This window comes from Agelaius tricolor, unplaced genomic scaffold, assembly GCF_023055355.1.
Source record: "Agelaius tricolor isolate 1412-34295 unplaced genomic scaffold, bAgeTri1.0.p SCAF_7, whole genome shotgun sequence".
NCBI lineage: Eukaryota > Metazoa > Chordata > Aves > Passeriformes > Icteridae > Agelaius > Agelaius tricolor.
Genome location: NW_027269267.1, coordinates 21,309,583 through 21,597,940, shown reverse-complemented (window position 1 = coordinate 21,597,940; position 288,358 = coordinate 21,309,583). Strand labels below are relative to the sequence as shown.

The 288,358-nt window shown below is 37.5% G+C and overlaps 1 protein-coding gene across 1 annotated transcript; it reads right to left on the bottom strand.

Moving 5' to 3' along the window:
* Positions 1-79,134: 79,134 nt before the first annotated feature.
* On the bottom strand, positions 79,135-210,707 carry ANOS1 (anosmin 1). The gene is made up of 14 exons (XM_071430572.1): positions 210,339-210,707; positions 186,004-186,051; positions 139,972-140,034; positions 136,722-136,944; positions 131,965-132,149; positions 124,963-125,092; positions 115,544-115,746; positions 112,878-113,025; positions 107,942-108,091; positions 89,683-89,777; positions 87,498-87,669; positions 86,083-86,303; positions 84,330-84,471; positions 79,135-83,647 (listed from the first exon to the last, which is right to left on the bottom strand). Exons 1-14 carry the CDS (start codon positions 210,528-210,530, stop codon positions 83,589-83,591), a joined length of 2,031 nt encoding a protein of 676 aa, XP_071286673.1. The 5' UTR covers positions 210,531-210,707; the 3' UTR covers positions 79,135-83,588.
* Positions 210,708-288,358: the final 77,651 nt, after the last annotated feature.

The window sequence follows — 288,358 nt, the reverse complement described above, 5'->3', positions numbered from 1 at the left end:
ATGTGCTCCTTTAAAATAAAAAAAAACAAACCTTCAAAAAAACCCATTGAGTCAGATACAATCTCTCCTGAGAGCTTTCTTCAGTTGCAGGTTTGTTTGTTGACTGATTCAAATTTAGAACCAGGTTAAGGTGAGATAAATTTCTGTATGTGTGAAAAACATCAGATACAAGCTCACTGATCAAGAATTATGGTTGTAATGAAAGCCTATTTTTCTGCAGAAATGTTCTGAGAAGGATCAGACAAACTTTTCATGAAATCAGACCCGATACTCAAGATATAAATCAGCTGAGTCTTTAGTTGTTATGAAAACTGACTGTTAAAACACAGTTCCACTGTCTATGTTTCTGATAGTCTAAATCAGCTTTTTCTTTGAAGAAAATCTTTATTCCCAGTTGTTCTCAGTCTGGGACTATTTGGATAGTTTTAAATTTTTCCAGTCCTCTGAATCTCTCACTGGCAATGACAGAAACAGTGATGTGGTCAGAGAGTCTGAAGCTCTTATGGAAGACAACTAATTTTTATTTGTTGCTTCAGCCACCAGTAAGTAAAGCATATTCAGAGGCATTTCTATGACACTTTGATGGTTCAGTAATTTTGTCTTCCTGATGGTCATGTTAGCAGAATGACAAACATCTATGGCAGAAAAGTTTCTGGGTGATATCAACCAAAATGAGTAATTTCTTTATTTGGATTGCTCATGAGAGTTTCACTCATGGGCAATAAAAATAAATATTATCTAAAAAGATAAATTAAGTAATGGTTACTTTCCAATGCTGCTATGCAAAACATTAAGGGCCCTTTCTTCTTGGGAGGCTGGAAAGACACAGGCATTAGTGGTTAAGGTTACCTCATTACATTTCACAGGCAAGTGCATATTAAAATGTGTAGGTAGCAGCAGATCTAGCTGTTCAGAAGAACATGAAGAGCACAATTTTGGTCAGAGTTCAAGTTCACTTAAAAAGTTGTCCTTGAACAACAATATAAGTCATAGGCCGATTTCTTAAGGGAAGTGGTTTACCATAATAACTTGATAGCAGTGTCACATCAGAAACATTTGGAAAATGTAACATTAACCAAGAATGTAATTCTGAGATGTCAAAGAATGTTTTGCCTAAGAATGTTTCAAACATCAAGTTGAAACTACAAGAAAAGTGAAAGAAAAGCTTTAGCAAGACTGCTGTCTCATATGAGAAAATGTTGGGGTTTTACCACTGGTATTAGCATAAAATGAAATAAGGAATAAATCTCTGATTTATCCTAACCTTGATCCAAAATCTGTTGAAGTCTGAGGGGAGATTGCTGTTATTTTCATGGGTGTTACCCTGGGATTAGGAATCAGGACCTATAGATCACTGCTTGTGTTTGGGAAATCCCCTTCCCATTGCCTGTGTACCAGCCCCTGCAGAATAAAGAAAAGAGAAAAAAATGTGAAGAGCTGGGTGTCATGGCATGCTACAACGATTGAAAGGTATTTTTCCTAGTGTCAGCTAGCAGATCTCAAATCCTAGAAGAATTGAACCACTCTGTTCTTTGTTTGCTTTTCCTGATGAACACTCTAGTGACTAGAGAGATTAGATGGTATCATCAAATGATAACAAATTCTACCTGGGACTCTGTGTGTATTGCATTACTTACAGTATTTACATTGGATATTTTTCCCTGACCATGAAAAGCATAAAGCATTATTATCATTAAACAGAAAACCAGGGAAAAGTAATATAACTCAAAAGAAAGAAATACCCCCATAAAATTCTGATTCTCATTTCAGTGGCCCATAGCTGGGCCAGAGAGTCTTTTTTAATGCAATTCTAAAACTACAGCCCCAGAGACAGACCTGGATGTTCAGGTCTTGCACTAGTCAGGGGTTGAAACTCTCTAAGGACAGAGACAGTACAGCCTCTCAAGGTGACCTTCTCCACTGTCTCACTCCCCATGGAAGCACTGAAGAAAAAATTACTTTTATGCCCAGCATGAACCCCTTACAATCTGTATTTGTTTTCTCTTGCCCTCCCACCCCAGACCACTGTGAGGCACCCAGCTCCATGTCCTGGATGACCCCTTGTAGATAAGCAGGGGCTATCAGTTGCCCCTGAAGCCATCACTTTTCCTGGATGACCCAGCCAAGCTCTCCAGGCCCCTCTTCACAGGAAAAGTGGTCCAGTCCCACTGCCTTGGGGACCATCCTCCAGACCTCATAATTTCTGCTGATTAAAACATTCTCTTAAGGATATTGAATCTCTCCTTGCCCTAGAAGTTATAATATAATTTAGGAAAATCCTTTCATAAATTGTCTAAATTTCTGTGAGTGCTGTTTAATTCACTTAATCCACTTTAATCCACTTAAACTCAACATTGTATTTGTACAAAGAATATTTAAATACCAGACTAAAACACACAAAATTTTTAAGCTATAACATTTAAATATCAAAGTAAAATACAAAAAAAAACCTTAAAGCTTTAATTTATAAACAACTAAACTTCAAAACTATATCCATCCCATTTCAGGCACAAAGCTCCATCGGAAAATGGCTGCAACTGCCAGTTACACACGTATTCCTGCACTGTACACTCCCTCAAAATATCTTAAGTTGCTACATTATTTCATTTGCACATTTTAGAGTAAACCCTATCCTGAAGCTCTTCCATTCAGTTCCAAACCTTCTGAGAAATTTTGCCACTCAACTATAAATAGCTGGCAATTTAGCTAACTGTGAAATGCTGACATAATGTCAATGTTTGTGGGATAGAGTTAAAATGAGAAAGACCCTGGATAGTGCAATCAGTGCCACTTGAGTAAATTAATTCAGTCCCTGAAGAGCTATATGGTAGCATGTAACTGTGGATTATATTTAAAGACCCAGAAGTCAAATCTCACTGGAGAAAAACGGAAAATTCAGGTAATTATAAAAATAGTTAAGGAAAGTTAATTATTTCTACAATTAATGGAGGAAAAATCCCTTCTTGTTGCTGAAAATAATTTTTCAATTATTAGGGCTAGGAAGAAATGATACCAAAACATCTTTTCTGCTGCCAAAAGTGAGCATTCCCATGGTTGGGTGTATTCCACAGGCTGGAGAGGTGGGTGCATGGGAACCTCATGCAAGGTTCACAAGACCAAGTGCAAGGTGCTTCACCTGGTATCAACACAGGCTGAGGGATGAAGGGTTCTAGAGCAGTCCTGCCAAGAGGGAAACGGGGGTGCTGGTGCATGAGAGGCTGAATATGGGCTGGCAGTATTCCCTTACATCCCAGAAAGCCAATTGTACCCTGGGCTGCCTCCAAAGCAGCGTGGCCTGCAGGGTGGGGAGGGGATTCTGCCCTTCTGCTCCCCTCTTGTGAGATCCCACCTGGAATGCTGCATCCAGCTCTGGCGCTCCCAACACAGAAAGGACATGGACCTGTTGGAGCAGGTCCAGAGGTGGGCACAAAGTTCATCAAAGGGATGGAGCACCTCTCCTGTGAGGAAAGACTGAGAGAATTGGGATTGTCAACCTGGAAAAGAGAAATCTTCAGGGTGACCCAATTTGGCCTTCCAGTACCTGAACGGAACTTACATGGAAGATGGGGCATGACTATTTGCAACGGTCTGTAGTGACAAGACAAGGGAAAATGGGTTTAAAAGGAAAGAGGGTGGTTTAGATTAGGTATTAGGAAAAGAATTTTTCACTGTGAGGGTGGTGAGGCACTGGAACACGTCGTCCAGAGAAGATGTGGATGCTCCATCCCTGGAGGTGTTCAAAGCCAGGTTGGGTGGGGCTCTGAGCAACCTGGTCAATTGGAAGGTGTCCCTGCCTGTGGCAGGAGAGTTGGAATGAGATGATCTTTAAGGTCCCCTTCTAACCCAAATCATTCTATGAATCTATGGTTCTATGAAATATTGATTAATCCAGCAATCTTTTTTGTAAGGGGGATACCTATTGCAAGCATTAATGATTCTACAGGATAAAAATTTAACCCTGATTTATCACCAGAGGTTAAGGAACACTGGTGTTAATGGAAACAATTACAAGGAGCGTCAGAGGATTTGGTGTTGTTCCAAGAGTAGAAGTCTTTTCCACAGTGGATCTGCAGGTTTTTACTGTTGTGTTGAGCTCAGCAGGTCAGGGTGTTTCCTGTATGTGTTTTTGATCCTCCTCCAAGACCAATTAGTAGAAACATGTTGAAGGGAGATGAACCACTGGTTTTTGTTCCTAAGATGACAATTGAACATGGAAATACTAGGATATCTATGAACAGCCTTACCTCTCTTGAAAATTCTCTGGCTGTCTTTAAACTGTGTAGACATTGAGCTTCAGTCCTCAGCATTTACCCTACAAAGTCCACACTACCTGACCTTGAGAGGGAGCCAGTACCATCTTTTAGAGTTTCCTTTCCTGAGAAATTAGTTACATGGTGGGAAATGTGGGAAATTAAGAAGTCTAGGCTGAAGCAAGGAGTTGCAAAGCTCTGGGACAACATGGCCATTAATCACTTTTGCAATTCAAGGAGGAAAGAGCAGAGAATCTATGCTAATCTTCCCTCCAGTCCATGTAACTGGTGATAAATGTGGAAAACTGTCTTCAGAAAGCAGCAAAAATCTCAAGGGATCTTTCAAATCAGTGTCCTGGAGACGGTAAATTCTGCAGCTTAGCCAAGTTTCAACTTCAAGAAGTGACTAACAACAACAGATGGCTCAGTTTCTAATAATCAACTTCAGAAATTTCAGCTAGATCTAGACATTTTGTGCAATAAGTATTCAAGTACAAGAATATCTCAAATCTTATCAAAGAGAAGCTGTGAGAAACAGAATCAGTAAGAGGAATATGAAACACTCTCTCTATTCCAGCACAGTATTATAAAAATATTTTCAGAAAATTTTACTAGTAGCATTAGCCTAAATTATATAATTAAAGATATCTAGATAATGAAAAATACTTGATTTTAATGTTAAAAGCACTTGAATAGATAAAGCTACTCTTTTATTCTAGATGGGCAAATTAGAAGATACCATAAAAACATGATATTATGGTCACTATATATAATGCTATAATGTTTTGAAACACTCTTTTAGAAAAGGCTTCTCACTACTGTCTATTTGTCATACAATGGCTAATTATTTTTTGCTCCTATTTCAAGTTCTTGAGATGAAGACGTAGAATGTATCATTCAGTTTCAGCTTGTCTGAAGGAACTTTTTCTTTCCTGAAAAATATGGAGCAGTTCAACCAATTTTAAAGGAATAACTTGTATTTAAATTGAAGTTCTCAGGATAAGATTGCATTCAGGAAAAAAAGGTAGTCTTTGTCTTTGAAATGCCCACAGAACTATCACAGATTTGCTGAAAGTTCATTCCTGTAATATATACAACAGCTATTTGTTTATTTTTTCTTCTTCCTCAAGAGTATTTGTGGGGGGGAAAAAGTAGTGACATTTGTGTGAATGTAGATTTAGATGCACTGTTCCCACTGTTTCTTAGAATCAGAAAAATAAATCCTAAAAGTGTTCTGAGAGATTGTCTTCCCTGTTCCTCTTCTCCAGGTCAGGATAACCAGAATGCACACCATTTCTGCTACGGTGATCGCACTGCTGACAATGTAGAGGTCACTTTAGGATGCCAGAATTCTCACTCAGCACTGATCTGTGTGTCACCAACACTGTCACAGATGGCTTTTCGAGCCATCCTCACTGAAGACACCTCGGATCACAAACTTCAAGAATAAGCTTCAGAACAGACTGAGAATATGAAATATTGACACCAATTATCACAACGAAGAGTTCTCAAATAACTATAGGTTGAAAGGTATTTGCAAAGCGTTTTGGTCAATGCATTTGTAAACACTTTAGTCTGTTCTCAGCTTAGGTGAGGCGATAAACCTTGGTATAGTCATTGCTGCTGTGTTCATAGTGCACTACTGGGATGGCAAGATTGATGCTTATTAAAAAATTCTATTAAAATATTACATCACATTTTTCATGAAAAGTTAGCTGTTGAATCAAATCATGTTTTGTTAGATTTGTTCTTAATGGAATTGTATGATAAAACAATTTGGTGTTCATAAAGAATCTGAGAGTTTTATTTCTTCAGGATGCCCTGATGAAAAAGTTAAGACACAGAAATGACTTCCAAAAATGGACAAAGGTGGTTCATTCTTTGTAGAGATAAATAAGTTATGCAGAGAAAAATATCTTTCTCCTATATGTTAAAACAACACAGTAAAAATATACTATACAACACTACAAATATTCACAATATTCTCTCTCATTAATAGTATTGTAAATCTGGAACAAGCTTATGCCAAGGACCTTAAAAACCAATAACTGCTTCCAAATGTTTCTATGAAACTATCATTATGTATTATGTCAAAATCAAGGTTAGAAAAGCCAATTTTCTATAATAAAATTGTAAATTGTTAAGTGTTTAAGGAAAAAAAAGAACCACTGGCTATTAGCAAGTCACTGAATATCACACATTCTATGACAACCTTAGGTTAAAGTGTGGCACATACCCTCTTGCAAGCTTTAGGCTGTAGCTGTAACTTGCTAAATTGGTGTGATTCTAATAGAAGTTATAATCCTTAGATTCATTAACAGAAATAATGATAACAAATGTGTCAATTGTTGCATTTAAATGCTGTAAACAATGTTTGTATAGGTTCAAAACTTATTTCCTATTTTAGGAAAAAACATAATAGAGATAGAATTTAAACTATTCATAGAATTCTTTAGTAAAACATAGTGGGATGAGGAGTTATTGAATTAAATATATAAAAAGAAAATCTGGGAAATTTATCCTACAATATATCCTATTATGTCCCAGTTGAAATCTGGAAGGAAACTTTTACTGGATGATTTATATATAGAAATGGCATTAAATAATAAAAGAGATTATGAAGAAATTTAGCAAGTTTTAATTAAAATAAACCTCTGAAAAATATGAAAATTTTTGCACAAAGATTAAAAATAATGGACACAGAAAAATATAATTTATTTGACAATTGTGAACACAGTCTTTCTCATACACTCTTGAAAGTTCTACCTCAAAAATATATTTCCATTCCCCAAAGAGGTCAGCTGTAGTGTTTATAAGGAAAACCCATCAGATATAGCCTATTTAAGTGTCCAAAAGTTATTTATCAGGCTTTTATTATAGGTCATTAGGGAAACTGAGCACTCATTAAATGAGAACCCATTTTATGCATTGATTTATGAATAGTTATATTGAAGGAAAATTACCATCAAAATTTTGTATGCACCTATTCTGGGATACCTGTTATCTATTCTGTTTTGAATAAATTTTAAATGCAAGTGTGGCAGAAGCTTGTATTTCCCAGAAAAATCTTGTTCCTAACCACAAGGAATGATATCTAAGCACAGAGTAGTAACAATACATACCTTCTTTGATAAGGTTAGTATACAGTAATACTTGACCTAAATTTTTGGGTTTTTTTTGTTTTGTTTTGTTTTTTTGTTTGTTTGTTTTTATTTTTAATCTGATGAGCTTTTAAACTGCCATTGTTATTCACAATGTTTGTCTTGTAATGCATGGAAATAAAGCCCCAGTATTCCACAACAAGTATGTGAAGGAGAGTTCACAGAGATCTCCTGTGTCACAGTTACTGTGTTGCTGAGGGTCTGGGCATTAGTGATAACAAACTCCCTCTGCTACCACGTTGAAATGGTATTCAAACATCTTTTATTGTGACCCTCCATCTCCTTTTATTTTACTTCCTTTTTTTCCTTAATACCTCATTTTTTCTGTCCCACTATTACTGTCCCACTTCTCCCTGAATATTCATTTCTGTTCTACAGAGGATCAATTTTTTTTTCCAGTATTTCTTTGCCTGAAAAATAACCCAAATCCCAGATTAAGAAGTACATGTATTGTAGAAACACATGCCAAAAAGCTCTAGTTGCTTCCTCAATTTCCTGACAGTACTGAAAGCTTGGCACTGTAGATACAAAATGAGAATAGCAGAGATAATAAAATAGTAGTTATAATTGTTGTAGCTGGTCACTCTTAAGGTCATAGTTCAAGATATCAGCAGTGGAAAATAATTTATAGATTTGTCTGCAGTTTTCATTTTTCTGTTTTACTTAAGCTTTATGGGATAACACAATACAAATAAGGCTTAACAAAGCATACTAGTAATCCACCAAGGGCTGGAAAAGTAGTAAGTTCTAGCAACATATTAATCTCACAGAAGGGAAAAAAAAAATAAACAGTATCTGTGAAGTTCAAGAACTTACCTTGACATTTTAGGTTTGTACCATACACTTTAGCAATATTGTTTGATTGGACTTTGTCATGCATTTGAGATTTCTTGTTGCCTGAATTTATAATCTTAAATAAAGACTTAATTCTGGCTGAGTTGTCATTGTTGCATACAAATTCTGCCATGATTTATAAGCTAGCTTTAAAAACTGATTTCCCGTGGATATATCTGTGTTGAATCTCTTCTTGCTATTCAGCATCTTAGTGGATGTAGAAAAAGATGACTTCCAAGAAAAAAGAGTGGTACTTCAGAGACAATGATTCAGAAGTTGTGGAATTATTTGCTTGTTTATTTTTCTAGTATTATTTTAGGCCTTTTAACTATTGCAGTTAAGGTGTGTAAGCTTCTTAGGAGCTTTTATTTTTATTTTGAGTAAATTCTATGCCTAGTTTCTAAGACAGAGCCTGATACAATCAGTAGCCATCTCATCATTGACTCCTCCGTCCAGAAATTCCACGAGATTTCCTTTCCTTCAGGATACCTTGGACTGAAATAATGTCTCACAAACAAGCTGGACTTCAATTTCTAGTGAGTTCTCTGTCTTCCAAGGCTATTTTACTGGCTATTTGACTCTCAATTTGTTCTGCCAAGTTGAGTACCACATCTGTGCTCTGGAAAGTTGCTTTACTACTCCTGAGTATGGCAAGAGCAAATTATTTTGTCTGCATCTGCTGCTCCTTGCCATTCCTTCCCAGAGCACTCCTAGGCTGTGTTTCTGCTGCTCCTCCTGAGATGATGCTGCATTGGTACCCGTGGCACTGCTCTTCAGAAGGCAAGCACTGCTCTGGCAGAACTTAGTTAAGCTGCAACATCTGAAGGAGTTAGTCACCTAAAATCTCAGGGCATTAGGATATCTATCCAGCAAGCCAGCTGTATTCAGCAAAATTTAAGACTAATCAGATGTTTAAATTTTGATCTTTAAATGAGGTGAAATTCTTATCTGTAATTGGAGCTTAAAAACTATTTTTGTGCACCAGTCAGCATTTTAAATACATATGAAATTCAGAAGAGTTAGGTCAGCATTTATCTAAATTGAGTAAAATTGAGACAGAATTACACAATTGTGATACACTTTTACCTTCCCAAATTACCCTCCCAGGTGGTTACAAGTACAGATATCCTCAAACTAGTTCATTTCAAGCTTCAAATTAGGGGGCAGTCAACCGGTGCTCAACCTAAACTGAAAAATCCACTTCTGCAGGATGATTTATTCACCTCTGAGCTCTGCTCTGCTGTGAAATCAGCAGTTCAGAACCAAGGAGACAAGTCAGACAAAGAGACAGATGCTGCAGAGGGGTAAGCAGAAATCCTAGGGAACAGGGTGCATCTGAAATCTTGCAGCAATCCTTGCTCTGTCTCACTCTTAATCTTTACATGCACAGGTTATAAATGCCCCTGACTGCCAGATGTACACCTCAAATGGGTTTCCTCATTCCCACACCTCTGCAAAACCTGACAAGGATGGGAATTGCACAAACTGCTTCTGTTCCCAGTTTACCAGGGTTTAGAGGCAGTGGGGGCTGGATGAGCAGCAGAGAGCCCTGCAGAGAGCCTTGCTGGTCAGATGGAAGGACCTTCCTCACTCACACTGGGCTCTGTGGGGCTGCTGCCCCAGCGTGGAACTGCACCCAGGGCCACAGGGCTACATGTCTCCAGACTCTTGCTGTGATACCTCCTCTCACAGCCATTTCACTGGGCAGGAATCACTTCTGCTCCCACCTTCCCACACACCTTCCCAGCTAGACCCACCTGTTGCTGAGATACTTGTCCGGTTCGGCTGTCTGTCTCTGCCCCGACATGGGTAGGGTGGTTCTTGGGTGGCACGCGTTTCAAAGGATGAGTCTGGACTCTTCAGCTTTTCAATCTTCAGATTGTTTATTGTTTCTTATCTACAAAATTTTCTGTCTGCCCAGCAGAGGTCTGATCTGCAAGGCAGCCAAGGGCACTCTGACCACCCATGGGGTGGTCATGTCTTTTTATACTAAAATCTACGTACATGATATTTACCTTTATTTTCCAATACTTTTCACCCATGTTGGCAAGTGCACCTTCACCATGAACCAATCCCCAAGTGCCAACATCATCACAGGAGATGGAGGACAAGAAGAAGAAAGAAGAAGGACGAGACACGCCCTGATCCCTCCATCTTGTCTCCATAACCCCCCTGTACCAAAAACCTTAAAGCTTATATTTCACCCTATAAATGTGTCCCTTTTACACCCTTCACTCTAAAGTGATTCTCATGTCCTCAAACTGCTGTCACTTCTGTGGATGGATCAAAATCAAGCCACCAAACACTCCTGCAACATTCCAGGATTTCCAAGACCCCCAAGGGTTCTCTCAGTAACTCTGGACATCCAGAGTGATGTGCTGAGTTCCCACAGATACTGACTCAGCAACTTTCACAGCAGTTTCCAAAGAGGGCATCTGCTCCACTTTTTCAAAATTTGCTGTCTTCACACACCCTCAATATGAGGTTTAAACACTCATTTATTTTATGTCTTTGATCTTGAAGGAGCAAGTTTATTTCTTTATAATGCTCATAATTGAATTAGGTGTTAAGGAAAAAAAAAAAGAAAAAAGAAAAAAAAAGCACAGGGGTTTTTTTTCCCCACACTAAGAAATCTTCCCTATATCAACAATTGGGGGACATTGTGAGGCATTTTCAGAGCCGATTTAGAACTGCACAATACTCTATCTCTGAACTTAAAAATTAATCTGACCTGGGTTTTTTTGCTTCCATGTTGGATGAGCTTGTCCTGTAGGATGTTTACAGGAAGTAAACTTGAAATTCCCCTAATAGCTCCCGATGACTGGGAACGTTAAACTTTTGACTGCAAAGATTTGCACAAAGATGCTACAGATTGAATCAAATGGGTTGTTAAGCACTGTACCCAAAATACTTTCTTAGTGCACTACTTCAAAGACAATTTCTAGCTCAGAAAGATCTGACTTAGTTCACAGGCACAGCTGCAAATGAACGCATTCTTACCTTGTGTGAATGTGCAGAGAATATTAACATTAACCTTTGCACTTAACACATAAATATGATGAAATACAACCTATATTAATTATTCCCCAGCTAAGATGTTAATTATGACCCAGTTGTCATAGGATAGAATTGTTTTAAATATGCTAAAATATTCTTTTATATCTTTCTTGAAATTTCAAGTTTAGCCCAAGAAGTTTAAGTTACTCTAATATATAGCAAGAATGTTGAAATTTAATGTTTCCTATGATTTTTCTAGGTAGAATAATCCCTCATTATATGTTTGCATATTGCTTTGTATGAGTAAGGCCTGATTTCAATTAGAGTTCTAGTCACTACTCTAATTACTCATAATGGAATCAGGTAAAACACATGCTTTTTGGTGTTTCTATGGGTTTCATTAATGGTATACATTAAATATTTATGTGGGTTCCTTTCCATATCCACATAGATAACACCACCACAAATGAGTACCATATGACTCACCAAATCTTTTCACTAATTGCTGTAATACAATATCCCAAATTCTGCCTGTTTCCAGGTGAATCTTTGTGCTGGAATACACTTGTCATTCTCAAGAAGTGAGCATGTGGAGGGCTTGGATGTCTCTGATGCAGGACAGCAATCCCTTTTACTGAACTGATGCATACATATTTAGGAAGTTATGTTGTACTGATTTTTAACAGAACCAGGAATCTTCAATCTTTAGCCCTCAGAGGTAGTTGAGGACTTGATGGAAACTAATCAAGTGTAATTGGGCTCCTAGTCACATGAGAAGCTCTGCCCAGGTGTTTCAGCTGCTCCTGAGGACAGATGTTTAAGGGATTGTAAAAATGAACAAATAAAATAAAACTGTATTTATTTTTGTCTCCTTCACTTAAAATGTTATATACTAGTTTGAACCTTTTGTCCAGAAAGTAAATAATCTGGGTTTAGTTCCTGTTTCAGTCTAAGGGTATTCAGATCTCCCATCTACCTGAATTAGACATTGCATTAGTTTAAAAAGATAACCACTCTAAAAGAAAAGAAAAAAAACCCAAAAAACAAACCCAGAACCCAACACCACACAAGCCCTCCACCAAGCCAAGCCCCACAGTCTTGGTGGCAGAAACCATGCTGAAGCAGCTTTGTATCTCAGATACAAAGCACTAATACCCAGCTGTGTCTTCTGGGAGCCCCAGCTCTGGTGAGAGTGCCCAAACTGGATGGGGCATCATATCCCATCCTGCATGCTGAGCATCTAGCAGCAACTCTCCAGTATGGACTGTTCAATGGGATACATTTCCCTCTCTTTTGGAATTTGCCAAGAACTCATTTGTTCTGTGAACTTTTAATTGCGCATAATGTCACGTATATTGATGATGTTATTTCAAGTGATCAAATTTAATTTGATCTAGAGGCTTTAATTTAGACCTAGCCAGATTTAGGTGAGTGCAAGGGAAACCAGCTTTTGAGGCCAGGCAGCCCTGCTAATGTGTATAGAGAGCTGCAGGCACAGGAGAACTCACTTGCCAGAGAGCTTCCAGTGTCAGAGAGCTACTGGGGAAAGTTTCTCTAGATCATAATTTTCAGTGAAAAAGCTTAAAACCATTTTGCAATTGACTATAAGTCACGAAGATATTATTACCAGAGTTACTGTATCAGACGCAGAGGTGCTCTCATTTTTCTAAATGAAAAAAATAGTGCTTTTATTTCTCCTCTGGAGTGCACATATAATTGCCTTTATTCAGTCTGGTGTCTTTATGCTAGCACAGCATATTTTTTCATTCCTATTTACTCCCAGATGCTTTGTTAATTAAATTTTCTTTGGAACTTATGAAAAACATTCTCCATATTTGCCGAGTCCTTTAGTAGGAGTATTCTCTCTTCCTTTGCCAAAGTATGCATAGCTTAACAGGTTTGAAGTAACCAATACATAGTGTTAGCATGTGGTGGAGTATATGATATGTTTGGTACACAAAGCAAACAGCAATAAAAAACTGTAGTTTGAAAGCTGACAACAAATAAATAACTTGTTTTAGTAGATATTCTCATCCTTAATAAAAAACCATAATCTGCTTAAGACACCAAGAAATCAAGTTCACTTTATAATCTCATCTATCTGAATGTTTGTATTTCATATTTTGATGTTCTTTTTCTGTATAGCCTTGCTAGAAAATGTATTTAAAGTCAAATATTACATAAATATAGCTGAAAGTCTTTTTATATGTTTTAAACCACTTGAGGTTATACTGTTAACAATTCCGTTTTTCTGGATTTTGAAACCAGTCTGACTTTTAGATGCATAATATGAATGGAAGTGTATACTAATTTTCATGTAATTAGCATTGACATTTTATAAGATGCTTCTTTTGGTTGTCTGTTGTAAACAATCCTATAAAGAGAGCATTCTGACCTAGCACAGAACATACTGTGCTCCTGGTTTTCACAAATCACATAACTATTTTTTGCCATGAATCTGCTGCCATCAAAGAGGCACGAACAGAAACAGACACTGCTTTGCTTCAGTTCTACTGGGGCTTTGTACTTCTATCATATGTTGCCCCCTATCCTTTTTGTCATTTAGACTTGGATGAAATGAATACCAAATGCCACTAAATACGAGTGGAAACCTTTCACATTTATTCTGAAGTGGCTACAAAGGGTACTGAACAGTAGAGAATCAGACTGAGATTAAGCTTCTGTTTAACTTGCTATATAAATTCAAATGAAGTATAACTTTTTGAATTGAGAGTGAAAAGGACATTAAAATAGACTTCAAAGAGGGAAAAAGTGAAGAAAAGTTAACTCCCAACTGGAATTTCTGTTATGGCAATCGGTCTTTCTCACTGTGAATCACACCATGAGCATATGTCTCTCAGAACAGCCCTGCTGATTGCTATGGAGCTGTAAGATTTGCATCAGCTTAGGATGTAACCCAGTATTTCAGTGTGGTATCTGCTAACAATTAGCCATGAATTATTTTACACAAACAAAGCCAAACACATATTATTTTCATTTCCTCCATAAAGCTCCTTTTGGTTGCCTAATAACAGATGCCATTTATTTCCTCTGCCAAAATTGATGTTATATTGGCAATAGAGCAGGGAATCACACGTTCAAATTTTATGTAAAAACACTACTTTAATTAACATCTGGCCACTCCCAGAGACAAAATACTAGACAATATAGACCTCTAGCCAGACTTAGTATGGCAAGCCCTACATTTCTAAATACTTCTCTTCATTTTTTGTATTTCACAAGTATACTGAGGACTGTTGGCAATTAATTTTTGCGTTCCACAAAACTAAAACTTGTCCAGTACAGCTAAAAGTCTTCAGCTAAAAGTTTTTTTTTGCTTTCTTCTAGCTTTTAGTGGGCATCAGAATAAAACTAAAAAAACACAGTTCTGTGGAGAGAGATTGAACACCCAATACATGCAAAAGATGAAATAAAGAAGATACCCAATTCTATCCACTACTGAGGTCAAATAACAAACACCTGGTTAAGACATGGAAAAGGAGTGTCTCTTGTGATTTCTTCCTTTACACCAGAAAAATGCTGAAGCCTGTCAGGCACACTGACACCAGCCAATCTGGCTATTAGCATAACTGTTATAGTGAAATCATAAGTCTCTTGTGTTTCTTTCTTTTCCAGCCATAAAAAGGTGAGGCTTGGCTCACACTTATATCAAACACTACATTTAAATATTGTAGTTTATTTTCTCTTTAGGGAAATCACCCACCAGGGTCACCAGGCTAATCACAGACCACTTTAAATCTTTGGAAATGGGAAGAAAGTAGGCGTGAGAGAGGGAAAACAGACAGATATATTGCTAGTGACATTCCTCAGCTTTGTAACTTTTTTTCCCCTGAGACCTCTATGAGCTTCCCAGCATCTTAGAAGGAATGATTCTGTGTCCCCTGAGGTCCCATATCCAAAAAATTGAGCCAAAATTTTCTGAAGAAGTTTAGCAATTTCTCCTTCCCTTTTATCCCTGCAGTTCATTTCTGCCTTTCTTTTCTTTCTTTTGTTCCAAGTGGTGTCTCACTGTCTGATCCATGAAAGCCTCCCCTCCCACCTTTTGGCAGTGGGAGCATAGCAACTGAGAGACACTCTATTAATAATCATTCTGGCTGCTAGAAGAACTTGCTTGTTTCTTCCCAATTGGCAAGAGCAGGAATGTACCCAAAGAGTTTACATCTGACTAGAAGTTTATATGAGATACTGCAAGAAACAGCTAAATAAAAGCATTGTTCAACTGAGACAACAGTTTCTTACAGCATCTGCTATTTTTACTGAACCCAGGTATCAAAACAGCATTGCTCCAAACTCTTCTGAATTGCTTAATGGCCTGGATGAAAATAATCTTTCTAAAAACACACTCTGATTTCCATCCTAATAATTGCAGTTACAGTTTTTACTTTTTCTTGTAGATAATTACTAATTATTGTCTTGGTCTAGAAACACAAATGACTCTTGAGTTCAGTCTCTTTCAGTCACCCATAAGTTTATCCACCTCAAGCAGTATCATAGTCCTTGTCTCAGATCCCACCCTCAATCATCCTGCTGCTGGGAGAGCTAACCAACAGCTACTCCTCCTTTGCAGGGTGCAGCATCACAGTCAGTCTTGAGGCTGTGAATCAAGGTCTCATCGTCAAAGCAGACAAGAGACCAGCCCACAAACCAAAGCAGAAGATTATGCTGTTATTTTGAATGATGAGCCTCTCAATAACTGCAGTTGGATTTAAATATATGATCCATTAAATTTACATTCTTTAACACAGAGTACCCTTTGATGTTTAACTGGAAGGGATTTTTATGACTGAAATATGACATAATGCGTAAGGGTAATCTACAAAAATGAAAAATGGCATAAACTTAACAAAGAAAAGAATGTAGGAAATCTGAACCCACTTTGAGTCTGGATTTACTTCTATTATCACTATCCTCTGTTTGCATGATCAGGCTAAGATAAAAGCAAAGCTGAATGTTCTTCAGACTTAAAAGATTTGTTCCTCATTTGAAGAAGGAATGATACAAAGTGAGAGATTTTTCTCATGATTAATCTCTGTAGAGGTTTTACTTCTTTGAAGCAAGACAGCAACAAACTTCATGCTATCAGCTTTCTCGAGAAGAATGGTAATACACATTATACCCTGCCTTTGAATGTACCTTCTGATGAATTTCTGACCTGTCTGTGTCCCAGACAATGCCTGTGTACGTGGGGTTTGCTTTAGATAGGCAATTCCAATGCTTCTACAATGTTCTGGAAGAGATTTTAGGTGTGTGGCTGTAAATCATGGTTTGCCACTTAGACCCATATTCAGAGAATGATTAATGGCCTGTCTCATTTTGCAGAAAAGATGTAGCCTTCCTCTCTTCGAGATCTGAGAAAAATCTAATTAATTTAAGTATTTTCTTATTCTCGGTCATGTGACTTTTATATTTTGGGAAATTCCTACCCCAGGTCTTTTTCTCCAAGGCAACATGATCTAGAAAGTTTATTCCAGACATCTGCCACACTTGAATGAGCTTAAATCCCTTTACTGGTCTGTTACACCACCTGACTCCAAACAGCTCTCTCTGTATTTGCTGTGTATAGGTAAGTCAGAGAAGTTCTGGCTCCTGCTTCTTTGCATCTTCAAGAGCCAGGTGCCATCTCACTGCTATCAACAGCTCAAGGGTAATTCTTTGCAGATTGTTTTACTGACAATGTCTTGACCTTGACACAGCAGAGAGCTTCATTCTCCTCAAAAGAGAGGTGGTCAGCTCTCACCTCAGAAGTCACCAGAAGCTGTGTGATCCCATTTTCTTGAATGCAAATTATAATCTAGTACAATAAATGGCGATATTTGAAATGAAATGGCACCGTACAGGAAAAAAAAAGTCTCCCCTTAGTGTATTTCAAATTTGTATATCATAAGTGCCCATTTTTACTTCCAATAACATTATACTTCAATTTTCACAACCTTCAGCTTTGTTTTGAAAATTATACTAAAGTTAATATATTCCAGTATATTTTATCATTAATTTATAAAACTCAATATACACAATTGCTACAAATAACTTCACTGAATTATGAGTACTATAAAGGAAAGGCAATTATTTTTTTTCATTCCAGCACATTTTGTTAACTGCAAGTAAGGAAGCAAGCAAAATTATGGCAATAGTAAGAAAAAACATAATTAAATTGACTTGAAGCTAAACCTTAGTAGAACTGATATTTAACAAGCTTCTGTAATCTGAAAAAGTGTGTTTATTTACTATTTCAAATGTTGTATTTAAAGTAATAATAATAAAAAATGTACAAAATTCTTTAAATGTAATGGTATTTAGAGAAGCTGGATTAGGACATAGACCTAAACTCAATTTCCCATGTATATTTCTGAACCACACAAACATGAGTGTATGTACACATATGTGCACACACATGCAAAATCTCAGCATGTACCAATTCCTCATATAAATTATTCAAACCTCACCTTTTGTCAAGACTCAACCCTTCAGTAGTGCTTATGACCTCTTGTAAAGTTAACATTTTATTCAGAGATACAGCTTAATCTGGCTACACTAATTATGCCTGCTGAAATCCCTGAACGTGAGAATGAATACCTGGTATATCTTTTCATACATATTGCTTCCTTTGCCTTGATAGTTTCAGTAAGGTTTACATTCACTAGCTTTCAGTTATTTTTTTTATTATTTTTCACCCTTACACTCTTACGCATTCTGTGATAAACATTGACATGCATGAGATCAAGTAATTCAAATTTTTTGCCAATATCATGGGAAAAAATATAACGCACCTTTCTTTCTAACACTGTTCTGAGACAAATTCAAGCATTCACTGAAAAATACCTTCCCAATCATGAAAATTTTTATTCAGCATCTCAAGTCAGTTTTACCTTAATAAATCTTAGAAAATATCTGTTATTCTCCTGTGTGGATGTTTCTATGTATAAACAGAAAATAGAATGAAGCTTTCTATTTTTTCTTCATGAAAGTTAAACTCTACTTGGAGTCATGATTTTTCCATTAGCATGCCCTTTTGCATATTGCAGTCTTCTGCATATGGCTGTCCTTATAGGCAATCAGAGCAAGTCAACCACACGCATCCTGAAAAACTTTTTATGATGCTTTAGTCAGTCATTCTGAATTGCTGATGAACTGTCACCATTGCATTCACTGCCATGAAGTTCCCAATCTATGCAGAAATACACTTTGCCTGCATAAAAACATAATTGTGCTCTGTCTCATGACCACCTTGCCAGCTCTGTACCTGTTGTACCTGTTATATTTTAAGTAATAAAAAACAAATAATGTCCTTGTACAGAAAGCTAATGGAACAGATCATCCTAAGTGCCATCACATACCTTTGCAGGACAGCCAGGAAATCAGGTCCAGACAACACAGGGTTACAAAAGGCAGGGACTGCTTGACCAACCTGATCCTGTGACAAAGTGACCCTCTCTGTGGATGACAAAAAAGCTGTGGACACTGTCTACCTAGACTTCAGTAAAGCATTTGACACCATCTCCCACAGCACTGTCCTGGAGAAAATGGCTGCTCATGGCTTGGACAGGTGTGCTCTTCACTGGGTGAAAAAACTGGCTGGGTGGCTGGGCCAAGAGAATGGTGATGGGTGCAAGTAAATCAGATTCTAGTCCAGTCGCTGGTGCTGGGCTCAGTAATGGGGTCAGTCCTTTTTAATACCTTTGTCAATGATTTGGACAAGGAGTTTGAGTGCATCCTCAGTAAGTCTGCAGACGACCAATTTAGGTGGAAGTGTTGATCTGCTGGAGGACAGGAAGGCTCTGGCAGAGGGGCCTGGATAGGCTGGATCAATAGTAAGAGTAGAGCAGCATAAGGACCAACAAAGCAAAGTAACAGGTCCTTTTTCTGAGTTACAACCACCCCATGTGACATTTCAGGTTTGGAGAACAGTGGCTCGAGAGCTGCTCATCTGAAAGGGACTTGGGGGTACCGTTTAAAAGCTAGCAGGATAGGAGCCAGCATGTGCCCAGGTGGCCATGAAACCCAGCGGCATCTTGGCCTGTTTCAAGAATACTGTAGCCAGTAGGACTAGGGGAGCGATTGTGTCACTGTATCCAGCATTGGTTTAAACCACACCTTAAGAAATGTGTCCATTTCTGAGCCCCTCGCTTCAAAAAGTATATTGAGGTGCTGGGGCATGTTCAGACAAGGGCAGTGAAGCTGATGAAGGGTCTAGAAAGAATATCCCCTGAGGATCAACTGAGAAAACTGGGTAATTTTATCTGGAGAAGAGGAGGGGAGGCTCCACTGCTCTCTACAGTTACCTGAGAGGAAGCTGTAGTGGCCTGGGTGTTGGTCATTTCTCTGTGTCTCAAAGGAAAGAACGAGAGGAAATGACCTTAAGTTGTGCCATGGCAGGTTCAGACTGGGTATTAAAAAAGCAGCTTTCACTGGAAGAGTGGTTTCGCATTGGAATAATTTTCCCAGGGAGGTAGTGGAGTGATCTTCTCCAGAGGTGTTCAAAAGGCTCTGGATGTGGCACTTGGGGTTTAGGGGTGATTATAATGATGCCGGGTTGGTGGTTGAACTAGGTATCTTGAAGGTATCTTCCTACCTTAATTATGTGATTCTGTGTTTCTATGATTCTGTGAAAGTGTTAAGACTAGAGAAAATATATGGGATAAACTCATTACATTTGAAATTAACTGAGTAGTATTTGCAGCATTTCTATGGATAGACTACATTAAACTGAAAATACTTCCAATTTATTTCAATTTTTTAGTGGTTGAAGCCATTTCTTTGTAGAACTTATTCAGATTCTCTGACTTTTTACTTTACAAGTCCTCTATAAATGCAAACTGTGTTTTTGTGAAGAACTGAGCAAAGTAAACTTTGTTTAAATGAATGAAAAGACCTTTCAGTGACTCACTGTGCCTTCCAGATTTTTCCTTTGTTCTGGCCAGGTTTTCTGAAGAAATCCCTATCCCTACTATCCACAAGAGTTTACTGCACAGCTTTAGATGAGAAAGTACTATTGAATTTTAATAGGAGGTCATATCTTTTTCCAATTATTCAGCACCATCTCTGAAACCATTTTTCTAGATCTTTCTCCAGTTTCTTAGCATTCACAAGCAATGCAAGACCCAGAATACATTCTCAGGGCTCGACTTCTGCCCTAAATGTAGGTTGATGAAGACAGGAAAATCCATCAAAAGTTTTCAGAGGTAGCTATAGGGTAAAGAAATTGAGCTTGTTATCCCTTAGGATCTTCAGTTAAGAATTAGAAAACTGACTGCATCTTTCAGAATGGGAGAAATAATCACAATACAAATTAACATTCATAGTGCTTCCACTAGTGTAATTCAGTTTCTCACTGGAAATAACCATAATCTCATAAAGTAGTCTGAGCTGGGAGGGATCTTAAAAGTCATCTAGTCCAATCCCCCTGTGATGAGTGGGAACACCTCCAGTGAGATAACATTGCTCAGAGCCCCATCCAGTCTGACCTTGAATGCTTCTACAGGTGAAGCAACTACACTGTTCCACCATCCTCATGGTAAAAGTTTCTTCCTTATGAAAAAGTTATTAATAATATCTAGTCTGAATGAAACCCTGGAATCTTCCATAGTGTTCTGTCTCAAATCTGATAAATATATAACAGCAATTTTCTTAAGCCTTTGAGGTCTGATGAGTAATGGATAGGTAAAAAGGAGATACATGAATTCTAGCAGTGATCCAAAATAATCTGGGATAGTGAATTTTTTTTGTAGGTTTGCAGGCTGGCTGATCCAGGAGCGTCATCCCCTTTTGTAATAAGAAACACATCTCTTTAGGGATGGTTTCAATATTATCCAGTGGTTTTTGAAGTGCTTAGTAGATGTCCACATCATTTGGCTTATTAATAATGACACCTTAGAGTATTCCTGCTAGAACATGTCACTTCAGTTCCAAAGAATTCTAGGAATGTTATCTTCTTCATTTCAATTTTCCTGCCTCTGTCATATACAGTTCCAAAAATTACTTCCAATTGCGTGACCTCAGCAAAAAATAACATTTCAGAAGAATATCATGCACAGTTTACTGCTCTGTTTTGTCTTTACATTAATTTTTTCCACACATCTGTGTTGTTTCCCAAGGTGTCTAGAGCCAGCTGGATATACACTTGTTAAAATATATTCATCATTCTGTAAGTATTAACAATCATCAAGATCCCAAGACAAAGCAGTATTTCTTCTGTATTGGCTAACAGTTAAAAACTGCAAGGACCCAGACTGTAAAGAATGATACACAAGGATAAAATTTACAAAAATATTCTCTTTTGAGTCCAAATTTAAAAATTTTAGATGGTATCAATAAAGTGCACGTCGCTGGAAGAGACACAGCGTGCCATCAACCAAACACATGGATATTTATCCCACGCCTAAATCCAAAACACACTATTGTATACCAGTGACATCCTCAGTACGTCCTCAAACCCCAAAGTAACTGTGCACTTGAGTAGAAAGCCAGTCCTTTGTGGAAAGGAATATTTACATCACCTACCATTATCAAACTGATTAACGGGTCTCAGTCAGGAGGATAGTCTTTCCAGTATCCATACAGAGACACTGAAAAGACATAGACTATTCCAAATATGTTCCTGCCCTGAATCACCATATTTAGAGGAAGGAAAGGGAGAAACCAAGTTAGGTGCCTAAAATTAGGCTGTGGAGATTCCTCATAGCAATCAAAAGGAACTTAGCCTGAATATGCAAACAAACATGGTGAAGTTTCCAATTTAAGGAAAAATTAGATTGGATGAAACTCAAAAAACAAACAGTCTTGAATAATGTTATGATTGAATATGTGCCTCTGCTCTTAAAATTGGCCAAATTTTGATGAGGAACATAACAACTCACCTCCTAGTCCTGATTGCATAGTTCCTGCATTTTCTGTAAATTTTGCCTTTAAAATCAAAATGGCAGACAACAATGCAAAATATGGAAAAAGGTGAAGAGGGTTAATTGACTAAAGAAGAACTGAATTCGTAATAGCTGTTCCTTAAAGCTCTTCCAGCTCTGCTTTCAGTCTCCTTAATGAAATAATAAACGTATATTTACAGATGTGCAATAGCACAAAATATAGAAATTAAAACATCATCTAAAGCATCGTGGCTTATTCACAAGGAGACATTTGGTGAAAAAAGTGTCTAGGTTATAGGAGGGTAAGAAAGAAGAGTCAATAGGGTTTACAAAACCCTGGTGTGTGCAATAATTCAGCATGGGTAATCAGTAAAATCTCTACCTCATTAAATGAAAAACTTCAATGTGTAGTGTTTATAGTGGCTGGTGAAGGAAGAAAAAGCCTATTGGACATATATTTTCTTTGTACTCCGTATTTTTGTCATAGGCTTATGTGGTGCTATACTTCTAACTGTAGAAAAATGTTTTAAGGGTTTTCCTAGCTGCTGATAAGGTTTACATGGCAGGTCAAATTATCTCTTAAAACACACAAATGTCCTTCACTCAAGGAGATCTGTAGGTCCTGGCAATCCTAGGCACATCTACAGGCTGAGTGGAGGTGACTGAGAGCAGTGCTGTGGAGAAGAACGTGGGGATGATGGTAGATGAAAACCTCAATATGAGCTGGCAGTGTTTGCTCACAGCCCAGAGAGCCTGAGCTGCACCCAAAGCAGCGTGGCCTGCAGGGCAGAGGAGGGGATTCTCATGGAGGGGCTTGACAGCTGGCCTGCAAGCAAAGCTGAGTTAATAGAAGAAATAACAATTGATGATTTTTGAGTGTATCCATAACAAGGAAGAAAAGGCCATCAGCGTGGAAACCAATTAGAAAAGATACCTGAAAATTTTTGTAAGCTAGACTAGGTGCCTAAGTAGATGCGTATATGTGTGTATTAAATTTCTGTAAAACTTTTGCCAATTTTATTGATGTGAATTGCTTTGCACCAGTGAATATAATAAGTTATTGTGATGTAGTTAATGACTTAATATCATGCTTTCTTAAGAGTATATAAGTTGGAGAACACACAGAATAAAAAACTTTTTTCTTCTTGGACCCTGATCACACGTGTATGTCATGTCCTGCCTAACGGTGACAGATTCTCCTCCTCTGCTCTGCTGAGATCACACTTGGAGTTCTTCATTCAGCTCTGGTGCCCCCAGCAGAGGAAGGGCATGGAAGTGTTGGAGCAAGGCCAGAGGAGGGCCATGAAGTTCCTAAGGGGACTGGAGCACCTCCTCTACAACGACAGGCTGAGAAAGTTGAGTCTGTTCAGCCTGGAGAAGAGAAGGTTGTGTGGAGACCTCAAAGCACTTTCCAGTGTCTGGAGGGGGCCAAGTGGGAAGCCAGAGAGGCTTCTCTTTATCAGGAACTGTAGTCATAGGACAAGTAGTCATGGGTACAAATTGAAAGAGGGGAAATTCAGGTTAGATATTAGGAAGAAATTTTTTACTGTGAGGGTGGTGAGGCACTGGATCATGTGACAGCGTTCACAGGGGTTTTCGGATTGGGGAAGAGACGAGGACCTGACTCCATGTTTCAGAAGGCTTGATTTATTATTTTATAATATATACTACAGTAAAACTATACTAAAACAATAGAAGAAAGGACTTCATCAGAAGGCTAGCTAAGAATAGAATAGGAAAGAATGATAACAAGGGTTTGTGGCTTGGCTCTCTGCCTGAGCCAGCTGGGCTGTGATTGGCCATTAATTACAAACATCCAAGATGGGCCAATCACAGATCCACCTGTTGCATTCCACAGCAGCAGATAATCAATGTTTGCATTTTGTTCCTGAGGCCTCTCAGCTTCTCAGGAGGAAAAATCCTAAGCAAAGAATTTTTCATAAAAGATGTCTGCAACAGGAACAGGTTGCCCGGGGAGGCTGTGAATGTCCCAATCCTGGCAGTGTTCAAGGCAGGTTGTATATGCAACCTTTGAGCAACCTGGTCTAGTGGGAAGTGTCCCTGCCCTTGGCAGGGAAGGCTGAGACCAGATAATCTATAAGATCCCTTCAAAGCTGTAAAATTCAATGATTCTATGATTTGGCACCATTATCCTGGCACAGACTTAGCAGAAAGAGGTCTTCTGAATGCCTGTTGGATGAAGTAATTCCAAAATTACCTCTTAACTTGCTTTAGAGGCTACTAAGCAAGTTCTTTCATAGGGATATAGGAAAGAAAGACATGTAATTTACTGTTGGGCTAAGAGCTGGGTTGATTTAAGAAATTCAAAATCTGTGGATTGTGGAGAATATCTTTTGTAGATGGGATCAAAAATACCTGATGTGCCTGTTAATAAGTACAGATTAGGGAGGGGTTTGAAAAGTAATGTAACTTCCTATAAATAATTCCCTGCACTGTGTATGAATGATTTTAGATGTTGTAGCTCTGGGGATAAGAAACATGTTGCTGATGCTGGTCAAAATGCTGCCAGGATGACCATCATCATCTCTACACATTCCCATTTCTACCCTGTATGAAATCTAAACTTTCATTATTCTACCTCTTATGTGTATCACATTTAATGCATGCTTATTACATAGGATTCCCATATTAATTTTACAGGCATTTTTAATTTTCCTATGTTGTTGAAAATCAATTAATAAAAAGAAAGAAGGATATGTAGTTCTTAGTCCCTTCCTGCAATTTCTGTGGACACTGTTTATTCTGCTAGCATCAAGCAGATCCCAGTGATCTGTGTTGTACAGCAGGTCTTCCCATCCCTTCTCTCTCTCTCCATTTTTCCTGAGGCATTTATAGCTATTAAGACCAAACAATATCAAGTTCTAGCTTCTGAAGAATACAGTCTCCCAGATTTTCATGTGGCTGTGAGCTCTATATGTTTCCAATGCTCTCTTACCTCTTTCCAAGACAAACCCAAGCTATTTTTTTTTCTTTGTATTTTGCCTTTCAGATTTCTGTTTGCAGAGATAAACATACCAACATTTAAACTGTCTCTATGTCTGCATTAATTTCTGTCAGCTGCCAGTAGTTTTAGAGCAGTTTTGGAAACATTACTGTCTGTGTTTGGCATGCTTTACCAACAGAATGCATGGAGACAGCCAGAGCTCTTTGACATGATGGATAGTAGGATGAAATTGAGAAGTGAAATGATTAATTATTCATCAAAATAAAAGAAAAACAGGTCTCCAAATGAAATGACAGGTTTAAAATGAAACATAACTCAGTTGCTGAATTCTGTGTCACAGGACACCATATGGCTGACACGGTGAACAGTTTCAAAGAGTAAAATCCTAAGATAAGCTTCAGCAGAGGCATCCAAATCGAGTAAACAGAATGTCACCTCCACTTCAGAAGATTTTAATCTTGTAATAATCAGAATCTGGGTTATATGATTTGTTGAACAGAGTCAGCAATTCAGGGTACTGAGCTAACAGAGCTTCAGTCTGAACCATGTAGACCAGTTTCATCTTTTTACTTTGCATGCTGTAATGCAAGCAAGTAGTGTATTCTTCTTTTAGAACCACTGTGATGGGCACTGATCTTTAGCTAAACAAGTCTGCTTTTACCCTGAAAAATGCTTAATGTTTGTATCAAATTGAGAATGTGCTGTGCAGAAGTACAGTTTGTAGCTGTCACTGAGCACTCCTCTCTGTGTGGTACTATGAGCAACCAGCTCACATTTTTGGACTGTCTTCTGAGTCTCCTGTTTGCAAGCTGTGAACACTTTGCACAGACATCAGAAGACAATTCTGTAGGCTTCTACATTTATTAAGAGCAATTTAGGTTTACTAAATTTTTTTTAAGTACCCTCACCTTATTTCCCTATTTATTGCAAAACATCTCTGCAGCTGATTTGTTTCTGAATCCACCTCTATCTGCCTGTTATATTTTCAGTAATTTCTTGTAAGGTTTTTGCTCTGCTCTCTCACACATTTTTAAGTAAGCATATGTTGTTCTGAGTAGGACATAAAATGTTTCTGCACTATGACCTCTGCTGTCAATCTACATCTACGGTAAAAGCAATCTCTTATTTTCTAATCTAAAAATCAAGGGTGCCTTTCTTTGTTCACAGTATAGAAGAAAAAAAAAACCAAAATGGAATATATTTCAAGTGTTTCACTGAATAAGCCATTACCTTGAATAAGGCTTTTGTAATGCCAATGCACTGTGACTCATGTAATTCAGATGTGAAGCTAATATGCTGTTTGAAAATGTACCCGCTGCTGAGATGATTCCTAAACAGGGAGGCAAAGAAGTGATTATTAGATAGGACAAGACATGAGCTGAATTACTGAAATGTGTGATAAAGAAATCTAAGCCTCTACAATTTGCCTGTCAAAAATGAATCTTTTAATCAATTTAATCAGTGTAACAATATATTAGCTCAGCAGCCTGCCATCTCAGCATGTAATTTTAACTATAAAGAACATTCTGCAAACACTATAAAGCGCCAAAGTGCTCTTTAAAAAGTCTCTACAACAAAAACAAGGTTTTTAATAGCCTGTGTCAGCAGGACAAGAACAAATCACAGGAATGTAATGAAGAAGGTTTTTCCATTTCCCTTAAAGGATTCTACAGCCCTTGCTAGATACTTTGACTACACCCTCATTCTTCTTTGGAGGCAAAATTTAACCTTGATTTGTCATCTTCTCTCCAAAATCTCCCTATTTTCATGCCTCATCGAGCTACTTATACTAATCTTCATTAGTTCTCTCAGGGTACTGAAGTCATCCATTCTTAATTCCAACAGTATCCTGGCATACACACTAAAACACAAAGGAATGTTATAAAACAGTATTAAGGGCAGTAAAAAAACTCACCTTAAACTGCATTGAAGTGCAGAATGAAATGTCATAGGAAAGTATTACTGTGTATTATCAGTAAGCTGAAAGAACATGAAATCATCAAATTATATTATTTTGTTGTTTTAAAACATTTTAATGATGGAATTACAGTAATTAACTTTCCCTCATGTTTTCAGTTTGCCAGTGTCTCATGGTGAAAAATGCCTCCCCAAGCCTCCCACACACACAAGTCACCATGTATTTGAAAGTGAAGAAAACTAAAGGATCAGAGACATATACATGATGGCTTGAGACAAAAAATGGCATATATAAACACATTTCTCTGTGTGACCATGAAAGCTTGCAGTAGTATTTTAATGCACTATGGTCTGCAAAATGAACTTTCGGTTCATTTGTGTATCATAAATATACCGTTTTCTGTGTCCAGAAAAACTATTTTCTGTTCTTCCACCTTCCAACAGAATAATTATGGAAAAAGATGTCTTTGGCTTTAAACCTCTGTGATGAATTCTCTCTATTGGAAATTAAACAAGGGAGCAGTGATAGAACCTTCCACAGGAATGGAAAAGTGTTTTAAGAATTGCCCTTCTATCAAGCTGAGTGTGAGAAGAGCCTCATGAAAACTAGCCCCCAAAGAAAAGTATTTGTATCTTTGTTCTGTAAAAGGAGAAAATTAATTCTCAGTTCCCAAAGAAGGAGACAGCATGTGCAAAAGGGCAGCAGCTGCACCATCACATTTAAACCTTAGAAGTTTATCCAACTGGAGAAACAGATGTGAATTTGGAATAAATGTAAGGATACCTCCTCCTCAGTGCACTAGTAATAGGGACAAAAGGAAGCAGTAGGTTAAGTCCCAGGACTGCCATTTATGCCTAGGCAAAGCATTTATGTGAACCACCACATTAAAGAAGAGGCACCGTAGGACTCTGTGAATCTGTCTAATCAGCAACAGATTTCCTCCCAAATCAGTAGTTTTCAAGTTTAATAGAAATGTTCAAAAAATAAAAATAAGCTTGTGGAGATAAAGCACACATGACCATACATCATAGTCAGTGCACAGGTCACAGTGAAAAAGTACTCCCCTATCAAGATGTAGCAACTGCTCTACCTGTGAAGTGCAGGGGGATCCTGGCATGTTTACTGCCTCATATTTGTTGTGTAAGTCAGTAAGTTGCTTTGAGAAACCTCTGATCTTGTCATCTATTTTATAAAATGGGTTTTTCTGGGGTTCCATGAATCCCTGAAGTTTGCTGCTCTCTTGCAAGCAGCTACTAAGAAGTATGGCTTTCATTTTGTTCTTTCTTTCTTATCATGAGTACATATGAGAACATCTGTCAACATTGGTGAAAACAGCCAGAGTGCATTTACTTCCATTATATGTATAACCCTTTTAGAGCAACTCACATGTGCCTATTTCATAAATTTTAACAAGGCTGTTTAACCTTGAGCATAATTCACTGCAAGGAGTTTGCATGGTCTACTCTTGTTTCAGAGCTTCGCATTGTACAGCAATAAATACACAAGTAAAGTTCTTATAATAGCCATTATTATACCATTGAATTGGGTAGTCAAACCAAACAAGATATTTCCTATTTACATGTTGTATTAATTTGACTGACCATAAACAATGTGTTAGCTCTGTCAAAATAGATCCCATAGCATAAAAAAACACATCTGGTAGGGATTCTAACATTCTAGGCACTATATCTCTTGCAAAATAATCCTTCTATATATCTATCAACAGCTAATTATTTTAGACAGTTAATTAATTCAATTATTAGCCAAATTTTTAAAATCCTTGGCTTAGTAAATCTTTTTTCTCTAACAAGGGGTGCAGTTACACAATGTGTTCTCTCTGGTAGATGAGTTAGCTGAAGTCTATTTCCCCCTCCCTATTTTAGTGTTCATTCTCATGTTAATGCTATATTCATCATCCTTAATATAATCTCTTATGAGACTACAGTGTAAAGCAGGTCACCTAGATGATTTTGAGTTCAAAACACAAACATTGAAAAACATTACTGCATTTCTGCTTATGGTGCAGAACAAGTGAGAATACAAAAGATTCTGGTGGAGGGCAGGAAAGCATTCAGAAAAAAAAGCACTTCAAGATCCTGGACTACAAACAGACTAAGGAGTTTTAAATATATGTGGCTCATTTCCCAGGAGAATGTTTTTATTACCTGCATGCAGAATATCTGAAAGGAGCCAGAACTCAACCTGGTAAACCATTAGACAAAAGCACAGTGCCAACATGATTGGCAGTGGCAGGTTAGTTCTCTGCTGGGAACTCTCTGTCCTAAACTGACACAGATTTTTCCACTTTTTCATTCCAGTCACAAAACATAAACAAAGGCAAACTTGGCAACACAGAGCTGAAAACACAAATCTTCTTGTTTAACTCAATGTCTAGTCATGAAAGAGTGGGTTTGCATTTTTTTTTTCTTCTGGTGTCCCAGAATGGACAGAAAAACAAACACATTTGGGTTTAATGCTCCTTATAAGCACTAATGGCTCCCTACTCATGAGCTAACTTTTTGGAAACTGCCTATCTGAGGAAAAATTCTGTCTTTATCTGTGGTGATTAGGCCCTAGACTAAGTTTCCATTGGACACTTTGCTAGGGCCAGGTGAGTAACTTTTAGATATTTTCTGTTCAAGCATCTGAGTTGCCTTCCTGACTCTTTCTCTATTCTTGTGATCTTTGAACAGCTCAAGTGGAATGAGTTCTAAAAAGAAAGGTCTGAGAGATCTGTTGTTCCCTGAATCCTCTTTCTGGCCATTCTTTGTTGTTGTTCTATTTCTAGAGTCCCATACTGCTGTTATCAGATTTGTAAAGTCCATACCTCCTTGGTGTAATCTCATGGCTGCAGATCTTCCCAGCACAGACTCCTTCTTCTGTATTCTGTTCTTTCTCAGCTCAGGGCTCCTCCAAGGCTCTCCCTGACTGGCTGACCCACCCCCTTTTATCCCAGTTATCTTCATTGGTCACAGCTGCAGCCCAATTAAGGACATCGCAGCTGCAGCCCATCAAGGACAACCAGGACCTCCCGGAGCAAAGCCTCTATACAGATATTCAAGTACAATACATGCATTTTTCCATGACTCAAAGGCCACCTCTACTATAATTCTTGTAGGTGGGCATCACATTTAGTAATCTCCAGTCAACTGAAACCTTACCAGTTTACCAGGACTGATGATAAATGATGGAAAGAGCTCTGTGAGAAGTTCCACCAGCTCCCTCAGTGTACCTGGGTGAATCACGCCTGGCCTCATAAACTTGTGTACATCTAAACCTATTATTTGCTTCTTTTTTACTGACTGTGGAGACATTCTAGAAAACAAGCTCAGATGTAGAGGTAAAATACACTTTTACCTGGTCAAATGAAACCTATTCTCATGACACAGCTTCTATGCCATGTACATTCCTCATTTTCTTTGGTATGTCTTACTATTTTATAGCAACTATTGAGCAGCTACATGACAATTAACCTTGTAAAATTTTTTGACAGGAGCAAAAAAAGAAAGAGAACAAACCTATTTTTCACTTTACACTTGACTGAATTCTTCATTTTGAACCCATGGAGAGTTCAACACTCTAGGCTAATTGGTAGATTGTTAACATATATGTATTTGAAGAACTATATGTCTTTATATGGAGAGAATTAGACAGATTTGATATGTATTTATATTATATGCCTTAACATACTGTCTTTAAATGCACAAAATCCCATGCATAAGCAATTGAGGTCTTTAAGATTTTTCAAATTACACTATACTGCAGCAAAAATTTAAACCTCTATTAGGCTAATTTGTGTGCTTGCTTTTAAAGAAGGGCCTAAATTCTAATAGGTTGCAGGAAAGATAATCAATGTTCTTTAGCCATTTAGCATTTCAAAATTTATATATTCTAAATATATTTCTAGCTTTTTTTCCTACAGGTATTCATGGGAATACTAATACAAAAGATTCTATAAGCTAAATAGGAGCCTGGTAATTATTGTCTAAATGCTAGAATCACTGGATTTTGAAAATAGAAATTACAGCTACAGACAAATATGATGTGACTTACATGTCAGGGACATCATGATATAAACAAAGACAAATCTTCAAATTAAGAATCAGAACAGTACTATTCTAAAAGCTAGTGGTTTTTCATAGGTTCTTATTAATCCCTTTAAAATATATCTAGTGGCTTTGGTTTCAATCAATCACATGCACAGCAGTCAGTCAGATTCTTAGTTTTATATGAAAAAGGCAAAAATAAAGGGAAAAGCATTACTTTGTCTTAAAATCTACTGTTTATCATAGCTTCTGCAGCCTTGCCATTTAATGCTGTTCCTACAACTTCTGACCATTTTATGACGTGATGCATTTATTCCATCTTCCATTCTACTGAGGCTTCTGAGCAGAGATCCCTCCTCCTCACTGGAATGTGGAGACATCTGTTTTCTAGGGTCCTGTAAAACATTACACAGAGCTCTCCTTGGATCTCTGACTCTGTCAAAGTGGCCTGACATTCACTCTCTGACCACAAGGCTCCAGGTCATTTAATTTATAACTGTTCTTTCAGTTCAGGACTTCCTTCTCATGTCAAATCTTTCCTTAGTATAATCTGTCAAAGATGATTCTTGGTTAACAGTTTTGATGAATGTACCAACTGTGTGTATTTTAATGTAATAACAAGAATTGAAGGTTTTCTGTTACGGGGTAAGAAAAACCTAAAAGCACAAACCCCACAATGTCTAGACATTCCTGTATATTTTTCTTGCAGAAACTGCAAATAATGATGGCTGAGCAGCATCTCAGTTAGAATCAGCAATGCTTCAGAATCAGCAATGCAGAGAAAATGTCATTCTCCTTTTACAACAAATACATTAAATTTAGCTTCATGTTCATTCATACAGTAGCATGTTCATACATTCTCTGATTATTAATGAAGTTCTATTTCTACTGACATAGTCAATAATTTTTTCATTGACTGATTTAGGAGAAAGGGAAGGAAAGCTTCAGAAAAAAGAAGCAAACTGATGCCACACATGGAATGTTCCAGCCCCTGGCTGCCCTGCTCCTGGCTGGGCTGGGATGACTCCTGGCTCTCAGGCTCTGCCCTGATTCCTTCCATGGAGGGTCCCATGAGCCCTGAGGTGTCCTGGCAAACTAAATTAATGTGCAAAGAAAATTATTATACTTCTTGAATATAAAGTTTTCAAGTAAATCTTGTTTATATATAAGTGATTAAATCTCAATATATTCGCTCTTGGGGTTTTTTTGGAGGGGGGGGTTTGGTTGGTTGGTTTATTTTGTTTTGAGGGGGTGGGTTTTGTTTGTTGGTTGGGTTTTTTTGGTTTTTTATTTTGGTTTTTTTTCTTTGGTTGGTTGGTTTTTTGGGGTTTTTTTTGGTTTTTTTTTGTTGTTGTTGTTGTTGTTTTTTTGTTTTGGTTTGGGGTTTTTTGTTATTGTTGTTGCTTATGTTTCAGATGGCAATAAAGCAGAGGAGGTTGCATTGAGGGTTAGGGTTTTTTTCCCAGGCTGGAAATATTTGTGTCTTTTTCTAACAAACTACTTCTACCTTTGTCTTTGTATACTCATGGACATAATGAGATAAGTAATGCATCCATAAATTGAAAAGGATGCATTTAAAAAATTCAAATACATTTTTTTATAAATTTCCATCAAACAGTAAAGTGCATTAAAAATAACGGTTTAAGGATTTCAACTAGAATGAAAACATGAAAATTGCAGGACAAATAAAGTATTCTTGCCAGAATATTAATCAAAAACAACTAAAAGAGCAAGTTTACCATCACGTATAAATTGAGCTAAGGATAATGAAAAAGCCTGTGACAGAACTATAATGAAAGCAACCAAAATAATAAATAAAAATATGTTGATATGAATTTTTAATAGACCAATGGAAATATACAATGGACAATGAAGATATACAATTCAATCTGCAACTTGGTCTTCCAGTAGAGAGAAAAATATCCTCTGCAAGCAGGTGTCCATATGGTGATTCCCAGCCAGCATTATAGGAAATATATATGGATATAAATATATTTAAAGATAACATAATTATGATGCACTATTTTAGACTTTGCCTTAATGTTTGTCATATGGAATATCACATTATATTTGAGAAAGTATAAACTCATTCAAAAAACCATAAGCTCACTCAAAATCCCAAGTGTGCTTTCTCTTCTGGATTTCCTTTCTAGCAGGACTGCAACCTAATCACATCATATTAAGTAGAAGCATATATGAATCATATTTATCTCTAATTAATATCAAAAATTATTCCCAAATCATCATTCATCACCGACATAAACCACAGACATACATTCTCATCTTAGTTATACATGTAGTCCCAATGTTCTGAGAGGACTCAGAAGGAGGATTCAGAACAAGGACTCCTGTAGCTGTAGGAGAAACTGGCATGACTGTTCAAACTGAGCCTCCTCTAAAACAACCATGGGCACAGGAATTGCCCAGGACTTGTGCAGAGCAGTGACAGCTTTAAACATATTACACACAGAGAGCAAAATGTATATAGTGGTTCTTTCATTTTGGCCCCAGCACAATTTATGCAATAAAGAAGTAATGAGCCATGTAAAACTTCCACACCCTCTGTCCTTTCTGGCTTCTTTTTCCCAGACAGACCCATATCTTCCATAAAGACATCCACACAGTTCTAGTGCAAAGCTTAGGTTGCTATTCATATTCAACCCTGTTTACAGAACTTACATCCTAGGCAAAAATAGCCATTTGCCTTTTTTTTTTTTGGTTATAAAATAAACACATAAACACATTTACTTTCCATATTGGATTATCCAAATCCATATGAGAAAGTAGTTAATATGGTTCATAATATGCTAACAGGAGTCTAGTCAATACATCATGTAATAACTGAGGCATTTACTTTCCTCATGTCTAAATTATTGTAAACTAATTCTGCTGGCAAAATAATATATTTAAAGAATTCTGTTATGTTTGTTTCAGTATAAATCAAAATTAATCTGATGAAATGAAATTAGTTTTGCTGAAGTGAGATGGGTGTGAGTGAACACACAGAGATTAAAACCAAAAGTTCACTTTAAGTAACAAAAGCCTTTCTTTGATGCACATATTTGGACATAGATAGATAGATAGATAGATAGATAGATAGATAGATAGATAGATAGATAGATATAGATAGATAGATAGATAGATAGATAGATAGGCAGATACAAACATATGCATATGTAGGAGATTTTTTACATATATATATGTATACATATGCACATGTACTGATAGGTGAAATTTTTGGCCCAGACTTCTTGCTGGCCAACTACTTCTGATTCTGTTTGAGGAAGTTAAACAACTGAGGATCAAAGGTTTTTTTTAAGAAAATTAAACCTATAGGTCAAATGGGCACACTTGGAGAGCAAAGAATGTTAACAAAAGGAGCACATATGAAGAACTGCTTGCTTTCAGTCTGATTATCCCAAAAGCTCACCAACCAATCCAAACAGTGGGTTTGGAGAGTTTTGGGGAGTAATGTTTATATATATATATATATATATATATATATATATATATATTGTTTTATTGTCCCTTATGTATACAGAGCATGTAAAGATATAAAGTTCATCATGGGTTAAAATTACTACCAATTGGCATACTAAATTATATTTGCCAGACTTCAAAAAAGACAGATTACCCTAGAAATTGCACTAACATTTTAAGCATACTTACTGTATACATATTGCAGCAATTAATATGAATGCACCAGTACTATATTAAAATGCATTCCATCAGGCTGGAATGAAGAAATCCCATTGTAACAAAATGGCCATTAAGTTTAAGGGTTTACACACACTCTGAGAGTACAGCCCTCAGACCTGAGGCCAATCGTGGAGAAAGGCAACAGAGAGTCTGCAACAGATAGATCTGGAAAAGTTTGATACATGTTCAAATGGTATAGACTTTTCCTTGGAGACATGCATGGATAACACGTGGGACAGTGTAATAAAAAATTAAAACTTAAGTGCCATGGATAATGAAGCATAACTTGTTTTGAACTATTCAGATCTGTATACTCTGTAGGCTGTTGAAATCATCTACTAATGGGGCCTAAAGGGAAAAGTATTGAGAGAGGAAATCAGAAGATCTGTCTTTCAGGTAGACAAAATTGAGATGAGTTCTATTCTGAGAAAGGAGCTCTGCTTCAAGTATGTGTCCCATAAAACTGCTAATGAAAGCATGAGCTGGTATTTTTCTCATTGTTATAAACTTAATAGGAAACAGATAGTTTTTGTTAGTTCATTTCAGTAACAACAGTCACCAGAAAGCTACAGATTGTAATGACTTTGAATGACCTAGTCATTTAGTTGAGACTTAAAGAACTGAATAGACCAGGATTTAAGAAATTAAAGTTACAATGCACATCTTAGTCACTCATTTTTTCTGATGACTCCTCTGTCTTTAGAACCAGGCTTCAGCTAAAACTGGCATATTACCCACTGGGGGAACATTTGTTGTACCATTTAGGCTGTTTTCTGAAAAAGAACAATTCATGTCTGGCTGATTGGACCACTCTTAGCTACTAATGTTTGGCAATACTCAAAGAATTACATTAAAATAAACATTTTGATAAGTGCTAAGAGGCAGTCATGAAATTTCTTCCAAACTCCTTATCTGGTGCACACATCTGGTCATGAAGAGAGCATTATGCAGGGATAGTTTTGTAAACATTTTACATCTACATGTAACAGTGTCTGACAGATGATATTGGTAAAGCTGTACAAACACTTAAAACATAGCCCAGCTGCAGCAACTATCTCTGTGAAAACTGAAAAAAGACCTGATCAAAATACAGGGGAAAGTCAGCAGCAGCTGAGAGGAGCGAGCTTGAAAGACAGCAGAGATGTACTTGCAGTCCAGAAAGCCAATCATGTCCCAGGCTGCATCTAAAGAAACACAGACAGAGGGTTGAGGGAGGTGATATCCCCCCTCTGCCATACTCCCATAAGACCCCACCTGGAGTCCTGCATCTAGCTCAGGAGCTCCCAACATAGGGAAATCAGGGACCTGGTGGAATGAGTTCAGAGGAGGAACACAAAAATGATCAGACTGGAGTCCTTCTATGAGGAAAGGCTGAGCTGAGATGGGGACAAAATTTTTAGCAAGGTTTATTGCAATAGGACAAGGGGTAATAGATTTAAACCAAAGAGTTGATTTAGACAAGAAATTTGAAAAAAATTTTCACAATGAGGAGATTAGAGAAGGTTGCCCAGGAAGGTGATAGATACCCCAACCCTGGAAACAGTCAGGGTCAAGTTGGATGAGGCTTTGTGATCTGGTGGAAAATGTCTACACTCATTGTGGACTGAATGAGCTAGATGTCCTTTAAGGGTTTCTCCCAGCTCAAATTATTCTATGCTTCTATGATGATTCTATGATGAAAATGGATTCGTTTACTCCACAGATCAAGAGTTTGCTAAATGAAAAGCCAGTTTCCAAGTCTTACAAACTGTAAAATCTTCCATCAAGAGGTACTGATGATGTGAGATGGAAAATGAAGATTGTATCAAGGGAAAAGTTATTTAATTTCAGCAGTTCCAGGCCTGTCTGTTCCTTCATGCATGAAATTTTATATGTACACTTTGATTATTTTAAAATTGTGATTTCAATTAGATTGGTATCTTAGGGTTCTCGTTTTACTGAGCAGAATTTTCAAAAGTCCTGAAATATTTCAGCAAAATATGACCAATTTTCAAACGTAACCAACTCACCTAAGAAGTATTTCCCACTAGAAGTCAAAATGGTCATTAATTTATACATTTTATGCAGCACAATTTTATGTGTGTGTCTATGTGTATTTTTCCTACTATCAGATACTTCACCATGAAGTTGCACAAAAAGATTATGTATGTACTATCTTTGATGGTAAAAGTATTGATTTATGTTGTAAAGATATAAAAAACCAAACAGTCATTGCCAAATTCTTTCAAAACCTAAAAAAAATATCATGAAGAAGACAGCTAATATCTTGCAATTGTGTCTTGAAGTAAACATTCCTTCATGCAGATGCTATTGTTATTTTCCCATGACATGACATGATTAAAAGCACAGAAACATTTAAGTGGAATTTATATTTCATATATTAAATGTATTGCCATCACTTGCTAGACTCTGACCAAATCAAAATACAAGATAAATTGTCCTTAGCCATGAATCATTTACAAAGATTACAAAAGTTATTCATGATTGTATCACTTCATGCTTGCAGAGACCTTACTCACATGGATCACTGGGAAAGAAAACTACAACAGAAACTGTGTCAGTTAATATATGTCATCCTTAATCTGCAACTCTGCAAATGAACCAAGTCCACATACTGGTTATAAGCATGTTTTTCAACACTGGCAGGGCTGATGATTTAAAAAAAGAAAAAAAGTTAATTAACATTAAGGAGTACTAATATAAATTATTTCTCTTCTAATATACTGACCGTAGTAAACAAGATTTCCCACAGTGGAGATTTTAAAGCTGAATAGTTAAAGTATTTCTTTCCCACTTTAATCTAGGAGAAGGAGCATGCAGTCAGCTAAAGCAGAGACCTAAAGGCTGGGGTCTGGTGGGGACCACTCAGCTCTGTCCTGAAGCATTTAAGTCCCATTCCCCTGATCTCTCTCCTCAGAGTACCTTTGGTTTGAATTCACCCCAGCAGTCCCTTTCTGACCAATTTTTGCCCTACAACTTCTTCAATAATTTGCATACCCTTTTTCTCCTTTTACTTTGTTTAAGCACTTAGACAGTTGCATCCTAAAATTTCCCTTCCTGAAATTATACCTGTAGAATGGTGTTGTATGCCACAAAACTAACCTTTCAGTGTGTTTTGCTTCTGGTTCTTTGATCTTTCTTTCACTATTTTTTGGACTTCAATAAGGTTATGAGAGGCATTATAATGCCTAATGCAATGCGCCCCAGTTCCTGCGAGTTTACAAGTCACCAGGACTCAATAGTAAAAACTGTGCCCATTAATAAAAATGTATCAAATTTATTATTTTCAAGACTAGGAAATAAAATCCTGGCTTTAAAGGGCTAGCTTTGCAATACATGCTTACAATCAGCTTGACACTGTCGGTCCTATAAAGCACAGCTCTTCAGGGGAAATGCTGGAAAGGTTGTTTCACCAGAAGGAGAACACTGGTAAAAAAAGATTCTTTGAGAAGAAATAAAAAAAAATAGAAGAAAGAAAAATTACTGAATCACCAAAGTCTTAAAGAAATTGTGTATTTTCCCATATATAAGAATATGTGTAAGAAAAATGCATCTGCTAAATTATGTATGAAACATGTAGGTTTCATACAGAGATCCAAATTCTAGTCTGTATGTTAAAACTGATCATTTTCTTCCCCACCCTTTGATTATGGAGCTTTAGAAATGTATTATGCTGCCAAAGAGGATTAAACTGGATTTGAGATGCCCGATGGTCCTATTATTTCAAACATTTAGAAACAGCCTTTTGTTTTCGTTCAGCATTAAGAAAACTGACAACCTTCAACTTACCCTTCCTGCTGTGGTACACTGTGTAATGTCTGTAGCCTGCTTAGCTGGGGCTGATTTTCATTTTCAACATTACAGAGAAAGACTATGAACGTTCAGTTAAAGCTCATGTAAAATATAGCTTAGTCTATCCAGCAATGTTAATCTTGGCCCCAGTCCAGCAAAGCTCTTAATATTTCTTAATATTCTCATTACATTCAGCAGAAGAATTCAAAATCAAATATATAACTAAGCATGGAGCCAGTTCAAGGTTTTCAATATAATCTTTGTTATAACATTGAAAACAGTAAAAACAAAATAAACCAGAACATTATAAATCAGGAAGAACATAAAAAGCATTTCTGATAATAGGTTAAAAAAAAAGAATGCATGAGTTTAATTTTTACTCTAATTGATATAAGTTGGATATGGATTCTTAAACTGGAACTAGTCATACACTATTAATACTGATCTCCATTTGAAATGTCCTTCTCTCATCTGGAGAATCAGATGGCTTCCAGTGGACAATGCCAGGCTAAAGTTCTCTCTGGATACCTCTGTACTGCATTTAGAAAAGGGCCAGAGGCTGAGGTCAGCGCTGGACCACATGACCTTTAATGCCTAATTGTTCACAGCACTTCCTGGCTCCTTTTCCTTTTTGGAATAATCCAGCTTGCTCTCTCCAAGACAAATTTCTTACAGAGGTGGCTAGCCCTCAGCATTGTGGACCACAGCCAGCTGGCAGCAGTCAGCCTTTCAGCAAAAGATCAATCCCTGGACTTTTTTTAGTAATATAGATGGAACTTCAGCTTCCACAGTTGGGAAATAGCTCAGTAAATTAAGCTCCCTTTGCAAGGTGCCTTGCTAAAGATCATTCCTTCCCCTGCTTTTTGTCTTCGTGATCTCTCTTCCATTGTAAAGGTTATGAAATCTTTGTAGCTCTATTCATGGATTTCTCAGTCTCTCTGTCTTTCTACAGCTAAAATAGGCTATCATTCCTCTGCCTCAGGTTTGATAGAACTCCTGAAAACCTGGAAAAAAAATTACTTTGAAAAGGACCAGTTTAGGTTTTAAGTAGCTCTCTAATTTAAAGGGGTTGATAACCAAAACATAAAATTAGAATCTTTATGCTATCACCAAGTTCAGAAGTTATTTTCATTCTTCCTGTCTTTTTCTTGACTGAGTCCCAAAAGCAGATATCAGATCATGAAACCAGACAAATATTTCAGTCTGGTGAATATTTTGTGTGATATATTCTATAGTCCCAAATAAGTCTTATCTAATAGTTAATGACAAACAAAATTACAATAAATTTTCACATTCTTGATATGAAACACATAAAACATGGTTAAACAATAAGGAAGGAAAAAAATTCCAAAACAAGAAGATAAACTTCCTTGGATGTCTTCCTGATGAGATGCAACATAATTTCCTTAAAGGTATTTCCAACAGTTATATACTAGCTACCTCAGCCTGTTAGGAATTCCCATATGCAGTATATACAGTCAATTTGTGTCTTGCACAGAAAATAAAGCCACTCTCCACATCCAGTTGTGCTCTAAGCTGCATAGTTATGAAATTTGTGAATGTTTTGCTGTAGTTTTGGATACAAATTATTCTTGACTGTGCACAGGGAGCAAATATCTTCTTCAACTGATTATAATTTGCAAAATAGTTTTAAGGGCAGTGAGTGTACTGAGGAACAGCTGACACATGTCAAAAAAAAAAGATAACCCAAAGTTATGGTTCTTGCAAAAGAAAACAAAGAAAACAAGGACTTTTTATACCTATCACCTTATTAAAAAGGACTTGAAGTGCAAGATGGTGTCTTAAATAAATGGAAAATATCTCAGTAAAAGAACTCAGCTATCACTTCATTCTATTGATTGTTTTGTAAGCAGAATAAAATGTTTATCTTTCTCTCACATCAAAGCAAATGAAAGAAAGCCAATATAAATTCTTGCCATTCAAAATGACATAATGGTAACAGTAGCTCTGAAAAATCATGAGAGATTATTCTTGAGCAATTGCTAGAAAATGATGCATGTAATTATGGCAGGTTAAATAAACCAGATTAACACAAGGAGAAGAGTTATATGGGTATCATATGTGAGTGATGACATTACTTTTCCTTAATTTATTGACTTATATAAGATAGCTTGTATTTTATCAAAAGTATACCAATCATGAATGATGTAATATTGACTTTAAATATGTCTATCAACAATTATTAAGAAAACTATTATATAGTACAACTATTGGTGATAGTCTTGAGAGACAAATATTACCCAAAAAAATGCAGTTAAATGAATCAAAAGCTAAATATTCTCATTGCCATGAATTTTGCATGCCAGGAATCTAGCAAAAATAACATTGTGTATGCATATTCAGGAATTGTTCATGAAGTATCCAAATGAAAGTTTATATGTCAGGACATAAAATGTGAAATGTCAGTCACATCACTGGATGTGAGTTTTGTCTTGCTTAACTGAATGGACAAGTAGAAGCACTGCTTTCAGTTTCTGGCATTAGATACAATTTGCCATGTTGCTGAGGATCTTGGAATATGATGTGCAATGTTCTGGACAGTAACTTCCACAGAAATATTTTATTTTTCCAAGGCACTAAGTCAAAAGGACATAAACACAGCTTACCTACCCTAGTGTCTCAAACTGAAAAGGCACAGCAATTTCATTCAGCCCAGCTGATCAGATAGGAACCACGATTCCTTCTGGAAGGAAGATCATCAGAGAAGTTTAAGGTCAGATACAGTGAGAAAGCCAAACTTCTCAAGGAAAACAAAAGTTTCTAAGCAACATAAAGGGATACTGATTAATCAAGCAGCCTAAACTCATCACACGAAAGTAATCCTACATATACTGCCTCAAAGGAATAGATCATGAAATGTCTGGTATTCATAAGATCAAATCATATACTAGTCTTGGAACTCTACCAAAGAAGCAAATATAAGACATAAGTTCAAAATGTTCCTTCAAAATGTTTATACTCTCAATCAAGATGAAATGAAATGATGGCTCCATCTCAGCTCTGTTAGACAAATGTCATCTTGCAGAAAGAACGCTGAATTTTTTCAGGAATGCCTCTGTTGAGCCAAATGCAGTATCATTGTTTTTTCAAAGCAATCAAGATGACAAAGAAAGATTCTGATGGCAACAGAAAGCAAGGCTATTGCTGTGTTAGTTAACTCCTTCTGTGATATTCTGTAACAAACAGAATAACACCTAAGCACATGGTGTGAGACCAATGACCTGCAGCTTCTATGTGTCAGAACATATGCCCAGTAATCCAGAGCTGAGATTATTGAAATAAAATAGTTTCAGGTTTGTAAATTGTTGGTTTTACATATTAATTTTTAAGAAATTTTTTCACCCATGTTCGCACAACCACTATAATAAACTGAACATGTTTCTTAATTCTTCTTCTATATTACAATGATTCCTTGTGGGGAGGGGAGAAGGTCAAAGTTCCCTTACCCATCCCCCCTAGCTGTCTTTTACCTTCCTGATATAGTTGTCAAGCCACCACAAAACAAAAATAAACAGAGGATGAGGGTAGAATGAGAATGGAGCAGATGAAAATGCTTTACTTTATGAAGAAAAGTTGATAACCTAGGAAAACAGATTATGACTTCCCAAGCTCATTTTAGCAAAGCAGATACATAACATATATATAGCAATGCATTTAAATATAAATGCATTTGCCACATGCACAGATTTTCAGAGTTACTGCAGTTTCATATTTCAGAGTTAGTGAAGTTACATATTTTACTTGTGAACAGAAATACCAAAATGGCTGTGTGCAGTTCACACAGACAGGGGCTTTCTCTGGTCCTAAGCATATGAGAAAAACATCTTTAGCCCCTTTAAGAGCTCTTTTTTCCTTTGGTTAGCTTTTTGGACATTGGACCTCTAACCTAAACCTTTCTGCAGAAAGATGCTGTCAAACCCTTCCTGAGTTATGAAACAAACAAGGAAAAAATTTCTTTCTTTAGATTCTGTAATACTTCATTCATCCTATCATTGTTTTCACTCTGCAAAGATATGTTAAGCTTTTTCCAAGGCCCCCAGGCAGCACAACATTATTACAATAACATTTGCTGAAAGGTCTCAGAAAGACCTCCTACAATGCAATTCCTAGTTGCCTGGCACATCCATGAGTCAGTTCTTTTAAATCATGTGTCTCAGCAAGTATTACACACACACTCATTCATAACAAGTGAGCTTATTGGGTTTGGGGGCTCACTTACTTTTATCACAGGTTGACATGTTGTTGAAATTAATCACAAGCTGTTTTTCCTAACAGCTGCTGCAGGGAAGTTGGGTATGTTGGAAATCCTATTGAGATTTGGTATAAAATATTAATGTCAATAGCAGCTGCTTTGACTTTTAATGCTGTGTAGAGTTAAATAGTAAGGCAGTTAGTCACATTAGGAGGTTACCTGGCAAATAAACATATGATTTGTTATATTGTGATACATTGTATGGATGAGCCTAAATTATGATTTTATTTATCTTTCAAATGCAGTTTTTATTTGAATATGCTTAATTGTTTTTCAGAACAAGCAACTATCTATGGCTCATGGTTCCTTCAAGGTCCCATGTCCATCCTTATGACCTTTATAGAACCTCATACCAGTAAATCAAACACAGGCTGTTCTGATCTGCATTCAGAGCAAGAATATTTACACTTCATGACACATCATTGGACTATTCTGTGAACCAAACTAAACTATTAGGTGGGTTCACAGACTAGTCTAATGTATGAAACCTGAATTCTGTCCTCCAGCTGCAGAAACACAACAGCATAGAGCTTCAAGCAGAAATCATATGGTGGTGTTTGTGTTCATTTACTTTGGTCCAGATGACCTGCTCATACTTGCTGAAGGCTATCTAATGTGGAGAGGTGTGTTAAGAAAGAAACCTAAAATTGTTGTGTCTTTAGAATGCTGTTCTCATCAATAGCTTCCTAAGCTACCGACGGTTTAAATGGAAAATAGCTCATGCTCCAAGTGAATTAGGGATTCATTTGTTGCATGAAGCTTGGCAAGCCATAATGGTCAGACAATGAGTATTATAACTGATGAATATTTAAAACCTAGCAGGGACCAAGGAAAATAAGAATTATTACAGAGACAAGGAGATGGAAAGTGAGCTGCTAACTTAGAAGGTGAAATTCATGTAAATGGGGCTTTACACACATCAGAATTAATCTGCAGAACAGGGTTGTCTATATACATCTTACTGTTGTTTCCAACACTGAGAAAGAGCAATCTTTCATAGATCTCAAGCAATTTATAAAGAAGCAGTTCTTCCCTGAGAAAAAAACTGAAAAATATCAATCAGACTCCCATTTTTGGAACAATCAAGGAACAGCTTCACCTGACAATGTGTAAGAAGTCACCTATGCTGTACAAAGTGATTATACTTAATATATTTTCCTCATTAAAAATTTCCTTTTTTATGGTTAGTTTTGGGGGAGGGGGACCTGGTCTTTTGCTTGTTTTTTGTTTGTTTGTTTCTTTGTTTGCTTTCTTGATTAGATTTTGGGAGAGGTTGCATTTACTTAGCAGGGTAAAAGCCTTACTTTACCAACACATCTTCTCAGCTGAAGAAATCCACCTGCAGAATTAGTAAAATAAAATAACCTGGTAATATATTTTATTGTTACATCCTATGACTGCATTTTCTTCTAAACAGGAAGAAACAGCATAGTATAATGTAATGTACTAAGACCCCCAAACGATATTTCTCTACATTGGGAAGTTAGAAAAGCAGAAAGCTTCTTGATGCTTGAAATGCTGCATATTCCAGTTCAAATTTAAACAGCTGAGACTTAAAAAAGTAACCTTTATAACATTCAGATTCATAGTGCAAGTGATGACAGATTTATACTTGGGCTTCTGTGTGTGTCCAAATGTGAGACTCAGATGATTGAGCAATCCGAGCAAAGTACACAAAATGAGCAACATAAAAAGATGTTCCCTAAAACAGACTTTATATGTTCCACAATAAAGCATTAGCATAATAATAACAATAATAAGTAGGGCCTAGCAAGCTAACTGAAGAATTTATGCCTGCAAATGTGTCCCACATGTCTAATTTTGAAATTGTGAACACAATTTTCCTACTTTGCTTTGTAACAGGATAAGTTAATACCTTGTTCTTTAATGCAAGGGATACAAACGTGGTCAAAGTCTGTGTTAGCTCTCTCACCTTAATGGCAGAACATTCCATTTTTTCTCTATCTTATCCTGTTTATCCATTCTGACTCTTATCAGACCATAATTCTAAAAAACTGATTTTCAACTCTGCTCCTATTCCGTAACAGGCTTATATGCAATGGAGGACTTAAGAAAACAGGTGTCTGTAGTTGCTCTGATAAAACAGAAAAAGGGGCTTATCAGAATGGAAATTGTGAACATTCACCACTGTTAACATGGTGGAGAGAGATATTCACCAGAGGAAAAATATAAGACTGGCTAAACCTGCTGTCACTCATAGCCATTGAAATTATTCAAATCTATAAAGCAAATTATTTTAAGATATAACACAAATGAGAATGATAGTGAGAAAGGTGGGAGTGAATTTTTCAGATAGAAAAGGAACTAAAATTTAGTTTCCCAAATCCTAGATGAGTGCTACAAATATAAATACAGTTAACAAAACTAAACTCCTTTTCTCTATTCTTGTCTGGAAAAATGTTATCTGTAAAATCCCCCAATACTGTTTAATTTTTAAAAAGCATCCCAGTTGGAGAAGGTTCATTGTTGTAAACTCAAAAGAGAAGTTATTAAAAGAAATAGTGTTAAAAAGTATCTCCTATTCTTAATGTTTGCTGCTAGATTAGTTTAGATGACTCCTGATTCACCATGCTGCCAGCTCTGAATCTAGTTCTGCACCACACTGCCCTCATACTCTACTCAGAGATAATATTGGTGCAGGATTTTTTCCTCCATCAATAACCACATTGCAGATAATGTCAAGCCTCATAGGGTTCCTTGTTGTCCTTTGGTAAATATGAGTGTAGAAGTCTTGATAACCTTCAACAGTACACTGCTGATGGGTATAAAAATATTTCATAAAGAGCTGAATGAAATGCTGTTCAGTGCTGTTTCTCCATCAGGGCTTTGTGGTTGGCAGAAGGTCATAATTTGTGAGAACAGAATGCAGCTGCAGCAAATATTAAGTGTTCTGAAAAACATCATTCCAATTATATATACTCTTAGCTGTTTTTCTTGCCAAATATACCAGCCAGCTTCATTGGCCCTATTAATTGCCAGTTGAAAAAAATTATCTCATTACTAGTACTTAAAATGAATTTCTGGATATGACTATGTAGGTTCACTGGAAGACCTGTAATGTTCCTCCCAACACCAATCATTCTATGATTCTAATGTTTATACCTGACTAATATAACACAAACTGACCAAAACTTGTTTGATGGGGGCTATTTCTAGCAAGAACAAAACATTTTTTTACCCAGTAAACCTACGATGGGTTTCTAAAGCAGAAGATTCTCTAATACGGGTGGTCCATTTTACAGGATTTCCAACATCTAGAAGAATCTAACTTTGCTCTTTCCATTTGGAAAGTTACAAAGCCAACATACAGGTGGCCAGGAAAGACTGGACTAACCTTTTCTAATTATGAACTAGCTGGGTCATTGGGAATGCCTGCTGGCATACATTATATTAGGCAACTGTTGGATGGTTACACAACACTGGCCACAGTTGATCTTTAAACACATGTGGATTTGCACAAATCCCTAAGCATATGACAAAAACATATACTTTGTACCAGAACTGTGTGCTATTGGAATCATGAATCATTTAAGTATCTCTGGTCTAATACTGATCATTTGGAGTTCCTGCATATTCTCAACAGGAACTACAGAGTAGCATTTTATATTTCTTCCAACAGCCACCACGTGTTTCCAATAAGAGCAGCAGTCTGCAGGTGCAGTTATCTTTTGCAGTACATAAATTTTAAGGAGACTGAATTCTTTTTCTCCCTTAACAAACACCTCTGAGACTTGCCATGCAGTTGAGGCCTTGCCATTGAGGTGTCACCTCTGACCTGCAGTGCAACACGCTGCAGAAGAAAGCAAACTCCCTGGTCTGCACAGAACACCTGCCTGAAACATCTGCAAGCAGCCAAGTCAGCAATTTAATGAACTGGCCTCCTCACAGCCCTGTGATTGCAATCACTCTGCAAGGATTCTTAAGGAAGCCAAAACTAAAACTGCTCAGACAGTATGATTTATAACACCAAAATGTTGACCTTTTGCCGACTCAGTATGATCAAACCTTATATTTCAGTTTGATGTAGACTGTTAAAAACACTAGTGCACTTGCCTGTTACATGCTAATGCTTCATGTGCTTAGTGGCTTCATTCACCTTTTTACCTACGGACTTGCACCCATTTGGAATACCCGGTGGAGGAAAAGCCCATTGTAAACTCTTGGAAAGAAAACCTCTGTCCACCTGTGACAGTAACACTTCTGTGTGCTTATACAGTGATTTGAGATCCCAGGATAAAACTATTTCTTCTTAAAAGTTTGCATAATCTAGGGCACTGTAAGGATGTGATATGTAAGCTCCAATAAAAACCCACAGATCCGTGTTGTCTATCAAGCTTCCAAGGAAATCCCCTGAGAATAGCATCTTCAGGGGGTTTTTGGCAGGGGGAGTGTTGGTTTGTTGGAGAGGGGCATGGTTCCTGAAAGGTAAACAGTATTCAGTGACACACATTTTGACATTTCAGAAGCATAGTCTACTTGGGAAAGTGTTCTGCTGTGGGAGCACACAAAGCTGCTTTGATATGCTCGTGGGTCACCTCTCCCTGTGTACTGGGGACTATGTACCTACCCTATGTACCACTGTGTGTGCACAATGAAGGAAATGGCACATGTCTCACAGCCCTTCACCACCTGTCTGTGCCTTGGGACAATCTTGGCAGAGATGAGCTCAGTAAATGTGGCAATCACACCATATTCTGAGCAGTACATCTCCTTCTGAAGTTAGTAGTTCTCACTTGCTAAGGACCTGAAGTCACACTGAAATCAAGGAGCAATTCTGGTAAGCAAAGAAAACTGCCCAGGATAAGGTCCAACAGGCCTTTGCTATAAACACAGCATAATTATTCTTCCACTGCATAACGAGTAAAATTTTCTGCTGAGCCTTTGCCAAATCATAGATCTTACTCAGTTATCTAGAGCATCCTAATTGAGTCATTAGCTCTTCCCACTTATCTGATCATTGCTCGTCTTATCTTTCCTATTTAGGCACAATTTTTTCTTTACTTCTTTCTACTGCAAGAGTGCATGACATAGTCCATGCCTTTCAACATACTAAGACTGATAAGCCCCTAAGGTTCCCAGGATTTTAAATGTGGCAAGCTTGCCCTTTGTAAGCCTTAGTGTTTGGAGGTCAGGCTCTTTATGTCCTGCAAACTGTAATGTTGCAGAATATAAATTGAATGCCCAGCATTATTTTCTTAGATAAAACATTTTATCTGAATCTTTTAAAAACTGTAATTTTTCCAGTCATCCTCTATGGCAACACCTGTAATGCTGATAACCTGACTGTTCCAGACAAGTCAATCTGCTGAAGAAACTGATGTTTCCTCTCTGTTAACTCTTGAAATTCATTCCAAGTAATCTAAGGTACAGGGGTGGCATAGCTCAGGTAAGAGGCTCAAAATACAAGTTCATTTTAACATGTTGCAATGTCATGGTATGACAAAAGATCACTATTTGTGCTGGCAGGTTCTCGAGATATCCCACTCTATATAATTTGAAAATTATATAGAAATTTGAAAGTTTGCATACTGAAAAACTCTTTAATATCATGGAAGAAGAAAAATCCATTTAAAAAAATCTGTTATTTACATAATCTGCAAGAGTTCCTTTCCACCTCAGTTTTTAATGTGCCAAACTGTCATGGTTTCTTGTAAGTGTCCCTACATTTTTATTCCTATTGTTCTGTTGTAAGGATGAGTCTAACTTACAACTAAGTAGGAACCCCTTTACTCTGATGGAAAAAATGTGGACATCTAGGGACAGAGATGTCTGAGAATGAGCAAATTTATAGTTTCCCAGTTAATTTCACTGCAGGATAGGTCTCTGCTAATGCCTCTCTTACCCACCCCAGTATTGGGTCTGGTGAAAATTATATCTGATAAATATCCCTAAGAAAAATAACAGAAGGACTGTCTTTCTCAAGTGAATCTCTAGAAAAGCAGTCATTTACAAGAGTAAATAATTAAGATGGTCTGCAGGATGTGTGTCCACTACAAATTATCTAAATAAACATCAAGTACTTCAAAAGAATATAACTGACTTTATCCATATCCATGTCATATCCCCTAAAGGATTTTTTTTCTTCTTTTGAATGGAGGAGTTGTCCATTTTCTAGGACTGAAAAATCCTAATCCTGTCATTAGGACCCTAGCTCAAGGACCACTGCTGGCTCCTATAGTGTTCAACATTCTCTACAGTGTCCAACATCAATGATCTGAATAATGGGACAGTGTGTGCCCTCAGCAAGTTTGCAGATGATTCAAAGCTGGGAGGAGTCCTTCATACCAGATGGCTGTGCCATCATTCAGAGGAGCCTCAAAAGAATGGAGAAAGGAGCAGAAAAGAATGCCTGAAGTTCAGCAAAGGGAAATGCAAAGTCCTCCACCTTTGCATTGTACAGGCTGATTGCAGAATGGCTTGAAAGAACCTTGACAAAAGAAGACCTTTCAATCCAGGTGGACAACGTGTTGACCATGAATCTGTAGTGTGCTCTTGTGGCAATGAAAGCCAGTAGCAGCCTAGACTGCATTAGGCAAAACATGGCCAGCAGGTCCAGGAAAGTGATCTTTCCTCTTTGCTCAGCACTGCTGAGACTTATCTGGAGTGGTGGGATCACTTCTGGCCTCCCCATAAAAAAATATGTAAACATAAAAAAATATGTGGACATAGTGGAGTGAGTGTAGCAAAAGACCACACATGTATAGGATGTTCCATTAAATGAATGGAACATCCTATACATAAGGAGAGGCTGAGAGAATTGGAATTATTCAGCCTGGAGAAGAGAATGTTCAGGGAGGATGTTACCCGTGAGTGTAAATATGCAATGGGGAAAATAAAGAGTGGGACAGACATTTCTCAGTAGTATCCACTGAAAGGACAAAGGCATGAACATGAATCTATGAACATCAGTAAACTTTTTTACTGTGAGGGTGATTCAGCACTGTAACAGCTGCCCAGGATGTTGGTGGAGCCCCTGTCTTTGGAGATACTCAAATCTGACTGCACACAGGACCTGCTGTAATGGACTCTGCTTGAGCAGGAAAACTGGACTAAACAATCCCAAGAGACTCTACAATCCAAATTCATCTATTCAGTGAAATTCTGAGTAACCCAGCCTTTTTATGTTAAAATTAAATGTCAGTTCTGGGATCCATTTTCAAATTACATGGGACAAATGGCCAAGATGGCTGATCTCAGTATACTCTGACCTCAGTATTAAAATCACTGACTCACAAATGTTAATAGCAATGTAATTTCTCTCTCTGTGCAATAAATTATCTGACTACTTGAAGTATAGCAAGCCAGGTGGAGAAAACACCTCTGTCAGGTTGCCATTTATCCACTCTACTTCAGATGTACTGTAGGGAAATGAGGAAAACAGAATCTATTCTTCAGTTAGTTGAGGCTCATATCAAACCAAGTAGAATTTTTTAAAAGGGCTTTAATATAAAAATTTAAAAATTGAGCAATAGTAGTCTAGCTTCTAGGACTCATATGACCAGAGACATAAGAACTTTTTGGAGCAAGTACTGACATGATAAAGTAGTAAAGCTCTTCTTCCTCTCCAGGCAGCCAGGAGACAATTAAGTCTCCTTGAACACAAACTGAGGCAGAATAACTATGTTGGCTGTCCAAGCTGGTTCTGGATGTACATGCAAGTTTCATATCAGCTTCCTGATCATCAGTTATTAACAAAGTAACAAAGTACCCCTGCCACACCAGTAAGGGAAGTGATACTTCCTTTGGTGTTATTTTAAAAATATATACTTGTTTATAAAAGTTCAGCACGTTAAATTCTCTCTTTACATTTTTAGAAAATTTACAGGTTAAAAGAGACTTTTACTGATGGCAAAGGCTGTGTTTCATTAACCATTATTGTCATGATAAAATGAAACAAAACCCTTTCATAAGATTCATTTCATCCAGTTTACCTTCTTCAGCTTGCAAGTTCTTCAGTTCTTTTAAAATTATACTACATAAAGCAGAAAGAAATAGTCATTGAAAACTAAAAGTATTTCACTGTACAGAATACAGAAATGAAAGACCATATTGTGAAAAGTGTATGAAGTAATTAGCACATTGAGCTGTTCTAAAAGCTGCTGGCACTGTTTAGAGATTAAGTCAGTCTCTGGCATTGCTGATCATTATTATTTCAGAGTTGCACTTTTAAAGAAGTATTTTAATGAAAGGCTATGGGATTAGTAGTTGGGAAAGAAACAGTTTGTATTATTAAGTAGGTTTATAATGAAAGTCCATGTTGTTTGCAATGGCAACAAAAGCAGCATCGCTCTGGTAATGCAAATTGCTGGCTTTGCTTTATTCTGAGCTTTTACCTGAAAGTATGACTTTGAACAGCAGCCAGTTCACCTGTGAAAAGGGAAAAAATGAATCTTTTTCTTTGCAAAAGAACAGAACAAAATAATCCCAATTCAGGTTCAAGATGTAGCTCCAAGAAAGTTGGCAATCTTCTCTTGAAAAGGAGTTTCAGAAAAATGTGTTGATTCCTGGAGACATGCCTCAATCCTTTCCCCGATTCCCCAGTATTTTTTTTCTCTTTGGAATTTGAATGAACTGTTGACATTGTTCTCACTGAAAATGGAATTTTTAATTTTTCCCTTCTTAGTTTAGATATATATGAAATATTCAGCAGTGAGCCTGTTAAAGGCAAAGGTGTGAGTTACCAGGTACAGACTTTATCAGGACAATAACCATTAATATTTGTGAAGCAGTTCATGAGAACAATGTAAGCAAACCACGTTCAGAATCAGCAAATTTTCCCTTCTGTTTTCTATGTTTTTTAGGTTAAAATTTATGCAACTGTCTAAACACAAATACATATTGAAAAATAGATATTAAAAATCAATTAAACTTGCATAAAACAATTTCTGACTTTAGATGTGATGTACTAATTCACGAGAGTATATTGCTGCATATTCTTTGTATATCTAGGAAATGCTAAGAAATCCCTAAATTAAGGATAATAAGAAATTCCAGATCATCAGAAACAAGAGAATAAACATTAGAAAAAAAATGTTTGTCATTGCCTCATTCCGTCTGGTCATGTTAAAACAAAAAGTTAGCTTTTGGAACACTTTTTAAATTTTTTTACAGGAAAGTATACAGATTCCTATCAACACAAAAAATCTGTTTCTATGTGGACAGAATTAAATGCTGCTCAACTTTTGCTGTTTAAAGAATTCTCTCCTTGTTTTATTCTTCAGATTCCAATAGAGACCATTATAATAATTTGAAATAATGACAGATCTCAGTGTCACCCAACCAGATATTGCAAATGCAATAAGAACTATTTTCCTTTGGGACAAGAAACATTCATTCTGGAGGTATCTTGCAAAGAAATTATTTTCAGGATACAAAATTAAAGATGAAAACAAAGGCTATGTTTTTTTCTCTGTTTGATATGTTGCTGTAGGCAATCCTGCAAACCTTGATAATTTTGTAATATTTCTATCACTTTGTTCTTATACCTTTTATAATCTGGTGGGTAGTAAAGCAATTTGGAGTAAGCAAATGCTTTCTGTTTGCTTCTTTATGCCATCAACACACAAAAAACCTCATTCATTAGAGAATTTTATTTCTTATTCAGATGAAGTCTGAGATTTACCATTTTACAAAAACATATTCTGTATTCTCTGCCAGAATGAGGCAACAGTTTTATCTCTGAACATAAGGTGAGCAGTTCCTTAAAATGCAAATATATGTAAAGAAACACTTCATACAGATTTAAGCCATAAACAAAACTTTTCTATTCATGACTTTATATTAAATCCTTATTAATATGGTAATGTCTTTTTAGGTACAAATGCAGCGCTTAGAATCAAAGTAAAGATTAAATAAAAGTAAATTACTCTGTCACAGCCTCAATCTTTTATAGATATTTTCCAGGTGACTAGTATGCCTGAATGTTAAACAGGGCAAATTTGAACCATTTGGAACTACTTGGAAATCCTTTCATCATTTTCTTAAAAGAAATGTGTCCCAAATAGTTCAGCACATCATTCTCTGGAAACCATTTAACTAATTTATAGAAACAAGACCACTGTTGAGAGTGTGGCCTGCATCTAACAGACATAATGATGCTGCCTTATGTTTTGTTCCTTCTGGAAACAATCAGTAACACACGTGCCAGGGATAATATTTACTACATGTTCAAAAAGTACCCAAACACCAGAGACACATGCATCTCATTGACTAGGTGGGGAGCATATATATAAATCTACAACAACAAGAGAGAATCATATCCTGATATACATAAGATTTTATTTCAGAGGCTGGCAGTTTCAGATTATTTTTATGTCTAATGCATCATAGTTCAAAAATACCATGGAGATAAAACACATAAGAGAGGGCTGAGAAGAATTGAAAAGAGAAAGCTACAGATAAAAACAAAAGACAAATAGAAGACAAATTAAGAGTTTTCTGTGACAAATTTTCAGAGCTGCTAGAGATATTGAGCAGATATCAGTTATGAAATATCCCATTTCTACAAATTCAGTGTAATATGCAGCCAAATTATACCTGTTAGAAGATAAAACCAGAATATCTGAGATGCACAAACTACTTTCCTGGGACTACTCATGGGATTAAGTGTACAGTTTTGGGAAATTAAACAAAATCAATTTCATAACAATTTTTTTTTCATAAATATGGTTGGCAAGAACTTGCTTCCCTAAATCTCCAATAAGCAGTTTAGAAAACCAGCCATTTTTTCTACCTACTTCTAAAGCTTTTTCATCTCAATTAACAGAGGGAGCTGGGTAACATTGGTCTATACAAAAGAAAAATAATACTGAAGGCTATATCAGTTGTACCTGATTATAAATATTTTGTTAGTGCCTTGTCAACTGTTATATGTGCCTGTGTACTGCAAAATGTCTTTTGCTCTTTAATTTATTCTGCTTGCGAAAAATCTCAGCTCTTGTTGGAACTGGAAGATACTTTCCATTTGTCAGTGATGGACAGGCACAACACACAACATTATTGACAACACTCTCTTTTTCTCCTATCTGATTCACAAGATGTTTATGGGGATACATCTTCCAGTGACAGGACTGGCAGCCCAGCCTGCCTTCTAGCCCTTTGATGTAAGAAAATACATCCCTTTAGTAATGTGATTTACTTTAGTATACATTCAGAATAACTACACATAGGCCAATAGGTTGAAGCAGTTGCAAATCAGCATTTTGAGTCAGATTAAGTAGGTGAATTAAACAGCAAAATGTACTTTTACATTCAGGAAATTGACAGAAACCACAACTGACCAACTACAGGCAGGGAACAGAAGTTACAGTCTAAGGGGCCCATGGGTTTTCTTAGCATAAAATCAATGAGGGCTCAGATTTGATCACACCAGATGAAAGGATTAGTCCATCTGAGAAATGTCAGAGAAAACAAGATTACAGTGCATGTGATACATAAAGAACTGAGGGTTAAGTATGCAGAGGGTCTCTGCCAGGTCAGTTTGCTGTATCTGCTCTTTTTTACTCTAGGCAGAGTAACCTACTAGCAAATCTTCACTGACAATGCACTAATAACTGTGTGCGCTATGGTTCATCTTAGAAGCATTATAAATGTTATATTGACAGCTGCAGCTTTAAAGTGTGATTAACACAGAATTAGATGTAGGTAAGCTAACAGAGGACTGGATGGCTGTGATAAGATGAGCCCCACATGGCCTAGGAGTGGTTGATCCATTGGGATGATTGTAACTGGCTGCTGCTGGGACTGGAGGATACCACCACTCACCTGGGCTCCCCCACCTTTCCCAGGGCCAGACCAGGGAGGCTGACTCAGCCATGCTGCTGGGAGCCCATCACAGCACTTGTTCTCCCTGCTTCCTGCATCATCATTACTGTCGTGTGGTTTTTGTCCAAAACTCTGAGGAACAATGAGAGGATTGTGCTGTATCCCACTGGAGTGTTTTTACTGTAAAATGAGGCTGGGGATAAGTGACACTGCTGGAGTTGCTATGTGGAGGGGCACTAGGGTGAGCCAGCAGGGGGACCTAAACGGTGTGGTTAAACAGAGCACCCTCATTCCTTCTTTCTCTTGCCTCTGGAGAGACCTGTCATGGGAAACTTACCCAAACTCTGGGCTTTGCCCCAGGCCTTGCTAGGTGGAGTGATCCTAGCTAGGGTAAGAAATAAGCCAACAATTAAGTTATGTGACTGGTCAAGCACCTGGCACTGGACCTCCCTACCTGGATGTCTTTCACAGCCATGGAGCCAGCATATGCATCTTCATTGCAAGGCAATTCTGAGCATATCCTGCCAGAGAGCTTAAGATGGTTTTCTTACCCATCACAGAATGGTTTGGGTTGGAAGGGACCTCTGGAGGTCACCTGGGCAAAGCCCCCTGCTCAAGTAGGACCATCTAGAGCTGGTCATGCAGACTGTGTGCAGAGGCTTTTAAATATCTTTAAGTATGGAGATTTCAAAATCTCCCCAGGCAACCTGAGCCACTGCTTCATCACTCTCACCATGAAAAAGTATTTTCTGATATTCAGAAGGAAATAGAGTTTAATAAGTTTGCGAGATATAATGGAATATATATTTCCCTCCATTTACAACACAGCATAAAATTCAAGCAGTATCTCAATCTTGCACCCTTCTAACAGGTGCATCAGTCACTAAGAACTGTTTCACATTAAAGAGGACTTAGTTTAATACATTAGCACTTAAAAACCTTATGTCAGACGAATTCTTTTCTAGAAACATTTGTGATAACATAAGCAACAATAAATTTGCTCTAGTTTCACCTGGAAAATCTGCTTTGGCAGCATATTTTATCTACATATAAAAGTAAGACAGTCTTCACTTTTCAATTTACATTATTCCTATATTACTTAAAAAGAAAAATAAAATTTAAAAATCAATGGCACAAACACTTAATATTGTATTTAGCAGTTATTGTGTGCATATGTGTGCATATCCCTTATGGTATGCATGTGTACACACATCCATAGATATAGATGTATATATACTCCTACTGTTTCTAGATAAAGTAAGGCTTTATTGATAAACAACAAACATTGTCAGGGGGAATCTCTGACCTGGGTCAAGCTGATGAGGTAAAACCAACAGGTCATGAATGTCAAGACCTCTTTCAATTAACCCCACACCATGTGATTGGTATTAGGTAATTACTGGTTTAGATGTGTCAGGGGGGATTAATCGTGTCTCTATTAGCATTTAGGCACTGAAGTAGTTGTAAGTGATACTTACAGTATACTACTACACTCTATGATCTGTAACATGGTAAATACTGATACTAGAAATATTTTTAAGTATGTAAATTTTGGCTTTCAGGCAATAAATTACCATGATGGCCAAAACACTGTAATCAGTCAAATGAACCTCCCTTCAAGGCTTCAGAGCTAGGGATAAGCACACTACCATTTAATTAAAGACTGTCTACAGACCCTTCTCCAAAGAGAATGGAATTCAATGACTGATGAGAACATTACCTGATGAAAAAAATATGCGTAGCCTTTGAAATTATTTACAGACAATAAACTTTCAACAAATGCATATTATTCATGTAAAAATATAAATTTATTCAATCTAACATCATAACTAGTTTTTTTGTGGCTAATTTGTCTACCATTTCAGAATCCATCAGCATCTTGATTTTACTTAAGAGAGAAAACTTATGTTCATAATTCCAACATTTACATAAGCTTTATGAGCAAGACTACAAAGGTAATTTCACTGAATTAGGGCTCAGATTTGTTTTACTTCTTTCTCTACTAATATTCATTGGTTAAAAAATTTTAATTTGCCTATATTAAAAAGTGTGTGTGGGGGGGAATAAACATGAGAACTGGAAAATGGGAATGTTTCAAAAGTTTTGCATCTTCTTGGTGCTCATAGACTTTGGAGGCACAGTAGCTGGGTAAACACAGACATGTAGTTGCCAAACATTCAGGGGCATGACATTTACTACTGGCTTTTACTACTGACTTTTGCTTCTTTTTTACTACTACTTGATCAGAAAATTGTACCTCTATTAGCAACTACAGTTTAGACCAAACGGTTATTTTTGTATCCCATTTTCAATATTAAGTTATAAATAGCCTTGATATTTTATAACTGCAACAAAATTCAACAGTCTGTATTATCACACACAAAGACTGCTGTCTTGATTTTGGCTGGGGTAGAGCTCATTTTCTTCCAAGTAGCTGGTACAGCGCTGTGTTTTGGATTCAGTATAAGAGTATGTTCGTAACACAGTGATGTTTTAGTTGTTGCTGAGCTGGGCTTACATGAAGTTCTGGACTTTCCAGTTTCCCATGCACAGACAGTGAGCAGGTGCACAAGAGGCCAGGAGGGAGCATGGTCAGGACAGCTGACCCAGACTGGCCAAAGGGATATTCCAAAATTCCAAACCATAGAACATCAAGCCAGTACATAAAGTGGGGTAGTTGGATGTTGGATGGGAGCTGCCCATCACAGCTTGAGGATGGGCGGGACATTTGGCACTGGGAGGTTTAGCAATTGTATTGGGCACCACTTGTCTGTCTTGGGGGTTGTCTCCCTCTCTTTTTTATTACAATTATTATAAGTAGTTGTAGCAGTAGCATTAGTATTGTCATTATTACCTGCTTGTACTTTGTTTCAATTCTTAACCTGTTCTTATTTTGACCCACAAGTTCTATTTTCTCTTCTTCTGTGATTCTCCTCCTTATCCTTTCAGTGTTGGGGATGGAGAAATGAGTTTAGTTTAATGTGGCACTTAGCTGCCAGCTGGGGTTAAGCCACTAAATTGCTATAAGCAGATCCCTTTTGTATGATGGCTTTCTCCCAGTTATGACCTCTGAATAGTAGATTTCAGCCTCTTCAGCTGTCCCTGCCTCTGCTCAGGAAAAGGAAAGCTGGAGTTCATCTTTCCCTGCGAGTAAGTTCCTGGTCCAGAAGCAAGCCCAGTTGGGGTATGACACACCAGTCAGAAATAGGCTTTCTTTCACAGGACAAAGGAGAACCCCAGTTAGAAGGGGTAGCAAAAGTACCCTACTGATGGTTGTGTGCTTTGATAACAGCAAAGGATTTATAGCCTAAGACCTGGAAAATGAAATGCGAGAGAAGAAAATTCACAGTAGGTGAAAAGATGGTACCTCTGGAAGAGAAGAGCAGTGGTTTTGTGCAGGTACCCAGAAGAAATCTGAAATTCAAAGCTCCACTGCATTTTGGAGCAGGTCTTCCCCTCTGAGCAGCACAGGGCAGAGGCCACAGAAAGGGATCACTTGTAAATTACTACTTCTTTGAAAAAGAGAATGGAGGTTTTCATCAGTTTCACTAATGTCACTGAAGTTACATCCGTGACATTAGCATCCCTTAGTAGATGTGTCCTCACGAAAGAGTTTACCAGTTTGTAGGAGGAGAAGAGTATTCGTCACCTGGAGCAGACTTAATGCTTTGAGTTTTTATAACACAATAAATTAGATTGAAAGACTCGATTGTTCAGAACACAACAAAAAGCTTCTGCTTGGGTTAGCTCCCATTCAGTTTCTCATCTATATGCAAACACCTAGTGCAGAAAAGAAACTAAAGCAGAAGCATGAAAAAGCCTCACAGGACACCTCCATATCCATCCCATTCTGATTTTCTGGGTTTTTATCCTGTACATCAGGAGGTCGCTCTCAATGGGAATTCAGGTAATATGTTTTGCCTAAAAAGGGTTCTACATCTAACATTTTTGCACCTGAAAACACCAGTTAATAGAAACAAAAATCTTTTCCTCTGAAAGTTTGAATTTCTATGTATCTATAATAAAACTGTTTATCAAACCAGAATAAAATTGCCAGTAAAAGAAACAAGGTGAAGGATTACATCACAGAGCAGACTTACAGCTGGGTCTCTATCATTGCAAGGAAGTATTTGAACAATAAAATTTTCTTTTTTATGGGCTGGATGTCTGTTTTTCCATGGCCAGGCTTGTTCCCTTGTAGAATAAAGTATGGAAGTTCTCCAAACAATCCTTATTTTTTCTGGGTAGAGGATTTGATGGAGTGAGAGAGAAATTGTGTTCCCAGTTTGAGCTGTGCTTTACTAGCTACACTGAAGTAAAAAATAATCTCTTTCCCAAAACACGTGAAGAGAAACAAAGTGGCTTATAACAATCCTTGCCAATGTTTTATTGCAAACACTAATGCAGCAGCATTATTGACCTCTTTTGACCTTTTGACCTTGGTTAACTACATTTTTAAAAAATACCATTTGCTCCATGAATTTTTCTCCATTAATGGCAGTAATTTTTAACCTTGTAGTATTTGTTCAGCATAGTTCAAACAGGAGTAAGGAGGAAATAAATGTTGTAAGCATTGCTGGTGGCATTATGAATACTGAGCTTTATCATTGAAAAAGATGTTTACAGACAGTATTCTTTCCTTTTTTTTAACTTTATATTATAAAAAAATATTATTCTATCAGTTTGAGAAGAGAATAAAAGATTGTTATTTCTAATTTCAAATCATCACAATTTTCAAACAAAATTGTAATCAGAAGTATCATTAAAGTATATAAACAATTAGTCCATGTTTTTTGCTAATCACCTAAAATGAAAACAGTATGTATGTCATTAAGTATGTGACCTTTAGGAACACAATCTCTTCTTTCACCTAATGTCCCAGCTTCTTGCTTAGGTGTTGGCTTTAGTGACAGAAAGCACAAATTTGATGACAGAATGAAAGGCTGAAAGCACCTAATTAATTATAGCCATAAAAAGGTTCATATTTATCCCTGCACACAGTGCATATACTTATATTTTAACAGAGACAGGATCAACACTTCCATGTACTTTTAGACATCAGAATTATTTTAGGAAGCAAGTTTCCATTTCAAAGCTTTTCCTTTTTTCTTCTAAGAGCATGTCACAAGGATACATTTCTCCCTGTCCAGTTCTTTACACTAACACTGACTTTATCCACATTCAATCACATGGGGGGGTTGCCCCTTTTTTCAAAGCCAGAGAAACAATACTCTGCTTTGGTTGCACTGCTCCTCACAGAAATTCTTCTTTATAATAACACAATATAATATTCCATTAATCTAGGTCTTAATTTTTGCATGTAAATATGTTGTCTTTGCAGCCTCAGAGCTAGATTATCCTGAAAGGCAGAAGTGATAGAATGTGGACTGTGCTAGAGGAACATCTCCATTCCAGTCCCATTGATTCACTAAGCTGTAAGGGGTACTAAGTGTCCCAAGTACAAGATTAGTTGCAGAAGATATTAAAGTTATAAGGCTATATTAAGTGTTTATTAAGGTTATAATGTTATATTAAGTGCTTTGTTCTAAGAGCAGTACCAACAGAAGGCTCAGATGCATTTGTGTCATTAGAAACCACAGATTTTCTGCTTTCATTACAGTACTGATAACATCAGAGCTACCAGGGCCTATGAAGAGCAATATAGTTAATAGTTAAAGATTTTTTTATCTGTAGCAAATGATGTACATGGCCCTAATAAAATGTACTGCTTCAGAAATGGGAAATAATCCATCACATATTTCAGTGTAAAACAAAGCCTCAGGTAATTTGAAATTTTACATCAATCTAATAGCATTCATGAGCTAAACAGCTATTTAACTAGAGGAAAGAGTTTAAGAAGGGATAACACACCCACATTTGGAGGTTTTTTCAGTCAAAATTGTCTTTCAGATGTAAAGCGAGATAGAAGATACTGTATACGGTGGTACTTTAACAACTGATGGACCAAAACATTCTTCAAACAGATATTTATCTACCTGATAAGACTGAGGCAGTTTTGGAAAAGTATTCAACTCTTCTATAGACAAAAGTGTTTGCTCTATCATGAATTAATATTAATTAAATCACTCAGTATCTCCTAAACATTGGTTGCCTTTTCAAAAAGGAAGGGGGAAAAAACCCATTGTTTTGCATTAACTAAAATGTAATATGATTTGCCTGATATTTATGAATTGTATTGCAATGTGATCAATCCATTCCTTCCAAAAATATTCCAAAACTCCACATGTCTATTCCTTGGATTAATAATTGTGTAGGAAAATAGAGGACAAAAAGGTAGACATTTGAGAAACTAAACTAATCAAAGTGGTTTCTTTCAAAATTAACTTGATTTTTCTATACCAGACCTTAAAAAACTTAACTCCCATCTACCAGGTGTGCACATTTAATGCTGTCTAGCTTTTTTACTGAGATACCAACAAGCAAGACATGCAACCTTAGTAATTACAAAGTACAGTGCAGCAGTTTCTTGTTCTGATTAATCCTGCTGTATTGGTATGTTGCTCTTTGAATCCACAGGCCATGCCTTGCACTGAAATTCAAGTGGATTCCTTAACTTTTTTTCTAAAATACTGCAATGCAGAAATACTGAGATTTTGTAAGAAAATCTTAAGCTCCTTCAATGCCATTTGAATCATTAAATCCTAACCTCTGTGTGGCCTTTTTTTACCAGTTTGAGAAGTGGAACTAGACACCTTCATTAGCCTCTCAGCTAAGTATGCAAAACCTGAGTGTTAGCCAGTCTTCCCAGTACAGAGCACCCTTTATGAATAACCTGGGAAATATTCACAGAGAAAGTGGGCCTTGCTCTCAAATCATTCCAAAAATCTTCCCTTGCACCATAAAACCCCTGGGTTCCTCCTCAGGCTGCTGCAATTTAGAGGCTGCTTCAAGGATTCAGGGGAGAACAGTTATTGATTACTGCTTTCTTCTTTTATTTTATTTTCCTTTTGCCCCTCCCTTGGGCTACGCAAAGCAATAATTTATAACAGAATCTGGATTAAACAGCTCTGGAAAATATCCAGTTCACAAAGTGCAATAGCTATGAGAAACCAGCATATCATTAATGGCCAGGAATAGCTATGTTATATGTTTATTTTGAAATAGCAGCAGCAAGTTACATAAATGTTTTCTTACACGATTAATACATTAATCTATTATGTAATGAATGTCTGTGCTCACACTCCAATAGTAAATATCCTTATAGTAACCTCTAAAAGTGGTTATAATGCACATTAATATCATTTGAGCATGTTTAACTCCTTATGTTATGGAAATATCCTGAAATATCACTACAGTCAATACTATGATTGTAATTCTAGAATGATTTAGAATAGTTAAAATACTGGTTTTTATTTGATTAATATAGTGAACAGGGGTTGTGATATTGCTCAAAGATAGCACCTGAAGTCCTGCAAATATCTGTGCCGTTTTTTGCAACCACCTGAGTACCACTTTCATGATAGCAAAACTGACTTCCAGCCTCACTAGGCTGATTTGACCAATGAGCACACCTTTAGCATTTAGCACACCGCTTTTGCTTAGATTCTGCTGAATAAACACTTGGCAACAACCTTAACTGGAAGGGGATGTTTCTCACTTCTACAGTTAGTTTGCCTACTGAAGGTAAGCTTCTTATTTAATACTCAGTGATGTGTATTTTAAGAAATTCAGTCTCTAGTCCACCAAAATCTTACAGAATGCACACTTAGAAAGGGGGGAGGGTATTGTCACAGGCCTGGAAGCTTACTTTAGATAGTAGTTCAAAGCATTTACATCAAAGCCCTAAATTTGTGCCATTTAACATTGTGGAGCTGAGTTTGGCAGACACAACATCTTCAGTTCGAAGCCAAAGGAAAATGTATATATCTGTAGGCATGTTCCATTCATGTTTTCATTAGTTCCAAAATAAATCTATTGCTTTATGCTTACTTTATATTATAGGTAATAGAATCACTTCAGAAGAAGTAAGAATTCTTTAAATCATCCACAGAACTATCTTAAATAAGACAGAAAAATTTTGTGGTCCCCATTTTTTCATTAAAAAGCCCTTCAAATATCTCTTTCTCTTTTAGAAGGAGAGCAGTGCAGCAATGCCCTCACTGGTAGAAGATAGTTTGCTCAGCAAACTAATTTCTACTATTGTGCTCAGCAGTGCTGATGGTACTTATTCTCCAAACTGTTCTGTGATGGGTGTAGGAGTTATGGAAATGGAAGGGGAAAACTGCATGGAGATGAAGTGATTTTAAAAAGAAAAATACTTCAGCATTTCTATGGCTCTAGACTATAGTGATTTTTTTTTTTTTAATAATTTCTATGTTTGAACCAGACACACCTGCAGGGACCCATATGGCCTCCATTAACAGTACTGGACTGTCAGTGTCTCTGTTGGCTCCTCAGCTCTTTGTGAGAAAGGACAACAAAAAGAAAGGCATTGGTGTTTGTTAATGTGGGAGCTGCAGTGACAAATATAAAGGAATTAAGAAAATAAGAAAAAAATAGCAAGGAAAAATAATCTATATATAAACAACTATTTGAACATTCAGGGTAACAATATTCATTTCTTCAGGAGGAAAGGAAAATCATAGATTTAGACAGCCTTATTTTCATATGTTTCTTATACACCATTTGTAGAATTCATTCTAACCAACCAAACTTTGGTTCTGGTAGAGAGGTGCCTGTTAAAGACTGGGAAGTGAGGAAAAAGAGAAAGAAAGTAAATAAGGAAAAACCCTCTCCTGGGTTACCTTTAGCATAAAAACCTTTAGCATTTGGGGTCCCAGATGATGTGGGTGTCAGCTTTGGAGAATCATGCAGCATGAAACCACCTTTTCAGAAAAAACCCTCTTCCAAAACCCTAGCATAGCTGGGAAACCTCCTTATCCAACATGTAAACAGAGCTGCTGTGCAACATTTGTTGGGGCAGCAGTCCCTCCAGCTGGAATGGAATCAACATGCAGTCACTTCAAAATGCATGGAGCACTGATGTGGTATTTACCATTTGTGCTAATAGTACAATTTGTAAGTGAAGTCTGAGGTACCTGGAATCATACGTGGTTGCAAAAGTTTTGTTCACTGGGTTTTCCCAAAGCTTGGTGTGTGCATATGTAACAAATCAATGAGTTTAACCTACTCAATTATTTATATCTCTACAAAAGGTAGACACCCAGACCGATACTCTTCCTTCAAGTTGAATGGAAAGATAACAGGGAAGCCAAATTTTTTGGTCATTTCATAAGCATTAAATTATCACTGCGGTTTCTCAAGTTCCAAGGCCATCTTTGCCTTTACTAAAGGCTGCTCTGTTTCACATATACACAAATTCTCAAAGGATGAAATCTCTGCTTGTGCTTCTGGCAAAAAGGAAAAGCTTGTTCATTTGTGGTGATATAAAAGCTTAGGCCAGAGTTTTTAAGCTCACAGGACAATGCTCTCAGTAGTATTGTTAACCACAGAAAAATCACAACAACAAAGAAGAAGCAACTCAGTAGGGTAATGTAAACACATGCTGGGGAAGAAAGGGATGCTTTTAAGAAATGAAAGAAGTTAATGTTTTGGGTTAATGATATTTTTCTGTAAATTCTGAGATCTTTGGTTTCTCATGATTGCAAAGCTTCTGAATCCCCACACATACACACAAAAAGCTGGTGGTATGTACTATATAGCTGTGCAAAGAAGTGAAACTCTCTGTAGGAATAGCTCACAGTTTTCTCTGCATTCCAGTGAAGCCACCATTGGAATGCCATTGAGGTGCTGGCATCTGTGTTTTTAGTAGGTGGTTGGATGGAAAAAAAGCCTTTTTGGAGGCTCTACCCAGAAGACAGCTGTAGCAACACAGGGATTATCACTGTCAGCATTGCACATTTGCCTCACTCCACCCATGCATGTGCGTTTACTAATGGAGTAATTAATTATTTTTTTTAAAGATGCACTCATTGCTTGGTTGGTTTCATAATCAAAGATCTGAAAAACAGAAGTTTTTATATGATAGGGTTTAGATTATCTGCCTTTATGCTTGTTTTCAGTGCTCTCCCTTCTCAATATCCTATTAATCCTCTTTGAATCCCTCACCTCCTCTGTCCTGCTTTTGGTGCTGTTCTCCTCCCATCTTTCACCATCCTTTGTTTATTACAAATAAAACATGATCATAGTTACACACCGGCTGCTCTCATTTAATGATAACATCAGAATACTCCTTTCCCAGCAATGTGAAACCAACAGCAGTCAGAGCTTTTTGTTGCATTTTTCTTCTTTTTTTGCACATCTTTTTGAATATTTGACAGCAAGTGAAAAGCAGTCTCTTACTTGTACATTACCACTGTTTTGAACAAGCAAGGTTTCTATTCCTTTGAAGATAAGAACAAAAAAATCTACTCTTTGGGTGCATCTTTGCTATTCTGCTCTATAATGATAGTATTGACTCTTCTCATGTCATTAGATAATCTACCTTGAGGCCAGGGCAATAAAGATGCTTAATTTGCCTCTCACCTAGCCTTGACATTTATCTTAAAATATGTGATGTGTTATAGGAGAAATACATATACCATCATCACCTCCCTTCATTTCAGATTATCCAAAATGCATATCCCTGCTCATGCTACCTTTACCCCTCTTTTCAGTAAGTTATTTCAGAGTTGCTTCCTCTATTTAATTCCTGACTACTGGAAGCTGATACTTTCTTTGCTTTTAGTTTTGTTTGCTCAGCTCTACTCTAATTCCTTGAATATACCCCATGACCATCCCCTTCACCTTGTTTGCACAGTTAACAGTGTCAAGTCTCTATTTATTGCCCTTTCTTCAACCCATTTTTCCAACTGTTGCCATGCATTTGTTGTTGCCTGCTACAATTACATCTCACTTAAAAAACTCTCTGTGCACACCTGAGCTGTAGATTGAGAGTCCTTTTTTTGGTTTGTTCATAAGTTTATTTACTTTCCAAGAAAATGGAAAAATTGCCCAATTACTTCCTCTTAGTCTCCATTTTGCAAGGTGGGAGAGGTAAATTAGTCTTGGGTAGAAATATAGAACCAATTATGTTATTGGTGCTAAACAACTTTTGCATATATATTTATTGACTTTCACAGAGATACATATTTAAGTGTAACAACCATAAAAGATTTTCACAGTTCCTTACTTTGCTTTGAATTAGGCTTTCATGTTATCAGCTATCATGTTATCAGTATCTGAGTCAGAAGTTAATCTGTTGCAGCTTTGGGGTAACTGCATAATGCTAAGATTACAGGGAATGCTATTACCATTTGCATGCCCCTCACATCAATTAAATAAATGAAGCCAATGAAACAACAAGCTAAGTAAAATGTTATAATCACAGCAGATTTTAGTCACGATTACATACATAAAAATCTGAAATACACTGCTTGGACCCTGAAATAATCTAATTGCCTTTGAATTTGCATTGGTAAACCTCAAGCTGTAAATTAATTAATTCTCCATGCAAGGAGAATTATATCATATCTTGGCAAACATGAGTGCTGTTTATAATAATTTTATGAATGGAAATTAATTCTATTGTGCATTTGGCAAATGCATTAGAATATAAGATGGCTAAATATGTGATAACTTCACCACCACATACTAGAGAATTATTAGAGTGTAAAATATTTTTGAATATGCAGTCTTCAATACTGAGAGTATTTTCTATTATTGATATTGTAATGCTAAATATGTACAAATTCATTTGAAAAATTAAAACTCTATGATCACACTTTTACTAAATATATTATAAATAAATATACATATCCTCAAGTCCAATATTGTACACTTTCCCCTTTCCTGAAAAGTTGTTTTTTTTTTTTAATTAAAATTCTGGTGTAACCTACTTTGGTCCTATCCAGGGAAGAATTTATCCCAAGAATCTGTAATGTGGAAATAATTCAGACCTGTAAAAACATACATGATGGAAAAGACTTCTTATCTATCCATTGACTATAAAGAAAAATTGGGAAATTCTGAATAATTTTTTTTCTTTAACCATCTGTCATCAAATTTCATTCTTTTTTTGTCCTGTGACCTAAGTTGTCTGTTTGCTCTAATGAAGCTGAGCCATTCTGGGACACTGCGAGGACTGAAATGAAAGAACATGATGTCGTCAAAGGTTCTTATTTAATAAACCTTTATTAACCTCCTTCATGTTCCTTCTCATTACATTGATTCAAGTCTTAGGAAAGATTTAATACTATATTCAGAGAAACTGCCTGCTGTGGAAAGGTTTGGTTTGTGAGCAATGTGGTGGTATGCCAACTCTTTCAGCATGGAAAGAGAAAAACTAAGAATACTTACCAATTAAGGTAAAGTAATTCAGCAAGCCAGAGCCAACTGCAAAATAATCCTGCTAAGAGTGAAATAATGTAACAGCAACATAGGAGTGCAATCCTAGCAAGGATTTATGAGAATCAGTTCCTATAAAGCAACTTTACAATAAAATTAATTTGTGGCTGAAGACTTTCACCAAGGGAAGGAATACCTGGGAGGAAAAGAACTGTCTCACTCTTTATGGTGTGACCAGATAGCATAAACCAGTAGAGACTAAATAAAACACTACTAAAGTCACTATTGAGCAAGAGGACAATGGAGTCTTGCAAAAATACACTTTAATTGGTAGCACCTTAGAGTCAAAATAGCCATGTTGATTTACGGTAGCTGAGAAGGTAGAGTTTTATCTTCAAAGAGCTCCAGTTGAAGGAGCTTTGAATTATATAGGACTAAAGTAATATTATTTCCCTCAAGACAGCTTCTTAGTATAGGGACACTGCTACAGGGTGAATTTATTGATTGCATCTTTGGTGCTACAGGCTAAAAGGAAATGGCACTGTATTTTCTTATTTTAAGCTCAATTTTAAGGACTTCAACATCAGTGCTCTTGCCTTATGGAATGAAAGATGAACTTGTTAACTTGCTCTTGACCTTGAGGGATAATGGTCATAAAAAACATTGTCCCCCATACACAGATTAATATTTCTCCTGCCTTTCTGATTTCTAATGAGAATGCAAACTCTTTCCCAAACAGGTCATGGCAGGAAAGATGTGTCCTTTTCTACCTTTAGCATTCAGTTCAGCTACAGTTTTAGATGTTTAACCCAGGTATGCTTGCATTCCTCTTTGGCTGGACCCAGTCTGTGAGAAACTCAGATATAAAACACAGTTCTGTCTTAATAACATTACTGTAGGTGACAGTGAATATTATGAGCATTATTGAAGGAAAAATGTCTACACAGACTCTGAGAAGCTCTAGTAGCTGTGGAAAGGTTAATAATATTCCTGGCCTCCCAAATATTGGACTTCCACATCAAGCAACAGAACTGAAAGAGTTGAAAATACCTGTGACATGATGCAAATGTTAATCAGGGCTCAGAACAAAATTTTGCTGACCAGCTACATGTCTATTGAATTTCTGAATAAACAATACTCTTATTGTCTTTTACTTTCATGTTTCAAACACAGCTCTAATCAATCCAAGGTCCTCAAACATGCTATGTTCCCTCTGTATTGATTTTTCTTACTGTTGCCTGTTCAGAGAAAACAGTTTGGGATTGTACATTTGCTTCATACATATATAATTTTGTGAGAACATGTACTTCTTTCTCCTCCTGAACATATGCAAAGGGGGAGGACACCAGCTGTACTGTATCCATAATAGTAGGATTGGTGAAGAAACTTGGGAGGGGAATCAGCAAGCAGAAGAGAGAAAAGATGACCAGAAGGGAATAATTTATCATGTACTATAGATTACTTGTCCTAGTAGCAGGCTTTAATTATCTTATTAAACAAATTAAATTTGGATTTTTTTAAAATATCCTATAAAGTAAAAAATTCTAGAGTACAGAGTGAATACTTTTGAAATTTCCTGTCTTTACCTATTTTCTACTAAAGAAACACCTAAGAGCTTGTGAATATATTTATTGATGCATTATAGGATTTTAGGTAAAAATAAATCCCTAGTCAGACAAACTTCTACCTAAATAATAACCAAGAAATTGCTGTTATCTATATATTCAGTAGGGCAAAAATCAGGAAACAGCAAAATTCAGTGATTTATTTGCCAAAGTTTATACAGTAACATTAATGCTTTGAATGAAGCCCAGATTCCTGTGTCTCTACCCTCAGAAAGAGGTGAGCTTTGCCTGCTGACAGGGCCAGTGTCTGGCAGCACTTCTGGTTGAACCCTCTGCAGTAAGACTGTGCTGGGCTGCAGTCCTTTGACTACACCCATTGCTGCAGTGCAGCCTAAGGGACACAGCACTGCACAGCCAGGTGCTCGCTGCTTTTTCCATCCAGTCAACAGCATCAAGGCAAAGGTCATATGAAATAAGTTGCACAACAGTGGTGAAGCATCAAGTGGAGAATTATCTAGTAATAGTGGAAACTCCTAGTCAGTACTGACCTTTCCTCAAGTGGCAATATTTCTAGGTGATGAATAACTGCAAACATACAGTGCATATATATACACATGACCAAATCTTTGACTTTCTACATGCTTTTTGTCTATTTAATCAATCATTTTTCCTCTTCCACTGCATTTTTCTATTAAAAGATACAAACTGAAATCAGTCTTTTTTCCCAAAGCTTTACTTAATTTACAAGAAATTTTAAAACATTTTTTACATAAGGCAAATAATAATATACGACCTCCTGAAACATCAACCTTACATTCTGAGGTGATAAACAGTTTCTAAAATACATCTGGTATCTTTCATCTCTCAGTCATAACTTTGCTTCAAAACCAGTGAAAATATACCATGACCAGTTTAGATAACATTCCTGAAAAAGTATGGTAAAAATGAGAGTTGACTAAGGCTAGGATTTCTTAATTTAAAAATAAAATTACTCATGGACATAAGAAACTCACACCTAGATACCTATATATGTAAAAATTATCTTTCCATGTAATGAAAAACACCAAAGAAGCTTTTAAGTCTTGTACTCCAACACATCTGTTACACCAGTGCAATAATGGTGCAGACAAAATTCAGTTTAAAAAAGCTACCATACATAGGACAGGTTCTTCTCGAGAACTCCATTTCATACTATGAAGCAGTTTTACATAAGTACTCTATATCACTAAAGTCAAAGGAGCTGCTTTTAAAAGTAATGTGATCCTATGACCCCTTTCAATTTTAACAGCAGTCCTCTTAAAAATAAGACCCTTTATAAAAGTAATCAATAGCAATCTTGCACCAGTAACAGTATTGTTAGAATTATATACACTGCTTCACCTATTTTCTGAGAAGTATAATAGTGTACCCAGAGCTAGGAATTCAAGTTCTAAATAGAATAAAAATTCATGTAGGAAGTCTGCAATTTTTGATTTAGCAGTAAGAATTTCTTTGTTTCAAATAGTAATAAATATTGAAAATTGAAGAGAATAATTTATTTTAATCCTTAAAGAAGGGCTAATTCCGCAGTCACCTACTTCAGTAATATATGAGTTATTCTTTTTCCCTCTGCATTTGATATTCATTCTAAAAACTTCAATTTTCAGAATTTGTTTGACATTGCATTCCAATCCTGCCCATGTCAATTCCCATATAAAGTTACCTATCAACATTTTGCATTGAATAACTACAATCATTTCAAACTTGGCAAATTGTGCTCTCCATCCTGCCATTTTTCCTTCAAGTCCTTTGGGAACAAATGAGAATAACTTTGCAGTTTCTTGAAGAACGCTCTAAAACATTGCGGAAAAGATACGGAGGCATTTATGAGAAGAACTTTGAAAGCTTTTTTCAGGCAGGGTGTTAACCTGCTTTCAATTTTCTTTCTAAGTGAAGAAGACACAATGATTTCCTTGGATACTGGACTGAGAACTGGTGCTCCACTGGCCAGGAGCACCAGATGCAATAGGTAATGGCCACACTCAGGCTTCAGCTGGGAACTGGAACAGCTCTGGGAATGCTCTTCAAGGACACTAAGTTTGAACAGTGAAACAGATTCCTAAACTTTGAAACATGCAGCACAATTATTGAATGAAGAGCAATGTGTCATGGATGGGACAGAGAAAGAGCACGCATAGCAATCACAAAGCGTGTGCAACTGATAGCTTTGCTGCTTTACACTGAAAACCAAAACTGGATGGAAAATGAAAGTCACTGCTCTAAGGTTAAACAAAAAAAAGAGATGATTAATGCAATAAAAGCATTTTCATCCTTTTGGAATGATACACATAGCAACCACTGTATGACTATTAGGGAAAGTGTAATAGACTGGCAAAAAAAGTTAGCTTGAAATATCTGATCACATTTCTCAGGGACTTTCTCACTGTCCATTTCACTTGTGCTGCATCTACCCAGATATCCACCTCTCCTGAAAAAAAGTCTTTCAGGAATGAAGTAGGAACCTAGTCCACATATTTAATGCTGGCTGAGACTTCCTAGCATTCCTTTTAACATTCACTTTCCTGAAAAAAAAATGAAATTAATAAAAATGGCTGTAGTTTCTTTCAGTGCCTCTTAAGCCCTGGAGACCACATAGAATTGCTTCAAGGCAGGTTCCCTAGTGCTGTATTTTCTCCACTAATATAAAATACTTCTCAAATACTTTGAGTCCATTAGGTATTCATTATCCTGCTTCTGCATTAGTCTTCAGCTTGCCTTTTCTGAGCAAACTTGGGTTTGCTATCCTTCAATTATTAATGCTGCAACATATGTCAAACACCCAAGAAATTTTTAATCAACCAAATGTCATCTACAGCAAAATGTTGCCCACATAATCAAGCTTCTGCTTCCTCCTAGTTAATCCCTATACTATCAAATATATTCGTTAACCAACCCATCCTTCTCTTTTTTTGTCCCTTCTCTGACCTTAAGGTAAATGCTTCTTTTTTGCCAATATTTAGAATTTTTTTAAGGGCAGAGTATCTCTCACCAATCTGGTGAGTTTTGTGAACCTGTCTCAATAAATCAGTAAACTAGAGAGAGAGGTGCGGTTCTTCTTTGTATCATAGGGTTTATGGAACATTATTCCATGGTCAAGGCAGCTGACATTCTGCTGGCAGCACCATCTGTTCGCAGACATATTTATCTCCATGTCACATCTGTCCCTAACACTCAACCTTTGATCAGCAGAATTAACAAAAAAGCCACCTGAGCTCTTGACCCCTTCACCTCCCCATTCCAGATCCTTACAGTAGCTTCTATTCTGTGTAAGCCCATTCCCAGTAGTGTTATAAACACCCACATGGAACACAAGCAAGGAGGAGTGTCCAGAGGGTTGGAGGAGTCTTGGTGATATTTCAGTATCAGCAAAGATTTGGGTTCCTCAGAGAGAACATGTCTCCTACAATGTCAAGCCACATCATCAGACGGGTCACACTGTCAGGCTCATCACCACTGCCATTGGTAAATCCTATAATCTCACAACAAAAGTGGTGTTAATTGGTGCTCCTCATTCAACCTAATCCTTTACATTCTAACTTCATGAGAATTTCACATTCCTCTCTTCCAACCTCTCTCTCCCCATTTCTCTCACTCTTTTAAAATTATAACTTCACTATTTACAGGGAAATATTTACAGGGAAAAAAAGCTCAAAAACATAAATATTGACTGTCAATAAACCAGAAGGTAAATTAAACTGGGAAAAAAACCCAAACAAACAAAATGTAACCTCATGTTTTCTCTCCTTAGTACTATTTAAAGCATATATGAGTTTGGTTATTCATTTGATTATTTCACCAATGACAAATAAAAGTACTATAGAATAAAAGGATCCAAACTCACCTACCCTTGGGGGTAAGAGGTTGAAGAGAAGATAAAAGTCTTTAGTTATAATCTTTTGCTTTAGCAAAACCTCTGGTTGAATTCCTATTTCCTGAAATAGACTCTTTTAATAGGCTCTTTCAAAAAGTCCAAGTTTACAGTGAAATGAACTATACACATGGAGTGCAGTCCATACACAGTGTCATCCTTCAGAAACACTTTGAGGGAAACCTAGTATAATATCAAGTCAATCTTTTTGTGACATACTGATTAGCTGCTGTGAATATGTTTCTTTCTTTAATGCTAGCATAAAAAATGTAGTGGTGTATAAACAAGAAATTGAAAACTTTGCAACTGAGGTATACATGACAGCATATTTTGTAACTGGAATTTTAAAAAACGTTTTGCAGCTACTAATTTGTACTTTGTCTTAAATGAGCAATGGAGAAGCATCACTGTCCAATCCAGGCAAAGTTCAAGATATTCAAGGAAAAAAAAAATAGAGGAACAGCAGTCAACAAAAAGAAAAGCAAGCTCCCTAAAGAAACAAGGAACCTATAAAAATGCTTTTTAGAAGAGTGGACATCCCATGGCAGAATTATGGCTCTTGGGGGCAAGGCAGAACACAGAGAGAGGACAGAGGCTCAGAAAACAGAAGCCATCAACATCCAGGATGTGCAAAGGAGAAGTCAGAAGGATTGTCTCTCAAAAAGAAAGAATTAGAAAAATTACCAAATAAAGCGTAAGTGGTTCACAGAACCAAGGATCTGTTTTCAAAGTCAACAATGATAAGCAGGTTTTGTTTGTTGGTTTCAAATCTGGCAGTGCTACTATTACATTTAAAATGGATTTAAGGGCAGAGGCGACTGTGATTTGTAAAGAGACTTTGCAAGAGATGATCTCTGGGACCAGATGGAGTGGTTACAGACAGTGCTCAGTAGCCCTGGGGACACAGGACCTGCCTTGTTCAGTGCAGAGTCTACCTCAGTGACACAGGGAAGGCCTGTGCCTTCAACAAACTCAGCACTAATAGGATTCCAGACACTGAAGCCCTTAACTAAATCATAGTCATTGAGGAGATTAAAAGCAATTGGAAGAAGCTTGGCCTAAGTCTGGAAATAATGGCCTAAAATCATGAAACAAGGGACCTTTTTCATGCCTTTTACTTATGCATTTTTGCCATTCTTTCTGCTCATCTGGCTAAAGAACATGGAAAGACCAAAGCAGCAATCATTACTAAGCTGACAGTGTAGTGGGCCTGTCAGAGCTGATGTTAGTCATCACTTAGCCAAGCCATATATACATTTCTTAACAGCATTAAAATGTGTTAACAGTAATACAGTGTTGGTAAATAGCTGCAGTATTCCAAAATGTCCAGCCTCACTGAAATGCTGCAAATAATTGCTTCCAAACATTGTACAGCTGTTTTTCTCATTCCCATGACACATTAGAAACATATTTCACAAACTGACAGTATAGAATTTGCAGAAATGTTCTCTCCAAGTTTCTGACAGATTTTGTCACTTCATTCTTTATATATTTCCATAATTTCCTGATGTCTAAGTAATATCTTAAAGAAAAATAAGGCTCTTTGAATCATATGATTTCACTTTTTACCTCATTAAAATATTTCTTGCTCCCCTTTAAGTCATTTTAATATAAGTATCTTCCTACAGTGACTTCAGAAATTATCTTTTCTCAAGATACAGATCTGTTCATTTAAAAGATAGCTAAGTACTCCATGGGAATATATGCTTATTCCATATGTATACCACCAGAGAGGGTATTACAATAATGATGGCAGCTTGACATAGACCAGAAGCAGCTTTTTTTTTCTTTACACAACGCTGTCCTATGTCAGTGGCACAATTATTGTATTTGTGGGCAGCCTGGCTATACCTTGAGCAGTCCAAATGCACAGCCAAGAGGTGTGCAAGGAGACCAAAATTCACACTTGTCTTGCTTTGACTTTAGTCCCATTTAGTACCCCAGCCATGGTGATACTCTGCACTGAGGTCCCAGAGTTGCAGCTCTGCATCTGCAGGTGGCTGGGCTAATAGCAAACAGGTATTTCAATGAAACTTCCACAAATCAAAGTTCCATGGCAAAAAGCCTGCATGGATTCCAGTATGATGGGATTTGTGCCAGTCTTCCTTGCGTTGTGTCCACCCTCCCTCTTGAGTCTCCTCAGAAAGGCACTGTAGGGGGTGTGGGGGGCTCCTCTCTGCCCTTGCTGTGGACACACTCTGCTCCAACAGCAGGGGCACCTCCCTGGGACCAGGATGGCTTCACAACCTCCCTGCTCCTTTTGTCAAGGCTGTGCTCATGCAGTCATTGCACTTCTCCCAGCCTGGGTTAGTGGGCACCTCTGGGCTGAATCTCTCTCCCCTTCTCACTCTATAGCCCTGCAGCAGGACAAGCAGCCTTTCCACAGCATTCTCACTGAAGGCACTCCTTTCTTTCTGTTCCCAGACAACCTCCCCCTGCCTCTCTAACATCCCCAAGCTTGGGGACACCTGTGACACAGGCAGAGCCAGCAGGGTGCCCAGCACACTCTTGTTTCATTATATTGCAAAGGCTCCATATTGTTGTCTCCTTATTGCTAAAGTTTCATACCTCCTTGATGTTTCTCAGAGGCAGCTCCTCCAGGCACTGACTCTTCCTCCTTCTCACAGCACCCAACTGACTCCAATTCCTCTCAACCAACCAATCCACTCTTTTATAACACTCTTCTCATTAGCTACAGATGTGGCCTGTTAAAGTCAAGCCTGTTCCTAATCTCTAATAATTGGCTCAGCTGCAACTCCTTAGGGGGTAAGGAGTTTCTATACTACCTTTATTTTCTTATATTCTATCTCCCTACACACTCTGCTACAGCAACCTGATGCACTCCCTCCAGCTGAGCTGTCCTGAGCCCTCAGTGGTCTCCTCAGAAGCTCATACCCTGCTAAGAGAAATGTGCTACCTGACCAAGGAGTACAAATTTTGGTAGCTGCAGTTCCTCAAACCAACATTAGGTATATAAAAGAGGCAACGCAAAAGGGCCATTGCCATCATCAGTTTAATATTAAAAAACTCATTGAATGTTGATGTGGTCAAATACCACATGAATCCTAATTCACACAGTTTTGCAAATTAAGGAACCAGTAAATTCTCTAGAAACATGGCTGATCAAGTTCTCATTTCTCAAGATTTGAGAGATAACTAATGTCTGACAAAATAAAAATATGTTGAGAAGTTGCAGGTTTCATTTTCTTTTAGCTTTGCATTCCCAGGGACTGTGTGCAAAGGGTTTAATCACAAACCTATTGAAAATAAAAGAATGTATCATCTTTTTCTTTAAAAGAATATTCTTTAATTTTTTTTTGTAATGACAGGCCCATAAGACAATTGAAGTTGTTTATGCCACAGTTGTTTTTTTGTTCCATACAATTTCCTTGATATTTAAGATGTCACTGCTTGCCTTACTGTTGGTTCACAAGTAATTAATGAGAGGATGTGGAATCCCCATTCTTCATTATTTCCAAAACATGAAAGGACAAGGCTCTGAGCAACCCATCATCTGTGACAGAGATGTTCTAGAGATTTTGAGATTAGCTGAGATAAAAGAACAAGTCTCCTAGATAAAGTCTGGAGCTAATGAAAACACTGATTATGTTGTTTGACTCATAGTTTCGCAACGACTGTATATAAAATTCTGAAATAATTTTTTTTTCACATATTTTACAAAGTTACTAACAAATGTTACAAAATCACCTACAAAATAAATAGGGGATCACCTTAGGATTTCATCAAAGTTTTTCAGATGAACTAGGATCCATTTTAATCAGTGTGACATATTTAGTTAACCTGAACATAAATTATTCTTAATGGCCTTTATTAATGCAAATGTGATTTACATCTATGCATTTCATATTTAGGTATATGTGCTCACCACAATTTCTTATGGCCAGCATGGCTGATGTGTAGAAAGATAGGCTTTCTATTCTACAAACAAAACCATATTGTGTACATAATAATTTAAATGAGATACAGCTGCAAAATTTCTTTATATCGAAAAACAAATATTGCATTGCTAACAAGGAACCTTTTACTGAAATCTGCTCTAAATACATTAATATATATTATCTTAATGGATTTCTTTTCTATTGGAAAGGTATCATAAACTTAAATCTTCACAGCATTAGGCAGTGAAGAGAAACATGCTTGCAGTGTGCCATGTAGGACTAAGAACAGTAACAGAGGCAAATCCTTCACAACAAAAGTAATGCACACAGATCCACTATAGAGCAAAACTAAAATGCCCTTCAAGTTTAGGTTAAAAGAAAACAGAAATTAACACCATCTTCAATCAAATAAAAAAATACAGGGTTCATTCACTAGTGTAAATCTTCTGTAAGCCTCTGGTGACTCAGCCATTCATGAACACTTTCACCAATTAAATGCTGTCCTTTGTGACAAGAGGTATTTCCCTCAAAGCACGGGAAAAATGTGTACGGATCTTCTTTGTCTACAGTACAATTCAATAAACACCAAGCAAAAATAACAGTTGTCAGTAACTGCTCTGAGATGCCAACTAGCCCTCACCAGACTATTTATTTCTTGAAAATTCCTGTTTCATGGTTACAGTCTAGCAGATTTTGCAGGCGCGTTCACTGAAAATCTGAAATATTTACATTTCAAGCAAGTATTGCAGCATGTCTCAGAAAAGAAATTTAAAATATTAATTTGAATGTTTGCAGATGACTATAAATACTGATATTAGTACTAGAAATCGGATGTTGGCACAGAAATTAATACATCAGGTGAGCAGAATCTTTTTGTGCCACCAATGCTCTTCTGTTCCCAGTGCCTCCTCTACCTTTCACTTACATAAAATGACAGCATGGAAATTCCAGCTCATCACTCTGCATCTACTCACAACTGTGCAGTCTGAGCCATTTAAATCAGGCAACATTTTCTAAATAAAATATAAAATTATGACAAATATGTTGACTAATCATTACTAATCAGCCAACTCAGAGGTACTGTGAAAGACTGAAAGCCTTTAACCTCTTGCACACATATTAATGCTGAACAGCTTGTGCAAAAGACAAGCAAGCTCTATTTGCTGTACAAATACATTTGCACACAAATATAAGGGGATATTTGTATGCAGCATATTTGCCTAACTCTCCTGAAAAATGACAGTCCACTGCTTCCAAAGTTGATCTTCCATTGAGAAGAAACAGACCTGCTGAATGCAGCTCATTATTAAGTAACATGAATAAATCACCAGCACAGGTAAGGAACTGGGTACAGAAAGCATTCATAAATTCTTTAGTTGCTGTGCCTCACAGCACTCAGTAAATGCTTATAGCAAGGTGTGTATTAAATATTCATCTACACTCCTGCCAGCACCTTGAACAGGAGCAAGAAGGAAATTAAGCACAGTGCGAAGGGGACACAGCAATTCCCTCCTTGCACACTGGCTCTGTTTCAAAGCTTTCATCCTCACTGCTCTCCCTGGTGCTTCTTCACCCTCCAGGTGCTGCACTGCCACCGAGGGCTGCAGCCACTGTTTTGGCCCAAGGCCTTGCTCAAGGAGGCTGGCACAGATCCAGACAATGACAATACAACACCTGTAATCAGAAAATAGAAATGTGGAGGATTGGTTTTGTACTGGAACAAGCTTTATTGTATGCAATTTTTTTTATGAAATGGAATCTTTTGAGTGTATTCTGGTTTTAGGTGCACAAAAGCCAGGTTGTAACACCCCCAAAATGATGAATGCTGTTCAATATATAGTAAATTTGCTTTATTTCATATGCTTTATTTAATCCAGTCATTGTGTCCTTTAATCCAATGTAGAATAAAATATTTCTTTGAGGACATTGAAAGAAAAAATGAATTGCTATTCTGAAGTATAGTGTATAGAACAGCTCAACCATTTATTTTGACAACTTACCAATTCACCTATTCAGGTGATATATCATTCTTATCTGGGTTTACTGAACCACAACAGCAAATATTATAGAAATAGTCCTACTTGCAGAAAAATTTAAAAATAGGGGTGTTTCTAAGTATTATTTATTTATGTAAGAAGAAAATCAAAACTAGAAATGTAAGCAGTTATTCTAATGAGATAGAAATACCAGGAAATTTTGGAGGTTTTCATCAAGTTAACAAAAAAGAAATGTTTATTAGGTAAGTCAAGAGGTACTCAAAGGTGCATCTCCAAACTAAGGATATTGCACCTGAGATTAACAGTGCATCTATGAGAATTTGAAACAGTTAAATATTTGTACCAAGACAGATATTTATATTTGTTAAAAATACAAAATTTAAACCATGGGATACTGCACTTTAGTACAGAAAACACTCCAAATCTAGTGCATACACAGACTCACCATGAGTTTCACTCATGAAAATCTTGGTTTGCAGGATCAAGCCACTGGCAAAGATCCAACAACTTAATTAATTTAAGTTAGCATAACAAAAGTATCAACAAATCTTCACTGTGAACTATCCAGTTAGGCTAGAGAAAGGGCAAACTTATATGCATGACTTTTTACTTCTTCTAGTATTGGTTTAAATGTAAATGACTCAAATCATATTTAATTTTATTTTCACAATATTTTGAAGACTATCTAAAGAAAACAAAATGTTGTAGTAAAGAGAGGGTAAAATGGTATGACTTCAGACACAATGAAATTTAGATGAAGCAGAGCTACTTGGTATGACACTGATTTTTCTTAGATGGCTCTATCTCTTCGACTCAAGAAAAGCAAAATTCTAAATTCTGTATGGAGGAGATAATGTACCAATATTTTGATGTAGGATAGTTTATTACATAAACAGTATGTACAAATTCTAAACATGAAAATAGTGAGTAAAAGAAATCAGACTCTATTTACATTTGTATTTTTTTACAAAATGTTTTTACAAGTGTATATTTTTTCTCTAAATAACAGGACAAACACATAAGACCAATCTTTTTGTATTACATACATAAATAAATATTGACTTTAAATGACTGTTATAGGAACATAATTTCTACAGCCAATTTGGGTAACAGAGAAGCGTTTGTTACCTTTACTACAATATAATTAAGTAAAAAGGAAAAAATTTACATATAGAGCTCTGTTAATTACTTTGTAAATAGTACCTTACTAATATATCAGTAGAGGTGATACAGTCGTTACATTTCATGCCCACAACTGAACAATGAGTTTTGGCATGCAAACCCACATATAATCATCAACATCTGCAGGTATCCATTTACATTTTTTTAAATAAAGGGTTTTCTTAATCATTGAAAACTACATGCAACAGATTATTAGTAGCATATTCCTGGTTAAAATGCACAAGTTTTGCATAACATTATTTTTAGTAATTGATGTTCACAGGTACTGATCAAAAGGGTAGGAACATACTTGGCACATAGTATAACAAAATGAATTAATAAATAAGTCAATATCACTATGACATTTACATATACACAAAAATAAAAATTTTTATGGTGTTTTACACAGAATTTAGAACTGTCTGGTTACCCCACTTTGTTTTACAAGGCCCTGATTTAAGACATTATTCAAACAAACTCTGACATCCATGCTTGATGCTCGATGTGGAGCATGACTAAAGCTCGTTCTTAACTGCACAGGTTTATTTCCACACCACTGACTTCCCCTGTGCCAACCTTCCTGAATCAGGACCTGCTTATTGGAAACTCTCCCTGACTGCAGGTGGAAGCATGGAGATGAAAGTATTGTGAAATAAATTGACTCAGTATTAAGGTTTCTATACAGTTCTGCTAATAACAATTAGGAGAATTGCCAAATTCTCACTGACATTAGAAATGACTTTGTGTGTGACCATGCCAAATATCAATGTCAATATCAGCATTGCCACATCAGGTCCTCAGCTCCTTCTGAAGCCACTATGTTGAGGATGTTCAGCATTTAAAGAATCAGACTTCTTACTTATCTGTGTGCTATATTCTTAATGAATATTCAAGTTGATACATATGGATGACACAGCACAAGTTCTGTCTTATTTTCTCCTGCTCTATAAAATACTCAAAGAATGGTCAAAAAAAAAAAAGATATAACAAGAACAAACCAGTTTCTTCTTATACAAAAATCACCAACAAAAAAAATCACTTCACAAAGCAGTTAGCAAAAATAGCATAATCTTATAACTCTCCATTAAGAAATAAAGATAAAAAAACCGCATCCTGAATTCAACTGACAAATCCATCAGAATCGTAGACAGTAAATAATACATTAGTGTAAAGGTGCAGAGTATCTTAAAACATCCCAATATCTCTAATATCCTCCCTATATTAACTCTGAATTACACAACATCATTAGAGAAAATAAATCTTTAACTAGGGAATTAAGTAGCAAATTGCAACTCTATTGCTGAATTAAATGTTTAATGTGGCTTAGTCTAGTAAATTAGGACAATACCCAGTGTGATTCAGCAAACAAAGCTTTAGAATTAGGCACTGAAAACTTCAAACCTGTACTGCTAATTAAAAAAAAAAATCAGAAAATCACTCAGAGCTGGGAATTTAACATCCATGCATGAGCTTTGTTGACTTTGTATTTCTCATTTTTGATTTGGAGGGTGACTTAAAAGGTGAGTTGATAAGATCATTTGTAGAAGGAAAAAAATAATTTACATCTTAGTGGACTCCATATAATACACTTGATCACTACATTTCTACTTTCAACTTTTGGTTTTGATCAACCTAGTTCAGAAGGGGAAACCTCTCAGTGTTCTTCAAAAATACTGTTACTTTGAACAGAAGAATGCCTGAGAGGGAATGGCATCAGCAAACAGTAACCATTTTGATTCTTCTCAGAAGGATGATGACTCAGGGGGCTTCTAACTTACTGCTTATCACCAATGAATTGGCATCATTGTACCAAAGAGCAACAGCTATGCTTTACAGTGTCACTATGAATGAAATGTAATTTCATTAACATTACTCAAGTCACTGTCAATTTGATCCAGCACATGTAGAACAGACTGTGATTGAAAGGTTTGGACAGAATTCTTCAGAGAAGACTGAGGTAATGACTTTCCCTGATGCTGCTGGTCCAGCAATCACCACAAAGATCACTTCTAGACTCATCTATGCCCTATGCAATCCCTATGCAATGTGAAAGCAGTGCTGCACACCAGTCCCAATGCAAATTTTGTTTTCTTTGTAAAAACATACACTGAAACACTCTCATCCTGACAAAAATATCTCAGGCTCTGGCATTCTAAAAAAAAAAAACTGAAAAGAAACCTTTATACTACAGATTTTTGGAAGAAGAGCTCATCTGCTGATTTGCTAATGTATTTTGGAAAATAGAGGAAGAAATTCAAAGCACCATAGCCTTCAATATATTTTAAGCTATTGTTAAAAGCCTTTGCAAATCATGTGCCAATAGAAAAAGTCTGGGAAAATTCTTGGTCACTAAGTGTATATCTAAAAAGACAGCAACCAAAATAGAAAAAGAATTCAAAAGAGCCCTTTAAAACCGAAGGTAAAATTGTAAAAAAATTGTAATGAGCAAATGATCAGAAATTAATGTTGTTTCCTTCCCCCCGGTGGTATAAATGCTGTAAACTTCAGTACAGACAAACTGAATATTTCGTTAACATTCTACTATGATAAACACAGCTCTGATCTCCTGTGTCAGATAGATATTTCTTCATATTTGCTTTTTCACAAAACAGTTTGTCATCAAGACAAGGGAAATACATGTACCACTAATGTCCAAGCTCCTCTTATTGAATATCTGAGAAAAATATGAAGCACAGATGAGTCTGTATCATCTGCTGGTAGGAAAAGTGGCCACTTTGTCCAGTTGGAGTCAAGTTTTGAGGTACATTAGTCTGATGTGATGATTCAAGGAGCAATGGAAACGGTGCCAAAGAATTCAGGAGCACTTTGAACATCTTGAACATTAAGAGCTGATTATGGGTACTTGTATGGATGTTTATTGGCAGATACTTTCCACCCTCTCAATAATAAATCCAAGCAGTTTCTGTTTACTATTGAGACATGTGTCTCTGTGTGACAAATTATTCTAGACAGTTTATATTGCACAATAAGGCAATATGAATTCCCTTATGGTTAAAAAGGGCACCCTTCTGTCTAAATTTGAGAAATGAATTCAAATAAACTATAAGCCAATGTTTTCCAGATGCCAGAATATTGTCACATAATTCTTTCTGTAAGCAGAACAGCAAAATAGAGCCAGTACTTCCATCCTTCTGTTCTAAAGATCCACAGGGAAAAGAAATATGTACGTCAAAATTCAAAGCTAAAAAGTAGCTATACAGCTACTATAATAATAAATGTGCCTCAGAATTTCAGTTTCTAAAACTTTAATGTTAACTATTCAGATTTTTAGAAAATTGGTGTTTGTATTCAAGATAATATTATACCTTGAAATATTATGTATCAAAAAATTTTAAGCAAGATTTTAAAAGTTATTTTTCTAGGACCTATTAATTAACTGCATTCATTGCCATAAGTTTTAAACAATTCTATTAATTGTCATTTGTTTCTCTACAATGGTGTTTCTACCCTGTATATCCTTTAACTATTAACTATATTAATAGAAGATCTACATGATAGAACATTACCACTTTAGACCAGATGGGTAATACATATATATCATCATCCTCCTCCATGGTGACACTAAAATTATTAAAAATTGGGTATTTCAAGGTTTCTGCTACTGTAATCTATTTTACTTATGTGCTCATTTCAGACAAATTGATATATTCTTTAATAGCAAGACACACTAGACCTTAAATTGGTGACAGGCAGGGCTTTAAGTAAAAATTGATAGTTTAGATCCATTAATGAGAACATCTTTCAAAAGTATGTATACATCACAGGACCTTGCAAATAGTAATATTGAATTCAAGAAGAGAAAAAGCTGTATACACTGCACCGTTTTAAGCTAGTTTAAACACAGGATATGAAAACATTTTAATGAACAATATAATGAATACTTTCTCACAGGTGTTGAGTTGGATATGGTCTTCAGTTTGTTGAATAGTGCTGGTACTGAAATGATACTTGCTGTATGATTCATCCTGGTCATGGTGCAAACATAATTCTTCATGTCTAAACTACAGAGAAGTAGATACAGATCGTACAGGATGGCAACTTCCATTGGAAAACTGGGTTCACTGCTCCAACAGATGTGCTCTTACCCAGCCCTCAGTTTTTTCCTCTCAGTTATTTGTATAATCATCTGAAACAGTCTAATATTTCTCTGGGGATGGCTTGTAGTGATGTGGATGATGCTGCTTCAGATGAGGTCCTAAACAAAAGAACAGGAAATTATGCACATATAAAAACCCTGAATATGTAATGCCAACATTTATCCATCTGAAAAGGCTTTGTGATACCTTCAGCTTTCAATCCTTCAGCTTATAAGTGCTGAGTTTGTGCTGGCAACTATGTGTATGCTCAGTCCAGGCAACTTTAGTGGGCCTTTAAAAGGACAAAAATATTCAAGCAGACAGATTTTGAACTACTTGTATTTTTTACTTGGCTTTGCAACACTGAGCTGTATTTTTCAGAAACACATGAAGTGCTGGAAATGGCCATTAAGAGGTTTGCCTTGCTTTAGAAATATGTTTAAGCTCTAGATATGCTAGACTGAGTGAACCCAGAAAAATCTAATCTTGAAAGCTATGTAATCCTCCAGGCTGCACCTGGAGGACAGACCAACTTTGAATCCCAAGTGCTATAGGCATAAGCCAAAGATCCGTGGCTGCAACAAATGGCAAATGCTAGACCACAGAAACTGAGTGAGAGAAAGACTGATGGACAGTCATCAGGGGAAAAAAAGCCAGTATTTTCACACATCTTAAATTTATGGAATGCTACTGGAACCAGTAAAAGCTCTAATGCTTGAGAAAGGCTTCCACTCTTTACATGTGGAAAACTGAAATTCTGTAACATGTCACGAGCACATTTCAGAAGAGTGCAGTGCTTACTGTGGGGTGCAAATGGAGGAAGGTCGGGCGTGCGGAAGGATTTAATCGTGGCTGGCCCTTCCCCACCAGTCGTCAGCACCTGAACTTCCAAGCGGTACAGCATGGAGGGCCTCAGGTTGGGCACGGTGAGTACGTAGTGATCCTAAAAATAAGCACATCCCTTCAATTCTCAGACCACTGGAAAATAAAACATAGCTGCTCTGCTCACACACATCAGTGGTTTAAACAGCTTCTAGCACTGTCAGCGGCCACAAATTATTTTCATAGAGTTCCGTTAAAAGGATTTAACTTATGCATCACTTTTTGTTGAGTGAGCATGTTTTGAATTTTTTGCCTGCCAGTCCCTTTGAACAGACACATTTTTAACCATAACCATAGTATTATGGTTTCATGTGTACAAGGTCCAGGTTGTTACAGACTTATATGGAAATTGTGATGATCACTAAAAATGTGCTCATCACTAAAAAATGAATCAAAATGTATTTTCCTAACCATTCCTTTTAACAAACATGTTCATTACATAAACTTGTTTTTATTTTGGATTTGAAAGTGGATTCTACTAATTGGTAATTAAAATAGTGGCTGGCCTGGGTCCACTTCTGCAGCTTGTGGGAAAAAAAGGGTGACCACACTAATTTCAGATTTGTCCCAATTGCACCATAAGAATTTGCCTTTTGCTCTTAAGGCATCATTTACGGCATGATGGATTCACTTTTCACTGCTCCACACCTTTTGTGGTCACTTAGACATGTGCTAAATAATTTCAAAGTAATTTCATAGAAACTTTCACATGGGAATACATCTAGCTAAAGATTCACAGACATTAAGGAATCAGAAGTCATTCATCTAAAACAAAATCAAAACTATAAATCATCTGCATTAAGTTGGAACAAATCACTCTTCTTATTCCAAGCTGTAAAGGCCCAGGCCCGGGAAGGGGATGGCTGGAGAAGTGACGCTGGACAGTGAGGACAGCAGGGTGTTCCTGCCACCAGCCAGGCTGGTCTGGCCAGGAATGCACAGGACAGGTGATTCTGCTTGGCACTGTACCCACCCCATGTGGGGAAGCCAAAGCACATTGTGGGAATGACTTTGGTCATTCCTGTGGGATAATTTGCTGCTACTGCCAGAGCAGACAGTAAAAGGGAAAGGAGAGAGAGGAAAAGTGGGGGGAAACATGTTTTCCTGGCAAATTAGCACATATTCTGGGATGGGATTGCCTTTAACAGACCTGGCTGAAGCTGTTCCAAATCATATAAAATCCTGCATGGGTAGGGCAGAGAGAGGAGTGCATTCATTGCACTTGTACTCTCACTCTGCTCATTCAGCAGCTCCAGCAGTTGGGCCCTGTGCATTTCAGCCTTGATTGTGTAAATACTACGTTTTCAGTCAGAGTGAATGGTCCTTGGTATAAATGCCCTAAATCGTGGTGGTTTCTGAGGGACAGAAGACACTATTTCAGCTCAAATCAGAGCCTTCTGCAAGTTAACCGGATGCTAAAAATAGACAGATACATACAGTGATAGATAATTAAAGGCATCTCCAGGCTCTACAGTTTAAAATGTTTGATGTATCATCAAGAGGAGTAACTATGCTTTGTATCTCCATCAAGGAGGAAAAATTAAGTACTTCCTGCTCCAGCTTACCTGCAGAACCAGTGTTTGACATCTGTATCACCACTGAACGTTACAAATGAGGCACAGACACACAAACTTAGGGAGCCACTGGCAAAAGAAAGTAACAAACAACTTACTGCTGGCAGTATCTGTGACTGGGAAATGATGCTGTTGGGTAAACTGTTCTGCCGGCTCTCTGTGGTCACTTCTGCCCAAGTGACCTGAAACCCTGTCATGGGCTGCTGAAGGTCTGCCTTAGATATCTTCCAGGAAAAATGACCAGTGATGTTACCTTCCTGAACAATGAAAGACGCAGACAGATTCTCGGGTTTGGCCAACACTTTGGGTAGAACGGGCACTACAAATTTGGAAAGCAAAAAAAGATAAGCTGAACTTTTACAGATTATCTTCAGTAATATTCATTTAATTTCAGAAATCGAGGCCAGGCAAAGTTTTATTTCTACTGTTACACATGATGCAGTCAGCTTTCTACCACATTTTCAGTGTTAACCAAAATCCTATGTTTGATATATTCCACTGACATTTGGGGCCAAACTTAAACTTCAGATAAAATGCTCTCAGCTGCAGGTACAGAAAAGAAAGCTATGGCTTATAAAGACCTAAGTGCCTCATTCACAGGGAGCCATTCTCCTGATCCTCATATTTCTGAATAGCTGAACTCAGACTGGAAGTTCTGGGGCCACAAGAAAATGCACAGGGTAGCACAGAACTCCATAGTTCAGCCAACGAGTAAAAGTCACGCACTAAAACTGTAGTACAAGTTAATAGGGGCACTGTGATTAGGGCAAAGTTATACCTGAGTTACAGTTGCCCAGGAAGGCTGTAATGCTGGAATCTGTCAGGACAGGCATTGAGGAAAAGGCAGTGAAAACCAGCAGGGTTCTGGGTGACTTATGGAGCATGGGAGTACCCTTAGGAACAGGAGGGACTCAAGGTGAGAGGGCTTCCCTCCAACCAGAGAGAGAGGTATCCACACTTGGCAGTGCAAAGCCATGGCTGACCTGAGCCAGGACCAGCTGACCACAGAGGTCCTCTCCAACTAATGTCTCCATAATTCTGCAACTTCCATAACCCTCTAGTTACACATTGTGACAATGCTGGAAAAGATATGAGGGCTTGTATTTCTTATTTGAGAGCAGAATTAACCTAAACAAAATCAAACTGAAAAAGCAGCTTGCATCTGCAGCAAAACATTAAAAAGATGGGTCACACCACCATAAGCATGTTTACAGTTATCTTCCATCATTATAATAAATACAATGGGGAACCATTCTTCCTTAAAAAAAAAAAGGTCAACCATGCCATTACAGATATTATTGCATGTCCACTAGGATTACTCTTAATTGACAAAACAGTAATAATGTACTAGCCAAAATCAATGCTGTTGTGTATGTCTGTTGATTTTCACATAAGCATTAGTGATATTTTTATTTGTTTTAAATCTCTCATTTTCTATCCTAAAACTGCTTTTTAAGACTCTCATTTGGTGATTATAAATGCTTTTGGAACTATTCTCCAGATCATGCCTTACCTCCTTCAGCAGGACAATTAATGCGCTTGTGTTTTTTTTCTTTAAATGCAGAGCAAGGTGGGGTAACAAAGAAGGTACTCTCAGCCTTAAAACGACCTTTAGATTTTGCAGGCAGAACAGTTACTTTGTATTTGCATGAAAATGACAGGTCCTTCAGAATAATGTAGTTTTCCTACAATAAGAAAAACAAAAAGATCACATGCTGCAAATAGAGCCCAAAGGAAAAAAAAAATGAACAAATTGAAAAATAACTTTGGCAAAAGATGAAAAGTTCTCTCCACAAAAATATTTTCCTGGATGCTTAACACATGCCAATGTGGTTTTAACTCAGAGAAGAAAGCAAGTATTGTCAATGTCATGATTATTTTCAGTAGTAAAATATATTAGCATGGTATTTGAATATGTCCTTCAATTCTACACAGTTCCTTCGACACACGGCATCAAAGCAACTGACTTCTAATATTTAGAACAGTCTCTGTGAATGATGGCAGTGGGGGTAGCAATGGGATGATATAAATGCTAATCGAATTAAATAAATGTAAGACAGCTGAGTTAAGCTGCTGCAAATGACAGGCTTCATCTATGTTTAACTTTTTAAAAGCACATTTAAAGTCAGCATAGCATTATGGATGCATTTTTTTCCACTTGAGTACATTAAGTACCTCTATATTCTTATCAGGAAGAAAAACTCCACTGCTAAATACAAAGCAGAAGTCTCTATTTAAGGACAATGAGTGGAGAAGAAAACTTTACACAAAGTGTAAGTGTCCTTCTAAGTTCTTGCCATTGTCTGAAGTACTTTTGAAAATTACAGTCTGAAAGCTTTAACACAAATCATATACGGAAAAAAAATGTTTGATTGGCTGGCTTTTATCCCCAAAAAAATCTCTAATAATATGTTACTGGCTAAGGTCAAAAGTCTTTCACTACCTTTTAGATCCCTAATTCCCTTCAGAATCGCTAATTTCCCAGGTTCTTCTGCATAACTCCCTCTTTTGTCTAATTGCAAATTAGCCTAACCTTAATTTGGAAGGTCATTTTCACGGGACATACAAATTGGGCTGAGACTGAACTCCCTGCCTTCCACCTGCTGGGAGAATGCCCCAACAGGTTTCATGTCTCCTTAAAATTGTGACAGGACTATTTTTATTTATCATGACAGATTGGATGAATGACCATAAAATGACTGGAAATAAGGAAAAAAAGGAAATAAATTCATTAATCCCACAATGCACTTGGACAGTTGTCCAAAGAGTCTTTCCTGACCTCTAGTGGAAATGAACTTCTTTAATGCTGTTTCTCCTATCTCCATAAGATTATGTCAAAATCATTTTTTAAATCCACCTCTAATTTGTGCTTTGCTGATCCTATGAAGCAGTAAATCTCACAAGCTAACACCATCCTGTGTGAGAAATCATGTCTTTTGATTTCCTCTTTTACATGACATTAACACCCCTGAATTGATGGGTGGTGTTAATGGGGTAGTACCGACCAGGGTAAGAAGGAAAGGTGAATTGTGATTTTGTCCATTCTGCATAACAGACTAAACCAATTCTGATGTACCAATCACATTACTCTGTTGTTCAAATAATGTGTTATAGTGACAGATGACACTAGAAATTTGCCATCAAATTGAGTAGGAAGTACTGGCACTGAAATGTATATTTTCTCCCCATCTGATATCTGTCCGACTTCCAGATTTAATATCCAGTATTTGTCACCTACAGTTCTTCTTATCTATTATTCTCCTCAGGGAGAATAATCACCTGAAACTCATCAGCATGTCTAAAAGAAAACCTGGTTTATTAATTACTAGTATTTCTTTTCAGTATTTGCACTGTGCTAAAGTCTTACATTATTAATTGCAGATAAAGCTCCCATGTTCTATATCCTGCAGAGTTATAGAAGTACTTAGTTAAGAAGTTTATCTGGTCTCATTTTCTAAATAACAACAAAAAAACAAATATTTTAACCTAGTGTGGATTTAGGAAATCCAAGAAATCCAAAACCAGCGCAGATACATAATTTTTATCTTTTGCCAAAGAGGAACATAAAAAAGGAAGCATCCTTACTGATCTATGAAACATAGGGGTATAACACATATTGTGTTATGTTACAGAACCATCCTTCCTCTTGCTGCCTAGGAAATACTCAGAGTCAAGCAGAGGGCTGAAAGGAGACTTACATAAGTCAGCTCTGTTACTTTCCTAAGTCCTTTGGTGTCATTGTGTGCACAGGACTCCAGTAACCAGTGCACCTGGAATTGATTCATGCTGATATCTACATGATATAAAAAGAGAGGAAAAGACATATAAGTTTGTTTTCACCAAAAGGCATAAAAGTACATTTTCACCATTGCAACTTTTCTCGCTTCTCCGGATAAAAACAGAAGGAATTTTAAGTATTGTAGAGTTGATAATTCCTCACTAAGGAATCTTTAATATAATGGAGAAAATATGGTACAACAATGAAATTTAAACCTTGTATCAGCTAAAGGAGATAAACAGTGACATTTCATTTTCAGATTTGTTACCGTATACTGCTTACATTAAAAAAAAAAAAATTAAAACTGAGCATTAAAAAATAATAATCTCAATGCTGCTACTTCTAATCATCCTGCAAGTAATGAGACAGACTTGGTGTCAACTGCCTGACTGTTTATATTGTTAGAGCATTGCAATACTGCTGCCTGGCACTGCTTGAGAAATCTGTGCCTGAAAATACGAGAAAATGCCTGTAAATCCCCAAGCTTTCTTCTTTCAGGATATGCCATAAAACCTTTAGTTCAGTATCTCTCCAAATAAAATTCTAGTCTTGACTCTTATGAGTAATACTGAAGTCTTAAGTTTACTCCCATTTAAATCAATGACAAAACTTGCTGCAGTACAAACAGTATAAGCTCTCAACTTATTTTCAGCTCTTCTAGCTTTTTGTCTAATAATGCCTGAATAAGGAAGCAAAACAAAGAGCAAAAAAGAATGGACAAAAGAAAGAAAACATTAGGTAGTGCAAGTAGCTCCTGACATTTTTCTGGATTTCATTCTCTATATAGGGGATGCAAAATTATGTCTGTTATTATTAATTAGCTGGGTATGACAGCATCACTAATGTGCCTGACTATGGGTTTCAGGAGGGAAAACAAATATCTCTGATGCCTTAAGGGCTGATCTGGTATTAGACTGCTATGAGCAGTTTGGATTCAGAAGAAAAGGATTGTAAACTAAAGAGAAAATTACTACTGTAGGAAACTAGCTGAAATGGCCCCTTGAAATAGATTTTTGCAGTAGCTGTTCTTCATAACAACATATATGCTAATTATTTTTGCAATTTCTTTGGAAACAATACTTCTTTCAAAAAGAAATCCATTAAAAAGTACATTTCCTGCTTTGTGATTGTTCCCTCTCATTTAAAATAAATAAAGAAATGGATGTGCTTTTGCATATCTCTTAAAGTTTTCCCACCTCATGTGCCTATTGGATAAAGACAAAAACTCACAGTGCATTTGTAAGAAGGTTTCATCTGATTTCATCTCTTCCAGTTGACTCCATTATCAAATATCACATGCTCAAAGATCCTTAAGATCTCTTCTGACCCAAACCATTCTATCATTCTCTGATTATTTTAAACTATCTTCTTGGGTGGACTGCTCTTTGCAAAGCTACAAAATGTGTATTTTTGCTTGTAATACTTTTTACTTGAAATCTATAAATAAATCACTCTCCTTTGGCTAAACATTTATCCAAGCCAATTAAATCTTGTAATTGTCCAGCAGTCAGGGATTGGACAAAACACATCCCTAAGGCAGATCACAAAATACCACTACACGGGCAATTGGGAAAAGACAAATCCCAAGCACAAGACCTTAGAAGAGCTCAGCATTCAGATATATTGGTGTAGAGGTTTACTGGGCCCCTGCTCAGAAATGTAATTCAAGGTAGAATCACAGAATCATCAGAGGGTTTGGGTTGGAAGAGACTTTAAGGATCCTTCAGTTCCAAGCCCCCTGCCATGGGCAGGGACATCTCCCATTGGCCAGGTTGCTCAATGCCCCATACAACCCGGTCCTGTACACTGCCTGGGATGGGAAAAATATGTATTTCCAGCTACTGGCACATGTATTTTCAGGCAGGTCCACATCCATTAATTATATGAGCTTCTACTCCTAGACAGTTCTACTCTTCCTTCCTTCCTACTTTTCTGCATTAGCAAACCCTCAGTAACCCATCTGTAAATACCTGTGGGTTTCTGATAACTTCTCTACTTGAAGAAAACAGAAATAGGTCAAAGAAGAATATAGAAAATTAGAAATACATTTTAAAAACCTATCAGCTTCTACTGTATATGTAGGGTGAAGTTTTTCTTAATTCTTTTCCTAATTTTATTTGAGCTAATGAATCTTAAATTTGATGGTATTCTGGTAGTCTGATAACAACATACACTGAAATAAGGGTTTTTTTTAAATTTTCAGTATGTAAAGCTTATTTGAAAAAGGTTTTTGTATCACATCTACAAGTACATCAGCTGTTATAAACTGGAAGGCATCATGTCAGCCAGCAAGACTAAAACTTCTTCAGTTCTCACCTCTATATTTATGATTGCTGCTATTTAAAAAACCAGAAGATACACAGGTTAAATACCATGTGTTAAAGAGAAATGTAAAAATAATTCACAACAAACCCCCTCCAATTTTCTCCTTTTAAAAAATCTGTCCTGTCAGTGTCTAAAACCTGACTAATACCATGCAATATAACAGAATAAAGTATGAAATACAATAAGGAAATAGCTACTACTTGAGACAGAAACATTTTAAAAATAGGAAAAGGTGGAAACTTTGTGATTAATTAAAGCTAGAAGCCTGAAAAAGTCAAAATGTATATGCATGCATGAAGTATGCAGATGAAATGACAAGATTGTTTAAGAAATTAACTTTAATATTTTTAAAAGCAAAAGAAGATGAAATGCATGAAATTATATAAAAATCCCAATAAGAAGCTGAGAAAAATTATGAAAATATGCCTTTGTCTTATAAAGTTGCTCAGTATCATGACTCTAAAGTTTTATGAAACATTAAACAGCTGATTTTGTATTTACCACAAGTGCAAAAGAAAAGCCTCTCCCAGTCCTCCTTTCAGCAATGCCCACTGTCTTAGTGAGATCACTACTATAAATTTCACTTAGATTTTTGGGTTTAGCTGTCCAGTGCACACTGAGGGATGGGTACTGGATGAGCTCAAGCTGCATCCAGCTGAATGTCAGCCACTGCCTCCAGAGCCAAGGGTTCTGGATCAAGCTCAGCTAAGGTTCACACACTGAGCCCACAGCCACATCTTTTCCCAAAAAGCCATTTGAGTAGCTAATATTAACAGAATATTCATTACCTAATGGGACTGATTTTGGAGAGTTTTACCAGAAAACTCAGCCATTCCCGCTATAATAAGTACAAAACACTGTCAAGAAATTGCCAGACTGCTTCCATCTGCCTCCCTGGTATTTCAGACGTCACAGTATCAACCTCCTTCTGAATATCTGGAGTTTTCTTGATTCTAAATTTTCAATTATGAGTCTTTAGAGAGCTTTTTAACTTCATTGTTCTCATGGTTAGAATGTCTATCATTTGATACTAGAAATAGTGATGCTTGCACAAACAGCAAGCATTTGCATTTCCCAGAACTCAAAATATTTGTATAGAAACAGTGAACCTGAAGGACACAGTAAGTGCTAGCACTCATTTCAGCAGCTCTAAGATTGTGAAATTAGTCAACAAAATAGCCACTTAAGTACAAACAGCTGACAGCTTATTCAAATAATTACTTTATTTTAAATTTATATAAAGAAAAAAAAAAAAAAGGGCAATCGAGGACAATTGCTTTAAAAACCTCTTAATGATACTGACATGGAAACTATCTCCAGATGCCCAAGCTAAAGGTTTTTAGGTCTGTAAGACAAATGCACATAACTAATCTTTTCAAATAAATTAATAGTTGATGTTAATTACTTTGACTGTGATTTTTAAAGTAGATTTTCTGAAGGATAAATTGACTTTCTAGACTTAAGAAAAATGGCTGTACAGACGCCACATGATCATGTTCTTAAAATCCCGTGCACTCTTAGCTCTTTTGCTCAACAAGGGTATGCAGCTAACTTTGTTGGACAGAAATCTGACATCTCTAATAAGAAATGTATGGATCAGAGAATGCTCCAAAGCATGGGGCTTTTTTAAATTTACCTCAAACTGCCTTTATTTTCACATGAGTATCTCCACTAAGCTCTCTATCAATAGTGTTTGCAAAGATGTTCTTCATCAGATTTTTGTGCTTTCTCCCCCTCCCTAATTTACATGCTTTAGTTCAATTTTAATAAAAACAAATAAACTCCTGATTTTTCTGGATGGAAAATGTGCATTTATTCTATATCTTCAAGCTGTAAAAACAGCTCAGAATTCTACTAATGCCAATGCCAACTACATGTGTTTGCCACTTGAAAAACTTCAGGTTCATATGCAAAATTTAAGCATCTTAAATTGATAGACCTCAACATAGCCTAAGCCAAGGCTGCACAATAGTTACTAGGAATACTAAATCACCTCCCCACAGAATTTAAAGCTCTGAGTATCATTCAGAAAAATAATCCAACAAAATTTCAGGTAATTCTGCAAGTTCTCCTAAATGGAACTTCTACTTTAAATGGTTCTACAGTTTATTTAAAATAAACTACATTTTAAAGGGTTTTTTTTTCTTTTTCTCATCTTTTTCAACCTCTTCCATGTTTGTTTATTACAAATACACTGCTGCCAGTCATATGAATAATTTCATCTAATGTGGTTTCTTTTTTTTTACCATTCTATTGCAGACTGCTACTTTCTCTGCCTCAAATACTTTTTCTCCTTTATATTGCAGTTACTGTTCCAGGAGGGTGCCAAATTGACTCTCATAAGGATTTGAAGCTTTGTAGCTGAAAAACTGGCAGAGGAGGGGCATTTCAGCAGTGAAATTTGCTCATGCAGCCCAACGCCATCAATATGGAGCTACCCCAGAAAACCAGATAAACAGAGATTTTATTTATTTCTTTGTATCCTGTGATCCACAGCAAGAAAATTGCAGCAGACTGTGTCAGGAACTGGGGAGAGTTCTGCCACTGGTTTGCTTGAGGTCTTTAGGCAAAGTACTGCATGGCTCCTTATCTCTGCTCCACCCCTGTCAAGTATCAATAACAGCGTGTGTTGTAAAAGTATTTCAGCTCTTGCATGTTATTCTGATGTGGGTCTCTGCTATTTGTTACAAAAATGCCAATTAATACCAGCTGTGACAGCACTATTATGCAGGCAACCAAATTACAAAAAGTTATTAGAAGGAAAATCAAATGGGATTTGCTGGAAAACAAGGTTTCACAGCAGAATTGTTCAGCAACAGCAGCTCAAATTAAGGTTTAATTACAATAAAAATATCTGGCATCAATAAACATGGTAACATCAAGTCAATTTCTGTGTCATGACAGGATTGAAAATAATTAACATGCAGTGTCTGATAGATTTTCCCATTAGAATAAAATAAGGTATGAAAGTAAATATTATAAAATAAGACATATGAAAACCTTTACCTGCTAGCATAAAATCAGTAATTTAATACAAATAACTAGCAGCTTTGATATAAGTATTTCATTTAAAAAAAAAAAGTTCTGTATTTTTTGTCACAATACTGCTACAAACGGACTCCCTCCAAAATATATACACATAATTAATATGCTAACTGTATGTCAAAAGGAGTTGTTATCAAAGCTTGGAAGATAATGAGCCATATGTAAACCTGTTGTCTTCATTCAAATTTATTCAAACAGAATGCCATAAGGAGGATGAAATATCTCTGAACCTATTGAGTAAGAAAATTATTGAAATAATTTGTTCTGTGTGCAGCTAAAACTTTATTATATTTTGTTAGATTTGATATTTCATCTAGCAAACCACAATGATTTTTTGTGACTGGCCACACGTTTTCTGTTTTTCTTTGGTGGGATTGTTCTTACAAGCTTCTGAGCACAGGGGCCATTATTCAACAAAGCACTTGGGCATATGAACAGTTGTGTTAACTTCAATAGTTAAGGGTAGCTAAAGGATCAGGCCAGAAAGTTTAGAACCTAGCAAGAACAAGACACTAATGACCATCAAAACTATGGTTTAAAGATGGTCTTGAACATGTCTTTGATGGTCTTAGACTCACAGGAAGAAGGAAATATAAAAAAATTAAGTAATTTCCCTTCTGGATTATGTGTCCTGCATCATTACTGCTCTAAAAATAGGCTAGAGCAAGGGGAAAATATTTTATATTTAATATCACAACACGGGGCAGAATCTGCTCAGGGCACATGAAGTACATGTGTCAGTATCTACAAGCTTGATTAATTGATTCTACTGTAAAGTCATAGTGTGATTTTTCAAAGTTCTGTATAAATCCTGTGTCAGAACCATCCAGGAAAAAATATTTACCTCACTGTATTGAATGGCAAAGCTGTAGCAATGGTAAATGGTGAAATTAATGATGCCTTGCATAAATCAAAAGATATCATCAACTCTGAAGTGCTCAAACACTTGTACAAATCAAAGCCTTCCTGAAGAAATGTTCCTGCTCTTTCTCCTCCCTGTAAACCTCTTTACAGATGGGCATCTATTACAACCCAGCCCTTATTCCAACCCACCACTCCAGCAGAAGGATGAGCAGCAGTGTCTGCCCTGCAGCAGCACTTGCCTGCATTTCCACACCACAAACTAGAAAGGAAATATTTGAGATGAATGTGATGAAATGTCTGCTGCTCTCTCAGCCTCATGTTCATCTGTTTATTGGACAAATATTGTTTTCCATGTCTACACAGACAACTAATATATGCAGTTTTCCATCAATGCTTTTTCTCATGAAATTCATTTGCTGGAGAGGTGCTGAAAAATATGCAGGGAAGGCTGAAATATGGTCAAAATCCAAGTGAACAAATGAAGCAGTGTTATTTACTACTAGTTCCTTCAGTTTTGAAGACATGATTAGTGTGAAGTGATTCACATTGTATTTTTTACATTTAAATAACAGCATGATGGAAGACCAGTTTGGGAAGAGATATCTCAGTGTACTGCAGAGAAGCAAAATATGATCTCAGTCAGTACTAGATCATAACACTTATTCATTACTTCATATACTGGTTCATGAGCCATTGTATTACTCTGATTCATGGTGTCCAACATTTGCAATCTGAATCAAATGATAGGACAAGAAGAAATAATATAATAAGAAGTACTATTTTACTCATGGTACTTTAGCAAATGCAAAATGAGGTAAACACAATTTACCTCCAACTAATGTTAAAATGCTGCATTGATGTGCTAATGTATTGCAAGTCTCTCTGCACTCCCCTTTTCCTTGTAAAAACCACTTGTTTTGTCACAGGCGTTTTAGGTAACTTCTCTTGAAAAAAATTAAATTATAACAGCTCTGTGTTTTTTGCTTTCTCTGCATTGATTCACCCAATGGTGTAAAAAAAAGAAAATCCAAAGTTTTGTTTGGTTATGAAATTCACAGTACTCATGACACCTCTTGAGAAAAAAAAGCTTTTTAATAATCACCTATTCAAGCAGTATGTTTAAAAATAATACCAAAACCTTCAGCTGACATTTAAACTTCACTCAACAAACAATTCTTAGCAAGACAAACTATACTGTTTCCTGCTTTAACATGGAATATAAGCAGTTTCGATTAAATTACAAATATTTTGTTTCTCACATTATGCCATTTAAAACAAACTTTCTTTCTACAGAACACATTCTTTGTATAATAGAATAGTAAGCTTTTCCAAAAATGATATTAACAATTACTGTGTAATTTAAAGACAGGCCTGAGACACAGTATTTTTGTCCATATCTAGACCTAGGAAGCCTCAAGGTTTGAAGATGTTTATATTGAGGGATTTAAGCCTGGGATCATCTCTAAGCCGGATTACCTCTACCCTTACTTATTTTCCCACACACAACATCCTATACAAAGCAAGTTCAACAGTATCTCATTCTGGTTTTCCATTACAAGGAAATTTGCCTCTTGTAAGCTCCAAGTCTCACAATAGCTGCTTGTAGCCTGAATAGAGGCTTTCTACATTATTCCCTCATAGCTAGATTTTCAAAGCTAGCTAAGCATACCAGACCTGAATTTAATGGAAAAGAAAAAAACCCAAACAAACAGGTCCAAGGCTCACCAAGGTTATACATACACTGAAAATGTCACCAGGTACTTTACCATTAACTTTAGCCTTCTGTGTAACTTTGAAAAATGTGGACAATAATTTAGACAAGCAGACTGTGAGGGTAAGTTCACTATATTGAGGGTAAGTAATCTTGGAATCTCTCCTGATTCCAGAGCCAAAGTACAGACTCATTTTGCCCCTAATTCCACAGTGGGAAGAGAGGCAGTGACGGACCAGCTATTCCCTTCTCTTTCAGACCTCATGCAAAAGCCATACATGGGTAGGTTTGCATGCAGTGATCCATGGAGTTCCAAAACTGGACTCTCCTGATACGCATTGTGGAACATCATACCAGGATGTTGCTTTGCTGAACTGGTATTCAAAAAATTTATGGCATTAATTTGCAGTTTCTACATCTGCAGTTTAAGATTCATGTATCTACGAGAAATAGAACACAGCAAAACCAGGTTAAATATCTATAAAATCATGTGCATACAGACAAGGTAAACAGAGCAAGAATTAGGATTCATATTAATGTGGAAGAGTTGGCTTCAAGACAAAAAAAAGAAAAGTGTTTCTGCATAGAATGAGCACTTAAAACTCAGGAACTCCATTGTTCAGGATGTTTCAGACACCCTGAAACTTGGTGACCCTCATAGGACACTGGATATTATTGTGAAGATAAATGCATGAGAAGTGAATAAATACAGTGAAATAACAGTGGGCTCAGGAATTTTGACTAACTTGAAGTTGTCTGAAGCTGGGACAATTATATGCAGAAATATGGTTACACTCTGGATTTGCTTTTGGCCACTGCCAAGGACAGAACACCTGTTGTGTAGGATCTTTGGTCTAGACTACTATGGATATTTTTGCATCTAGTTTATGGTCCCAGGAGCAAAAGAAACTGATATTAACAACTCATTATCATCAGCAGCTGTATATATGGGTCATCTTAAAAATTAAATTATCATTTCAGAAACCCTTTGTTTTTGTTTCTTTCCCTCCAACTCCAGCTATTCCTTCAAATAGTCCAGTTTCCTTCTCCAATTTGTAGTGTTTATGCGACTGGTTTTATGGCCACCTTATAAACCAGCTAATTAAAAATACATTTAAAAGATGCTCATGGAGGAAAATTGACCCAGTTTACAAGAGGACACTCATTAGTTTAAACCACCTTCACCATAAGCATGATGACTCCCTGCTGACAGGTTAACCTCCCCTGGATCATAAGATCAATGCTTCATCTGCTTCATCCAGAATTTAGGCAGGCTAAGAGAGCACTCATGAGCAGTTATTAGCCCACAGCTCATGAGAAGCATCCTGCAAACTGGTGAACCTCAGTACCTTTTACCTACAGTAGGAATAGTAGGATTGCTCCAGGTATGAGAGTATAAACCTGTGAGACAGAGCTTTGACTTAATCTGACCTAGTGATACAGTTTGGGGAAAGGAGAGGAAGGCTCAGCTGGTCAGAGCATGGTGCTAACAGTGCCAAGGTTGTGGGTCTGATCCCCATAAGGGCCATTCACTCAAGAGTTGGACTCAATGATCCTTCTGGGTCTCTTCCTACCCAGAATATTCTGTGATTCCATATTTGGATTGTAAAAAGTTTGCCATTTTACCCCTCAGTTACTGAGATTGCCTCACATCAGACATTGCCATTGCCAAGTTTAGTGATACTATATATGTATGCATATATATATATATATAGATATATATATAGTACTGTGTTTGTTGTTGAAATAATTAGCTTTATATGCTGTGTTAATACTCAGGAAGTAATTAGAATTTGAGAAAACTGTACTAGTCAGACATAGACATATTGAAGGCACATAAAGATGCCGAAAATGCATTTTGAAAAGGCATTTTTTCCTGGAGAATTAAAAATCAGGCGAGAGTTTATTAATTAGTTGGCCAGTTAATTTCTTCCGTGCCTTCAAGTGGATTAAGTCTTGATAAATGATTTTGCAACGGAACCTTGAAAGTGTATCTGCAATCTGACTGTAGGTATGCATTTCAGCTAATATGGTCTATCTTTGGATTGAACTCATGAACCAGGTAATTTGCAATTACATTTCTATTTAAACTTTTAATGTAAGTTCAAAAGAAATCAGGCTTCAGTTTCTACCAGTTACTAAATTTAAGAATAAAAATAAGACTTCTTTTAAATGCATAAATTAAGTCAAATTAAAAGCACTTTCACAGTGACTAAAGATGTTCTGGATTATGATTCAGGTCATACTGAGGACTTGTGCACAGCTCACACTACATAAATTTTAAAATTAAGCAATAATTTAAAAATTGTAAAAATGTACAAACCAGTCCAGTACAGCCTTCAGCAAACATCAGCGGGTGCCTGTTAAGTAAAATCAGTGTCTGTGCTCTGGGAACACAGTGTGTAGTTCTGATTTGACTTGTGATTATTTGATTTCCTGGCAGACTTTGAATCAATTCCAATTACATTTCTGAGACTAGCAGTTGGACAAACTTGCTTCTAAATCTCTCATACCAAGAGCTTTAACCACCCTACCCAGAAAGGTCTGGAGGTTTGGAAGCAAGTACAAGGCAACAAGTAATGGTTTTCTGTTCTGCCTGTGAAATCATGAAGAAATGCACTGAACTGTCCCTTTGAAAAGACTTTCCAATATTGTCCCATTTTCAGGGGAGATGCCACTGAGGTTGCCATCATTCTAAATGTAATTTTAAAACTTTTTAACTGGCCCCACTAATCAATTGCAGACTATTTGAGAATTTGAAAACCATCTGCTCTACCAAATTCTGTTATTTGTGGTTGATGTTTTTTATGACTCCCACCAGTAACATTTTAAGTATTGTAAGTATTTCACATTTGGACAGAAACCAGGGTCCTATAGGCACTTCATAAAGTAAAGCAAGCAGAACTGGAGATGGTCAGATGTTACCCTTTACATCCTTTTAAAAAAGGCAGAGAGATTTTTTTCCTGAAACTACATTAGGACAAAGTAAAGGAGAAAGGCAAAGTTAGGGAGGGGTAGGAACCACACAGATACTTCTGACAGGATGTTCTTTTAACTCCAGAATAATTTCCCATGATAAATAAAGCTTACAGCACTACCTATCTCCCCAGGCTCAATGCTGTGGAAGCCATAAGATACAGACATCTGAGTCAGGAGTGGCACATATGGAAAAGCAAATTCTCTAATATCTACCAGTGCATTTCTAAAGAGGTGATTTAGTTGAAGAGTTCTGTGCTTAGAGCCAGCTTTACTAATTAAATCCCTAAGAACTAATGCACATTATGCATACCCACACAATCAACCACTGCTGAGACAAAGTCCCTGTATTCTCCTGGAAGTCTGAGGGCAATATATTAGTTTATACTTCACTATAATTAACAGCCAGGTCATTTTGTTGAAAGAACCATCTGGACCATAGCGATATCTTGAAGTACAAGTATTTTACTGCTACAATATCAATAATTAGAATAGCTGCTCAAACACTAATCTGCCCAATGCAACAGCTAGTACCAAAATAAATAAGGCTTTAGTGTTCAGCAAGTACTGCAGAATTCTTTACAGTAGGAGCTGGAAACTCCAACTGCATCTGAAGGATTTCTTTACTTTCAATGGCCCTAGTGCCATGAGAAAGGACCATTTGACATGTGTTATCAATGGGAAAGCTTTCACTTCAAAACCTGCCATATGAAATACCTTATTACAAACAAAGAGTCAGCGCACACAGTCACTTCATTTATGTCCCTAAACTAAGTGAAAGTTAATTTTGTTTTCCTAAGATCTGGGCTTAAAAGCATTTGTGTTAGCTCTCTGTTTGCTTTGCCATGCCTTGTATTTTATTCTTTTCTGTAATTTAATTCATTATTCTTGTTTGGTTGATTTATCAGACAATGGTAGATTTTCTGCCTCTTCCTGCCTTAAGTATTCTTTTTTCTTCTGCTTTAGCATTTACAGAAACACAAAGAAAGAAGCCTGAAGCCAAGTCTTAATGCATTTTAAATATTTGTCTTTTTAAGCAAAACCAAGAGGCAGATATATTGATTTTGAATATCTAGAAGTACTTAAAATGTTTAATTTAAACAGGGGGAAGTAAATGCACATAGACTTAATTCAAAGAAAAGGAAGCTAAAGCTTTACCTGAGCAAGGAGAGTTGTATTACACTCAAATAACAGGCACTGAGAAAATGGTAGCAAAGGCAGAGTAACGACTTAGAAAATATTGTTGTGACAAGCGCTTTGGAAAGCAATGACATTCTGATATTTTAGTGCATTATGATTATTGCAGCAAGTGATGAAAATTGATGCAGAGAGTTCATAAAAGGTGGGATTTTTTTCCTTCTGTCTGGACAAAATTTTATTTTCATACACAGATTTGCAGCAACTTGAAGGATTTTCAGCTGAGTCCAATACTCAGCTCTCTAGTTGCCCAACCACAGAAAAACAGAGAAAACTTCAGCATTTTTTATTTTCACACTTTCAGTCTTGACTACTGCACAATACACTGAGGTTCTTAATCATCCCCAGTATCTAATCCCTTTAAACAGGGGTTTCAGAGTGCATCCATTTTTGGTAACAGATGGTACTCTGTGACCTCAGCACCAAGGAGTTAAAAGTGATTTGTTTAATTTGATCCCACTACTTGTGATTTCTAATTTCACACATCAAGATGGCCAAAATATCTGGCCATGGAACACATTCTACTTTTCATTTACAAAAGGGGGATTCATGCTGCTTAAGGAATGCACTGTTTCTCTAATCCCAGGCCTAAGTGAAAGGCAGCAAGGAAAAGACATTTTTTCCTTCAAAAATAAGCTATTGTATTCATATATAACATGCTTTTGGATGACTCTGTCTAGCAACATCATGTGCACTTGCTAAGTACCTTGTACTGCTTGAAGTGTGGAGGTATTTTTGCTAGCATACATCCTGAAGTGATTATTGTCATCATACCAAAGCATGCAAACTGAAAGATTATTTCAGAAAGAGCTTTATTTTAATGTAAAGTCCAGATTCTACATTCCATTCATGCCTTATGCTTACTAAAGTTAATGGGACTTAAGAAATGACACTTGAAGAACAGGCCCAGATAAGTCTTTCCTTCTTACCAAATTGTGGCACATTATGATGCATATATATGGAAATCAATCCCCTTACTTGGACTTTTATTCAAACACTGTGTTCAGTTTCTGAGTACTGATATGCAGTCACTCCTTTGCTGTATAACAAACTCAGCAATAGTTTAGTTTAATAATAGTTTGCAACCCTCCCTCTGATGCAGTTGTTGCACAGGACAGAGGTCTGATGAATTCTGTTCAGAAGGATGATATAAAACTGAGAGCTTCAGCCCTGATGGCATCACTGTGGTCTTTTCACTGCCTTCCCAGAGGCTCATCTGCAAAGTTCACTGAGGAAAACATCCTCAGTGGAACTATCTTTGAATATTCAAGAGACATCACCACACCTTCTGTAAATCCTGCACATTGCAATAAACCTGGATGGCCTCTGCAGGCTTGTATTGATGGAGGATGAATTGAAAAAACAGTGACAATATCTGTTCCAGGGCCTTACAGACAGAACTGAATAACTTGATTTAACTTCACAGTTAGTTTGACTTTGAGCAGATGGTTGCACCAGCTGCCCTCCAGAAGTCCCTCCTGCCCATTTAAACTCTTCTATGACTCTGACCTATATTTAGCTCCTTAGACTGAGTAAAATGATTCAAATTCAAAAGCAAAATAGCTTCTCAGCAAAAATGGGACGAATAAAAATAAAGAAATCATCTAAAATAACCTTGTTTGTGTTTCTTTAAATGGTATAAGTGATCCACACAGGTCTTTCCTTCTGTTTCTGTAATCTGTGGTATCCTGTGAGGCTACAGTGTTGAGACACAGTAAAAAAACTCTTCTAGACAACCATCTTAGTTTAGGAGGAAATTTTAAAAAATTTTAGAAAATCTCTGGTCTGCACAGAATAGTATGACCACTGAATTAGGAATACAATAAAAAACTGAGAAGTTATTAATATAGAAAAGTAATAACTGTTTTTACTAAGAGAAAGACTGCTGTTATAGCAGCTATTAAAGTTTTCATTACAGCTAAAAGAAACTATTTCAACATAACAAGGGCAACTGTAAGGTTGAACAAAGTTCTGTAGATTTCAGCAAAGGCAGGGTCCTACACCTGGGGAAGAACAGCCCCCTGTGCCAGGACAGGCTGGGAGTGACCTGCTGGAAAGCAGCTCTGTGGAGCAGGACCTGGGGGTGCTGGTGGACAACCATCTGTCCATGAGCCAGCAGTGGGTGCTGGGGGCCAAGAAGGCCAGTGGGATCCTGGGGGGCATTAGGGAGAGCATTGCCAGCAGGAACGTGATCCTGCCCTCTGCTCAGCCCTGGTGAGGGCACATCTGGAGTGTCCAGCTCTGGGATCCTCAGCACAGGAGAGATAGGGAACTCCTGGAGCTGGTCCAGTGGAGGGCAACAAAGATGACTGAGGGACTGGAGCCTCTCATGAAGAAAGGCTGAGGTAGCTGGGCCCATTCAGCCTAGAGAAGGGAGACTGAGAAGGAATCTTATCAATGCTTACAAGTGTCTTAAGGATGGGTATCAAGAAGATGGGGCCACAGTCTTTTCAGCGGTGCCCAGTGGCAGGACAAGGGACAATGTGCAAAAACTGAAACAGAGTAAATCTAAGTTCATCTAAGTGATGGTGACAAAACAGTGTAACAGGATGCCCAAAAGGGTTGTGGAGTCTCTTTCTCTGGAGATACTTGAAACCTGCCTGGACGTGATCCTGTGCAATCTACTCCAAGTGAACGGACTTTAGCAGAGAGGTTGGACTAGATCATCTCCAGAGGTCTCTTCAAAACCCAGACATTCTGTAATTCTGTGATAATATACTGGTTTAAATCTTCATATTAATAAAAACCCCATCCAAAATCTAAATAACATTTTTTTATTTCATCATCTCTGCAACCATCTCCTGTTCATGTTATGAAGTCTAACACAGAAAGTCCAAAAATACTTGAAAACTATACAAGACAAAGCAAAGACTACTACAACCAATTAAAATTTGATCAATTTACAAATGCCCAACGTGTTTAATCTTGAGACATTTATTTCTTTAATTATTTTTTTATCATGGCAAATCTTATGCTTATCAACCTACTTATTTCACATGTTTCATGCTGGCCTCTTAATTTTTCTGTTTTAAAGTTATACATTCTAATTTAGGACTATAGAATGGTTGTGTTTCTCCACCAAAAAAGGTGTTGATTTTTAATAGCAAACTACACAAAAATGAGAACATCAGTGCAAACAACAGAGACTTAAATGTTCACCCACTATGTAGGAGACAAACACATCAATTTTTTGTCAGGAGCTATTTGAACTCTAATTGCTTACCTGCAATAAAAATAGATGCCATGCCACTGAGCAGGCTCAGGTAAGGTCTCTCTCAGCATTTCCTATTATACTTGCTGCACTCTACTACCTCCTACAACTCCCTAAACACAATCTAGTGCAGTTCATAAAGGTGAAAGATGCATGGGTTCAGTTCCCAGCACAGCTGTCTCAGTAACTGCTGTTTTTCATGAAGACAATGTGATTTTCCTGCTGTGTTCCTTGCACAGCCACACAGACCTGCTCTGCAGTAAATTGTTACTAGCAAATTTACAGTACCTCATCCATGCACTGCATAATCTCCAAACCCTTGCAAGAGCTTATAAAAGCTGCTGGCTCCTATATTTCAGTTCCACACAAGGCAATGTTCCTGCTGAGTTACTGCCTGTGCTGTCACTAAGAACACTGATATTTTCTTTTTAAAAAAGACAAAAAGGAAGGTAAGAGTGATGAACTGCCATATTCTGCCTCTCTTCACACACCTTTGCTATCGCTGCTTATTCTGCAGGAAAAAGGAAGGCATCTTCCACTGCAGGGCTGGGGCATGTACCTAAACACCCCAGTGCACCTCACAGAATTTGCCCCCTGCCCAGAGCCAAAATGGGTTTCTGGGTGTCCCCTTATGCCACTGGATGCACACAGCTCTACACAAGATGAGTTACTGTACACTCAGCAACTCAGTAACTCAGCTAGTACACCCCTGGCACAGGGCAACAGCATGAAAATCCATGCCATTTTTGACAGGTCTGTGACATAGCTGTCTATGACATTCTCCAATTCTGGAAATTACACCACTTTGAAATTCTCTTATTTCCAAACTTTGAGTCACTATAAGGATGCTGACTGCATTATTTCTTTTTATAGACATTTATAGCCTTTAATACAAATATTACCTCCAGGTATGTAGCAGACAGTAAGATTCTGCTCCAGATTTAGATGGAAACATTTAGGTTTCTATGGTGCAATGCCTCCAAGTTCAATAACTATAATACCATTATAAATTGTGGCCACCTAGTTCAAGATATCTGTGTTGGAACAAGATTATTGCTGTTCTGCCCAGGATTTTCTCTCCATTAAGTATAACTAACTTTGGCAAACTATCCACAAGGTGAATGTCAGTAGGGGTGCTGGCATTCTGGTCACAGGACACATGCTCTTTCTTCTGGCAGCAGGCTGGCAGGAAAACAGCTGCAGCAGGATTGATTGTTCCACTGGGCTGAATCTGCAGACTGTGAGTTGCACAACCCTGTCTGATGCCTGTGGGAGACATCATTGTCTCCTCATCTTTGAATCCTGCCCCTCATTTTTTTCAGCACAGACTGCCAAGAATAGAACCTCAGCTCACAGAGAGACATGAGGCATCTCTAAGCTTTCTACAAATGAGCTGTCTAGGCTCCCCTCTGTTCTCAGTAAAGAAGAGAGGCATCTCCAGAGAGCAATTCTGCTGCTGTGGGGGATGAAGTGCTACAGAAGTCACCTGCTTTTCTTTTCTAGCAATAAAAGAAGCTTGGACAATGAGTTGAAATCTCACTTGCAGAGGCTAAAGTTCAAGGTGATCAGTCCTGACAAAGCTCAGAATATATAAATCTCACTTTGGGTAACAAAAACCACATTTTTTTTGTAAACTGAACATTCCTGATTAAAATTGACTCAACTTTTATTTAAACTTTAAATTGTTCCAGCTTTCCATGAAGCAACCCAAAAATGAAATAAAATGGGGAAAGGAAGAAAAAAAAAACTAGCATAGCCAAGACAGGGACAAATATGCAAAATGTGCACGTACTCAGCTGAAACAAAGCTTGCAGGTTTTAGGGAGGAATAAGGATGGATTTGAAAGTAATTGGCACAGCAGGGCCTGGAAGGTAACCATTTGAAAAGGCAGGCAAAGGATAAGAAGCAAAGGACACATCTCACAATCCACAATATCCAGTGTGACATACTCCTGTGTTACATAGCATAATTGAACATTTATAAAGCCTGTCCTCTTTCAGGGTGCTGCCACACACATCTAAACCCAAAAGCACTTAAATATTTCTGAAATTCTTTGAAAAATTCAAGATGACAACATAACTATCCACTTTGTAGCCCTTGATTTCAAGCACAAGAACTGAATGGATTTAATTTAGTGGTATTGCTACACATGTAGATTGATCCAAGTTAAAAAATGAACAGTGTGAGCACATTTTGAAATAACAGCATATGAGCCTTTATGGCTGAACTGGAGCAGCCTATATGCTCTTGGACGACAAGAAAGGAAAATCCCTTTTTTGATTTCTGAATATGAATAGACACTATAAATTTGTGTCATTTTCCTTTTGACTGACTGGAGAACTAAACCATAAAATTGTTGTTAAGACTTTTCTGAAAACCAGAAGGATGCAGCCTAGAAGAAAACCAACTTCAAAATGTTTTCTAGCTGTGACCAACTATCCATTCTGTTCTAAATCAAGGTGACTGATAAAGTTTGGCATAAAGCTAAACATTCATATGTTCCTCAGAACTTTTGTGGGTAATGTCAAATTCTGCAATTTAAAACTTTACAAAGGTAATTCCTACCAAAATAAAATTTGTCTCAGCTCTGTGAAGATTCAGTGTCCCAGCATGACTGACTATAATTTTTGGATAGCTGACCTATGTCATTTCCTCCTGTAAGACATATACACAGACATAGCACAAAGAGGAGAGGCAATGTTTCCCTCCAATGTGAAGATGAAGGGATGAAAGGATGGGTGTAGGATTCAACTATTAATTACTTATAATATTGTGATAATGTTCTACAACTCTGAGATGGACGGGAAGAGTCCTCCTTAGGAGAAAATAGTAAAGCAAAATTTGACAAACCTGTCTTCTTCCAGTAAACTTTGACCTGAAGTTGATTGTCCTGATAGAAGGGAGTTCCAATTTTAAGAAAACGAGTGGTTTTCCTTCTTTGAAAGGCTGGGTAAGGATCTACCAGTCCTTTCTGTGGTTTCCCAGCAGGTGTCCGTTCCTCTGCAATACACAGAACAATCAGGAAACTATTTAGTTAACTACAGGGCTGTATAATGGCTGTACTAAACTTGGTGTAATTCAGAAAATAATAGTATCTTTATTCCAAATGATCTTATTTCCATTTCTTACCTAAATGAAATAAATATAAAGAATTAACTGTCCATAATGGTTGAAAAATCACTCATTTGAAATTCAGTCAAATTTAGAAAGTAACCAAAAAAATAAATATGTTTTCATAGGGAAATGTCTGTAAATTTTCTGAAGAGTAATGAGGAAATGAACCGTATTTATATCCCAAAGAACAGGAAATGTTAACACAATGATTTTTTAAACAGTCACAGTGTCTACCAGTAGTTCTCTCCAATACTTCACAGTCTTTATATTCATGCAGTGTTTGAACATGCACAAAATCCAAGGACAGCATTGAATGTAACACACAGAGTGCCACATGTGGTTACTACATCAAAGTAAATATAGCCCTCTGGTATGCTATATATGAACACTGTGGTCAGATTAAAGATCTGTCTTGCCCACTTTCCTGTTCCCAACAGTGAATGGTGAAGGCTTAGGAAAACATTGCAAGAGCAGAATTTTCTGTCAGCAATTCCCTTGGTGCTAAGTGCCTTGCTTCCAACAAGCAATTGCAATTGGATGTCCTTCATCAAGCATTTTGTTTGGTATAAATTTATCATCATTTAGCAGGGTTGACATTACTTACAGATATTTTCAGTTGAAAAGAAAGAAATGTTCATTCAAACTGCACTTTTCATTGCACACTTGCAAATGTATCTGATCTAATTAGAAGGATCAGATTATAACCAACAAAAAAAGCTGTATTTAATTCAATATTACACCTAAATGAAACTAAAGAGTCCAATAATAAGGAAGTGGCAAATTATTAACTACTTGATTATTAACTTGAGAGAAAGAGGGAAAGATTCAGGTTTCAATAATTGCCAGGAGTAATATATAAACTTGAACATTTTGCCTTATATGCAGCTTCAGTTAACACTGACTTGCTTTATGGCCAAGTTTTACTTTCTCAGCCCTTTGCTGAATCTGATAAGATTGTTTGTTTTCTTTGTTTGTTTTAAATTAAACTACCAAACTTAACTAAATTCTTTCTTAAGGTAACCATAAAGTTACTACTACCCAAATGAAAATGAAAAAGTTACAGAGAGAAGTACAAATTAAAATCTATTAGGTATTCCTCAATTTAAATTAGTTTCGTTTTATTAAATCTCTCCTTTGCTATCCTCTGTCTGCTCCACTTCAACAAAAAACCAGGACACCAATTTATAATATTTCTATATAAAGATCAAGCAAGAATCTTGTACATTTCCCCGAAGTGAAGCACACAAATATAGTGAGGCAATGCCTTTCTGAGTGTGGGGAAATGGAATGCCAGAGGGCTGAGGTCAAAGCTCACAGAAGTGTGTAGGACTAAATTACTTCAGAGGGGTACAGGCTATCTCTATTCTGACAATAGGACCTGACACCTAAAAACCAGAGCTTAATTCCACACAGAGCTGAGTATCTGACAGTGGGACTTCAGCAAAATTGGCATGTTGCTTCTGGAATTATTTCCCAAAGTCCATGGAAGTCCCAAAATAAAGACAAGCCAAAGATGTCATGTCCTAGATAATATTTCAGGCAATTTTTTTTTGTTTCTTTTTCATATGTCTCCATCTGCTTCTGAGTATTCTCAAAATTACATCAAGCAGGACTGGCTATGTACCTAACTAACCTGAGTGAGATATAGAAGATGAACTTGCATCTCCTCCAGGAGAAGTTTTTACTTGCTTTTCTATGTAAAATATCATCTAGCCATTTAAAAAAAATGTCCAAAAAGTCCTAAATACATCTCTCATTGATAGAGTGCTCTATCAATTACAGTGAGTGATATCAGTGGTTTAGGTTCAAAGAATCTTGACTCCTTTACCTCATGGCTTTAAGAGAAGGGATGCTCAAATATTTTCTATAAATTTATTACTGAAATACTCAAACAAATATGTGTTTTATTTGGTACAAGCACTGATTTCCAGTTAAAGAGAAAATACTGCTCATTAAATAAATGGATGTTCATAATTTGAACAGTCAAAATTCTTGAAGTAAACAAGATCAAAAAGATATTGTTCCCAATGTAGTTTTACTCTAGTTTAAAATACAATACAACAATTAATGACCCTTTTAGTACAAAAAGGTCACCCAAGTAAAGCAAAATAAAGCAGAAGGCATTAGAAAGTCTGTACTGATTAGACATAAGTAGGTAGCAGATCTTCACAAAAACTACTGATGGTCTGTTTTCTGAAGCAAAACAACCATGGAGAGGGCAGGGTATCCAAGCAAAGTCGTGGAAGGAATTTATATCTAGTTGTGACAATGAAATGAATGAGGTTCCACTGCAGTGGACAGAAAATGATGAAGCAGTGGAGTCACATATGAGGTATGGCATAAATGAACTCCATTTGGTGGGGAATTTATAAGTAATAACTCAGATGTGACCTGTATCAGATTCTGAAAACACAATGGCTTGAAGAAGGAAAACTGAAACAAAGATTTTCTCCCAACACAAACCCCGAGGAGATATAGACCAAGAGAGTCAGAACATTGGTGAGGCCACAGAGAGCTAATACAGACCTACCAGTGAAAGGATTTCTCACAGTAAATATGAAATGACATGCAAAAATGACATGCTCGTATCCCAGTTACTCACCTTCAGTTTAGAAGGCTTTTGTTATATGGAAAGTCTTTATTTACTATCATGTTTAAAGATTATGATGGTCTGACCTAATGTCAGGAGTACCAATAACGCGTGACAAAGGTCAGTTGATTAATTATCTCTGCTCCCAAGATGGAAACACTTATAAAGCTATACTAATAATAAAATGAGACAAAGAACTTCAAAAGCTTGCCCATTTTCTCTTTGGCTAGTTGTATCCAATAGCATCTAGAATTTTCTCCCACTTAGCAGGGCACAGGCCAACCTCAGACCAATAAAACCCTACCATCAGGATTCTTTGATTTAACGTAAACTCAGCTGTGAGTTGAGTTCTTACTTAAAGCTGTGATGTTGTGGTGACATGACAGTCAAAATGACTGCACTGAAAACTAAAAACCTTAAAGTTAGCACCAAGAGCCAGAACTTCACAGAAACGTTATTAAAATGAGCAGGAAATTGGGCAGGGGGACAGTGTGGAAAATAATTTTTGCTTCTTTATCTAGTGAATTTTGCAGGGGGTGGAGAAAAAAAAAAAGCAGCAAAACCCACAAATAATTCTTAGAAAAATAAACTGCAAAATTTGAAATCTCTCAAACACCAATGACACACTCCTAGCAGATCTCAATGGCTCACTGGATGCAATTAAACAGCCAGTTCCCACAGCTATTTTTCCCTCTATTACATCTCCTGTGTGCATATAGGAAAAGAAGGAGAACTTAATGTGATAACTGCACGATTTTGATACCATGCACAGTCCTGCAAACTAAGCTCCTTTTCTAGGGGATGGAAAAAAGCACAGGTACAATCTAGGAGGGCCAATAAGGAAAAGGCAGAACTCTTTTACTTACATTGGGCTTCACTGAGGATTTAACTCAAACTTGCCTAACATACAGACAGTGGAGATTCAAGCTGATATTCTGGTATGGATTTGAAGTAAAGACTCAGTGCATGGAAGAGATGAAAACTGGACCTTCTGCTGTCTCTCAAGATGACCCAAAAGAGTAGTAAAGATTAGTTCCATATAGGAAAAAGAGGGATGCTTCAGCTTATTTTTTCTTCTTGGTCCATTAATACCAACCACAGACAAGAAGGTCTGTGATAGCTAACAATCACATTACAATATTTTATGTATGCCCAAACAGAATGTGGCAACAACAGCAGTTGATTAGTGAGGTTGAAAGTAATTACAGATCTCTTATGAAAATGGCTACAAGTTTAAACTGTGAGTGTACTTTAAAGAAAAAATGTAAATGAATACAAAATGAAATGGAGTCAGGGCAGAATAATTAAAATCATATTCTTTAACATCTTATTTTCAGAACTCTGCTGTATTAGTTAATCAGCAATTGGGGCAGTAACTCAGTATTGTACTGTAATTGTATAAATAGCATTTGAACAAGGCTAAGAATCATGGTGCTCTGCCAGATTCAGATACAGTTTGCAATTACATTACTTAGGATGTGAGGTTCTAAAGACCTATCATCTGAACACCTTGAGATTTTAATTTGAATGTGGGTCCCATGTGTGCAATATTTTGAGAAAGCATGGTTGACAGACATGGAATGTTTCAGATTCCCTAAAAGAAGAGCCAGTGTTTTATATATCAACTCATAGTAGACACAAGCTTTTGTGTTCCAAGAATCTGACTTAAAGGGCTACTAAAAATAGACAGGATTTTGGAAAACATTGCAGGTTAATAGTGTCCAGTTAAGACACACAAAAATGGTTTTATTCCATCCATTTCAAAACACAGTCAGTATCTATAGCTGTATTGAATCTAAAAAATATTAACACAACAGTTATGCAAAGGCTTCCATTTTCTTTGCAACTGTTTATTTTAGGTGAGTAGAGTCTAAGTCAAAGAATTAGGCAAAAATTGTCACCAATTTTTAAATAAGAAATTTAACAAGAAAAGGTTACTCAACTTGACCAGGAGATGATCACTGTGCTGTGGAACAGCCTACTTAAAGAATTTTTTTTTTTTTTAATTTAAGATATCATTATATAAAACATTCAAATTCCAGATAAAGGAGAGAGAAAGCATTCAGGTGTTTGATTACTCACTATTATTCCTGATGTCCTGAGTTGTGCTAAAATGGAGAGAAACCTTAGCACTTTTTAGGCGTATCTGACCCCAACGTGTCACTGCCTGCAGCTCCACATTGTAGTTGCTGTTGGGTTGGAGCCCCTCCAGGACCACATAATTTTGGGCCTATAATAGAATAAATATACAAAGCAATTATAATATTGCTGAAACACATGCCTTTATTAAAAGCAGGCTTGTTATCTTAGGCACACTACCTTTCTGAAGTTAGAAAACTCATATATAAATTTCAGAGCAAAATTTCCTTTCTGCAAAAGATTTCTTTAATTGGACTCTGTTTTTCTGTGTCATTTTAAAAATACTAACCTACTTGATGTTTGCATAATTTTGGCAGTTTCTTGGCAATTCCAAACCTATTGTTTAGGCAAAACCAATGGGGCTTTCTTCTATAAAACAAGGTTTTTCTCTTATGCCAAAATCATTTTAGCAAAAGGAATTTAAGCACTTAATTCCACAATTTCTGTGTTAGAAAAGCAATTGAAAACTTTTTTCTAGAGACAGTCAGTCTGAAGATAGCTAAAGTCCATCCAACATTTAATAAATTTTTCAATACATTCTATTTGTTTAAACTCTTGAAAATAAAAATTTAAAAATATGCACCACCCAAAAATACCCTCTCATTGGAAAGAACACTTTTTCTTCTGTAGAATGGAAAATAGAACAGAGAAAAACCAATTTCCAATGTCATGGAAGTGTACAAAATGGGGAAACAACAGATCAGGTTTATCATTCTCCAGTCAAAATCCCATTCATTAAGGCAAGGCACATGATATTGTAAAGAAGAGTCCAGCCTTCTCAGTCTTCTATTTTATTTCGCTAGATTTCATTATAAAAATATCCTTCTAGTCCATATGCCAGGTTGAAGATATTACTCCATGTTTTTGTTAGAATTTCTTGTGCCTTTCAAGTTTGACAGTCCATATAGAGTAAAAAAGATAACCGTGTACCAAGGTAACCGCCCTATATTTAACATTTAGGATGATAAAAGGAGATTGCCAAAAAGTATTTAGTATTAATTATCTTTACTTGTTTAGTGGTGACATATTGATTATAACTTTTGATTAACAGTCTCAGTATTGTAGTCAAACTAATTCAATGTCTACCTGGAGTGAGCTCATATGGAAATCAGTAAGAAATTATTTGGGTTGGGCTACATCTAAAGGTAAGAACTGGACAAAAATAATCTTCAGTGATCTTTAACAATTAAGAATTTTCCACCTTTCCTTTTTTTGCTTTTTTAAATGTTTGTGTATTTGCCATTCTTTAGCCTAAGAGTTGCTACAATATTCAAATGACCATTGATTAGCAACATCATCTGGAATGTCCTGAATCTCACTGGCAGTGCTGTGCAGTTTCATGACATGCTGCAGAAGAAAAAGCACAAGTCAGGAGTAATATGAGACATATTGTAAGAACCTGCCTTTTCTATAAAATACACCTTGTATTTCCCTATACTCAAGGTCAGAACTCCATCTCAATTACCCTAATGTTCTCATGAACCTAGTTTAGTATTATTTGTATGTAGGAAGTACTCTACAGAAAGGTCTTAAAGACCCAGCTCAATTTTAAAATTCTCTGGGGTTTCTGATGTTCTGAGAGAGAGAAACCCTCTGTACTTGTAGAGAGAAAGCTCTCTGTTATCTTTAAGCTGAAGCCTCTTTCCTGAAGGTCTTTACCCAATGTAAGGTTCCTTGAGGAACACAAACTTTCCTATGGAGCACAGTCCAACCCTACTCCTATCCTGCCACAATTATTTTTTTAAACAACAATAAAGAACTAACCTTCCTTTCTGTGCAAATTGACTTGCATGACTTCATCACACAGCCTTCACTGCCTTCATTTCTGTCAGGGTTTGGTGACTGAGGGACAGAGGGGGAATTGTGTCCCTCTGACTGTCACTCATCACAGTGGAATGGGCAGCCAGAGCCAAAACACAGTGTTAACATTGACATGGGGCCAAAGTGTCACTGTCAAAAGCACTGAGAATCAAGTCATGTCTAACTGATTTTTGTAATTGCTATCGATTTCTATTAATTGCTTAAAAATAATACGCAATATCCTTAAGGATATCACAACAAAAAGTTTTCCAGTAAAGCAATATTTAACATATTACTCAAGAAACTCATAGGAACTTGCTGCTAAGGAAATATTGCCAGATCTTTGGTACAGCAGTTTATTTAAAGAGTTTTGTGTGGTTTTCCCTCAGACCTACACTGACTGTTTAACGATTACTCTATGACTGTGTCACAAGTTTTACTTGCATAGTGAAAGAACAATGTGACAGACAATGACAGGCTTTCAAATAAAATAAGCACTTTAAGAAGCACTAACTGAATAAGCCTAAATTTAGACAGCTAACAGCATTTAACTTTTCATTCATCTTTCCTGAAAAATCTTATTGTATTTACCTGTATTCTAAGGCAGAAGTTTATTTCTCTCCCTGACTTCAATGTAAGAAAAGGATTAAGAGATCAAAATATTCTATGGGCTTCATGATACTAAAAATTAGGACCATTACTTTACCAGTGGCTGAAATCACTGGAACTTATCACATATTTTATACTTACACTCTATTTTGCATAAACATAAACCATACTTCTGTCCCAGTTACTGACTTCTTTCTTACCCCATCAGTAATCTTCCTTCTCTTTTTTTTTGCTGGAATTACATATTTGCTGTATGTCCAGCTCCAGAAGACTTTGTAGTGGTGCACTGGGATATCAGGCTCTTCTGGAAGATCCCAAGTAATCATTGCATTTACACTCCCATCATTGTTTGCACTGATATTGGCAATCCTGATATTAGATGGAGCTGGTGGAGCAGATGGATCTAGAATTTAGAAAAAAATGAAAATATTCTAAGGGAAAAATTATCTTCATTAAAGTAAAGATTATCTTCCCCTCATGATTTTATGAGGCATTCATAAACTGGATTAAACACTCTAAATACATTGAGGAAAATCCAGGCAAAGACATCCTGTAACTGATATGGCTTCTTGTAAATTCTAGAAATTCAAACTCTACTGACATAAAAATTATGGGTTAGCATCTAGTTTGTCATTATTCTGTGGTTTTAGTAGTTCACAAACATTATGAAGCTTTTATCAAAATGTACCAGATTATCAGTTTTCTTTCTGTCACTCACTTTAAATATACAGTGAGTGTAAAACATTCAGGTTCTACAAGTGGCCTTGTAGAGTCACCACAGAGCTGCATGGATGAAACACTGAATATTTTTTCATTGCTAGATAATTCTCAGATGATGAAATTATGCTTTGACACATTGAATCTTTCTTCAAAATTCTAATATTGATATCTACCACCATGGGGCACAAACACTTCCTTGGACTAAATGTAATTAAAGCATAATGATATATTACACTGTGGTAGAAATCTATAGGGGTTTTTTTAGAATGTCAAAAAGCAATTAGCTACCCCTTTGATTTATTTCACTATTCTGGTTCAATTCCTGGTCAATATCAACTGAGATAGTATTCCTTGAGTTGTCTTTGTGCTGACTCTAGAGTCAAGGACACACAATAGTCAGAGTTTGAATAAGATTAAATATTGAATCTTTTCCAATATTAAATTTAAGACCTCCTTGTGGATTCACTATATAATATCCTGGTCCCAAGTAATGTGAATCAATGAAGATTTTGCAACAATGCTTCTGAAAGACCAATTTGTTGTTTATCAATTCCTACCTTTTAATTCCTACCCTTTTTTAAATGTCTCTGTCAGCAAAAAATTGATGACAAAATACAAGGAAACTGCAAAAACAAAATTTACATAGAAGTAAGCAGTGAGACTAAAAAAAAATTAAAAGCATATCAGAAGAATAAAGGAAATTCATAGAAATTAAGACATGTTATCAATATATAGCCACATGAGCCATCACTTATTTGCCAGAAATAAAACTGGAGGTGTGAGGAGGGGGCATCATTCATTCATTTACTGTATGGTTTACCTGCATTATTTTAAATTGGTAAATGAGCTGTTAAATAAACATTCCAGACATACTTAATTCATCAGATAATCCCTATGACAAATGGTCTCACTGAAAAATTGTATCATTTACTTTATAAAAAAGACACATTCAGAATTAATAGACAGCATTTCCCTTTTAAACATCAGCATATGTGAAAAAATTACTTATTCTTGTTATTAAACAGGACTTTTGCTGCAATAACAATGGATACTCCTGTTTCCTCACACATTCCATTTTAGTTAAACAGTAATGGATGTCCCTCTTTCCTCACACATATAATTCAATCTAACTTTTGGCCATAAAAGTTCCAAAGCATACTTAAGAATTCTGGAAATTGAACATAATTTCCAAATAGTAATAATGCCTCACTTCTCACTTGGGTTTTTTAATCCACTAGCAAGTCAGTTGTGTATATTTTTTCTGGCTTTGGAGAAGCACTGCTATTACGCTTATTCCCTCACCTGTGAAGCTGACAACCACTCCATCTTAAAGTACAATAAACTATTCATTCCAGAATTAAAGAAAAATTTAGCCAAATAGTTTGTACTATTCTCTCATACAATTTTTCATTTACTTCTGTCATTTAAAAGCTAAGTATAAAATGTAATTTAGGTAAACTAAATATAAACAGAATCATGATTCACATATATAAGACATTTATTAAGCATTCATCTCAATTGATTTAAAATGTTAGAGGCTTTTATATGTTATATGACATTATATTAGGGCTATAAAACATTTATAACCTGAAGTGCAACATGATCATATTACTGTAGGTGAATTATTCAGGTTATCTCCCAGAAGTGCTATGCATCATCTATTATGTATACAAAACATATGGGATAAAATAAAAGTGTTTCAGAGAATATATCTTCCCAAATGGTCAGATATAAGCAAAAATAATTCAACTTATAAAACATGCTTGTCCTCATTCTGTATCTACAAGAGATAGAGAGTAATTTCAAAAAAGATTTAAAAAAATGAAATAGCTCCTTTGGACAAAGTGTATTACATGATTAAAAACATTTTGAAGTTCTCTTCACCAATTTTTTGTAGGTCTAAAAACTAATGACCAAATTTAGGGTTTTTTTCTTTTCAAATGTTTATATGTCCATTCCAGCAAAAGAAAGCAGTTAGAAAGAACTATGTGTGTACTGAAACCAATAGATAATTTCTTCTGAATTCTACACCACCAGTGTATCTGTACTTTCTATAATTGCACAGATTATTGAAAACATTATCAGTAGAATTTCTTCTGTGCTCACGAGACACAGTCCAGGCAGCAGACAAAATGCTGATCCACATTTGAAAGAAAATCTATGAATGTTTCTACTTTGCTGTGTGAGAATAAAAACATTGCATTAAAAATCATTGGGTAATTACAGTTAAGGATAGAAAAAATGTCCTCTTAGAAGGAATATGTATGTGATATAATACAGCAATAGCAGATATTTTCCTGAGTGCCCTCTTTCTTCAAAGACTCTTTTGCAAGCCTCTCAAATGACATCTATAAAAATGCCTTTGAACAAGAACAGTGGTGGTGGTAGAAGACAGAAAGGAGGAGATGTGCAGCTAACAGACATGAAAAGGTGAGACACTGAAAGTAACTCATTTTCTGTGAGAGCTTTATTAAAACTAGTAGACAGATTAAGAAAATAATTAGCTCTAAAGATATAAAATATCAAAGATAAACAAACTTATTACAGTTTTGCATTTAATCAACTGAAAAAAGATCCTGTCTTTTTGTATGGATGCAACAGTAAAATATTTCATGGATTTGGGGTGTATTACCTGAAATATTAAGACACTCAGTAAGCATTTTATATCAGATTAGGATCCATTTCATATCAAGTATTTCAATACCACTATGTAATTTATTAATCTACTTTGATATATTTCTGTGACATTCATCACTATTACAAGTGACACAATTATCATTTTGTAAGTTAAAAACCCAAGAGTATTAATTATTTCTTCATCTGAAAGAATTTAGTTTCACCAGCAAAGCAGACAAGTGAAAAGGAACAGCAGGGTAAAATAATGTGATCTCTGTTTACAGGACGAAAAACCAAACAACCCAAAAACCCCACATGAAACAAAGAACTCAAAAAACCCCAACACCCTTTAGGCCTCCCAAAAAAACAAGAACCCAGAAAAAAAAAACCTGTGACATGTTTATGAGCATGTTCCTCTACAATGCATGCCTGCCAGTTACCACATAACAGATTAGTTGTTTTTTCTGCATTATTGAATGGAAAAGTCATGCTTCTACAAGGTGGTCTGTTATGCTTATGTCCTTGTAGACATTAAAAGCACTATACAATTCGTGCTAAAATGCTTCAAGGTCTAATAACTGGTACTGAATCACAAAGCTGACTACATAAGGTGTTTGTTAACCTAACTATAAAGCTAAAGTGACCTTCTGCTGACTATAAAGCCAATAGCCATCCTACTGTTAGTCTTCATATACCTATGATCCCTTTGACTGACTGCCCACATGTAGAATTCAGGTACACAGATGTAAAATTACTGGAATGAAAACTGCTGCCAGTTTTTCAAATGCAAAGTACTGGTAGTTTATATACATGAATTTATCTTGAGTGTTAAATCAAATTCTTTGGTTTGCAGAAAGAGTGATGCTAGTTGCAGCTTTTCCTTTGCAGTTTATACAAATAAACTACAAGCCATTCTATATATCCTAGAATTTGGCACAGACAGCTGTCCTCAACTCCTAAAAAATTCAGGTCTCAGCAGCCTGACAAGTAAATCGCTTCTCACTGCTAGAAATGATAGCTTCATTAGGTCAAGGCTGAAGCTGCTGTTCCAGCACATGGGATAAGTACTCCACTTGTCTGGATTGTGTTTGGCTTGAGTATACCCAAAGGACTTAAATTCCTGTCTTGCTGGCTACTCAGCCATCACAAGCAAAATTCTGTCTCCAGTCCCCAAAAGGGAGGATCTCTTGCTGCAAATAAAGGAAAGAAAGAAAACACTCACATCATCACCATTTCAAAATTAACATCTCATATTTGTGAACATAGTAATAGTTTATATTTTCCAAAATTCTTTAAATCAATAGCATTTTCAAACACCTTTGCAAAACCTTAGAAAACAGTGTGGACAAGCTAAACACATGAATACACTGCTTCAGTGCATCCACTTTGTCTTTCAATGTGGCAACTGGAGTGAAAACAGTAAATGATTTGGAATAGGTGTCAGAGAGGGGAATAATGGCATTGGAATCAGAATTCTCATTCTGAGCTGTAAAAGTGAAAGCAAGTGTGATAGCAATTTAAAGCATTTTTTGGAGCATTTTTCTTGACTTAAAATAGATCTCCCACTGCTATCTTTCAAACATGAGACCTTCTAACTCTAAAAGTCTGCTGAAGCTGCTCTACAGACAAGTTTCCAGCCATTAAACAGTTCCAGGGTGTAAGCAGGAGGACTGGCTCTGCCCGATGGAAATGGCACACATAAACCAGCTGTGCAACAGCATAAAAAAATCATTGGTCTCAAAGGAGCAACAGAAAGAATTTTAGTGCCATGAGTGGATGTCTGTTCTGGTTTTTCTAACACTCAGTAATGTATGCATGAAATCACATCCAGCCTGGTTCTTATGTGCTGTGAAAACAATGTTGTCTGCTTCCTTTTGCTTGACAATCTATCCAGTGTATGCTGGCAATTGCCCTCATGGTGAAGATAAAAACCTTCAGCAGAGGTGGAAGGGTCAGATGGTTTGGGCTCATTGTGTTGATCTTCTTGTCTCTGGAAAAGACACAGTACCTACCTACAGACCAGTGAGGTAATATATGACACAGAAATGCCTAACACTGAGTCCCAGAGTTAACTGAAGTCTCTGGTACTGAGAGTTCATTCTCATCAAAAATTATAAAAAGCTAGGGAAAAAAAAGACTAGGGACTCTGAACCAAATGCAACAAATTAAAAATTGTATTACTAGTGCCAAGCAGCTTCTGACCAGTTAGGTTAAGCTATCCAGTGCCTGCTTACTGGAAGAAAAACACAGGTAGTTTTCATCCAACGAGACTAATTTATGGATTCTAGGAACACTTCTCTCCTGCTTCCAGAAGAAAAGAAACAGCTTGGAAAGAGCCAGTCTAAATATGAATAGAAGGATATTTGTATCTTCATGGATCAAAAATGTTCTGTCAGGTATTCAGTTACCTTTATTTACTGCTGTTATTGGAAATTGTTGCCACTCAATTAAAGATAAAAGGAAAGCACACAAAATTAAAAAACCCTGAAAAAAAGAAGTGGAAATCACAGCCAAAATAGCAGCAAATTTTGATCAATTTTAGTTGACAGTATCAATGTAAAAGTCCATCTGCACAGTCCCAGTCATATGAAAGAATCCACTCCCTAGGTGCAATATTCACTTAATTTTCCAGCCACTCCACCACAGACTATTCCAACCTGTGTTTCTTGTAATTTTGTAGTCGCATTTTGGCAAAACAAAGCTTCACTTGTGAAGGGTCATGTCAGACCAGTACATGGAAACCCTTTGTTTCCTTTATAAAAAATAAATAAACAGAGTTAAAAAAGGAGCTCTGCCTAGGCTTTGAATATTCCAGTAATTCTCAGCCATGTCACTTTATTTACTATTTACAAATTAATGCCAACAAATTAATGTTCATCCTAGATGAACACACGAGGAAGTGTAAAACAGCTAATAAACCTTCACCTCAAATGTTTATGGCATAAAAGCATCCAAAGGTGCAGTAGATCAGACCTCAAAACACAATTAGATGAAAAATGGCAAGTTGAAATGCTTGATGAAATATTCTTGTTTTTTTGGTTTTGTCTTTTTCATGACTGAGAAATTAAATTACTTTGGAAAATGAGGAGTGTTATTTAGTGATAAATAAGTTAATGGTAATTACCTCAGAAAACTTAACATAATTTTGAATAAAACAAAACCTTATTTTGCTGTGTCTACTTAGAAAGCATGTTTTTTGCATTTTCAAAAAGACAAAACACTATAAAACGTATTGTGGTAACCAGACAAAAATTCTCTCTCTGAGTAATTACAGCACGTTTTTGAATATTCCTCTTAACATCTTAAAATATTTAGTGACAGAGACTTTGTGGTGCCATATTCTTCCTAGAAGAAGATTAAATATCATATTTGTCCCCCTTTAGAGGAAAAAACAAACCCAAATGATTTTCTATTCATTACTATTTATGAGCAATTGGTAAAAGTTCAGTATCTTGTGTGAGAAACTGTCTTAGGAATTACTGTCATGTTTCCTGATCAAAGGGTTTATTTTTGAAGAAACCTACTGCTAAGTTTGACCAAGATAATAATCTTCTCTTAGTCTTGGCACAACAGGGTGAAGTGAAACACTGATGTGAAATTCTGTCCACACTTCACACAAACATAGCACAGACAGGCAGCAAACTTCCAAAGGTGATGTGCCAAAATCCACTTTTCTTTTCCAAACTGGAGGTTAAATGTGCCTGTAGGAGCTCAGCAGGGGCCAGTAGATGCTGGCACTCAAAAAACTAGGCACATCTGAGCAGCAGTTTCTTGCCTCTCTACCAAGCAGGAGCTGTCATTTCCCACTGAGCTCCAAAGCAGTAATTAAATGTTCGTGTGACACTAACTGCTACCACTCCGATGGCTCACCTGGGGATATAGAGGCTCAAAGGCACCAACAGGAGCATCCCAGTATCTCTCCCAGCAGTCAGCACCCAGCAGCACCTTCATGTGAGTCATCACCTGGAGTGACTGCACATTTCATCTGGCAAACTCACATCTTTATCACAGCCACTGGCAGTTCCACAGCCCCTAGAATGGCCAAATGAGCTGCCAGCATTGGCTGATCTGGGCTAACTGAACTCCCTGCTGCTTGTCTGTCAATTCACAATCCTCTGCCAAGGGCTAGAGTTCAGATGTGAAAACAGTTATTTTGAGAGTTACAGAAGCCTTTTGAAGAATGCTGGCTACATACTTGCTGCCATTATCAAACTTTTGGTTTATTAGGTAAGAGCATGCAGAGGTACTGCTGACTCCCACTGCCCTCATCACAAAGCTCTAAAAGTGCTCTCCATCTCCACTAGACAGCCATGAGCAGTTCTCAAGGAGAGCAAGTGCTTCAGGGGTAGCTGCAGAGACCACAAGAGGACTCTGGTATTCATGTAATGATTTCAAAACCACAAGTTCCTGAAACACAAATTACTGCCAGCTGGGAGACTATTCTGAAAAAATACCCCTATTTGCTTATCCTGATCTTACATTGTTATCCAGAAACCCACCTCTGGCTGGGGTCAGATTCTGGGCTAAAGAGACCTTCAGGATGATTTACCATGGATATTCTTATATTCATTACCAAGGATGGTATTTTGAGCATGGCTAGCACACTCAGTAGGGGGCCAATTTTTCTGAAAGTTATACAAATCCTGCCTGAAAATGTCATGTTCAAGCCAAAACCTCAGTGCTACCATGACATACCTTTCTGTAATTGTAGTAATAGTGGTTCCAAGCAGAATAGCTGGAAAATATTTACAAACCCAATAAAACAACTGTCAATGATCTCAATTTAAAAGAAAGTTGGTGCCAGATCCAGCAACAAACTGCTGTATCTGCTGAAGTGCTGTTCAAGAAGTAAAGAGAAAGGTACTGCTGCTGAAGAGTTCTTACAGTAAACTCACCGCTCGAAGGAACTGTATTATTTTATGTTTCTGAAATTGTATGCTACTTAAGTATTATAGTTCTTAAAATAATACTTCTTCTATGCATGAAAAGGTTGGTGGTCACAGAAGTAACAGGACAGCTATGCCAGCCAACCTTCCCACCACAAGTACAGCTAGGGCACCAAAAAAATTATTAAAGCTAACATATAGTTATTCAGTAAGAGATTAAAACTTCCATACCAGCAAAAGTATTCGCATGCCTCTATAAATGCACCACCAAAAAGATCCTTTTCTAGGACCGACTATGGCCAAACAATAAGCTAAAAGCCAGCACAGGAACTGAAAGATGGCAACTGTTTGTACTGCAAGATAATTCAGTCTGCAGAAAGAGGAGGAAATACAATCCTCAAAGTATGTAGAGTTATACCAGTGTAAAGATTCTGCCACTGCTAAAATAACAACAAGTCTTTCTATTAGGAACTGCTTCTATTAGTAGAGTGAAGAGTGCTGGATCTCATTCTTTGGCACTAAAATCAACTAGTGTGGTCTGGATATGCCCACATTATTGACTGCCTTTAAGAGAGGGTGACCACATCCAGATCATCTGTCTAATGGGAATAGTTTCTGGCCTGTGCTAACCCCTATGCTATGCCTAAGAGTCATCTGGGAAAATTCTTCTCCATGTTGGTGAAAAGCACACCACGGAGAATGCCGGGAACTTTACAGGATGGGAGAACTGTTTCCATCTCCTCCATCCCTCATGTACCATTTACTGGTACAGAAATACTTCTCAAAGTTGTTTTATTGCCCTAGCAGTTGCAAAACCAGAACTATCAACAAAAATTCCTACAATACTTTGTGGATCATCAGGCATGCCTTTGTAATGAACAGAAACATGCTGCTTTGCATTTATGCTCTTTTTTATTCTTAAGCACTTACAATTAGTGCTATGAAGAGGAAATTATATTAAGAGGGTACAAAGTTCCATCAAAACAATGCTGCTACAATTATTTAGATACAGGCCATAAAATATTCCAGTACTCTACTAAACTTATGACAGTAACATATTTCCCATAACTAAAAAGAAAAAAGATAAACCTCTTGGATTAACACACTGAAACCCAAGTTCTTCTGTATTTCATGGTCAGGGTCGTGTAGTTTGATACCAATCATGTGGAAAATGTTTCAAAGGAGTTTTATTCATAGACACCCTTGCTGATAAAAGAATAATGACAGTTCAACTTTTAATTTGTTTGCTGTCTTCAAATAAATCTCCATTTCTAAAGTCAGTGGCAAAACTACTCAAAAACCCACCCACTGAAAACCCTCTGCCACAAAAGCAGGCAGGTGAGGCTGTGCTGCAGGTGGGAGTGAGAGGAAGGCGAGTGGCAGACAGGAACACTCACCTCTGGAGGAGCGGAAGTGCTTGCTGGGTGCAGTGAAGCCCCGGGTGCCGTGCACGTTCACAGCAGCCACGCGGAACTGGTACCAGCGGCTGGCGCGGGTGTCCGGCAGCCGAACGCGCTCCTCCGTGGTCTGGTGGGGAAAATGTCACACTTACTTACACTGCTTGTTCTGACAAGGTCACCTGCCATCTGCTGTGCAACACCCATTGGTCTGCCTGAGCACACACCAGCATCACAGGCTGCATGCAGCCACCTCACCTGACCCATCACTCTGCACTGCAAAGCATTTACAGCTGTGAACATAATGATAAAACCATCCAATTTTACAGTGCATTGCAGGTTTCTTCTGGAAAAAGTAGCTTTTAGAAAATAGGTGAAGTGCTGTTAAATTCACACAATTAGTTCTGCAGTTATCACAACCTTCACCAGTGTTTAGGGTCTCACTGTTCAGGTGATATTTCAGGGAACTCGTTGCCCCAGGTGACGGGACTGATTTCCTCAATTCTCAATCTCAGAGAATTAGGGGTCCAAAATAGCTTAATGAAATCCAGTGCTGTGAGAACCCACTTTTTCTAGTTCATAGGAAATTCAAAACTCTCAGATAATGAATGTAAGCCTTCTTCACATCTTTGGCACTTAGGTCAAAAAGACACTTACAGCCTTAACTCTTCCCTGAAGACTTTTCTCAGGTCATAGGAGCTGACCTTTTCTCCAACACCACCTACTGAGATTGCCAGTGTCATGAGTTCAATTTCCAAATCCTGAGGGGAGAACCACTGAAATATGGTATAAGCATAGATACAATCTGAACCCTTTCAGTAGGAAGTGCTTTGCACATTCTTATTCTGAGCCCTGTTTTCTTCCTTTTTTTTTTTACCCCATTAAACTTTTGAAGAACTATCTTTTGCATTCTTTCTTTTTTTTTCTCTAAGGTACAAACACCAGAACTGAACATAGCCTCCTGGTAACCACTGAATCACTTCCAGCTACAGAAGATGTGGCATTTTTGCAGAACTCATCAAAAACATATCCACTTGGAAATTTTACTTTTTTTAATTACCTCTCAATTATCCAGTTTTCAATTTACTTTAGTATGTCATGTTTGCTACATTTTGGTTTAATTCTTTCATCAAAGTAACACAAGAACCTGAACCAGATATCATATATATGTCTAAATATATTATACAATCACCACTGATTACCATTACTGACCAAACATGCAAGCTCATTAAAAATGTAGTTACACCAATTTATTTTTACAAGCTCTGTTTTATACAAGTTCAAGAAGTCACCTTTCCTGTATATGATTCAACATTACTTGTAATGATACTAAGTAGCTCCCAAAAAAAGGCAAAACATAATTTCCGCTTCTTGCTCCCTTACTTCTTTCTGTGTAAGAAACCAGAAGTTGCTGACATAACTCAGATAATCAGAAACTGAGGAATTTGCTTCAGCTCTTCAGCAATGGCCTTTTAAAGCCCTGATAAATAAAATTTGTAGGTGTTATTCTCCACTTAGTCTCTCTCTTCATTTGGTGACAAACAAAATTTAGGGAAACAAATATCTCATTTGTGTGTGCATGTAAGGAAAGGAGACTTTTTCTAAACCATATTATTGACTCTCTCAGACTGCTAAGCATTGCAGACTCTGAGTCCATCACATATTGCTGCTCCTCAGAGTCCCTCTCCATTCAGACCACTCTCTTCTCAACTTAAGCAGGGCTAACAGTCCTGACAGTCTTCCTCATCTCCTTTCCCTTTTTAACCTTTATGTTACTTGTAGAGGGAATTATCCAAGGTTTGCCCCAGGGAAGAAAGAGCCTACCTGAATCAACTTTTGCAATTGTTTTTATTTTATGGAGTACTCAAATATCCTATTTTTTTCCAACAGCCAGCTCCCCTATTGCGGCAACTGAAAACAGGTTCGGGTATTTAATCATAAATAACTAATTACAGTCTTCTGGGCTTTTAAAAATATGTTTTCTGAACTTTGTAACAAGGCAAGCATAATCTGAATAAACTTAATCCCAAATTCCTCAAAGGAGTTATTTGTCACTGGCATCAGCTCATATTCTGTTGATTAAAAGAAAGTATTTCAGAAGTGTCAGTTTCCCATGGCAACCACGAAATAATGTAAAATCAAATAAACTGTCAATCCATAATGCCAAAATTATTTCAACTTATGAACATGCCTTGGGCCTATTACTTTCATAATTCATTTTGTATGCCAAGCTCCTGCTAAGCTCAATGGCATGCAGGAGGTCTACCTCCAACTACCATGATATAAACCACTTTGGCACCTCTAAGTACCTTTTACATAGAATTAATAAATTTCTAGAAATAACTAAGTATTGCTGAGATATCTTACACTACCTTAATGCTATAACTATTTTTTTTTGTTTAATTGCTTTAGTTTATTTAGTTCTCACTACTTAAGTATTTTTGGAGCTGCAGTCATAATATTCAGAGTCCTTTCAATATCTTTCACATTAATTTAAACCCACTAAAAGCTATGCTGAGTGGTACCAAATAACTAATGGTTAAATTTCATCACACACCTAAAATTCTGTCTGAATATGAAAGAAAAAACCAACACTTTTAAAGAATTTTTAAGAATCATAAATAAAAGACAAAAACAAAAGATCACCACTCAAATCATTACAGAATCATAATTACCATTTATTTGGCATTGTTTAGTTATAAGATGAATGTTTGGAAAGTAGCTTCAAATTCTAACAGGTGTTTTATTTGGAATAAAATAATAAATTAGTCTCCTCAAACAAAATAACTGGCCAACATGTCCGCCCTCAGTATCATGCAAAGTTCAATGAAGACAAGGGAAAATCCCTATTAACTACATTAGGATACAACTTCATATAAGAGCAGCATGTAATCTTAATGACATAAGCTGGACAATACACATAATACCTTGACATTACTTCTCAAGAGCTCATTTTAGGTCATTTAGAACAAGGTTGGGCTTTCTGTGAGAATTTGGCCGAGACTTGCCCAGAGCTGCTCCATTTAGGAACTAACAATTCTACTCCTCTTCCAGCAGCTCTTAACTGTTTAAACCCTGAGCCCTTTCCTGTAAGTAGTCTCCTCATCCTGTCCTTCAAAAGGTGATTATCTGTTATTGCCTTCAACATGGCTACAGAAATCTTCCTCTGCTGCTCCTACAACTGAGTAATGATCAAGAGCATCCCAGAGCATGGATGACCTATCTTCAATTCCATCCTTTGTGTGAGAGACAAGGGCAAGATATTCCCTAGCACCCTGGATGTTGCATGCTATCTAGAACTATAACATGTTATATATATTTACATGCAAAACTGTTCCTTGGAGAAAGAAAGGCTGAAAGTCAGAATTTCTTGTAAGGGAAAGGGATTTACTAAAACTGGGAGGAAGAAGAAAAAGAATATCTGGCCCAGCAGCATAGCAGTGTGACCATTCAGGTGGGATTCTTGTGTCAACACTCCAAACAGTGAATATACGTTATGTATGTATGTTAAAAATTGGTGCAAAGAACTCTTCACAGCAAAGACTTGTACAGAGGACTCTATCCAAGGATTACAGTAATCAATGGACTGTTTCACTGTGCTCATTCCCCACTATGAATCTTGGACTCCTCTCTGTAGCACAAATGTTTAATAGAAATAGGAGAGTACAGCCTTACCCTGCTGAGTTCACAGCTCTACACCTTTGGAAACAACACAGTGATAAAAGAATTTGCATTTCAAAAAGTGAAGGGATACCACCTAGGGTATCAGAAAAGCTGAGTTTCTATTTCCTCTGATAGAAAAGAAATTCTGAGTATTGTATCCACTACTCTAACAAAGGACAGCAGACCTGCCCTACTTCATGTGAATACAATCCCACACAAGGTGGGCTCATTTCTCTGCTTACCAAAGCAAGCCCCCCCTGGGAGATGGAGAAAGAAACCTTTAGTGTACAGGACTGGTGGTTAGGTCCAGCAGGTATTTCTCACTGTCATGGGCTGAGAACTTCCTTGTGATCCTCAGAACCAGAATTTTAGGTGTTTCAGAAGCTTCATTTTCGAAGATTAGCTGTCCACAGAGTTTAGACAATTGCAAGGTGAAGCACTAAGGTCAGTCACAACCAATCTATCAGTAAATACTGTCCCTTATTTGTTTTAGTAATGGACTAGACTAATAAATGTACTTCATCACTGTCTGCCCATATGTATATATATGTATATATGTGTGTGTGTACACATTACATCCATTCACACAACACAGACATGCTCTGTCTGAAAATAACTGGTCTGGTATACTTTAATCAACTTTATTATATTATAGTAATATGATTAAATAGCTGAATTTCCAATGTAAACAATAATGCTACTATTTTTAGAGAGAATTAGTACCAAATGGAATGGTAAGTCTGTTCACATGACATGCAGTATTTCCATAGGATAATGCAGCAGGTCCTGCTCAGCTGGCTGAATCTTAAGTTACAGTACTGTGGGAAACTTCACATAACACTTAGGACAATCTACATCACAGCCAGCTTGGCCAACTAGCATCTTAGTTACCATAGCTTTTATATTCACCAATGGAAATTAGTCAAATGGTTAATCATATCAAATTTTCCCCAAAATATGCAGTAAAAAAACTACATTAAAATCCCTTCCTCCAGAAGTGAGAAATAACTAGAATTGTTTTCAATGTGTTTGCCTTCCTATATAATTGGAGAGCAAAATAGTATACTAATAGATTGTGCCCTCTTCCTTAAAAAGAAAACATAAAGATGACACAAAAAACATGGCACAAAAATAAACAAACTTTTTCAAAATTATTGTTTCAATACAAAGTAAAAATTTTGTGTCAAAAATGAGAAATTACTTGCGAATTAGCTCCTCTGAGGGCAATAGAATACAGCAAGTTTTTTTAAAAGTTAAGCCCCTTAAATTTATTGAAAATTATAACCCCATTTGTTCTTGGACATACAAAAAATATTAGAGAGTAACTCTGATGAAATATTATGAAATTTCTTATAAGAAGATGCAAACAATAACTTTGTTTATGCTACATATGGGTACAAACATAGAGAAATTCAGATCCTCACCCACAGCTTTTTTGATCTTTGATTACTCTTTCCACGGTCTCTACCTTAAGTTGCAGAGTAAAACAACAGCCAGAATCATCTCCTCTGGACAGAGATGCTCTAGGAATTTCTAGCTAAATGTCTCAGCTCTTCTCAGCCTTTGCCTATAATTAAGAGCTCATACCTCAATGTTTTGGAATCATACAAGAAAAACATCTCAGTTACACAGACAAGGAAAGCCTGGAGGCTGTGCACACAATCACTGGAGTCAAACTGGATATCCATCCTTGCTGCTGATATTGAAAAATAAATTCTATCACATTTGGCCAAACAAATTTGATTGCCTGGTGGGATGTCTAAAACTACAAACACCATAGGAGGAGGTACACTACTCTCTAAAGACACAAATTCTGATTACTAGCACCCCTCAAGGGTGCCCAGCCTGCACGTCCCATAAGGTATACACAGTTCACAAAACCAGTCAGGCATCCTGAAGCGTGCTTTGAACTGACATTCCCAGTGGGGTCCACCACACAATCAAATTCGTGTCTCCTGTGATGCAGAAGGGACAGTGAAGTTGTCAGAAAGATGTCAGTCTGAGGAGGCTTCTCCTGCCACAGTGATTAACTCAGCCCCTTCTGCCTGCATTCACCAGACCCCAGGAAAGGCAGCTGTCAGGCTTCTTATTGCTCTTATTGCACAGGAACAGTGTTTCTGAAACACTCTCCTGCAGATCCACTGCAAGGCAAGGGCTCATGTATGTTCAGCTACTGTGGAGCATCTATAGTGCATGTTCCCAGAAATGTGCATGAGGTCTGGGATGAGAAATAGCAGAGCACTGTGCTCCCTTTGCAGCCTGGATTCACCAGCCACAGCAGCTGAGCTTCTACAGTCTATCACAGACTCATGGTTCAGTAACAGTGAGGAGTAATTCAGATCTGGCACATTTTTACTACTTGCTATTTTCCTTGCAACAAAGGCAGGAGGTTGTTTCCTGGAATGGAGAATGCAGGTTCAGGACCTGCACCTCAACTGAGAGATCATAAGCCACTGTAACTTGATCAGTTTTGGACATGCTCTCATGGGCTTGCACAAGCAAGGTTTCCTGCCAGGGTCTGCTGCAGGGGGCTTTTCTTGAGCAAGATTACAACATAGTGACAGTTCCCTCTAGCACCATGCTGAAACTAAGAAATTCACTTCTGAGTGTTCAGCCTCACAAGCTTCATGTTTTTGTAAGACAGCATTTTCCAACACAATCTGAATTGAGAATGAGCACAAATTGTCACAGAATTTAAATCCCTTACTCTATTTTGTGGATGGTTCTACTTATTCTCTCTTTCCTTTTTTTTCCTAGCTATAATGATATTTTGCAGATCTTTTCAAAATCAGCATTTTATTTTTCTTGTCAGCAGGGATAAGGGTGAAGCAGTAAGATAAACGATTGGAACTCTGCCATCCAGGTGGACTGTCAGCATGGTAAAAAACAGATTGAAACTGGGAAGAAACTAAGTGAAAATTTATGCTCTGTTGGCTGCTTCTCATTAAGAAACATTCGCTCATGAATCTTACATTTTTAGTCTGGATTGCACTGAGTGATAAGAGCATGACATCATAGACTTTTCTGAATTGGGAGGGTCACACCTGAGAAAAACAAGTTTACAAAGAATAAAGGTTTTAGTAAACTTTTTACACTGTTTTTTTTGTTTTGTTTTTGGTAGGTTTTTTTTTTAATAAATAGCCTTTTCACCAGCTGGGTTTTTTAACTTTTGACAAGAATCAAGCCACGCCTTGGACACTGTGCAATGAGTCCCACTAAACTCAGAAGGACTATGTCCCAAATGTGCTTCCTTGAATGGATTTTGCTCTCTAATTCTACATTTTTCAAGAGATTTGTGACATTCTGAGACCAGATCCACACTGCTTACAAAGAACTAACCTGTGCCACAGTTTGCCAGTTCGTAGCATCATCCTCACTTGGATGGATCCCTTGATTCCACCTCCTCTGAACAACATAGATCACAGGCTCAATGGAAATATTGAATTTTGAAGACCACTTCACCTCCAGGTCTCCAGACTGATGTTCTATGAATTTTAATTCTTTTCGGGGTTTCAGTGGAACACCTGTAGTAGGAATGCACAGATAAAAATATATGAGTAATTTACAAGATATGCTTAAGCCATTTGTAGATGAAGCTGTATAAAAAATAATTGAAAAAAGATTGTTTGCAAGAGAAAATGCCAAAAAGGGAGGAATGATAAGCATGGAAGTTTCAGGACTGTTTCTAGCTAACCCATCTCTGTTAACATGAAAATCTGTTTAAAAAAAAATCTTCAAAATTATTTCTTTATTTCATTAAAAAACTGAAGGACATGAAAGATGTAAACTAAAACTGACTTTACAGAGAACATTTGCCCAATATAACTGGGAGAAAGACCCCTTTGTTCCCAAGCAGATTCAGCTGTACCTAATGTTCAGTTTTTCACCCAATTTATCCTTAAACACATTTAATACCAAAATTTCCATAGCATCACATAGCAGTCTATTTCACTACTTGTCTATCCTTGCTACAAGAAAGCTTTCTCATTGTTTAGTCTCCTCAGCGCATCATAAACTCAGAAGTGGTCCAAGATGTTTGTGGATCATGGGGAGATTCTCTCTGTTATCTTTGGAGAAGCTTTCCATGTACCACAAGACTTTTATCATGCTTCTGAATGCTTTCTTCTTCAATCTAATAACCACAGTGCACTCCATTTCCCTTTAATTTCAGTATTCCTAGACCTCTGTTTACTCTTGCAGTTGCCTCTGGAGATTCTCCAGCTTTGAGCCCTTCTCCAGAGTCAAACCTAAAACTGGACACAGACTGTGTCTAAGCTCTTAGCAGTGCAGACCAGTGAAGTGTGATTATTTCATACATCTTACATTAGTCTGATGTACTTTAAAAAGCTGTTTGCTTCTCTGTGGCTGCATGATCTTACTGACTCACATGTGGCAGCTTTACTACATGATCTGTCCCTCCACTCTTCCCTAAAGAGCTAGGAAAGGTAATTCCAAGACATCTTGGAATAGATATGTTACTTATATTGTCAAATTGTTGCATTTCAGAGAAAAAAGATATATTTCTAAAATATTACCTTAATTTCTTATTACACAGTGACACCAGAAGATGCTTATTTATGTTGTTATACTGCCAGTAATATCACCTTTTTGAAAACATCTGCAGTAGCTTGAAGGAAAAAACAACTCTTCAAATTGGACATCTTTTGATTAAATCAACAAATCAAGTGTTATCTACATTTCTCTAGACACACATCAGGAATATTTGTATTTTAGTGTGCAGCCTTTTTTATTCACTTGAGGATATGTCACAAATAAGATCTCTGTGTGTTTACATATAAACCTTCTTAGCAAGTTATCATATGCACTTTAGTTATTTTGTTGTTTCAATGACTGTCCACATAAGGCCACCTGCATGTATTGGTTAGAGAAATTGTTTGCTACTCAGTCTGCCACAGATGACTTAGTACCAAAATTTCCTCAAGTGAACAAACCACTTTTACATTTTAAGGGGTGTTCTTATAAACCTGAGTATACAAGGACCTAAAAGTAAATGAAAATCATCTTGTAGATCTTCAAGAAACCTAAAATCCACCTGGAAAAAAATACAGTACCTAAATGTGGCTATCATAGCAGTTTAGACCCTGGATATCTTTCAATAGCCTAATGTCACAGTCTAACATAATGAACATGACTTTGGATTTTCACATTTGCAAATCCTTCTTTAGTTATGATACACAATAATCCCACAATTTGCATGTTCAGAAAACTTCCATCTGCTTTGCATTAGGGGCAGTTGGATTCACTTGATTTCAAGGATCTCAGTGTTATGTAATCGTGTGCAGATGGAGCACGGCAGCACAAACAATGAGAGCACGGCACAAGTGCACTTTAAAATACTTCTGTGGAACCAGCACCATCAGTTTAATATCCAGATGTGAAGATTCAATTACTCTTCAATGTGTCTTTTACTATGTAAATGGTCAGCCCCTTTTTTCGTGCTGGAACAAATTAGCTCTCAGTCTGCAGTGCTCCAAAGTTTGCATTAGTCCAAAGTCTGCAGTGCTTAACCAAATAATTCAAATCACTGATCACTGTATGTGTGCCATAGCAGAGTCCAGGAAAAATAGTTCTAAAGGTGTCTTTCAAACAGCACATGCATCTCAGTGCCATGAAAATTAGCTGCACATTGGTCTGTCATGAAAAGCTGTATCTTAAACATTGGTTCCCCCAGAATTCAAAATGTTTCCATTGGAGTGCCTTGTAAAGGGTACATCCATGGCATCAACACAATTGGAAACACAGTTCTGCAAGCACTCAGAAATGAGCACATTTAAAACTGTACACTATGTTTATAATACAAAACTATTTTGCTTTAAGCATGAAGAGTCATAAAACTGTGGGTGACCATCTGACCCCAGTTATCCTACTATAATCTTGCCTCATCGTCAGACCCTGTGAATTTCCGAATCTTCCCTTCACAATTTACCTTTTTCTACACAGATTTGCAGAGACACTTTCTCAAGTCCTTCAGTAGTTGAGACAGTGTAAAGATGGGGGATGAGGCCAGTGATAGAAGAGTAGGAGAAAACAAATGGTATCTCCACTAAAGGGATATAAATATGTGAAGATTACATAACCAATTAGTAATATTCCCAAAAGAGATGCAAATGTACTTGTTACATTAATCCAAAAACATTTGTAATGTGTCTTTGGTGGCAGTGTACTTGCATTAACATTTTTTTTTAGGATTGGACTTTAGCACTCAGTACTAGATGGGAAATTCAGTTTGGTAATCCAGCAAATCGGACAGGAATTTTACATCTACTGTTGTAACTAATCTCCAGCAATTGATCAACAGTAAAACTATGGAAACTTCTGCAGACTCTTAGATTCAATCTGAGTTCATTTTCAAGCTGTGAGTGCTGTCAAAATGATAAGAATAAGTACTGAACTTATTCACTAGATCTTAGTCATGCTTGCAGAGTTTGCTCTTCCTTAGTGACAGGAAGGTCATTTACCCCTGGAGGAAATGAATAGCAAGGCTGCTCCACTTCTATTTGTCTTTTGTTGCAGTAAGACAGGTTGAAGAGGCTAATTAGCTGAATTCATCAGCTGAGAAGGCAGTAGGGTATTGAGCTTGCCCTTCCTCTGCAAGACATATATGCTCTTACAAGCCAGCACCTCCTGCAGATCAGTGATAAGATGTTAGGGAAGGTTAGTTCTGCTCCCATTTAATCAGGCCAAAGAGAGGAGACCTTCCAGTGTGTGCTTACAGAATGTATCATAGCCTGTCATACGCTGTGTCAGCTCCAGGAGCATCTAATCGTGCTTTATTTGCTTGCTTGTTTTTAGCTTTTCCAGTTGTTATATTTACTGGAATGCTTTGCAGTTGTGGCATGGAGCTTGAATGTGTAAATCATTACACACACAACATGAGTGCCTCTTTACCACTCTGGTCATTTGTCTTCATAAGACAAAAAAAAAAAACACAAATAAGTGATCCATTTTAATAACTTTCATTTTGAAAGGTGCTATGTGCTGGTGTGTACTAATTCCTTATAGTTTTAAAGGGGCTGCTCTAAAGCATCCTGCAAACAAGACAGTTTCCCTTCTGAACACACTGAAAAAGATTAATAATATTTTAGTTAAAATAATGAACTTGAAAATAAATTCACCATCTTCTTAACCCATTTTATATGTTTCCATCCACATTTGGAAATAAGCATGGATTCAAACCTAAGCCTGGAGCTTAGATCAGGGTTCTGCTGATTAGGCTCCCACAGAGAGCCCACACTATCTGATTAATAAGTGAATTACTGAATAATATTGATTTTTTATCACTGACATAAGAATAATTGATTCTTTTATAAAAACACCAACCGTGTGGTAAAAGAATATTCTCTTCACAAATGCTTATTTTTCTGCATTAGGAGAATATTTTTCAAATATTTAAGTGTATAAAGCTTTTTTAAATTCCAGTAAATTAAACTCTGGAATTTGTCTAAGTAAAAATTTTCTTAGCTTATATGTTCTTTTTGAAGGATGTCAAAGAAAAGGCTTATTCACAGAATCTCAAGACTCAATTAAAAATTTCTGAATAAGATTGCCTTAGATTCAAATAATGAATTAATATATATCTGTATGGAGATATTATAATCTTTTCACTATGTTGTTCTGGGTTGATTTTTCTTTTATTAGATTATTTCACAGTTCCGACTTGGTAGTCCCATCTACTTGGCTTGTAGACATAAATGTTAATTCTGATTAACAGGACCTGAACTGTTTATCATTAAATATTTTCCTGCTGCATTCTCTCTTATTGGCACCAAATTAAGTGAGATTTCACCTAAACTGGCAAAGTTTGATCTGCTTAAGGTGACTCATAATAGCCACAAATGTACATTCCACAGATTTCCAGACATGAGCTTCACAAGGGGGGAAAAAAATCAGAAATTCAAGCAACATTTCTCACTGGTTTTCCACCCTTTCACTATGCAGCCACATCTCTACAGGTACCTCTCCTTTTTCCTCCCATCCATACAAACTCCCAGCAAATAGGATTCCTGGTTTACTAGGAGACTTCACTATGGCCTGAAGTTGTTAGCCCAGTATGAGTACATATTAATAATCTCTACCTTTATAGAGATTTTTTGGAATTTGGCACGTGTGACCACATCCATTGGAACAGCATTTCTTCACTCCAGAACATTCAATATCAGCTTCACAGCTTTCAACACAGGCAGCTGCAAAACCACTGGCCTTCTCAGGTGCTGGGCAGTCCCCTTGCTTCACAGACAGGATGTACTTAAGGAATTCACAGCTAGTTAGGCATTCATAATTCTTCTTGGGGAAAAGAGGCTAAAAGGAAAACAGAAGAAGGGTATGTTTTCAACAGGAAAAATAAAAAAAAAAAAAAACCAACCAAAAAACCCAACCAAACTCCATAAAAAAAAAATGTTATAAATTTCCCAAGACCTCCTAAAGGATTATACAGATTTCCAGCTTTTGCAAAACTTGCAAGACTATCCCTGAATATTTATATATACAAGCCACTTCTGAAAAAGAATTCCAAGTACAGAATGATGAATTCCCTCAAGTAAGACCACCATATTTAATGGAACTGTGTTGTTTATATCTGCCAGCTTTCCCTTGTTTTCCTCACATTGACTGGCTATAAAGTTGCTCAATGACAGATTAAAAACACTCCCAAAACAAAGGGGAAGCAATGGTCAGACAGTCTGCTGTTTTTGGACTACCCCACATTCTTTCCTCTGTACTTTGCAACACTTTCCCCACAATATCTGATGTAATGCCATTCTAGATAAATAAGAGAAATCTTGTTTCATTATACTGTTTGAACTAAGTTGGCTAAGAGAAGATTTGGCAGCATCTTTATGTTCTTGCCAGCATATTAGTAATTGTATAATTTTTCATGGAACTGGAACTGCATTTATGATAAAATTATCAGCAGAAAATAAAAATTAAAATAAGCTTTAAAGATATTGATTAAATATCAAAGTGAATGCTACTTACTTGAGAAATCTAGTCCTAGATATTTAAGAAGATGCTTCAATGCACAGACATTTTACAGCATATGTTACACCCAGAGGTTGGCAAGGTCCACTTTAAACAGTATTTAAAATAGCTTCTACAACCCTGGGAGAATATCACAACCCACTCTCTATATCCAGCTAGCCACGTAACTTCTGAAACTTCTTCCATATTCAAATGTTTTACTTTCTTGTTTTTTACTCTTCTCATATCTCTGATGGAATGAGGAAGCCTTGGCTATTGCAGAGGCCCAGGTGTTTCACAGACTCTTCTCTAAAGTTGCTGCAGCACAAGAATGTACCCCTACATTACCTCTCCCATTTTTCATACAGAACAGTCCAGGATTTTGAACCAAGCTTTCAGGCATGGATTTGGGTGTTACAGGCTTTAACCAGCCTAAATGCTGCAAAAATGAGCAGTCTCTTTGCCTCCTACAGACCCCAATGACTCTTGGACATGCACTCCTGCTGTTCCTCACATTGGAATGCACCTGATGCCATGATTAACCAATTAAAAAGCTAAATGAGTAGGAAACTAAGTTTATAGGGAAAAAAAAACAAAAAAACCCCCAAAAAAAAAAAAAAAAAAAAAGCCAAAAACAGAAACAGGGAATCAGATAAATTGTCCCTCAGACATAAGGTTCCCTTTACCATTGAGTAAAACACTCATTTGGTAAATAAGAAGTAACACATGAAGCAGGAACTTTGAGAAACACAAAGCTAAATTGTTCCTTCCAGATTTTTTACAAAATGAAAAAAGATTGAAAACACTCTCACAGCAAAACAGCCTCCTTTCACTCAATCAATGTCTATGGAGTATGCATGAGTCTGAGATAAAGGAAAGTGGTCCCGGGCTTTTGTGTTTGAAGCTAATTTCAAATCCTAAAACATCACAAATTTGCAGCTACTTAATTAAAAATGTTATAGCTCCCTGAGGCATAATACGTCCTCAAGGCTTCTCCTCCTCACCCTATTTCACAGCTCATTTTTCAGTTAGCTGCTAAATGTGCTGCTCCTCATTATGGGCCTTTGAAGTTCTAAATTTAGCTTTAACCACAAAACACTAATCAAAGAAGGATGCTCACTGTTTTTAACTACAATAGAACAGTGTTCTACAAATGTTTTCCTTTTAAACCAATTTTATACAAATTTTCACCCATATCTGCAAACATATAGTCTGAGTGAAGAGAGATATACAAGAACAATACAAATTAGATCCACTGAAACTGCTTTTTTACAGTACTCTAGAATTTTGTATATTCAAAAATAGCAAATAATCTGAGATAAAAAATTCTTGCAAGGCTTGGTTTTCATGAGAAACTTTTATTTTGTCGTCTGTGGTAACTACATAGATCAGTAATTTAGTAATCCCTATTAACACATTGCTGCTTCTAACATTTTTTTAGTTGAAATTACAGCTTTTTCTAATCATCTCCATGATGCTTAAAATAATTTAAATGTAGGACATTCTCTTATACCAGAAAAAAAGTGTCCACAGTAAAGAGAAGGAGTTAAATCTGTGTACCAGTAAGATCAATATATCAAGTAAGGTAATTAAGGTAATTTCTGGTTTTTTATAGGAAAAGATTAAAATCTTCCTAAGAACTCACTTCCATAGACTTGAATATATTTGAACCTTTTTTATGATAAGGCAAGTTTCTATTGAGCTGATACTTCCATTTTGAACTAAAAACCACTTAAGAACTGCAATAGATCACTTCCACCAACTCAGAGCCATGTTTCAAATCCAATAAAAAATCTCCTTCTTTGTTCTAGTTTGACTGATTCAGGTTTGCTTCTTCACAGATTATACTGATAGATGGTTCAAAAATAGTTTTCAAAACATTTGCTCTTGAATAATTCCATATTTTGATATTAGTCTTCTGAACTTCAATCCAGTTACTCCTGGGGAACTACTCTTCTATAAATCAGACTGACTTACACATAATCATCTGTTCTAGCTATCCTGCACAAGGATTTTTCACACAGTAACATTTTATCTTTTAAACAAAGATTGTCTTCCTTACAGATGGTAAGAAAAGATAGAAGGACAAGTGGTAGAAATAGCATCTTAGAGGAGGGATGTCAGAGCACCTCCTAAGAGATGCTGTGTGACTGGATTGAGTCTTTACAAGTCCAGATAAATCATTTGGTCAGAAAAAACCTCTTTTTTAACTCAAAATTAATATGGCTACATTCTTAAATGTGTATCCTTTCAAATAAAGGCAAATGCTGCAAAAACACAATGGTTTTCAGCTGTCTCCTTGAAGCCAATAATTTAAATTAAAGAGGCTGCTAGAACAAAGTGAGAAAGTGTGCCCTTGGGCTGACCTACCTCACAGAAGCTTTGGCAATGGTTTTTCTTCAGGTCCCAGGACTCTTTGCAGGGCTCCAGGCACTAGGAAGAATCATCAGGCAGAAAAGTGTCAGAAAGAGAATGAAATAAACAACCACAAATAACCTTATTTCTTCTTCAGTTTTTCGGCCCACAGGAAGTTAATAATCCACTTCTCATGGGGATAAAATTGTGTCATTGAGTCATGGTGTCAAAACAAGGTCATGAGAAGTCATGGTTAGATCACAAGAAATATTTTCAGTATTTCTTACAGTACAAGGCAATTGACTCACTTGTCTTTTATGCCATCCTACTTTCCAACTTACTGGATGTAGGTCTTAATACCATCTAACACCATGTTCCTGGATCACAGAGACAATGCCAAAAGCACTACTCTAAGCTACAGAAAGTGAAATCTTTTCCTCACTGACCAGCCTAAAGTAGACAGGCACATTTCTTTCCCAAGCAAGAAACTATTTCATCAAGCTATGGAGTAAACTCAGCAGAAGTTAAAATACTATTTCTGTATAAATGGATAATGTTCACTGGTGTGTTAGCAAAATCACTTTATTTCAAGTACCATATTATCATTATTTCATCTTCAACCTCTGTTGCAATGGTTATACAACGAGCTGAGATACAGAGCTAAGCTTCACACAGCATAAAGAAAAATCACACTGTTAAGAGCATTTACAACAGCTGAAACGTAAGTTCAGATTCACATCCAGAAACCTTTTCTCTTCCTTTGTGGAACCTAAAATGTTGAAAAATACTAGCATTGTTGGGAGCTAATACCTACTCCTCCTGGTAATAGTGGAAAGATACTTATTATACCAAAACTAAAGGCCTTTGACATGCAATGCAATATTTATGTAGTTTCCTGTTATGCACAGTATTTGATTGGATCAATATACATTTATGCTATTCAAAATCAAACATGAATACATATAGGCTGCACCTCAGTGGTGCACCTGTATCATCAATAAAAACAATAGTGTTTTAAAATTAAGCTTTTCTTACTAGCAACAAAGCCTAAAAATGTAATAAAACCATTAGTCACAGAGGCTAAATATTTCAGAAAAAAAGATACCACCTAAGTATTTTCTTTATATATATATTAATATTTTAGACTCAGTTTCTAGCTCTTCAAAATTCATGTGTTGTATACAGATTAATTAGAAGGATACATTATAAAATGTCACTGAAGTCAGTAAATTCAATTAATTCCATAGTGTTGTTCCTCCTGTGGTATAGATACTGCATATTTGAGCTCAATTCCCTGTCATGTCATTTTACAGTTCTCCTGTTCAATGAATTTAGTCTAAAAATTACTGAGGTATAAGTGGTTTAAACAGAAAATGAGAGACATTTTGACCATTCTGTGACTTTGTCAGTGATGCCCGAGACTGCCAGGTTTGTTCAAGGTGTTTGTACCAGTCTGTATCTCCAGTGCAAGTCAGGCTCCAGCACCTGACACCTCCTCTGGCTGTCACTGTTTCAAAAGCCACTCAGGACAGCCCAGGCTAATTTCACTGGGCCCCAGCAGCTCCTGCCTCAGGGCAGGCAGAGACAATGGGCATCCTCAAGGGAAGATGGACAAGATGAACCAGGGCTGAGCAGCACCCTGCAGTCCAACTGCTCTCAGAATATGTCTAGGAAAAGAGATGATGGAGCCTGTCATAAGGCCTGCATAGACTCTTACAGACTCTGGTTAGGGTACACACTTACCTAAACACTTACATAAACAAAAATAATGACCCTACTCCTGCTGTATGAGGAGTCCCCAGAGCACTGGGCGAGCCTGGCACCATGGGCGGCTGCAGAAGCCGGCTGCCTGCCTTTAGTGCAGCTGTACCACTGCACCATGTTGGGTGAGGATAGGGGAGCTGTACCACTGCACCACGTTGGGTGAGGATAGTGGAGCTGTACCACTGCACCATGCTGGGTGAGGATAGTGGAGCTGTACCACTGCACCATGCTGGGTGAGGATAGTGGAGCTGTACCACCGCACCACGTTGAGTGAGGATAGTGGAGCTGTACCACTGCACCATGCTGGGTGAAGACAGTGGAGCTGTACCACTGCACCACGTTGGGGTGAAGACAGTGGAGCTGTACCACTGCACCACGTTGGGGTGAAGACAGTGGAGCTGTACCACTGCACCACGGTGGGGTGAAGACAGTGGAGCTGTACCACTGCACCACGGTGGGGTGAAGATAGGGGAGCTGTACCACTGCACCACGCTGGGGTGAAGACAGGGGAGCTGAACCACTGCACCATGTTGGGGTGAAGATAGGGGAGCTGTACCACTGCACCACGTTGGGTGAGGATAGTGGAGCTGTACCACTGCACCATGTTGGGTGAGGATAGTGGAGCTGTACCACCGCACCATGTTGGGTGAGGATAGGGGAGCTGTACCACTGCACCACGTTGGGTGAGGATAGTGGAGCTGTACCACCGCACCACGTTGGGTGAGGATAGTGGAGCTGTACCACCGCACCATGTTGGGTGAGGATAGGGGAGCTGTACCACTGCACCATGTTGGGTGAGGATAGGGGAGCTGTACCACTGCACCATGTTGGGTGAAGAGTAGCTGCTAGCAGACAAAAAAGGTACCAAAATCTGGAAATGTCTTACTGATGAGATAGCTATTAACCTTGCAATAGCAGAGGTGAGGACACATCACAAACACAGGTTTGTAGGGGGATAGAACATAAGTAAATAAAGGTAGTATAGAAAGTAATCTTGCCCCCTAAAGAGTTGCAGCTGAGACACTTATTAAGGATTAGGAGCAGGCCTGATGTTAACAGGCCGCAGCTGTAGCCAATCAGAAGAGTGCTATAAAAGAGTGGATTGGTTAGCTGAGGGGACCTGGAGTCAGTTGGCTGCTGTAAGGATAAGGAAGAGTCAGTGCCTAGAGGAGCTGCCTACGAGAAACATCAAGGAGGTATGAACCTCTAGCAATATGGAACCCTTGTAATGTAATGACAATAGAACTCTTGCACTATAATGACAACACAGGTTTGTGCATTTATCCTCTTGACTAACCCATTATGAGGCTTCCCTGAAGTGGGAAGTAGAAACTTTGAAAGCTTGGCTCCAGGTCTCACCTTTGAGTCCTTGACTTAAAATGTAAATGAACTGGGATCCCTCCCACTGCCTGGTGATCTGATTCAGGATAAGGAGCAATCTGGGCAGAGAGCAGCTGGCAGCTGGTTTGGGCTCTACTTTATCTAATACAAAATACCTTGCAGACATAGGCACCTGCCCAGAGAAGCTAAGCTTAGGCATGAAGATGGCAGGCCTCCAGCAGACAGCAGGGCTGTGGCACAGGGAGCATCCCAGCCATCCATTTGGCAGGTGCCACTGGTCCCTTGGAGCACCACCCACCCTGCCCTGGCACCACACCTGGGCTCTGCACTGCTGAGACAGGGTGAGATGTGGGACAGTGGCGCTGGTCAGAAGATCATGGGGGTCAATCACAGCGGCCTTGATAACTCAGATCCTCCTAAAGAGCTTGTTTCATCAAACCCAGTGCTTAAACCTGGAACTTGGAAGCTTTATTTCCTCATCCAGACTGCTGCAGAGAGATTATTTCGTACTAAGCAATTGTATCAAAAGCCGAAACAATTGCTAACAGAAAGCACCCCAGTATTTGTCATCCCTCAAAATTTGGGGCGGGGTGGGAGGGTGAGCACACACTCTCACAGGTACAAATCTATGCATAATATGACCTGCTGATATTTAGACTGCATAAAGTTAGAAAAAAAGAGCAAAATACTTTCATTCAAAGAAAAAGGATGGTGATTGCTTTAAAATATTTTGGACTGTATTTTTTATTTCATCTTTCAAAAAAAAATGTGTATTTAAGGGCCATGTTAGATAATTCTTTTCTGTTCTAATTTTTAATCTATAAATAAAGCAACCAGGAGATTAGCATATGATGCATGTCATTTACATTAGTTACTAAAGGGGTTTTCAAAATAAGTCTACTAACACATTTGCTTAGGAAATGATGCCTTTGATCTGAATGGAAGAGAACTACACCAACAGAGCACTTTTCAGAATCTAATGAATTGCAAAACATCATTTAAGTACTGAAATACATATGTATTCAATTACTATATATTTATTAAAATATCCAATTTAAATTAAATGGCTGCAAATTGCATATTTTAACTATTTATACAGCAAAAAAAAATATTTATGTCAGAGTAGAAGAAACTATCCACAATATTTTTGTCTAATAAGACTTTTTCCTTCATCAGAGTAGAAACTAAGACATATGCAATCTGTTGTAAAAACAATGCAATCTAAGTATTACAGCTGGAATATAATTATCCTTTTCATTATCATTCACAATTGCCACTGCAGCCAACAGCAAGGTCAGAAATTAATGGCTTATGTTTACAATATACAATATAAGTGCTTTGCTGTCCTCTGGAATTTAAATATATGGAACTTAGATGGTTGGGAGAAAAAAAAAGACACAAAACAGCTTTCACTGAACAATCTCCTAATAGCTGGCCATGCATGAGAACAAGTACCTGAAAAATGCATTTGCTCACTATCAGACACTACATAGAGAACAGTCAGGAATTTACTCAGAGTCAAAGGAGAATATAGTGTTTGTCAGTCCTAGAGAGAATTATTTTGTGATGGTATGTTTAAATATACAATTGCAGTCAATGGAACCACGAGAAAAGTGATTTTTGAATATGGAAATCTCAGCACAGCAGAAGTAAACACAACATAAAACAGAAACAGGCAGCAAGTGAGAAATACCTATTTTGATATTTGGGGTTTTTTACACATCTTTAATGTTTTAAAGATGCTTTTTAAACATCTTTCTGTTTCTCTAAAATCAGATTGTGAGATGTCTGAAGAACAGTAAATGGACATTTACCTAGTTCAATCCAATGAATTGCATGGTAGCTTGGTGAAAAATATTAGGAGTCTGGATGCCCATTTGAGGAATGTACATCATTTTTTGTCAATTCATTTTATTAAAGTCTATTTACACATTTGTCTCTCCTGTGTTAATTCATGTCCTCCTAAACTTTTAGATGGGTATAAGATGAACAGCAAATTACTTGTATTCGGCATATTAAAAAGAAAGAAGTGTTTGGTTCTGAAGGTGAAGTTAGACACACTTTATATTAAAGATCCCTGTACTGTTTTTTTTAATCTGCAGTTTAAATCTCTTCCTCAAAAAACATAGGTGTGGCTGTATGTAATAAAATTAAAAGCTCAACAAAAGGTCAACAGGACTATATGCAGTGAGAATATGAAGAGTGAAGAATCCTACACAGGCAGGCAGGTGAATCTCATTGCCCCAGTGGATCATTCCCAGTGCTCTCCAAAACCCACTCTCTTGGGCAGCTCAAGTGATTCAAAGGCTGCACATGAGCACTGCTCCATGTGAGTGGCTCATGGTGTTGCACTCACCTTGTGGGCACATTTCTTTGAGACCAAGTGCCAAAGATGAGGCATTGCAGCACTTCAGCTATTTCAGCAATTTCAGGTGCTCATACACCCTATCAGGTCAGGCACCTCCTAAACACATTTATCTTGTTTAAAATAAACGATTAGAAGTAAAGCTGACCTAAAAAATCAGCCAGTTGCTCAGGTTGAAAAAAATCCATGAACCCAGAGAGAAGGGTTCAACTGCAGAATCAGTAGGTGCCATATTAGCTTGTAGGTTGATGTATGCTGTTCAAGAAGCCTCTGAGCATTTTGTGAGATCCATTTTAGGCCGAGTCAGCCTCTTGCTTCTCTCTTTTCGCTCTCCTCCCTCATAAGCCGAATGAATCATCAGAGCACTAGTCCTCAGCTTTCTAGAGCTCAGTGTGACATTGTGTCATTTTAACTCTGAGCTGGTTTAAGCTGGGACAGAGTTAATGTTCTTTACAGTACTAATATGGGATATGCTTTGGATTTGTGCTGGAAGCAGTGTTGATAACACAGGGATGTTTCTGATGCTGCTGAGCAGTGCTTAGAAATGCTTACATACAGCATCAAGGCCTTTTCTGCTCCTCACCCCATCCCAGCAGAGAGGGCTGGGGGTGCAGGGGTTGGGAGGGGACACAGCAGGAACAGTTGATCCCAACAAACCCAAGGGGTATCTATCCTAGGCCACAGGGCATTGTGCTGGGCACATAACGATGAGGGAGGGAGGAAGGAAGGGCAGGGCATTCAGAGGGATGGCCTCTGTCCTCCCAGCTGTTACATGTGATGGAGCCTGGCTTTCCTGAAGGTGGCTGAACACCTGCCTGTTCATGGGAAGCACTGAATGAAATGTTTTGCTTTGCTCAGATGCACAACTTCTACAATTTTACCTGTAAAACTCTGTTTATCTCAAACCACAAGTTTTATCACTTTTACTCTTCTGAATCTCTACTGCCATCCCATCATGGGGAGAACTGACTGAGAGGCTGTGTGGGGCTTAGTTGTCAGCTCAGTTTAAAACACAATCAACTCCTAAACTTCAGTTATACAATGTAGACTGGGAGAGGTCTACATATCTTTGAAACTTTGAAAGCCTAATGGAAACAACTGTGAAACATAATCTTTTTGTGTAAAATAGTAGTTTCATGTGGCTACCTGGAGTTACTCCTCTGTTTATGTTAAAAAGGTTCTCATGAGAATTACACTAGTAATATATTTCCCTTGTAGCTGAATAAACAAAAGGGTTAAATGACAGAGAATGGTTCCCTGTCTGTGTTGCCTGTTTTCTCTCCTGTAGGTCAGTGAGCATCACGATTTGGTGAAAAGGAGTGATTTTGTATTCAAGGATCAAGTCTTAATTAAATTAGTTACAGTTGGGGTTATTCTGTGACATTATCATGTACACTGGGAATCCAGCTGATACTGTCTAAAAGTATTGCTAATTGTAGAGCTGGTTTTGAATGAAAGCCAGGTCCTAAGTTTTAAATAGTTGGAGGGGTTCAGATTTCTTGAAATGTGGTTTTTGTTGTTCTGTATCGATGACATCCTGATGTGGATTGTGGTAGGATAGATGATAAGGAACAGGTTGCTAATGTGGAATTTATCATCTGCAAATACTACTTTACTCTTATTAATAAATCTTTATATACATATATAAAGAAAAGGAAAAATCCTTCATTAGTAACCAACATTTAGACAGTCTAATCTTATGTTTTAGGGCTAATAGTGATTGTGTTGTACTTTTTAGAAGTCGACTGCTCAGAACAAGGAAACAATAAAATGGCTGGCACAGAAATGAAGGGAATGGTGTCTCTGTTGGAGGTGCATTTACAGCTACCTTAACTATTCTGAATCCTCAACGACTGTAAGGTAAAACAATGAAGCACAAACCTCCAGGGTCCTAGAGCAGCAATTACGAACTGACAGGGACAAGGAACAGCAGCCACATGGCCACCATCACATCAGATTGTAACACACCACACAAGGGTGCACCTGCAGGTTGGGATTCAGCTGAGATGAACACCCCAAAAAACTTCCCTGGTTAATTCACATGGGACCTCATGCAAAGCAACTTGGCGTTAGAAGTACCCAGGGTTAGGTTGTAGGAATACAGCATTTTGTCTTGAGTTCTAACATCAAAACATAAGAGGGAGTATAAGCTATTCAGCACTGACCTTAGTCAAGAGGGTATTTCCTGGCAGATTTTGCTACGTCCCTTATGAAAAGAATAACAAAACTGTATAACAGAGATACAAAACATATTATATATCCAAATGAGATTTATTTTTAATAATTCTTATCTAAGGAGGATGACATATACAATCTGCAGCTGAAATACAGAACTTAAGACATACCACTTGGATAAGAAATACTCTTTAAAATTGCATTTCTAAACCAGCATTAAAAAGTTTAACTCCTGTTTTCACATCCAAGAAGTGTGCTCTCAACAAACAGGAAAGGGTTTCTGCAGATGGGACTGTCAGTGTCTCATAGCAGTCCACTACAACCTTCACCTCACCAAGCCATGCAGAACATACCTATTTGTATTTTCCAATTACAAAATTCTGAAGGACCTAGGAAAAAAAAATGTTCAAAATAATATCCAGATAAGTAAGAGAAGGACAATGTACTGACACATTTCTTTGAAGCTCTATTTTACTACTTTAGCAGAGATGTAGTCAAAACCTGGAGTACAGCTCTGCTCACTCGGCCTCATACAAGGCTTAGAAACACAGCTAGTGAAACAACCTACAGCAGTTTTAGGTGCAACTGTCTCCTGTCTGTTACCAGCAATTTAGAGAGTGGCCTGGTAATTCAAATGATTATTTCAGAGCAGAATGGAGCATTTCTGAGAAATTCAACTGGGTACAAAGCTGAGCAGCATAGTTTAAACTTCTATAGCAAATAGCTGCATTTGGTGTGTATTTATTTTACTTGGGTGTGGAGGGACTGAAAGCATACACAGAGACAGGCATTACCACTCTCCACAGTTATGCAAACTTACTAGTATCAAGTTAGGACTTAGAGTAAGGGAAATATTCAGAAGAGCCAATTGTTGGTTATCTAACAAAAACATGAGCTTGCAACATTTATTTTTCTTAATTGCCCAGTTCATTTCAGTACACAACATCAGGGTGCCAGTCCCACAATATTAATTGTTAGCAATTTGAGTTACTGAATACCTTCAATACCCTAAGCAAATAAAGGAAGCCTTATGACCTATAGGATCCGACTAGGAACAGTACCAGTATTTCCTGGAACAGAGATAGGGAAAGGGCTAGTCACAGTATATCAGTTAAGTCTGTCAGGCCTTTAAATATACAAAGTAGCATTACAGGCTTTGTTCCTAAAATTATGGCACCAGAAAGACCAAGACCGTTGCCAAGAACTTCAGGTCAAATATTCTAGAAGTCCATGTAGCCTTTGTTGTTAATTCCCAAAATTAAACAGAAAGTAAAAGGTGCCAGAAAAGTTGTACACATACTAAAGGCACGAATCACTGAAAGTGTTGAAAAAGGAACTGTTTTGACATTAAATATTTGAGAAGTAAATTACTACTAAAAAAATAAATTAAAAAATAGAAAAAGAAAGAGGGGAAGTCATACCATCACACTTCAGCTGAAATGCAGCACTTTCAACCATAATCCTTTTAGAATGAAAAAAACTTTCAACTCCGACAGCTTGGTATCTATCTGTATAGCTCAGTTGTCTGGCATGTCAAATTTTGCCAGCAGAAGTGTTTGTTTGAAAAGACAGAATAATCCTAAGACTCATTTCTATGTTTCTATTCTTTGTTACCAAGTCAAAATCATGGCCATCGATGTCAACAGAAAGTTGGCTCCCAAACATTTGTTCATTCCTGACCAGTTCTTGTCAAAATTTGTTTACAAGGTTTTGTTCTGCCTCATAACCTGAAGTTTAACAGTCACCAAAGAACAATTTCAGCTCTTATTTTGTCTGATTTTGAAACATGGAATTCAACTCAAATCTCCTACATTCAAGATTAATCTTCTAAACATAGAATATTTGATGGAGCCTTCTCTCCCCTGTTGAAGTTGTTTCCTCTTGTAGAAGCAATGAGTTCTTCTCTAGAAGAGAGACTTAAATGTCAACCTTTCACCATGAAGAGGTATGACCTAGCAGCATTCCTGATCCTCCTGGAGTTCTTTTGATATGCAGTAGAATAGGTACAAATATTTTGGCTCTTTCTCAGGGCCATAGCTGTTCCACCACCACTTCTTTCCTACAGAGATAATACTCTCTTACCCTCTCTTCTTTTTTTCACATCTTTGCTTCATCTACCAACCTACTATGGACTTAAAACTGTTTTTCTAATTACCCCTACTCAAACTGTTGCTTCAAAGACCATTTCCCTATCCTTCTGTTACCTTGTTTCTATGTGCTGCATCAAAAGCCAGCTAATTTGGGGTTTTTTTTCAACCCTTTCCTAGCCCTTATTCTAAGTCTCCACATTCTGAGTTTTCACCTATCAAGATATAAGGTACAGTATTGGCAAAATGCTATGAAGCAGCAAGTCAAGCCTGGAACACAAGTGCACACACAAAATACATACTGCAGCCAAGTGCATAACTTATTTTAAATCCAACTAAGAGTGATACACTTTAAAAACATTAAGAAGTTCTCTGTAACAGACTCCTTCTGATAGTGTTAATAGCTTTAACTGCTTAGTGCCTTCCTGCTTCTTTCTGTGCTATTGCTTACATACAGACTACTTTGGCAGTGTAGCTACTGTATTAATGAACAATGAATTGAGCTCCCTGAATTAACAATATTAGCAGTTTTGCTTCTCTGTCCGAATTTTCTTCAGGCTGCAGTCCTGCAGTGCAGTTTACCAATAAACTGATTTGCCATGTTTGCATCTGTTCCACCAATCTGTCATAGATCAGTCAACCTTTTCCTTTCTGCTTTTAAAGCTTCTCCGAGATTGCATCTGGAACTAACGCAGTAAGCAACACAACAGAAACTTTCCACCTGTATGTCCCTACTGTTTCTAGGCCACTGTTCCCTGCCACCCTCCCATACAGACAGAATAAAAATAACAGTAAGATTTAATGCTACAAACAACACGAGGCTGCAGAATGTAACAGCTTTTCCATTCCAGACATTAGAATTGTGGATGGACTTTCACCAGTTTTTTCCAGCAGCAGTGATGGTGCTCAGATCACAGATAACTTCACGGTTGCATTTGATGATCTTAAAGGTCTATTCCAACATAAATGATTCTATGATTCTATAAAAAGTAAGCCCATCTTATGTACTAAAATGTCTCTCTAATAAACTGCCTTTTCATTTTCTAATAGTTGACCATTTGCTTTAGTGATTACATAATACTTTTAAAGTAAAAGTGAGCATAAATATTTTGACATTTTATATATGTAAAGAATTTCCATTGAGAAAACATCATTCTTTTAATTTTAAACAGACAAGGGAAAGCCTCTTCAAGCTGGCACTTTCCCCTTCCAATCTGTTACAAGGCAGCTTCAGAAAGCCACACACAGTCTTGTTATAAACACCATCTTGCTGTGCAACTAAAAGTGTCTGTCAGAGCAGCGCTGTTCTCTCCAAGAAAAGTCAATTTTTTTGTTGCCATTTTATAAATGAGTTAAACTAGTGAACTCTTCTGATAACAGATGACTTGCCTTATACATCACCCTGCAAATTCACACATACATTTCTGAATGAGGGAGCCGCAACTAAATGTTCTTTTTGCTTGTATCCACCACAGTTCTATGGTTTTATAGACCACCGAACAATCAGAGAGGACAAAAAAAAAGGGAGGCCCTCTTTGTCTAAATCGTTACTTTGTTTCTCTCCCCTGGCTTTCCATTTCCCTCCCAGCACTACCATCACCATCAGAAACGACATATTCCGCATTACTAAACAGCAAGAGCCATGGGGCTTTTCACTTCTAATTTCACGCCACAATAAAATGCAGTGGTTGTTTCACTGGGGGACCTGAAAAGCCTTCCTTTGTGGGGCTGCTCTGACGGTCAGCTCCAGCATCACACGCTGGCAGCAGGCAGCTGTGCGTGCCTCTTCACGCAATTATGGCAAAAGGGGGAGGAAAAGGAACAGAAAAATTAAAAAGGAGGTTGTCTAGAAAAAAAAAAATATGAATCCCCTACTCTGAAGCATGCGATTCACATTCTACTGCCTGGCCTAAATAGTTTTAACTATATCTCTTGTCCACCTCGTCGATAGACCAATCCTTCTAATAATAGTAACTCCAGAAAGTTTTCATTGAACTCAGAAGTTATGCTTGTTCTAATTAAAATCTATTGACCTAAAGTAGACTGATGATCTGAGAGGAAGGAAAAAAAAATCTAAGGACAATAAATTTGGATATTTTTAAATTTCAGAGTAAACCAGTGAAGATGATCAGCAATAACAAACAAATATGGTGCTCCTACAGGTACTTTTAGAATTGCATTCTATTTATGTAATAGAAATATTGCCTTATGCTATAAAAGTAGAAGCTATAATTCCATTAATCCCAAGTACAACAGGAAGAAAAAGGTACAAAGTTACAGGAAATTCTGACAAGTTTTCCACATTTATCTTGGCTTTTTTCAGATACATTCCATCTATACACTGAATGTTTTTCTGTCCCATGTTTAGAAACCCAATTGTATTCATTGAATCTTTTATCAAGAGACAATGTGAATCCTTTCACAGTAATCTCTTCATGTATCTTAACACAGTCTAATGAAACATTAAAATTACTAAAATTCTTGTCGTTTACATGATGATTCATAAAATAAACACTGCTTGGAAGTACTTTAAAGGTTAGATAGTTTCACATATTAGTTGATGGGGAAAAATTAAATCTAAAATAGCTGTTTTGTTTCAAATTCTTTTCAAGTTATTAAAAAAATGCCTTCTCTCCTATTATTTTTCAATGCATGCTACACATGAGCAAGGAAGGCTACAGATCCATACTAAATTTCTTTATCTCTAATTGTTACAGGTTTTTTAGGTTATGGTTATGTGATGAGCATAAACAAATCTAAATCCAAAATGCCATCAAAACAGGGGCAGTCCTGAACTGTGACTAGCTCCTATTAGCCTACTTCTTTTGATGTAAATGTGCTAAAAGAGGCATTCTAGATGAAAAAATGACCAGTTTTTAGGTAAGCAAACTTCCCCATTCAACTCACTTTGTAGTCTCATAAAAATCACGTCTGGGTTGGGGACTTGGGCAAAAGGGAAAGAGAGGAGTCTGTAAACACCTCTTAACTGAGAGTCTGAACTTAAAACAGCTTAAGCCAGCCATAAAACCACAGTCTAAAGACCAACTAATATCTGATTTTCCCTCCAAGGCTGAGTAATGAAGGTTAACATTATGGTGCTGAGAGGTAAGCAGGACAAACTGGCAGCTGAGTTAATAAATAAATAGTTCTGATTAAACTGTCGTAGAACATAAACTGTTAAATCAAACTTCAGCCTTGTGCTGGAAGAAGTGAGCTGGATACATTTTCCCTGTCAATAGTCTGGGACAGGCTACTGGGTATTTCTACTTCCATTTCTACTTCCAAGGCAGAAGGGAAGACAATTTGGCTGTCCAGACTGTCACAGACTGTCTGTACTCCTCAGGAGGACACTCTGCTTTCAGTGCACATGAATTTCATAGTTACCTCTGCAGCTCAAACAGGCATCACTACATTTCACCATTGTATAAACTTAGATTGATAACTGGGCAAACAAAATTCTTCCAAAGAAGAAGAATTTCTTAAATTTGAAATTTAGCTGATATGTATCACATATCATTCCTAAAAGTCCTCTAGAATTGTGACTCAATAGGTATTGGGGTTTTTTAACTTTAACTTGGAAGCTGTGTATTTTAACTAAATATCCACTGATTTCAAATGTCATTCAAACACACTGATCTTTCCTGTCATGAACTGCAATATATAAAGGCAAAGAATGAAAGTAATAGACTTCTGGACATCCTAAAGTGAGCTATGACAGTGCGCAGATGTAAAGATGATGAAATTATCTTTAACACTCTAACTTGATGATCTTTCCAACCTAAATGATTCTATGACTGTTTGAAATGGAATATAATTGTGATAAAACTGATGCTGTAGCACAGTAAAAAAAGTGTTCAGTGGGCATTTGGGATATGTAATGTTTCACCTGGTTTTCTGGCATTCATCTGAACAGGACTCTTGAGCAAGGTCTCAGAGGAATCAGAGAGTAAGATTATGGAAGCAAGTTGGCATTAAGCCCCCAGAGAACAACTGTCTTGAAAGCAGCACATAGCATAGCACTGTGCTGGCAGACGAAAGGGATAGTTGCCTTTTTATGCAAATATATGCAAGGAAAGGCACACTAGTTAATGAACTACAGCCAAAGAGTCTGAACCAGAAGTCATAATTCCAGATTAAATCAGCACAGATTGCAGGTGCCCACCAATCTCAGGAACTGACTCCTTCTGATTGCTCAGAGGCATCCTAAATCTCACATTAAGGCATGTCTAGATAAGAGTACCAGAATGCTCAATGAAGTATAGAAAGCATGTAGCTGTGAGCTGGCCTGTAGTTACTGTCATTGTAAACTGCAAAATTTGACAATCCTGAAAAATCTTTACTTGAGAGCTCTGGATTTGCAGCGCGTCTAACTGGATGATTTTTTTTTACCACACATCTCAATAAAAAACAGAGTTAGGTTGGGCAGGAGTGATAAGATGGCAGGTTGGAGGACTCCCTGCAATTGGAAGAAAGAAAACAATGGCACAATTGATGAGGGAAATAGAAAAGGGGAGCTGAAAACACAGTCCTGCAAACCTTTCTGTGTGAAGTCATCTGTAAGGACTGCAGTACATCCTCGAGGGAAAATTAATGTGTAAGCAAATACTGCAGCTTTTCACTCAGTCAGGTGAGGGAACATTACCATGTTTTTTTATTTTCTAATAGCTTTGTTTTCTCTATAGGTCTTTTAATGAAATCTTCTAGGGATTTTCTTTTATTGGTTAAATTCTCCATTTGAAACCAAACATCAGGAAAGAAAGTACCAAGGACCATTGCCCATTCACAGATATCTATACCCAATATAATGGGTAGCTTCCAGCTGCTGCTCCTGAAAGCCAAACTTTTTCTTAGGTATCTCACACCTGCCAGCCCCACATGGAGGCCTCGAGAACTCTAAAGAGGCTCCAATGGAAGCAGGTGCTCATGTGTAAAAAACAGTATGTCCCTCCTGCAGGATTCAGTCTCAGATATCTAAGCTGCATGAGACAGGTGAGACAGGGACTGAACTTGTCACTGGCTGCTGGGGATCTCACCAATACAGTCAATGGCATGTGAGAAACCACTCAGTGGATGACACCCGGGTGTTTCCTACAGGGCAGGATAATTATCTCTCTGGAGGTTACTAATTTGATCCTTGTTGACAACAGTCTGGGTATCTCCATCACATAGTAACTGTATAGTATTCAAGATTCAGGTGTCTGAATCTCAAATCCTGTCAGTGATCCAAGTACTGTTAATTTGATGGACATGGTGGAATTATAGTGTTGAGTAACCACTTCTTACCCAGCAACTGTAATATTCCAGAATATTCCTGAAAACAGAATACTTCTGTAACAACTATTTCAGGCAGACATTTATAATCTTGTAGCTATATTCTGTTTCTTAAATACAAGAACACTCAGAAAAGTAGATAGAAAGATAGAAAACTTCTCAAGAAGAGACTTCTGCCCAAGACATAAAATATAATCTGTTTCACCACCAGTCACATGATTTTAGATGCTCCATGATTTTTCTCATACTTATTCCCTCAACCAAATTTTAATTCATATAATTTAATATTGCTGTAACATTTCAAATATGTTTAGGTTTATATAAGGAGCCAATAAGACACTACTTTTTGTTTATTCAAGCAAATTGTCCTCGTCTTTTTATTTTTCCACAGTACTTCTTTGGGCAAATTGCTGGAGGTTAATATATAAGCACCTTAGGGTAACCATCTTATATTTGTCTGAATAAATGCATCAATTGATAATGTATAATAAAAACTAATTCTCTATTTTCACTAACCTCAGTAAAAGTTAGATAAAAGTTTCCTACTACCATGAAAAATTGTCATGGCCTAGAGACAAAACTACTACTGAAAATGTTTATAGAATTACTTGTAACATAAAACAGATATACAGTCTGTATTGTTAATGCCAATTGTTACAAACCAAATCAGGAAAAAACAACTCTTTTAGGGAACAGCTCAAAAAGTTTTGACTAGAGGTTTTAGATACATGAGAATGAAGAATATTTCAGGATTTGACAACTAAAAACATCTGAATAATGCCTGACTGAAGAAATATAATCCCTCTGTTCTGCATTTTACAATTGCCTAATGGAACGCTATATAAAAGTCTGCATGCATCTGACAAATGTGCTCTTCAAGTATCCTAAAATTGCTTACACATTCATATAGAAACAATCTCAGTATCAGAGACCTAATTTTGTGCTTCAATTAAAACATGCAATCTTCATTTAAATTAGTAGAAGCTGTCTAGGCAATCAAGGAGACAGATTTTGGCTCAAAGTATCTTAAGGAATAATTTATGTATTTGGCACAAATTCCAAAACAACATTTAGGCCAAGCCACTTACATAAACAATCTTTCTAGTCATATTCTTACAAAAGGCAAGAGCAGTAACAGCTGTCACAGCTCATTGTCCAAATACATCCATCTCTTTTTAATTTTAACCTCTTAGACTAATCTATACCTGAATTTTTAAGACACTTCAAATAATGTCTTTTTTAGTTTCCTTCTATGAATATAGTTTTCCTTCAGACATTAAAAAGTGGCTTAAAGATTCTATTATTCTAAATTGTGGTCATTACAGTAGATTTACTTACATCTTTCTCACTCCTTTCATGCATTTTCTTGCTCAGTGTAACTACCACAGTCCTTCCCAGGCCTGAAGATGACCAACAAAGATGAAGAAATACATCAAGATATTTTCAATATAAGTGCTATTCCAGCAAGGGAGCATCACTGTAAGCAGACATGGACTTCATCTGTGTTAGAAAATATAAACTTCTTGAGTATATCTCAGGCTTTATTTTGGTTACTAAGACACATGATACACACAAAGTCATTCTAATCTAGACAAATCTTACAATACCACAAAATGTGCTCTTAAAGGCAGAGCCTATTACAGTTATGTTGAAACAGTCTGTGCCAGTAAAAGCCCTTTTATGCCATTGTAATTACATCCCTGTAAGTATTTTGATAGAGAAGTACTGAAAAGCTCTATACAGCCAAACCAGCTGCTGATAAAATTCTGTATTTGTCTCCTCTCCTGGACCTGACAACAGTATGACAAAGGTATGGTGTTAAGGCCATTCAAAGTAGTCTTTAAAGTAGAACACTTCTAGCCAAAAACCTCTATAGACCAGTTCTGGAAAAATATCACCATATCTCTTCAGGCACAAATCCAATCCAAGAAGTTGAAGAGAAAAAACATACCAGCCTCATCTGTAATGCATTTTAAGTTAATTTATTAGCACTAACTGTTCTCAAGTAACTGACTCGCACTGCAAATACTATAATCTAAGGCTTTCTTTCAAGAGCTTTATTTTATTTCCTTCATGGATACCTTTGGCACATTTTTCCCTTTCCCACTGTAATAGTAGAACTAAATTTCATTTACTCTGCAAACTTCCATGTAATATCTCAGAAGAAAAAAAATACTCTGAAGTTTGTTATGCACCATATTAATAACTCAAACTGCTCCAGATATTCCCAGGAAGGACAATCAATCATTACATTTCCTATATGAGTGTCCAAAAGCTATTTCCCCCATCACAGCATTTTACTGTCTTTTTTCTAAATGACTACTACCTTACAACAAGATTTCTTTTTAAAAAATAAGCAGAAATGTAGCTTTGAAAGGATTGCTTTGACTAATATAACAGAATACACAGTATAGAAGATAGGGACGTTTCATGTTTGAAACATGTCTTCAAAAACACAGGAAAGCAATAGCAGACTAAGCAGTGGCATTTACTTTCCAAGTCTACACAAGGAACACATCATCAGTCCAGAATACTTACCATCCTCTCCCTATATATAAATATGCTTGAGAGTGTGTATATGGTAAAGCTTTTCAGTGTTTTTTGTTTAGTTCCACACACACCACCACCATCATCACCACCACCCCCTCCAAATCCTTTACAAAAGCATTATTCAATTTATGCAGATCATGCACAGCACAAGACCTGTAGTGGGCTTTACCTTCCAGCGCCTTGCTTCTTGTAGAGCCTTTCCAACCAAGCACAAATCAAGTGATAGGAAAACAGAACAACAGTGTTGTCCAACTCATTTAATTCAGTTTGGGAATGAGAGATGGCATCTTTACAAAGCAATCAGTGAAGGTTAAGTGAGAGGCATACAAAAGTTTTAGTCAAGATGAAGTCCAGAAATGGCATTCTCACCCCCAGTTGTTAATACTGTAAGTGAGAGGAGACTTCACTGCCATTGTCCTTTATACCCAGAGTGAGCAAGCAGCTGGCAGAGATGAGCAGGTGTGGCCCAAGAACAGCATAAACCAAACCAGCTGTGGGCAGCAGCTCTGCGTCTGTCCTCCTGCTCTGTCTGGCTGCTCACTGTGTTTGCTCTTTAGTACTTCAGTATAAAAAGTAAACACACTTTTAGGCTGGCAGTGCTGAGAAGGCTCCAGGTGCTCATCTCCTCTGCTTGAGCAGCTTCCAGGCAGATGTGTGAGCCCACTGCCAAGTCAACATAAAGCACTGGATGGGACCAGGAGCTGAGGACAGGGAAGACTTTCTTTTCACACATCAACTGATACAAAAAACAGCCTTATGGATGGCCAACCCCAAAATGAATTGTGTCTTGGAAATTTACTTTTTTCCTCATCCTTTTACTAAACAAAACAAAACAAAACAAAAAAAATTGGGATTTTAAAGTGACCATTAAATGAATAAAAAATGAAACACTAATGCTTTTTTCTCCTGCATTTAGAAGATGTGAACTGCTGCCATAATCCTGAAAGAAAGGAGTATTGTATTTTAAAATAATAAAGCATTATTTGCCTTATTTTTGCTCAAGTTCTCAAATACAGACGTGTAAATTTGAGCAATCTGAGAGTTAGAAAATGTATTCACAAAGAAGACACTAATGTCACCATGCTGCTTATGACTGGTCCAATAAACAAATAACCACACAGAAATTAAAATTTATTCATTAAATCATTTTTATACTGTTTAAATTGCTAGTAATTCAGGCAAAAAGCTTATACACTTTAAGGCTGGACAATAGTGTTTGCAATAATATATATTGCATATATCTCAACTTCTTACTTTATTTTCAATCTGACACTTGTATTAAGGAGCAAAGTCAAGCTTTTTATTCTAATCTCACATGTCCCCTCTGAAAGCAAGAAGTTATGAGAATTTGAGACTTTACCAGGTTTCAATTCTGGCCTCCATGTCTGTAGCAAGAATTTCCAAATTTCAGCCAAGCTGTGAATTGTCCTTGCCTTTAACCACTCTACAATATCTCACCCTCCATGCCAACTACACAGTCTTTGCTCTGCATCTTCACAAGAGTTTTAGGCATATGAAACTGTTTTCAGAAATTCTCTTTAAAAAAAGCTCAAAAGTTTCTCAAGTGCTTCTCAGCAACATGAAAAATCCAGTCTGAAGGAGAGAGAAAAATAGCTCATCTTTCTTAAAACTGATATTTTGGTAGAGAGCAAAAAATATAAATTAACAGATCTTTATCAAACACTGAAAAGCTTAAAATGGAAGAAATTAAGATATATCACTAGCCAAATGAAAAACAATCAGAGGAAGGGCAAGGAATTTCATTCTGAAAAATCTATCATAAAAATAATTTTTTTTAAACTGAAAAAGATAATCACAAGTAGCCAATAAGGCTTAGAATCAAAGCCAACCGACATCAATGATATCTGCATTTACTTCAGCAGGCTTTCAATACAGCTATAATTGCTTTAATTGAGTCTTGAAAGATAACTTCTGATCATATCATACATATCATGATAATAGATAGTCGAAAACTGAGACTATTAATCACAAAAGGTCTTTTTTCCTCCACTCATTTACCATCTCTCTTGTTTAATGAATTAATTTTCTGCAAATACCTATCCAAGTGTGCATTTTTTCATCAGCAGATTCTAAAGTAAAAGTTTTACATTGTTCAACTCTCTTTATGCACTTGTTTACTTGAGGTGTGAAACAGTTTGCCCTTTAAAGAAAAGTTACAATTCTGTCCTACCATTTCTTTCCAGTGCAATTAGTTTTACATTTTATCAGTGAAGGATTAGTAGATCATCTTTTCCACAGAAGAGCACATTTTCAGCATAATGTCAAAATATGAAACATTCAAAACTTTGTTTACTAAACTTCAGCAATTTTAAAGCAATAAATATTGTATACAAATGTATTTTATCTTAAAAAGGTCTATAAAATGGTGATTTTATTATCTTGTTTCCTCATAGTTCTTGTCTATACCTTTCAACATGTACCTAAATTATTGCACAGGATTTAACAGTGAACTTTGTCTGCTGAAGCTTCTTAACAATGCAGAATACAAAATTTTCTACAACTTTACAACTGTTCTGGTTTCTAAACCTTTTTACCACTTTCAAAAATATTGTGTTCAATTACTAACATTGTCTGTTAAACCTGATAGTAACTTGATTAGCATAACTTCTAGGTGTTGCATTCACACATTTATAATAAAGAACTGTTCACAGAAAATGTGTCCAGCTCAAACTACAGTTCTTAATTGCTGAAGTAGATCCAAATTAGCATTCACAGGCTGCATTTCCCTAACAACAGGCTTTCAGGCTGAAAATAATTTGTAATTCAAAAAGGATTTTGGTCAATAGATTCTGAGCCTACAAAACTTGTTTGGCACTTAAAAATTCCAAGACCTGTTGAAAACTTAACTTATGAGTTTACATTTTCTTTTTTCCTGTTATTTTTCTGTGAAATATTGTAAAATGGTTGTACGATTTGATAAAAGTTGGAATTATTCCCAGACATTCAATTTAGACTAGGTTTATTGATAATATCCGATGAAATCTTAATCTATATTTACAACAGTTCCTTATTTGACTCCAAATGATGTAATGTCATTATAGTTTAATAAACAGGAAAAGATGTTGAGAAAAATAATCTTATGTAAATTTGAAACACACCATACCCCTCTTCAAAATTCTTGTCTGTACATATATATAGATTATAAATAGAGCTTCTGCAATATGTTGATTCCAGCAACAGATGCAGGAAAAATTTAGGTTGATACACTGATTAATTATATAATTAAGTTGTGTCTAGTACTGAATGAGCATAAATTACATGCAATTACATTTTTATGAGGATTTATGTTATATAGCAAGCAGTGGGATTTTTAAAAACTTAAAAGAACTTTCTTTTTACAAAAATAGAAAAGCACATACACAACAGTTTCTATTTTCCCATGTTTCGTTGTTTTTGAAAGTCTAAAATATATAGAGATTTTATGATGGAGGAATATGTGGTATTAGTACTTCTGCACTGCACCAGCACTTTTATAGGAAGTGCTGAAGAAGCTCCTGAAATAGCTCTCAAAGAATTTAAAATGTGATTTCCCCTATGAAGTCAGTTTATGATTTGTTTGGGCAATAGATGACTTCTCTTGATTTGCACTCAAGAAGAAGGAGAGTGAACCAACAGACCTGCCAAGTTACTGGGACAGAAGAGATGCCCACCAGTCTGGCCTCCACCTCAAGTCCCCTCTCCCTCCCTCTTTCCCCTCCAGCCTGCCCCTGCAGCTCGATGCCTCACCCAACACTCCTGCACACCCATCAGCTTCTCCAGCTGTATCTGCCTGGTTGGAATCAGTGCTTGCTAACAAGATTTATGGGATGCAGGGAATCTGACATTACACGGCAATAGAAGCTCCCTGCAAGAAGGAAACGTGTGCCTGGATACAGACCTGCCTGTGTGTCTGCAGAGAGACTCTGCAATCTCAGGGAAGAGAACACACATGAAGAACACACTCCAGAAGATTCTGCTGTTCTGTGCCTTTCCCAGATGAAATATGTTCCTCTGAAGGGTACAAGTGCTTCAAATAATTTCCCGATCACATGGAAACAGATTCAAGTATTATCTCAGCCCTGAGAACAAATTAATGCAATGTCCTAGTCTGGGATTTAGGACACAGCAAGAATTTCTCCCTGAAATTCTTGAAGGTGTCACTTTGTCACAGCTACAGCGCCTTTTGTGCATCACAAGGCACATAAGTTTCATCTGTATTTTTATTTTGAATTTGTCTTATTGTATTTTTGTTAGGCAGGCAAACTGCTGCTGCGTTAATTCTGTCTGTTGAGTGAAAAAAAACATGGAAAATCATGTAAAGAAACTTTTTAGTCAATTTTAGTATAAATACTCTGAGACTGAAACAACAATATATTAACTTCACTTCTTGTTTTCTGAGTCATACAATATGTTTTGCATATTGCCATAATTTTAGGAGACATGCCATCTAGGAAAAAGCAAGATCCACAGATCAAAGACTTGGCAGACAACTTTGTAGATTATTTCATTATGTAACCACCCTTCTATGCTAACTCCAAAAGCAAAAGAGCCACTACAGATGGGTTCTGTTGTCAATTCTTTCCTCATCATAATTGTAAGACACATTAGAACAATTGACAGATTAAATAATATCCAGCCAGGCCAGACCTGTTTTGCTTTCAAAGAAAATTAGAAGAATGATCATTATGGGCTTACCCAAATCATTCCCCACCTTGCATATTTTAAAAAGTTAGCTATGATTGTTTCCCACACTCAGCTGACATATAGGATGCTTCAGTATTAAATTATTCAATCTGAACTCTAAATTAGATTTGTCTCAGACTCACTCTGTAGCTCTTCAGTCTCTTACAGCTGATTTAAATATGAACATGAAAGCCAGTTTTTTACTGAAGCTAAGAAAACACAGGAGAACAACATAAAATAGAGCAGAAGTTTTAGTTTCACAGGGAAGAGAAGAAAAGCATTTGATTTCTTATGAACCTTATTACTGTATCTTTTACATTCTGGGTCACAATATAGGAAATAAACACTATCCCTTCATAACATTTCACAACTCTATCATCAACTTCAACCACCATCACTAAAAAGACTGGGATGATTTACAAAGCAGAATGTGACAGCTTCAGTCAGGATGGCAAGGACTTATACAGAGGTGAAAGCAGGAAAAATACTATGTAGGCCACCAATCTACTAATCATTTTCTTATTCCATTATGCCAACTGCTTTCCAAAGACATTACACCCATAAAGTGCAAGAAGTTCACTGTCTATTGTTAGCCATGTAGGAGTCAACTACAATCAATACAGTCAATGCTCATAACAGACAGGTACATATTTTAAATTGAAATTAACTTATCAAATATTATTAAGAAGACATTAATTTAAAACAATCTTTAGAACAATTGATGATATGTAAGAAAAATCAAGCTCTTTACCTATCTAGCTGTAGTGCTTGAAGTAGAAAAACAAACTATGGCAGATTTTTTTCACTCCTATCAGTTTCTCATGGTGTCAGTTATCATACAAAAGAAGGGGGAAAAGCCAGAATTAATCCAAAATGCAAATCTAGCCAAAAAGGAACATATCTTACATTATAACACCTGGAATAGTCCATAAACATGCCACTAAAGCTTCCACTTTGGGAAAGCCATTTATACCATAGTGTAATTCTTCACCTACTTAGCACAATAAAATGTAAACACTGATATAATTAGAAGAAACTGTGAAAAAGGTTGATGATTTTCTTGGTAGAGAGTATAATGAGTCTTTTTCATTGCTGTGTTATTTGCTACTCTTTCTTTCTTCCTTGTACTAGACCAGCTGCCATGAAAAATGATTATGAAATTCAGTGTTATTAAATATCCAAGAAGACACTAGTGACCAGCACCCTACATGCCGGCATATGTAGCCTAAAAATAACTTTCCTGTCTTATTCTTACTTGGGGAAAAAAACCAAAAAAACCAAAAAACCAAAAAGTAATAAAAGCAATATCAAACTAGGAGTAAGATTTGACGAGAACTTAAGCCTTCCTTCCACCAGAGCTGCCCTTGGATGCTATTCTGTTAATGTGTTGTGTACTCGTATTTCTTTCTTTCCTGTCTCTCATTGCTGATTTACATAAATTCATACCAGACTTGAGCTGGTGCAGACTCCTAACAAAGACACTGGACAGTATAAGCTTCCTGTGTTCACTGAAATACTTCATTCTACAAAGAATGGGAGGTATATATTATTCCATTTTACAGATCCAGGGAAGTTACAGAATACAGAGAGCACAGAACTTGCCAAGATGACCTAAAATTTATCAGCAATAAGAATGTGCATTTCTCAACTGCAGGTAAATCAAAAGAACCTTACTCCTTCCTACCTGAGTTACAGTCCCCTATGAGCAACTCACCATTTAAAATAATCTTCTATCCCTGTGTGACAGCACAGACATCCCCAAGGTTGAAGCACTACATTCAGATTTTGCTGTGGTGATCCCCATATCCCACCTCTGTCTTCTCTTCTGCTCTTTGCAGAATAGAATACTGTATCCTGAGATTTCCTCAGGCAGGTGGGTCTTTTGACTTTTTCCAGTCAAAATTAAGCTCCTTATCAAAAACTGTAAATTTGTCCAGATTAAATTCTTTTGACTGAAACAGGTTAGAATGTGCTCAGTGGAGCAGCAGAGTGAAGAAGCAGTAATCATGGGGATAGTGCAGAGTGGGAAGAAATGATAATCAGCTGGGGGACAACCACCTCTTCATGTGGTACTGCAAGAATCCCAGAAAGCATAGTGCACCAACCAGAACCTGCAGTCCAGCTTGAAGGAAAGGTATGGACTCTGCTGGACTGGTTAGCACTGCACTAACCTGACCTCTGAACAACTGCCAAGTGAATGCTCACTGTGAGAAAGCTCAGCCAACTGAACTACAAGTATGGTAAGAGAACAGGTTGAAGGTAAATTACAAGTTTCAAAGGAGAGGAGAAAAAGTGATTGATTTACTTCTTATCCATAGACTTGAGGCAGCCTCTCACAAGTAAGTGTGAATTTAAATCAAAAAAACAAGGACATCATTTAGCAGGGTAGCCAGTGTGCAAATTAACACTGGCATAAGTCTCTGTAATTGTAACAATATGGTCAGATCACAACTCAGTTTAGAGTAATTAGTATTTTTTTCTGTATTCTTCTTATAACTATGAATTCCAAAAGTGCAGTGGTGTCCCCTTGTGAATAAAGTCACCTGCAATCATAAAGTGACCAAATAACTAGCAGTCCTCCCTGCAATATTCCTTACTGATGTAGACTGCAAAGAATTAAATGATACTTTCTTGCAGCTCAAAAACCAGCCTGTGCAAACCTAAAATTAGCACATCCCTCTCCTCCAAGGTGTTTTATCCATTCCTTTAAAATATTCACATCAACCTGAATATGAATTAAATGCGGCTTCTCTGATTTTTCTGCTCTTAAACAAAATCTGCATTTCAAAGGAAACAGACATTTTTATGTTGGATAATGAAGAGAGTATCTGCCTACTCTTCCTTTTGTGTTTCACATTTCTTATCTCCTCAATTTTTCTTCTTAAATTCCTTAATTTGGCTGGTAAGAAATGTGTTGTCCAAATAAACACATATTATAAACAATCAGAGGGTCTGTTTTCTAATTTTTATAGTACTTCAAGATGATATCTATAGCTACTTCATGGAACAGTTAAAGCTGGAAATAAAATCCCTCTGCTCAAAGTCCACTAGTTTTTCCATATAGAAAGAAAAGACTGCTGCTATTTTATATGCTTTTATGCTACAGAGAAGGTCATTCTTTGATTATATTAGAATCCTACATGCACAAAAGCTCCATAAGAAACAATTCCTTTGTTTCCCATGCAAATAAAAATTATTCAACAAAAGACTACAGCACAATACATAAAAAGTTACTACAATTACAGATATGCTCAGCCTTCACAGAGTGTCTGTTTCACCACAGAACACAAGCACCAGAACAAAAGTAACAGGAGAGATAAATTAAATGATACTGTCATAAAAAGCCACCAAACTGCTGTGTTTTAATGGTTGCCCAAGGCCATGATGTGGGAATGCTTCAGTGTAGGTACACCTGGAACAGGCACTACTTGAGGATGCACTTTTAGACATCAATTAGATACTGGACAAAAAGATAAATAAAGAAACATTAGGTATTTAGCAATTTTTTTCTTGTAATTCTGCCTAACTAGATATATCAGTTACTAACAGATATTTAATCTATTTTATAAATAGCAACAACAACTTTGGTGTCATCCCAGTATTTTAGACAGACATAATTCCTCAGTAAGATAGAGTTTATACATGCATAGACATTTTATCTAGACATTCTTGCAAATAGCACTCTACAGTTTCTAGGAGCTCAGGCTGTAATCCTCTGTAGTATTTCTGCAACAACAAAGAAACACAAGTCCTGAAGTAATAAGAACTACTCCAAGTAGAGCACCACTGTTTAGCTTCATAATTACACTATCTGCAAAGATGGTACTGCAAGTCCAATGAACTTCAGTGCTGTTACCACACTGACACTTTCAGAGAAAATTACACTGACTTCCTTGGGGACTGGATTTTTACCTGAAAAACACAGTAGAGAAAGCATGTACAAGTATCTCTAAATTGGGGCTCCAGTGGAAAAATCTGACGGATGATTACAAATTTAACAGATTTCTAGTTTTTCACTGCAACCTGCCACTGTACAGTCTCTTTTAAAAAAAGTTTTCTCTCATAATATCCCAATGGCTGTCATTATTTTGGAAGCCTTATTACATTCAAGAGGAAATATGGCCATTTTGGACATATGCTTGACTGGCCATGCTTTATAAAAACATATACTCTAAAATAAAAATGAAAATCAGGATGACTCGCCAACTGGGTTGCAAGCAAAAAAAAATAAAGTTTGAAAATATTGTGTAATTGTAAAGAAACAAGCAGACAAAAACTTCACAGGAACTAATGTATTTGCCAAGATGAGCAGTTTGTTTTACTCATTTCAGAAGCTCAAAGAGAGGCAAAAGTCCCGAACATTTTTCTCAGTGTGCCACAGGCTATGGTCCTCCCTAGTATAAAAGCAACATTTTGTGAAGCAGCAAAAATAAGAACAGATACAGGGAGAAAACAATAAATTTGCACTTAGAACCAACTAAAAAAATCACAGTTTTCAAACAAAAATAATTCCCTTCTGTGGAGAAAAGGATGCCTCTTACTTATCTGAATGAAATACTGGACTCAGGGAAAGGCAGTTAAATTTTTTCAGGGAAGTGACACCAGAGAATGGAAGCTGAAAGATGAGTTGAGATGATGTGTAGGACATCTGCAAGCAGAAAATCCCAAATGTTTGTGCTTCTTTTCTTCCTTTTCACAGCAACTCAAATGATCAAAGGCACATGCTTGTAAATGCTGGCAAAGTCATGACAAGGGTTAAGACTAATCCACACAGTTGAAGAATCAAAAGATTCTCCAAACACACAGCCCTTTAAAATTAGAATTTAAGCAAGTGGAAATTAGAAAGCAGGACAGATTAGCATCTGTGAGAATTGTGTATTCCTACTCAAGTAGATGCTTGTTCACATAGATAACACAGCAGAAATACAAGGGAAAATACTTTATCTCTCCCAGACACCAGTTTCAACTTTATGTTATTTGTTAAAAGCTCAGATATGGGACAAAACAACCAGACTTGAAATATGAATTCTGTATAAAACCTGGTATTTGTTAAAAACATCCACCACAAACCAGTCACAAAGAGTGAATATGTATGTATTATCCCAGCTGTAGCCTGACACTTCCAAATGGAAAAATTGTGAGTTTGAAGCCCATGTGCAAAATTTTCAATTAGAAAGATGTAATTCCTGGAGGAAGACTTTGTATGACTGCAGTTTCTTGAGTTTCACCAAAATTTTGCCTGGATACAAAGTAAGGAAAGACCCAGGAAATTGGTGTGCTGGATTTGTTTGCTGGGATGTGTGACCAAGCAAAGGCCTCTGGATTCAGGTCTCAACAAAAGCCTCCTAGGCCAGGTAATTGAATTTCACTGCCAATGTCAATTCACTTGCTCCAGGAAAATAAAAATTACTTATTTTCAAATAAATATCTAGATACATACACACAGCATTGAGAATCTGCATACTGCATTACAAATCTCAGGCATTAAATTAACAATTTCAGAGCATAGAAACTTGTGAAAAAAGCAAGGAAAGTTTCACCGCTCTCAGTAAAAGTCAGGAACTTTGGTATCAGAACAGATTTAGATAATTAGCATCTTGAAAATATATCACATTATGATATGTTTTCCTTATCATTACATTATCAGATCTAGGGATATCTGAAAATTCTGATATTCCACATAAAGGCTGACTAAGGGAGTCAGCCTGGTCTATCTACACTTGGACTGAAACTCTTGTTTGTTTCACAATTATCTTTCAAACAGATTTCTGACAAATTTTTATCATTTCTGTCTCTATAAATCAAGCATCATTAATGCATTTGCCACATATTCTGCACATAGAATATAACAGTAATAATAATTTTAAAAAACAACCTTTTTGGGAGATCCAACTGCATGTCCTAATGTTCTCTACTGAAGGGCCCAAGCAAAAAAAAAAGAACCTTTAAGATTCTTCTAAAGAAATGAAAAGAATAAATCCCCTGAAGGTTGTCTCTTAATGTGTTTTTCCTTAAATTAGTGGTAGAGAATGTTGGAGGAGAGCAGTGTTGTGTCCCACTCACTCCTTGTTTTTCTTTGTGGGAGCATGCTATTGTACAATAAAAATGTCTTTTCAGTAATTTGTCATCTGCTTTGAAATCGTTCCTTTCAATATAACCTTTTGTTAAGAGCAGGCAATAGAACACATCTCCTTCTGCAGAAAGGCACAAATTAAATTTCTAGTACACACTGGGTGGATGAGTTCTACTGCCAAATTGTATTTCATTTACATTAACACAGAGGACATTTGACACACTTATACCTTGTATAAAAGTCTGAGTTAGTACAAATTCTCACGTTTGTATTCTCAAGCTTAAACTCAGTACCACAAGCTCCTCCTAAAACTGGTATAATTTGACAAATGTTAAACTTCATACTTTTACAAAATTATTTCTGCTTATTCCCTTTGTGTGTATATATATATATATGTATTGAAGAGGAGAAAGCAAATAGAGCATATTTGGACTTAGAACCTAAAATTGCGTCTTCACTTACTCCAATGTTCCCTGTGATGTGGCAGCCCTATCATAACTCTTACTTCCAAATAATTTCACATTATTGGAAGTCCTGCAAAAACAGACACTGCAAGCTTGGACTTTTATGACTGCCCTACCACCCATATTTCACAAGTCTGAAGAAAGTTTAGAAACCTACTTCTTTACAGAAAAATGTCCCTCTGCTTTTCATGGTCAGATCTTTCAACTACATCTCGTGTCCCGATGTGCAGAGCCCATGCTGCTAATGCCTACACTTGTGCATATAAATCTCTAATCTGTCAATCCAGTTGTCTGTGAATAGTCTATTTAGGTTGGGTTTAAAGCAGTGGGAAGTCGACCTACACGAGAGAGCTCCCTTGTAAAATGCCCGGAGGTCAGTGTTATTATCTCTGTGGGCTGCCAATGGTGCATTTGTTCCACCCTGTGTATGAGTCACTCATTTATAATAAGCTCCACTGCGCTTTGAAAGCTCTGGGAGGGATGGGTACAGCAGCTTATCTTCTGTCAATTGGCTGAAGCATAAGACGACTCCAAAAAGAGATGTCCTCAGTATTTAACTGCTCAACTAGAAGATGATTTAACTTTGTTATAAATAAATTAGAGACCTTACACCCAAATCCCAGCAGAAGTATGCTGTAATCCCACTTTCTATTCAGACTGCCACTTAGCCATATACTTCCCTCACTTCTGAAGTTCTTGCTGTTTATAAAAACCTGCTGAAGATGTGTATAGCCAATAGCAACTTCCCATTAAAAGCAAAAATAGTTACTAAAGCCAGTCTAAGCAATTAAAGTACAACTACATTATGCAGATGTAATTCTAGATCAAATAATTTCTCTTTCAAACATAGGATTTAAATAATGCAAATTAAACAAGCTCAGTATTCAACTGAAAGTAAGATACGTACAGATTCAGGTTCAAATTTTCCAGATGCAAAACCCCTATGTGGTTTCAACAGAGTAGAACATTTCTCTTTTATAGGTTTCTTGAGGGAGTGAGAGAGGGAGGTGAAAGGAAAACACAATAAAACAAAACTATTTCTGCATTCCTGCAATCACTGACATTTGTAAATGGCTGTGAGATTCATGCAAAACACCATTCTCGTACTCAACATATTTGTAAAACATATTTACATATAGCCAACAGAACTATCATTTAAATGTTTCATACACCCTTCTGATGAGGCAGTCTTGTTAGTCTTGGAATTCCTTCCACAATTTAGCTGCTGCTGTTTTTTTCCTAAATTATTCCATCTCTCTGAGGTCTCTCCTTAAAAGACTATCTACCTGTCATCTTTATAAGTTGTGGCATTTTTAGATAGTGGACTATAGACTGAAGGAGAAGTTAGTTAAAGCTTTCTTAACACAAGAGACAAAGGTGTCAAGACACATATATTTCTGTGGCTTTGTCTTGAAAAGATACATAGCAATACAACTTGTCAGCTTGACAATTCTTCCAGGCTTTGTTTACTGTTCTTGCAACATTCACAGAAAATGAGATCACCAATCAGACAAGGTCAGAATATCATGCTATCCAAATGCTGGATAAAATATAGCACCAAGCATGCAAAGTGAATGTCATACATCATTACAGTGAGCTCAGATTACTGTAGGCACACAGTACCATGCTTCAGTAGTAGTTGGATTTAATGCAACATCTACCACTTCGACAGACCACCCCAAAATAACTAGATATATAATTCATTTAAAGTTTTTAAAAAAATTATTTCCTTTAATAGTGTTATGGAGCCATGAAAAAAATGCACAATCATTTTCTGAGTATCCATCTTTTTCATTTTGCAATACATTTCTAAAACTTATTCATGTCCTTTCCTTGTTATGTGATGCCTCCTTTCAATTCAAGTACCAAATGTGAAGTCATTTGCAAAGCTGAAACAGTAGAATACAAACAAGGGGCAGAAAGGTCAAAATAGGCCTGACATCTTTATAGGCCTGTCTTCTCACTGACAGATTTCCCAAAACATACTGTGCTTCTTGCTAAGCAAGTGTCACCAGTTTCTTTATTGTCTTCTTCCAAGGTGTTAAACAGCTCTGTACTGTTTGATAACCTGTCATCACCCAACAAATGTTAGCAATAAAGAAAAAATGCGCTAGCTTTCTGTGACAGCATAATAAAACATACTCAACAGCTTTTGCCTCAACTCACTATTTGATAAAACTAAAATAAAAAGTACAACTAGATTGAGGTTTTTCAGCCTTTCCCCAGGATAAAAAACCCAATAAACCAAACTATAATGCACTTAAAATGGCACCCCAGTCTAACTGATCAATTAAGAGAGTTTCTGTGCAAACATGAAAATACACTTGCCACACACGCAATTGTTTGAATTGCCCTGACCTACCCAGAAAACTGACAAGTGTGGGGATAAAAAAACCTTCACATTATTACAGTATGGCACTTTCTTTCTTTCTTCCATCAATTCCATGGTGAACAACTTCTTTTTTTTTTTTTTTTTTTTTTAATAAGAGCTAGACAATTAAAACCGCAACTCCTTTTTCTAAGAAGAGGAAGGTGTGGTAGGCAGATGGCAGAGGTGCAAAAAGCCTCCACTAGGATCCTGCTGGCAGGGCAGGAATGGTTCCTGACATTTGTTGGTAAAGATGCAAGTATGTGATCTGCCTACACTACTATGCTGCCTGTTCATTGCTCTTTCACCACCCTTCTGTGTTCTTACTTTTTTTTTTTTTTAACAGAGCACCATGAATGTCTTTAAACACTTTTATTTAATCTGCCCAAAGCAGAAGTTTAAATAGCCATTAAGTGCACTTACGAGTCACTAACCCTTTTAAATCAGTATTACATCTGACAATCTTTCTACCATAGAACCAGTAAAAAGGGGGAAGAAAAGCTGAATTTCTAATTAATTCAATCTTCCCCTATTAGTGATTAAAAACATTCATGTATATGAATAGTGTTTGCAAATCTATTTTGCTGTAGTTGTTGTCAGGATAAAAATCTTTAAAGTACTGCCTACAGATACACCCACTTCCTTACAATAACTACTTTCAAGTGTATTATGAAGTAAATTTGCATAATGTTGGACCCCAGGAATAATGAGGACAAATAAGCCTTTCCCTGAAGATGATGATGACCTACTTACTTGCCATTTAAGGAATTAAAATCCTCAATCTGCAATACTTTCAAACACTTATTAAACCAAGAAAACGGGAAAATCTGATGATCTCCCCTACAGATGGATATTACTTGAATGAAGTGCACGTTGTGATTTTTTGCACCACTATTAATATTTAACAAAAAATGTATCTCCACAATAAAGCTACACCAATTTAGTTTTCCTGGTTTCAGTTTATTTAATGGGAGGGATAGAAATTGAAAGAAAAAAGTAAGGCAAGAAAGCCACTAACTAAATATAAATATTTTTAAACCACTCATTTGTTATTCAAATATGTTATTTAACTATAGATTAATTTTTAAATATTCAGTTATGATACAGAAAGATTTAATTCATCTTTTGGAGAATATAAGCAATTAAAAGGAGATTCTTTTATGTATCATGGCCCCACCAAAAACATAGGTTACAATTATCATAGGAGTTGTATTTGACACAAATTGAAACATGACTTTGGATGAGGAAATTGTACAGCAGGAGAAGCTGAACTCTAAAGAAACACAATACTTCTGTCATGCAGATATCTTCAAGAATAAATAGGAAGGAAAATAGAACACTGAATAATATATGAGCAGAATAGATCAGCAGTGGAATGGTGTTGAGCATTGAAGAAACAATGTTTCTTTAAGAAACATTTGCTGAGCCAGGTTTGGTAGTGTCTTCAATGATTTAAATAGTTACTCATCAGCTCTATTGTCTCAGTGCTTCTTTACAGATATAAATCCTAACATTTCAAAAATCTCACCCAAAAAACTGCAATTCCCTCCCTTGCTCCTGGCTCTTCAGGAGCTTTAGACCTGCCTCCAGGAGAGTGAATAATGATATCCTCGGATATCACTCAACAATATGGTCCAGAACCAAACAAATTTAACAATTGTAGCCAGACTGAGCTCTGCCTGCTGTGTCCTACCATACCTCCCATGAGCATTTCTGCAAGCAAACCAGGTAAGTTCTCCTCCCAGAAAACTGCATGGACCAAGCCAGGGATGTGTCTGGTGCTTTGCATTGTGTTCTCAGGCCAAACTGAAAGAATTCCAGATTTAGGGAAAGCACACATGAGAATCCATGTAATGTTAAAGCCTGATTTAAGTGGACAAAAGTTGAAAAAAAAATTAAGTGGTAACTACTGTTTAACCAATATTTTGTTGTTTACTAAGGTTAACAGGGTGATCATATTTATGTAAAAAAATTAAGTCTATTTCCCTCCTGAGGGTGCTCAAAGTTCAGTGAGTAACAATGCAGGTAAATGTTTCACATAAATAAAAAAAATTAAAATATTTCATTCCTACTATGAAACCACTTTAAAACCTGAATCTTGATTCCTAGCTCTGGAAAATTTCTACTGTTTTTGGAGGGTGAGGTTCAAATTCCCAGTGCTGTAACTCAGTTTTCTTTTCCTGCTCATACCCTAACTTATTGTGGATTTTGAAATTTAATGGATTTTAGATATAATGATATCACATCTATGGGAAAAATAAACATAGTCAGCTGTATTTTTTATTCAAAGTCAAGGGCTGCAAACTCTGACATTCTTTGGAACCCATGGGTTTTGCAACTTAAAGCAAACAGAGTATTAGATATACTGGGGAAAAGGTCCTTGTTCATAACTCACTCTTCTGGTTCATACTCCAAAGGAAAAAAATTCCTTTACAGATTTAATTACAGCAATCCTTTAATTTCTAAATACATAAGCTGAAAACACCTACCTGGAACAAGAAATTCATTTGGTACACACATACACCAGCATCAAAACAAGGCTGAATAGTTATCCATGTCTTCTTTCATTTCAGCATAGGGGATCCTGCTGGCATTCCTGCATGGGCAACTCCTTACACTGAACACGAACACAAAATACTGCTTTGCATCTTCCATATGGATTAAATGCATATGCCAACATTCAATAAATATGGCTATGAATTTCCCTTTCACTTTACACCCCAAGTATTTGTTCACTAGTTTAAAATGAGGATGCAAACCAAATGTAAATTAGACTGCAGGAAGTTGCCTTTAGAACAATTGCAGACTTCAGAAAGTTTATGGTATCAGAAAAAAGACCAAAATATTTTCCTGTCAGTATCTGCATATTGGGACTTCTATCTGTACTTCCACTGTACACTTAAATTCCTCAGGCCATAGAAATAGCTAAAAATATTTGATATGACTAAGATCAGAATGTATGCTTGTAATCCATATAATAGATGTGAATATTATGGAAGAACTGTCAGAACCAATTACCTTTCTGACCCACTCACCTGAGACTATACCCTGAACTGACTTTAAGCAGAACTTTTTAAGGAAACTCAATAAGGAGATCTACTTAAAATTCAGAGCACAAAACCCACTCTTTAACACTGTACCCTTTCAGAAGCATTTTTGTCTGTTGTGCACAGAGAGTTATTCTAATATACAGTCAGTGCTAAATGGCAATTAACTCTTCAGCATCTGATTAAATATCACAGTTAGTGTTACAAAATAAAACCTGCAATTTCTGGTTTAGGACAGACCATGCCTCTGTGCTCAGACAGCTTTCCAATTCTTTCCAGGCACTCAAAAGTAAAAAAGAGTCATAGCTCTCACTTCCAGCTTAATGCTTTCCTTACACTTCAATGAATGTGTGGAGAAAAAGGCACTTGCATCCCTGCCTGTCTGCCTCAAAGACAGTTGCCTCCTTCTCAGCACAGTAACTCCATCTACCCAAGCGCACTTTTATATCTCCTTCAATGTTAGAGTAATGCAGAAACTCCAAGGGAGGTCACTTGAAAAAGCACAATCTTAACTTATAGATGGGTATAAAGCTTGTTGAAAGTCAGTATTCCTTACTTCAGTGGGTTTTGAATAATGCCCTGGTGCTAGTCAAGCAAAACTCTTTTTGAAGTCACGGATAAGATACAGACATATGTCCCTTTCCAGTGGCTTGAATGTATTTTATTACAACATTAAAGGTCAACGCAAGTACATTTTGTCTTTGTCACTTAACTAGAGCTGTATGTGACCTAACTCTGCAATTGTCTTCCACAAAAGGAGAAAAGGACCATACATTTGAACAGTCTATTACAGCCTGTTTTGCACTAAGAATTAATTAGGTTAATGAAATGCAATGTAATAAGGTAAAATTAATTAATTAAAGTTTAAGATAAAATTAAGATTCTCATCTTAGCTGCAAATTTATAAATTTTGTACAGATTCTCTGACATATTTAAGTTATTAAAATTTCCTAATAGTATTTCAGGCAGTTGAGCTTTGGAAACTAAGAACGTATTTGGGAAATCAAAATCTCAAATACACTTTCATGTCACATATTTCCCTCTGCAAATAGCATGGAAAGTTATTGAAAGATGAGAAAAAAATACATACAAGCTTTGAGCAAACTGAGTGGTGAGAGACTTGGTAAAACTGAAGATTTTGGAATACAAATCTGTTACTTGTTTTCAGGAAGATTTACTGCTAATTCTCCTTAATCTCAGTAGTAGCATCTGTCTTTACTGTTTGACCAGTGTTGCTCCAATTATAATCATCCTTCTGCTAGATGCTACTTAATCAACTGCTTTTTAGATGACAAAAATTTACAGTTGATTAGACTGAATAGCTGCATTGGTATTTCAAAAGTTTCTAGGAAGGGATTATTTCTGTGCTCAAATACCTCTAAATAAAGGATTCTGCAATCTGAATGTCCTTGGATTTTGAAGTGTTCACTGAAGCAGATAAAGCTAAGTTAAAGAAGCATTTAGTGCTTCAGCATGCCAGCTTCAATAATATCTGTTGTGTTTATATGTGCACACCCCCATGCACACATTTCTCCTTTTAGCTGTAGTGTGTCTCTATTTACCACAGTGCATGCAGATTTGAAGTCTAAAGCCAGCACTGGCTTTTCTGAGAACAGACTTGAGACTGCTATGCTATTACTCTCAAAGCCAGTGTTGGCACAATTCAGTCATTAATGACAATTTTGTGTCCTTTCTCTGTGAAAGAGGGTTACTTAATCTTCAGCTGGTTATGCTCAGCACTGGCTCCGTTTGCTCAGTATTCAGGAGTTCAAATTTCAAACAGCACAGTGATCAGAGTTCATTATCTCTTTAGAACAGATACAACTGGCCAAAAGAGCAAGCTCCAAAGAACCAAACTTTTCCATAAAGCCACGCTGAAGATCAATGAGAACCTCAGCATTCCTCATTAACAAAACCTGAGCTACAGGGACATGAAACCAATCTGATCCTTTCCCTCCCTATCCCTCATAAGGGCTCTGGCAGTCATGATAATCTTTTAACAAGGGAAAAAAGAAAGTAAGTTGATTCTAACAATTTTTACTAGAGACAGAAAGTTATCAGCAGCATCATTCAGAGTCCAGGCCAAGCAAAACACCTTCCATAAAGTCCTGAGGTCTGTTCTTCCAAGGCAAAAAAAATTCAGGTGCACAAAACAGCAAGCAGCAAGAGCTGAGAAGCCAAAACTAGCATTCTGAAAGGGATGTATTCTTTAGGTTGCACAGTATCACACAAAAACAAGTAATAGGGTTTAAGGAAGTTTTTTTTGGTTTTTTTTTTTAGCAGTAGGTTATTCTAGACCTACAGTTTTACTTATCTATTGAGTATCCAGGTGGTAACACGTGTGTTAGACTGGAAGGATGACTGACATGATCCAACATAGCAACTATAAAGAACATGAACTTCATGTTCACTTATTCCATGTTCACTTCATGTTCATTTATTTCATGTTCTAACACAACTGTTTTTTCAATATGCAAAAAAATAAAACTTGATATTTACAAATATAGAGCAATACATCAGAGTATTACAGAGTACTGCAAATATTGTTTGCAGTATTGTTGTTGATTTAAATTCTGTTTATTTGCCAGTTCTCAAGGCCCTTAGGAACAAAGAGATTCCTGTAATCACAAACACTTATACACTAATGCTTTCATATAAACACAAACACTGAATCACAAAGCTTTCTTCTATTTCCCCAAACACAAATATCCAGAAACTTCAGTCACCCTATTTATTACCTAGTACAGCTTTAATCATCTAACCACTATGGTTCTCTCAGTTCCCTATACCTTTTTATAGCTGAATATAAAAGAAATCAAATAATGCATGAGAATGCAAACTATAAATATCACATCTGCCTTATTTCTTATATACTCATGACTTTTTATCTATTTAGCAAAACAATAATCTTATTGATCAATTCTTATGAACTCCAATTCTATTAAATGGTTTTACCTTAGCTTTTACTAGATGAAAGAAAAAACAATCTGTCTAGCAGATCAAGAAAGAAATTTTTATTCATTCCATCTTTTTAGACAAAAAACCAAAACATTCATTATCTCACCCTTTTATGGGTGCCACTTAAATCACAGTACCACTATTCCTGCTAAACTTTACAAAGCTATCCCTATCCTGCTCTAGCTTTATTGTGTAAATAACAGTGGCTCAACACACTTTCCAGCAGAGATGTGAGTTTCTGGCTAAGAAACCTAGAATGTTTCAGCTACTTCAGGCTAATGATCTCTCAAATGCACACTAATATGTTTGATAGAAGTCTCTCAGCATGTGTGCGCAGAATGCTTAACATAAGAATAACACTACTGTGGGCAGGGCAAATCGCTGACACCGTTTCAGACTGAGTTAGATGCTGGAGGCACAAATTAAAACTGTGAGCTTTCATTTCAGAGGGCTTTGACAGATGGAACACTGCATCAAATCTCTAATTGTTTAAACCATTAACTCATCTTTCCACCTGCATTATCTCTGGAAAAAGCTCAGCTGGAAGCCTGAAAATTGCTGGAATACGGAATTCAGGAGTGTATATTACTCTAAATAGAAAGTAAACTGTCTTTTTGAGATAGTCAAACAGTATGTTTATTTGGCTGCAGAATTTGTAAATTGTTTATCTTTATTTTCACATTTTCCTCTCAGTTCTGAAAACTCATGAAATAGCCTTTCAGCCTTCCCACAGAATCAATCAATCAGGGACCGCTGCCTTGGCCACTGGGAACAAGAAAGTTGTATTACAATTCACAGTGTGTTATGATGATCCCCATTTATCTCCAGTCCTTGGTAAATGCCACAGCACATGCAGCTCTAAATTATGCCTGCTAGTCTCTTGACTTTCAGCTGCTGACAAAAAAAAACCTTCTGTAAGGAGCTGTAAAAAAAACAAAAAAATTATGCCTACTTCACAAACTCTTGAAATGCCTTTCCCAGTCATTTCATCACCCTTGCCCCCCCACCTTAGGTCTAAAATACATTTTTCACTAAGCCAGCACTAATGCAGAACTCCGCCCTTTCAGGTTACTCTCAGCAGCAATCAGCTCTGTTGTTTTTATAGGGAAGCACCTGTTATATGCTCAGCACTTCCAAGTACTTGAGAAAAACAGGGCTGGAACTGTGGAGCTCATGCTGTAAAAACAAACCAGAAATGTGGAGCAGGAACAGCAAAAGCTGTGCATTCATATCCAATTTAGCAAGAATGGCCACTGGAAGGCAATGGGATTTTAAGGACAGGAGCTTTGCAAATGGCAGTAGGAATGAGTCATTTGGGGCTTAGAAAGCATAAGCAGAAAAGAAGAATACATTGGGCCAAGAATTTCATTAAGGGGCTGGAGCATCTGCCATACACAGAGAAGTGCAGATATCTCTGGGACTGATGAGCCTGGAGAAAAGGTTCAGAGGGATCTTACTCATGTTTATAAATATCCATTGAGATGCAATGAAAAGGAGCAGCCAGGCTCTTCTCTGTCATGCCTATGGACTAAACAAGAGGCCATAAGCACAAATCACAAAACAAGAAATACCAAAACTCTTTTACTGTGAAAACACTGAGATAGGCTGCCAAGAGAGGTTGTGGTCTTTACGTATGGAGATACTCAAATTCCAACTGGATGTAGTTCTGGACAACCTTCTCTAGTTGACCCTTCATTAAAAGATGTAAAAGGGTTTTCCAACAACCTCACTGATTCTTTGATAGATTTTTAAGAAACAGATCCATAGGTACACAGAATAGTGACACTAGTGGAGAGAAAGAGACAAAATGTCACATAAAAATTTTTAGAAGGTAAGTTAAGGAGAGGCAAAAAACCTCAACCCAGGAATTATATACGGATGTGAAAGTTAAATCCAAGAGCAAAGGTCAAGTCAGTGAAGGAATTCAAAACACAACATAGAACCCTTTATTGCTATTTACAAAAAGAGCAAACCTCCAGTACAAAGTTATTACCCTTGAAGTACTTCAGTCAGCCTTGCAGATTATTTTCTCAGGCCAGGTTCTGATGGCATTTCATCTATCCAGTAGTTCTTAAATCCACATATAGCAGTTAGGGAAAGATTGATCAGCAAATTTAATAGTTATTGTAATGCTTTAACCTAGTTAGTTAATCAGTGATATGAAGAGGCAGCCTGGGATACAATGTTCATGGACTAGTGAAGGTTACAGTCCTGAGGGATATGGGTCTGGAAAAGAATAAGGTCAGGACCCTAAATATTAGGAAAGTAAACTTCCAGCTCTTCAAGATGTTAGTCAACAGGACTCCCTGGGAAGCTATTCAAGAGGACAAGGGACCAGAAAAGAGCTGGCAGATCTTTAAGGACATGTTCCATACAGCAAAACAACTCTCAATCTCCAAGTGTAAAAAATCAAGAAAGGATAGCAAGGGACCTGCATAGATGAATGGAGACCTTCTGCTCAAGGTAAAGGGCAAGAAGAAAATGCACAGGCAGTGGAAGTATGGACACCTATCCTGGCAAGAAGGGTTAGGGAGAAGGCTGAGGTATTCAACATGTTTCCTCTCAGACTTCAGAGACAACCTTTTTTATCCCCATGCTTCCCAAGCATATGGGCTGCAAGAGAGGGACTGGAGGAGCAAAGTCACTCCACTTGTAACCAAAGATCAGGCCCATAACCACCTGAGGAACTGGAACGTGCATGGTCTATGGGACCTGATGAGATGCATCCCAGAGACCTGAGGGAATTGGCTGATGTAGTTGCCATAATATTTGAAAAGTCATAGCAGACAGGTGAAGATCCAGGTGGCCGGAAAAAGGGAAACACTACACCCACTTTTGAAGGTAGAAGGAAGGACTCTGGGAACTATTAACCTGTCAGGCTCATCTCTGTGCCTAGGAAATCATGGAACAGATCTTTCTAGAAGCTATGCTAAGGCACATGCAGGATAGCAAGGTGATTTGAGATACACAGCATGGCTTGGTTTAACCAGGGCTTTAACAGGCTCTCTCACAACATCCCTCTCTCCAAATCAGAGAGATGGATTTGACAGCTGGACTCTTTGGTAGAAGAGAATCTAGCTGGCTGGTCTCATCCAGAGGCTGGTGCTCCCTAGAGGTCACCAGATCCCTGGGCATCCATACAGCTTACTGTTGTCATCTGTGGCACGGCAGGACTGAGGGGGCCCTAAGCAAGACCCTCTGCAGATAACACCAAGCTGTGTGGTGTGACTGACATGCTTGATGCCATCCAGAGGGCATTGGACAAGTTAAATGTGGGCCCATGAGAATTTTATGAGGATCATCAAGTGCAAAGTGCTGACCTAGGTGAGACCATCCTTTGTATTAATACAGGCTGGGGCATGAAGGGATTGAGAGCTTCCCTATGGAGAAGGGCTTAAGGGTAGTGGTGGGTGAAAAGCTGGATATGAGCCCACAGTGTGCACTTGCCCTAACTGCATCCTGGGCTGCATCAAATGCAGTGGCATCAGCTGACTGAGGGAGGTGATTCTGTCCCTCTACTCTGCTCCAGTGGGACCCCACCTGGAGTGCTGCTTCCAGCTCTGGGCTCCTCAGCACAGGAAATATGTGCCCCTGTTAGAGCTAGTCCAGAGGTGGGCCACAAAAATGATCAAATGGGAGAAGAAGCACCTCTTCCAGTAGCAAAGCTGACTGACTACCTGTGTTGGAAACAAGCTGAATTATGTTTTAGATGAAATCTATACATTACAGACACTACATCCTGTATATGAAACCTGTACCTCATAATGCTTTAAAATAATCACTTAAGTAAGTCATATCATAACAAATATGATTAGTTGGATGGGAAAAGGAGGAATAAGCCCAAAATAGATTATATTTACCTACCTACAGGCCTAACTCATGTGAAAATATTATTTAAAGACAGTCTGAAGATGACAGGCATGGATATATTTTTTGCACTATTTTGCCGAACACTTGGCTCTGATGGAAGACCTTAGGCCAGATGCATAAGAAAACTAGATCCATCAGTTTCCAGCTTTAACTGTCTTTCCCCAGACAGACAATAACCTCTGCAGAGGTTCTAATTTTAATTCCTCTGCTGAGCCAGTTGGCAACAGGAACTGGAGTTTTATGTAGTCATGTATGGGGAAAAAAGAAGGGAGTGTCTGTTTGTCTCATTCTCTCCCCAGATAAGCTTTTTGCCCCTGTGGTGTCTAGGAATGAGTAGAGCTGATGAGATCCAGGTGCTGGTCCAACAATTGGGTTAAAAAACACTGAGCCCAGCTCAATCCAGCCCACTTTCTTTTCCAGCCTCACCACTTTGCAGTTCTACTTCCTTATGCTGTTGTTTATGAGTCCACCTTTGCATTATGCAGCAAGTCTGACAGGCTGCCAGCAACCTACTGGTAAAGTAAAATAAATGCTGTATTTTAACTTTCATTGCCTAGACCAAATATGAATGGAACCTCAGTACACAAACAATTCTATACCACGTAGTATCAATCCTAGTGAGCGTGTCAATGCAAGTGGAAACATTTATGTGGCTACTGGGAACATGGAGGGCTGAAGAGTATATGTGAAATGCCTCTACACAAACACAGTTTGAGTCCATTCACCTTGTCCCAAAATGGCAACAGGGCCACAGCTTTCTAGCAGCACAGTGGCTTCCAACTCCTCCTGTCTGCTGCCCACACTGCATGCACTGGGGTAAAGGCACCTCAGCTGGCCTGTCAGCCCGTTGCCTTCCTAAAGGAACAGCCCTTAATTCCTCTGAGATAATTCTCTGGTGTTTCCCTGTTGGTTTCTGTTACATTAGGAATCCCTGGTTTGTCTCTGTAAGACTGCAAGTGCATTCCAGTGTGGCCAGCACATTTCAGAGTCCCACTGGCAGAGGGTCCTCTTGCACACTGTCCCTCTAACCTTCACTTCTCATCCCACAGGTCACCAGGCACAGAGCTGATACTGTCTCCCTCCCCTGTCGCAACTAGTTTAAAGTTCTATCAATGGGCCCCTCTGGTTCCCAAGCAGCAACTCTCCTCCATGAGAAAGGTGAATCCTTACTGGTACGAGCATGCTTAGACCATTCCATGGTGAAAAAACCCAAAATTTTGGTGGTGATACCAGCCACAGAACCATGCAGTAATAGACTCAGCCCATCTGTTTCTTCCAACGTTGTTGCTTTCAACTGGAAGTAGAGAGGAAACAGTAACTTGTGCCTCAGATTCCCTTTCCAAACATTCCAAAGTCCTTTTTGATCATCCTTGGACTACGTGTTGCCACTTCACCATCCCCTATATGGAAAATCAGTAATGAGTAGTAGTCTCAGGACCCCTCCAGATTAGGAAGTTTCTGGGTGACATCCCTACCCAGGCCCCCAGGAAGGCAGCAGACATTCCTATGGGTAGGGTCTGACTGACACAGCACTCCAGATGTGGCCTCAACCAGGGCAGAGCAGAGGGCAGGATCACCTCCTGCTGGCAATGCTCTCCCTAATGCCCCCCAGGATCCCACTGGCCTTCTTGGCCCCCAGCACCCACTGCTGGCTCATGGACAGATGGTTGTCCACCAGCACCCCCAGGTCCTGCTCCACAGAGCTGCTTTCCAGCAGGTCACTCCCAGCCTGTCCTGGCACAGGGGGCTGTTCTTCCCCAGATGCAGAACCCTGCCTTTGCTGAATTTCACACAGTTCTTCCCTGCCCATCTCTCCATCTGTCAAAGTCCTTCTGAAGGGCTGCACAGCATTCTGGGGTATTGGCCACTCCTCTCAGCTTTTGGTTGTCACTGAAGGAGGAGGCATCTGCCCTCTCATCCAAGTCACTGATGAAAAGAGAAACAATACTGAGGCCAGTATTGAACACTGGGGGATACCACAAGTGACAGGCCCCAGCCGGACCCTGTGCCTCATTACATCCCTCTGCAATTCACTAGTCAGTCAGTTCTCAATCCATACAGTCCTTCCTTCCTGAGTTTGTTTCTGAGGATATTGTGAGAGAGTGTCAAAAGCCTTGCTGAAATTGAGGTAGAAAATATCCACTGCATTTCCCCATCCACCCAGGCAAGTTGTTTCATTGTAGAAGGCCATCAGGTTGGTCAAGGACTACTCCTGATAATCTACTTGTCATCCATGTGGAGAGGGACTTCAGAGTGAGGCACTCCACCACTTTCCCAGGGATTGAGATGAGGCTGACTGGTTGGTAAGTTCCCTAGATCTTCTTTTTTGCCTCTTCTGAAGGTTGGGGGGGACATTTGTTTTCTTCCAGTCCTCAGGCACTTCCCCTGATTGCCACAACCTTTCAAAGGTGACTGTGCGTGGCCTACTTACTTTCCTACTTACAGGTCTCTCAGCACTTGTGGGTGCATCCCATCAGAGCCCATGGAGTCATGGATGTTAAGGGTTCTCTAACCCAATCCTCCCTAACCAAGGGAAAGTTTTCCTTACAACAAACACTCCTTTACCCAGATCTCCTGTGTGAGAGATTCCTGAGGGCTGATCTTGTCAATGAAAACTGATGCAAGGAAGGCGTTCAGCAACTCTGCCTTCTTCTTGTCCTCTGTTACCACAGTCCCCATTCCATTAATTCCAGATGTGTCTTGGCCTTCCTTGCCTCATTTCTACCCACTCTGACAACCTCTCTGCATTCATTCCAAGTGGCCTGACCCTGCTTCCAGCTCCTGTGTATCTCCTACTTACATTGGAGAAATCACAGGAGTTCTTTATTCATCCACACAGGTCTCTTGCCCACTTTGACCAATTTCTTGCTCACCAGGATGCATCATTCTTGAGCCTTGCAGAAGTGATCCTTAAGATCAACTAGATCAATCCAGCTCTTCTGGACCCCTCTTCCCCACAGGATCTGTTCCCACAGGATTCCTCCAAGAGCACCCCAAAAGAGGCTAAAGCTTGCTCTCCTGAAGTCCACGCTTACTTGCCCTGCCTCCTTCTTGCCTTATACTGAACTCCACAATCTCATGGTCACTGCAGCCAAGGCTGCCTCCAACCTTTACATCTCCAACAAGGCCTTCCATGTTAGTTGAGTAAGGTGGCCCACTATTCCTTGTGGAATCTTCCAGTACCTGTCACACGCATACAAACCTCCTCCTCCGAGGTGCTGAGAAGTAAAAGGAATTTGCATTTTTAAAAGGGTAACTGAATTCCATGCATCACTTTGAAAATTTTAGCTAGCTAAAGTAATTGTTTAACTTTGCATTGCAAAACACAAATAATCAAAGCCATGCTGAAAAGACAACATTATGCTTAAGTTTAGCTCTGCTAACAATTTGGCCAAGTTTACATTTATTTATTTTCTAAATATGGCAAAGCTGCTTTCTTAAGGAAAATATATTACCTTCCTAAGAAAGAATGAAAAACATAGGGTAACATAACTGCAAAGCACATTTTAAGTAATTTAAAACTTAAACTATCATTGTAATACAATATAATATTAATTTGTAGCATTCTTACACTGGTTTCAAAATACTGATTCAATTTTAAGGTAAAATTCACGTCAGCTTATATACACCTTATGTGGATTCGATAAACTTGTGAGTGACTCAGAGAGATATTCTTATGACCTCTGCCCTGCTTTAAAACCTAGACTACTTTTCTTGTGTGATTCCTTCTTTGTCGGGCAGACACAAACCATTGGAAAACCCTTCCAATTACTTACCACAGTAGGCTTTGCAACTAAATTTTTTAAAAACTGTATCAGGATCACTATGGAACAAATGATGGGTCACTATGGAACAAGGCCCTCAGGCTTTGCTAAAAAGGCAATTCAGTTATCATGAAATATGTACTTTGCACATCTGTTTGGGGTTTCCAAGAAGAATTTTAAGGATGATAAGATTTCCTTGCAGAAGCGAAATCCTTAGCAGTGTGACGCAGCTAATAGGAAATGTTCCATTCCATCATTTACTTATATTGACGCTGTTATACCCTGGATTTTAATACTGATAAAAGCAATCAACTTTGTTTTATTTACCTGCAACAGAACAGTCAAAAATTGGCCCATTTCCAGTCCCTTTTATGTCAAGAGAAGCTAGGTCAGCAAACATGCAATCTCATTCTTTAAATGTACACAAGAAATCAACATGTGTTAAAATCAAGGGTTAGCATCAGCATTTAACATCGACTGCATTATTGAAACAATACAGAACAATGCTACTTAGATTTAATTCCATTTTCAGTACAACCTTCATGAATAAAAAGGCTTAAATTATTGGAGAAACACATTTTTAGGACCTTTAGGCAAATTTCCAGTGAATGCATCTTCCATGAAATTTATGAACAGTCAGCAACAAATGTGCAATTCCACTTGAGCTAAACCCGCTACAGCTCCCAAACTGTTGTTGCTTCCATCCAGGCACCATACAAAGACTCTTGCACAGGAGAATCATTTGACAATTAGCCCATTTACCCTTTAGGTTTCCAGGATTTGATGCTAGAATGGGAAAGGGGCATCAGTAGAGCCACTGGGATTTGTGTCAAGAATACTTTCCAAGAAACTCAGGTTCAAGATAAAAATTAAATACCCAAACTGAACAAAATGTTGAATGTTGAAATACCCTTGTACTGTTGGAGGAAGATTTTTAAGTTATTGACAGCTTTACTTTCTTCTTACCAAAAATACTGAAAAAAACCACAAATGAGACACCAGTTTCTAGCCAATGTAAACTTTCTTAAAATGACAGAATTATGTTGGCTTAACTATGCTTGATACATATCCTGCAACACGGTTCCTTTGTCCCGAAAGAGTAAATATCTTTGTTTTAATTTTTGATATTTTATTACAGGATGAGGTTTCCAAATAAAATATAAACAGACACTTCTGAAAACAGGCTAAGAAGAAAAGCACTTAATCTACAGACAAGAGACTGAAAGCAGATAGGTAACATAAATGAGAGAGCAAAAAGCAGACTTACCTTTGAACACTGTTTATGATTCTGGCACCAAGCAAGTGACCCATTGTTCTGAAAGACAAAAGAAATGTACATGAATGATAATATTTCTTTCAGGCTAGACATATTCACCCTAACATATTTAAACAGAATACACCATCCAGTTCTGCTCAGACAATATTGTGCCACAGCGTAAGTACCAATCCTGAGTCCTGCTCCCTTCTGTGGAGTTAAAGGCTCACACAAGTGTAAAGTGAACATTAAAAAATTAGGAAAGCATTTCAGTGGGCAAGTTTGGTGGAAAACTGAACAAAGTCATCTTTTAGTCCATCTTGGTAAACGCTGTCTAGAATTGCTAAGTAGTAGACCAAGGTAATACTTGCGCTTAAGAAATTGATATAGATTAGTAGTGATTCATGAAAAGAAAAGTCCATTAGTTACATTTCAATTTTGCACAACATTTAAAACAAATTGTCAAGCAAAGATAATGAACAACCTTTATGTAAATGGAAAATTCAATTAAATGCAATATGAGTTTCCCAAAAGACACCTGTGCCAGTTTTATTTTATATTTTTGATAATAAAGTGTGTTTCCAACATAAGGAAACAGTATAGCTCTGATTTATCCTGACTGCAGTAAAACAACCAATACAGTATAACAAGCAAAATAATAACTTAAGCTAAAGGAAAAGAAAACACAATGAGAAGAGAAAGAGAAGTATGAAACTGCAGAGGGACAAACAGCAACTTGTTATTCTTCTAGAGATGTTTCTGAAAGGTCAATATTGGGAAAAAACTCACAGCTCAGAAGTGTATGTTTGTGGTGTTAAAAGATGAAACAAAATAATGATTTACTTTCTGTATAGTGGAACATTGAAACAACATCAGGAAAACCGGAATGACTGAACATGAGAAATTGGGTACAAACCCTGCAAGACATCCAAAGTCCAGGGTAAGGACATTATATGTATATACTTCTTCCATCATTTATAAATCCATACTCTGGAAACAGAATGGCTGAACATTCTGGTAAATCTATTGTTCAGAATTAGGCTACAATTGTCAATCTATGAGGGAGTAAAAAGACACCCTTTCATAGGAATTAGGCAAGGTACTCCCACAGGGAATGTGACTGCAGTATTCTGTCACTGTTGGCACCAACTATAGATCTGGAAATCAGTTTCCAAGGAGGAGGAATTCAGGTAGGCCAGAATGCAAAGAACTAATATAGCAGCTCTATATCTTTTTCTCTTTATCCTTTTCTATTTTTTTTCTTTTTTTATTAAAAAGTGATGGAAATAATGGAATGATATACATATGTTACATATGTTGGTTTCATCTGGCATAATTTTTTTCACCGTAGCATGGTCTATGCTTTGGATTTGTGCTGGAAGCAGTGTTGATAACATGGGGATGTTTTTGATACTGCTGAGCAGTTCTTACAAATGCTCACATACAGCATCAAGGCCTTTTCTGCTCCTCACCCCATCCCACCTGGGAGGGCTGGGGGTGCACAAGGAGTTGGGAGAGGACACAGATGGGACAGATGATCCCAACTGACCAAAGGGATATTCCATACCATATGGTATCCTACTCAACATATAATGCCAAAGGGAGGAGGAGGAAGGGATGGATATTTGGAGTGATGGTGTTTGTCTTCCCAAATCAGCAGTATGCATGACAAAGGGGATGGCTGAACATCTGGGAAATAGTGAAATGATTCCTTGCTTTGCTTGTGTGCATGGCTTTTGCTTTACCTATTAAACTGTCTTTATCACAACCCATGAGGTTTTTCTACCTTTACTGCTCTGATACTCTCCCCAGTCCCACCCACAGATCAACTGGGTAAGCATATGTCAAGCTTAGCTGCCAGCTGGCTCTTAACCACAGCAATACAAAACTTTCTATGTATAAAACTCAGATAAAATAAAAATTATTCTGTCAATATACAATTCAGAAGGAGAAATAGATACATTAGAATCAATGTAATGGAGACAACCACAATAGTTTTTCAAAACTGCAGCATTGTGCTCTGATCTCAGCAAAGTTTGTAAGCTTGAATACAGTGATTTGCTACCACAACTATGAAGCCTATGGCTTTGAAGCTGGATCTCTCTTTGTGAATGTTTAAAAAGATCATGTTTGTGCATGCCTTCACACAAGTGTGTAGTCATATGTTCACAAAAGTTTCCGAGACATGGCCAATAGGTCAAGGGAAGGGATTGTCCTCTTTTAATCTGCTCTCATGAGCCACACATGGAGAACTGCATGCAGTTCTGGGATCCTCAGGACAAGAAAGTCAAGGACCTGTTGGAGCAGGTCCAGGGAAAGGCCATGAAAATGATCAGAGGACCAGAGCACCTTTCAATAAAGGCTGAGATGCTTGGGGTTGTTCAGCCTGGAGAAGAGAATGCTCCAGAGAAACCTCATTGCAGCTTTTCATTATATAAAGGGGACTTGCAAGAAAGGCAGAGAGAACCAAGGCCTGTAGGGATGGAACAAAGGGCAACAGATACATTAGAATCTTTTATGATCCAATCTAAATCTGCCCTCTCTGCAAACAGAGAGGGCAGATTTAGATCGGATCATAAAAAGTTTCTTCCCTAGAAAAGGGTGGTGAGATACTGGAACAGATTGCCCAGAGAAGTGGTGGATGCTCCATCATTGGAACTGTTCAACAACCAACATGATCTCATGGAAGATCCCAGGGCAGGAGGGATGAACTAGATAATCTTTAAAGATCCCTTCCAATTTCCATCATTTTGTGACTTCAACAATCTCCATAGTCAGAATCACAGAATGGTTTGGCATTCACCACAACTCTTAATCTGAACTTCAGAAAATTCATATGTCTTTTTTTCATATGAGCTGAAATGCTAACAATTTCTACTCCTACATTACCAAGGAAGCTATGGGGATAATAAATATAAAGATATATCCTCTCTTTTTCACTCCTTTCCACTTATTTGCAGTTATTTAAGAGCATTTTAAAACAATCAGTTCATACAATTTAATTTCAATATTTTATGAAAATTTATTTTATCTTCCAGCAGATTACCATGCAATACTACTTAATTTTATAATACCATTTTTATCTGTCATTATGGTAAAACTTAGCTAAAACTGATTCGCTAGCATAAGATTAGCCAACTATGAGCACCATCTCAGGTCCAACCCCTTTGGAAAGAGACATAAATAAAAGAAATAAAACTTTAGAACAGCTGTAAATAACATAAGCTAGTGGGAATTCTTTAGTATTACTCTCAATGGTGTATTAGGATTTATTATTTCCATTTACAAATCTAGCCAGCAGCAATGTTAAAACAATATTTTATGTGCTAGTTTCAATTTATCCCCCTTTCTTCTTCACATAAAATGTGACAGAAGTAGCTGATTGCAATAACAGATCAGTAGCAGCTCACCACTTTGTTTCAGTTATGCTGCTACTTTCCACTGAACTAGAAAAAGCACCTCTGCTTTTAAATTAGATTTGTTACTTGAGATAATAAAGCCATAAATGCCCAGATGTTTGGTTCCCCTACTTGATAATTTCAACATCTACAACTGTTTTTATTTCTCTACTGAAACCTATTAGTACTTGAGTTAAAAAGGAAATCTATCAAAATGTAAAAATATTGTTTAGCAACTTCAACTTCATACAAACTAACATGATATGAATGACCTTTCATTGTATAAGGAAAAACAAATTCTACAGGCTTCCTTTGAACAACAAAGGTAGCAGAGCAAGCACAAACTCTAAATGAAGGCTCCCCTCCATTCTGCATCTCAACACATGGTTAATCACAAACATTCAGCTGTGATTATTGCTCATGCCAGTGTACCTGGCTAAAACCGTAATTCCAAATAATCAGCAAATTGTATTTTTATCTGTAGCATTTTACATGATCCCACATTCCATTCTCACTTCCCTCATGTCTCTTTTTCTTCAAACCCAATTCTGACTTGACTTATGCCGGTTTTGACTTTGTCTTTAGTGGTGGCTTCAACCTGCAGCACAGAAATGGCCTCAAGGAAGAGTTAATACCAGTTTTCCTAGCCATTTATGAGCCTTGCACAGCCTATCTTCAGGGCAACCTTGAAGCATCCTAATCTGCATACTGAAGAGAGCAAACTGCACTCAACAGGGCAAACTCCAAGCATCCCATCTTCCCAGGCCTGACACATCATATGGAAGATGTCAAGCAGAGGAAACTAAAGCAGTCTCCAACAGCACATAGGAGATGGATTAGAGGAACTCAGGCCACCGCCTCAGCCCCACACACTTCCAATCTGCCAGGAAGGAGAGGGCAGACAAACTTCAAGAATCAGACCGTCAAAGACCAGGGCTGTTTGACATGTACAAGAAAAATAGATTACAAAAGCAAAAACGGGAGGGGGAAAAAAACTAAAACAAAACAACAGATAAATATTACAAGACTCGAAGGATTACAATATCATATTACAAGATTCATTCCAACAAGTATTTGTGCACACTTGATTTCCTTTGTTAAACTACAAATGCCCTTTGTCCTGAACAGTTAAGACAAACGTCTATATTCTGTGCCTTGAAAAAAGGAAAGCTGTGCAGCATCTCTTGTAAAAAAAATACATGTAAAGAAGCAAGAAAAATCAATCTTCTTCTACCTACAGTAGGCCCCATGGGGGGGAAAGAAGTTAATAACATTCACAAGCAAGTACAAACTGGTCTTTAATTGGAGCAATGTCAAAAAAAAAAAAAAAAAGGTATAAAATTACTTAATTTGCATCTCTGTCCATAATTATGCCAGGAGATACAACCCTTCTTTTGAAATGCCAGACATGAGCTACGAAAATTAACTAGCCACTTCATCTGCTATGACAGTAGCTGCATATCTATTATCAGTTTTGGAAGTCTCTTCTCCCCTGCCCAATCTTCAATCCACATTTGTGTGAAACCACTGTCTCTCAGAAGTGGCCTCTCCTGACAACCCCACTGATTCTTTCAAAATGACAAAAAAAGCATAAAAATAAACCTTTCAAATAACAGTACCCACTGAAGTAAAACAGAACATTTGAGTAGACAAATCAATACTGCTGTAATGATGAATTTAAAAAGAGGCTCCCAATATACATTTTCTGTACCCTTTAAAAAATCTCAACAGCATGAAGTTAAAAGTAACAGTAAAGTATAACTTGTGCTTAATATGCATTTCCTGACTGCATGGTCACTGTGGCACAAATTAATACAGGTACTTATCTATGTCAGTGTTGTGTGTCCCCAGGCCCAGCTCTGAAATGTGCAACTAAGGTGAAAAATGGAATCAAATCAAACTAGGCATCCCAGCTCCCAAATACAAAAGTATGCACTCAGGAATGAATTTCAGATAAGTCTGTACACTTAGTGGGGAGAGATATCAAAAGCAACAGATGGGAAATGCCAAAGAGAAATTTATTTCTTGAAGCACTATCAAGAATAAACACAAATTTGTAGTAAACGTATGGGCAGGGGAACCACAGTACCACCTCTCCTGGTCTATGGTATTTAGTTATGCTTTTGTATATAAATAACAGGAACAGATTTTTCTTTGAAAACAATGCAGGAAAATGAAAATAGAAAACCCTGTTACACAACACCAAGACCACTTGCCCCAGAAGTCATTCACCAAGTTACAGCAAATTTAAGCCCTTATGCGCTTTGAGATGACTCAGCAACAGGCTGGAGTAGAGACTAAAACCTGGCCAGTGAAACCAAACCACTCTGAGGAAATGCACAGGAGACACATGGAGCTGCAGGTGGTGAAGGAGAAAGTTATGAAGTTCAAAAGCAAGGTCTACACCTCAGAAACAAAACTGGCTCTTTCAAGGGCAACTTACACAAACATATTTTTAGCATTGTTTCTACTACATGCTTGTCCAGTGTATGTCAAATTTGAAGACCATCCACTGGAGAAGACATGGATAGAAGAAGAGCAGTATGAGATTAAAACAGCCATTAGATACAACAAAATAGTAGTAATATTCTGAATAGTAATAGTAATATTCTGGTTCCTTGGCTTCTGTTCAGAAAAGAAAGGAAGGAAATACAAACAACTGAAATGAGTACATTTTGCTCTTTATATAGTTTCTGATTTCATTGTACATTGTATTTTACAGAAATAATTCCTTAGTAAGGTATTTCTGTAGTCTTATAATGGTTCTAATAAAGAATGAAACTGAAAAAAGTAAGCATCAACTAATAATAAATTGAATGTTACTGTGTAGCTTTGAGCCATTCCCATGTGTCCTGTCAGTAGATCCCAGGAAGAAGAGATCAGCACCTTCCTCTCCACTTCCCCTTTTCAGATAGGGAGCAATGATGTCACCCTTCAGCCTCCTCCTCTCCAAACTAGACAAGCCCAAAGTCCTCAGCCACACTTCTCAGGACATCTTCCAGCCCTGTCACTGGCTTTGTTGCCCTCCTCTGGGAGCATTCAAGGACTTTCACATCCTTATTACATTGTGGGGCCTAGAACTGCACACAGCACTCTGGGTGAGGCCGCACCAATGCTGATACAGAGGGATAATCACCATTTTGAGCAGCTGGTGGTGCTGTGTTTGATGAATTCCAGGATGTGATTTTCCCTCTCGGCTCTTTGGAACCCTGCTGATTCCTATTCAGCCTGATGCTGATCAGTCACCCCAGATCTTTTTCTGCAGGGCTGCTCTCCAACTCCTCCTCTGCCAGTTTATACTTGGGCACAGCATTATGCAGAATCCAACATTTTTTACTTGTCAAATTTCATCCTATTAACCAATGCCCAATGCTCTAACCTATCTAGATCCCTACACAAGGCCTCTCATCCCTCAAAAGCAGCACCAGCACCTCCCAATTTGGTATCATCAGCAATCTTGCAGTAATGGTGCACTCACCTGCTGCACCAGAGCACTGATAAATGCACTGAACAGAGCTGGCTCTAGAACCAAACCCTGAGGAACACCAGTGATGAACAGACACCTGCCAGATGTGCCCCCATTCACTACAGTCCCTGAGCCCTGACCTTCAGCCAGTTCTCCCAGCACACCATGAGCCCACTCACCCCACAGCTGTCCCTGGCACTCCCTGAGCCTGGCTCATCTTTGGCCATGCCTGAGGCTGTTGATGACCCTGTACCAGCACCCAGCTCTGCCCATCCCTCAGAGGGGCCATAGCCTGCAGTGAGGTCACCCCCAGCCCTGGCTCCCCATGCCCTGGGAGCCAGCCCAGGCTGAGACTGACAGCACAGGACTGTGCTTTAAGGTCCAAAATAACATCTTCGTTTATTCCTGATGTGTAAGTAATGTCCTCAGACTTTATTCTAGTTAGCAAAAGCACAAAGCAAAATTTCAACACCAAAACCAAATAAAGATCACCCAAACAAGAGAAAACAAAAAAGCATATAAAACCTACAAACAAAACAAAACAGCAACAAAAAAAATACTGCATAGAACTATAATGTGAGAAAAGGTAGGAGCTCAAACAGCACTTAGCACCATATTAGTGACACTGTTTAATATATTACTATCAGATAACTTTAGGACTGTGTTATACAAACACATGTAGAAATTCAGCATTAAGCTTAACTATGTACATATATTTCCTCTGCCATCTTATAATGACATACAACTCTTAAAAAAAAAAAAAAAACAACAAAACCACCAAGCAACAGTATCCCAAAAAAAACTGACACTGAGGGCAAGAACATATTTTGGAACAAACACCTAAAGTTATTTTGTTACTGTAACTAACCACTGTGATTCCTCACAACTAAATCAAATGTGCAATGCCCTTAGAGGAAGCCATTTTTATACCACAGATGTTTAAACCATAGAAAAGCCAATGCTGGTTACTGGTTAATCCAAAGTAATTAAGTTAAAGAGATGACTGAATGCAAGAAATACTTATAAAACTGATCATCCTAAAAACTCATTCTCTGAACTTGCAACTATAAACCAAAATTAAATTATCATGGGCCACAGTGTGACTCACACTGCCACCTAATTTTAAACATCTGGATTTGACACCAGAAAATAACTTTTTAGAAAGCCTTAGTCAGGTTCTCTTTTGGATTTATGTTGACATTGCCATCATCTGTAATGTGCAAGCTCCTATCACAAGAAATGGTGAGTCCTCCTGTAGACAGATGGCTACAAATAGAACTATATTGACCTAAACTTTGTGTTGATATTTGCTAAACAGTTTATACAAAGTCAACCTTTATTGCTGTTACAGAGCAAAACATTAAAAGATACAACTTCATATACACCAAAAACATTAAAAAATACCAGAGTAATTAAGAAATAAATTAAGAAAATCACCAACCATCACCTATTTCATGATACACAACACTATTTGTTCTTTGGCTGTCATCATTAGTAGGTTCCTAGAAAGACAATCATCAAAATCCAAAGGCCATTACCAATGAAACAGCAAAAGAACAGTACTTTTGAAAATAGACTATGCATTGCTTGGATTAAATTTGCATCTCTAAGTATGGGACACCTTTCCTCTTTTTAGAGCACTGTCTTCTCAAATGCACAGAAAAACTACTAGACAAACACAAGCTGTAAAAACAAATGAGCACAGGAATCCTGGTGTCTCCACACACTTGTGAGTTATGACTGCCTTCTTGTGGTTTCACAGACTTCACTCTTACCACTTCTAAGACTGATCTCAACTGAGGTCTTATTCTGTTTAGCAGAAGTCTTGACCAATCTGTAAAAGAATCCAGATGAAATAAACTTCACTTCTCCCTGCAACAGGAGGAATTAAACACACAGACACCAACTTGAAGTTATTAAAGTAATATATTGAATCTCAAACTATATTTGGGCCAAATTTCAAACACATTTTTTGATATTAAGTAATCCAGTTGAAGTGAACAGAAACTAGTCTAACAGCATTAATAGGGAGGCAAAAGATAGCTTGTCAACTACTTGTTCATAGGCTCTATTTCAAAATCCCCACCCTTTTGAAATGCTAATGCACCTCTTCTGTTGTGTCATAAACTTGATTTTCTATACATATGAAATAATGAGATAATAAAAGTATGTGCTGGCTCAAGGATGTGACAGAAGTGTAGCCTTGGGAAATTAACAAAAGAACAAAATATGTTCTAAAAATGTAATGCTTGATTATGTAAAATACAACATAAATGTAGATATGTACAATTTACTTTGTATTTGAAAAAAATACAACTGGTTCTCAATATACTGTAGGATATTGCATGCTGCTTTGAATGCTGATTTGATTTTATAACTGAAAACTACAGTCCATATTACTATTCTGTATAGTTATAAGATTACTGGTTAGTTGGGTGACTCCCAACAGCATGTGATGTGGTATGTTTATCACAGGCTGCATTTGCCTCCACTGCCTACCAACAAGGCAATACAGAATCACCTACAAACTCCCTAGGAAGTCATGTGGAGCACAGAAACACATCCATTGAGCAGAACACCTGGTCTTGATGTTGCACTACACATATTGTATGTATGTATGCACTACACATATTTCAACTTTCCCTTTTCCTTCAGCTAATTCTAGTCTGGTCCCACGGACACAATGCCCATTAGTTGCTAAAGCACATTACATCCCTCTGGATTATCTCTCCCAGTTATGTTAATCCAGAAGAAATCCAATGCATGAACTCTCAGACTGGTCCACAATGAGAAAGAAAAGGTAATCATGATACTTAAGAGACTCACTTCCATAACAAACTGATCCACATTAAAACACTAATGTGAAGTTGCATCTCAGACATTTCTAACATCTCCCAAACACACAAGAGTAGTAATTCAGTGTGTCCTATTAGACTAAATATTCCTCAAAAGCCACAGTTTCACAGTCAGTCAGGGCAGTGTTCCTTTCTGGACTTGCAAAATGCTTTAAGTTCTGTTGTCTCACATTCTTAAGAAACTAACCCCACACACACACACAAAAAGAATAACAACCATGCATTTTTATATCAACTAAAATGTCTATTATAAATAGGCTAGCCATAAACTACACCAACACAGAATAGTCCATGCATGTTGCATTGTCATGGAGTAATTTCTGATTCCAAAAGCTACTAAATGCATTGTACTGTACCACATGTTGGCCATGTGAAGTTTCACTGCATTTTCTCCTATTCTGTTCTGGCATCTATGAGAGGGACATCATTATATACCACACTTGTAACTTTGGCAAGAGTATGGATACACACACCTGTCCTTCAAACTTAGCAGCTCTTCAGCAGCCATGTTACTATGGCTCAGTCAGGTACCATCAAATTTTACACTCACATTCTTGGGCTTAACTGGCTATTTATTTCCAATACAATGACATGAAATTCACATGATAAATTTCAGGAATGCATTTCCTTTCTGTTTAGCATGTGTTACCAGTTTACAAGATACTAAATATTTCAACCCACAGTAGCAGCCATATCCCCACAAGCTGATGAATAGATATATTTTCATTTCCCTTTTAAAGGAAAACAAATGAAAATATACAAATTCCACGAAGCACCTTTCTCAACATAAAATATTTGTAACAAGTATCTCCTTATTCCTATTGTCTTGATGTATTGCTATAAAATTTTCCTCTTTGAAGGAAATAAGATCAATAAACATAATTGCCCATATGAATACTGTGTTTCACTATCTTTTAATACTTTTAAAGCATGTAGTAAATTATAATCTCAGCAGTAAAATTTAGCACAAATAACAATCCTAACAGATGAAATATGCAGTCTAAAATTTAACCACAATTATTCATTGGTAGCTCCAGAGACCTATTAATATTTGTAACATTTTTTAAACAAAAATAATGTTTTGGAGGAATTATTAAAATACATAGCAAAGCTCTCAAAAGTAAAAAGTATAAAATTTAACACAGTCCTTGGAGGTCTAAGAGTTGTGTAAACAGTCTTTGGGGATTTTTGTTCCACTTTCCACAGAAGACCTGTCTCAGTGAGTGAAGTGCACCTCACCAGACCTGAGATTTCCTACAAACATTTGCAAAAGGGTTGTGGCCATTCAGGAATTAGAGATTTTGTCAAATAAAAATTACTCTTGGACTTAAACAGAATAGCCTATCTGCAATCTGAACCAAACCCAAAATATGTTTAGAAACCACACACAAAGAGTCTGTCACCACAACAGTTAAAGCAGCATTTCAGAAAAAAAAATATTCTTTCCCTGATATATTTTAATTATTAATATTTTCATACATCTGCCTTCACTGTAGATGTTGCAGAGAGACAAAAAAGATGTAATGGGTGCAGTTTAATAACGCCACAATTTATTGTTTCACCTCAAAAGCACAGCTCAACAAAAATCTTATCAGACAGCTTAACACTCTTCTCTTCATTGCTCCTATTTTTTTGGTCCTTGGCCTGTCTCTTCCCAACCCAGCTCTCACTTCTGCAGAAGGCCAACACACAGGGCTGCCAAATCAAGCCTGTCATAAAGACTGGGAGATGCCAGTGGCATCTGCTCAGATACCCCACATCCCATCCCATCCCATCCCTTACTGAACGTCCTCCTCCCAGCACTGTCACACAAGCACAGGAGCCATGGTGCCCTTCTCCAGACCACTCAGTGCTGCTGCCTGTCCCCAGCTCCAAAATCCCTGTTGGTGTTGGTGTGCAGACCACATGCTTATTCCTTTCCTATTTTAAGGAATGCTAACAGATTGCACAACAGCAGAAGTTGCAATGACATTGTGGTGACCATGGATGAAAAACAGGCCTCAAGTGAAGGAGCACTCTGAAGGGTGGGTGAGTCTTTCCCTTTCCACTTAAAATTTAACTAATCTGCTAACCTGATCCTAGCAGAGACCCATTGGCCCTCCAACACTGACAGTATATTCCTGAGAGAAACACCCTTTTAATAGAAGTTACAATAGATTCTTCCCATTTTTTAGGGGCTTTTTCCAGTTTAAGAACTGTATGCTACAAGAAATGTATATTCCATGGGACAATTGCTGCAGTCCAGTAATCTAGAACCTTGCAAGCAACCTAAGACTGTGAAAGGACAGATGAGTGAGAGAAGAAATCAACATTAAATTCTACTGATAAAAATATACTAAAACTACTCATACAATTCAAGATACAGGGGTATTAACTTGATCTCTCTTCACTGACAATCTTCAGTGGAAAATTCATGTTGCTTCCTCACATTGCCATAAAATTTCCCACAAACATAAAAGCACTTCATATGTCAGGTTTTTAGAATACAGTCTTATAACTAACTAATGAAGACATACCATAAAAGGAAAATAAATCTCCCTTGAAGGCAGAACTGAAGCATTTGTCATTAACACATATGGTTACCAGAGATGTAGCTGTTATGCAGAACAAGCATTTGCTGACAGGTCCATCATGTTTCAGACCTTCCTGGCACCAGGTGAAAGAGCTAAAAATTAAATCAGGTTAATTTGCATTGAAGTTATTGAAAGGCTTGTAACATGAGAGATGTCAAAGCACAGCCTAAGTCCCTACCCAAGCCACAGAATTTTAAAGCCTTCAGCTAATGTAAACAATTGGATATGGAATTTCACAGAATTCCACTGCAGGAATCACACCAGTTGTGAAGCCCAGCATTTGCTTTTATATCTTTAATCTAAATCAACAGCCACAAAAGAAAACCATTGTAATATATATCCTTAAGCTCATAAAATGTGGACGACTGCAGTTAATACCAGTTGTCAACAACTTGTACTATCAGCAGGCATTTTATATTAAGGTTCTGTTTCTCTTTTTTAAATCACCTTTTTCTGCAGAACTGACAAATACTTCAGTTGTTTCTTTTTGGAAAGTTGCTGATACTCGTGGTATGCTCCAGGAATTCTGTCCCAATTATAAAGTTTCCTTCCATTTTACTAGCCTTGTCACCTGTGTAAAGCAACTAAGAAAAAAAGACAGTGAAGGGGGTTCTGGCACTACAAGTAGATTGATAATATTCAAGTTTCTTTTTCATTGGACTGAGGAGCTCTGCTCGATTTACTTTCTCAGTGGGAAGTTCATGGGTGAGAACAAGTTAACTGAGGCTCGATCTATACCAGATGGATCTCCTAGGTATGACTAAGCATCTTAGAGGCATAAAAATTTGACATCTGCTCCTATTATTAAGAGAACAAGCCATGCCTGTTGATGAAACTTAAAAGGGATACTTTGGAATCACTGGAGTCACCTAGATACATGGAGTAATAATCAGAAATTGGGCAGTATCTAATCTTTAAAAAAAAAAATTTGTATACTGTCTTTAGAAGTATTTAGCTCTGGTTACATTAAATTGCTTCTACCTTCCCTTGTCATCTGAAAGAATCTCTTCTACAAATATTTAAAGGTGCTTTACATCTAGCATATAACTGGCAATTCAGTTTTACTTTGTCCTAATGGCATTGTTATTTGCTACCATTTAATTGAAAAAAAAGATGTCATGATACAATAAGATGGTATTTAACAAATTGAAGTTAATTGCCTTTAAACAGTATGCTGAGAACTTTCTTGTTTTTATCTATAAACTCTAAACAGATATTTCTATTATATTTTCACTGGCCTAAGCTTGTTTCTATTGAAACTGTTGGATGCATTACTATCAAATGCAGAGATATCAGACTCAGCCCAGAAATAAAAACCTCCAGAAAAATCCCATCTTAGGCTATTAATTATATAAATGGAAGAACCAATGAGTATCAGTCAGAAATCTGAAAGTTCCCCAGTTAAAGTAAACAACATGAGCCTACCTTACATTAATTTGTAAAGCTCTTCAGTTTTTAAAACTAACCAAGTCTTGTTTTCTATTCCAAAGTCAGCCAGCATATATCCTTTAGGAAACTGCAAATGTTCACTTTTTTATAATTTGGAAAACAGTTGAGGTTAAACTTACCTTTCAAGCTTAGTTCACACTGCTGCTCTTTTTTTCTACATAAGGAGAGTTTAGAAAACAGGAAGACTTGAAATAATTATTGTTTGCTGTTCCACATCAATTGCCACTGAAAATTCTGGCTTTGATGCTGTCCAGTGCTCAAATGCACGGGTGTGAATCTATGAATAATCCAAATCTTTTACAAGATGAACTAATATGCTGCATGTGCAGCATGTGTGCATTTCTACTCCACTTGGTCGGTGAGGACCCACTGGACAGAAAACCCATGAAACTTACCAGAAAGCTCCTGTCTTTCACATTGTGTATTCAACTTTTTAACCCAAAGAAAAAATCCAGCAATAAGCTCCTAGCTGTAAAAACCTACATCTTCTTTCCTTATCTATCCTGACAAACATGTCCCATAGCTGCTACTAAGTACTATATGAAGTGACATACTCTTCATTAATTGGATTATTTTTACCTCTTTGTGTCAGTTTGTCTAAGCCCAAATGTTTCTTCCACCTACTGCATATCCAGACTGACCAATGTTTGGCTAATTCTTGATCTCAGTTCACAGTTGCATAGAAGGAAATTTCAAAACAGAAGAAAGCCTCAAGCTCTTTTAGTTCCAGTTCCCTTCTCAAAATTGTTAGGTACAAATTAAATGTCAACATATTTTGTAACTCTTTGTAACTAACTAAAATGGGGGCAGATAACGGTGTGATTCATTATTGTCTAGTTGTAGTTACACGTTAACATGATTTTATTGTTGTCAAAGGAGTTACAACCATCACCTAATTGAAAAAGAAAAAAAAAGCCACACAGTTGAAATAGTTTATATATAGGGATACAAATTCTGGGGAAGAGAATGACAAATAGTCACTGTATTAAGACATCATCATCATAATAATACATTGTTATCACCCCTTCCTCACTATTTGCTGCTTCACATATCTGTTCAGCCATGTGCTAAATTCAAAGAAAACCCAAAGTCTTACAGCACCAAGGTCAAAAAAATGAATTTGTAGTGTCTAGGTCCAAAAATGCCCTGAGGTCTGACTGGAATGTTCCAGTCATTAGCAGTTAAAAAATATGATCAGTTAAATACAAATGACATATTGCTCTATGTGCACGGCCTAAATCACTAGCTGAGAAATCACATTCATGTACATGAAATGAGATTGCTTTTCTTTTTATATTTTTAATATAAATTACTGTGAAGATAACTTCCCTAAAGAGTAATATATTAAAAAAAGAAAAACAGAACTGTGCTTCTAATTTCTCATAAAAATGGCAGGGAAAGTTGAACTACATTTGCACTAGACTAAATGAGTACATTATTCTCACCCAATCTTCACTATCAGCCTCAATTTCTGACTGTCTGGACACAAGACATTTGCTCCAAAGCAATCCTTTTTCCCTCATATTATCTTATTACAGGATCCATGACAGCTAGATTGCAGCCCTCACAGGCAGAAAAAACAAGCTTCACTACCTTGGCCAGGTCTGCAGTTTCAGCTGTGACCACTTGAGGAATTACAGTGGCAGTGAATCAAGGGTTCAAGTTTGTCTGAGTTCTGACATGAAATACTACGTCAGCTAGAATTTTGTTGTGAATTTTCATAATAGCCTTTCCTGTAACTGACCTCTACAATGAAGACAAAAGGGTTTTCAAAACATGTTTTCAAAAAAGAAAAATTAATTTTTTTAAACCAAGTAAAATTTTAAGCAGCTGAGAAAGGACAGAAATAAAACATGTTCCCAAGAAACAGTTACAAACAACTCTTCCTACAAACCCATTACATCTGTTCTCTGCTTCCATAATTCCTTAATTTCAATTAATTGTGTCCCAGGAAATTTTACAGTGCCCTCTAGTCTCATATAAATTCTCCTTCCAGTAATACAAGCCTGATAGAGTCCACCTATCTCTATTCTGAGACTCTGTCCCTTTTCCTGCTTCTCCTACAAGTTCTGAAGACATATGCTCCTCAGAAATCTCAGCTGCTTACCAGGGGAGTCCTGTCCTTTGCAAGCTTGAGACAAGTCTCTTCTTTTTTAAAGGAATGTAATTGCATATGTGTGTACACAACTTTGATGTCACATCTCTTTGACAGTCTAGAGAGACACATTGGTGAAAATGTTGTTCACAGAAGAGAACAGAAATGCAATTAAAACTTTAGAGTGGGGTTGTTCCCCAAATCTGGAAATACCTGATATTCTTTTCAGTGGATGGAAAGAATGTGTGCTTCTTTTTAATCAGAGATGAAAAGAACAGTACTCTACTTTCAAGTTTAAAGGGTCCACTTACCTTTCAACACCCCCAGCTCTCCATCTCTGTGTCCTGCGACCTCTTGGTCATTAAAAGACTGAAAAACAGATACAACTGGAGCTGGGACACCCAGCTCACAGCACTCTACTTTGCTGACTACATGGACCTAGTGTTCACTCATGGACCTGATCCAGCTGAAATCAACAGAAGGCTTTTCATGGACTTCAAAGGTTTTTGAAGTATAAAGCCTTATAAGGCTCAGCTGTGGGAGAGATCAAAAAATGAAGATTCTTGGTGTAAACTCCTAGGCAAGGAGTTTTAGTGCAAGGTTTACATTTGCTAGGCACCAGCTACTAAATATCAATACAGATGTGTCTGTCTTCTGTAGGATGCTCCTGATACTCAGTCATTATTCCTACTTTCAATCTTTAAAGACATGGATGCTAAATTATACCACTCTCTTTTTCTGTTTACAAAAGTTGGCTATGTACTACAATCCAGCTGGTCGGACAGAGTAAAAATTCACATAAAATGGCCAGGGGAGACGCAAGTCAGAATGTGAAGAACAATCTCTATTGGCAAACACAAATTCAGCACTCAATCTTAAGATGCCCTTTACAAAATGACAAATAATGAGCAAATAATAATCTGGAAAATCAGTCTGCTTTTCAAGCTGTCTCAGAAATCTAACATTTTGGGGTTTTTTTCCTTATACAACACTTACTAAATCAAATACATTTAAATTAAGTTCAGAGCACTTGTTCATCACAGAGACAAGCCATATTCAGACAACAAATAATGCTTTAATAATAGTTTTAATTTGAACACTACCCATCTGAAAAACTTTTTGCTCTGCATTAAGTGGCTATATCTTCCAATGGAAAAAGATTTACATTTTAGAACTGACAGTGTTTTTCTTTTAGAAGTTTTCTAATACTTTTCAAAAGCAGCATTTCCTCCCCCTCACCAACATGACTGTGACATTTAAACTATTCTTTGCCAATATTTTCTATACCTAAAATGTCTGCTTTAAAACCTATTAGTAATTCCTGTTGGTTTTATTGCACCTGGTATCCAGCATGTTTACCAAATTAACAGTTATTTTAATTTTACGAAAATAAGCATAAAAATTTTTTTTTCTTAATATGTAAGAATACACAAGTAAATGTGAGAAAAATATCTTGGCAACTCCTATTGTTCAGTACAATTGCTCACCCTCTATTTACATTTTCAACAGTTTACTTGATTTGCATTTAAACTTACACTTGAGACACAGACAAGTATTTTAATTTAGGAAAGCAATGAGCAAGTCTGAGTCATCAAAGCCACTAGAAAACAATGACCAGGCCATGTAAACCCCTGCACTCATATCAACTATGCAAGCATCCACTGAGGGCAAAGAGATTTGGGTCTGGTTGTGAGAAAGTTAAAACTCCCACTTAGGGAGGTTCAAATCAGAAGTCAGGGAGATTCATACCAGACCAGGTTACAACAGCAAAGACTAACTATGCCTCAATTACACAATACAGTGAATAATGCAGCTGTTTTCACTAGATGCAACCATTGATATTCAAAACAAACCTTTCATTTTCATGGGTTTTACCCAAGATTCTGTTAAATCTGTGCACCTTTTGCTCACAACTGAAGATCTTGATAATCAGGGCACACCAAATGCCAGAATAATTACCCAGATCATATACCACATGAACATCAAAAACAGGAGAAGGACTGGGCCTTTAATGAGTTTTGAGAAAAACAAAGTAATGACAAATGCTACAATTTGTCTGTGGAAATAAATTAGGAGCAGAGTGCTTTGCGAGACACATGAAAGTCAGAATTACTTAACACAAGGGCTATTTTTGGAAAGGAGATGAGTACTGAAACAGCAACAAAAACAGATGGCACACATCCTCACATTTAGAAAAGGTTGTGAACATGTCCCAAGAGAACTAAGCAAACTCAGTGCCTGGGCAGCATGTCCATTGGAACTGAAACATTCTGGGAATAAGACACTACATATACACCATATCTCACTACAGAAGTACCACATATCTTTTCATTTAAGATTTAATAAGAAACAATTTATAGTTTCAGAGTTATTTGAGAAAGTTACAATAAATGGTTTCTTCACGATTTCCAGCCTCTCTACAGCAGAGCACAGAGAGACACAAGCATCCTGGACTTTCAGCCTGGCCACCACTTTCCCAGCTGGGACCCATTGCAGATTATGGCAGGTGCAGCCACTTCAGAGTTACAGGCAATTTGAAGGCAGATGTGCTGGCATTGAGACAACTAGCTTCCTGACTTGTAGGTGAAATCTGGTATTGCTTATCTAGAGGTAATCACTTGCACATTATTTGCTTGCAGATATAAAATCTGAGAACCTTTTATTACTTACTTAAAAGAATTGCCTGTTTTTCTTCCAAAACTTCAGTTGTCCTGAAAGGCAAGAGTCCTTCTACAACACTAAAAACAACCTCCTACCACCATATAGTTATCAGTCATTCAATATAACAAACTTCTAAGGCCTTACTCTTCCCTTTTACAGCTACTAAACATTATGCAACATATGGCTCTATTAGCTTAAAACAATATTTTTCCATACTTTCAAAAACAATTTTGAGTTAGCCTTGGCTCATCTAGCTTAGTACTAATTCCTAAGTACTAAATCATAGTATACTACTATTAGATTTACACTAAATCACATTTACAAGAGCTAATTTCTCTCTAATTTCCTTCCATATATCACAAAACTGGCTTACCACTTGAAGGACGTCTATGTTGTATCAAAATTTTCAGCTACAATTCATCCACTTCACAAGTAAGTCAACATGAACACAGCACCCCTATGTGACCAAAGTCATCCACCATGTTGCCTGTATGTTTCTAATCAGTGCCCATTTAACGAGTTTAAACAATCTCTCATGAGCCTGTTCAAGCAGCAATCACAATGCTGGATCACACAACATGTACACATCTCCATGTACCTGGACTTTCCCCTGATGAATAAAAAAAATGGATTTGCTAAGATTCAATTTACTACTGAAGATTACCCCCTCAAAAAAATTTAAAACTATAGTGAGATGTACCAATATCTAAAGGGATGGAAAAAAATTTATTTAGTGTTAGCATTGTGGTTTTAATGCACTGATAAAGGGTCATATATGAACTCATGTAAGAAAATCTAAATCATGAAAATGAATTTAAAAGCAAGTAACAGTATTTAGCAGGCATTATATCCTTAAAATGCAGCCAATCCTGTTCTCTGTTCTGGTTACTCCTCCACACCTGGAGTGCTAGATCCAGTATTGGGCCTCCCATTACATGGAAAGAGATGGACTTAGTGGAGGGAGCCCAGAAAAGGAATAGTAATATCTCTCACATGAGAAGAGGCTAAAAGAAATGGGAACGTTTAGTCTGGAATAGAAAAATCTCAATGGTTTCTCATCAATATTTGTAAGTACCTGATGGGAGAGAATAAAGAAATAGAAGCCAGACACTTCTCAGTGAAGCCCAGTAACACAGCAAGAGGTGATGGCCAAATTTGAAACATGGGAAACTGCATCTGAACATGGGAAAACACCTTTTTTGTTACTGTGAGGGTGGTTAAATGCTAGAACAAGTTGCCAGGAGGTGGTGTTCAACCTCAGCATACACTCTGTGAGCATATGGCTGTAACCTCTCCAGTGACACCACAAACACACCACAACCACAGGCAATCTTACTGGCAACTACTCCAAATTCCTAGGACATGTTCTACCACCCTCTCAGCTTTTGACCCAGTAAACAAGACTGACCAGTCCTGTGTCTTAAGTAAATTATCAAGTTGCACATATTACGCAGGAAGACACTTGAGCTTGAGAGGTCTATAACAGATCCCAGCTAAGACAAAGATCAATGAGTCCACAGGTCAAAGTAAAGTTTGCTCACTATAATATTTTTAGCCTAAGTAGTTACAGTGATGTTCAAGCTCTTATTCACAAAGAAAATTTTAATCATACCAGTTTTAAAACATGTCTCAGATGGCTGGCATTAGAGATTAAAATCCAAATTGCTTTTTCACTCAACTTGAAAACAAAACACTAAAAAGGTCACTGCCATGTCTGTTCCCCCAAAATAAAACAAGTTCATCCTCAACTAATATCACAAATTGGAAAGGCTACACCCACAAATAGCAATGCAAGGAGTTTAGTCTCACTCCACTAAAACAGGCAGGATATGCAGAAACCTCTACCAAAACTAATCTGAGCATTCAGGCCTCTTGTCCAGCAGGCTGTATGAGGTCCTGGTTTATACCCATACCCTTTTCAAAAAAACCAAAAACTTGTGCAGTAACTGACCTCATCTTCCTGCAGTAAGTAAAACCTCCTCATAGGGTTTTACCTACTGTACTAAATTACTATAAAACTAGATTCACAAACAAACTTTGAATACATCAAATTAAAATATGTACCTTTCTCCTGGAGATCAACTCAAACACTGAGACAGAAACCGCCTTAATAAGAAAATGTTGAGGAAAGAATATATCCAATGACATCACTGTACCACTTCTGTCCCAAAAATAGTATGCCTTTTTCCACACAGGATTCACAGTCTTGGTGTTTCTTATGGAGCCAGACACCTTAGTCCTTCCTCTCATTTCAGCCTAGAGGAGGAATTGCCCTTCCCATCTTATAAGGGCACCATACTAACACCCAGGCATGCTCTTTTAAGATAACAGCCAAAAGCACACAACGCTGATTATTGATATAGGACTTCAAGGTTCAAATCTACACCTTCTCCTAAGCAGGCCATTTGATGGTAAAGCTCCAGCTTACTGGAAGAGCATTCCTGCCATACTCCCCTGTTCAGGTGTTTTAGAGAGAATTTTGTCAGAAAAAGAAGCACAGCACTAGGAACTCTGCTGTATCAAGGCAGTGACCCAGGAGCATGGGCAGGTTCCAGTGAATGCTCCAATTACTCCCTCATACATGTTTTGCAACAGTCAAAGTAAAACTCTAGTGTCAACACCCAAAATGGCTTTAAATAAGTACTCTGAACATAAGGCTAAAGAGATGAGCTCTCTTTGTCCTCACTCTTTCTGGTCACAGGTCAATGAATGCTTCATTCGGTGCTGTTCAGGGGCCTAAATTAGACAGTTGGGATAAAAATGCTTTCTCTCATCTGCAAAATTTCAGAGAAAGTTAAACCCCACTACTGAACACATTTCAGTAAGACAGAAGTGATATGTTGGAGTCCCTTCATTTAGAGTTTAAACATCATTCTCTACTGTGAATGAGCATGTAATCAATAACTTCTTATATAAAAGAAGAATCCACTATGACCCCTCCTGATTATAATTTTTTGTTTGATTGCTTAGGATGAAAGGCCTTTGTGCTAGCATGCTCTCTGTGAAAGATCATGGCCCTAGATATCAAACACACACATTTCATTGGGTCTAAGACTCATGTGGTGCATAACTCTCATAATGATCTCATGTATCTTTTGGTATAACCTCTACATGGAACTTCCCAACACCACCAGAACTGGAAAACCCCCCTAGCCATGGAGACTTTATAGGAATAAGCAGGAATCCATGCCCCTTCAACAAGCATTCTGAAGATCAAAGATTTTTTATTTAGGTGACCAATTCTTCTTCAAGCCCACATCAATAGTCTATATGGAATAAAAAGATATATTATTTGAACTATGCTTCAGTTAAAATAATTTCTACTGACATTGTCTACTCACAATGTTCATTTAAAATAGGCTTAGAGTTGCTTCCCAAGTGTAAATTAACAAATTGGCTTTTTAGAAATAATACCTCTCTTGAAACTTTAAAAAATAAGGACAGTAAAGAAAAATGGGTGAAAATTCTCGGGGCTGGGGGGGGTCAATTAAAATCCCTTGTGAACATTTAAAAGTTGGAAAAATATTAGCTGCCATTCAAACAAGAGCCAGAAGGTAAAGAATTAACCCAGACTTCCTATTCATACTACCCGATTCTCTTTTAAAAGTTGTTAGTGATGTGATTTTAGTACCATAAATTATGTGAAATTAACTCTCTGTGAAGTTTTGGGGACATCATCTCTTGCAAAGCATGTCCAGCTGCTTTCTCCCTAAGCCCCACCACTGAGGCTGCATCTAAAGCAGGGTTGAGAAATGAGTGGGTCAGTCTTTCAATTCTTGCTTAACTGGGAGACACTAGAGTTCCTTCCTGCTCTGATTGGGAAGAGCTAGTGTTTAGTTTGCTTCAAAGGTTGAATCAGATTACAAGATAAGTGGACATCTGAAATGAAAAGAGCTCCAGAAATTGCTACCAGTTGAGATGAAAAGGGGAGGGGAATGGCTAGGAGGGAGAGAAGAGAAAGGAATGGAACATCATACCCTTTAGCCCACATGGAATTGTCTGGCCCAAATTTGCACATCCTACAGCCCACACTGTTTTATCAGTCTCCTGTGAGAACACTGGATGCCTGATGTACTTTAAAACTCTCCTCCTTTTCCTCATTATAAGACAATGGAGAGCTTAACTTTTATAAACGAGAGCACTTTATCTTCCAAACATTACAGTCGTTTCATGTCTAACAGGGGTTTAATCCGTAGTAATTAAGATAAATTACCACGTGCTTTAGCAGGTTGGGGTTAAAACTCTGAGATTTTCAATTGATTACAAAAAAACAGCCCGTTATCAAGTCCTAACTGAGTAATTCCCTACTTATTTTACTCTAGCTAATTAAAATGTAATCACGATTGTGTGCAGTGTGCATTCTGTCAGCAGTTGTACGTTGAAAAAGAAATCTTGCCAAGAAAACACACAAAAAAGAAAAAAACAAACAAAAAAAAAGCCTTTCACTGTGAATTGACTTGATCTAAACTGCCTCTTTAGCCACTGAAACTGTAAAACAAGTAAGTTACAACCGCTTGACAACGCAATAAAAAACAGCGACCGCTCTCCGGGCTAATGAACTGTATTAATGGGTATCCTCCTTTCAGGCCATCCCGGGATGCACGGAGCACGCTGACAGCGGCCAGGTCAGGCAGGGCCGCCCCTTCTCCAGCCGCCTCGGGTCGCAAGCCCGGTCCCTTCAACCCAAACCCGGCTGCAGGCACCCAACCAACTTCCTGCTGCCTTTACAACGCACACACTCCGCTCTCTTTTAACGTTCCCTCTTTTTTTTTTTTTTTTTTTTGTCTTTTTAAATCGGTTATCTTAATCACCTCTGAGACCTGCCTTTGGTGCCAACACCTTTGTCCCGAACGCAACTTCACCCCAGGCGCTCGTCCGGGCGTTCCCGGTTTCTGAGGGACCGGCACGCCCGGGGAGAGCGAGCGGCGCGTCCCCGAGGGGCCGAGGTGGCTCCCTCCGCACCGAGCTGCCCCCAGCCCTTCCCCAAAGGGGCTGCGGCTCTGCGGAGAGAGAACGGCTTAAGCTCGGAAGCGTTTCCGTCATTTGGGTGAATTCGAGTAGGTTTAATATTTGCGCAGTGAAGAACAGGTGGGGAAAGGGAAAGGTGCGTGTGTAACTAGAAGAGGGGGAAGGAAGGGCAGACACCCGCTGCTCTTGCACTAGCTCCGCACTGCTGCCAGCTTTCATTTTAAGCCCCGCAGGTCTCCCGACATTTCAATTCCATTTCTCCCCACTTTATCCCTATTTGTCCTGTTAGCCAAAGATGTGCCTCTCTGTCCCAGGGGGAAAAAAAAAATTACAGCGTTACCCCCACCCTCACCTTCCAGGAGGTCAGAACCAAGTATAACACGTTCACGATTATCGCTCTTAAAAACAGGCTCAAACTTTCCCACCGGGCTGGGGAAGCGAGCCACCTGCGGCGGCTGGCGCACCGGCGCGCAGGCAGGCGGAGCCCGCGGGATCGCCGCCCGCCGCTCGGCAGGACGGGCGCACCCCCGGCCCGGGAGCACCGCGCCGCGCCCGCCCCGGACACCACCGGAGGCAGCGGCCGGGAGCGCCGGGCACCTGCCGGGAGCCAGGGCAGAGCGTGCCAGGAGCCCCACGACCCGCCAGGCGGGGAGCCCGGCCGGCACCCACAGGCACCGACGGGGCTCGGCGCTGCCGCGGGGCCGTGCCCACCTGTCCGGCGCCTCCAGGTGCCGGCCATCCCCTGGGGGCAAGGGCCCCCAGAATCGCCAAGCCTCAGCCCCGACCCCGGCCCCGGCCCCTTTCCGCCCCCGTCCTGCGCCCCGGGGGACACCCGCTCTCCGGACGGTGGCAGAGGCTCCCTGCGCGGTGCCATGCCCCTACCTGGAAATGCTTGAAGAAGGCGGAGATGCGGGTGATCTGGAGGCTCAGGCACCTGGAGGTGCATCTGGCGGCGGCGAAAGCCTCGTCCTGCCTTCGGGCGGCGACGGCGGCGCCCGGCCCGTCGGGGCTGCCGCAGGCGGCCGTCACCCAGAGGAGCAGGGCGAGGGACACGCCGGGCGCCCTCCGCACCATCGCTCTGCGGGAGAGGAGAGCAGAGGGGCGGCCGGGCGGCGCGGGGGGCTGCGGGCGCCGGGGTGAGCTGGCTCCCGCTCGCTGGGCTGGTGCCGGGCTGCGCCGGGGACGGATACCTCCGCGCCGCAGAAACTACACAAGAAAGTTCAATCATTCAACTCCCCTCACCCCCGTCCTCCCTCCCGCCCGCCCCGGCCCACGGCCCTCCCCCGGCGGCAGCGGGCGGGCCGATGCCGGCAGAGCCGCGCCATTGGCTGCGCCGAGCGCCGGCGGCGGCGGGCGGGCCCCGTCCGTGCCCGCGGGCAGCTCCGTGCGGCCCGAGCCTTCCCTCCCTCCTTCCCGCACGCCGCCACCTGCGGGGCACGGGCGGCCGCGGAGCCGCACGACCTGTCCTACACACAGGAGGGCTGCGTGAGGGTGGCTGGGCGCTGCTGGTAGCCGGTCTTAACACCCTGCTTAAGTCTCTTTTATTTCTTCTTTTAAAAAATCAATTTTTAAAAAGGACGGGGGAGCAAGAACGGAGGGAAATCACTTTTTGAAACTCGGTGTTTCTTACAGAGTAACGCTGCTGTGAGCGCTAGTCCCAAGGTGAAACACATACAGGCTCCTCTGAAGAGTTATTTAAAAATGAAAATCTACAAGTCATTAGTGCAAATATCTCTGTGTAATAGCTGCAAAGATTAAAACAGCACCTTGAGCTGTAAAATGGCCCCCATACAGTAAATATCAGCCTAACATCCTTTCCCTGTTGCCTTCAGCTCCGGGGCCGGAGCGTGTGCCGCAGGATGTAGCACAGAGGTTACCTAGCACATTCCTCTCCCTGTGCGCCCTGCATGGACTCCTCCCGTCTCAAGTATGTGCTGCTAGAAAGAGCAAGTGGATCATTTCTCACCGGAGCCTGTGGATTGAGCCTCCTGAACTTGAAAATCCCACGGCTGTATGAGCTGAAATAAGTAACTTTTAGGCTATTTCAGGAGTTAGTACTAGGTCAGTTACTACCATAAGTAGCAGTTTAGTATGGTTATCAAACCCTGTATTAAAAAGACTTCAGGAGGCATCTTTACTGGAACAAGTTCAAGTATAAGTGTTCACTAGAAAAGTCATCTAAAAATCTCATAAAGGTCTGCAAGATCTTCAACCCTTCTGGCTGGTACTAATTTTACATGGCTATAATTTTTCTATATACAAATTATTATATAATTTCTCTATATATAAATGTGAAATAAAAACATATTCCCCAATGTTACTATTCTCACCAGGCTATATGTGTACACCTTTTATGCACTTATATATCAGAAATTCAAAGTATAAAAAAAGTCTGCTACATCCCAACTAGGAAGTCACTTGTCAAATTCTACCAGTAGATTCTAGCTATAGTTTTAGTGTTTTACCACAAAATTAAGGCACAGATCAAGAAAAGATTTCTTGTCAGAAATATTGCTAACATACAAATATAACAAAAAGCAAGGCACATTTTAGTTTAGATGCTACTTTGCAGCTTGTGGTCTCTCTTGTCAGCTGTCAGAAATCTTCACTTGAGAAAAGCCAGCAGGCCAGAGTCAGCCCTGCCAGTGTTACCAAGTGGAGATGACAGTTTGTGCCCCTGGATGCTTGAGGGAGCACAGCTGCCAAAAGGCAAGGTCACCTGCCACATCCTCCTGGCACACAAGGTGCCCTGCTGTTTGCACTGTTCACCACACTCTGCCAGCTACTTTGGAAATGCCCTGGTTGATCAAAGGAGACCATCTCAGCTACACCTCTTGAACGGGAATGGGTTGGACTTGGTGATCTTGAAGGTCTCTTCCAACCTAGTCATTCTGTGAATTCTGTCAATTCTGTCAGTTTTGTGTAGTTTTCTCATTTCTGCAGCTGGAATCATTACCTTTCCTGTTGTAGTGAGTGGACATCGTAAGGGGTTCACAATTTATTAATTCTTTATAATAAATCAGAATTTATTAATTCTTTATAATAAATCAGAATTTATTAATTCTGACTGATATCTCACCACTAGAAAACTGGTTACTCTGCCTGATCCAGCATCTCTATATTTACAAAGTAAAAACAGCACGCGACAGAACAACACAGAAGTCAATCCACAGTCTTAGCAATGTTATGACAAATAGTGTGACCCCATTCAGGCCTCAGTATTAAGTTCAGGACTTCCCAGTTTCTAGCTGGATCTTTTAAATAGTTTTTCTTAAGCCTTGACTAAAACTTTTGCAACTTTTTGCCTTGAGTCATGAAAAGAAAATTGCTTTGCTGATTCATAGTGTTTACAGGTACACTGAATGCATTGAACTTTTACCATAGATAAAAAGAACTGCCTGAAAAAAATATGTAACTTTCTGTAAATCAGATGCAAATCTAGAAAAGCCAGAAAATTCAGTAGATATATCCCCTCCATGTTACTACTAATGCCTTTTATGTCATGTATTATAAACCCCAGCTTTAACTAAAAGGGTATGATCCCTGTTTCTTTTGTTTTAAAAAGTCTGGTAGCAAAGGGGGTAGAGCCCTTAATGATTAAAAAGTTAGTGAATACACAGTTTACTCAGTTACTTTTGTTTGAAAGTTCATGGTTACAGAGATCATCAGTGTAGTCTCTAAATTCCTTCTCAGTAAGGGCTGACTTGGTTACCACACAAAAGACTGGCTGTTCACTTCCAGTAAAACTGTAGTCACACAGGTCCTGTTCCCCTATGTGGAGATTATGAAACAGGCTCGGTAGCTCAAGAATTTAGTTGGTAATTAAAACCCACTGTGGACTAAGTGTCTGCTAGACCAAAGGGGTAGATATGCAAGTTTGTAAATATACTCATTTTAAAGACGTTAATAATTTGGCTACAGAATAAAGAAAATTGGAAATAAATTATGTATACATTTCAACCAACCTGTAAATATAATTATGGTCTTTAACCAGATAAATAGATGCATGGATACATTCATATGTTTTGCTCACTCTTTTTTGGTCAATAAATTACATTAAATATTCTTTTTGTATTAGAAATAGTAGAATTAGTGCTAAAAAATTTTTGCGAGTGCAGAGTATTATTTTTGTGCTAAAAATATCCGCATTGTTTTCCTGCCTGTGCTTCAGAAGAGTCTGACAATGTTCAAATGAGGTTTTCCGCAAACCAGGGGCTGTTTTTTCACAGGAGACAGCGCCACATGCTGGCATTGCGAGGCGAGAGCCACCGGGCACTGTGCCGGTTTAGTTCTGGTTAATGAGTTGGGTTTAATCGATTCTGAATTAAGATAGCTTCATCTCAAAGAATTGCTTCTTACTCTATAGGGAAATGCCAACATCAGGTTCTAATTTCAGGCAAAAAAAATAAAAGAGATACTGTTAATGTTAAAAATATTTATTGTTTTCATATAAACCACTGTATTCTAGCTCACGGATTTAGTTTATTGTATTAAATCATCCTGATATGCTATTTATTATTCAATTGTCTTTAGCTTTAACTGTGTTACATTAAAAACTATCATAGCTCTGGGTACAACATAATCCCCCAAATCCTCTTCAGGAACTCAGCATGCAGGGGTGCCTCTCCAAAGTGCCTATGGAGGCAGTATGGGGAGTAAAGACAGTGAGTCAGGGATCCATCTGCAGGGCCAAGATCTTGTCAGGACCAGGGAGACACGGTGGGATGGCTCCCGTGGCTGAAGTGTTGCCATGGAAGAATGTTTGTCTTGTTTGAAGGACAGGGGGAGGAGGAGGAGTTGCCCATTATGTGAGAGGTCAATTGGAATGTGTGGAGCTCAGTCTGGGGATGGATGGAAAGGAAGCTGAGCACATAAGGGTTAGGATTAACCCTTATTACCACATAAGAGAGGACAGGTAGAGGTGATGTTATAGTGGCTGTCTGCCATAGGCTACCTCACTAGGAAAAGCAAGTGGATGAGACCCTGTACAAGCAGATGGAAGCAGCCCTGAGTTCTCAGGCCCTGGTCCTCATGAGGGGCTTCAACACTGGCTGGAGGGACAAGACAGCAAGGCATAAGCAATCCAGGCACCTGGAGTGTGTTGTTGATAACTTCCTCCTCTGGGAGACAGAGAAGGCAACAAGAACAAGTGATCTTCTGGACTTCATACCAACATGGAGGTGCTTGTTGGGATGTGAAGGTCGAGGGCACTCTTGGTGGCAGACACCATGAGACGTTCAAAATCCTGAGGGCAGGGAGGAGAGGAAAACTGAATTCAAAGCCCAGGACTTCAGCAGAGCAGATTTGCCCTCTTCAAAGATCTGTTTAGAAGAATCCTATGAGGTAAGGTCTTGGGGAGAAGAGAGACTCAAAAAAGTGATTTCATATTTAAGGATCACCTTCACCAAGCTCAAAAGCAATCCATCCCATGAACAGAAAGGAAGGCAAAAATGCCAGGAGAACTCTGTGGATGAACAAGGAGATCTCAGCAATGCTCAGACACACAATGGAAGCATACAGAGGGTGGAAGCAAGGACCAGTAAGTGGGAAGAATACAGAAACATTGAGAATCCAGGGATCAAGCTAAAGCTCAAATAGAATTGAATCTGCCCAGAGATTTCAAGAACAAGAAAGGCTTCTATAAGTACATGGGAGACAAACATGAGACTAAGGAAAGTACTGGACCATTGCCTAATGAGACAGGGGACTTGATTGGACTGAATGTTGCCTTTGCCCCAGACCTTATTATCATGACCAGCCTTCAGAAATGCCACTTCCAAAGAGCAGGATGAAGGTTGAAGCAAGAAATATGTCACCTTGTCAGAAGAGGATCAGGTCAGTGAACATAAAAGTAGACTGGACATGATTAAGTCCATGGAACCTGACAGGATGCACCCACAAGTGTTGAGAGAGCTGGCAGATATCATTGTGAAGCCACTTCTGGTAATCTTTGATCACTCAGAGAGAATGGGAGAAATGCCCAAAGGCTGGAGAAAAGCAAATGTGACTCCTATCTTCAGAAAGGAAAGGAGGACAACCCAGGGAACTGCAGGCCAAGCAGTTTCACTTGGATCCCTGGGAAGGTGATGGAGCAGTTAAGCCAGAAATACATTTTCAGGCACACTTCCTTAATTCTTAACATCTTCTTTAGTGACTTGCCTGGTGGAGTAGGGTGTACCCTGAGCAAATTTGCTGATGACACAAAAGAGGGACGAGTGGCTGATAAACCAGTGAGCTGTTCTGCCATCCAGAAAGACTTCAACAGGTTGGAAAAATGGGCTGCCAGGAATCTCATTAAGTTCAACAAGGGGAGGTAGAAACTCCTGTACCTGGGGAAGAACAGCTCCATGCACAGATATAAATGCTGAGGACCACCCATCAGGAAAGCAGCTTGATAGGAAAGGTCCTGGGGGTCATTCAATATGAGCCAGCAAAATGCTCTGACAGAAAAAAAAAAAAGGTGAAAGATATTCTTGTCTAGGGTAAAGTATTGCAAGCAGATCCAGAGTGGTCATCCTTTCCTCCCCATCAGCACCAGAGAGACAAGGACATAATGGACAGCATCCAGTAAGGGCCCTGAAGATGCTGAAGAAACTGGAGCATCTCTCTTATGAGGGAAGGCAAAGACAGCTGAGGCTGTTTGGGCTACAGAAGAGAGGGAGGAACCTTAATGTATATAAAATCCACAGGGACGCTGGCTCTTTTCAGTGGTATCCAGTGACAGGACCAGAAGCAATGGACACAAATTGAAAACTGAGGACCTTTCCTGTGAACATCAGGAAATACTTTTTTTTTTTTTCTGTGAGGGTGGTCAAGCACTGATGCAGGTTGCCCAGAGAGGTTGTGACATCTCCATCCTTGAAGATACTTCAAAGGTGTCTGGACCTGGTGGTCCTGGTCAACTGGCTGTAAGTGTCTCTGCTTGGGCAGGGCAGATGGACCAGATGACTTCCAGATGGCCTTTCAATCCATCTGTGATTTGAACAGTACAATAATTGAACAAACAAATGTATTCTTAATTACACTTCCCAAATGGAAAAGAAATTTAAATAAAAATGTTCACTTTAAATGTTTGCCTTGAAAACTAATTGCTGGCCCTGGTCTTCACTGAAGTCTGCAGGTACCTTTTTTGAGAAGTACTTATTTAATGCAGAAGTACAACTGTGTTTGAACATTATGGGCCTTTTGAATATCCGTGGTCTATTTGTTTTGTTAATGAATTCATGGCCAGAGATTAAAGACATTTTTATATGTCCTACTTAGAGTGCATGTTTAGTTCACTAATTCAGGACATACACAAGAAAGGCAATAAATATATAAAACATATACAATAATTTAGTTGGAATATTAGGTATATTTTTAACTGTATTAACTGCACTTATAGACTTAATAAAATGTTGGGAGATGGCCAGGTCACCTATGATGTCTTGATTATTTTCTTGCTAGCAACAGTTCAACAAAGAAATTGTAATAACTAGAACTCTGCTAGACACCAGTCCTTATTCTTCTTTCTGAGCTTTGAAATCGGCCTATAGTTTCCTATAGTTTTCTGCTGCTGAAGGGAAAATTGGAAATTACCATGGAAAATAAGGGACTTTGAAAGATGCTTCCACAAAACCATTTCTTTTTTCAAGTAAAACAATGGAAGCCAGCACAGACATTGAAAAAATTAATTTGTGCCAGAAATTATGCCATCTGAGGACAAACACTCATGCCTGTGAATGGGAGGAGGAGAAATACTTTCTTATGGCTTTGAACATTTCTTCAAGGTTTGAATACAACTCCATTTCTTTGGTAAGGACTGCATAGAAACTCTTTTTACCCCAGGGATTCTTATGGGTGGTCTATATCATTCCTTCTTCATGTGATCCCTGAAGTTAATGACCTTCTCCAACTTCTTTTGAGAAATAGAATTCTGCATAGTCCTAGGTCAAGCCTGTGAGTAAATTCCAGAAATCCATCTCTGTGTCTGGTAAAGCTGAATATTCTTCATTCATAGATTGAGTCCTTATAATATTACTTTCTCCTGGGAGCAATTCAATGGGAATTTTCTGCATCACCACTTCCTCTTGACCAAGGGAAATCAGTAATAGGTAGTAAGAATATTAGTAGTGCAGTTATCAGTCATAGTGGATGGCAGGATGAAGTGAGGATTCACTGTTCTGAAAATCTCATCATTTGTGTATAGAGCAAGAGGAAATAGATGTCTCTCCAAAGATTTTGAGGAAACAGGAAACCAGTTAGGTAATTTTGAATATGTGGTAAGTCTCATATTGTGTGTTTGAGACACACAAGAGCAGTCAGGTCTGTGGAGGGGTTTGAAGCAAAATGATGGGATAGTTTTAGTGAGATTATTCTCAGGTGTAAGAAACATAACAGAAAGCATAAAGATGCTTATTTTAAAATTTAGGAATGAAAAATAATTGCTGATATCATCAGTTGTCTCTAAGAAGGATTGAGTTTTTCAGTGTTGAGCTACAACCTTATGGAGTGTGTCTTCATGCAGTGCAGAAGAGAAGCAAATTCAGAAATACAAAGAGAGACAAGATAACTCAAACAGAAGGCTTGCCTGCTGCTGGCAAATAAATATTTGCTACTACATCAAGAGCAGAGAAAAGAAGTCACAATGGAAAATTATAGGAGTTTAGCTCCATGGATGAATATAAAGGACTGAATATTAGAGACATTATGCCTAAGAATTCAGATTTAGACAAACTTATTTTCAAGAAGTGAGGATCAACCCCTTAGACTCCAAGATGCTGCTCAAGTGATGATCCTGAATAAGGTTTCAAGCACAACACTAAAGAAAGAAGACTAAATGAGATTAATTAGGAAAATGTTGTGCTTGAGAAGCCCATAAAGAAAGGTCAGAGGCAAACTGCTATTAGTTGAATGAACATACTTATTTCCTCCCAGGGACTCTCATCTTCTTCAGGGTCACACAGAATAGGGCAAAGCCAAGCTGCACTCATTCCAAATCTGTGTCTTCAACTAGTTTGCAAAAATAAGTTTTCCAATAAAAATATATCTTACTGGCATCTTCCCAGCTGCTTCTTGTCACTTCAGTCATTTGATCTGATTTCTGGTTTCAAACAGTCTATAATTCTTCATCTTGTGTTTTGTATATGCCTTACTTCTGATTGTACTAGAGCATATTTTTAAACAGGCACCTTTCTCTCTCTTTATATTAGGAGATAAAACAATGTAAAAAGCAGCACATCTTTAGGGAATTTTTTTTCTGTTATTGTCTTAAATTAAGAATGTGTACCTTATTTCTAGTCTGACTGCAGTATTTATTAATGTTTGAACATTGAACTTTTTTTTTCCACCTTTTGGGTAGATGTAGACTTCCTTTCACTTTGAAATCCCCCTGAAGATAGGTCAAGATGGATCTGAAGCTAAATCTGGGATACAAGGGAGGTTTCCCTGCAGACCACTATTAACTTCTTTTATAAATGAAACAAACTGAAATTTCTTTGTGAAGTGTTTGCTGCATTGCAGATTCTGTAAATCTGTTTGTTTCAGAGGCTTTCCAACCTTGGGGTGTATAAGGATTGGACATTTTGATCCTAGTAATGGAGTCAATAATACCATACAGATGAAATATGGTATCTATAATCTCTTTATTTGTCTTCAACTTGTGCAGTTACGAGCTACATAATTCTTAGTCACTGTATTTTGCTGTGAGACGAGATGAGATGAGGCTCATGTTCAGTTGGTTACTCACCAGACCCCAAAGGCTTTCAGAGACAAAGGCTTTCCAAGAAACATTTCTATCTGTGAGTGTGACCTACTTTCTGTGTTCCTAGATGCACAGTCTTGCATATGGCAGCATTAAAATGCATGATGTTTAAAAATGAATTCAGATTACTGAGTGATTCAGAATTCTGCATATATTATTTATCACTTGAGTCAATAATCATGTCACATGGAAACTTTGTAAAAATTGATTTTATTATGTGTTTCTAATCACCAATACATAAACTAAATAACACTGAGTCCAGAACAGACAACACTAAACTCATTAATTTGTTTAAGATTTTTCATTTCCAATTAGTTTTGGAGAGAGTATAATTATAAAGATATTTTTCTGGTCTACATAACACAAATGTTTTACACTGATTGTTACTGAATGTCAAATTTTAATTAGAAAATCACATAATAAGTCACATAATAAGACAAGTGGCATGCTTTTGACATTGCCTTTGCCAATCAGATTTGTAATCACCTAAAAAGACAAAATCAGATTTACTTTTTATGTGTATGAAAATTTTTTCCATGCATTTATTAATGTAATTTGTTACTGTACTTTCCATTATTGCTTTTGCCAGGGAAAGACAGACCTATTGATAGACCCTCTTGGGCTTGAAATCCATCAATGGATGTGTGTGGTGTCTGAAAAATTGTAATAATTCTTTTTAATTAGCCTCACTCCTAAGCAACCACCCAACCTATTACATGACACGTATCAGTTGTCAACTGATTGTCAACTTTAGGATTTATTTGCAAATTATTTAAGGAAACATCATTCCAGATACCAGAACTGCGACCTAATTAATTGACCCTTTTAAAACATACCTAGCTAATAATAATGAAGTCTTTATATTCCTGTTCAATGTCTGCAGCAGCATTTTTGGAACACAAAATAGTTAAAAGAAAGGCATGATACATAAAAACATTGTGTTCCCTTGAATTAAGAGGAAACCTTTTGATGTGCTTGAGAGGTTGTTGTTTGTGTACTCTGTCCTTCAACTAAAATAACACCAGAAGTGAAAGAATGAAAAATGACAATAATTAAGAAGAAGCTGATCCTTCAAATTTGTTTTTTATGGAATTCCCTGCTCTGTGTTGCAAAGGCTAAGATTTAAATACAGACTAATTCAGACTATTGTTCACAGTCTTTTCTTCAAGGTTAATTGATTTTGAAATTAATAGAAGGAAAATCCATATCAATTTTTTTTTGCCCGTATACCAAATAATTTATTAATTGTACTAAAAATGATTAATTATGTAACTGTGCTACTGCATGTGCAGACAGACACATATGAGAAAAACTCCTAAGTGTATTGAAGGACTCCAGAAAAGTTGCTTTCTTTGCCTCTTTTCAATTGATAATAAATTTCAGTGGTGTTGTTCCTTGTACCACTCAAAAGAACAGAGTCTGGTGAGAGTTGTATGATACCCTGTCATACCAGAACTTAGGGGGATGTGACCAAACACAATATAAACAGGAATATCAGTACTGTGAGAGACAACTGCTCACTTTGAAAATTTAAAAAGGTTTATTAAACCTTAACAAAAATACAGCAAAGGACTACATAAGGAAAAAGCTTCAGTGCTGGGAACTACCCCTTGTGCATTGGTTCATGTTCAAGATGGATGCTCAGTCCTTTATACCCCTGGGGTTGCACCAGCCAGCCCTGGCCCCTCCCAAAGTCTGTCACTCAGCTCTTCTTTGCCATTTATCAGTGCAGACTGCTTTCTTGTGACCTGATTGGAGGTCAGGTGTTGCCATGCTGCACCCCCTGAGCACCCCCAAGCTTTTCCATTCCCAGCTGCCCCATGCAGGGGACACCTGTGCAGCTCCTTTGTACCTGTGCTGGACAGCCCCGGCTGTCTGATGGCAGCAATACAGCAGGGAAAGGGAGCCATGGGGAGAACAGAGGGCATCTAAACTACAGTAACATAACTATGCAGCACTAAAGCTTTTCTTAATATTCACACAATAGTTATCTTTTAATTGCGAGAGCCAATCTCATTATTCATCTATAACAGTACTGATATGCAGCCTACAATGTCTTCAAATATTATTTCATTATAAGTAAATACTTCAGTGATCTCTGCCAGTTTGTCAGTCCTCAGCATGTGTTGGTGCCTGGGATTCTTCCTTTTCAGGTGCAATGCTTGTTTTATTTCTTGAGATTCCTGTTGGGCCCTCCTCCATCCTGCCTGAATCCCTTTGGATGGTGGTTCTGCCCTTCATCACATTTACTGTTTTCCCAAATTTGAGGTTGAGGTCACTTGCAACCTTGGTGAAAGTGCACTCCATTACCACCTCAGGTCACTGATAAAGCAGTTGAACCTCACAAGTCCCAGTTCAGAGCCCCGTGGTGTCCTCTTGTCACAGGCAGCCACGTGGAGTGCTCCCCCTGGCCACCCATCCCTCACCCTGCCCATCCAACAGGACTTTTCCCACATTCTTCTCCAGCCATGGGCTGTGATGGTCTAATTTGGCTGAAAGAAGTAATTAGTTATGGCATAGCTAGACATGTGAAATGAGCCTGTCAAATGTCAAAAATTCATCCCCTATTACAACTAAGCAGAATTCCTTCTGATTACCTCCAAGGCTAATTTTGAACTGTGGCTCTCAAGCAACACGATTGATTTGTCTGATTTGTCTTTACAAATGTCACTGAGCAGATGCAGTTTGGCAGCTTGTCCAGTATCAGTGTCTGTACATAAGATATTGGGTACTCATCAGGCCATCAGTAGCAAGAACTATTAGTTATAGGAACTTCCATTTTCTCTTGGCTAAGAGAAAAAAACCCCTTTTTTTTTTTCCCCACAAAAACTCTGAAAATTTGGTTCAGAGTTTGAAGTAGTCAGAGCTTAATAGTGAAAGAGTGATACGGTGCTGTGGCTGTGCCACAACATACATTCCAATGTTTTTAACATTTGTGCAGAGTTGATGCCACTGCATACGCAAATTAAATAGAGAAACAAAGAGTTGTTTACAGCCAGCTGAACTGATCAGAATTCTTTCAGGTAAATGTATGTCATTGAAAAATATGCTTTTATATAGAATGGAAATGTTTTAGAAAGATTTAATTTTAACTAAAATTTTCTAGGCAAAGACAGCTTTGAAAAGAAAACATGAAGCAGTTAGATGCTTACATTAAATAATCTCCTGTTTGGGTTTGTAATGAAGTGTTTTACACTGGGGAAAAAAAAAAAAGAGGACCAGTGTTTGAAAAATGCCAGAATCAGTTTAGGGATTGAGTTAAAGAAAAATAAAATATTTCAATATTTTTTCTTACTGTCACATGCCAGTAGCAGTGCTGTAGGCGAATATCCTGCTGCTTATATGCCAAGAACTAATAATTATAATAAACCCCCCGCCCCACATAGGATAAATTTTGCAAATCTACCAAATTAACAAAAAAATTATTACTTCAGCTTGTTTTTTCATTTTAGCTAAGCAAAAATTACCTCAAAATTATATGTTTCCCCCATTTCTGTTTCTAGGAGGATTTTTAAAGGTTTAGTTTTAGTTCCAAATCAGAATAAAACCTTTTTTGAAGTACCACAATTACAGTTGGAATTAAACTGCCAAGAATTTAAAAGGCCTGTCCTTAGTCTTATCAAAAGCTGTTTAATAGTTTTAATATCTAGGAAAAGATGTATTGGTGTCTGACATTTCTGATATCCTGGTGATCTGAAGCAAGATGAGGCCCCTCAGAGAATGTTTGAGTTTTGTACCACTCTTTAATCTTCTCTAATTTAATTGAGAAGTTGGACTGATATTGCTCTGGGTTGGATGTTTAGCATTTTTTTGGACACCTTTATCCATTTTTATCTGGTCTGTTCACTCTAGCTGAAAATATCCTTCCCTACCCACTGCTCACATAACAAAGTCAATCACAATTTTAATGTTTGCTACTGCAATGACAAATCCTGTTGTATTATATCATGGCCTTGACAGGAAATCCCATTTTTCCTGACCTTCAAGTTATTTGTGTAGTTTTCCCACTTGTGTAATGTGCAGCCCTGTTTAATAAGGCCTGTCTGATCATCTGTATTGCTATGAAGACTTTAAAAGCAGAAAGACAATGTGCTTGTCAAATGTTTTATCCCTACCAAAATTCTATGGTTGTCATGGTAACTATGGAAAGGAAGAAAAAAGGAAAAGCAGGTTGTGATTTTCTTAAAAGACAGTATTTCATGGTTGTTAGAAATAAAGTTATGAGAAAATACGGTGTTTTCTTCAGTGCTTTGTAAGGCAAAAAAGAATTGTTCCTAATTTTTACAATTAGGAAAAAAAAAACCCCAAATAATGTTTTATGCTCATTAGAAATGACATCGAATCTTCCTTTCCATTTCAGTCTTCCTAGCCCAGGGCATTCCTGACAAAATAACAAAACTCAATTCAACCTGTGTATTTTAATAGCAGAAAACCCTTTCATGAGCATTATAGTTTTTGAGAGCTCTTTTATTATGTTTTCCTACCTTCTTTATCACCTTTTCATCACAAAGGTGATATTTTTCACCCTCTTAAAATAAAATATAATGACTTTGAGTAAGGTAGATCTCTTCTTAATGACAAATTGCATTGTGTTAAAGGGCTGCAGGACAATTTAGGAGACAAACCATTCTAAAAACCTATGGATTTTACTGAAGATTTTTTTTCAGAATTGGGTAAATTACCCCTCATTTCCTAATTTACCTAGTTATTCCAAAATAAGCCTACTCAATGTGAAATGAGTGACAGGATCAGATTACAAAAGAAAAAGTTTCTTCCCGTTTTCAATCTAAGGAAAGCTTTTTATTTTAAAGTATTCAAGTTCAAGTAGTCCATTTATTTTTACATTCAGACATACAGTTTCTTTCTGTTGCCTGAGTCTTTTCATCTCCAAAAACTTCTTCGAAATGGTCATATGAAAAATCTATGCAACTGCTAAATAATTGTGCCTTTTTGTCACTGTTGAAGAAAGGTTTCAAGAGTCACACTCAGAGTATTTGGAATATACTTTCATTTTGACATAAAGGAAACTGTAGGAAAACTGTCCTAAAGACACAGGAAGTCAAGCTATAGTGGTCTGTATGGTTCTTAGTTTCCATGAAAAACATCTACCAGTGTAGCCCAAAACTGTTTGTGAGTTTTGAATGAGTCATGTGTCTACTTTAACTACTATTGGAGAGGTGTTTTCATGCCAATTTGTTGCATGACACTGGAGATATTTAATTAGTTCTTTGTGGGAAATGGATTTGTAGCGAATTCTCAAAGCTGACAGAAGGCTCACATAGTGTGCATCTGTATGCAGACGCTGAGATAAGAAATGCTGACTTAGAAATGCCATGGAATAGAGCAGACGTTGTTGAGAGAGAAATGGAACTAGAAATAAGTTTCAAAAGACGGCCTTGCAAATAAGACTAGATACTTTGGAGAAATAGAACTATGAAAGATTCATTGTAGTAGGACCCACGAGGGGTAATTTTAGATTGTTGGCTTTAAGGGATTTACAGCATAGTGTGGCAAAAGCTGATAAGCCAAGAAATGCTTGTAATTTATTGTTATTGAGAAATAGTTGTCTTCTGATTGTGATGGCGTGAATTATAATACCTGTATTGTCTCACCCTTCACATGAGACTAAAAATAGAACAAAAGTTTTGAAAATGCCTCTCAGTTGCCCCATCTCTGTGTCAAAAAAATGCTCAATCCAACAGCTCCTCTTTGCATGTTGCTCCCCCCTGAACTCAGTGGATGGAGGATTCATCCTTATTGACAATGGCATACACTGCTGTGACTGAATCTGAGAAGTGAGCCACTTGCCTGGAATACAGTATTTCTGCAATTCCTGTGATATATTTGTGTAAATATTTGAATGAATGATTCAACTCTTTTAAAATTGAGGTATATATATTTCCAATAGAAGATGGCAGCTTCGTCTTCATGGTTTCTGTGCACTACCAGAGGGAGAAATCCTGCGGAAAATGTAAGTGAGATTTGATTGCACAGCTAAATATGTTAGCATGATAACAATCAGAAATGGATACAAATAATTGTCAGGGTCATTTTGATTTTTGTAATTTTGATTTTTGTAATTCCTAGTTTAGAATGCTTGAACTTATGATTTTAATACCACTGGGTTTAGATGGAGCTTTATGGCATATAGTGTATTAATATCTAAAATTCCTTTGCTCACTAGGTGTCCTGTATCTTCAATAAATACTTTTAAATAGAATTTATAAAACATGGATGTAAAATGAAGTACATGACACCATAAGAGTCATATTATAAAGAGGCCTTCTGCAGAAAAACTTGAATCTAGTAACTCCCATCTGATCCAGTTTAAATGTGAATCTAATGCCCTTTGAAGTCTCTGTGTATTGAGAAGCAGGGTACATTATCCCAGGTGAGATTTATCCCCTATATAAGATAAGGAATTTAATGTAAGAGCTGGCTGTATGAAGAAATAGTTTTGGAGAATATCATGGGAGCTGGAAAAGGAGCTAGGGCTTTAATATGTGTCACAAAGTACTTCTGTGTGTCCTTGAGATTCGTTGTTGCATGTTTTCCCTACACTGTAGCAAAGCTATTGTTTCTTAACGTCTTTCCTCCTCTCCCTGCCCAGTTCTCTATTTCCAGAACTAAATATACGTTTCAGTCACTGGCTTCTAGAACTCCAATCCCTGAGATGATGACTGTCTTATACACACATGCTTCATTAAAAAAATAATTTTTGTTACCAAAATAAAAATTCTGTGGAACAGTCAGAGACTTTACAAACTTAGGCTTCTTTTCTGCTGAGTTTTGTGCTGTGACCCTGAGTAATTCTTTTAACTGTCCTGTGCTTCATTTCCACATCTTCACAAAGAAGCCAACAGTTCTTTCTAATCCACAGAAGCTGTATGAAGAGAAGTGATGATATACAATGTGAAAAATCTATCCAAGGAAGAGTGATATTCATTTACTTACCTGTTTAATACATATGTCTATTTTTCAGCTGCTCATTTCTTGTTTTCTTCATGGTCATTGGAAATAAAGAAGTATGTCCAGGGCACAACTTGTCTCATCCTAAAGGCAACATCGAAAATAAGTGAGCTGAAAAATGTGCCTGTTCCTCTCCACTGGTTGCATAGGAAATCCCACGTGTAGGTGTGCAAATGTCTGTAACTGCAGGTATTTGGTCAGATTACTCAGTGAAAGAACTCCAAGTTTATAATAATAAGGAAGTTCTATTGAAGTCAAGAGAGCACTTGCAAGTTAAATCAATGCCTATCACAGAATGAGACAAAACGATCTGAAAGAGACTTCAGGAGGTCATCAACTCTAAACTTTTGCCCACAGGCAGAATCAACTGTACCTGCCAACTCTGATAGATGCTTACCTAACCTGTCCCTAGCCTTAGAGATTTCCATGCAGATAAAGTGTGGGCAGTTACCCAGGCAAAGACATACCATTGTCTGAGTGTAAGTTAAATGCCCATTACTAAAGTTTTTATCTCTATAGAAGTCATATGTTATAGACATGTAGAAGATTCAATGTGTTTCAGTATTTTGCTCTGTTTGTAATGGTGAGGGAGGCAGCATGGCTTTCTATGCACACCTTGAAAATTCAAACCCAACTGTCACCTGTAGTCTTGAGAAAATCTATATAAGATGTTTTTTTGGTTTTTTTTTCATCAGAAAAAAAATTGTGGGTTACATTTTCAGCCAGGAGCTGAAATGCTTTTATGCATTCCTATTTACTTTCAAAAAATCAGACATCTCTGCAAATGTCTTTCTGAGAAGTACTTTCTTTTATAAATACCCTTATTGAAGTCATGAGTGTACTTGTAGATTAAATCTCTGCCTATCACAGAAAGAGAGAAAAACAGTCTGAAAGAGACCTCAGGAGGTCTTCTACTCTATGCTTTTGCCCACAGGCAAAATCAACTGCACCTGTCAACTCTGATAGATGCTTACCTAACCTGTCCTTAGAGATTTCCAAGGACTGCAACTCTAAAATCTCTTCAGACAATCTGAGTGTTGTCATGATCCATGTTATTAGAAAGTTTTATTTAATATCTATCTTAAATCTTCCAAGCTGTAATTCAAAACCATTAATTCAGTTTCCATCTTCTCTAGGCAGGGAGAACTGATTGTTTTGTTCTTCATTCCAGAAGTATTTTACATTCTTGCAGATCATAACAATACCATCCTCCTTTATCTGTTTTTTTGTTTTGTTTTTTTCCTTGAAGCACTCATAGTGGTACAGTTTTTCAGTTCCTCCTTCCAAGGTTTTTGGTTTTGGGGTTTTTTGAAAGTGCTTTTGTCCATGTTTTAAATAGAAAATACAAGGGCATCCTTCCAGTGTTAGTGTTTATCGGGGTAGGTCCCAAGGTTTTGGGATCAGGAGGGGAGCTACAGGGGTGGCCTCTGTGAGGAGACCAGGGACTGTCCAGTGCTGGACACAGCAGTTTCCAGCTGGAACTGTAACAAACCAACCAGGGGACAATGCTGGACCCACCAGCCAAGCTGATGGTGCCCTTGGCAAAGCACTCTAATGAAGAGCAAAACACCACATAGCAATGAGGAGTGAGGGGAAAAAAAAAAAAAAAAAAAAAAAAAAAAGGTAAAGGAAGGGAAACAGGTACTGGAGCACATTCCCTTGTGGCCTGTGTAACCATGCTGTTCCTTATATTGACACTGCAGCCCATGGAGGACCCAATGCTGGAGCAGGTTTTATCCTGAAGGACTGCAGCCCATGGAGAGGAGCTGCTCTGAACAAGGGAAAAATAGGAAGTGGAAGAAGCAGCAGACAGAAGCTATTTTGTACTGATCACAATCTCCATCACCATTCCCCACCTTCCTTGAAAAACCTGGTGAGGGAGGAGGTCAAGGCATTGGAAATGAGGGAGGAAAGTTGAATGTGGGGGGAAAAAAGTGCCTGGGAGGAAGGAGTTTTATTTTTGTATCTCACCACCTGGTTAAACTTTTAATTGTTGAGGAATTAAGTTATTTTTTCCAAAATTGAGTTTGTTTTGCTTGTGATACTAATTGGTAAGTGGTCTCCTTATCTTTATCTCCCCCCATGAGTGTTTTAAGGTTGTTTATTTCCCTGTCCTGTTAAGGAATGGGAGCAAGAGAGCAGCTGGGAGGGTGTCTGGCAGTTACCCAAAGTCAACGCACCATATTCCCCCTACAGGATAGTCTTTGATATTACACATTTTTTCTGATTATTAAGTACATTTTATATATTTAATGTAAAAAATGGAAGTCAAATAATAAGTCCTTTCTAATCCTATCTTTCTACTGCAACTCCATATTTTAAAAAAATACAAAATGTAATTCAAACAACTGGACTTTCCTATACAGAACTCACAAATTTAAACCAACCATCTAAAACCCTAAAAGTTCAGATCATCAATGATTTCACCTGCAAGAAGCAAACCAAACAATGCTACTTATTTTAGTTTAGAAAAATCAGTCATTACTAAAAATTAGATTATAAATCCATCCCTCTCTCCCAATGGTTATATTTCTGATTATGTTAATTCAGAAGTGTCAATTAACGAAGATGTCATTTCAGCCATCCATTTAGAAAGGAAATAAAAATGTTCAAAACAGTAGGAGTTTTATTTTTTTTTACTTTATTGCTTTATTTATTTTAGAAAGAAATTACAAAATTTTAAAGTCAGAAAGAATTTTGCTCATATACCATACCATAATGATAATGGTATTATATTGTTTTAAAAAAGCAGTCAGCCTTCAGTCACATCTTTCAATACAACTTCAGAGTCTAAAATGATGCTTTAAATCTGAAGTTCATTTTAAGCATTTTATCTTTTAAGTGTATTGAGATTTCATAAAACAAGTAAGGAATTTGGCTACAAAGAGAGAAATTGCCTCATCATTCATCCCTCATAATTAGCATGGTTGGATTTTATAAATTAATATATGCATTCCTGTCTCTCCTTACTTCAGTGTAATAGTGTTGAGAAAGGTGACAGATTTACAGTGGGGAAAAAAAAATTGTAATACAGTTTTTTTCCTGTAAGTTATTTATGACAAGGTAGTTAATATGAAGCACTAGGAAGTGCAATTTGTATGGGTTTATTGATTAAAGTAAAATTATAGCACAGGGGCAGTAGAGTAAGACATTTTATTGAGAAACAGATGATGAACAAGATCTGTGACAATTTCTGTTTCAGTCTCATCATCAGTCTATTGAAATATGTTCCAAAAACTCACAAAAGACCCAGGTTTCTCCATTACATTTCTGGTGGTGTTAAAGTCAGCACTTCATAGAACCATGGAATGGTTTGTTTGGAAGGGGCTTTTAAAGGTTGCAGACCAACCTCCCACCATGGGCTGGGGCACCATCCACTACACCAGTTTCCTCAAACCCCATTGACTGTGGCCTTGAAGTTTTCCAAGGATGGGGCACCCACAACTCCCTGTGAATCTCATTCCAATTTCTTACCACCAACTTTTTTCCTTGTGTCCAATCTAAACCTACTCTATTCCAGTCTAAAACTGTTGCCCCATGTCCTGTCTCCACAACTCTTCCCTGACCTCGGTGCCTGCAGGGCTGTTCCTCTCACACGCTCCCACTCCTGTCTCCTGGCTGCTGTTGCACAGCAGATTCCCAGATATGTTATCCCAGTCAGATTCTTAGATATGTTATCTTGCTCAATCAGATTCTTAGATATGTTATCCCAGACATGCTTCCACTGTCCTTGATGGACTTGCCTTGGGCAGCAGCAGGTCCATCTTGGAACTACCTGGCTTTGGGTCTCTCCAACATGGCCAAAGCTCCTTGGGTTCTTCTCACAGAAGTCACTCCTGCTTCCCCATGCTACCAAACCTTGCCATGCAAAACCAATACACAACTACTATCCAATTTCTCATCCAACAGTATCCCCAAGTCCTCTGCAGGGATGTTCTCAATCCTGTCATCACCCATTCTATGCTGGTGATTGCCCTGACCCAGGTGCAGGACCTTCCACTTGGCCTTGTTGAATTTCATGATGTTCATGCAGGCCCACCTCTCAAACCTGTCAAGATCCCTCCGGAGGGTATCCCTTCCCTGCAGCATACCAACTACACAAATCAGCTTGGTATCATCCACTACTTGAGGAAAAAAATTGTTACAGAATGACAGAATCACAAAATGAGTAGGTTGGAAGGGGCCACTGTGGGTCATGTGGTCCGATATCCCTGCTCCAGCAGGGTCATCCCAGAGCACATTGCACAGAATTCCATCCAGATGGTTCTTGAATATCTCCTGTCAAGGAGACTCCACAACCTCTCTGGGCAACCTGTTCCAGTGCTTGGTCATCCACACAGGAAATAAGCTCTTCCTCATATTCAGCTGGAACTTCCTGTGCATCAGTTTCTGCCCATTGCCTCTTGTCCTACTGCCTGGCACCACCAAGCAGAGCCTGGTTCTCTCCTCTTGGCATCTCCCTGCAGATACTTAGTGATGAGGTTCTCTCTCAGCTGTCTCTTCTCAAGGCTGAATGGGCCCAACTATCTCAGCCTTTCCTCATAAGAGGCTCCTGTCCCTCAATTATCCTTCTTGCCCTCCACTGGACCAGCCCTAGGAGCTCCATATTTCTCCTGTGCTGAGGAGCCCAGAACTGGACACAGCACTCCAGATGTGGCCTCACCAGGCTGAGCAGAGGGGCAGGATCACCTCCTGCTGGCAATGCTCCCCCTAATGTACCCCAGCACCCACTGCTGGCTCATGGACAGATGGTTGCCCACCAACACCCCCAGGTCCTGCTCCACAGAGCTGCTTTCCAGCAGGTCACTCCCAGCCTGTCTTGGCGCAGGGGGCTGTTCTTCCCCAGCTGCAGGAAAAAACTCTGCATTTGTCTTTGCTGAATTTCAGACTGTTCTTTGCCTTGGCTGAACCTGCTGTAGCCGTTGTTTTTTTTTTTTTTTCCATTGGACTGCAGGTGCAGTCTGAGCAGTTCTGTACACTGAAGTGGAGGTTTAGGCTTTAAATGAGTGCATATAAGGTTTTGCTGTTAGTTTCAAAGCCTTTTTTGGTTTGCTGCATCACTGTTTAACTTATGTCTGACAGAAGAGTATCAAAGAGCATGATATTAAATTGCATTGAATGTTAAAGTATATAACTAATAATTGTGAAATTCTTAATGAAAGCTTTACGGCTGGATTTTTGTTTTTATCACAGAATAAAAAGCTTTGCTTTTTTTGGGATCCAGTCAGTCCAAAATATTCTCTGAGAGAATTCATTCTGCAAAACATTATGCCTTCATCCTATATTACTTTAGAAAGCTGTTTTTTACCTCAAGAATATATGTCATGATTCTCTGCTATGTTCTGATCTAAGAGCACTTTCACAGGCTCCACTGGGACTCCACTAACTTCACCATTTCAAGTCCATAAAGAAGATTTAAACCAGATCCTATAAATTCGAGTGTTGTACAATGGCTGTCTGATGGCTACTATTCCAATTCTCTTCATATAGTGTAACTTAGTAAGATGATTGTAGCCAAGGGTAATGTTTTTATGCAGATAGAATCTGAGCCTGGGAGTTAGTAACCTTATTCTCTGTTCCCAGATATGTTTCAGTTTTACTGTGCAGCCATAATTAGATGTGATGTTCTGTCTGTGCTTTGGATTGCTGTTTGCACAAGGACAATAATGCTTCTTTACCTTGGACAACCCTTCAGAGAAATATGTGTAAAAATTATTAATCTGGTGATTACTTACCTTACTTATTACCTAAGTGTAGGATAGCATCACCATAGCAGCCATCTATTACATTAAGATTCCATGGCCTTTTATCTGTCTTCTGTAGTATTTAGGAGTGCTCATGGATTTTGCTTTTGGAAGGACTTGGTATCTTCCAATGGAAACAACATTATATGCTACAGCTATCATAGCTGCAACATGAGATAGAAACCCATGTTGGAATTAAAGTTTTTGCTTTGTATGCTCCAGGTTTTCTGGTCTAATTATTCATATCTGTCAGTGCTTTCTGCATGTCAAATAAAATCTTGTATCAAACTGAAAAGTTTTTGATGTGGTGTGTTCCTTTATTGTCCTGTTATAGCCAACATCTAGCTTTCTAGCTTTATATATTTCAACATAAAATAATGATGTAAGAATTGCCTAATATAGTTCTGCTCTTGTTCTGTGGATTTTGTTGTGGGTACAGTGATAATTGGTCTCTTCATATTTCTTTCGAAGTACTTCACCACATGCTATTTCCAGCTATTTCAGGCTGTATTTTATATTCCTTTCTAGCCAGGTTAATAGGTCTACTCATAATAATCTTTTAAACCTACACATAGTGCCTATATTTGGAACTTATATTATTCCTTTTGTCAATGTCTCCTCAAGCATACATTGTGCAAAGAAGCTGCATATCACAGTTAAATACTCAAGCACTTTCTGAGCTACCTCTGCCTACATTTATCATGGTTTTTCACTTCCTTCCTTTAGCATTAGTATCCCTACCGTTTTTCCTGTTGTGTACATAATTATCTGTTCTGTTATTGAAATGCGCATTAGAAGTCATCATTTGCAGTGACATTTAAGATTTTGCAAAGTTTTCCTATTCTGCAAATACAGAATAACAACATTGTTTCTGCCGCAATGCTTTGGAGTAAAGCCAGTCCTTTGGATGGTGATCACTGGCATTTTATTTTACAGTTCACACAACTGCAATTCCTACAGTAGCACACCAGAGCCCAAAATTAACTCATAAATATGGACTGATGCTACCCAGTATGTTTTTTCTTCATTACTTTTGCTATTTAAGAGCTATGATGCACACTTAAATTAAATCAAATGGTTCAGATTTTTGGGTACCTTTTGTCCTTTGTTCCAATAATAAAAAATATTTAGATTCTCTGATTTATTAAATGGATTTCATCCTTCGTGTACAGAGAGGGAGCACTTCTAACACACAGTGAGCCACAAATCCTGCCTCTCTTGCAGTTAGTGAGCTTTGGGAAGATGCCAGACTGGGAGCAGAGGTGCCCAGAGGCAGACTCTCAGACTCGCTGTACATACCACATGTGCAGAAACTGCCCTCAGGCTCTCCTTTGAGGGGTGCAGCTGGCCTTGGACACTCAGAGAGCCTGCAGGAAGGCCTGGAAGGTGTCTTATATGGTGACTCTACTGGACTTTTGGGACTACTATGGATATCTACAGCAAAGGCAGAAACTATGTAAGGGAGATGGATTACCGAGGTAATGTCCCCTACAAAGATTTTATTCCCTTGCCTCTAACCCTCCAAAGTTAAACGCCTCCATCTACAGCACTTAGCCTTCAACTAATAACTCAGTCAGAGCCAGAAGACCATGAACACCAAAGGATGAAATATCTTTTTAAAAAGACATTTTAATAAAAAAGAAATTAGGTAAAGCACAATTGCTATGCCCTTCATAGGATAAATGGGGCAAATGCTGCAATGGCACAGGCAATCCAGACTATTGGAAATGAAATGCTGTTCCTACATTGCTGCACATGGTTCTTTATGGTTCCAGTGGAGGAACGTGGTAAGCAGCAAGAGCTGAAAGTTCTGCATTTAGTGGATCAGAGACCTTCTGGATAAGGAAACGATTTCTATTAGTGGAGTGAATACCTTTTATTTGAGCACAAGATTGGTCATCCCACTCCAGTTGTTCTGACTGATGAGAATATAACATACTCCTAAGTGCTGATCAAGATTTATCCAAAGGTCAGGCTGAATTCTTAAAAGAAATGCTGCATCTGTTTGGTATCAAATTATCTGTACAAAAGGCTTGGGAGTCTTTCTCATACAGTTACTATTAAAATATGGCCTCAAAACTAAATGAAATAATGTTCAGCTTTGTGTCTGAAATCATTAGAAAAAGAAAACCATAGCAAAAATGGAGGAAAGGATAATCTATCATATGTTCTTCAAGATGAATGTCATATTTCTCCTTAGCTGTAAAGTGGCTTATGGGATACTGCATTGTCTTCTGCATTTCATTAAAGCACTTTTACAGCAGTCTGAAATTCACCTAGAGTTAGTCCTGACGGGGAGTTCTGACCTTTTGATGGATGTAGTTCTGCCTGTAAAGTAAGCTAATGGTTAACCTTATTCCCAGTGGGCAAATGTCCACAGTGCAAAGCCCAGCAGTCCTCAGCAAGTCTGGGTCAAATCCTCAACTGGTGCAAATCATCGTGGGTTCACCAAGTCACTATGCATCAGCTGAAATTTAATTTAGCCTCACTAAAGGCAATAATGAAACTCATATTGCTACCAGTGAAACCAGGATTTTACACTTCAGATTCAGCTAATATCAAGTCAAGATAGTAATACTGTTATAAAATAAATTTTGAATTTAAATGTGTAATATGCCACTTAGAGCAGACTAGGTGCATTCATTTGGAAAGCACCTCTAGCTCTACTGTGTAATAACAGGGCTTTTGTGCAGAGATATTTGCATTCTCCCATGCAGCAAATGCTGTCTATGACTTGGGCTCAAAGCTAATAAAAAAGGAGGTCTTGAACCCTTCTCCACTTATAACAAGTCCATGGTGGGAATGCATGGTTGAAATCACACAGAACACATTTTCCAGTGACTGTCTGGCATCTCATCTGTCTGGTTCCTTGGTTGTGACCCATCAGTTGAAAAATCAGAGGAAACCTTGCTGCTGCACTGCCTGCTGCACTGGCCAAGTGCTAGTGTCCTGGAAGGGCAACAGGACATGGGGCAAACTCTCTTCTCTCTCTTCTTCTCCCCTGTCACTGGTGACATTGATTTTGGGGTTTAGGTCTTCTCATGTTATGAAAGTAAATGCAGTCTCTTCCCCAATACCTATTTTTTATTACACCTTATCTCTTTGTCTACTGTTGAGCCACTTCTCCAAACTGTGTTAAGAATTTGCATGAAAATACTTTAACACAAAAGACATGTAAAGTGGTATGGTTTTGAAGTGCTCGACATTTAATGCTTTCTTCTGCATTTCTGTTTATCTCTTTTTGCTTTCCATAACAACTAGCTTCTTTTCCCTCCAAATGTCATTCTGCCAAACATCTTGAGTCATGACCTTTATGAGTTAGACAAACTGAGCAACCAGAAATACACACCCAAATACAGTAACTTTTAGATGTATGTACATACACAGAATGGTGCAGCTGTAGAACACTTACAATGAAGTTTGATTATTTCTATATATTAATATAGACTATATCAGATCAAATGTTGAAGGCTCTCCAAAATTATATTCACTGCATCCCACATATGTGCAGGTGTTGCATTAGTCTAATTAGAAGTAAGGATGACATAAAATGCTGGACAGTTTTTCAGGAATAGCTTAAATTAGTAATGTTTAGACTGAATTTTATCATTATAAATATGTTTGAATATATTTAAGTTACACTGAAAATAAATCCATATTAATTAATATTTCTTCTCTGATTTGACTAGTTCCAGAGAATCAAGCTAGTTCCAGTATAATTATGACTAATTTTTCAAATAAAGACAAAACCTGGAAGCTTTTGGAGGAAAAAAAATGAAACAAGCTAATAAAGAAATTGATTTCATAAAATATTTCAATTTTCTCCCATAAAGTTTCCCTGAATGATTTGCAGTAAAGCAGTACCTAGTTTTTCAATCAGTAAGAAATAATTTTTATCTTTATTGTCTTTATTGTTTTTCTTTTTTTTTTTCTTTGTTGCCACTGGATTAAATTTAAAGTATTCTGTGGGATTAGATATTTTCTTGTTGAAAAATGGGTGAGAATAATTTATTCTTTATAAAAGTTCCAGTACTGAGAATATTTTGAAATATTATAGAGCTGGGAAAAGGAACAGAAAAATGAAAGAGGTGAGTAATTAACATAGATTTCAATGAACTGACAGCAATAAAATTAAGATTGATGGTATAAATGTTCCAAGATTAGATTTCTTTGTTGAGACTGAGAAATAAAACATAAATTTTAGCTCAGACCAAAAAACCAAGATTTGTTTAAGAGACTGAAATGACAAATGAAATTAAAAATAGGGGAAAATATTACTTGTCTATGTGGGTTTTTTTCTTTCTAGCTATATCATGGGTCTAGTAAAATCTATTTCCCTTCCATACAAATTTTGACTTCAGTGAGATTAATGATGTCTTTCTGTTAGGAAAAACAGAACCAACAAACTTTTCAAGAAAAACATATTTTAAAAAATTATATAAAAGTACAATCGAAATCAAAGTTATGAAGGGAAACAACCTCTTCCATTAAAATATAAAATCAACTCAGAACTAATTACAGTTAAGAATTAAAATAATGTTCACAGGATTATTACACAATACTGATTATAAATTACATGTAAATACCTGGAATTCATCCCATTTCTGATGTATGATTTTCAGGAAGTCCTTAGCAGTCAGTTTGTCAGATTTTCTTCTGAGCTACTGCTTTTGGAAAGTAAGGATTCCATTTTCATAATAATTTCTGATCATCAGTGCTTCAGATGTCATCTGCTTGAATCCTGCTGGGAATATCTCAGACCTTTAAGACTGCTCTTAAAAGGACTTTTATGGTTCAAGGTATACTGCAGACCTTTGTGATCAAGAAATCCAAAACAAAACCAGCATCTGATGATCACCACATCACAGTTAAGATCTGACCACTGTCCCAAAATATAATTTATTCCATATGTACAGAGCACCTGGACTGTAGCACATAACCAATATCTGTGACTTAGAAAGCTCAAATCACACATGCTTGAAATAAATGTCAGACAAGAGGAAAAGCACAACTTCATCATTTAATGATAAAGTGCAAAACATTCAGATGCAGCAGGTGCATTTAGCAATCTATCAGTAATTCATTCCCCCAACAAAGCTTGGTTAGTGGAAAAGGTCAGGACCATTCCCTCATGGATTTGTAGGTATTTGCTGGTCCCTCCTAATGACTCAACAGAACATGTTTTTTTTTTTTTAAATATCATTGCCATTTAAAAGCAGAATTGCATTTTAAACACATGCATTTCAAACTGTTACAATCTCTCCTTTTTACCTTTCAGGTAACAAGATGTGGTACTTTGCAGTCATGCATTTCTGTGTCTGTTACATGCTGCACCATACATGTATCATATATCATCTAAGCCATATCTGAGGCTGTGTCAAGGGCCTCAGCCTGATCTTCATCTGCATTGCTGAGAGTTAGGTGCCCTTGCCATCCTCAGCAATATGTAATAAAAGTGGTACTTGAGCCCACAATTTCACTTCCTATAGCAGCTTTTACTTAGATCATGTTCTACTTTTTAGATTGGGATTTTCCTGAAAGTATTTTTTTCTGCAATATTTAAAACATGAGGCCAAACTGATCTATTACTTTTGTTGCTGTTGTTATTGTATTATCTCAAGGTTGCATCTCATCAAATTCATAAGTAAAAGTTAAATTCTTTTTTATAATATTTTTTTGTCCTGAAGCACTTTTTTGGTGTTTCAACTTGTTATTTGTAAGGTAGAATTAAAACAATTTTCATATGAAAAATTATTCATTTGAAAAATGAAATCCATTTCTTCACAGACATTTTAGCTATTTTTCCTTAATTGTTGCTATTTTCTTCTTAATCTGTGCTATTTTTTTTTACTTATTGTTATTATCTGGATTGATTGAAATGTAAGAAAAATATTATTCTTGCTTTAACACATCCTACGTGGTGTTGTTTACTTTGGCAAAAATAGTAATGGAACAGAACTGATAGCTGAAAAAATATTAGATAATAACTAAAATTGCAAAGCAAGCTGACCTAAAGGATTCTTGGGATTGAATCTGCTTAAATGAGAAATATTGATGAACATCATGAAAAAAAATTCTAATCAAGATATCTGTCTGTAGAAAATTAGACTTTAAAGGTGATTACATAACAAACTAATCCATACTGTAACTTCATGAACATCCATGTGAAATAATTTACTCTGAACTTGAATTTTAATTATAAATGATAAATTTTATCCATTAAACTGATGCTGCCACACTGATTTGTAGACTGAAGAATTCACCAATAATAGAGGGGTTACATTTACAACCATATTTAGAATAATGAATGCTGTCAGCTTGTTGATAAACACAAACCTCCCAACAGCCTTGGGAATTCAAGCTGTGGAACAAAATCTTTCATTGACATTAGTGGAAGCAATTGAGCCTGTGCATTGGTATTTTCAGAGAATTTTACTCTTTCTTAGCATTCCAGAAGTAATCAAGCCTTCAGAAGAATCCAAGACCTGTGGAAACTACACTAAGAAAATGTTCCTAATACTGCTTTATATAACCCTTTGCAAGTATCCCTAATGATAGAAGCTGTTATTGACAACAATACTAGAGAGATATGAACATAATATTGAAATATCTTCATATCTATTATCTCCTTACTCAATTTAGCTGCTCATCATTTTTGCAAAAAGAAGGGATTCCCCTCAGTCAGAGAAAAAATGGAATTTACTGATACATAAACTGCAGTTACATTCCCAGGACCAATCCTTCTCTCAGAGGAGAGAAATGGTGTTAATTACACATGAACTACAGTGGATTTTTAGAGTTATTTTATTCTGAAATTATTTCTGCATTCCCAAAATGCCTAAAGCTATTAAATAAATTTTCCCAGAACTGCATTAGTATTCTCAAGTGAAAATGAGGAAGAACTCATGTTAGCAGCTTAGATACATTACCAGAACATAAATAGCTCTACTAAGGTAACAGAAATTAAAGAAGTAGTTATAAAAGATGAGGTGGCACTAGGCAAAATTATCTGTCAAGGCAAAATCTGTCATAGCAGATAAATAATGTACAAAGGTGTTAAATTCCAACATAGTACTACGAGTAGGGAAAAAAACCCAAATTCAGAATCCTGTAGAGTTGATGGCAATGGGAAATACACCTCACTCTTTATGAAGGGTGTTGGTTTGTATGTGCAGCAAGGTTCCAGTGGCACCTCATTCATACAGTCTTCCAGCTACTCAAATCAGCCTTGCAAACCTACCAATTCCATTATCATCTGTCCAAGTCTTGCAGAATTTAAGCACTTTAAATTTAATTGCTGAAGAGTCCATATCTGACATATCTTCAGCTTTCTAACCTCTTTTTATTGTATATGTAGTATTAGACATATCCAATAACATATTTTGTGGGTTTTTTTGATTTTTAATATGAGAAAAAAATTTGAAGCAAGTCTCTTAAAATATATACAGGATTTTGTCATTAAAATCTAGTTAATAGGTAGGCATGTCTAAAATGCACTTGAGTTGATAAGGCATATTTGAATTTAATTGAAATGGGAGGAGGTCCATGTTAAGGAAATTTTTTTTTGCCTTATGAAATATTTAGCAGTCCTTGTCTAAAGCTGATTGGAAAACAATAATACTCAATTTATGATAATAATTGATATATACTGGCCACATAATCTATAGCATTGGCCCCATCACTGCTGGGGTTTTTCCTGTTTTGCTGGGTCTTTGCTTTAATGCCCTACATCTCTGAACTGTGAGCCCTGATACTCCAGACAAGCTGCACAGAAGTAATGGTTAGTTCAGTATACCCTCTGCTGTCACACCAGAGTATCTCAGATTCCTCTTTTTTAAGACACTATGCTTAGTCTGCATTTTCTATTCTTTTTTTTTCCCCCTAAGTATTACTTTCAAGAAGACAAAAGAACTTTGTTGTCGTCATGTCTCTTAGAGGTAATGTAAAACTAAGCAGTTTGCAGAGTTTTCCACTAATCTGAAACTGCCAGGACATCAAGATTAGAGAAAGGCAGCTGTTGTGTTTCTTTTCTCTTATGAAATTAAAAGAAGATGGGAGAATGATAGTAGTAGAATAAAATATCTAAAATGGATTGCATTATACATTTAGTTTCCCTCTGTTTTTTTTTTTTTCCCCATTGTAGGGCAGATAAAGAGACATTCATATTATTCCTCAGAAACAGTTCATTATAACATGGTGAATGAGTGAGTGAATGAGTGAATAGGAAACAGTGACCTTAATGGAAGCATAATCCCAAAGGTGAAATTAAGTTTAATCTAGTTCTATGTTAAGAACTTCTATGTTTATGAAATTTTTTTTCTGAATGAACATTTAGACTCCAAAACATCTTGTCTCTAAAGCCCTCAGGTCTCAATTCACACAGATTGTGTTGGAAAGTATATAGAGAATTTTTTTGTGGGAAACAACTTTAAATGAGTCTTTCTTATTTTATTAGAACCAGAATCTTTGGAGTCCTCTGGATACATTCAGAGTCAGCTTCTGTAGCAAGCTAAATACTGCTGTCAATTATAGTTTAGTATTTTCTATATTTTTGAAAAATTTGTGTCAGAAGAATTCATTTTTGGTTGAAATTTCTTCTTTGTTTCTGTAACTGTTTATTTTTAACCTCACTGCTTTTCATCCTAAAACTGAAAGACTGTACATTTCTTAACTGTTGTCTCCCTAGGGGACCCCTTTTCTCTTGTTTCTTTGTCACCATCCCACAAGCTATGTTAATAATGAAAATGAAATTATATGGGTTAAAAGAGTTTTAATACCTTTATATTACATATTTTATATTTTAATATATTTAAAATGTAGCCAAAGCTTATTCCAAGTAAATGTTTAGAAATTCAACACCAATGCCACTTGCATGCTTTCTTTAGTTTATCCATCAAGTATTTTTTCGTTGTGTGCCTTGAAAGTATATAGATGGTTTGTCATTGCTATGAATTTTCATTGCCCATTTCAAATAATAATTACTCTTCACAATTCCCTGATAAAGAATAAAAATTTTCTCTTGTCCTCTATTAAAAAAACCCATTGTTTTATTACTTCCATTTACAGCAGCAGGTGAGTAAGTAAATTCCATTATCAGCCCTCAGAATGTTAACAGCCTACTGACAACCTTGATAGTAACCCCTGATTCCATTTCAGTTTTTCTAACCCATGGCTTTCTAATCATGAAGATTATTCTTCTTATAGGTGTTGAAAACAGAAACTACTTCATTTCAGATGCCTTGAAAATCCTCTGCTATTTCTCTATTTGAAATAACTGAGAAATTTCAAAGGGAGGTGATAGGGAGCTTATAGAGTTGATCCTCAGTTCAACGATTTTACACAGCTGAAACTCAGCTGTAAGTCAACCTATAAAAGTCACTGACTATGTCCTGTCATGAAACAAGCAGCCACAGTATCTCATTCATTATCTTTCATTAATTGAAGCATCCATTCTTATTATTTCTCTGCCTTTATTTCTCTATCATGCAGCAAAAAAAACAAAAAACCCAAAAAAAACCGAGTTACCCCTTCTAATACACAGAGAAGCATGCAAATAAGAATCAGCATTTTACCTATTCAGAAAGGTACATTGGGAGAAACAGTGCGTGCAGAAGGTACAGAAAGATTTGTTTGGTTTTTTTTGTGTTCCATTTTCCCTTCTCTAAAAAAGTTTATCCACTTTACCAAGTAGGCCAATGACCGTATCCATTTTGATGCTCTTTCCACTTCATTAATTTTACCCTGTTAACCACAGTTACTGCTGAAAAGAAGTGCCTTAAAATAAAATGGAAGAAAGGCCAAAAATGCCACCCAGAATGAAAACAAGTTCTTTGAGATGGCAATCCAGTATATGTTTGAAGACCAGGAGTCCAGAGACGTTATTCTGTGAGAGAAATTAGAATATTGTTTCTGTACATTAAATATCTTGAGTTTTCTGATTTGAGTCAAATGACACTTACAGGTTATTTTAGGTGTCACTCAGAACCACCTTCAAAAAACCTGAGGAGCAAACACAGCTGTCTTTGATAGAAAATGATGTCAGCATTCCATTTTGGCACTGGAGCATGATTTACATGGGGGACTCTCAGCAAAGCCAGGAAACAGACTCTAAAAGACCACCTAACTTTTATTAAACTTGATTTTTCTCCTCATTCCCTGCTTTAGTCCCCAAACTGCCCCATGAGGAAAGCACACATTCTTCAGCTTCCCTGAGGACAAGGGGTAGCACACAGCTGCACAGTGCAGCTCTGCTGAGATGGAGGTACAGGAACTGTTGTTCTCCTGACTGGGAACCTCAAAGACTCTCTCTGGTATGAATGAGTACAGATAAAACAGAAGGAATTAATATTGTTTTTCATATCTACATTCATGGATGTATAAGTGAGCACTGTTGTTTACCCAGGCATCTCTGAGGTTCACTGTGTGAGCTGAGGTGGGTTTTAACAATTTTGTTGGTTTGTTTCAGTGGTCCAGATAATAGAGCTGGATATTTAGGCTAAGAAATTTGGACTAAGGTATTAATTAAAACATTTCTATATACTGTGAAAAATACATCTTTTCAAATGGCCTGATTTTATTATTTTGTAGGGGTATGTGAACGTGATACAGAATTTTAATAAGCTTCTGACTTAATGCTACATTATAATTTGTGGTGTATCATTAAAGCAAGAGTAACCCTAAATATAGTTGTCAGTGAAGCTTCACTTTTTTGTAATAGAGTTTTATGTGGTGTTTTGGTGGATTTGGATGTATTTTTTTGGCTTCCAGTCACATTCTACTTAAAATGTTTCATCATTAAAACTTTCAACAAATAGAGTGGAGTTTAGTATAGAAGTTTGAAATATTTCTTTTCCTGCAATCTACACCATATGTAGATGCTGTCAATTTCATATATAATATATGGGGTGACTAAAATATTTACTGAAAATCTTCAATATTTACTGATAATCTGATATTATCAGTAAATAATATCTGATTATTTACTGATAATATAAGTATCAGGTTGCTGCTTTATTTAAGTGGAAAGGGAAGGTTTTCTTTGAGCGTAAATCAGTATTGGGAACTTCTGTGAGTCAACATTCAGAAAACAAGATAAAATGCAGAAAAAATCCCTCTACATCCACATCTATTGGGTTTTTTGCCATATTCAAATCTGGCAGACTGGGTTTGGGGTGGTGGTGTGTTATTTCATTGATTTTAATGGAAGAAAAAAGAGCTTGTAAATAAGATTGGGGCAGAGAACAGTAGAACAGAGCAGTATTTTATGTGTTTCTGTGCTAGGTAACAGCAATACTCAAGGAGAACAGAGTAGGAAGAACTGGATTTGCAAGTGCAGCTCATGTACAAATCAAGATCTTTTACAGCATAATGAACTACACATATGTATTTTTATCTTATATAGACTAAAACTGAAAGGTACCATAGCTTTGTGCCAGCTCCAAAAAGAAACCCAACAACATAATTTTGCAATTAAAAAGAGGAAGTGAGAGTTTGTTATTGAAAGATCTTTGGTTGGATATGGAGTATTTTTAATTTAATCTTAAATCAGAAGAGGAAGGTGTTCCTGGTGGCATAAATCCAACTGAAAGAATCTAAAAGTATTATGTTTTGGGGGTTTTTTGTTGGGTTCTGGTTTGTTTATTTATTGGTGGGGTGGGATGTTGGTGTTTTTCATAAAGGTGAATTACATTTCAATTCATTCAAAGATGCAAATCAACTGTAGTGCAAAACTTCAAAAATCATATAGTGCTACTATGCAGAGGGGAGGGGAGTGGGGACTCTGGGGAGGACATTGGGTTGTTGTACTGGAAAAACAAATGCCATAAAAATTAGTCCTTGCATCGGGACAACAAAAATGAAGTTGTGTCAGAACTTCACGCAGTCTCCTGTGGGTGATGCATTGCAAACCCCAGAATTGGGGCAAATACCTTTCCTTTCTAGGCATACAGCACTGTCCTCCATCACCATTCCCATGACTGCTGTCACTGAAGCCAACTTGGTTGTGAGCCAGGGTCCCTTAGCTCATGCATGGGTGTTTTCCCTTGACTTCAGTGTCAGGTCACTTCTTTGACCAGTCTGTATTTCCTGAAACCATTGATACACCTCATCATTCTTAACAGATAACATAACTCAGAATTTTAAATTTCTGGATAAATTAGAGGTGCTATTAAACCTCATCTTCTCTTTGCTCTCTCAGCTTTTTTGGAAATAATTTCCAAGCAATTGGATCCTGCAGTCACTTGCCCTTTTGAGAACTGGCTTTGTTAAGTAGAAAAATTGACGTTGCTGTAATTCTTAGCCTGTGGAGAGAGATGACCTTACATAAACCTATAAATGTCAAATTCTGGCAAGAATAGAGGCAGCTCTGTGGGATAGTTTGAGTCAACTATATATGTTATTTTAGAAATTCAGACTAAACATAGAATTGGAAAAAAATGCAGTCAAAAAGAAGGGATTTGTCTATTAAATCTTATTACTGGATAGATATAATTTGGTAAAATGTTTCAATGTGATTATGACATATAAAACCTAGCTTGGACTTAATAAAAATAGGATAAAGAGCTAACTTCCTGAGTTCAAGCACCAAATCGGGAGAGAATTTGTAGATTTCAGCTGAATAAAGATGCAAGGTAAGACATTAGCTATTGCAGTGAAACAAGAGTGGAATATCTTCCTTTATTGCTCCTGTTTTCTTTTCATGGTCAGCAATTGCCTTGATTGTGATAACATGCTTTTAAAGTGTGTAGGGGTAGACAAGAGAAAAGAGGAAAGTTTCTTCTGTCAGGATGTTGAAGGGAAACATGAAAAAGTATGTGAAGAATGAGCACATTCAAATTCTTATTGCAGGCTATTCAGTGCTTTTCTATCAGTTTCTGAAATATTTCTGCTTGTAACAAAAGTTATAATTTGGGTATTTAATTCGATTAACCTAAACTCTGGCTTGCTTTAACTCATGTTAGTCAGAAGAAGTTGCCATAATTACTAGTTTTAAATGTGTCTAATTAAAATTAGTTATTCAGACTTAGGGACATGAAATGTTAACTTGACATGCTATACAATTTGACAATATATTACAGCTTTGAAGCCCTTTTTTAAATTATTTTTATGCTGATGTTTTAAGTTAATTCTATTCCTATAAGAATATGATCTTTTTCTACAGATTATTATAAGTAAGGTTTGAAAATATTTTCTGTCTTAAATATCCAAGTGCTGTTTTATATCCTGGAACACTAGCAATAGAAACCATTTTTTTATTTACTTAAAGTAAACCATTTATCTCTCTTCTTTGCTGTTAATTGACTAAAGTGAAAATTCAACTGAAAGGTTTTGTGTGTTTACTGATGACTTTCAGAGAATGCTTATAATTGCCATTCATTGAAATGAGGATGCCATCCACAGTACCAGCAGATTTTCCCACGCTGTTTCTGACCTGCAGAATCCCTGCTGCTCCAGTGTTTGGCTTTTCTTAAGCAAAGACCACCAGTTGTGTTGAACTATTCTGTAGTGTGTGTCTGAGGAATTATGTTGATTTCTGTGCCTGAAATATATCCCTCTACATTGACATGACTACATAAATCTTCCACCTAATTTTTTACATGGAAGCTCTATTTTGAAAAGAAAACCTTCTAAAATCTTGCTTCCAAGCAACTTGTTTAATAGAATGTGCTGCATTGCACTTGTTTAATAGAGCATGCTTGGTTATAAAATGTTTGCTATATTTCTTCCACTATGTTTGCATAGGAAAAACAGTCACACAGTCAAATAAACTTTAGAACAAGTATCTTTATTAATACTGTTTTACAGACAGCAGATTTCATCCATTGATTTTAATGCTAAAGTGTCTTGACATGGCCAAACCCATGAAAGCCATGTTACAATTTCCATGCTGCTTAAAAGTCTACTTTAAGTGTTTAGAAAGGATCTGATCTCACATTTGAACTTATGTCAGTATAAGATAATAACATATACTACTGCTGCTTGTCATTTCTGTCTAATGAATAAATTTGTTTGAAGACACCCATATCACCAAAAAATATAAAAATCCCTATTCCTCCTTTTTAGGAAAACATGATTAGTATAAAGAAATTCATTAAAATTTCTATGAGGTTATTTAGAGCCTTAAGACTCAATTTCCAAAATAACTGCTTTTCATTTTCTCATTCAGCATATACTTGTTTATAATAAGTTGTCTAGGTTTTCACAGCTGTTCTGTATTTATAGTCTAAAGGGAAATTCACTTGTCAGGGATGGTATGACAAATAAATGTTCCATATGTGCATTTTATTCTTAGGTGTATTTTCTTATTAGCCAGCAAAATGTCAAGAAATACAGTTCAAAACCATTTAACAGCACACAAACAGAGCCTGTAGGGTTTTGTTTGGTTTTTGGTTTTTTTTATGTGGCATATCTCAACCAATTGAGAAATGATCTGCAGTTTTCTTAAAGAAGTGTAAAATTTTACTGACCTTTCAGACCTTTTGGGACTCTTTACTCCATTGCTGGAACTCTTGGAGTGGCCAGATGGAAATCATCCACTTCAGTGTGGCAAGGGAGAACTGTAATAAATCTTCTACTTGTCATCAAAATTTTCTGGGCAGCATCTTCAAGACAATGCATGAACTTCTCTGTTTCCTCCTTGTTTTTTCCCAGGATAAAATGTACACCACATCATAAAGACCTTGTGAGGAAACTTTAACCTAATATTCCAAAGTTCCCAAAGGACTGAGGCTCTCCAGCCCTGTTTTCAGAAGGGAAGCTGCAATGAGGAGTGTGTCTCTGGAAGCCTCTGCTGGGGTGGCCTCTGTGCTCAGGTTTGCTTTAATGTGTGGGCCAGGCATGGAAATAAGTGAAACTCTTGGTATCATTCTTGCTTTTTGTAGGCACAGAAAATGAGCCAGCATATTGCAGCAGAGATATGCTGTTGACAGAGATTCCAAGAGTAAATGGGACCTGGAAAGAATTATTCATGGCCTTTGACATTTTTCATATACATCTTTGCCTATCTAATATATTATCCATAGTAATAAGTTCCTATTACATGGCCAAAAGGCAGTCATAATGAAAATGGCAGTTTTATTTTAACTTACCTTAGGGCTGCCAGACAAGTACTAATTACTGAGACATTTATTGGTGAATGGTTTTGACTGGTTGCTTTTTTTTTTTACTAGAGAGTAATGTAACAGCAAAATGAATTACACATTATTTGTGTAAGCTATAATAGAACCAGCTCTGAACTGACATGTGTCTTGCCAGTTATGAAAGATAAAAAGCCTGGCAATATCCACTAAAAAGATCAAACTTTATTTCCTAATTTTCCTTTGGCAAAAGATGTGGAGTAGATCATCTTTGATCAACAGGGAAAGCAAGAAGTACAACCCCCAGGAAAGCCACATTAGCAAGTAATTATCAGGAGTACCAAGGCAAACCAGGTCCCAAATAGGAGACTTCAGTGTTAGGCAAAACTTCTCTATTATCTAAAAACTAGGATTGAATTGAGTTTTCTGCCCTGGTTGTCTCTAATGACTTTCTCTCCAGAGGTGTTTATCTTCCATTACAGTCAATAAATAAAATCTAGGTAAGCAAAAGAAAAAGGCTGAAATTAGGTGAGATGAATCTCAGTTCAGCTCTCAAGAACCTAAGTGCTCTCTACCAGCCTCTCTCTGTGACTTCATCCTGGACTATCCCTACAATTACGTTGAATAAATAAATGTCATCAATGCATAGTGGAGAATAAATAACTATTTACAGTAATAGGTAATATTTCTGCTGCCTGGTAATGCACTACATGGAAAGCTACCCTCTTGGAGTAGATACCATAGGACTAAACATTGTTAGTGCCCAGTACTGAGAAAAGGTACTTTTGTAAAGAAATGTTTGGATATTTTTGCCATTCCCTGCCTAGAATGAATGTAATTTACAAACAGCATTGGCAAAATAATCTCTACTTGTATGAATTAAGCTGTGAAAAACTCAATTCTATTGAGCTGACTTCTTCCAATTATTTATTACTACTGAAATAAATTAAATAATATATTTAAGCTTTTGCAGTTTATCTATAACCATCTCTCTGCTGTTAATAGGCTCCCCAATACAACATCCCAGATATACCAGTTACAAGCACAATGCAAGATTCCTAAAAAACATATTTTTATTTGGCATCATACACAATGCTGGTGGAAGTGTATCAGAGAAGAGTAATTTTCCAAGCATTTAAGAACACGTCAAGAGAAATAGCCAGAAGTGTTTAGATTAAACATTTAAGTTACAGCTTGCGTAAGTGAGTGGCTAAAAGTTTTATTGGACTGCAGCAGCTATGATGCAAAAAAACCTGCACAAACTCCTTGCTTCCTTAAGAATTACTCTATAAACTCATTGTGTGGTCAGCTGCTGCCCAGACCAGTGTCCTGTGAGCAGGCAGCTCCTTTTGGCTCCTGCTGGGGAGACATTTCCACCACACCATGGCTGAACATCGTGCCCTATGGATCTGATTATTCAGAGTGTGAATCCATACCAAAACCTGGCTCACCTCCAGCCCAGAAATGTCCTGACATCTCTTCTGCTGATCCACGAGTTTGCTTTTGGTGCAGGGCAGCCAGAACCTTTCTGAAGGTCAGTTATTCATTCCTTATTCAACCTTATTCATTCTTCAGTGAAAAGTTCTACACCTTTGCTTAAAACAATTGAAGAAGGAAAGGAGTGGGTTTCTTGAGGGGTTTATTTGTGGAACGAGTTTCATAGAACAGTCAAACTGTGAAAGAGTCTTAAGCACAGATCATTGTCAGGGTTGACCTAAAATGTGATTCCAGTGAAGATACGTCCTCACATATTTTTATAATGTTTTTATAATGTTAGTCATCAGCAAATACTCCACCTCCCCACACAATGTAATTAAACTGTTTAAAATGTGATATATTTACAGCCTGGCAAATACATTTATCTTCTCTTCACCACTTACCTGACTTGCTAAAGGTTTTTAATAATGCCCAAAGTAATGGGACCTGAATAATTCATGTCCAGATTAGATATGCATTAATGATCCCAGTGTAGTTAACTGGAAAACTAGGATCTAGCTTAGTGTATGGTTAGAGCAATAAAACACTTTGAAGGCTACTCTGACTGTAACTGCTAGGCTCAATAAAGCTGAGTCACTGAAAAGGAGTGATTTAATCTTTCCTGTTTACCTTCTCTGAAGTACACTGCTTGCAGAACTGCTGCATTAAAGGAACACTTTCATTTACATGGTCAAATAATCAGATTTTTCCTAACATTATTTGCAAAATGCAATCATTTAATCATACCTTTCCCAGCGAAACTGATCACGTACATTTTCTGTAGTAGACTGCATACCATTTAAAAAGTTTGATAATTTACCTATAGATTGAAAATTAATCAGGCTGTAGCTTTCTGAGCGTTATCTCTAATTTTTTGCACAGTTTTCAGCTGTGAGTTAACCAAATCCAGATAAGGCTCTCTTTGGAATGAAAGGACGAGATTTATTGCAAGCAAAGGAACAAAAAAAAAAAAACCACCAAAAAAAAAAACCCCCCCCAAAAAAAAACCAAAAAAAAACCACCAAAAAAACCCCCACAAAGAATGACAGCCAGCCCCTGCTGAAGCCTGCGTGCGCTGGCGGCTGTTGTTGCTGCAGGTGGCGCTGCGCCCCCGGCTCTGCCGCACCGGCGCTGCCCCCGCGCTCCTGCCCGGTGCTCACAGCGGGGCAGCTGCCAAAGGAATTCACGCTCAGCCTTAAAATTCTGCTCGGTTTAGTGGCCTGGCGTTACTCTGTCCAGTCACAAAAACCTCTCTTTTGTTCTCCTTCAGCACTGCTGACGATTTCATACCATGCTTTATGGCTATAAACTTGTATAGCAACAAACCTGTCTGACTGTCGTGTTGTGGCTGCACCATCACTGCGGTGAACCTGTCTGCTATTTTTGGCTGGAGTAGAATCAGTGTGGGGCTCTGGTTTGGGTCTGTGCTGAACACAGAGTTGATGATATAGAGATATTTTTGTTATTGCTGAGCGGTGCTTACACAGAGCCAAGGCCTGTGCTGATTTTCCTACTGCCACACTGGCAAGGAAACTGAGCCTGCAGGGGGAATTAGGAGGGGACACAGCCGGGACAGGTGACCCCAGCTGACAGGAGGGATATTCTAGACCATATGACATCATGCTCAGTATATGAAATGGGGGGAAGAAGAAGTAGGAAAGGAGCAACATTAGAATTGATGGCCTTTTGCTCTCAGTATGAAACCTTTTTTTTCTCAGCCCACAAGTTTTCTAATTTTTATGCTTTCCACTCTCTCCCTGATCCTAGTGGTGGGGGAGTGAGCAAGTGGCTCTGTGGGTCTTGGTTGCTGGCTGGGGTGAAACCATGACAAAATCTTACCACATTTCTTTGTAACAATCCTGTATACTCTAAATAGGTTAATTTATCCCTTCTTTACCATTTCTGTCCCTAAGTTTGTGAGCAATTGAGAGTCTATGACAGTGGCAGACCAAAATATATAGGTGATAAGCAAGTGTCCCATTTTGCTTGTATGCAGCCATTTTCACCCTAAGGCAGCCCAAGTGTTCAGAGCAGCCCAGTGTCTGAATGAAGGAGCAGATGGCTTGTGTCAGCACTGCAGGGTCCAAGCAAGGGCACTAAGGAGCCAGCAGAAGGCAGTCATCTTTGTCCCTTCTCAATTCAGTTTGTTCTTCATTCCACAAATAAGATTCAATATCACATTTGACATTGATTCTGAGCACTGTAGCCTAAATAAGAATATGAGGGGTAGTAATAAGGAAGAAAGAGGAAAAAAAATATACAGTATTTTTCTCATTTTTATGTCTATACAGTAGTGATGCTAAAATGTTTCAATCTGAAATAGTTCTAGGTTGCAGACAATATAGTTATAATTTTAATATGTAAAACCCTAAAATGGGTGGCTGTGTAAATTTTACCACAGCAACAGGACAGCTATAGAGTAATGAAACAAAATAGTTGGGAAGGAACCTCTGAGGTTTCCACTCAACTCCCTGCTCAAGGCTGGCCCAGCTTACACCAGCTTGCTCAAGTTCTTGCACAGCTGGATTTTGAGTACCTGCAGGAATTCAAATTTTACGCCTTCACTGTGCATCTCTTTCCAGTCTGTGACCACCTGCATGCCCAGGCTGCAGGGCTGACTCATGATCAGCTTTGTGCACCAGGTCTCCCTGGACAGTTCCCAGCCTGTGCTGGTGCAGGAGCTGGTGCTGTCCCCAGCCAGGGCAGGACTTGCATTTTCCTGTGCTGAAATTCACATGATCCCTCTCAGTCTACCATGGTAGCCCTGCCTGCTGTGTCCAACACCACCTCTAATTTACACTCTCCTCAAAATTTCTGAGGGTCTCATTGTCCAGATCGTGACTGTCTGGTTTGAGGGATGCACCAAAAATTCACTGGAATAGTAATTAGGAAAGGTGAATTGAGGGGTGTAGCAAGTGAGTTAAGATGCCCAAGAAGGGCTGTTCAGAAAAGAATCATGCTCAGATGGCAGAGAGGTGGCTGACAGTCAGAGAGCAGAGTGCAGATTACTGATCCTACGGTTCAAGAGGCAAACAAATGGTGAGATCTGTGCCATTGGAATGAAAATAGATGGGCAATGGTTGGAGAAGGTTTTACAACACAGGTGGGAGAGCACTGTACAAAATGGGAAGAGGAGGCAAGTATTTTTACATTTTTAACAAAGGAAATCAGTTCATATTAAACCACTCAGTATTTGTTGATATTTTGGTTCAGTTAATGAACTAAAAGTATTGTTACTTTCTTACTGTCTATGTAAAGTACTAGAGTGTGTCAGTATCACACAAACCCATAAGGGTTAAAAAAAAAAAGTCTCTAAAGCCTTAGATTGTTCACATTTCAATACTGTGACTGGGTATCCTGTATCAGATAAAAGAAAAACATTCCTCTGGAAAGGAATAACCCTCCCTGTCTTGGTAAATGCTAAATCTGTGTTCTGTTTCTTTTTAAAATGTAGCCAAATTCTTCAATGAGATGGAATTTCAGTTCACTTGCAGCAAATGTGAAGCAATACTCTGCTTGTTTTTTCCTTCTAGAGTCAGTATTACCAATGAATTTTCTCCCATTACAATATGCTTAAATTTGTGTTTTCTCCATTGGACAAAATTATTGCTGTAGAGATATTGAGATTCCCTTAGGTCTATGTGATTTCTAATTATTAGCTTTCTTTTAAAGAGACAAGAAAGTTAAAATACAGAAGAGCACTGTCCTATTCCCAACCTTAGATATGAGTGATAGGAAGTTACTGGGCAAGTAAATGAAAGCAATGATTTTAGCTCTATCACTATTGGGCAAAATTTGTATAGAGGTCACCTAAATAGGGAAAAAACATTCAAATCAGATGATGGTTATAAGTGGAAGTACACACAGATTAACAATAAGAAGGGAAGACAGTTCAGGAAATCCTCAAATTTTTGCTTTGAGAGCATTGTTTTGTCTCTTTCCTCAAATTTTTCAGTTTCTGAACTTGACTCAATCAATTATTTAAATCAGAAATAATGTGTAGAGAAAATTGCATGAGCATAAAAAGAAGAAAGCCACTGGTAAATCCAGTTGCATAAAATAGTAACACACTGCTTTAGGACCTAACACTATTTCCTAATGCATCTAGACAAAAGTCACTTTCTTTGACCTGAATTTCTCAGTGGGAACTCAGATCCCTAAAAGCCCTTTTTTGGCCTCATTCAACACTTTTCATTGAAACTGTTAAGGATCAAATGAAGCAGCTAATTTCAATTATGAATTTATGTTTCTAATGATCTGACATTTGAAATGAAACCAGAAATCATGAAAACAAGGCCTGAATGGGTTTCTCTCAAATCTGTTGCTATTCACCAATGTGAGGACTGAATTGGGCCCTTAATTCACTTTACTTTGCTATAAAATGGACAAGACTGTCTCACAAGACATTCTTGTAAGCATTACACTAAGCTCTCTATCCTACATACCATATTAACCTATATTACATTCCTCTGTTAATTGATGAGAAGAAAACTGCTTTAAGATTTTTAAACATCAAATGTACTTTTACACCATCAAATTTTAAAAACACAACACATCAGGAGGCAAATGAAATTTATCTGAAACCTTCATGACTTTTGAATTAGAACTTCTTCAGTCAATATATTATATGTAATATATTGATTGAAGACATTCACCAAATAGTCCCAAACTGCAGACTTGAATCTCTGTAAATCTGGCATGTGAAAAATGAAGCATGTTTTTGTCTTAAACTAAACTGAGCTGTTCCTGCACTGACAAAGATTAATATTGAGTTGCAAAATGCTGCCTAGATTGCTAGGCTATTTGTGATGAGATCTTGATATCTTAACTTCAGGAATAAGCCTCCTGCTCTAATTGACCTTTCTTTTGAGCAGAGGTGGGACTAGAGGTCCTTTCAAAACCCTTAAGTCCTGTGATCAGTTTCAATCATGTCAGATACATTTTGTTACTGTTCCAGGTGCCTTCTTTATGCACACATTGATGATTACCATCCTGCTTAATGACTTTGGTTGAATGGCATCCTTACCCTCTCCTCAGCCTCTTTACAGCCTCACATATTGATGTAACCAACTGCGATGCGTCCTGCAGCTGCTCCAGCTTCCTCCAGCAATGATCAGAGCTCTTCCTCATCCATCTGTGAATATAACATCATAAGATTACTGTTGGCCAAGGATGAAAGGGACAGAAGTCTCTTCAAGTTCACCTTACCAATATCTGCTCTCTTCCCTGCCCATGTTCAGTACATGTGCCAATGGCATGCTTCAATGTCATCGTTTATCTCTCATTGCAGAATCTTTATTTTGGCACTGTCTGGACAGTTGAGTAGATTTTCTGCTAAAAGATATTAAGAATTATGCTACTTGGTAACAAAACAGTCAATCCTTCTCAACAGCACTGCCCTGAGACAAATTATATCATAATATTTTTGCACAGAATATGAGCCTTATTATGTATTAAAATCTGTGTACTAATTGACACACTCAGACAAAATCAGTTTTGGTAAGTCAAAAGTCTCAATAACACCAGAAAAATGATTGATCTAAACCATCACATTTAAAAATAAAAAGACTGGAGCAGGTTTATTTCAGTGTTCATAAGTCAAAGTCAATGATATTTATTGAAGTGCCATAGTTAGATAAAGCTCTCAGATTTAACAGCATGGACTCCCTTTCCTGTTGTCTTGAAGATTATTATATCTTCAAATATTATCTTCAAGAATAAAATAAATTAAGAACTGTTCTGCACCAGACATACATTTTAATGGCCACAGGCTTGTCAGCTCAGGTGTCCAGGTACCTTTGGAAAAGCAATTGTTGGAATGACAGTTTGCATCCTATATAGTGTCATATGGCACAGCTTATTTTTATTAGATGATAGACAAGTGTTTGCATTCTGTGGAACAATTAGCTATCCTGGTGCTTGCTCTCATTCCTGTGTGGGGACCTGAAACCTCTGGCCCAGTGGGCTTCACTTTGAGACCATGTTATAGGAGAGAATTAAAACCTAAACAATACTAATTTAGATGATAATTAAACCAACAATCTACTGACTGGTGATATTGTAGTCTGTTGCTTGGCAACTGCTAGGAGCTGACAAATGAATTCTTTCTTTTAGACTGATATTAATTGCCTCATTTTATTAAGTTAGACAAAAAAAAGAAATAAACAGCATTACAATGAATTTAAAAGTTAAGGCAAGAGAAATAATCTGAGGAGAGATACAGGATTTAATCACAAAAGGAAAACAGAACAAGGTCGAGGAGAGGAGAGGAGAGGAGAGGAGAGGAGAGGAGAGGAGAGGAGAGGAGAGGAGAGGAGAGGAGACAGGATGCCTAAAATATGTTGGTCTTCAGTGTGGGAACATTGATGTAGCAACCATATTGGTTGGTTGATTGGTTTGGTTTGGGGTTTGGTTTTTGTTTTTTTTTAGTCTGGAAAAGCTACCTTTTGACAAAATAGAACCATTTTGATCCAATGATTTTCTTTTCTTAAATATGGGCCTCAATTTGCATTGGTCTAGTATTAAAGACCTTTCACAGTAATGTTAAATACCCTAAAAAATCCCAGTAAGAATATTTATTTAAACTATCTTTGAATGAACAAGGAAATGTAAATTTAGGTACTTGCTCTAACTAGAGTAGAACAAAAACTTGGATCTGGATCTTCATCAATGAAGTGTGATTTTATCCCACATTGCAATAACATCCTCTCCTGCCTTCCAAGGCTTTAAAATGTTGCTCTATTTCCAAAATTACTTTCTGCATCATTTTTCATGCTGCTTATTGGAGAATACCAAAGATCACCTTCTGCAGTGAACAGGACAAGTTGTAATTAGCTGAGATGATGAACATGGCTAGACTTTGCCAAAAAAGAGCAGCTTTCATATAGCTCAAATAATTCATTGTAATTAGTTCACCTGATTATTTGGGTTAAAGGAAAGAAAACAAAAGCACATTATAGTACAGGCACATTAACTACAATACAATTAGTGTAATTGTAATGTAATTACAATGCAGTTGCAATTTGTTAAAAATTATTTTTGCTAATGTATCTGAATTACAAAGTCTAATTGAAGTTTACTTGATAGTTTCATCTTCTGTATAACACAAGAGACATTCCTTGTCCATTACTTCAGTTGTCTCAATTTTTTTTGGTTTTGTTTCTCTGAAGAAACTGGGCAAAGATCCCTGATATTCCATTGATACTGAAGTAAGGATGTCCAGTCAACTGCTTGATCAGAGCATTTCTTTGTATGGAACCAGTGATTTTGTCATGAGAAGGGGATTTGGATTGACCTTCTCTTCTACTGCATAAAATGTGTTCAGGTTTAGTGAGTCCAAGTTATGTTGATTCCTTAAAAAAACTTAGGTGATTCCTGATATGGTTGGCAAAAGGACAAGGATGTGCCAGTGCTGAACACCACATTCCTGGGTCAGTTCCAGGGGCCAAGGTTGCAGCCAAAGCTGAAGGCCAGTCTACTGAGGGAGTGAGGCAGGAGGGAAGACAGCCTCTCTGCTGCAAATAAATGTTAGCTTAGTGTCTCTCACCTAACCCTAGAGCTAGGCAAGGATGAAAGAAGGCGCTTAAGTAAAATCAGATTTCATGCCTAAAATGATGTCTGGGATTTAGATGCTCCCTGGCTTACTCTTTTTCTCATAGTGTTGCTAAGAGGAGTTGCTGTCACTCACCTTTAGACAAAGTGTCTTAACTTGATTTGAGGTGAGCCAAATGAGCTCAAGTGATCCTTACTTGTGTTCCAAATGAGCATCCTAAGTGCTGTAAAGAATTCCCATCCTCTCTCCACTGCCCTGCCAGGCAGGGCAAGGGAGCACCAAAGGAGTCTGATCCAACTGCCCACTGGAAAAGGCACTCTGCTGGAAAGAGGGAGCAGTGAAGCCCTCTGAGAGGCTGCTGCAGATTTTTCCCCATGGCTTTTCAATGGAAAAAAAGCCCAAACAGTTGTGGGAGCAAGAGCCAGGACTTCATGGATTACATACATCTCCAGTGCAGCTTGCTAGAGAGTGTTATGCCTTTTCCTGGAGACAGCAAGAATTGGAGCACTGTCTTGAAAGTTTAAATACCACAGGAGAGCTTTGGAGTAACCTGCACAAATGAATGAACTCCCAAGTTTCCATGAGAAAGGTGCTGGAATGCATCTTGAAAGAGATGGGTTTCTATCCTTTTCTAAAGCTCCTGACCTCAATGGTATCTTGTGAAAAAGAGAATTGCAAGAATGCAGGAGAAGCTGTAGTCTGTCAATTCTACTTAGGTCTCTGTAGGTGGAATTAAGTTACTAATTAGGGTAGGGAGCCATAAGAGAAGTCACATGCTCTTTTGGCCTGAAGATCTTAAAATGAAAAAACTTGAAAAGACATTCTTAACAAAGAACTGGGAACTAATTTGTTGTGGTTGTACACAAGGAAGCGTTCATTATTTTCAGTTTGCAAAATATCTTTATCCTTAGTATTTCAAGATTCTTGCTAGTACTTAGATGGAAAAATATCATTAAAAGTAAATAGGTTATACTGAGGGAATTTTTGAGCATGAAGTACTCAATCTCTAGCCAGAACTTAATGAAATTTATGATGTGAGAATGACTACCAGCAGGAAAAAAAAAAAACAACAAAAACAACTTTAACCCTAATTTTTTTTCGGCTGTAACAATTCTGTAATAAAATAACCTTTGGCGTAGCTACGTCTGATTTTCACAGGCACCACACACACTATGCATTGGGAAAGGACTTGCTATATGTGGGAGACCTGAGATCATTTTGCTGTGTAGAAGTAGCTGGTCCAACCTTTCTTTGACAGTTGTTCCCATCTTTATACATGGAGTGCATCTCTTAAACCTAGCTGAAAATTCTTTGACTGGATGAGTAAAAGCCCACAGGTGTTTAATGACACTGCCACTCCACTCCATAGGACAGCAGCTTCTGTTTGTGAAGAGCACTTTCTGTGCAGGCACTTCAGCTGATGTGGTCCTCACAGAAATCCCCAGATCTTCCCAGGGACTTGGGTGGATCCAGCCTGGAGAGAGGCACACTGTTCCAGGGTTCTGAGCTGAGGTGGGCACCACCTGCCTTCCTGGTTTCAGTGAGGCATGAGCAGGCCTTGCTGCTCAAATAGGAAAAACCTCAGGAAAGGGCATTATCTAGATGATCAAGAAGAATGAATCAGAAATGTGGGCTTTGTCAGCTGCTGTGAAAAGCATATTCTTCTGCATGATGAAGAAAACTCAGTATATGGAAAAATATTATTATTTAATGAACTCCCATTGTCATTCTCATTTGAAGTTGCTAATGAGGCTGAAGTCAATATCCTTCATCTGTTCAGTAAAGTAAATTCTTCATCTTGACAGTCCAAGATTGCCAGTGGGTAGACACAGATTTGTGAGAAGAACTAAATGGTGTTTACTGTGGTGACTGATTATCTCCTGAAGAATCATGTGTTTTTCTCCAACAGTAGAGGATATAATTTAATTAGACTGTTATTTTAAATGTTCTGACTTTTTTTAATGCATTAACTTATGGCCTGTGGCTGATAGAAAAGAAATTAACGCTGACTCCTTTGAGTGTGGAATGAATTGCAGTTTGCAAGGGGAGAAAATTAATTATAAATGCCTGCTATTTAAGTTTTCCAGATTCAGATGATAAATGAAGCAATTATTACATGTCAAGTATATAAACAGTAATTCGTCAACATTTCAGCTTATTAATTCTAACATTTGCCATTCCATGTAGCATATTTATCATGTTTTATTGCTTGTTGATGAAAAATCTAGCTTAGTTCTCTCAATTATCTTTACACAGCTGCATAATGAAGCAACAAAGTAAGGATGTATATCACAGTCCTGCATGCCATGAAAGGGCTCTTGTTTGTCTTGACTTGAGCTCAGAATAAAGCACTGAGACCTGAGCCTGGCCCAGCTACAGGTGTTCCTCATTTCAACTTCCCAGCCTTGCTTTCAAGGTGTTCTGCTGCCATGCTCCTGATTGCACTTCAAAATCCATTTCTTATCAATAGGCTTATCAAAATCCATTTCTTATCAATAGGCTTGAACCTATTAATATGTGGCTCAAGAACCACTGATTCAGTCTGCCTGGGTGCTCCTTCCTGCACTTTCTAATTCCCATCTCTGTGGGTTCCCCCATCCTTTCTCTATGCCTGCAATTACATAAGAGCTAGACTGGGAGAGCTCCATCATTTTCAGATCTGTCTCTGAAATCCTGGTGCTCTGCTGCACTCCCCAAAAACTCTGCATTGGCCTGTGTGACCCATTTCCTTTCACCCTCCATTCTGAGACATCTGTCTAATCCAGGCTTCTCCAAATTTTACTTTATGGACTGAAAACAAAGGCTTAAGCTCCCTCTTGACTAAGACAGAGATGTTTGTTAATGATCTATTTACGGAGCTGTTGTAAAATCTTCCTGTTCTGCACTGCTGCTTCAGTCTGGAGGCTCTTCTGGTTCAGGGTGTCAAAATGCAGAAGCGTGGCTATGCAAGTCAATAGGTCACAAGTCAGACAGTCTGGGTTTCTAACAGCTTTTTGCTGCTGTGTGATATGTGATTAATTGTTTTATATCCCAGGGTGAAATTCTGACCCAAGTTACACTGGTGGAAAAGTGCCATGACTTTAACCCCCCCTGTTTTGTTATTCTTTCACAAGATTAGCCAAACCAGGTTTTGGGCTGCAAAAAACACAGTAAACACATGCCACATGAATTTCAAGGAAATGGAAAATTTAAAAGCACATTTTACAAACCAGTCACTTTGGGAAAGGCATGTATGCTGGCAGTTGCTGACTTGGCTACCATAAACTCATTTTAGGCTTACCTGTAATCAAGTGTCTTTGTTAATAAACTCTAAGTCTTCTAGCCTTAAGGCTGCATCAGCCTCTAGGACCATTTATCCACAAACACATGGTGCATGTGCATTATGGAATAAAGCAAAAACCTGCACAGAAACACACATTTGTACCAGGCACCTTTGCACCAAGAGTCTTGATCTTATTCCCCTGCTGACAAGACTGAGGCTGAAGCAGACCATGGATGACCAGGGTGATGAATGCAGCCAGTCTGTGTTTTGTCCTGGAGTCACACAAAACCCAATTCTGCTGGTCCATCCACCCTCAGAGCCATGTGCATGGCATCTCCCTCTAGACTTATAGGCCTTAAGTCCTCCCCTTAAGAACAGCTGAAGTCCTTTCCCTGCCTGAAGGGAGTGCTCAGTACCTTTTAGCTTTTTTGACTGTTTCAACATATAACACATTAGAAACTATGTCACATCAAGTAACTGACATACCTCTAATGCATTCATGAGCAAAGTAATTTAACTTGTTTGTGTGCAATACCTTTCTATTTATTATGCTTATAACAGTATGCTTATAGGAGATGGCACAATGTTGTCAGCACAGGATAAGTTGGCACCAGAGTCTAACAATATCATATAAAAGCAACATTTGATTTAGTTATCATATACATCAGTCTCACTTGCCCTGATAAGTTAAGCAGACATGCAGAGAAACAGTTTTAAACAGAAACTTAGAAAGAAATACTCAAATTTATAAGGTTAGTATATATTTTTTAAATAGTAAAAGAGAAAAAGCCCATACAAAACATTAAGAGTATTATACTTGAGAATACATGGAACAAATGACAGGCTGATAGCCTGTTCAGAAGGCTGCACAGGACATCAGTAAAACTGAGTGGAGGATGTCATAACATCTGATATCCCAAAAAGAATTATGGGCTTATGGACAGAACTTTTTAGTTGACAATCTCAAGTTTGTTCCATACTTCCACCCATGTCTTGGGGTCAAACAAATGTTACCTCTTTAACAGCATCTCTTTCCTCATCTTGCTGTAGTTCAAAGAACCACTTGCAGATGCTCAAGGTTACTTTCCTGCAAGAGACAGGGAAGTTATTAATTTCTCTTAAGAAAATAGAGTCTTCTCCACATTTGCCTAATACATGTATCAGGCTGTGCTGCCTGTGTTATCTCCCAGTAAAATAAAATCTTAGAGGCTATATTAGTATGTGGAGAGTCACTGAGATATTCACTGTGTAACCAGGCATTGTGGCCTAACCCCAGCTGAGAGCTAAATACCATGGAGCCACTTGCTCACACACCTGTAAATAAATCCCCTGGGTAATAATAATAACAATAATAATAATAATTAATAAAGAGGAGACAACTAAGAGAGAGAGAGGGGAATAAAACACAGAAAAACAACTGATGCACAACCCAATTGCTCACCCCCTGCTGAGCAATGTCCAGCCAATCCCTGAGCCATGAAAGGCAGCTCCCAGCCAGCTCCTCCCAGTTTTATACTGGGCAGGGTGTTCTGTGGTGTGGAATAACCCTTGGGCCAGTTTGTGTCAGCTGTCCTGCTCCTGCTTCCTCCTGGCTTCTTGTACACCTACCCACTGGCAGAGCACAGCAAAGTGAAAAGTCTTTACTTGGGGTAAGCACTGCTCAGCAACAAGTAAAGCATTGGTGTGTTATCAGCATTGGACTGTAACAGAAGAAAGAAAAAGAAAGAAAGAAAGAAAGAAAGAAAGAAAGAAAGAAAGAAAGAAAGAAAGAAAGAAAGAAAGAAAGAAAGAAAGAAAGAAAGAAAGAAAGAAAGAAAGAAAGAAAGAAAGAAAGAAAGAAAGAAAGAAAGAAAGAAAGAAAGAAAGAAAGAAAGAAAGAAAGAAAGAAAGAAAGAAAGAAAGAAAGAAAGAAAGAAAGAAAGAAAGAGAAAATCTCTATTCCACAAAACCAGGACACTAGGAATAAGAAATAAAATAGTTTAATTTCTCTTTTACACTCCTATACACTCCAAGAACATCACATATAGGTATTTCTGAGATGATTACCTTGTTTTGAAGAATCACAATTTGTTTAAATTTCTTCTTCTCTGCAGCAGTACTTTCAGCTTGTATGTTTTAATGAGAACTGAAACAAATGTTGACTTTCATCTGGATAGTGTCTGAAGCATGCTTTGCAGATGACCCTACTCAATTTAACTGGCTTTAGCAGTGTTTGAGGATGATTTAGATGTCCTCTGCTGACTCAGTTACGAAGCATGCTAGAAAAGCAGCGAATCTTGTGCTTCTCTTGTACCCTCCTGTGGTACCACCAGTGCTCTACTTGCTGCTGCTTTTTTTTGATTGATATATCTGAATACTTCAGTCCATGCAGGGGATCTCTATGCACTCTACTTAGCTGGAAGATACTTCCTAGGAGATATAGGATAGAAATATTTTAATGAGAATATTGTATTTTAAAAAATCCTTGCAGTAAATAAATCAAGTTTGGTTTGGTTTGGTTGTTTGTTTGGTTTGTTTTAATGGATACACTGATTTTTACAGAGATAATTATCTTGTACAGAATCAGCACCGTTAGCTACAGTAAAGGCTCTGTGAGTACTTTCCATGCAGCCTCAGTCTAATTAAGAGTTCTAACTCTAATTAAGAGTTCTAACTCTCCATTTGAAAAGGTAATCAAAATTTCACAGCAAAAATCTAAGGCTGATACTTATCCAAGCTGTTCTCATTTGGAGCTGGACAAGCAAATGAGAGAAAATATCATAGAATCCGAAGGGTATTGAAGGGAGACCACTTCAGATATTTTTGAGCATAAATCAACTCACTAGCTAAATTAAGGTGTCCATACTGTGCAACTTCAGCTCACTCAAAATGCAAAGCCTGGGGTTTTTCTGGTAGGCCTTCCAGCAAAAACAGTCTCAAAATAAAAATACATAAATCCATTCCAGTCTGGGCTGCCTGCAGGGATGTGAGAGAAATAAAACATCCCAACAAGATGCATTTATGACATCTGGAGCAGGCTCAGTACAATGAGGTTTGGACCAAGGACTGCATCACCACTTGCTAATCTATCCACAGTGACAGTGAGCAGAGAAGGAACATAGCAAACCATTTACCTAATAATTGAGCAAATAGTCTAGATATTTTTTTAACAAAACTATTTTGAAAAATATTTCAGTAACAGCTAAAAAATGTGACTAATAAAATCCCTAATTTTGTCCAGGAGCACTTGCAGTAAGTCACAAGGAATGCAGCTTCTATCCTCTCTGTATACCGTTATCAGCACAGAAATGAAGCAGGTAATTTACAAAATGCCAAAAATTTGCTTGCCAGGAAAGAACAACTCTATTTATTTTTGTGCTTGGTTGAAGGTCCTTTGTTACTTTCTTAAGGGGTGAGAACAAGAATAGCATTCTGCTGAATGTCAAAACAGCTTGAGAAATTTTTTAGCAGCATTACAAAGTCATGATCTGCTTTTGGTGTTGACAAAATTAAAGGTATTATGGAAAAGGTAAATATTCTATATTCCAACCAATATGGGTTGAGTGAATTTGACTTGTGGAATTTCTTGCACACTACCAAAAGCAATATCATGAATATTAATACTGTCTCTAGGTTAAAAAGGAGCAGAAATACTGCAAATTAGATTTATCAGTATTGAATACAGAAGTAATTTAAATTCTAAACATGCTTTACTTTTGACAATATTTGATACAGAAGTCACATACCCGTCTCCTTATACAAAGAGTTAAAAAATAAGTAATTTCTTTTTTTATATGCTTCCTCAAAACATCTTTAACAGCATCTGGATTTAAAAAAACCTGAAATTCACAAATAATTTCACTGCTACCCTTAAGCTGACAGCAGGAAGCATCAAGCTAAAGAATATCTGGATTTTAACTGATATATCTGATATAAATCCTTTCCTTTTAATGTTTGGATTTGCTAAATCTTGTCCTTCAGTGCATATGTCTTCATGTCTAGTTTTAAAAGTTCTTATTTTGTCAGAATCTTTACAATCAAAATTCAAAGTAATAATTTTGTTTAAGCACAGAAACTGGTTCAGGATAGATTAGCAACCTCTCATTTAGAGAGAAAGTCCATTGAGAGGGGAAGAGTAAAGACAGAATTGAAGTTTTCCAAGAATCAATAAACATTTAGGAAAGTACTGGAGATGAGAATGCATAAAATTGTTATCAAGCCTCCATGCTGGTGCACTTATTCATTGTTCTTGGAAATGTGGAAGTGTCAGTGTGGTACTGTCTCCACTGAAGTCAGACAGGAAGGGCCTGGTTTTCTGACATGGATCCAGGTGAATATAAGAGGTTTACCATATAACTAAGAAATGGCTTTTCTGAAAAATACAGAGAATATCCCACAGGACCCTTGGTTTGCAATATGACCTGGAAAAACACTGTACCTCCTTTGTAACTTAGTGCCATGAAAACTGAGTTACCTGTAGGAATTGCACTCATAACTAATGTTGAGTTTAAGGTATGCAGTACCTTCATTAATGTGCAATTAACTGTCCCTATGAAAGAGAGGAGAAAAGCAAGCTAGGCTTTATCTTGAAAAGTGGTTTTCAAAAAAGCCAACACCAGCATTCCCACAGCCATAGATACAAATCCATGGAGCTCATGTCTTCCTTATTTACTTTTTCAGGTGTACGACGAGTTTCTAATCTCCTCAGAAGTTACTTTGCTACGGCAATTTGTAAAAAAGTCCTGAAGCTGCTCTGAAAGTCTTTCCTCTCAAAAGAAAGTAAAAGTGACAGATAAGAACGCAGAGGCTCACCTGCCTGGCCTGCATTCTGCAGGTAAAACCTCTCTGCATGAGTAGACAGCCAGCAGACAGTGCCAGGAGTGGCCAGGAGCTCTGTGTGGACCGTGGGATGTGTCCAGCCCTGGCAAGGTGTACCATGACACCTGGGTGCCTCAGAACTCCTTGTCAGGGCATCAGTCTGCTTCTCCATCCAGAGGAGCTGCTTGGCTGTGTCATTTCTGAGGGTCCCTGGTTTGGTTTTGCTTTAGCTGGCTGGAGTGTGGAGAGGGGCAACACGAAGTGGAGAGGCTCCAGCTCCCACCTTGCCAGCTGCTGGCCCTGGAAAGTTCTCCCTGCAGCAGAGCCCCTTCCTCACTGGTCCTGTGGGTGTCCCTTAAGCAGTGGGCATGGTGTCAAGGGATGTTTCACTTTAGCTGCAGGATAAAGTGAAGATGTGGATAGGAAAGCAGTGGGTGAGCTCACGAGAGGAGCAGTTCTTGTGCATATTTGGCAAATTGCAGACCATTAGGTTTGATTCAATACTGGCTGTTTATCCAGGACTGCTGTTCTTTCCTCCTCAGACTGGGGCAAACAAGGAATAATACAAGTCCACTCATGAGAAGTTTTCAGGGGATTAATGTCTCAGGCATTAAACAGATCTCAAGAGTATTATTATTCACATCAGGTCAAGGAGCACTTTGAAGGCTGCTCTTGATCTCATGTAGGACCTTCTTCCCTGTAGCTGCAGACTGACAGACCTCTGCAATTTTGTTTCCCAATCTCCAGATTAATGGTTTTCTGAGTATTTGAATTTGTCTTTCAAGTTTCATCTTTTCATAATGTTGCAATGTATTTTCTCATCTAAATAGTATCAGCTTAGCTGGCTCCAAAGAAGTAGTCATGGATAAATACAGTCTTTTTAATAAAATTTTCACTGTAAAATAACAAATTATTAAGCATTATCTCCATTGTATTTCTCTTTACATTTTAACCCATTTTATGTAGTCAAAGTGTGCAGTTTTTGAAAATCAAGCACTAAATAAAAAATTCTGTTTCATGAAGTGTAATCATAGAATGCTTTGGGTTAGAATGGTCCTTAAAGACAGTGCCATTCCAGCTCCCCTGCCATGGGCAGGAACACCTCCCACTAGACCAGGTTGTTCAGAGCTACATCCAACCTGGCCTTGAATACACACAGAGATGGGGCATCCACAGCTTCTCTGGACGGCCCATTCTAGGGCTTCACCACTCTCACAGTAAAGAATTTCTTCCTAACATCTAATTTAAACCTTCTTTCTTTCAGTGTGAAGCCATTCCCCTTGTCCTGTAAATAATCTTTCTTTATGTCTCTTGTAGGCTCCCTTCAGGTACTGAAAGGACAGAAGTTGGTGACTCCAAAGCCTTCTCTTTCCCAGGCTGGACAAACACAGTTCTCTCAGCCTTTCCTCATGGGAGAGGTGCTTCATGCCTTGGATCAACTTGGTGGCCTGTAACTAACACAATCACATGGGAAAATGCAGAACAAGTCCTATTTTTCCTCTTTAGTGTTGGAAACAGTTTAATGATGAGCTACTGGAATAAGAGTCTGTTTTAAGTCCAGCTGGAGGTGGAGCACCACACTGCCACTCACCTGACCCATCTTTTCTTTCCCTCCCACTTCAGTGGAATGAGGAGGAGCACTAAAATAAAACTTGTATGTTGAGATAAGACCAGTGGAATAATTGAAAATGAAGTAAAATACAAAAATAATGGTAAACAGTAATAATGATAATAAAAAGGGGGAAAAAAACCAACACGTGATGCGCAGTGCAATTGCTCACCGCCTTCTGACAGAACCCTACTCCCAAACCCAGATCAGCCAACCTTTCAGGGAATTCCCCCAGTTTATATACAGGGCATGATGTTCTGTGGTATGGAATATCCCTTTGGTCAGTTCAGGTCAACTGTCCCACCTGTGCTTCCCCCCAGTTTGTTTTTTGCCTACCTCCTCGCTGGCAGAGCATGAGACAAGGGAGAAAATGGTCCTTGCTTAGGATAAACATGATTTAGCAAAACAACAAAACGTTAAAAAACCAAAATCAGCGTGTTATCAACACCATTTGCATTCTGAATCCGAAAGAGGGCACTGTGGCAGGCACTGGGAAGGCATTAAGTGTGCCCCGGCTGAAGCCAGGGCAGAGCTGCTCCAGGCGGGCACAATCCGCTCCCGCCGGGCGCTGCCCGCTCCCGGGGTCGCTCCGCATCCTCCAGCCCGGAGCATCCCGATCCCTGCCCTGGCCCGTCCCCGCTAGATGGGGCTGCGAGGCACGGCATGAGCGCCAAGGCAGCCTCTGGTGGCAGGGAAAACACAAATGACAGTGGCAAAAATGCTTGCAAATGTCCTGGAGTCCTGGGAGATGCCTTGCAAAAAGCATGGCCCATTTCCAGTGCGTGAATTTTGTGGCATCTATACCTCACTGTAAATTTCTGAGGACTCTTTGGAAGGAAGGGCTATATTCTCAAAAGAGTGCAGAATTTTATTTCCATAGCTGTCAGTTTACTAAAAATTGAGAATGTGAACATGCTTGCAGGCATTCTGCAGGAAAAATTAATTACACAGCTTGAACTTCTGATATTTTCTGCAGCTTCTTGAAAAATGTAAATTTATTTACATCTGAGACTTTCTCATTTTTTCTCAACCAGATCTAACACTAGAGTGCTTCAGGTCAGGAAGACAAGCTTTCGAACACTTGCATATATAAAAAAAATATTGTTTAAGTACCTTTTATTATGGACTGGTTAATGTTACGCAGCTTAGTGAGTTGTTTATTGAAATAGCTGTTTTCCCATCCACTCCATGAAAAAAGAGACTGCGCAGCAGGGGATGTTAGCTAGTACACAGTCTTTTTCAATGTTATTGCAATGACAGCTTTGGGTTGGTGGTTGACATTAAAATGAAAGAAAAATATTTTCCAGCACAGCTAGTTAAAGAGCCAAGGCCATGACAAAGTTGTTTAGCAGTAAAAGAACTGACTTTTAGAGACTTTAAAAGAAGCCTGAAGCAACTTAGAGGCACAATGTCATATCAGATAGTAGGACCACTTTTTTAACCAGAAAATAAAGCTATTTGAAGATGCCAGCTCAATAATTGTTTTGCAATAGCTAAATGCAATGATATCAGCATCCTCAGAATCTGTGAGACTGGTTTCCTTTATGTTGCTATGATACCGTATTATTATTTGATATGATATCCTCTATCAGGAACCAGCATAGAAATAATGGTCAAGAGTAAAAATGAATAATTCAAATCAAGAAAATTCTTCCCTTTTCAAAAAAACACTGTTTATCACACAGTGTTCCTCTGAAAAGAGATCCTGTGAAACTGATATCTGTAAGTTTCATGTTTACTGTCTTTCAAGAGCTCCAGTATCAAAAATGGTTACTTTCCAAGCTGCTTGCTTTTCCTAACTGCTATTTCTTCACACTAATCTATGGTACAGACTGATTTCCTGGGCCTCTGAAATAAAATACAAAGGTGATTTTTGCAGAAGATACTGAAGAGGATTTTTGTAAAGGCTCCAGTTTGTACAGCCCATTGCCAAGCTGATGAGGGTAAATAGGTACATGGGGGCAGCTGACCAAATCATTCTCATGGGAATGGCAAAGCACAATAAAGTCAGTCTGTTTATCAAAAGTGACAATAGAGGTCATTGCCATTTTTCACTAACATTTAGAGATTCAAGCTCAAGATCCTTTGTTTGGATCCTTTGGCTGAGTTACCTTCATCCCTGGAGATCTGGAGGTCTACAAAATCCACCAAGGACACAGGAGCCCTGAGTCCAGCTGGCTCTGAGGAGAGGCAGGGCAGCCCAATCAGATCCAGTCATGCTCTTCCATGGAGCCAGGGCCACAGCAGCCAGGGCTTTATCCCACAGACTCGTGATGCATTCAGCTCTTCAGTGAGGTTTATCTATATTTAAGAAATTCAGTCATACTGCCACAGGACCATAAGGTCTGGGGCACATGGGGTCAGTGAAGCAACATTTGATGCTGTTACAAAATGGAACTTCTAACAAATAAGTAGTTCTCAGGAAACTTGAATAATTTTACTTGATCAGATGATTTAGAGTGAAATCAAATTTTGAAATGTAATTTGTCATGAATTAGAAACCCTTCTTCTCTGCAGTGAAGACATCTTCTGCCACTAACACAAGAAAGCAAGAATTTATATGCCAGGATATCATTAGGGTTAGAAGAGGTTACTTTAAATTTACTTGACCCAGGAAAAGCAAACTCAAGTTCAGACTGTGTAGGACAAAAGCAAAGAAACAGCTAAAGAACAGAGGGGAAAAAAAAACATTACCATTCTCTGCTCTACATTTAAATAATCTTATTTCTACCATATTTTGTGTCCTTGTCTTTTCCCACTCTGGTAATTACCTCTTTAACCATTTACCTTGGGAACAGACAATGTTCTGTAGGCACAGGGTACTGAGTGAAACAAATGCACACTGGTGTCATCCTCTTGAGACACCACACTAGGTATGATGGCACAAAACAGCACTATGGAGTTTTAGCAAAACAGAGCAAGAACTCACATTCCTTTCTATTCTGCACATAGGTATTTCCTGTGGCATATATGCAAGAAATGAAAAGCTGTTTTATTAACCAACCCACTCACACAATATTATTCATTGTTAGCGTAAGTGTCCAGTGTGAAAATTTAAATTATATATATATATGCTTAATATTAGATATTTATGTGCTATAAATTATTTGTATTTACATATTTAATTCACCTACAGACATGCTTTGCATGCTAATTCAGATTCAAGGTAACTTGCTAGTTTATAACATGCAAAGTCCTTATCATTTGTTAAAAACAGCTGGACCAAAAGATTACAAAAATTATGTGGCTGCCTTTTTCTGGAAAGAGAGAGTCTGTCATACAATGCCATGAGGTGATAAATGAATTTGCTATAAATGAATCAGTGTGGCCAATCTCTGTACAATCTCTGAAGGAACATCAGCCCAGACTGACCAGTTTTATCTGGCTCATATTAACATACAAAGTATGCCCATAGGTGAATTTAACAAAAATTCATTATTGCACTGTAAGCTATCTTTACCTAGAGACTACCTCTACCCAGAGCAAAGATCACTCTCTTCAACATCTAAATAAAATCTCTTCTGCTTTGTGACAGGACAATAAAGGTTGATTCAGCACATTTGATACATGCTAATTTAGAAAACAAGAGGAAATTGTTTTCTAGGAATATCCATTTAAATGTCTTTCACAAACATCATAGATATTATGTTTCTACAGAACAAGAGATTAACACTGCATCTGCACTATATTTTTAAAAATACCTGAGGTGTGTAAAATGCACTGGTTCTCTAATAGCAAAACCAGAGAACTAGGAGGGCCCTGAAACAGTCAGAGAGATTTGCTGCCACTGAGTATTTAGGCATTGGCAAGAATTAAAAGAACCTTCTAAAGCAAGCAATTAACTTACTGCCAATTTTTACATTACTTTGCATTTCCTTTAAATGTCTACAAAAATCCCACAGTCACCACAACTGTGTATTTCTACAGGTGCCAGAAGGACTTTGCATAATTTTTTGTCTCATGTCTATGGTGGGGCTGTGGGATGTTGGCTGTGATTTGTTGTTCGAGCAAATGAATCTGTGGGTGACTGTATGTTCTGAAGGACCCACTCACCATGGTGACATATGATTTACTTAGTGCATGAGTTTAGTTTCAATGTTATAACCTGGGCTAGTGAAACTAGAATTCACAGCTTTCAAATTATGTCCAAACAGGCTCAGTCAACATTAGCTGCCATTTTTATTGACAAGCAAACAGAATCTCTGGATTGTCAAATTTGAACTTAGCTTCATCAATCATTATTTGTTCTTCACCTCCCAACTCTGGATCTGCAGGTGGAGGAGAAGCACAATGGGAAACAGGCATGGATGGGCCACATTTTGTCCCCTTCTTTCCCTCCTCTCCTTAAAGCTAGTTACTACTATTTTGTCTGCACCTACTTTGTTCTTTATTCTAATACCTCTACATTCTGAGGCTCTTCCAGTTTAGCACTGATGTATCTCAGAGCCCAGATGTACTTCCAGTCCCTTCAAGATTCATTTCTTCAATTTACAATCTCTATAAGAAAGAAAACCTTTCAGTCAGCAGAGTTGTCATCTTCTTTTCAGTATATAAATGGCATTTGCTGGACAAGATCCCTTTCTTCCAGGTTAACCTATGGACAAGGCTCAGGTGTGGCAGAGTTATCAGTCTGTAAGTTGTATCTGGTACACCTGTTTCATTACTTGCTTGGTGTTCTGCCCTTTTGCAGGGCTTCTGGGAGTACCAGGCATCACTAGAACCACAGTGTAATTTACACCAGGTCACTGATGCTCAGAATAATATTGGGTTATTTGCTCCTCCACTTGTTTCATCGCAGGGATCTGGCAGCAGCAGTGCTTGCCTTAGCTGTATGATGCCTCCCTAGTAAATGCAAAGGCAGAAAAGGAAGGTAGCACCTCTTTCAGGAGAACTTTTTCATTTTTAACTTGAAGAACCCAACCATGTGAGCGGGGTTGACAACAGGGATGTCACAAACCATATTATTAGTAGAAAACAGGATTCTGAAGTGCCAAAGAATGATCTTAAGTTAAAACCTTACCCTAACCTTGTCAAGGTCACAGAGGTGTGATGTTGTTTTCATCTCTCTAGGAGATCTCATATTTCTGATGGTATTTGCTGCTGTTTTGGAGAGCAACTGCAAGATTTTCAGCCCTGAAAATAATACACAGCATAAGCAGCTGGGGACAGCTGAAGCTGTTGCTAATGTCTTGTTAAATGGATACTGTTAAATATGATAAGTACTTTCCAGGAAAAATTTTATGGATAAATTTTGCTCTGATATTGCCATGCTGTCACAAAAGGGAGCATATACCAAAGAATTCATTGCTTGGTCCACATTGTTAAACGTTCACTGCTAAAAAGAGACATAAATAATGTAAAAATTGATTCTCATGTGGGAACATCCCTTGACTCATTGAAGTATCTATCATGCCTTCCTTCCTTTTTGTGTAAGACGTTTGAATTAGATGTGCACTGTTGAAAACATTTCTGCAAGTGTCTTGTGGAATCAGTTGCTGTCTGTAGAGAGAGATGCTTAGTATGCATTGCCATATGCAAAGTGTGGAGACAGACCTTGTGCAGTACCAAACTAAATAATCACGTAAATGGAGTCATTATTAAGTTAATCCTTAAAACTTAAAACGTAAATATCCCTGCTGAACCAGCAACCCTGTGTCACTTGTGTCACCATAGCTTTAAAACTAGAGAGAGTGCTCTAACAAAGCCTAACTGGAGAGAAGAATTTGATAATGGAAAGCAGTGATTCTATTTTCAGAAATGAAGCACATACTCTGTTCCCTGAAAAAAAAAAAAGTATTTACTACAGTAAGCTCTCAAAAAAAATGGCACAGGCTAAACAAAGCTGCCCTCAGCTCAACCAGCAACATTGTGATTCCTGTAACACACTCCTGTGGCCTCTGCACTGGGCTTCTAACTGTGGTAAATTCCTCATGTTATAAATCCAGCTGGCTTTTTAAAAGTAGTACTTCTAAGGATAGATGGAGAAGGGAAAGATGACTACTAAATAAGGTAACAGCAGTTTGTAGGTGGAAAGCACAAATATGAAGGAATGGTTATGAGGCAAGTAAGAAATTAATTGAAAGAATGAAAATTCTTAAAAGGCTGCCTCTAATGCAGCCTCTATTGTTTCTATCTTGTCAAGTATTCATGCTGATAAATCATGTCTGGCTAGAATGAGAACCCTGGTCCAGGGGGAATTGCTCTCTAGAAACATTCAGCTGCCTCCCACAGCCAGTGGCTCAGTTCACTTCTCTTTTATGCAGTTCTGCATTTGAGAATGTGTTCACTCCTTGCAGTGAGCAAGCTACAGCACACAAAGAATCTCTCTTACTGGAGTGTTTTGATTTTTTTTCTCAAGTTTTAAATAATTTCTCATGTTCTGCAAAAATAACATTTGATATGGAAAACTAAAATGTGAGAGATCCCAGAATGACCTCTATCAAGAGCTCAGTGTATATCATGTATATGACATTCTGTATAGCAATGCACACACCATCCATGACAATGTTACATAAATTGGCAAGGAATGCACATAATAATAACAAGGTCTTCTACAGATACATTGGCCAGAACAATAAACTGATTCATATAGAAGTCCTCTAAAAAGTTCTAATTGTGGTAAACAAATGCTTTCTGACCTTTTATTTTTAATTTTGCTAAAAAAAGATAAAAGTCCTATCTGAGCTACTTGTCTCAGTATCAACTGCAGATAACACAGAAATTGGCTCCTCCAGAGTACTGATCATTAAACCTTGCAACACTACTCAAAAATAGATCAGATAATTTGTACCTTCTCTCCACCACCTACAAAGAGAAGACAGATTAGTCATTTAAAACATGTCTGTAAATAGACAAAAATGAATCCTACCCTCAATTTTCTATTAAGTCTGTCGTCCCTAACTAAAATATTGTCATTTTCTGGGTCCTACAATCTCTCTGTGCTGGCTAGAAAAATTATAGGGTTTTTTAAGAATGGTTATGTTTATGCTTGCCACCTAGTAAAATTGGGTACAGCTTTCTCAGCAATAGTGTAATATAAATAATGCATGTGTTAGCCAAAAAGCTGAAAAATTGCTAAGCATCAATTCCAGTATCTAAAACAGTAGCTTTATTAGGTAATAGCAGTTGCATACAAAATCCTGCTTACAAAATCAAAAATTTAAATGTAGGGAGAAAGCAGCTGTCTCATTAAAACTTTTTGTATCTGTAACAGTGTTTCCAAACTTCTGCAGGGAGCACTTTTGGATAGATTACTAGCAAATAAGCATTTTAATAGATCTCTTCTTACTTATATTCCTAACATAATGACCTGGAAATCTGTTTTGATTTCTCCTGCTTCATGTTTCTTTCTTCTGGGACTTCTCTCTCTTCCATGGGATCTTTATATTCCTTGTCATTCTCTCTTTTTTGTCCTTTTGCTTGAGCCTTCCTTCCTCATACTGTCCCTGGAAATTTGGATTAACATTTTTATGTCACAAAGTCACCAAGAAAGCTTCCATGGCAATTTCATGTAAGTTTCTTCACTGATTTCCATAGATGTTTCCCCGTTATAGCAAAAAAAGAGCAAGATGATAGGGAAACCAGCTTTTATACTGCAGTTCATAGTCAGGACAGTTCTCCTGGACAGAGGGTTCACTCTTGCAGAAAAAAAAAAGCCCAGCATTTTTGGAAGTTGTCCTCCAAAAGGCTTTCTAAGGTTCCCCTCTAGAGATAAGGCAAAATTTGCAATCAAATCATCAAATTAAATCAAATTAATGGGTACAAATATGCTGAGAAGCTTCACATTTATAACATGTAAAACAAATCTTTATCCAATAGTGTGGAGAAGTATTAAGGAATACATTATTTCCTACAGGCAAACACAAGGCTCTGATTACACAAAGCCATCCCTTTCTAAGCCATTGCCTTGCTTCTGGTGCAATTTTCATTTTGAAAAATCATCGTATAAAATATCCTTGCATGCAGTGAATTTGTTTGGATTCACTGAGGTTAGTGCTTCAATTCCTTGTGGAATAAGGAACATGTGTCAGCTCTGTTTGCCTGAAGGCCAATGAAAAGGAATCTGTCCCTGGAAATTAGATAATTTCTTAGCAATATAATTTAAACATTCCTCTCTTCTCCTCATATTATTAAAGATTCTATTAAGCACTGCAAGATGAAAATCAGAAGTAGCTCAGACATTCTTGTTGGCTTGCTGACTATGTATTATTTTCCAAATCTATGCAAATTACTTACAGGAAAAATGAGCATTCAAGATGCTCTTGACTTATTCATAAGAGATACCAGATATGCACAAGCTCCCTTAGATTCTGAAGGAACTGGAGTTCTTCAGCAAGTTATTTTGCCCTAAGAGTTTGAGTCTTTGTCATTTCTTGTTGGACTACTAGTGAAGTCATACTTGAAAGTGACAGCTGATTTATCTGAGATTATAAAGTTAACTGTATTCTCTAGTTTTCTGTCACAGTGCCCCTGCAAAAACATTACAGAAATGAAACGTCCTTCAGACTCTGGATGAGTCTTAAATGTCCTAGCTCTGATAAAATTCACAGAGCTTTGCCTGAGCAAATCAAGTCTCACACAACAAACAAACCAACAAACAACAAGAACACCCCAAACAACAACCAATTAAATTGAATTAAAAGTTCTGTGTCTTTCTGAGGTGATGTCCAAAATCAGCTTGTGATTGGATTTGGGAATGCTGACGTCTACAGATTTTTCCATGGCAGGTCATGACCATTAGAGGATGGGTGAGTACTAGTCACCATCAGCCAGTTCAAGGTGCTTCCAGGCTCAAGGGCTATTTATTCTATTAGGAAAGTCTCAGGAATTTTGAGAAGCTGCTGTCTCAAACTCTGATTTAGCATATGCCTTATAATAATAACAGCAATCCAGAAACAATACGGGTAAAGTTTAACAGCATGCCTTTGGAAGCCCTCACCGTAATATTGCATTCTCAAGAGACAATCCCTTCTGGTATTTCCTGTGGAGTAGGTAACTCCCCTTCCTCCATCCTGCCTCCAGTCCAGGAAAACTTCTTGACTGGTTCCTCATATATGGGAAAAGTCCAAATAATCATCCCAGGGAATAATAACGATTAAATGGATATTTCTGATCCCCGCAGGAGAATGTACACTAACTCTTCAATTGATAACTTACATTGTCCGTATAAAGTATGCAAATCTTGTAAAATAAATTACTAATGGTACTTTTAAACCATATATTTTTCTAATTTAGAATATGTACAAAGAGGGACAGAGACTGATGTATGTATAGATTTTTGTATGTTCAAAATGGTCCCAAATAAAAATAGTAGTATAAGATAATCCTAAACTTTTATTTCTTTTGGAGTACAGTGCTTCATCCAATGCTCAATATGCTTAATAGATCTTTATATACTAAGAGGAAAATTCAGACCTTTCCTTCCTTGGAATCCCTTTTACTTATAACAGATTTTCCTATTTCATTTAATACTAACTACTGACCTGGTTTTCCATGTGTGCCTTAACCATTTTAATTGATCTCCTCATAGCCCAAAGCATAGTACTGTAATTTTACAATTTGTTTGTCACTTTGCATGAAAAACAATTCCTTAACTCCTCAGGAACAGTATACACAGCAGACTAAACACAAAGTTGCTTTACATTTTTAATTCTTTGGTTGTAAAGCATTACTCTTCCTTACATCCAGGAAATTAATTAATTCCAGAAAATAAATTTGATAATTCTGGAACCAAGACTTTATCACTGCTACCATTCTTTTGGGTGCCCTATAAACAATTTGGTGTAACAACAAAAAATAGTGCCACAAGGAAAATGCAGAGAACGCAGTGAGAGTTTCCAGGGAGTTCTAAGGCTGCGTCTTAAAATCTCAGTGAATCAAATCTCAGGGCTATTTTCTATTATAACAGTCTTGCAGCAGACTGATCTGACAGAAATGATAAGACATTGGAGTATCTGGTTGTGACAGATTATTGACTTTCATTGTGTGTGGGTGCCTCTTGATCTTTTTTTGATCAGAACTCTAGGTTCTCTGTGTGAGTTAAATGCTAACACAAGTTGTCTTTGCAACAGCAGTTTTCTTGGTTTTGTTTAGTCCGGTAATGTACTCAGAAATCATCCAATTGCAAACTACTGAGGTAAGGTGAAAGATATGAACAGAATAATATGGAAAACTACACAAGTGAAAACTGAAAGAGGGAAGCATTACTAATTACAGTATTGGTATGTTCAATGTAGACACATCTCTCAATACTGATAAATCTTGAAGAAGTTTAGCAGGCCAGGTCAAAACTGGCCATTTGTCACGGCAGCACATGTTAAATTGTCACCAACTCACTAGGTATTATAAGGAAACATTATTCAAAGATAATATCATTTTCTTATGACCTAGGAATTATAAGACTTATTTTTCTTTCTTTTCTTTTTCTTAATTTTTATTTTCATTTTTTTGTTTTCTGTTAAAAATATTAACCATTCCAAATTATTTCTGCTTTCTGTCTGGAACTGATATTGTACAGTTTCTGTCTGTGCTCATGTCTTAATACTCAGAGGCTGGCAGTCTTAAAAATGTAAATGTACATTTTAATAAGCCAGAAACCCTAAAAAAAGGCAGCACAGAACAAGTTAATAACATTTCCATGTAAAATTTGTCAATAGTTCCTGTTTCTTTCTGAGCTGAAAAAAACCTGCTGGAACATCCAAACTACTGAGGCAGCTGAGACACAGGGATGCCATATCATCTTCAGATCTGTATGGAGCTTGAGGAAGAAAGTGTGACTACTTCCTTGCTCCATTTGAGTCAATTTAGCCATTTTTATTCAAATTCCTTGTTAATCTCTGATCTTTAACTACTGCCAGTGAGAAGTGTGAAACCAGAGTGTAGGTCAAGTGTGGGAAAGTGCTCATTCCCCTGCATGCTTGAGGCTTTCATTGATAATACTTCAAAATTATGTTATTTTCCTCGTGACTAATTTAGGTCTGTTTTTAATGACAGCAGTTTAAGAAATCATTTTTATTTTAGTCACAATTTAAGTCCAGGTTGAGCTTCAAAAGCAGAGCAATCCCTGTCAAGTGGCAAGAAACCATGAAATATAATTAGAATTACTGGTAGCCTGTACTCAGAAAAGACTTAAACCAGAATTATGTAATTATTTTTCTTCAGAAGAGCTTGTTGGCTGGATTTACTTTCCTATTAAATCCAAGAATAGAGTAAGTCTTCTAACACATTCTGTCAAACAGCAGTACAGAATTTGGTAAAAGAATTTCATTGACCTTAACTCTGCCTTGCTCTGCTCTGAGTGTTTTTGTGCCTAAGGAGAGTAGGGGTCTTTTGCATTTCTTTTCTCTCCATTTCTTTCTCATTCTCTCTCTTTCTATCTTCTAGATAGGAAGCTCCCTTAGACATTTTCTACACACTCATGGCAAACCCCCTAACTCTAGTCTCCAATCACACATTAATCCTCAGATAGTCTCTCCTCATGCCAGTATTCTGACATGGTGCAATGTTTCACTATTTTAGCTTGAATCAGAGCTGCAGGAGAGGCATTTGTTCTCATGGAACTGCTCCTGCTCCTCATTGCTGAGGGGCACAAACACTCCACAAACACCAACCAGCACAGCACTTCTGTCAAGCACACCAGCCTCATCTCAGTTTACCAATGGAGCAACCTTGTAGAGTGGAAGAGAATAAACACAGGGCATCATTTTTGCCAGGTGGGTAACTGGACCCCAAAAATTCTGACCCTTAGTTGCTCATTTATCTGGGTCCAAATGGAAAAGAGAGGGTCCATCAGTTAATACATGAGTCTGCTCCAGCTGCAAATGCCAAACTCAGGCTTATGATGGGTCATTCCTGATGTATTTGAGCAAGTTTATCCCAAGTTAGTATGGCTCAATTTCTGCCTTTTGTTATTTTTTATTTTAAATATGACTGTTACATTTTCTGTACTAGAGATTTCTACCTTTCAAAGAAAAATAGCGTGCAGTGATTTTTTGAAGCCTGGCAGAATACTGATGCAGTACCTCAGTGTATTATAAAAAAATGCTGATTTCAGACTCACAGTGAGAGTAATACATTCATAACCTTTACCTTTATAGAAGGAGATAGGAAGTTATTAGTTTTGAAGACACAATATAAGTTTTCCATTACATGTATTAGACAATTCATAACATGAATTCTAAGACTCAACATGTCTTAGAATATTAAAGTCTATATTTCAATATTTTTCAGTAATCTGTGTACATATTTGGTTTATTGGTCTGGATTTCTGATTTTTCCCTGTGTGTACTTGGAAATAGAACCTCACATCTGAGGCTTCTTGGAGGCCCAGTTAGAATAAATTAATCAAGTAAAAGTGAATGTTGTCAAATATTCCTCAAAGGACTTGCACCATAGTAATTGTGATCTTACTTTTAATTTTATAAATATAAATGAGCTCAATTACCCAATTAAAATTTTTGTCTTCCCAGTCACCTTTGCTGGGAACCCACAGGCAAAAATCTTGGGTTCATGTTGGATTTCTGCCACCTTCTACTTTTTTTGCTTGCAGTAAAGGTTTTTCAGTCTGCTGTAAGCTTTCAGCAATTCAGATTGTGCCCTCAGTGCAAAACTGCACGAGTTCACCCAGACTGACTGAACTTTCAGTTATGAGGTTAAGACCCAGCCTGTGAATGACTTGGCAGGTGGGTGACCTCATTTCCCCTCCCCATATCTGAAGGTAAGCATCCATTACATGTCTGCTCTTCAAATCTCACAGAAATAAGCATCAGTAGAAAACCTGCCATCAAATAAGGAAATAAAATTAATAATGTACAATGTGCAACAAAAGGAATGTAGTGAGAATACGTCTTTCTGGAGCAATTTTTGCAATAAAACAGGATATGCAGGTAAGTAATGTTCCTGAAGAATTTTATCCGCTGTGTGGCTGTAGAGCATTGCAATTCAAGGAGTGATAAAATAGCAATTTCCTCACACTTACTCATTAATACACTTCAGCTCAGCTTTGATATGGTTGAATTGATTCCTACTGCAGAATTCAAATAAATGTTCAGGAGTTCTCCTGAGATATTCAACCTCATCACTATGTTGCATATAAAACTGTAACCAGAAAGGGCCTCAAAAGTGTTTTGCCTCCAAGCAAATTTTTTAGAACTATAGGCAACTGACATTTGTTTCCCTTTCAATTTTGATATAGCTAAACTGCTTATCAATATTTGCTCTTCCCATTTAAGTGCTTGAATATTAGCTCTGCCTGTTTTTTGTATCAAAAAATAAAAACAAAATATGCACATACTCTTTTATACAGATGAAGTTTCCCCCTTCATCTCCTTCAACCTGAGATAAATTTGGTTCCCCATCATTATTTTTCCCATTTTTAAAAATTTCATTCCATTCTCCTAGATATTTAAAAAGCAATGTGTTTTAAAAGGATTTTTCCTCATTAAATGTCAACAAAAGAGCATGCTTTGACATGGTGAAATGAAATGTTAGTTTAATTTTTATATCAGTTCCATCAGCTTTTCTGCCTAAATTAAATAATAAATCCACTTTATAAATATTATTAGTGTGATTGTTCTAACTATTTTTCAGGGGATTTACCATTTATTTTAAAAAAATCTTCATACATATTTTGGGGGAATTTAAGTTATAAGAGCTTCAGAAAAAGGATTTTATTTTTATAATGCATCATTTGCCTTTATGATGCCATTGAAGCAATGAATCATAATTAAAAAATCTGTAAGAAATAAGAAAAAATGTTTTGTTCATTTCTAAATATCATAAAATATTTAGCCTCCAGATACACTCAAGAAAATGACATCTTATCAAGGGCAACTAATGTTATTAATCAAAGTGACATTTGAATAAATGGCTTTGACTTTCTACACAAGGACAATATAGATGATCTGCAGATTCCAGTTGTTTATCACACTGCAGTATTTTGTTTAATGCCATTACCTTGTCACTGATTCACTGGATGCAAACTACTTATCATTTCAAGGCTTATTCTAGTGGCAAAATATGAAATGAGAACCTTATGAATATGCAGAGTCTTTCCCCATGGCACTAACTGAGGTCTATTTATGGCTGTGATTTATGAGGCTTATGAGCACAGCTAGAATTTTAGTTCAACATTAACATTCCTTCTATGCATGACATGACAGTTTATAGTTCACAGCATCTCTGCATCACATTTACTGGTAAATATAAATGATTTTTTTTAATCCATTCATTTAAGACAAAAATAATCTCTCTAAACCTGTAAGCTCAATTCTAATATACAATTGTGTAAGGGGGAGGCACAAGAAGAGATCATGGGCAGACAACTCACTGAAACCTATCCCTGGAAAACATCCAAAGTCTTCTGATTCCCAGCCAAACAAAGAGTAGTGTCCAGCTGCAATGCTCCCCACTAGCAGGAAGGAGTGAAAATGCAATAGCTGAATCCAGGTAAAGTTGTGATTTCTGTGCCTTATGCTTGGTCCATCTCTCCAGTCCTGTCCCAGGTGCAACCTCAGCACAGATGTTTGCATCTTGGCTGCAGGGACAACTACCATGGATGTCATTGTCACCCACAGCATGTGGATGCCTGTGCCTGGATGGCTGCCACAGCCAGCAGGAGAGCCAGTGTCTGCCCACAGGTAAAGGGAAGAAAATGGGGATCGAGGGTGAGAGCAAGGGCAGGGAACACTGAACACTGAACAGCTCCTTTGGGAGTGCCTGCACCAGGAAAGAAGAGAGCTTTGATGTCCAGTTGGACAAGGAAGCAAAAGAAACAGGCACAGCATGGAGGCAGGAGTCTGTAATTAAACAGACTGGATGTGCTGAGGTAACCAAGAGAAAGGGATTTTATGAAAGGAAAACTGTTAATCAACAATAACCATTGGAGAAGAAGAATAAGGCAGGCTGTCACACAGGTAAAGACTGGAGTTTGTAACCATGACAGGAGTGCATTGGGCACTCAGTTTGGCCTTTTGGGCTGGGGCTTTCAATTCTTCAATGCAGACAAGTATTTTCCACAGCTAGGAATAAGATTTAAGCAGTGAATAGAGAAGTTTCTGGGGACATTCAGATCTCAAGTGGCAGGTTTGGTTATTCCACTCCTGCTCTGGTGTAAGTTTATTACAAAATACACATTTAGGAGAAAAGATTATTGTTTTTTTCCTAGGTCACATTTGTAGGGCGACTATTATTATTTTTAATCTAAAGTTCAATTTCATATTGATATTTTTTGGAGAATTTTCTCCTCTTCATTGATATTGTCATTCCTCACTTTCTAAGAAGCAGCTTTGGATTTTGACTTTCAGAATTGCTCCTTTTAAAATTTTTTTCCAGGAACTTCAGGCACTAAACTGCCTGTTTCTCCTCCTTTCCTCTCAAGGCACATTGTCTGTCTTTCAGGCTTTATTACAGGTCTTTATTTTATTAAACTTTAGTGGCAAATGGCTTTTGAACTGCAGCATCTGAAGCAGACCCTCCATGACCCTTTCTAAACTCATCATTGCTGCAAGGCTGTTTGCAAGACCCCCTAACTCAGATTGGATACAGATAAATTTTGGTTATTTCTGCACCCCTGCCTTTGCAATTCTCATCATCACAGCAGAGGTCTGCAGAACAACCCAACTGTGCAAGCTGGACAGGGGGTAGGATGCATTTTGGTATGCCCTGAGTAGAATGATCTTAGAAACCACATGCCCTGGGGAATATCCAGTATATCCCAGCCAGTCACAGGTCTAAATACAAGGTACTTGTTGCCTTGCAAAAAGAGTTACAGGCTGTATCTAATCCATGTAATTTGAGAACTCACTGCACTTCACAAAGGCCAAAAGCAGAAGTCAAAATGTTCATGAACCTGACTCTTCACTTGGTTCTCTTTAAAGTGTTATGAAGGATTTCAAATTAAGCACTGATCAGGAGGCCAAGTGAGCTCCTCCCAGACATGTAGCATTACAGCTTTCTGTTTATAACCACAGAAAGCAGATATGTCTCAGAGAAATACAATTGCGACTGTCCAGTTGAAATGGTGTATCCTCTGTAAACAGAAGTAGAGGTAGAATCTCCAGATTTTTTTATCCTGTGAAAGTCAATGATTTCAGTAATTTGGGGCATCCAGACAGACTTCAGAAATTTCACGAAGCCACAGGTCTTTTCATCATGAACTCCCCACCTGCTGTGAATTTTTTGGGCTTTACTCATGACAACCCAAAGATGCTTTAAATATTGCATAATTCAGCTTTTCAGGGGGGTAAAGTTAAGAGGCATGAACTAAAGGAAACTTCAAAAACAGTTTGAATGGAAAATTCATGCTTATCTCTGGCAGAATATTGGCATATTTCTACATTTATATTAATGTGCAGCTAATAATATTTTATTCTTAAGGAATCAGTACTCACATTAGAAAATTAATAGGAAGTCTAGGCTGGAGGAGTGATTTTGAAAATAAAACTGTATTGAGGGGTTAAGAAATCATTGATCATTGATTTCATGCTTGTATAACTGTAAAAACAGAAGCAATTTTATTGAACATAATTTTATGAGTGTACATAGCAGAAATAAGCCTCCTGCTTAGTCTTAATGGCTTCTGACTCTTCACAAGTAAATAATAATTACAGAGAGTGCTAAATGTTGGTTCAAAGAAGCAGAGATGAGGGCCTCTAATTGTGTCACTTTCCTGGCCTTTATCCTTAAAATATGAGGTTCTTCTTTACTTATAGCCATGATGTTAAGATTTTTGTGGATTCATGCCACTGGAAGTCAAGAATAGAGCCAGCAGATTATTTGCTCCTAACTCATATTTGTAATTGCACAGAAAATAATGTTTCATTCTTTCTAAAACATGTCACATTCATATTTTTTTCTATAGTAATTTTCTTTAAATATGGTGTTTAAATATCAAGGTCCCTGCACAGAGACTTCTTGAAACACAGAATTTTCTATTCTTAGGAAATTAAAACCCCATAATCATAAATTGTTCCTTATGATTGTGCAGCTCTGATCCCATCTGTTCTGTGAAAGGGAGAAGAATCTGACCTTCAGTTCATTCTCTCTCTTTTTTTTTTTTTCTATTTCCCCTTCTTTTTTCCTCCTTCTCTGGTCTGGCTTGTGCCTACAGGAATGCTTGTCGAGAGCTGTCCTCTGGTGCCCCCCCTGCTGACCCTGAAGCCTTCAAACACAATCAGCTAATGACAGAAAGTGACACAAGGAGAGGAGAGACATTAACTTAGAGATTTCTTTACACTGTTTGAGGAGACAAGAGAGTGTGTATGGAGGACTGTAAGAAAAGCCTGAGTATTGTGATGCTCTCGTGGTCCCTTCTTTGCTGCTTTGCTCCTAGCACCATGGCCAAAGTGAATCAGCTCCTGAAGGCATAGTCATAATAGTCACAGACATAACCAGGAAGCAGTACTCATTAAAAATAGACATTCCTCATTAACAGTGTTAAAAGTAATTGATAATAATAGTTTTAGATAAAAGGAAAAAGAAAACAAATGTAAGTTCATAATGTGAATAGAGGTTGGCACATACTCTATTAGCCAGAGAAGTTAGTATCCAAACAGGAGGACCAAGGGCAGAGCTATTCCAGACACTTTTTTTCCTTAAGGAGATAATATAAATGTACCTTTTCTACAACTACCATTAAATCAGTAATCAGCTGGAATGCACCTACATTGCAGAAGAGAGCTGCCCCATGCAGCTATCAGTTCTTGAAAAATACAGTAATTTGTGACTAGCAACAGGGACCAACCTATGCATCTGAAGCAAATCTGAGAATATTTTTAGCTTTCATGCTAATAGCCTAATGCTTTGGACAAGTGGAAAGTAAGACAGTGTGCCAAGTCAAGTCCTGAAAGTGAATCACAGCAGTCTTCATCTGCAGTACACAATTTAAAAAAAAGGAAGTCAAGAAGTTAATATACAAAAAAAAAAATTACTGCAGAGAAGCAGAAAAGTATATTAAAAGGGCAGATGTGCAGATATGGTGGTAAAATCCTTATGAAAGAACAAGATTAGGTACTGCTCTATCTCAGTGCAGAACCAGTAGTGGTAAATATGTATTCATATCTTCTTTTGCATCACTTCTGCCTTGAAATAAGGCATCCTGAACTGCTAACCAGAACTGTGATAGATATTAAAGACAAATTAAAACAATCATATTGTAATCTATCAGGGAAAAAAGCAGGAACTGAAGAATGAGACTGCACGGAGGATATTAATGCAGCACAAAATGGCAAGAAATGAAATTATTTGGAAAGCTCAGAGGCACCAGATGCAGAGACACAGCAGCACACAAACAGGTAGTTGCATGCCAAACAGACAGCAGGACACTGCTGAATGCACCCACTACAAAGAGTTCTGGCACTGTGGAAAAAGAAAAAAAAACAAACTAATCCAAGCCAAACCAAACCAAGAAAATCTAAATCCCAAATAAATTTGAATTACATAGACAAAAGAAAACTTGGAAAATATGAATTGCAAGTACATAATCAAGCAAAAGTTCATAGACTTAAACTTCAGAAATGCCATAGTCTTCAGTTAAACTACCAGTGAATACATGAACCTAATCACACTGGGAATGTGACAAGAGAATTTCTATGAACAGGCACAAGAGCTAAATTAATTTTTTTTAAAAAGCCAAATAATGGCAGCATGCCTTCAGCAGCATTGTGAGCCTGCTGAGTGCTGCAGTCCCTGTCTCAGAGAGCAGCAGGGGTGTGGTGGCTCTTAGGGCACACCCTGGCAGCTCCTTCAGGTCAGTCTGGTTGCTTCTAATTGCAGGAGCCTCCCCTTGGTGATTCAGGGTCTTGGTTCTTATTTGTGTTTGTATAAATTCAAAAAGAAAAGGAAAGAAAAGAACCAAAGAAAGCAAGAGCCACTGCTGAGGTCAGAGTTCCCAGAAGCTGGGTAAGTAGTGCAGCAATTATTCAGATGCATAGGTCCAAATTGTTTAAACAAAGCAGTGATTAAATATTACTGCACAGAAAATACTAAGCAAGATGGAAAATTACACTTCAGCACTTCAGTGCAAAAAGACTGATTTTGACAAGTTATATTGTGTGAGAAATCAAATTGCCTTGCTACAAGTTGAACATTAATGTTGTTCAGAGGAAAAATTGTGAGGAAAACTCTTGGTAACACTTCTAAATAAAGTCATATCTATAATGCAGGTCAGTGAGTGTTCTGCTGGCTTTAGGAAATACCCATGGAGACACATAACAAAAGCATTGCTTGTAAGGACAGCAGTGGGCCAAATCTTTCAGAATAAATCAGAAAATTAAAGTAAAATTAAAGATGGAATTTTATTTAACAGCAATATCATATTCAGTACACTTGTTAATCTCCTGCTGTAACATGATTCTAAAAAAACACAAGCAACATTAACACAATGTAGTGGACACATGGGCCTAAAAATGTGAAAGAAATTCAGGAATAATACATTCTTTCAGGTGCATGCAAATTTTTTGAGGCATAGAACAGACAGAGATGCAAGAGCTGTAGTTACCTCAGCCAAACTCTGTTAACTCTAACTGGACAAATTTAAAAAAAAAGTAAATTGAACAATATCTTTCTTTCTCTAAATAAATACAAATTCTCCATTCTGATCATACATGTTTTTTCTCAATTTCTTTCCACAGGAAAATATCTGATGAAATTAACAGAGTCTATAAATTCCCATAACTTCAGGGAAAATTTGCTGTCAAATGCATTCCTGTTGAAACAACTCTAGCAGACTTGAGCACATGAGTCCAAAGAGCTGACAATCATTGCACAGAGCAGAAACAACTTCTTTGTATGGTCTGCTATTTGGGTTTCTGAGAACCAGGTAAACTCCAATACAAAGCCACAGTGACCATTTTAGACCCAGAAATGAACCATTTCAGGCACAGAGTGCCCAAGTGCATAGTTTTGGTTTGCAAGTTTTAATTGTGCCAATTCTGTGCACATTGCTAGGAGTGAAACTCCAACAGCATTGCAACAACCAGCAGGCAGCCTAATGGCCACATTCAACAATATCACACCATGACAGGGAGGGTTGTGTTAAAAAAAGTTAAAGGAAGCACATGCTAAGCCACTCCCTGATGAAACAGTGCTTTCAGTCATGGTCTTAACCTCTGCACAATGTTGGATGTCAAAATTTTTGTCTGCCTTGCTGTTACAGAGTTTTGCCTTACTACAGCTGGGTGTAACAAAAAGAGATGCTGAAAAGTGAAAATCAGTGTGTGCAAACCTGACAAAGTTACCAGGGTTTTGATGGGGTTTTTTAGGATGAACAACATATTTTGAATGAAACAGTGTATTAAACAAACAAAAGCTGCATAGTTATTCATATGTCATGGCAGAAGACTTTTATATGTCCTATAAAAATAAGTATTTACAAGTCCCTAACAGCAGACACAAATGCAGAGTAGGAAGTACACATTTGTCTGAGACTGAGATGCAGGATGAGCAGTAACACAGCCCATCCCCAGCAAGCAGCAGAGACCAGCATGGCATCACCCAGAGAACCTGTATAAACCAAGAGGTCTTTAATCCTTCCTGAATGACAAATTGAGAATTTTGCCTGAATAATTATGCCTTGGGCACAGAAGATGAACCTTTAGAATAAAAAAAAAACAAAGCAGCTTAATTTACAACTGAATCATGATTTAATTACTGTTAAAAAATAGAAAGAGATAGTGAGAGAGAAAGGGACATTTACTGTGTGTTTGTTTTTTCAGTGATAAAACTTCTGAGCATATCTAGGTTGCTACATAGATTAGAAGGTTATTAAATACATTATGATGTTAGTCATTATTAAATACATTATGATGTTAGTCATGTTAAGATTGACTGCTTCAAGCTAGATGTGTTTTGCTTCCCTTCTAAAAAACATTTCAAAGTAAACTTCAGGCAATGGTGTGACCTTTGCAATAAAACATTAACAAACAAATGGTAAAGAGTGATTCCAAGCAGCTATGAGGTTTGTTTGGAGAATGTTTTCTGTTGTACAAAGTGCATCAAGTCTTGCATTTCTGGATGAGGAAAGTGGAGGGAATGAGAATTTCCTGCCATAAACACTTTACCTTCCACATCAGGTTCAGAAGGAGCATTGTAGCACTGAGATTACAGCAAGAGCTCTTCTTGTGACAGAGCCAATGTTGAATTCTGTTCCTGATACTCATAAACAACACTTGGTAACTTGCTGGAATGGAAAAAGTGTTTCTACTGAGCACTTCAGGGACTCTGGTCCTACTTACCTGTAATAAATTCAGGGTCAGCAAAAGGCTTGCATGAATATATGCTATGCATTCAGGCCCATGTGTCTTCCCTCAGATGCAAGCTCCATTCACAGCATCACCCCCACGAGCATCTGTCCCTTCCAGCCAGTAATGGGGATATATCTGCACACATCTGCATGGATGAATTACAAAGAAAATAAACTAGGCAAAGAGGTGATTCATTTTTCCACAGAATTCAAACAAATACCCTCTTTGCCTCTTGCTGTACAGAAGCACTGGTAATAAAACAGGAGAGCTTGTTACCAGACATTAATTTCTTTTTACAGGGCATTATGGACTGGCTGCTCCAGCCTCTTATGGTCTGTCTTGCATTTCTAAGCCATTCCAAAGACCCAGGCTAGCCCTGGGGATCTAGCTCATGGCAACTCTGAGCATCAGCACAGCTCTCCTGCACAGCCTGCTACAAAATACAGTGTGGTGCTCAGTGTGAGAGCACACAGAAATAACATGTAGGCAAGTGGAAAAGGGAAGCAAGGACAAGGTATTTATGCTACTGGGTAGAAGCCTCAGGTGCATTGCCTGCCTAGTTCCTTCTTCTGTAAATGTGAAAGATTTGATCAGGAAGGTCTTGAATTGGAGAAGTCTAAAGAGCAGGAGCTGCATCCTTATCAATGGTCTTGCATTGTGTCATTCCACCTCCTCTGAAAAGCAGACTGCAGCCAAAAATAATGCTACTCATCATTGGTTTATGTCATGTTCATCAACAAGATAAACAGGCAAGAAATCAGGACAGATTTTGTTTTAATGCAGAACAAAGTATGAACTCATTCAAACCAAGGACAATAGTTGCTTTAACTCATAGAGTTAAAGTAGGTAATATTATTTTGTTCTGTGTTCCCACAGACAGAAAATTCAGTAATGTCCTTTGTGGCAGTAGCAAAGAACATTCAATATTGTTTCTGTATCTGCATGTATTCATAATAATTCTGTAATTGCTATGTAAAGTTCTGTAAGCTTTTCAACATAACATCAACCTATTTCCTTCCCAGGCCCATAAAAAAAATATTGCCCCACATATTAAAAAATAAATAAAAGTAATTCAGGAAAAGGCATTAATTAAACTAAACTACATTTAGTGTGAAAGGAAGGAAAGACACAGTTAAACGAAGAGAGGAGGAAATAATTACCATCCCTTTTTCCACATTTAAGATCTAAAGCAAGTAGGCTGTTCTTCACAGCTCAGGATGCAACATTACACAGTAATAAAACCTGCCATATTGACACAAATACAATAGAAAGAAAAATATGATATAAAATATTGTACTGAAAATTTGGAACATTCCTATGGGTTTCTAAAAGTGTACATGAAAGTTGCAGAAAAAGTGAGCAGCAGTGTGAAGAACATGAAGAAACAAAAGATGTTAAAGCCTGAGTCACAGTGAAAGTTACTTTCTTTGTGTTTTAC

Bases quoted from the DNA above. Each gene is read 5' to 3' on its own strand.
- ANOS1 (XM_071430572.1), bottom strand. From the start codon at position 210,530: ATGGTGCGGAGGGCGCCCGGCGTGTCCCTCGCCCTGCTCCTCTGGGTG. The intron at 140,035-186,003 runs GTAAGTCTGCTT...GATTCTTCCTAG, and splicing joins ATCATAAACAGTGTTCAAAG to TGCCTGGAGCCCTGCAAAGA. The intron at 115,747-124,962 runs GTGAGTGTTCCT...TCTAAATTCTAG, and splicing joins GCACTTCCGCTCCTCCAGAG to ATCCATCTGCTCCACCAGCT.